Source organism: Acipenser ruthenus, chromosome 26 (genome assembly GCF_902713425.1).
Source record: "Acipenser ruthenus chromosome 26, fAciRut3.2 maternal haplotype, whole genome shotgun sequence".
In the NCBI taxonomy this organism is placed as follows: Eukaryota; Metazoa; Chordata; class Actinopteri; order Acipenseriformes; family Acipenseridae; genus Acipenser; species Acipenser ruthenus.
Genome location: NC_081214.1, coordinates 678,251 through 891,891, shown reverse-complemented (window position 1 = coordinate 891,891; position 213,641 = coordinate 678,251). Strand labels below are relative to the sequence as shown.

At 42.1% G+C, this 213,641-nt stretch overlaps 5 protein-coding genes across 12 annotated transcripts; 4 read left to right on the top strand and 1 right to left on the bottom strand.

The window, feature by feature from the left end:
* Positions 1–5,400: 5,400 nt before the first annotated feature.
* On the bottom strand, positions 5,401–12,362 carry LOC117963315 (peroxisomal sarcosine oxidase-like). 3 transcript variants are annotated; one of them, XM_059001396.1, is made up of 8 exons: positions 12,286–12,362; positions 11,067–11,215; positions 10,610–10,823; positions 9,046–9,228; positions 8,746–8,898; positions 7,561–7,710; positions 6,907–6,982; positions 5,401–5,908 (listed from the first exon to the last, which is right to left on the bottom strand). In XM_059001396.1, the coding sequence occupies exons 1-8, from the start codon at positions 12,331–12,333 to the stop codon at positions 5,778–5,780; spliced, it is 1,104 nt and encodes a 367-aa protein (XP_058857379.1). In that variant the 5' UTR covers positions 12,334–12,362; the 3' UTR covers positions 5,401–5,777. The 3 variants fall into 3 exon arrangements, with proteins under 3 accessions (XP_058857379.1, XP_034758722.2, XP_034758723.2); XM_034902831.2 differs by lacking the exon at positions 12,286–12,362 and adding an exon at positions 11,771–12,182; XM_034902832.2 differs by lacking the exon at positions 12,286–12,362 and adding an exon at positions 11,319–11,472 and having other exon boundaries at positions 5,402–5,908.
* An 18,114-nt stretch (positions 12,363–30,476) lies between these two features.
* LOC117962445 (seizure protein 6 homolog) lies at positions 30,477–159,629 on the top strand. Of its 3 annotated transcripts, none has more exons than XR_004660706.2 (17): positions 30,477–30,879; positions 94,774–95,568; positions 96,260–96,393; positions 119,485–119,677; positions 134,682–134,867; positions 135,330–135,498; positions 136,939–137,105; positions 139,433–139,627; positions 140,747–140,885; positions 149,251–149,447; positions 150,563–150,757; positions 152,663–152,854; positions 153,512–153,706; positions 154,398–154,436; positions 155,019–155,133; positions 155,426–155,651; positions 157,703–159,629. XR_004660706.2 is itself a non-coding variant. In XM_034902830.2 (17 exons), exons 1-17 carry the CDS (start codon positions 30,795–30,797, stop codon positions 157,730–157,732), a joined length of 3,126 nt encoding a protein of 1,041 aa, XP_034758721.2. In that variant the 5' UTR covers positions 30,477–30,794; the 3' UTR covers positions 157,733–159,629. The 3 variants fall into 3 exon arrangements, 2 of the variants coding, with proteins under 2 accessions (XP_034758721.2, XP_033904557.2); XM_034902830.2 differs by having other exon boundaries at positions 155,426–155,525; XM_034048666.3 differs by lacking the exon at positions 157,703–159,629 and having other exon boundaries at positions 155,426–156,968.
* A 2,877-nt stretch (positions 159,630–162,506) lies between these two features.
* On the top strand, positions 162,507–176,898 carry LOC131701704 (PHD finger protein 12-like). 2 transcript variants are annotated; one of them, XM_059001262.1, is made up of 15 exons: positions 162,507–163,342; positions 163,954–164,135; positions 167,944–168,016; positions 169,179–169,611; positions 170,057–170,177; positions 171,243–171,375; positions 171,600–171,764; positions 171,948–172,106; positions 172,455–173,244; positions 173,629–173,757; positions 173,912–174,079; positions 174,250–174,348; positions 174,510–174,592; positions 175,068–175,206; positions 175,621–176,898. In XM_059001262.1, exons 1-15 carry the CDS (start codon positions 163,277–163,279, stop codon positions 176,016–176,018), a joined length of 3,138 nt encoding a protein of 1,045 aa, XP_058857245.1. In that variant the 5' UTR covers positions 162,507–163,276; the 3' UTR covers positions 176,019–176,898. The 2 variants fall into 2 exon arrangements, with proteins under 2 accessions (XP_058857245.1, XP_058857244.1); XM_059001261.1 differs by having other exon boundaries at positions 173,912–174,103.
* Positions 176,899–178,308: 1,410 nt separating this feature from the next.
* LOC117429825 (dehydrogenase/reductase SDR family member 13-like) lies at positions 178,309–181,224 on the top strand. Its single transcript, XM_034049673.3, has 5 exons — positions 178,309–178,617; positions 178,790–178,908; positions 179,252–179,375; positions 179,543–179,863; positions 180,346–181,224. Exons 1-5 carry the CDS (start codon positions 178,494–178,496, stop codon positions 180,603–180,605), a joined length of 948 nt encoding a protein of 315 aa, XP_033905564.2. The 5' UTR covers positions 178,309–178,493; the 3' UTR covers positions 180,606–181,224.
* LOC117429824 (rRNA methyltransferase 1, mitochondrial) lies at positions 180,962–186,784 on the top strand. Of its 3 annotated transcripts, none has more exons than XM_059001263.1 (6): positions 180,962–181,033; positions 181,402–182,436; positions 183,061–183,154; positions 183,594–183,714; positions 184,151–184,270; positions 186,343–186,784. In XM_059001263.1, the coding sequence occupies exons 2-6, from the start codon at positions 181,544–181,546 to the stop codon at positions 186,387–186,389; spliced, it is 1,275 nt and encodes a 424-aa protein (XP_058857246.1). In that variant the 5' UTR covers positions 180,962–181,033; positions 181,402–181,543; the 3' UTR covers positions 186,390–186,784. The 3 variants fall into 3 exon arrangements, 2 of the variants coding, with proteins under 2 accessions (XP_058857246.1, XP_058857247.1); XM_059001264.1 differs by having other exon boundaries at positions 180,999–181,060; XR_009308963.1 differs by lacking the exon at positions 180,962–181,033 and adding an exon at positions 184,370–185,837 and having other exon boundaries at positions 181,361–182,436.
* Positions 186,785–213,641: the final 26,857 nt, after the last annotated feature.

Genomic DNA, 213,641 nt, shown 5'->3' with positions numbered 1-213,641 from the left:
TAATGTTAGCACTGATGTACAAATTTCTGCTGTGCAAATAAGTCAAGCTGTTATGTGTGTAGCTCTAGCTTCAAATGTATGAAAGATAGCAATACAAAAAAAATGAAAATTAATTTGTGAATTGTATTGCCGTTTTGAAAAGAAAAGGAAAAAAACTTAATGCATTGTCTGTAATTCTGTAAGTTTTTTTTTTTTTTTTTTTTTGACTATTTATGAAAATAAACTCTTGGGTTGTATTTTAAATTTCAAGCCTTTGCTTTTTAAAGCGAGTAAACCATTGCTATGTGCCCATCGTTTGTAGATTGCAGTACTTTTGTATTTCCAGCTTTTTCTGACGCACGGATACAGTATAATACTTACAGTCAAAACTTTAGCAGCGTAAGTAAGCACATTCATTTTAGGCACTGTAAAATATGAGGTTTCAGACATGAGCTTCAAAAAATGGGTTTAAGTGATTCATTTTGTTAATGATGTTTTAGTCGAGTGATTTCTTCAGTGCAAAGTTTCTGATTTAAGTATAATTCGAATTCATGAGAGAAGCTGAAATGTTTAAACAAACCAGTGGAGCAGACAGTATCGACTGGATGACGTGAGTGAGTTACGCAGCGAATGCTGCCTATTTGGACACAGTTACATCTACAATCTGCAAAAATGACAGCTACCTCCTCCCCTGGCTCAAGGACAGGTGCCGATGGACGGATGGAAGTGAGGCTCTTATACACAGTCGACTTCCACCCCCTACTTCACTGTCAAGAGCCAGGAAGAAACGTGGATGTGATTCGAGTTGGAGACTATTTAAAGTTTAAAATACACTTCAGGAACGGTCATCGGAGAATTATACTGAAGCCAATGAAAGGTAGGGCATTTGTATTTGCTATTTCAAAAGCAAGAAGCATCTACGTCTGGTATTTAAAGAGGTATAAAATAGCAAGGCGATATTATTAGCCGTTATTTTTAATTGTTTGTCGCGCTCCCTGATGTCACTGCCACTTGCAATAATAAGAATGGTACAGTAGATCACTAACTCTCTGTGACACGGGGAGATCTCCAGTAATTAGGAAGCAAATGATTTATGACTAAATCCTAAAAATAGCTGTCCTGGCATAATTTATTCATAGATCACAAAGGTGATGGATTGATTCACCATTTCCCCAGAGGCCGATACCTAATTGTATTTTTCTGCCTCTTTGTAAAGCACAGGAAACGTGATTGGCAGTATTGTACACTATACAGGTGGTGTTGGGAGTTTTCCCAGTATCGTCAGCCTAAAGCAAAAAAAAATGCAGGAGTCAGGTTTTGCGTTGGCGTACAGAAGTACATTGGTCAGGCCAAACATTGTGTAATTATACTGGAGCTAGAGTCCGAGGTCCTAATTTAATTAATCTAGAAAAGAAAAGTTTACCGTCACCAGTTTAGAGCAGACGTGATTGATCGGAGGCACTTTGCCTTTTAATATCTAATCTTTCCTACAATTCAGTAAAACAGTGTTTGTTATGCTAACTTCGAAGGTCATCTTATTAACTCGGGTCATTTAAGAAGTGGAAATGATCAGCATAGATTGCCAGTCATGGCTCTGGTACATGACAGAGTGGAGCCCCACTTTTATTTGTGCACAGATTCTGTATATTCCAGTTCCTCTCCCGGTGACTCTGCATCCCCAGGATGTAACCCTGTCACAAACCATTCCTGTCTCTGTCCTCTGGATGACAGCTCAGTTTACATCTACCAGGAGCTGTTAGCATGCACACTTCCACATGGCTGTCTTCTGTACAAAACTGACTTTCCCTGTGGTTTGTACATACTGTATTATCTACAGTGCAGTATGAATATTCTGCATACTGCACCGGGTTCATCTGTGTTGCATTGGGCCTGCAGCATGTGTTGCTGCGGTTTGATGTGTTTTTATAATGCACTTGGCGCATAGTGATATTTGTCTAAAAACCCATTATTATTATTATTATTATTATTATTATTATTTATTTCTTAGCAGATGCCCTTATCCAGGGTGACTTACAATTGTTACAAGGTATCACATTATATATCACATGAAATCATATAGTTAAGTTTAAGCACACAAATATTTTACAAGATTGAAATTGTTATAAACAAGTACATTGCTTCTTAAATAACGCAATGCAAAAATCGACTGCCCAACCTCCAAAATGATTTTGAAGTCATCATGTCTTTGCATCAAAGTACTGGAGAGCTATTTAATTATAGCTTGTGGCTATGTGGCTTGTTTATGCAAAGGATAACAAGCAGTCATCAGTGACTCTAACAAGGGAGCATCTAATACAAAAGAAAAAGAGTTCTCGCAAACCCCCTGTCGAAGTGCTCCAGGCTAATCCTGTCTGGATCTGACCTTGACTGCATCGTTCTGGATCTGACCTTGACTGCATCGCTAGGCTATTTCCCATGCAATCCTTAACATTCCAAACAGTGATCAGTCTTAAGTGCAAAGCAGCAATTTGTCAGCAATAGATAATCTCACACACCTAGAAGCTGAGACCAGGGCATGAAGAGCCATTCAGTAGTGAACAGAATAAATCCTCAAAAAGGAAATTAAACCTCCGACTCCAGTCCTATACCCACGAGTGCCATGGAAACTGTCTCAAGAACTGGACGTGTTTCTTGTTTTGATTAAGTCCTCGCCGTGGAGGCGAGACCCCCCCCGTTTCTCACCACACGCATTTCAGTGTGTAATTGTGTCGCGTGCATGAGTAGAGGGGGGTTTGTACTCGAGACCCCCTGGAGGAGATCAGGGCTATGCAGTTTGTTAGCAGTACAGAGCTTCGGTCAGTAGGAGGCACTGCAGATCCGTTTCAATTGCACTGAAATAAATAACAGCCAATGGAGAGGGTTCTGATCTCCTTCACTGCTCAGCTGTACTGTATAATACAGTGCAATAAACAGACTGATACAAACTCATTCATTGTAATAAACACATTTTTTTTCCTTCAACTAGTGTTTAAATTGTGAGAGAATAACTGCAGATCCCTAATTCCCATTGCTGAGGTAGCTGGGACCCATCGGGTGAGCCAGACTCTTGCAAAGTCATTCTCTGCTCTGGAGGTGTAACGGAAGTCCAATGTAACCTACATAGTCTTTAATAGCATTTATGATCAAGTTAAGCGAGCCAAGATAAATTACAGCAAATACATTTGGAAAGAAACATGTGCTAAAACTGTTATCTTTGAACCTGTGAAAGAGGCCCTTTCATCTTTTGTCGGATCTCATTTCTACGGTTTAGCTCACCTGGAACAGACCTCTATTTTAATTCACTTTGATTGGACCCACTTGTGCTGCAAGTTCCTCTTGGCAGTGGTTGTGCACCCTCGATCTCAGATCCCTGGGGACTGAGCTGTACCCTTGGTGTTGAGGTCACAGGTCTGCAGATGCGCTCGCCCTCAGATCCTCCGGTTTGATTGAAACTCATTATTTTAATAACCAGCTAAGCCTGACTGCAGCTGCTTATTGAAACAGGGAGTTTTCAGTTTCTCAGTGGCTTTTCTTCTTCATGAAGTATTGCTAGTGATTGATGAGCATCCTGTTGGATCCTGATTCTCCTGGGATAGAGAGTTGTTTGCTGTTCTTGAATTCTCTATATACGTATTTGTTTATGTAAAACCAGTAATTGGGGCAGTCTGTTTTGTTTCTCTCGCTCCGGAAATGTCACACACACGTGTGTGAGCATGGTGTTATGTTTCCGAGTAGATGCTGTGCCTGCAGCTAAGTAGCAGATTGCATTCATCACAGCTGAAGGAATATGTGAAATAGCCAGTGAACTCGCTCAGCGATGTGAAGATATTTGATTTAGTTTTGAAATACACAATTGCGTTTTCATTTCTCAGCTTTCTGCTCTGCTCAGGAGGGGTCCTCTCTGTGCATCCACACACACAACCTGGCGCCCGGCCGGCTCCTCTGTACATGTGGCTGTTTCGATTTTTGTTTTTCCCCCACAGGAGTGGGGAGACTATTGACAAATTCCTAGAACCCTTTCAAATTCAATCATTTCTCATCTCAAATTCTTCAGCTATCGTTCTTAACTTCTGCCGAAGAGCAGAGAACTCAGTGTGGTATTTATTCAGGTACAAATTAAAAGTAATTAACGATTGTTAAATCCAAATTGCCATAATCCGCGATCGTTCTGTTAATTACATAAGCAAATCACTGCAGACCTCCCTTGTAAAAGAAACTGAAACCACAGAGGGAATTACCAGCTGAACATTCAATAGAACTGAATTGGACCCCTTTACGGTTAATAGCTCCCACACACGATTTCTAAATTATACCAGGGATTAAAGTGCAATCTCACAAACTGGCGGTGATTTATCTATTCCATTAATCTGTTCCAACAGAAGTGAAAACACAGTGGCTCAGTATGGGGGCGAGGGCTGAGGCAGAGTAAACTCAGGCTCTGTGCTGAGTAAACTGTTTAGAATCTGAAGCCGCTGGATTTTTATCCACCTCCCTGTTCTTTGAACCCCTGGCACTTGATTCATTGCAGATTCCTGCTGATTTTCCACACGCTGATTTAGTACTTCATGCATTAAATTCCCAGACAGCCTTGTTCTGTAAACAGGTTTTTTCCATAAATATATACAACACGGCACAAAGCAGGCAAAACTATTTAACTAACACACTGGAGGGGAGAATAAAGATTTTGGCTTTAAAAACTTACATTAAGGTTTGAAATGTGACACTTCCTTGCCATTTATAAACTCAACGAGCATCAGTTTTCACTCTGAGAAATCAGAGGGCATGTTTCTGTTTGGTATTTCAAACTTTTTTTTTTTTTTTTTTTAAATTATACATTTTCAATTATGTAAGTAAACACACAAAAAAAATGAAATCCTGGGAAAGTTAAGACAAAATAAAAAACTGAAATCTCAAGAGCCCTGAATGTAATATACTGCATCAGAGCACACAATCTTAGTTCCATTAGAGAGGGTGCATTTATTAGGCGCATTACGGTAATAGGCAGTCAGCCCTTTCCAGTAATTCATTATCCCTTCATCAAACAAGGGTGAAACATGGCAAAGCAGTCCTCTGTACAGCTTCATAGCTGACCTGCAGTATTAAATACACAGAGCTACTCAGCCTAACCCTGCCTAATGTTGCTTTTAATTCTGTCATTTATGAGTGCATCAATAGGAGTTCAGTTACAGATTGCAAATGGATGCTACAGTGATTATTTTGAGTGAAACACAGTATCATTTTCACATTTAAAATGAGGACTGCTGTACTTCTTAATCTTAACAGAAAGTGACACCCCAGTTTTTCTGTCCGACTAAGAGAGGAGGGGCGGAAATAAGAGACAAGGGAGCTCTGATGTCAATTTCCTGTTGTTTGGAAACCAAGCAATTGTGAAAATGAAAAAAACAAAGAATTTATTTATTTATTTATTTATTTATTTATTTATTTATTTATTTTAAAAGCTGAACACACGTACCGTTACCATGGCACCCCATCCCAGCACCACTTAGAACGACAGTAATGTCACACCCAGAACAAGCGCTATTTCAAGATGAAGTGCATCCTATGAATTAATAAGCAGGGTTTGGTTATACAGAACTACAGCAGCGATGGAAAAATAAGACTGCCAGTGCCAAGCAAGAACCATTCCGCGCCTACAAGAAACTTAACAGATTCAAGGACAAGCACTTCCACTAGACTTCTCTTTTCAACGGCTTCCGGTTCTTCTAAACGCAGTACTGTTACGGGCAGGACTTGTTTTAAACCTTGGAATTGCTCAGCTTGCTCCCCAGCACCCTGCTTCACAGGGCAGATTTCAGGAGGGACTGGAACCTCGTGATTCTGAAAGGTGAAAGGTCAAAGGACGGGGTCTTCCCCAGGGCAAGCTCACACAGGATCTTCCCCACTACCGGGGCGAGCTTGAAGCCGTGACCTGGGAAAGAACAGCTGGTTTAAAACAGGACCGGCTCTCGTTTACAGGGTCACTCTCAATCATTTAAACACTCCTATCTTCCAAAAAACACTGGGGTCATTGAAAACTGGTCACAAGATACCACTACAGTCGAGGGTACAAACTGAAGAGTAGAGGATAACAAAGAATGTACATTTTGATTATTGTCTAACTTGAGCTGTTATTATGGGGGCTGGATTGATCTACAGTACCCAGGAAAGGACTGCATTCCAACCTAACATCTTGAATTTTGCAAGTCTGGCTCCGGGGATGGTATTAAATACAGATGTGTATCAGAAATAGGTATTTTAAAATGCGCCTACAAGTTGAGAGTGATGGGAACAGAAAGAGAAAGCTGCAGTAGGTCTTTAATTATTTGACATTTTGAAAAACCACATGTAGGCAATACTCGCTGGAAATGACAGCAAATCAATCTTTTTTTTTTTTTATTTCCTGTTACCTGACTGAAGGTTATATTGTGCGCTGACTGCCACTCCATTAAGAGCAAAATGATATACGTGCTGAAATAAAGTAAGAAGCCAACATCGCGACGGCGCACCAACGGTGATGAGAGATGAACACATTAACCACGAAAGCAGTGGCCTTTAAGGCAGCCGTACCCGCTGGAGCACGCGTAACTATAGCAACAAAGAATTCATTTTGAAAACTGAGACAGTTGTGCCTGGATTTGTCTGTGGGGTAAAAAGGGCGACACTGACTCTTGTCCGGTGCAGATTACCTTTTTAACTCAAGCCTCAATTGTGTTTTTTTTTTCTGAAGAGCAGCTGGAGCTCCTGATTCCACGTGTGTGCAATACAGTGTTCGTCCTTTAACTGAAACGATTTGTCTTGATGCTGTTAAGTGGTGTCCACAGTAATCCACGTTAAATAGTGACATGGCATGAGATGTGATTATATATATAGTCCTAGAAGGATGTGCTGACAGGTCAGACTGGCCGTTTCATTAGCAGTCACACCAACCTGAGAATCCAGCCCCGATGATGATGTTACTGTGACTGGGATGCTGGTCCAGAATGAAATCAGAGTCCGGGGTGACCTGCATGGAAACACAACTTAAACAAATAAAGCCTTCTTTAAAGCAACCCCATTTGCTTGATCGAGCAATGCTCAGTTTATTTTAGACAGAGCGTCACGGCGCTCTGTGTTTCACAACAGTACCTCTGTTCCAGGCCTCTATTGATTGCTTTTGCAGTATGCAATACATTTTTTTTTTTTTGCTGTTGCTTTTCAAAAGTGAAAGGAATCAATATTAAAACGATGCTGAGAATTACCTTTCCAGTTCTAGGAAATAGTAAAAATGCCCTTCAGATGTTTAGGAGGTAGCAGAGAGGGGGGATGGGGTTACTAATTCAAGTTTGTTTATTTACCAGGAAGTTAAGTCATTGACAGGAGTCTCCCTGCAGCAGCGACAAGAAAGGATTACCAGACAAACAGACAATGTGATTGATTAGATATAAACAGCAGGGGTGGCAAGAAGACTCCAATTGCATAGCAGTTCCACTCATTCCAGGTTTTAATACAAGCTTGATTAGCCAAAGTGTGTATACAAGCGCAGGTGAGTCTGATAGTAAAACCAGGAATGGATCAAACTGCTATGCAACAGCGCTGACCTACCGTGTACATGCACTGCTCCACTACAGCAGGCGTGGGGTCCAGCCCTGGGAAGGATTTGGAAACGAAGCTGGAGAGGATGGCAATGTCCTCCTGGGAAGTCTGCCTGTCTCTTTCATCTGGCTCGGTCTCGCTGCCACTGTGATAACAGATCTGTCCAAACACACACACCCCCATCAGCCAGGCTGGGATTGGCTTCTGGTTTTGTGCATCTTTGCATCTTATCCGTGAAGCCGCTGCAAGCACGTACAAAGGGTCGTCATACAGAACAGTGCTGCTGTTTTATAGATTTTTTTTAATCCACGTGTCAGCTAGGGTATTGCCCCCGAAATAATTTCAAAACCCCCACCACTGACACGGAGAAAATCTCTCTTGATCTGAACATCACACTTTGACACCTCGTTCCCGCCTTACTATCTCGTGATAGTCCTGGCCGTGTGGTCTTTACAGTATTAACATCTGTTAACTGTCTGTTTACAGGGGGCTCGCAATGGCTTTGCCAGCTTAAATAAATGATTTAAATTGACTTGGAAACATTGCAATCATCATGATGTGTGCCATTTAGGTATCGATCCTGCCCAAGGCAACAGACTGCATTATGATAAATGTGAAGCTACTGATCGCTCTGTATTTCAGACATTGCAACTCACATGAAAATTACTGTTGTTGTGTTGAAGAAAATCTATACGGAACGAGCAGCAGTTGTATTTAATAACCTGCTGGTTAGTAATACATGCTCCCGGAATGAAGACGCCTTTGTGTGCTGTGACAAAACAAAGCAATCCTGGAGTTACTTGCCTTGTCACCATACACCATTTAGTGAGATGAGAGATGTGCTTTTCCGCCTCTGCAGAGATGTGCCTTCATGAATCGGTTCTTGTGATCTCCAGAAATGAGAATTCTGGGGCAACATTCCAGAAAATGAGGCGCAGCACAGGAAAATCATTTTGTGACGAATAAAGTTCTTCAAAAACTGATGAGACATTCAGTCATTGTACATTATTTATATATATATATATATATATATATATATATATATATATATATATATATATATATATATATATATATATATATATATATAGATATATAGATATATAAATAATGTGGCCCAAAACCACAGCTCCGTTTACGGTTCTCTCATAGTATCTTGAAGCCCAGAGCTCCACTGAGCGCCCCTCTGCTCACCTTCATAAGTCCCGGGTACTCGTTGGATGGCAGGCCATATATGTCGTGTTTCGCTCCATGCTGCTTCACGCCGATGAAGCAGGGGAAGTGTCTGCCTATCCCATACGTACCAGGGATCCTTTCCTTCCAGTAGCAGACGTTAATTCTTAAGACCTGGCGGGTTTGAACAACAAACATGACGAACGACAGACTACCTGAAAAAGTTGCTTTGATATCTTGGTGCACAGGTCACAACTTTGTATTTCTGTTTTTTTTTTTGTTTTGTTTTTTAAAGTTAATTTTAAACGTTCAGTACAATACCTGCAGTGGTAGCTGTAGTCCTGTGCGTGCAAGCACACTCTTTGCCCAAGGCCCCGCTGTAATTACCAGACTTTGTGCGCGATACATTCCGGAGTTTGTTGTCATGGTGATGGGAGAACCTGGTGTGAAGTCAACTACTTTCTCCCCATCATGAATCACGCCTCCGAGCCCGCGGAACAGATCCTACACAACAGGGAGGTGTTAGAAGGTATATTGGAATAAGGTATACAACCCTACACAATGTTAAAAACGTGAATTACCATAGAGACGGACAGGATCTTCCAGACAGAAAACGAGCAACATTCTTGCGTCTTGCTCTGCCCTATTCAGCGCTACATTCCAATGCAAAACCCAGAAATGAACGCCGTTCCTAACCCACCCTCTCCTAACCCACCCTCTCCTAAATCAAGATAGCTGATGAGCTGCTGGAGCCTGGAATGGTGGCAGCGATCCCTCTTTAAGAGGAGCGATTGGCATGACATCCGTAATGGGACTCTAGTTACACAGCTGCGGAGCTCCCATTGAAAGGGTAATGATTACAGCTTCCCTCCGCTCATCATGATGTATTGTACTGTTCTCAGGAGGGAGTCCAATCCACAAAGCTTCCTTTACAAGTTAGCAGTCAGCTAGCCTGGGAAATGCTGTCTATCTGCATGGCGAGCACAGGCTGTCATAAGGAACCGACTGAATCTGAAGCACTACAGCAGTACAGTTGGAGTGAGATCCCTGGCATTACTGTGGCATTGCCAGGGTCTCTGGCTGCAGGTGGAAAATAAAGATGGGTAATAAAGGGAGCAGCGTTGTTAATTGCAATGACAGCTTTGACGTTCGTAACTGAAATTGCTGTGACAGTGGAGAGCTCAAGATACAGCTGCAGATGGTCTCCCAAATGAGAGGGACTGGCACAGGTCTTGGAGAGGGTAATAACCAAGGTCTTAAGAAACATTTTCTTTGCTCGCACCCAGTAAGCATATCAATATTTGCATTCCTTTTCATTTTCACTCTGACTCCTGTCTCACCTGAATCAGTCTGGAAAATAAAGCCTGAGAAACAAGAAGATCAACAGCCAAATAAAAAAAAAAGGATTTTTGTTCACAAGTGGAGAGAAAACGTCTCTTCAAACCTTGGTCATCACCCCTTTTATGCAGCTGTAAAGTGCAAAACAGAACTTCCCTCTCTGCATGGTGATGCCTTCCAATTAATTTAAAGCAGACAAGAAACAATCAATAGACTTGGGAGAACCTGTCAAACAAAGGGTATCTATTTCCATACTGATCAACTATTTTCATCTGCTTCAATCGCTAGCATCGATTTCTAACATTATGTAAAAATGTACTAATGCAGAAGGGCTTGAATAGCACATTTGGCATTTGCTGTGCCATGTCCTTGTCCAAACAAACATGTCGTTAAAAGAGCTTCCTGGCAACAAATAAACACAACAAAAGGATTTAAAGAACCCTCGGACACCACCTTGAACACGAAAGCATGCTGGCTTGCTGAGCACCTTGAACAAAGCAACGTGATTGCAAAGAGACTAAGAGACCCTCGACAGGGGGGGGGGTACCTGAACGGCCTTCAGGGCTCGGTCGGCGTGCAGGACCCCCGCGGTCTTGTCGATCACGGCAGACTCCCCTGGGGGGAGGCGGACGGAGGGGAAGCGGCTTGCAAACTGATCGGGAGAGAGGACCTCCATCGGGACGTTGTTCCGCAGCAGTGTTCCTCTGAGACTGCGGAAGGCACTGCAGTCCTCCTTACCCACAATCAACATCCCTGTGTTCCTGCACAGGACAAGAGATGACTTTTCTTACCATGCTGGTCAGCAACCCATCAACAGTGTAACAATTCAACGGCTTCAGCATCTCCGCCTTCTCACAAGGCAACCCTACGTCCCCATGCACTTATGTTTTTACATATATTTAGAGACGCCCCTATTTGATTGTGATGAAGATTTGTTGAATGATTAACTCTGCATTGGTCCTGCTGCAGTGGTTATTGAATGAGCCAGGATGACTCAAGCTCACCGGTATATCTGAACGTTAGCCTCCTTCTCCAGCTGTGCCCAGAGCTGGTAGCACTCCGACATCATGCGAGTGTAGTAATCTTGCTCGTAGGCTTTCCGGATAATGCGCGTGTGTCCGTGGGAACTGCCGCGGGAGTGGGGCAGAACAAACTAAAGTGAAACAGAAAAGGCACGTCACAAAAACTTGGTACGCAAAAAAATCTAAGCAAAACTGGAATATAAAATATAAATCATAAGTTCAAATACATCATACATCACATTCCGGCATATTTCAGATACAGCATTTTAATATATCATCTATATCATTTTCAAGTGGGCTGACGAGCACATTTTAGCTCCCAACTAGGCAAAGGACTTCGCGTGCCTGGCGTGCTATTAATAATTCTGCAGCGCAAACCACTGTGCTTGAAAGAAGATAAGCATTAGAGGCGTTTGCAACAACCTCCAATTAAAGCAAGCGTACAAGTTCAAATGAAAGGTTTGTCTGTGTGTTTTGTGTAAAAAAATAAATAAATAAATAAATACAGAAAATCGCAGTAAATAGGGGAAAAAATCCACTCGCGACGCAAGATTAAACGAGCGCTCTAATCAGCATTTCCATTCATATTAATAATGTCTCCAGAGTTAGTGAAGCAAGACGAACTGACTGCGCTAGAGACGAAAGCGATTCTAGAGCATGAGCGGATGTCTCATTGCGTCACAAACCTGCTCGACTAGTAGAGTTCTCTTTTTGTTTTTGGCGAGGTGGAGGGCGGTGTACGAGCCTTGGATCCCGGCTCCCAGGACGATGCAGTCGAAGTTGTTAGCGTCCATGTTTCAGCTGACACGGGACTCTGCACTAGAGCTGAGCGGACAAGGGGAGGGGGTTGCGGTTTGAGCAGTCCAAAGTCTGCCTGCTGTGTGTACTCACTGGACACATAAAAATATTTAAATTGAAACCCTTGAAACATTTGATACGATACATAACCACTTGTGATAAACTCTTAGTTTTGTGTTGATGTTTTATTTTATAAATAATGCTGCTATACTTTGGACTGGAAACAAATCATACTTTATAAGTTGCTGCACATGGGGAGGTGTCGGCCCTTTAATGCTTATCTCTGACGAACTCACACTCACTCCTAGAGGGCACCCGTTTCGTTTTCTGATTCAATTTTATTTCACAGTGCACTCATGGAAAACATACAGAGTCAATAAATGGTCTCTTATCTCTCCCCTACCTCTGGACAACGAATGTGTTTTTCTCCATACAGCTTGGAGAAAGTCATTCTCCGCTGGTGAAACAACGTTTATGAAATTGCTACCTTGTTACGCTCATTAGATACATCATCCGTGATTGGGCCCTGATTGCAAGGTTCCGTGTATTGGTTTAAGTTCGTGCAGGTGCGTGATGTATGCTGTTTCATTAGATACACCCCACGTGATTGGGCCCTGATTGCAAGGCTCAGTGTATTGGTTTAAGTTCGTGCAGGTGCGTGATGTATGCTGTTTCATTAGATACACCCCACGTGATTGGGCCCTGATTGCAAGGCTCCGTGTATTGGTTTAAGTTCGTGCAGGTGCGTGATGTATGCTGTTTCATTAGATACACCCCACGTGATTGGGCCCTGATTGCAAGGCTCCGTGTATTGGTTTAAGTTCGTGCAGGTGCGTGATGTATGCTGTTTCATTAGATACACCCCACGTGATTGGGTCCTAATTGCAAGGCTCCGTGTATTGGATTGTGCAGGTGCATACATGCTGTTTTATCCCAGTGCTCTTGTAATCTGCCTCCTGTTTTCTGTGTTTAGAATTTTTTTTTTTTGGTCTGCTTTGCACAAAGTTTCAAGAACTTTTACTAAAGTAAGTGTGCAGTTATGATTAGCTTTTCACTACTGCCCCCGTTTCAGATGCTTTATCTTTTTAGAGTCCTCCACACTAAAAACGAGTTTACTTAAGAAGGCCCCTGTACTTCTATCACACTTACAGTTTTACTCTATCCAGGAAACCGCTTATCCAGCCGAAGCATAAAGGTGCAATTGTCTTGTGTTCTGAGGAGAGCTCTTTCAGATCCACAGGGGTATCTATGATGAGCATCATTCTCGACATAATTACACAGATGAAAGATTGGTCCTATCCATTAAGGTAAGAGGTGGTTGGGGGGATTCTCGTCAGACCTACACATTTTTATTTTATTTTATTTTATCTCAGGTTTTGTTAAACCCATTGATTCCTTCTGGTTGTAATAAATACAGACAGTTAGTGATTGTTTCTCGATCGGCTCATTTGCAATTGATCTCACTGAAGCACCTAACCTAGGTTGTTTCCTTTGGGTTTTGTAATATTTGCAGACGTTTCTTCCTTTTAGAGAATACAACTGAAAGGAAAAAGCATTGCTGTGTACACAGATCACTACTGTGAGGCTCTCAGAGACGGGCGCCGGTATCAGGTAAGAGTATTAGGTGCTGGAAGTGGTCTTGTTGAAGCAGCAGGGAGCCCTCTGTCTTCACCCTGTGATCTTGTTGAAGCAGCAGAGAGCCCTCTCTCTTCACCTTGTGATCTTGTTGAAGCAGCAGGGAGCCCTCTCTCTTCACCTTGTGATCTTGTTGAAGCAGCAGGGAGCCATCTGTCTTCACCTTTTGATCTTGTTCAAGCAGCAGGGAGCCCTCTCTCTTCACCCTGTGATCTTGTTCAAGCAGTAGGGAGCCCTCTCTCTTCACCCTGTGATCTTGTTCAAGCAACAGGGAGCCTTCTCTCTTCACCCTGTGATCTTGTTGAAGCAGCAGGGAGCCTTCTCTCTTCACCCTGTGATCTTGTTCAAGCAGCAGGGAGCCCTCTCTCTTCGCCCTGGACCAGAGCTCAACCTGTACCGTTATTTTGAGGAGCACTGTGTTTCAGGAAGGGCTGTCATTGTGTTGCCCAGTTAAAATAAGGTTGTGTCCTGTGGACAACAAGGATCCCAGTGCTGGGCTATTAGCTCTGGTGTACCGAATAAATTGCAGTTAAGGTCAGGGCCTCTCTGAATCCACCTGCACCAGTGAATTGAATTTAAAAAGGATTTCAATGACCCTCTTAAAGGAGATGCTGCCTGCCATCTCAGTAGATCTGGCCTGGGTAAATAAAAAGAGCATTCAAGCATGGTAACAGACTGGCGTGGCATGTTTGTGCCGGCCTATGACCACAGAACACATGTTGTACAACTGCGTCCAGCTCCTGAAACGCCCTCGGCACAGCTGTCTTGGTGGGCTTGTAGATCTCCCTTTAATCTGATTCCACTAACTCAAGGGGGTGGTCGCTGACTGAAGTGAATGAGAGTGATCTTGACAGGTGTAATGATAAACGCGGGGTCGGGGGGGGGGGAGTTCGGTCAGACGGGCAGACAGATGGCTTGCAGGGAAGACAAGGTGCCAAGATTACAGGGGACACCTGCATACAGAGCATCACTGAGCATACAGATATACACCAGAGGTGTGCCAAGATTACAGGGGACACCTGCATACAGAGCATCACTGAGCATACAGATATACACCAGAGGTGTGCCAAGATTACAGGGGGCACCTGCATACAGAGCATCACTGAGCATACAGATATACACCAGAGGTGCGCCAAGGAGCTTTCCTGCCATCAACCAACCAGCTGTTTCCCCTCATGACTGCTTTGCTTGGACCTGCAACTGCCAGTAAGTGCCTTGTTAAATGGCTTCTTAGTTTCATGGCCACACCTTTTGTCTTCTCAATGAACACCATGCTTTCGTGCCCTGTGCTGGTTATATTTGTGTGTGTGTGTGTAGAGCAGCTTTTATTTATGCATCCCTCCATCTGTGGATCCACTGTCAGTTTAACTTTGGGCCAGGTGCTTCATACATGGTTTCATCTTTAACTTACTCTGGCCTACTCTGGCCTGACAAGGGTTACTGTGTCCCCAGAGGAGGTACCATTGTTTCCATAGTAACTGGATGAATTGTGTCTGTCTGCGTATATAGTTAAAGCTCAGGCGTGTCAGGGTTACTGGTGAGAGCTCATCTTTGAGATCCTTTGTAGTTTATAAATGTAATGCTTTATTTGGTCCTAGTTATTTTAAGGGCTTAGGAGCCCTTCATGTGTAGAGTTCACAGGGTGTATTTCATGTGTAGAGTTCACAGGGTGTATTTCATGTGTAGAGTTCACAGGGTGCATTTTCTAGGTTGTGTATAGTTTTCATCGCAAAGGAGCGGTCTTTGCGTTTGACTAACAATATATTCTAACAAGAAACAGCTGGCATACTCAGCGGAACAAAGACATAGCTTGAAAAATGTTTTAAATAGTAGGCATTTCCTCTCTTGCAGCACACTGCTGGTAACGGTTTGCCGTTGGTGAGTAATTGGCATACATCCTTATTCATTCCTTGTTGTGTTTCAATATGTTTTCACTGGTTTGAACACTCGTTCCGCTCTGCACATACTTCATGCATGTTTATTCCAGTGCAACAAACAACTAACATTGTATAATCATTACCCTTTCATGGGTCTCCTCAACAGTACAGTACCGTGTATGCCTCTCCAACCTATACTCACCCAGCACTATTAAAAACCCGTCTCTCCCTTACAAATACACATGCCACATTAAAATGCATTTGCGCATGTACAGTGCTGAGCTATATTCTTTGATAGTGATGTGCGTTTCCCCACATGCCTTTCCTTTGTATGTTCATGGAGACTCATGAGGTTTAACATTGCAATTCCATGTCAATTTCTGATGAGAAAGAGTAAGAGCTGGTGTAATGTCCACTCCGATTCTGATGTAAGAACAGAGGAGAACGGTGAACTGAGCCTAGGATTACATTTGAATTGTAGCGCCTCTGTACTAAAAACTATCAAACAATAAAACAAACGCCTGTGATGAGGATATGTGATTCTATCCAGTTTTAGCATTTAACAATTGCCCACACTTCTCATTATTTTTGTTATTTTGTACCTTTTAAAACAGCTATAAGCGTAGCTATAATTAAAGTGTAATCCTGGGACTACAGTCACAAACCTTCTTTGGATTTAGGTTTACAAGCAAAAAGCGTGTTGTATGAAAGTGGAGAATATGTTCAGTAAGAGCTCGATAAATGTTAGATGAATGCTGATGACCTGCAAAGCAATGCGTGACCCCGGAGCGCCTCACCAGGGATCTCTGCTCAGCCCAAGCTTACCCTTCAACCTCCCGGTTAAGACTATCAGACTGTGCTGCAAAAGAGTTTTTAATGCACTGCAGTGGGATTGTTTAAACTCGTTCATAACCCTTTTTCTTTGCTGTTTTCCTCTTCAGTGAGCATTGATTTCCAGTCAGTCTTCCTCATTTCTGTTCCTTGCTTTAACCACCCTTATAAAAGTTAACTGTAGTAAAAGCATAGCAAAGTAATAGCATTGTAAAACACAGAGACATATGGTTCAAAAACATGGTCAACTATAGCAAATGCATAGCATAACCATGGGAAAAGCATGGGACAAATATTTGATAAAATGCAAATTTAATAGAAATTAAATGGACGTTTTGTATTTCAGGCAAAGTTCGTTTTGTGTCTCCTATACAGTATATTAAAAAAACACCCCGTATTAATTCAGGCTTAATTATCTTTCATTATATACATGGTCTAAAAAAGATATTACAATCATGCACTTGTGCTTATTTTCTGAGTTAATTAGCCTCAATCACCTTTATAGTGAAGCAGTTTTCTGATTACTTCACGCTTCGTGGTGCAGTGGATTGAGTATAACAGACATGTGAGGAGGACAGGTGGAACTAGAAAGGTTTCCCTTTAGAGAAACAGACTAACTGGGATATCCCCAAGTTTTAATTGAATCTACAGCGCTGCTGTTGGAACCCGAGCGTCGCACAATGCTGGTGATAACATCGCTGAAAGCACTCCCCTTTGTTCCTGGTATCTGATCTGATAGACGCAGTTAAGTCTCTCTTATTAAATCCTCCTGCTTCTTCAACAGCTGGTTACGGGGGTATCGTTTAATTAGCCCGGGGCACTGCTACGGATATATCTGTAAAATACAGTACATTTGCTCAGTTAAAGAAAAAACAACATAATTTTAACCTAAAGGTGCAGTTTAAAGATTTCTGTGTGAAGCTTAAACATTCAAATCCTAATGGACTCTGGAAATGGAAAGCAGCTTTGTAACGTCCCTGAGGCTCTGCTTGTGATATCTTTCCAGCAGCCTGCCTTCCCTGAAATCAGCCAGCAATTGGTAGGGAAATTATCACAGGAAGTCCAGCGTTGTGCTTTTTCCTACACTGTATTGTGTGACCTGGGAGGGAGAGTGAAGGGGGGGTCAGAATAACATATATAAGAATTTGACCCACAGACTGACTTCCACTGACAACTGCACACTGGCAATGCATTTCATATGAGCAATGATGGCAATGAGGGCTAGGTGCTTTTCAATTTCCTTTTCATCCAGCAAACTTGAAAAAGTGGGACGCAACTGAGATGCATGCAGATCCTAAAATAGCGAATGAATCTAAATAATCAATGAGCAGCGGTATTGATTACCAAACAGCATGGTGACTTACTGGCAGGTTAGTGCTGGGACAAATACTCAATCACATGTGAGCTGCTGGAAATTCAAATGTGTTATTAAAGAATTCAGCCAATACAAAGTCAAATAATATGTGAATATCCGTTTGAATATTGCAGTGCGTTTAAAATGAAATGAATTCGATGCTATAGAATATGAATTGCACATTGTTGCTGTTGCAGCTGCTTTAGATTGGTTTTATATAAGGCTTTGAATGTTGAATAAATGTATTGCTTAGCTGCAGAACGACTCCTAAATACTGATATCTGTTATTTCACTAAACAGCACTAAACGTTTAATCAGAAACTAACCATCACAGTGGAAATCAGCCAGTTTGAATTGAGCCAGACCAGTATAATCCTGGGACCAGTATGCTGCGAGTAAGGGCCCTGTTCTGCCTCTCAGCTCTGTGACAGTGGCAGTGCCAGCTCTCAGTAAGCCTGTAGTATTGAGGATAACGAGTCTGTGTTTGCACAAGCTCTCCCGGTGCCCAGGCAGGCAGCAGAGGCACCAAAGAGTGGTTTTGTTGGAAATAGGTTTGAAATATGTGGGGGAGTTCTCTAATAAGCTTAATTAAAAAAAGCTTTCAAGACAATTGAGTTATTAAAATAAATGCCTGTCTGTACTGTAATTCTGCTTGGGATTTATGTGTAGCTCGCAGTCTCATTCGCATTGATACAAGGGATAGGGATGCATTTGTCTCATGTGAAATGCTGTCTATAGAAGGCTGATAAAATAATGCTTGCAATACAGATATATATATATATATATATATATATATATATATATATATATATATATATATATATATATATAATATATATATATATATATATATATAATATATATATATATATATATAATATATATAATATATATATATATATATATATACAGGGCAGTAACTATACAGGAAGGGTACTGGTTTGAATGACCAGGCTGCACTAGGGGGCCATGTGGTCCTTATCCACTGATGGCAGATGCCTATTTACTGGTATTGTCCATTGAGTAATACACACATGTGAGGAGGATGGGTAAAACTAATGAAGTTTCAGTTCAGAATAAATCTCCAACTGCACTTTGTCTTTAACTGTGAAAAACAGCACTGTTACAAACAGAACCTTGTCATCAGACTGAATGTGAATCTCACTGAGCTCGAGACCCCATGGAAAGGCACTGAAGCCAAATTGTGAACAAGCTCTGAGGCGGTTTCTTTCCTGAGAGGAATAACAGAGCCGAGCACAGCTGGAAGGAGTCATTGAGAGCGTTTAGTAACCGAATGGGATCTCAATGCAACAGACGCAGGGCTTTCCATGCTCCCTGTGACTGTTACACTTCACGAGTGGCACGTTAAAAAAAATAATAAAATAAAAAGGAAGTTTAAAAGTATGTATACAGACAGTGAAGGACGACTCAAGATGGGTCCAAATACTCAGCCTGTAACTGCTTTTATTATTTTGTTATTTTTGTTTTTGTTATTGCTCTATCTTTTTTGTTTTTCGGGTGAGACTTTAAACCAAGGTCTTGTGTGCTGTATAAAGTTCCAATGGCACTCTTTCTGTGAATAATGTTTGACCTCTGGTGTGTTTACAGTAGCTCAAGTTATGCTGTGCTTCCATTCCTGTGCGGTGCCACTGTCGAGGGGAGAGCCCCAGTCCGTTGTCATAGAGATCAGAGGCCGTTAACCTAGTGACCCAGCAAGTTCACTGAGAATGTTTACCTCCCCACCTCAGAGCAGAGACTGATAGAAACGATCAGACACACTCTCTACTGTAAATACGTTTTATTAATAAATCAGTCCATCAGTTCTTGAATGGGTGGATCATTTAACAAACACATTCATTCGTGCTTAAAAGAGATCACAAAAGGCTCATTTCGTCTTTCTGGTCCCTTTTTAAAATGTTTCTCCATTCATAACCAAGAAGCAGCACAGCAGAAATATTAATAGGATCTTAAAAAGTATTTGTGTGAAACAAATGAGGTCTGGAGTGGAAAGGCAGGAGTTCAGCAATTTTCTGCAGTGCCTCGGAAAGAGGCAGCACATGGAACAATTATTCTTCCAGACAGATGTCGCCGTGCTGCTGGGCCCCTGATTCCCCCAAACGAAATGACTTTGCTTTCCTTCATTTATCATTCAGACCAAACAGACATATGGCAGCAGAACAGACTTATCCTCACCCCAGTCTAATTCTCGCCCCAGTAATCTATCCAGAGAGGGTGAACATTAGCCCAGGCCAATTCTCACCCCAGTTTTCTGTACAGAGCGCAAGAGGATAATCGTTTCCCTTGTACAAGAACTAATCTAGGCTAATCAGCAGTAAGACCTTTCTGAGTATGAAGTCAAAATTCCGGTGTGGGGTGTGCTGAACTGGCCTGTGGAGTCTCAGCACACTCACCTGAGACCAGTCTGATAAAAATGCACACTGCTCCAGCACTGCTGCAGAGAGGAGGGCAATGCTACCGGGATAGCCAGGGCATCTTTGCAATGTAAATGCAAGGTCCTTGTTGGATTGGGAGCTCTTTGCTGTCAACCACTTTCCTAATTGAATATCAGTAACAATCGGCAATGCAGTGAGAACATTTTTCAAAAGGAAATGTGTATTATACTGTGCACAGTCATATAATAACATGCATTTAGAAAACTGTTAAAAAGCAAGAAGCCATGTGCATGTTGACTGGCTCTTCGCAGACTATGCCTTTTACTATGCTGTTGTACAGTAATGCTTTTGCTTTGGTGCAATCAATTCTTTTCAGGGCTCAGTGTCTTTCTGTCCTGGAGTGGGGTCTGCATGAACTGCTGTGCACTCTGCAGCAGAGTTTATATTCGTCTGGGAGATGGAGCAATCCCTTACGACAGGAGCAAACCCAGCAATGCATCTCACTTCAGCGCCATTCATAAGCACGGAATGTGCATTTTGACTAACAACTGACTGCGTAATTGAAAAAAACCAAAAAATCAATTTCTCCGTGTTACGGATTTTGCATGGCTGTTTACATTTTCTAGAACAAGAAAACCAAACCAAAACAATAATCTTTCACGAAAGCATTTAAAAGGATTTTAGAATGATCTCATTAGCTTTATAAAAGAACCAATGCACAGGATTAAATGTGATGCTCTCTATATTTAACATAAATGACTAGACTGTTCTTTTTCATTTCGCTGATGGTGTTAACATGGAGCTTTTGAGCGAGCAGTGTGTGTGTGCAGAAACTGATTAGCACAGCCTGTCCAATGCATTTGCATGGTCTCTCATCCTGGTGAGGATATCACACATCGTAACAGAACAGAAGGATAAGGGATGCATTATTGAAACGCTATTATGCTACCGATCCCTACAGGTTAATCCTACCGTTGATTTGATCGTATTGGCTGACAGCCCCTCAGATACCATCGAGCAGCAAGAGACAGCATTTGCATAATTATATTTGCATAATTTAGATTTTGTTTTTGCACTGAAAGAACGTTGGTTTGTGGAGCAGAGCTGGTGTGCCACACTGGAGACCAGCCTCTCTGTCAATGCTCAGAGCTGGTGTGCCACACTGGAGACCAGCCTCTCTGTTAATGCTCAGAGCTGGTGTGCCACACTGGAGACCAGCCTCTCTGTCAATGCTCAGAGCTGGTGTGCCACACTGGAGACCAGCCTCTCTGTCAATGCTCAGAGCTGGTGTGCCACACTGGAGACCAGCCTCTCTGTCAATGCTCAGAGCTGGTGTGCCACACTGGAGACCAGCCTCTCTGTCAATGCTCAGAGCTGGTGTGCCACACTGGAGACCAGCCTCTCTGTCAGTGCTCAGAGCTGGTGTGCCACACTGGAGACCAGCCTCTCTGTCAGTGCTCAGAGCTGGTGGAGCAGGCAGTGTCAGTCTGAGCCTCCCCCCTCATAGTCCATCCTTTCAACAGCTTCTCTCTGTTTTTTGTAACATGTAACATTGCCTCTTGATTTTTTTTCTTTTTTATACAAATGGTGCAAATTAACTGCACGCTGGAGTGAGGCTGTGGCAAAATATATATATATATATATATATATATATTTTTCCATCTGAATGAATTCATGCAAACTAGCAAAGATTGCATTTTCATCTCTCTGCAAGGCCTCCTGTGATGTGCAAACCCCCTATTACACTGTACAAGTGCAGTACAATATAGGAAATAGAAGACCCCCCATTCAAGGGGAAGGAGGTGTTTAATAAAGACATACCCTTATTACTGCATTATTAAACTATAAAACTCCTGCCCAGGCATAGCAAAGCATAGTAAATCTGTAACGAATGCTTATGATACAGCACTATAAATGCATCGTATAAGAATGGGAAACTGCTTTGCAAACCAGAAAAATGTACTTGCGATTCCCAGGTTTGATTTCCCTGCGCTGAGGCAGCAGCACAAGGAGATCCCGGAGCCTCTCCTCCACGAGCTCAGTAGCTGCTTCCTTTGCGTCTGCGAGTCTCGCCTGGCATCTCCTGGTTCTCAGTTTAAAGCTGGGGCTCAAGTTATTTGAATCGGGGCTGTTGCTATGTGCTGTGTAGGGTGAGTTAGCGACTTTACTGTCCTACATCGGAACCACTGTCGCAGCTGAGCAAAGCAAAAAGTGAAGAAATTGGAAGTGTGGCTAAACGTCTTGGCCCTTTCACGTGTTTTTGTTGAACTTTATGAAAACAATGAATATTTAAGATAATAAGAAATCCACTGCAGATACACATTACAGATATTGTTTTGGAAGGCTCTCTGTAGATTATCTGTACATGAAGATAAAATATATTGATTATCATTTACAATACCAATGTTACAGGGGCTATCTGCGTGATTCATCCCATTGAATCCCTTCCGAAGTCAATAAAAATACATTCCAAAACACAAACTGGAATTAAACCTGGATCATGTATATCAGCAGCATTTACAGAGCACGACTGCAGTTTGATTTTCAATAGCTGGGTTCTGCATGGCATCTCTTTATTGAAAGGTATGCGGTATATAAACGGGTGGCCATTTCGACTGGAAAGCCAGTAATGTGTCTTCTGTGTCTTCTGGAGTATGTTCATGTGCTATATATGAGATGAGTTCCCTCTGTGCAGGGAGTGTCATTTTATAGTCCTCTGCTTATTAAGACTAATTAACCCAGTGGCTATATATAACATTTGAAACCATCAACGTTAAAGGAAATTGATCTTCAGTTCCTCAGTCAGTTGCTGTATATAAAGATTTACTCTTATAGGAAAGCATTAGTCAGAGCATGACCCCGGTCGGTTTTGAAGTAATTGCATAGGGTTTGTTTAAAAGCTGGCTTGCGTTAACTTCAGCTGAGGAAGAGGCAATGATTTGCAATGAAAGAACAGAAGGAACAAACCTCGGTACAATCTGGGGGATGTGTTTTTTTCCCCTTGATCTGAGGAGCCGCTGGTAGGTTTTTTGTCAGGCTGTACAGCAAGGAGGGCGAGATGAAGGATTCTGCCTTAACTGTCTGGAAATCCCTGTGAAGCGCTGGATCTTTTCCTGGACAAGAAACTAAACCTCACATCCGGCCTCTCGCTGGTTTCTCTGTTCTGTATTCAGACCGTGCTGTGCTGGACAGCTCCCTTCATTTTCAAAGATTTGAATGCTTGCTTAGTATCTGAGGCAGTAGTTCTATAAACTACAGCAACTTTAGCAGCTTAATAAATTACCTAGGAAAAAAAAGTTTATATATATATATATATATATATATATATATATATATATATATATATAATATATATATATTAAACTGTAGTGGACGCATCGAATCATGCATTTCATTGGCAGGATTTATTGTAATTTTACTTTAATGGGAAGTTATTAAATCTATCAGAGAAAATGCCTGGCTGTGCTTGTTTGATTGACGGGCGGTGGGTTTCAAGGACAGCCTGGTTTGGGGGAGGGGGGGGTGGGGGTGGAAACTAGCAGCAATTTACAGCTCCTCACTTGCCAGGGAAAGAGCTCAGGAGTATCACAATTTATTTCCACTTTCCACAATTGCCTTTTTCTTTATTGTTGCTACTGACAAAATATTCGACCATTACAGTTTAACTCCTTGAGCTTGCCTGTTTTCCTATCTTGATTGTTGAGTTGCCGTATGCAAAATCTGATGCAGTGATATCGAAGCCATTAACCCAGCCTGATGGTGGATTGGAACGGTAAATTTCCGATTCCTCCAGTGTGCCCGTCTGTATTAGGAATCATCTCTTTTTAATCCTCTGCTTCATTATTCTGTACAGTGACCAGGCTAACCCTAACCCTAGATCTATTGTAACCCTAACCCTAACCCCAGCCCTAGCTCTAGCAGTAACCCCAGCCCTAACCATAACCCTAACGCTAAGCCTAGCTCTAGCAGTAACCCTAACCCTAACCCTAACCCTAACGCTAACCCTAGCTCCAGCAGTAACTCCAACCCTAATCATAACCCTAACCCTAACCCCAGCCCTAACCCTAACCCCAGCCCTAACCCTAACGCTAACCCTAGCTCCAGCAGTAACCCCAGCCCTAACCCTGACACTAACGATAACACTAAGACTCAATGTAAAGTAGAAGTATGGGAAAGTGGTACATTGCTGTGCAGATTTACCATGATCAATTTCATAAGGCATTACTTAAAAGTTGTTCTCTTTATACCTCCCAGGAAGGCTAAGACATCTGAGTATTGGCTAACAGGTATGGAAAAACATCAATGCTTTTTGTTACAAGATATTCAGCTCACATATTAATACAACTGCTACATTGGCCACTGGAGACTTTATGAAGGCGCCTGTATCTTTCCATTATTCAATTCTCAGTCGTGTGTTATTAGGTTTACATAAAGCTCTCATATAGTGACAAGCTATTCACTCCTAAAATGAAAATGAAAATACAGGACAGACTTGTCCGCTGAGAAATTGGACGGTGTACAGCACATTGGAAACACAGCATCTCATTTTTATTTTTATTGACGAAGGATTGCTATTACATTCCTGATGGTATAAGTAACCTTTCAGCTGGCTGAACAGTGTGGTTTAATATCAATACAGTGTATTATTAAAGGGCATGTAATTTAAGAGATGGGGCTGCGCTCCGACACAGTTTGTCCACATTTGCACTTTTCCATTAACATGGAAATGAAGATATTATTTCTAGGAATGCATTTCAATATGGTGCATTTTAAAAGTGCTCAGCCTGTGAAAGCAATGAGATTGGCAGCTTCACAGCGCAGAGGAAATGAAGCAGAACTAGTGATCGGGGTGGTTTCAGTAGGAAAGCTAGGCTAGCCCTTCCTAGTGTGGAGATGTGTTAAAACCATGTGTTAAAGACTCGGATGACAGGAAGAAACGTGCTACAAACTTGCTATGGAGCTCGTATTTCTTATTTGAATGTGTGAAACAAACAGTATAAAAAATCAGATAGAAATGAATAGCTTTTTAGATTTGTGTCCATAGTTTCAATAATAGAACACACAACAAGGTATTAATTACTGCTCCTTACTCTATTTAAAGAGTTCTCCCGCACTACGCAGGTGCCTGGAGAATGTACAGATAACCCTGACCCTCAAGAGAAGGGCTGGGCATTGTGTTCTCTGCTCTATTTTATAACTCAATGATTTTTTTTTTGTATTCTTTTTTATTATTCTATTAAAAACATTTCCTTTCAGACTCAACTGGCACAACTAAAAAAGAAAAGGAAAGCTTCAGCTCCTCTTCTGCTCTCATCTTCTTGTGTAATTATTATTATTATTGTTATTATTACTATTATTATTAAGGTGATGCATATGTAGAGTGCAGTCAGAGCCCTGGGCTTTGTAGCCAGGAGTGAATTCTGCCCAAAAGCCTCCAGGAGATGAAAGCCAGGGATTGGTGTAGCGCTTGAACAAAGAAAAGAAGAGCCTCTGGAGTGACCCAGATATTCAATTTACATACATTACTGTCAGGGGAGGAAATGAATTATAACGCACATTCTGAAACCAGCATACATCAAAGAGGAGCTGGAAAATATCGGCAGAGAAATGTTCAATCCTAACTTTCTGAAAGCGGCGTGCAATTTGTTGTAATTGCTGTTACAAGGGATGGCCTATGTTTTACATTGACAGACTGTTCCAAACTAAGTACGTCTGTGGAGTAAAGTATTTGAACATCTGTATAGATAGTAAAGGATGTGAAGATCTTATAGACACTCACAAAATGCTGCATGCCTACTTTATACATTTTTATTCTCCGGGATTGTTGTATGCTTGACAGCTACGTTGTATTGTATTTAATGCTTTTTTCTTTGTCAATGAAATAAATGACTCTATTTGAAAGGTATTTTATCAGCATTGTACCTGAAAAAAAACAGCTTTGAAGTTTCTGAAATTGTGAAAGATGGCTGCTCCTTTATAACAGCATACAAGCAAAGTGCAAGAATGGGGAAAGCATGATGAACTGCATGTCAAATCCAGCATGCTAAACGTTTGTATGAGTTATCATTATGTGAAGGTGCTGTCCCTTCAGCTTTACATGCCGGGTTGATGTATGCTCTGAAATGAGGCTGTTGGGCGGTTTGATGCATTATTAATCTTTGCTAATATACAACGGTTACGGAAGGTCCTTTCTGAAGGACACACATTGCAATATATTACTCCTGCAAAGCATGCAGACTGGATGTTTGTATTATTATCTGAACAAAGAAAAGGTTGTTGTTTGCAATCTGCATTCAGTAGTGGTTAAGAATTTATCTCTGCATTACATAGGAGTATAAAAGGGAAGTGAGTCTTTTTTGCACATGTTTGATCATCTCATCAACAGAGCGACCTTGAGACCAAGAAGGGTTTAATCACTGCTCTACCCAGAGCAAGGAACACATAAAAAATGGTATAGCATAAATGTGTAGCTTTCAATTTTCACAGCTGGCTGCATATTCTCAGTACCAAACAACTGGAACCGCAGGATTTGTAGTGAATCGGTTATTGCCTGACACTATTAAAGGTCCATTTGCTAATGTTTTGCAAAACCTTTCCCTACTTCATTTATTTTTAGTGCCGTTGTTGCCACAGCTTTCCCAGTTGTCGTGTGCATGAAGTGAGGAAAGTGCAATCTAAGCCAGAGAAACAATTAAAATTGCAAATTGAATCTGCACAATTCTCAGGCGAGGAATGAAAATGTTCCTTTTGTAATGTTATTTCAGTCTTAAAAAGTTCACTAGAAATAAATGCAGCACCTTCAATGTGCCACTGCATAGAGGGGTTCATTCTCGTCTCTGGACACTCTGATTGGTAATCAGACCGAAGGCGAAAGTGTTTCGATCACAATGAAGGCATGTTTAATGTAAATCCTTTTCAGGCAATGCAAAACCAGTTGTTAAACGCAGAATCCTGGACATCTTGCAGCAGTTCCAGCATGCAATAAACAGACTAATCGGGGAAATGACGGCTAATTACACTGAAAGAGTACAAAGCCTTTTTTTTACGTGCACTCGGCTCTGCTTCGAGCTGGTATAAAAGCATTTGCCCTCCTTGTGCAGGAGACCTGTGCCACTGCTCAATCCAAATGATTGTACTCACTTTGTAATGAGATTCAATCTCGGTAATCTCCATTAAAAGACATGCACAGTCTTGCTGATGGGGTGGGGGTGGGGGGGCTGGGTTGGCGAGTTATAAAGAAAAACATTTTATTTCTTAAAAAAAATAAGTGGTAATGAAAAAGAGCTGCCAATCAAGCGACAAACAAAACCGTGAGTTCATTTTTAACCCATTGATGTAGATGCCTGTCCAACAGCAATAAGATCATCAGTCTGCAAGGCATCCTGCATCAACTGTACAGGACCTTCCGCTCCAGTGCTTGTGTAGATTAATGGTGGGATGCATTAGTCAGAGTGGTTTTTTTGGGGGGCCAGTGTGTAGTATTGGAAAATCAGTCATTCTTGATTTAGGGTGACATGCTGGAGTTATCGTAAGCAGAGGCTTCCAAAGGCAAAAGGATTAAAGGGGCAATTTAAATTGAAAGAAAAGTTCCAACCTCAAAGTTCAAGCATGTGAATGCTTAAGCAAGAATGGTTAATCACAGAATGGTACAGCAATACATTGCAAAAACATGGTAAAGCATCTGGTATACATGTAAGCATGGACAGGGAGCTGCAAAATGTCCCCTTTTTCCCCATTTGTTCCTAATGAGATCTCAGTAAGCCCCTAATTCTACTTTTATCTCAAAAGTAAAAAGTAGGTTTGAATACTTTAGGGTTGGATTGAATGTTTAAGTGCATCTCCTTTTATTGCATGCTTTCTCCTTCACAAGATGTTTGCAAGATATGTTTTGACTATTACTGAATTCATAAAGCAAAATCCTTTTAATACATTTTGTTATGGGATCCCTTGAAAGCTGGAGACTCAATGCAATTCAATGTTTAACGTCAAAGTTGGAAAATGAAGTCGTGTTGGGGTAGCGCTGGATTTCGGATTAGGATTCCTACTAATGCTGCACATTGATTAGTACCCCTACCACTTAAAGTGTGATCAATGTCATTTAATGATATATGTTCTTGTACTTGGTTATCATTGTAAGGGGTCCACTGTGGCTCTCCTGGTAAAGGCACTGTCCTGTACAGTGTGAGTCAAGTGTTTGGGAGCTTGCTGGATCCAATCCGGTTGTGCCAAGTTTGCCGATCTTGGCTGGAGCCCACAGTGGCCTTAGCGCTCAGAAATCAGATGGTTTGATTCACGGATCCCTGAGTCCAGGAGGAGACTAGCCAGGCTGGGCCTCACCTCCAGGGGTATGTAAAAAGGGTTGATTGACTTGACAGCTGAAACAGAAGTCATCTGTTGATCTTGAGTCCCAGTAAATTGGAAAGTGACTAGTGGTTGAATTAGGTGAGAAAATAGGGGGAAAATATCAAACAATCTGTATTACGAAGAAAAAGTCTACTGCAGTGCAGATTTCTGTTCTCTTCCATGCTTGCTTGTTTTACCATACTTTCACAATGCTTTGCTATGGTCTTACCATGGTATACCACACTATACATCTACACTGCAGCCATTTAAATTGCAAGGAGCACCTGATTTGAATGTGCATGACCTATAACTATATGGCTTTCCAATGAATAACCCGCGATAGTGAATGCCAAGCGCTACATCCCCGCCAATCCAGTTTAATGACGGTAATTATAAAAACATCAGAGGAGCTCAAAAGTCATTAAGTAGACAGAACTTCTCTTTTGTTTGCCGCATGATCTTTACCGGTGGTGAAGTCCATTAAGCCTCTGTCTGTTTGAAATTTAACTTGTGACTGGGATTAATGGACTCAGACCTGTTATTCAAATTATGAAGATCATTCATTTGTCTCCTCCATACATATGGTCTCTGCATTTCAATCTATTTTGTTAGGGGAAGAGAATTCTACTGCCACTAGGGATGGAGTCCTACTGATGAAATGCCCTGCAGCAGCAGTGTGGGCTGTGAATTTTTGACACTGCCTGCCAGTAATCCTGCATCTCAACTCCAACCCTCAGGGATATGTGGACAAAGCAAATCAGAAATTCAGGGAGATCTCTGGCCACACAGGGCCTTGTAAAGCCAACAGAAAGATTCTGAAATCAATGAAGTGCAGTAAGCATGGGCTTCTAGTGGTTACTTTAGTGGTCTCTTAAGACTGTTGCCATGGTCATTTATCTAGTACAATAATTAAATTCTGTATCCTGCGAAAGCAAACACCCATGTTAACATCAAATAAGCCTTTTAATGGACGTTATGTATAGGGTGTCTCTTATTGTATAGATTGAATCTATAATTGGACGAGAGCACTGTGAAGCAAAACTGGCTGCTCAAAATGTGCAGAATTATTTCTGATATAATAAGAGCTCAACTGCGCAGTATCAACACGTTAATTATAAACCACGGGAACTGCCACTCTAAACAGAAAGTGTGATTTTGGAACAACGCTGCACCTTCTATGAACAAGATCTATGTGCAGGAGTTCTGATCCATTCTTAATAAAAGCTGTCACTATGTGATTTATAATTGAAAACACAGTTCTGCAGCCTCCCTGGAAATGTATTGGAATGTCAATAAACAAGGAAATGATGTGGGGCGTCCCGCCCTGCTGTATTTTATTTGTATTCAATCCAGCTCTTTCCCAGATGAAGGGGTCAGTAGTTCCTGGATGTAGATAAGTCAAGGATTCCTGGGTGGTTTATATGTCATCAGACTGACCCTGACAGATGTGATTGCTCTGCAAATGAAAAGAGCTGAGAATAGTGTTAACTGGTTAAAACCAATCATATCAGTGAGTGAGCTGCATGACAGCATGTACCAGGAAATATTGGATTTAATATATGAATATTTATGGTAATGATCATCCTTAATGCAAGAAACACATTGGTTATAAAGAGGTGCTTTTATGGTTTCAGGAATCAGCTGTTTATTTATTCCCCAAATGAAATAGTACATTTTCTACATTCTTAATACGTGATTTGCATTATGGTGCAATGCATGTCGATAATAATCTTAACAGTACTGTAATAATAATCATGATCTGTGCAATCCAAACGAGCCTACGCAAAAAAATAATAATTACAAAAAATAAAGTGTTGTTTTAACCGACCAGTTATTCTTAAAATAATCAAGGGTGCAGAGGGTTAGGACATGCAGAGGATTTCTCAAAGCTCACTACAGGGTAAGTGAAAGCAAATCCATCTCTTTTGATTAATTAAACTTGATATTAATTAGATGTTTCTAGTTTTCTCATCAAAATATAATTTAAAAAACTAATGCATCCCACCATTAATCTGAGTAAGCATTGTGATTAAGGCCCAATGTTTGCAAACGCGGATATAAACGTGCACGGCGGCGCAGTATTAGGTTGTTTACGGTAGGAACTCTCCGTGGTGCTGAAGTTATCCCCGGTGCTGACGCTAGGAGCTGTTCTTGGTGTTGAAAGAGCGCGCCAGCTCACTGCTCAAGGTGCTGCTAGCATTCCAAACCAGCAATCCGCTTAGAAGCGTTCAAATTAAACATTCTCTACACCGTGCAGCAGCTGATTACAACAGTGCTCGCCGGCCGACTCGGACTTGCTTACCAGCACTCTCGATGTTTCTTTGTTTTCTTCCATCGCTCAGCGAGTGACTGACTCAATCTGTCTTTCTCTCCTACGTTCGTGTTTTTTTTGTTTTGTTTGTTTATAAAGTATTTTTATTTTTTATTATTTTTAAAAGAAGGACGCAATTCTATATGACAGGAAGCTCCTGAAGCAGACATGTGTACGAAGAGAGATTACCGGCTTACGATGCATGCTGTGCTGTTGATTCTGGGTTGCCTACAAACCTGGGTTTACGGTCAAGGTAAGATTTATATGTAAATGGTATGTAGATGCCAGCAAGGGCGGTCTGCTTTAAGGTAGGCTGCATGTGTGTGCTGAGTAGCGATGTGTGTCTGTGTTTTGCAGACACTTTTATTAGTGTCGGATTGCACTTCTTCATTCCACAGAAAGCGGGTTAATGTGGATACACGACCCAAGCATACGGATGTATTCTAAGAGTTGTGCCTGCGTATGTTATTGGCGGTGCATTGCAAGTACAATGAACGCTGTATTCTTTGCTGTAATATATCCATCCCACAAAGAAAAGGGATCCTCTGCTTAAAGTAAAACACAGAAGTCTAATTATAAACGGGAGCTGCTTGACTGATTCCCCTCATCTCTCAGTAAAGTATCGCTCAGGGCAACTCATAATTACTTCATCTCAGTAGTCTCTTTGTGTAGGAAACGAAAGGCCACTTTATCATCCATTATAACTGAAGTAATGTAATTCATAAGTGTGATGCTTTCTCTGACTCCTCTGTCACTATGTGGAATCGATTACTGTATCCCTTCAAGCTAATCTATCTATCTATCTATCTATCTATCTATCTATCTATCTATCTATCTATCTATCTATCTATATATATATATATATATATATATATATATATATATATATATATATATATATATATATATATAAAGATAGATAGATACATTTTCTGCTGTTGTGTCAGACCGTGGCTCGAACTTAAAGTGACGGTATAAGAGTAACAGAACGCTAGTAACTTCCTCAAAGTTCTCTAGAGGGTCCAGCAGGTACCGCGAGCCACGCACGGCTAACGATAGCTTTCTGTGCATCTCATATATATAATCTAGTTTTATACCTCTACAAAAATCTAGAACTCTTTTTTTGTGTTGTTGCAAGCAACAGAGGTAGCTGTTCCCTAAGATTTGCGCAACCACGGAGACTGTTTTTTCAAACCGGACCGTATTCCTGAGTCTCGGTTTAGCACAGCTCGAAGCAGCCGCGCCGCTCCTCACCACATTGCTGTTGTTGCAATAGTCTTTCCGAAGAGGTTATACCAGCAAAGCTTTTGATCCCAGCAGCAGTACAATCAGTGATAAGGTCCTTATTCTACGCTCCCCGTGTCAGATATACAGGACGTGGGCTCGAGTGTCGTTTGTAATCTGAAAGCAGTTGATTAAAAACGTGTCTCGTGGAAATGCATCTACGAAGGGCCATCGTTGCTATCCAGCATGTAAACAGCATTTAGTAGGCATCGTTATACATGCGGATGGTGTTAAATGCATTTTGTAAAGGCAACGGTTTGGGTGCAAGCTCGTGTGATAGTGTTGCACGTGAAGTAGAACAGTCAGCCTTGAATGGAATGCCCTTCAGACGAGCAATCTGTAGCACGCGGCTGCTAAATGTTGAACAAAAAAAACGGGCATTAGCAGATGGAACCATACATGTGTATTATAAATGCCTAAAGACACACTGAAGATGCGAGCCCGGAGCGAACACTTTATAAACGGAAAATGCAGTAGTGCGGGGGGTTCCATCCATCTTACAAACGAGAAAGGAAAAACATGAACATCTTTTACAATTAAAAACATGAAACATGAAAGAAACGATCGAGCGTTTTAGAATGAAACCAATAATAATAAATTATATCCATTCCTGTATTTTACATTTGCATTAACTACTGGCGGAGGCTGCATTTGTATTAACTACTGGTGGAGGCTGCATTTGTATTAACTACTGGTGGAGGCTGCATTTGTCCAGTTTTTATTTCTGATATTATTAATAACACATTGGTATGCTAAAAACACAAGCCTGCTATTTAGAAAAGGTTACATTGAAAGGCTAAAGTGTTATTTAAAATCTATTCGGATTATGAAGATCTAACAAGCAACACATCGGTTCTGAATTGAGGTGACGCGTCTAGAGATAGTATATGGATTTATTATATTATATGAATTTATAATTAGTATTCTGTAGTTAGCACGCAGTGTGATTTACGACCATGCTCCCATGCTAATAAAACAATGCAGTGTGATGTTGCTGAGTGCTTGTGAGGTGCAAGGCTTTATCCACACTGAGTTCAACCCTATAGAGAACGGGGTTATAAATACCACAAGGCTGAAGGCTTGCTTATTAACGGACAGTCTGCACGCAAGTCCACGGGGATGAGTGCCGGCATCTCAGGATAAATCAAACACTTTGCTCTTCCTGCTAGTACTGTTCTTATGATCATACCTGTTGCATGCACCCGATTTTGAAATGTCTGACTCGGTTCTTATGGAGTTTCCAGGGCGTTCTATATCATGTAGAACCTTACTGTCCGTTCGAGCTCTCCCACAGAGCCTTGTTTTGGGTTCTAAACAGAATGGTTACACCCTGCACATCAATACAGGGTTCAAAATAAATCCAATGGGTTCTTAATTCATCCCATATATTGATGCTTCATATGTGGAACCCTTGAGCAACACTCAGTACATTATTATTATTATTATTATTATTATTATTATTATTATTATTATTATTATTATTATAGACAAGTCAGGGGGAGGATATTTAGAAATATATTGGGCCCCTGCAGCAAAGATACTTGTCTATTTACTCTGAGTCTCTTTCACAAAATAATCTACATTTAAGTTAAAAACTGACATTGAGACACACTAGTCTGTGTCATAATAATAATAATAATAATAATAATAATAATAATAATAATAATAATTTCTTTGCTGTTTCTCCCCCTATTTTAATATTTTTTCTTATTCCATTTATTCCATATAGTGCCCAAACCAGATCTTTAAAATGGAGAATGCGTGCATTAATCCATAACACTCCTGCCAACTGACGACAAAGAGTTTAACATAGATAGAACACCCCTATTACCATTGAGGTAATGTTACTGCTACAAGGCAACATGGTTCACTTGCTTGCAACTACCATCCACATATTATTTATAATATGTCTTGGCTGTATTGTACTCTGTGATTCATCAAGTAAGCAGTGGGAGAATACAACTAGCTTAATTGCCTGTTGTCTCGTGCATTGCCCTGTATTTAATTGTACACAAAGAACCAACAGCCCAGTGATGGCACATAGCCTGTTTATATTGTGTTCCTTAAATTGCAGGCCAATTAAAACAACAGCCTCCCAGCATGAGACTGCAGTGCAAATTGAATATAACTCATATTTAGTAAGACAGTAACCTTTAACGTGCACAGTGTGGACTGCAATTATCCAAGGCTTGCAATAGGAGAGTGGGGGAGAAAAGGGAACACTGATGCTGCACTAGTACAAAACTGTCTTTTTTAAACATTTTATTCTCTCTGCTCCACAGATCCAATAAAAGTAAAAAATAATAAAAAAAAATCTGTTAAAATATATGTGTTGGCAATTTCTCAATCAATCCAGCTTCAGACTGCTGTGCAATTGATCCGTGTGGTAGCTGCTTTCAAAATCAGCAAGCCTGTGCTTTCTGTGTTAAAACTGAAACCTCTGAAATAATAAAAAGAGGTAAAAGCAATAGAAAGAGGCAAAGACTATGTTATGAGTTGCCTTAAAAGAAGCCCTGAAAATCTAATGAAAATCACTTGCATAGTAACACACAGTGTAATGCAATGTATCTACCCAGGGCTGCATTTATTTTCTTATCTGGCTGTTTATACAGGAGACTGTACACTATATATGTGTGACACACGTAATGTGTTACAGCACACTAATATCACAGCTTGTGTCAACGGCTTAGCCTTTTCATTAACGCTTTCCCTCTGGATTCACAGATTTCCAGTACTTCCAGTGCGTGCCCTTGGATCAGGCATCTTCTGCTCCTGTAGCTAATGCACACCACTGTTAACTTATATAATAAAGATACATTGTATCAAAAAGCAAACCCATTTAAAATTCACAATTAAAACTGCTAAATAGGCACTATATTTTAGCTAGGTGGGCACTGTAAAGGACTTGCATATCATTTTTCAGTTGGGTTTGGAGAGGCCTGGCCTCATACTGTGTCTGGGCTGAGCAGCTGAGCTCCTCAGGGTAAAGATCACAGGCTGTGAGTGTCTGTTTACCTGCTTACAGTAGTTACTGAATTAACTAAGGCAGCCCCCGCTGTGCCACTGGAGACACTGCCTCTTGTTGCTCCAGGAATGCCGTGACCCTCTTCCTGACATTATTACACAGTGCAGGGAGCGAGTCACCTGTATTCACAATCCAGCCTGCCCCTGCACCTCCCCTTGCCTTGACCTCAGCCAGCAGAGTGCTCTGTGATGGGAGTAATGCTGTGGTTATCTTGCAGGATTTGGCCTAGCTCCTGCAGTGCATTCCTTGGAGACCCTCCTCCCCTCCCACCCCGGTACAGTTACCCTTCACTGCACTTCTCTCTTAAACCCTGATTTGATTGACTTTGGTAATATATCATATCCTGGCACTTACAGTACGCTCCTCCTTTAAAATTGAATTGCTGAAAGAAAGAGATCTTCCTTTGCAGCGTTAACCAGGTATTAGTGGTAACAGATTTGAAGATCTGATGCTGTATGCATTGTAATTATTCAATGCGTGCAATTACTTCTCCCACTGAATGTGCAATACAAGAGTCGGCAAATACCACCTTAAATAGCATCTTGAGTAACTGCAAAGATCCCTTAAGCCTTGTTCGTCGTTGCTCCTTGTTAGGGAGTAGATTAACAGCCTGTGAGGTGCACTGTTGCAGCTTTTACAGCTCTGACGATTATGATTTCAGCTCTTTAACATTGACCAGTATTGACTGGCATGAAACTAGAGAGCTGTAAGAAATGTGACCCCAACATGCACCGGCAGGCATCCTCTCACTCACCTTAAATCGGACTGCATCTGAAGCTCATCTCCCCGCTCAGCATTGAAACCGCCTGACTCCTCTCCCTCCCACGCTCTTGAACCATGTTCGAAGTGAGTGTGCTGTACATGAACAAATAAAAGACAATGTTTAAACAGGAATGCGTACGGTAACAGTCTCCCTATTTAGTGTTGTTTGCAGTGCTCAAATAAACACAGCCGAGTACAGTAAGAAAGAAAGAAGTCATCCATCTCTTGTTGCTTGTTTTCCATGAGAAAGATATCCAGAGGCAGTGTCTGAACCGCACATGATCAATGACTCCCTGGAGGAGAGCCTGAACCTCGTGGAGAGAGGAGGGGGTGGGGTGGGGTTGTGAGACTGCGCACGTTGTCAATCACTTGGCATTGGAGTTGATTTTGGCTCCATGAGTACAAGCGCACATCTCCTGCCAGCTCGCAGGAATCACAGCTTGCCAAATTGTAAAAGTCCAATTTCAGCACACTGATTTTTTATTTTTTCCTATTCATTGAGAAAGCTCCTGACCTGAATATGTCATAATCTCTATTCTTTTCTCATTGTTTAGATTTTGTTTACTCCGATGTTGGTATAACCGTGGGGGGGTTGGTGGGTGAATCGCAGATGCGCTGCGTCACAATCGCACAGCTGATCTTTACTCCCAGATAAAGGTCACTACAGTGCGTCACAGAGACATGATTTTACTGTTTTTTTTATTTTTTATTAATCACAATTTTAAAAAGTCTCCAGTTCATGCTTTACTATGAACCATTTTGTATTTGAATGATCTCGTTTATTCACAGAGTATAAATGGTGCCACCAGTTAATTGTAATGAATTATAATGAATTTTATAATGAATAACTGATACAGTAATTCTTAAAATACTATAAACTCTATCCGACTGGCTCTTTATGAAGATGGATTTTTATGAAACCCCAAGAAACTGATTAAAAAAAAAAAACAGTTTTGATGTGCTGCTGTTTAAGGAGTGACCTCGTAATGATGGAGCCTGTGACCCAACCCTTTATAAATGTGTTACACTGAAGTATTTTTCTGCTCATTAAAAACATGTACATTCTTCTTTGACACTCTACTCTAGAAATGAAAGAATCCTCTTTATGAGAAACGTGTGCATGTCCAGAGATCAAGCTGAAGCATGTTTCACCTCAGATTGGTGTGTATTGGGCAGAATGGGGTACCAAACAGCCTCAGAACTCTGTTGCAGGAGGGGATTTGTTCTGTGCAACACTGGACACTGATGATGTCACAAGGTATAGGAAACGGAAGTCCTTAACTCCCGATTCTGGGAACTCGTAAGAATTCAGTTTACCTACAATAAAATGTGCAGACCTTATTTTTGGCCTGTCCTTACACTGCGCTTTGAGAAGACTGTGCTCTTGTAAGGGTATTCCATAGGGCTAGCCAATGCTCTGTATCAATAGTTAACAGGGTTTTCCACAGTGCATACAGAGGCATGGTTCTCTTTTGTTGGTACTGTAACTGGCTAAAGAGAAAAATAAAAAAAAATACCTCAGAAACCTCAGAAAAAATAAACTTTGGTAAAATTGTTCACTGGAATTGCTTTCTGCTTTAAACAAACTGCTTCACCCAGCTGCTCAGATGTAATAATAATTCACCCACACTCTCCCTCCCTCCCTCGCTCCCTCGCACGCATGCTTTTTTTTGTTCTCTGGAATCGCTGATCCGTTTACTTTGCTTATTTTCAATCCAAGACATGTTGACTTAGGATTGTTTGAAAGCCCCTTATAACGATGCAACCAACATTCACATCATTATTGTGATAAGCAATAGGTTATTTCTCTCCCCCCCCCCCCCCTCTCTCTCTCTCTCTCAGACTGTACTGGGAAAAGTAATTTACTCTCTGCGAGCTGCTGCAATCAGTGTTGCTTCATGGCGTTAGAAAAAAAGGACAACCCTTTTAATTAAACGGCATGCTCTTGAGTTGTGATGATGATGATATAATGCAGGGATAGAAAATGTTCGACACCTGTTTTTGGATTACTAGTGATTAACCTATTCCAGGGTCCTCCTCAGATTCATTACTGCGCATTCAGCTGTTCTATACCCTCCTAATTGTTTTTTTGTTGTTTCAACCTGTTCAATTGCAAATTAGTATTATGGTACAAAAAACTCCTTCCAATCACACACACAGACACACGCACACACAGACACACGCACACACAGACACACACACACACAGACACACACACGCACACAGACACACGCACACACACAGACACACGCACACACACAGACACACGCACACACAGACACATGCACACACACACACACAGACACACACACACACACACACACCAATGAGCCAATAAGGTCCCTGGCACTTAGAAAGAGTAGCTGACTGATTTACTACATTTTCTGGAAGTTGTTAGATGCAAAGAACTCAGATTGGATTTCTCTTTTTAATAGGAACGTTGAAACAAACTGCACTACAACAATTCTGTTTCCCACGCAAGAAGTTCTTTTGTTGTTTATTGATTCTGCCGTTGAAGAAACAAAACATTAGTCCAGTCACAGCTTAGCTCCCCTCCGCCCCCCTCTCCATTCTGACAGTCTGCTGGTTTTCTATCAAGTGTCTTGGCCTGGCTGGCTGTGTACACCTTACTAATTGGGACTAGCACCTGCTTGGTATGTAGAGGAGCAGCTACTCTGTGATGTTAGTCACCCATCGCCCTGTCCTTCCCCTTCATTTTCGGTGCCACATTCCATCTGGAAAGCTCTTCATCCAGGGGGGGAACAAGGAGGCGACTGTGCTTTCTCAAGCTGCACACAAAGGCAGCAGGTAATGATCTGTATAATGTGTTTAGTATAAAGCCCTGCTACTTGGAGCACATATTGACCTAAGCACAGATCCCCCTCAGTAATTTTCTCTAAATGGCGGTCATCGAATCCTGCAGGGAATGTAAACATATTTTGAGTCGCTGAGGGAGCTAATGATGCAGGGATATGGTCAAGCAGAGACAATTCAAAGGCAGGGATGAAAGGCGGCCTGTGCATCTTGATTGGGTGTCTGCTCTCTTTGTTTCCGTGGCGTTGTGTGTTTCTACTTCACTTCACAGAGACAGTTGGCGTGGGTACATACAGTACTCCACTATTGAGCTACAGATCATGCATTGAGAGTGCACACGCTACCCACCAGTCCCTGATTGCTCACTGCTCAGAATGAATGCAGATTCTGTCACCTGGCGGTGAGATGGGATGGGATTAAAGCTCTATAACCATGAATGCTGATGTCAGTAGATCTAAGCAAAACTTTGAATCTGAATAATAGTTTTGGACCAAGGTCAACTCCATGAAAATATTCTCTTCATTCGGTCCTACCACCAATCCAATGACATGTTGTAAAAATGCAAATATGGATTAAAATTTTTTTTTTTTTTAAAATAATGCATTAATTTGATATATTCTAAAATTTAATTTGAACTCACCACCGGCCAAGTGTTACAAATCCTGTAAAACGCCCACGCTGGCGCGACAGTGTGCCTTTTTTAAATGGTCCTGGTCTGTTCCTTGCGTGCTCACACTCTCAGCCTGACATTTACTGTCTGCAGTTCAATTTCTATAAAAAGCTGATTGATGACGGGTAGAGGGGTTTTGTGCGTGGCGTGCATTCTGTGTGTGCAAAAGGTATTCAAATCCGATCGCAGGAGATGAATTACCGAGAGCTACACGGGACGTATAATTTAAATGTGGTAATGATGCGCTCTGGGTTTGAAATCTTAACGAGTTGTGAAAGAAAGGCTTGGTTGTTTGGTATTCTAGATCAGAGAGTAGTACTCTCTCTCTCTCTCTCACACACACACACCCCTCGCCCTAGTCTTTCTAGAACAAGCTGCAGTGTTTTTGTTTCAGCTTGTTAGCCAATACCCACTGCTTGAAGACACTGTACACTACACTGATTGGGGAGATACTGCTCGCTAGATTCAGGGTCTTTTTTTTTTTTTTTAAAGGAAATCCATTCTGTGATTGTGTAATGTTTATAATACCCTGCATACAATACACATTTCTTAAGCCTTTGCAATTCTGAATGCAAGTGCAAATGGAAAGCTAATGGGGGCTAATCCTTCACCGTATCATAGGAGTTTGCCTTACTATTTTGGTGCTTTGCCACTTGTCTGTTTTTGATACATCCCATACCCTCCTCTTCCACCAGGACTCATCTGTTTCCTATAACAGACATTGATTTATTTCATGAAATCCATTCTCCAACCTGCCCTCAACTGTGTGTGAATGCTGGAAGTCACTTTGCAGATGACCAGCATGTTAATGTTTAACTCGGGCAGAAGGACCTGTGCCAAAAATGGTTGAATTTGCCACTTGAGGCGCCCTCCTTTCCTTTGCCAGCACATGCAACAGAACCTGCATTATCCGAAACACCCGGTTATCAGAACCAAACCCGTGTTCCAGAGGAGTTTGGATACGGGAGTGTAAACTGGAGCTAGTAAACTCTAGAAGGTGTAATTGGTCCACAGTAGTTCTGAAGGTCATCCTTGTGACCAGTGACTGGATTTTTTTACCACTGGGCTCCATAGTGAGAGCTGAGACTTTGCCAATGTAGCTGTTTTAGCGGATGCATCATTTCTGTCCAGAACTCTAACTAGGTCAGGACTGAAACACTTGTACACTCCCACTTTATTTTTTTGCCCTACAGAGACAGATAGACCGTGTAGGAGTTTGCACTTGAAATATTTCAGCTCAGGAGCCCCACACTGTAGTCGTTGTTTTGCATTCTTGATGTGATAATTGCAAACAGCAATGAATTTCAATTAATAGACTGGCAGTTACTACAGCGCAGGTTCTTCTTTCTCTTCCTCTCTCCTCCTGTGAAGAGGAGGGCTTGGGGAAAGGACGAAGATGAGCACTATGAGGCATCCTAGAGGCTCCCAAAAACTTTTGTCCCCTGACTGGTTCTTTTATTATTATTATTATTATTATTATTATTATTATTATTATTATTATTATAATAATAAAAATAATAATAATAATAATAATAATAATAATAATAATAATAATAATGAAAAATAGAACTGAATCCGTTACCCTCAATATCCTTGCTGCGGTTTTGTAAAAACGAGTCAGGGAAATAAATCCAACACAATTAAAGAATGTGGCCTCTAGGTGTCTCTTTGTGTTTTATGCATGCGTAAATAAACAAACACGCTGTTAAGGGAGAAGTTAATTCATCCATTGGGCAACATTATCTACAATGGCACCGTTCATGATTTGGTTCATTTGTTTTTATTGGCTACGTTTAGATTTTTTCTCAGAGCAAAAATATTGCTTCCTAGTACTATAAAAGACGCGGACTCCCATGTTCACAGGGGATGTTGCAAACGATGTTCTCAATGTGGAGAAAACACCAAAAATCATTTTATTTGCATTTCTGATAGTGGTGCTTTAAAGACCAACATGCGACCGCCAAAGCATCCGAGTAGAGTGTCAGGTCACACCACTTTCACAAAGCAGATTCTGGGTGACTTGAGCATCGAGTCTTTTTAGATGATTTTGTGGTGACGTGTTTGTGAAAGCTCGCGGTCTCCCTGTGAAAGTGCAGGTCTCATCAGCTCAGGGTACTTGAGGAGATACAGGCTAGCCACCTAGTATCGTGCATCATCGTGGAACTGACTGCAGCTCCCGAATATCCTGCCTGCCGCCATAGTGTTTACAATTGATAACAGCGCGCCTTCTCAAGATAACACCCTGCACAGTGCCGCCCCAGCAAGATACCGAGGCATACAAAATTGGATTGCAGACTGTTTAGGACGTCCACATGTAGATGCTGTGAGAATATTAACCATGTGCCTGCAGCAGACGCCAGCGCCTAACTACACGCGCACCTTGCAGATTTAATGCCTGCTGCCTGGCAGGACACTACAGAACCACGGCCAGTGAAGTTCTGTTTCAGCTGGTTGTGTTTTATACAAGAGTGAACTCTAAAACCACTTGATTAAATAACGGGAGCGTGTTTACATGCCGCTGTTTCAGTTTCCTAAATGTACAGTCCGCGGAACCGTAAGGGAACGTTCAAAATCCCAATCTGACACGTTGTTGCTCTGTTTGAGAAAGTAAAAAAAAACAAAAAACAATAAAAACACAGCTTCAGCCCATCGAGAGGAACATTTTCATTTCGTTTTTTTATTTTTTAAATCCGTCCTGAGTCAGTGTGCACAGAGGAGCACATTCATTTGTCTCTATGGCAACAAATCTATACCGCTCTGTCACTGGAAAATAGTTATTTGCTAATGCATAACACTGTACCCCCAACACCCCTCCTCACAGGCACAAACACACACACGCTAATGTGTTAAAACAAGGGCATGCTAATGGCATTTCACCTAACAAAGGTCCCTTTTATATATTTAGGGAGTGCTTTATGATTTCATGTTGGCGCTTGGCTTTTTTTCATTTGTTATTTTCAAGGTTGTCTGCTGCACAGCATACATATCTTCGTGGTTTTCTTTGTTGACCTTGAAGCAGTTTTTTAAAAGGTATTTGTTTAAAACTAGTAGGCTGAATTTTAACTAGCTTAGTAAAATCGCTGGCCCAAGTAGATGTTGGCTAAGTCCTGCTTGGACAGATGAGGAAACTGAACAGACGAGATGCTAAATTGTTTCCTTAAATCTGCTCCCCCCCTCCCCCCCCTCCCTCCCTTTATCTTAAAAGCGGTAAAAGAGATATATACACAACTAAAACAAGAGTTCAAAATGTGTTTTTGTTTCTTGTCACCTGTGCTGTGTGGAATGGTTTTGATCTCTTCAGATCAGACTGGCAGAGACAGGTCCAGTGAGCTGGTTTTTACATGAAGCTGGTCGAGAGGGTGAGACGGGCAATACGAATGCATAACTGCAGAATTTACCATGAATTATTGAACAGCTGATTATATTCAACAGGAAATATTACTGAACATCATTATTGAAATGACCCTCTGAAGACCTGTCCAGTCTTAGTAAAGGAAGTCATGTCCCAGGCATTTTGACGCAGATTAATGACTTCTATCTCAGCAAACACTGCTGTTTCAGAACTGTCATTAAAATGTGCCATGAAATGCCATCACTCATCTGAACAAAGGGCTTATCACAGAACCGTACCGTCGGGGACTTTTCAAATTTACAAGAACAACACATCTTAATAAATCTCCCTGAAAGATTCCTGCTTGAATGGCAATGACATTTTAATGGTCCTTTTTAATTTGAAACTACAAATCTCTCTAGCCAAAAAAAAATCTCCAGGCTGGAATAGACTTGCCAAAACAATCTGGACCCCAGGCTTGCCTGCAGTTTTGTATTCCACCCAGACCCTAGGAATCGTAATGTTTTAATTGTGTATTATACAGCAGTACAGCACTAGCTATGAGGACACAGAGGTCGTGTCCTCGGATGTTTCTTTACATCATCAATGGTGATGCTCATGTAAAAATTGTGGTAAAGTACAAAAGACTCCTTCATTTTCTCTGTTGGTTTGCCGTGTGACGTAGATTTGGAGGTTGAATAATAAATACCAAGCAGTCATGTAAATACTGCAGCTAGAGCTTGAAAGCTGAAGTGTGACCTCGGTAGAATATCCACTCTGGTTATGGCCCTGAGCACAGGGTAGCATATAGTTTAACTCAACCTATAACTCAAACTATACCCCTGATTCCCATGGTTTCCTCGTGCATGGTTATACTATGCATTTACCATAGTTTACCATGGTTTGCCTTGTGGTTTGTTCTATACAGTATGCTTTACCATACCTCTGTGGTCTTTACAATGCTTTCCTGTGCGTTATCATACTTTCACTATGCTTTGTTACACTTTGCCATGCTTTTCCTCTGGTTTTATAGGGACAGTTATTGATGCAAACTAGCGTCTGGATAGTGAGTGCACTGGAGGGACGCTGAGAAGCCGCTGATGTAATTCCATGAGAGCTCTAGCTAGTGTCTGACGCTGTGTTTGATTGCGAGCTGCTAAAGAGCAGAAGAGGTCAAGTCATTCATCTATCGCTAAGATCCGCAGATAGAACCAGCCCAGAGGCTTGCAGGAATCAAGGTAAGGCTTAAGAGCAATAATGCCAGCGAGCTGATCCTGTCACCTTCACACACTCTGGGTCTGAACAGATCCGATCACAGTGAAATTGCCCAGCTGCTCACTGTGCTTCACACCATCCTCGGAGGAGAACCCCCATTAAGAGAGACGTCAAGGAGAAAATCGTTCCCTTGTGTTGACCTTTGACCCTAGAAGTAACACTCTGTAGGGCTGCTGTGTAGGCCCACAGTAACTGATAGCTGTACATCATCAGTACAATTCATGTTGTTGGTAATCTACAGAAACACAGAACCTGCAAAGTTGTGTTGCCTGTCTGAGATTCGCAGAGGAAGAAGCTCTGTCACACATCTGTACTGTATCAGAGAACAAAAGAACTGGATAAGTCACCTTTAATATGACTACAGAGGAAATATAGACATTATTCCTGCACTGTACGGGTTGACAGCATGCTTTAAAAAAAAAAAAAAAACACATTTAGGTGACTGACCTCATTAGTTTCAAGGGGCTCAGTAAAATGTGTTTCTTGACCATAGTGCTGTGATTTAGAGATCCAATGCACTAGATGTTGAAAGTTGTTATTTGCTGGGCTGAGCACAACCTTTAGAACAGCGATGCTGCAAGCGAGCACCGTCTGCCTGGGCCTATTCCAGGAAATGGCAAGTGTGAGCAATTTCATATACTGTTAATTTCATATATCAAATCGGAAGAGAGCTGTATTAGTCACTAAGGTTTCCATGGAAACCCTTCCAGACCTAAGCAGACCGGCAGCAAAGAATATGTAATGTAACACTGAAGGACATGCGCACTGCTCAGTACAGTGGAATTCAGTGGCATTGAATTATAACAGTTAAAATCAACCAAGTGTAATATAATGTGGATATATCCAATATCAACAGATCCCAGTGTGACTTTTTATTTGCTGGTACCTAAAGCCACGACTGCTAGCTAACATGGGAGGAGCACAGGCTGCCTGGAGTGCATGAGGAGGTAACAGTCTTCTGTGACGCAGTTAAGGTTTGGTGATTTGGAATCCCAATGGAAGAGAACCCCAGAGAGATTGCACTTGAGAATTCCGAAAGTTGCAATGATCATTTATGGCAGTAATAAAAAACAGAACGTACTGTAGTGTTAGGTGTGCACAGGTTGCAGATTGGAAGGGTAAAATTTAAACAAATTGGGTTCTGTTCTTCTTGCCTCACTTAATAACCAATTTGCATCGTTGCCTGTGTTATCCATTCCTCTTCCCATTACTGGTGCTGCTAATTCCCCTACAAACACAGCCGGAGGCACGCTTTGATGAAGTGTGCTCTTTTGAGCTCTGTATAAATTACATTTCCTTTGTCTCAAAGGTTCATTGTGGTCCTCCCATGTTAATCACGAAGCGGCGATGCAGCATCGCAGCACCTTGGAGTCAGGATTTGAAAAGGCCAGGAATAGTGACAGGAAGGATTTCTGCCGCTTTCACGCGGCACTCTCCTGCACCCTCCAGTCGCATTGGGAGCTTTTCAAATGACCCGAGAGAGCTGTGCTTTTCCATTCACATCAATGAATTGTGATCATTTCAATCAAGTCCTGCCCTTTTATTTGGGTGTTCGCAGCTCCAGGTTATCCCAGAAATGGGGTGAGTCACATGCAGATTATTGTTCTTGTGTTGGCCGTTGCTGCTGATTTTTCAGTTGATTTTCCCAGATTCGTGAATTGTCAGAAACCCTGCGGCACTGTGCACTGACCACCGCAATCGAACAATTCCCAGAGTTTCCAGCCCCGTCTGAAAGCAAAAGTGTCTTTTTCAGAGGAACTGTTTGATTTCTTCATGGTGGCTGTTATATTGGCCAGCGTTTCCAGCTCTTTGTTTGCGTTAATAACACAGCAGTGGGTAGCATTTTCCAATATGCACAGCAGAGTGTATTGAACAAGAGCATGTCAGCATACATTGCATGCATTGTTATAGCCAGAACTACATGCACGACCATACCACACTGTTGCTGTTCTTTTGCTTTTGCTCGGTAGGCTTGTCTGAGACCTGGCAGTTGATTGCAGCGCTGTATGCACACAGCCCTTCAAGCTCTCTGCAATCACTGCTGCTCACATTGTTTTTTGCCAGGCTTTTCAAGCAGGCTCAGAGGGAGGAACGCAATGGGTGGAATGGACGAAACAGTTTTTGCAAGGCGGCACATTGATACCTGTTAGTCACGACTCTGTGTGGAGCTGTGGGGGATCTTTTATCCTGTTCCCAGCTGGTGAGGTTCGGTCTTTCAAACCGTTCAAGTCACATACAGGGGAGCGAGTTGTTGACTCAGAGCCAATCAGAAAGTATTGATTTCTTTTCTTTTGCTAGTCTCTAAGGGGCGCGTGTCGGTTTTTGAAAAGGACAGGATGGATTAACGGTTGCCTGTACATGGTTGACGTGTGTCAGATTTCATGGCCAGTGCTTATTGTATCAAAAAGATGACCTCGTCTTGCAGTGGGTGCAAATATGTTTTTCATAAGACTGAAATAACATCCTTGAGATTACCTTAATTATTAGGTTATTGTATGTATGTATGTGTATATATATATATATATATATATATATATATATATATATATATATATATATATACATATATATATATATATATATATATATATATATATATATATATGTATATATATATACATATATATATATATATATAATTATATTGTATGGCTGCAATAATGTTCTCTAAACACATTATGTTGTGCTGTATAAAAGGTGCCAGTATATAAACAAGTAAAAGGCTATTCTAAAATGGTACAATAGGCAAATAAGGTTCCCATTGCATAGCTCTCCGAGCCTGTCATGCCTGAGCTTTTCCTCTAGTGCGTTTAAGCTTGCGTTGCAAGAAAAGGCAAGTTGTACCATTCCCAATCCATGCAAGCGAAGCAGATGAATGTGTCTGGTTTTGTTCTTCCAGCAGTAGTACCTGATCGCAGTAGCAGGGGATGTGCACAGCGTGTTTATACCATGTGGTGGGATCACGGCCTCGCTCCATTATTAAATCAATTACTGAAACAATGAATGTAAATGGAGTTTGAAGCCCAGCTCATTGTAAACCAATCATGTTCCTGTGACCAAAGGGAATTCCCTGGGAATGGAGCTGTTCCAGCAGACAAGAACAAAAACTCAATATAAAACTACTTTCTGTTCTCCTGATGCTCGTAGCTAGAGCTTTGAACAGACCCTGATATCATTACTGCAAGTCAATAAAATACTGCCGCTTTCTTCAATGGCAAAGCAATGGCAAGTCAGTGGTTCTGACTAGGGGTAATGAGCCAAATTGTAAAAAAAGTACAAATTAAAAAATGGAATTCAATTACATTATTACAAGTGAAAAAATGAAAAATGTAATTAAATTAAAAATGAGCTGTGCAGTTCTAGGAGTCTGTACAGCTTTGCGTTTTCTTTTTATTTCACTCTAAAGTGTTGTATGCTTTTTATTTTCGTATCCCATCCAGAGACCTCTGGTTGTGCCTTGAATCAATATAGACATTTTAATTTTTATTCCAAGCACAATCACACTTCTTTTTTTATGTTTCTGTATTCTTTCTTTTCATCACCTACAAAGCAATGGTGGCCTTGTCCTTCACATTTAGATTAATTTCAGCGATTTATTCCCTGAGCTAAAAGTGACATGGTTTCCATTAGCTCAGTGTAGTGAGAAAGCGGTGCTTTTGTGGTGACGCTGCAGCCTGCCTGCCCTGTGATTGCTGGTGCATCCAGGATGCGGTTCAACAACCCTATTGAACAGGCCACAATGAATCACTACTAATGCGCACACATTGACTTTTCAACACATCCCGGCTCAACCAAAACCCCTTTTTCTTTTTCTTTCTCAGGAACTGGTGGAAATGTTCCTGCTGGGTATCAGTTATTGCACAGGCTCATCCATAACTTCCATAACGCTCAGTTGTAAGATACTGTATATCCCGATTTGAAAACAGTTTGTGGGAGCTCCATGGAGTTTGACAAGCGGCCCTGCCGTGACTTTGAAAAAAAAACAAAAAAAGGGACTGAAGGGGATATAGAGACATTCTTGAGATGTTGCCTTTATATTCACGTGACTTCATGTTTAACATGCTGGGTGTGTAATTACAGTATTCCCATCTTCTCTATCATTCAGGTTCCAGTTACATTAGGACTACGCAGATACACGTATAGTATTTACATTGCAATGACACTACTTTGTTTAAACCCTTGTTGATTTTTATTTGTTGTATTGTTATTAACAGGTTACCCACTGGAAACAGTCAGGGTTTTACTGCTACATATTTTAATTAAACACAAATAAATATAACTCATTACAAAATGCATGCTGATTGGTTGGCCTTGTTCTTAAGGCCAAGAACATTAACCGAGCAGAGCTACAGCCAATGAGCACAGCAGGCTGGCCAATTTGGCTGCGGGGTCTTAAAAGAAAATGACTTGTATTACAAATTGCAAATGTGGAAGGTGGAACAGCTTTTTAAAGACAATTTGGCAGAGCACGCCCCTGGAGAAAAGGAAGCTGCAAAAACCAGCTTGAATTGTGAGACAGGAATCTCATATCTTTAAGGCCCGAAAGAACAGGAAAAGGAATTACAGTACCCGCGTGCAGTCCAATGAAAGAACAGGAATGATGCGTTTCTTTTCGATACCTGAAGCGAGCAGCTAGAAGATATTTTCTTTTTTGTAGAATATTTTCAGTGAGGAATAATCCAGTTAATACCTGGTGCTTGAGGCCATCTGTCGAATCTTGAGTCTCAAGAGTGAAGGGCCACTAGCAATCCCTACCACCTCCAATCAGACCTGACCCTGGTCTCTTTAAAGCTACAAGCAGTGACACTCAGACAATGCTGACAAAGTCATGAAAGTGTTTGGTCAGCTTAAAAACGTTTTTGTAATGTCAGACAATACAGAAAACACAAATAAGGAAATAAATATGGGAAAGACATGCATTCCCACAGTTCAGCTCTTCTGGTCTGGATTGCATGTGTTTTATTGTGCTTTCGCTTTGCCTACTGTACTTGGGAATACCAACGAGAAGGCTTTTTATGTAGTAACAGCCGGGACAAGGATTGCAGTCCAGTTAGAGTTACAAAGCTGGCCAAATAATGTGGCTGCAATAAAAGGGTAAAGTTGTGAATCTTGTAAGAAAAAAAAAAAATACTGTGAGTGATTTCTCAACTCTGGCAAGCGGTTGTGTATCTTTTTTTCTTTTTCTTTTTTTTTTTTTTTATCTGGAAATAAAATTCGTGCTTCATGAACGCAAAGTGTAGCGTGATTCTGAGATGAAGTTATCTTCACATTTCATGCTACATTTCTTATTGGGTTGATAGAACATTTAACCCTAACGAAATGCCGAAAACAAGGAGAGCACAGAATAATGATGCTTTTTACAGCCAGCGATATGCAAACTGCAATTAGCCTGTATTTCATGCTACATTTGCAATGTGTGTTTTTTGGAGGCGAAGAATTTTGCAGAAAACTGTGCAAACTGCGGTCTAAACAGAAATGCCATCAATATCCCATTAAGGTGTCATTAGTCACAGAAAGCCTAATGGCTCTCTCTGTCTTGCCTTACAAAATTGATAGTCAAAAAAGTGGGGCTTTTGAATAAATACAGAAATCGGCTCTTATCTTTAAAGTTTAACGAGACCTTGACACTGAGATATTTCTATGCTGTGTATCCCTCTCTTTCTCTCCTCTCTCTCTCTCTCTCTCTCTCTCTCTCTGAATTACAGGCTTTAGATTATATAACCTCCCATGTAACCTCTCTCTTGATAACAGTGTTTGTCTTTAAAAATGCTCATGTTAGACTTCCATAGCAGAGGTAAACAAAACCCGTGCATCCCAGCACCGCGGGTAGGCCTTTGTCTCAGTCTTTCATGCCTTTATTTTTTCTGTGTTGTTTATTGAAACCTGTAAACACAGAGGCAGCCTGATTTAGTCGGACTGTTTGTGTATTAAAGAGCTTTGACTCTGCCGGAACTACAATCCATATCGTTAGTTGCCATGGTGATGCAGAGAAGAATTTCAAACAAGCACCGAACCTCGGAGGAGATATAAATAAATGGGAAACTTGAATGCAACGCAAGGGAATCTTGGAGCTTACCGCATATACCATTGGAAAGGGCCCCTCATTGTGGGAGCGCTTTAGTTATACTGAATGATACATTTTGCCTTGTATGCATAACGAACATTCAGTTTCACGTGGAATAGCTATATATATATGTGTGTTTTTATGTTTAACCAGATCTCATGGGATTACTATTATTTGCAGACAGCCTATGCACAAGGAGCACAGTTTGTAGTATGAAACGGTGCTCATCAGGGTAGTGGACAAGGTGGGATTTGTTATCAAAGGCTGCTCTGCAGTGTACATATAGACCGTGTTATATTTGTAAAAGCATGGTACATCATTTCGCTGTGATGTTCTGAGACCAGATCAGGTGTGATCAAGTGTAAATAGTGAGTCTTAACAAAAGACAACACTATTCTAAAGCTAATGCCAAGGCTGGCTGAAGTCGCTGTATCCAAAACATTGATCCAATACCCAGAGCTTGAGTAGAACACCCACATCCTTTATGGTACAATCTGTCCAGCGATCGGTCTGCTCAAGGTAAGTGCGCTCTTTATCAATTTATTAAAGGAAGGCTTCTCCTAGCCACTAAAACACACAGGGAATTGAGATCAAGGCAGGCTTTGTCTGTGAGATTCTGCTGAAAGGAAGATGCACTGTGTAGAACATCAAGTACTGAGTTGCTTTTTTTTTTTTACAGGACAGCTGGGCAAACTGTTATAAGGCTCTGGCTAGTCCTCTTCTCTGGAGATGAAGCACATAACGTGCTGGTGGTGTCTCTGTTTGAGTATTTGTAAACGACTTCTTCCCTAAACATATGATTGTCAGTTAAAACAAAACCCTATGCTGGTAACCCTCTATACCATGAGCTATACATATGCATTCCACAGTCATAGTGTATCTCTACCGTGAAATTGTTCTGTAGATTTATCTTCATGTTTAATTAGCTCTATAACACACAATCCCGGTTCAGCCGTGTGAAGTCACTCATTCATTTATTTTTTTGTGTTCAGGTAAATAGGCTAGCACAATGATATCCCATGTAAAACGACCCAGAGCAGCACTGTGCAGAATCCTAAAGAATACGCTAACCAGGGTGTTTATTTAGTCTGTTGCCATCCACAGAGCTATAGCAGAGCATGCACCTTGGAACCCACAGTATTATTTAACACACTGCTGTGGAAACTATACGTTTAGCTTATGTAAAAACCATGTTCCGTTGCCTGCTGCTTTTAGATACAATGTCATTTATGTTTCCTGGTAACTGTGTAGCACTTCCTGGAAAGTTGCAGTGTAAAAACAGGGATATTGCTGAGATATAAATGTTGGTAATAAGGCTTCTAGGTTCACTGTTCGCAGGCACTGAAGGTATGGGAACTTAATTATGGATCAGAACTCTGGAATAATCACTGCCTAATTCTCATGCTACTCTCCTGTTTGTCACATGCAATCTAGAATTATCGCAGGCCAATTTGAATGCGAATGAAAACCTGACATTTATCAGCCAAATAATCTTAATTATTTATAAAATATAGTTCCTGTTAAAGCTTGTCTTTTACATTTTGCAAAAGGGTGCTATTTAACTAGGCCAGCGCTGAACCCTAACATGCTTATTTGATTGACACTCAGGAGGTGCTCCACTTGCAGGCTGACAGTTTGATGTGTTTATGATTAAGAATTGGATTTTTTTGATATCTGACTCAGAATGTGTGTTTTGTTGAGCGTGTCGGCTCATAAAAAAAGAGTAGCTTTCTATGACAGCAATGTCATTTTATTAATGTTGTCACAGTAGTTCGTGGTTGATCTAGACAATGTCATTAACATACACTCTTTCTTTCTTTCTTTCTTTCTTTCTTTCTTTGATTCTTTCTTTCTTTGATTCTCTGCTTCTTTCTTTCTTTCTTTCTTTCTTTCTTTCTTTCTTTGATTCTCTGCTTCTTGTTTGCTTCCCTGCTTCCCTCTTTCGTTCTAGTTTTATTTTTCTCATGCCCTGTGGAGTGATATCAATATCCTCTTGTGCTTATCTCTTTGTTTCTCTTTTTCCTCTTGCTCCTTTGCATGGTTCTGGAAATCCAGAACCTCGTGTCTCTGCTAATGCAATCTGATTCACTCCAATGGAACGGGTTGAAAATGCTCTCGGGGTTATTGGTATTTAGAAAAACACTAGAGAGAGAAAAAGGGTAAATGGAATAATTTGTTGGCAGAATCTCGGTCACTGATGAGTGAGCATAGCAAGGCAGAAGAACACTGTGTGAAGGTTAATCTCCCTTCACCCTTTTTGTATTCATTCAGCCCATTACAGTATCACAACATAAATAATCAAGCCTACATTGCATTTAGGGATAGTGCTTTTTTAAGTGGTTGCATTATAATATAGTTAGAGTGTGGTAGTGCTATTTGCTTTACCTGGAGCTCCCCCACACAGAAACATTGTTTTCCTTATCCCATGATTGTTCCGTCTCTAAATTGCCAGGTACTGTATGGATCGCTGGCTTGCTGTTTTAGACTGCTTGAGCTATCACACTGCATAGCAATATCTGTCAGCCTGTCAGCTGGTAACTGAAACAAAACCCTCTCTGGACTGGCAAATTTCACAGAACCTCCTGAGCAGCTGAGTCGATATTAACCTTCACGCACGCAGGATGCAGACTCCGACATGGAGTGCAGTTTTGTACGGGTCTAAAAATAAAAAAAGGCGTTTGATGGAAACATACCGGATTTACTAATAGAAATTTGAACACAAATTGGCACACGGATAGCATCATACACTAAACTGATAGACATCCCCCATGAGATTCCTATTATTAATAATTGATTACCTTATAAACGTGATGAATCTTAAAGCTGGCTATAAAGCCAATCAGCATTATGCAGGAGCACATGTTATGTGGTTTAATAACTAGTTAGGGTACCTCCTCCTGCCTGTAAACTGTTTAACACTAGACAGACAGATGTCCTTACTAGATTAAGCCCTTTATTTGTGTTGTGTTCAGCTCCTCTTTCTGCACTGGGAGGTGGATTCATTCATTGTGTTTATTAATTATGAACGAACATCCACTGAAATGTGTATGCACATTTTGGATTTAATCTTTGGATGTATGCATGGAAAGTTAAGTTCGGTATAAGTATATCCATCAATTGCAATCTGTGACCGTTTTATAAACACTGCCAGACACCTACAGTTCCTAGCTGGACATAGAGAGACAGCAAATTCTGCGGGGTGTTGAGATGGTTCCAAATCATTTAACTCCACTTAAGATTCCCAGTGCGATAACGAGCGGCGGTGTGTGTGTGCTGAGAGAAGGCTGCAGTCGATCAGGAGTTCAGAACCTTTTTTGTTGTCTGTCATTTTAGATTATGACTTCCGCACTTCAAACGGGATGGGGCTGTGGCTCTCATCAATCTAGGAGATGGCATCAGCATATAAAATTGAGTCATGCTTGCAAAGGAGAGCTCTTATGTGCAGCGCTTATGTGCAGACCCTTAAGTGGGTCTGGATTTTCCAACAATGCAGGGACGAGGACCATTTCAGTGGTTTTAAGTGTTGAGAACCATTTAATCATTGGATTACCAATAGAACCAGCCCTGTTCTAGGCCACAGTTTTATATTAGCTACAGTTGGTAAAGGTAGCGATGGCAATGGCATTGAAATGGGAACATTTCCATAACAAAATCCATTAAGCTCGAGAACGTTGGTATACTTATGTTTTAAACCCAGTCCCATTAACCTGATCCCAAAGAGCTGAGATCATTGTGCAAATGTGCTAATAAACTGCCCTTAACACAGACCACAAAAGCACCTTTTACAGTTGCATTAAAAAGTTGAGACGTTCCCGTGCATGGGGGTCAACAACCACTATTACTGCTACAGTCGTTGTACAGCCAGCAAGGCTAACTGGCTGGCTGGTTTAGCTTCTCTCTGCAGATGTCAAGAAACCAATTACTCTGAGACTCGTCGTATTGACGGGACATCAATATTGCATTTTGTGAACTCAAAAAATAATGTGCCCGGGCATCCAGAGTTTAAGGCAAGTCTTGACAAGTTTAATGGTTTGGATTGGAGCGCTTGGTTGCCTAAGTTAATTCTGTTTTTGAAGCCTGGTATCTCTCTATCTCTCTCTTAACACTCGTTCTTTCTGCCTCCCTCCCCTGCAGGTACAGCAAAGCATAGAAAAGTAGAACTGACCCAAAGCATGGCACATGACAGATAAGCCATGTAAAAACCATGCAATGCATAGTCTTATGGAAAAAAGTTTGGAAACGAGAAAAGGCCATTCTGCCCGTCAAGGCTTGTCGTTTGTTAGCACACTTTTCTGCCCTACTGGGAGAGAGCTAATTTAAAAGCACAGTCTCTTGTCTTTTTTTTAAATGTTCCCAGTGTTTAGATCCTAATACTTGCTGTGCAGCAAACTCAAACCCTCTCTGGTTTTCTTCACAAGGAGTTCAGTAGTGTGTGTGTGTTTCTGCACAGGCTTTAGCATAGCAGCTTAATTCTTATTATAGACCTTAGTGGATGTGTCCATCTTCCAAGGTACAGTACTGAAGGAACATTTTGAATAACTTAAACCAATCGTGCTCACTGCGATTCACAAACAGCGCTTACCCAAAACAGCTGAACAACAAGATAAAAAAAAAGAATAGTATTAATAATCAGACAGACGACAGCTGACAAGCGTTTCCTGTTGACCTTGACTGTCAATACTCTTCCATAACTGATCAGCTGTGGTGCTGGAGTTGTGTTGATCAGGCATACAAGTGTTTTATAGAGATATGTAATCAGCGTTAACTGTGAAAGGCCATTCATCCAGTACAGCATTGTCCCTCGCAAGAGGCGCTATTCAACAAATGTGAGTGAATGCCAGGAGTGAGAGAGAGAGAGAGAGAGAGAGAGAGCCTTTTTGTAACAATGGAGTTTGAAATTGCAGTCGGCATGCAATTTATCATCATTGCAGCTCTTGAAAATTGCCCGTAAGAAAGCATTAGCTTTGCAGGCGGATGTCTGAATATTTCAAGTTTAAGTGGAATGCAGAGGGAATGTGAGGGTTCTGTGTCGCATCTCTTTGGTTATTTTCAGCCACGTTGAGCAAACAAAAGAAAACAAATAAAACGTCTTAAATAGTTCCAGATATACATGAGGGAATCCTCTATTGCTGCGGCACACATCAAGACGAACCCACACAATAATTAACATACCCAAACTGTATGCAAACTATGCATGCCGCAAAATGTGCATAATTACTCCTTTTATAAACAATCCATAGTGAGACACCCGCAGCTGAGATTTCCTTTTTTTTTTTTTTAGCAGTACATTTGCATACAGTGTTGCAGCCTGCATTGAAGCCTGCTCCAGTGAATTGACTTGGGCAGTATATTTATTGTGCTAGAATCCACTTTCCTGAAACATAATTATGCACGGGAGTAGAGAACTGCACTGTACTCTAAATGCATTGCTTTCAGAGTCAAAGGAACAGCGATTTGAAGATGTTTGTTTGTTTGTTTGTTTGTGTGCCACAGGGATTGTTAAGAGGGGTCAATTAGAATCAGACCTTGAAGTAGATGAAAAAACTGTGCTTGTCCTCAACATCTTATGAAGAGCATATTAATACAGATATATACACTGGATATTATATACAGTTTGCTGTAGCAAGATTACAGATAAATGAGGCAAGCAACATTGCACTGACTGAATGCAGAGCTTTGCATTGCAAGACTCAGTGCAGTTTGGGGAATTCTTTTTTAGCGCTACACGGCCGAGTCAACGAAAACAAAACCTGTATTATTTGCCTGTCAAATCAATCCAGACATGTCGAGTAACAACCAGTTTGAGTAAATGTTTTTTTTTTGCAATTTTGAGACTAGTGAGCTGCAGCAGAATGTGATTGAAGCCTCTGATCTGAAATACTGCAGACGAGCTTCGCAAAGTCACCAAACCTCGTAGAGCTGCTCCTGCTCTCAGTCACCGCTGGATTTATTAGTGCCAAAGTTCATTTTATTTGAGATGCCTCAAACAGTTCCCCTATGTGCTGACAACAGGGGGGCGAGGTCTGAACCCCGCCCTGGTCCCCTCGTGATCTTCTCATTCATATAGAAGCAGCTGCCGCAGGAATGCAGGACGTGCTTCAGTGAAATCAGAGAGGTTTTTATTGTTTGGAAAGTGAAGGATTAGGGTGGGATTCACTTCAGCGGTCCCTGGTGTAGTGCGATGAAATCTGTGTAAGCCTTCTAGATTTCCAGAGATAAAACATTTTCCTATTTAAAGTCTCTTTCTTGTAAATGTATAGCTCTTTCCTAAGCCTAGGAAGACTGCACTATGCAATGTTTGTATGCATGTAGAGTAAGTATGCAAGTACAGATTACATACATATATGTATGTATGTATGTCTGTCTGTCTGCACAGCAAGTTGTAAGTACAGTATGTATGTATGTATGTATGTATGTAGAGTAGGTATCTAAGTACTGCATGTATGTATATATGTAGGAATGCATGGCATTTTGGCTTCATAGATAATGTGGTTTAGTTAATACTTCAAAAAACAGAAAAACACCAGAGCTGTGACTGGGTCCCTGGCAGCAGAAACATTAGCTAGTCTGAAATGCAGGGCTGTAGAATCGAATCATGAACCCAGCTGAGCTGTTCTGAGACAATCATTTCAAAGGACAAATTGATGTGTTAACAATACATTAGAATGGCATGATTCACAGTCTGTACTCCCAGCAACAGGAAACAACGCTGGTCACTAACCGCAGGGAGGCTTGTGCAACACCTGAGGCATTAAGTCCTGTTGCGCTCTCTGCAAAAATGCTGGAAAAGTGGATGTGACTAAATATTTATCTGTCCTTTTCTGCACTGTGTTATATTATCAGGTACAGGCAGAAGACCGGCGACAGGGTGGGCGTGTGGCTGAGAGGTTTTCCTGTATTTATGAGAGACGGGTGCCTGTGTCTGAATGTGTTTTGATAATGGCAGAGTAATAGATTATTTCGAAGGCACTTCTAGTAACGGAGTGAGTAACAGTAATGCATCGCGATCGGAGAAGTGGACATTGAGCCGTGTATTTACTGTACATTAATCAGCACGATAAGAAGAGTGAAAATTAATAAAGCCGTTTCTGTGCACTGTCCGGTCTTCCTGACTTTATTCAGAGGTAAAGAATCCTCTGAATTGTTTAAAGCTGGGACTGGTTTCTTACCCCTTCCTGTTGACAACCAGGGTGGCTTTGGTTTGGGGTTCTATCTTTGGTTTTGGATAAAACTTTAAGTGTTCGGTTTCAGTTTTAAGAGCCCCGGTTTAAAACCCTGCATATGTTTTGAAAATATACAGTGTGTCATCTTATCTCCTAATGTGAACCACAAATGGCCCATGCATTGCAGAGTACTCAGCAGTAAGGACTGCTCCATACAGTATCTAATACAATATGGCAATGCATCTCATTAGGGTGAAAGGAGATAAGAAACTGCCAGCTTGCAACTTGAACCTTTCCGCTGTACAGGAACGAGGTAACAGCAACATATGAAAGGCTGTGCCTGATACAAATGTGCTGTCAACGGACAGGGTTTGCTTGAATATTGAAACTCCCACTGCAATCAAAGAGAGAAGTCTAGAAGCCTGCGTGCTTGCAGTTTTTGCGGTTAACTAAGATAAATGCAGCTATAATAACGAGGGTCTGATCATGTGAAAAGCCACTGCCTCTGCAGTGCCTTACAACAGGGCAGAACAGAAGCTTAAGCCGATCTCGAATTAGCTGGTTTTCTGTGCTTTTATCTTTCCCTGATAAAGTTTTATTTTCTGTATCAGTTGGAGGTAAATCCTGTAGTGGTTTGGATAAGCTGCCGAGGGGCATGCTCCCAATAATTACATTTGAGTTTAAAAGACAGACTATTCTGATGTCTTCTTTTTAAATCACATTTAACCAATTTGAGATCTGATAAGCACTGGGAGCAAAGCCTTATCTGAAATGAGATAGGAGTCTTTGAAATCAAAAAGAAAACGGATTGGAAAGTGAAACCAGATTGCGCCCAGTGTGAAGTGGTCTTTTGCACTGCGTGCTTTAGCTGGTAATGCCTGATTATTACATTCTGTTGTTTAGAGGAATTTAGTGCTAAAAGGCCAATGAAACACTCCTCCTATTAACCTCAACCCTGAACTGAAGAAGCACTTCCCTAATGGTAACATTTCAGGGTAACACTTTAAAAGAATGTCTTCAAATTCCTAATGAATTCCGGCTGGATGACACAGCAATAACACCTGCGCTTCCTCCGAGTTCTGAAGTCATTCATTTTGAATTCAGCCCTGTTAATTCAGGTGGATTTATTTCCTGTAGTAATGGAAGTTTCTTCCACCAGCAGTATAGGTAAAGTTGATAATGTTAACCCAAGACACTACAAATTTAGCAGAAGAACAAGTGGGGCATAAATGGATGATGTCCAAGTTCTCTTGCTGCTGTAACATTGACTTCCCTTGAAAATCTAACAGTGCAGAGATATGCATTGCGTTGCATTTAATGACCAAGGTGGTGTTTACAGCAAACACCACAGTGGAATAATAATGCCTCTCAAACCCAGGGCTTTATGACCAGATCAATATTGTGTAAATGGCTCACAATGGAATTGAGCCGGTTAAGAATCCCCTTTAACATGCTGAAGTAATTGGAACTATCACATGCGTATCTATTGGTAATAGATAGGGTTCCAAGTTCAAAACTGTCTGTATATATCTATTAACAAGGAAAGGAAACATAGCCTCCAACTATATATTCTGCTTTATCTGATGCCATTAATTAGAATGAAGCCACTGATTAAAACACAGGAGCTGTGCAATGGAAATGTGGTTACACTATGAAAAAAAAAAAACACGTTGATATTTATACCACTAGTCTGAGAATAGCCATTTGGAACTATTCGATATTTTACATGTTAAATATGCTAAGCCTTGTGTTCATTGCTTTCACACTGATTTAACAGAATCGTGACTTGGGCCATCGGAATAGTCCTCTTGTTAATGAACTGCTGCATTGACTAAAATGCCTTCATGCTTTAAGAATTGGTTGCACAATAAATACAATATGAAAGAAACATCATTGCATTTCTAGCTCTCTCTCAAGCACTTGTGGATTGAGAAAGCCCAATGCACCATAAGAGATGGCAATGTTTCTAATGCTGCTTCTCTGATGAGATGAGCCTTTAGAGATGCTTGATGCCAGAGTTAATTAAACACAGCCTAACTGTACACAGCTGGACTCTGCCCTAGCAGCCGAGTGCTCTGCCATCTCCTGTTCTAAGAACCAGCAAACAGTAACACAAATGTCTAGTTTCCATGAGGCTTCTGGATTGAGATTGGAGATTGGGACGGCATAGTGCAAGGGCCTGGAGGAAAGACGCATCAGTGTTGTTTACACACTGTGGTGTAAAACGCAGTGACCGGGAATCAAACCCCTCTTCTCCAGAGATTCAGAGTTCAATGAACTGTCTGCCTGCTTTGTCAAAAGAGCCTTTTCAGCCCGGATTGACAGCTATCTCCCAGAGAGAGCGTTAATCACAATAGCACACACAAGTAAAGTCTGCCCCTATTTGTTTGACATTTGTATTCATTTGTTTCAGTGCCGCACAACCCTTTTGAACTGTGGGCCACTGAGCCGAGGCCCCTGTCTAATCCTATATTTTCTCAGCTGCATAAATCCAGAGGGTTATCGAAGCTGCAGTAATTTGAAATGAATATTCTGCTCAGCCTGGCTCTGTCTGCCACCACAGCACGGCACCATTCAAACGAACGTTCCCTGGATCCATTCTCAACAGCCTCAGAGAGAGAGACAAACATTTTGAGCAAAATGAGAAATCTAGTGATTTCGACGCGTGTGCCAGACAAAGCAGATGCTTCGTAGCTGCCTCCCTGCTAAAATGAAGAGGGGCCATAATTCCTACCGGGCTGTAACTCCTAAACATTGTGTCTGCAGCCTCAGCCATCATCTGTCATCATTCTATTTCCCCTTGACGCTCCAGGGAGTGGTAAAGAGGCAGCGTTTGAGACGCGTGACGGCTGGTAAATGACTGTTCAATTCAAGGAGAACTGCAAACGCAAGGTCAAACGCATCCCAGGGAGGGAATACATGCATATTAAACCCATTGCAGAAAGGGTTTTATCATCGTCTCAGGTGTTAACGAAGCTCTTGCCACTGAATGTTATTTATATCACAGGGTTCGGCCTATTTCCTCCTGTAATGGAATTACAAAGACTGTGCTCTGGAGTGTCACTGCCATTGCATTTAGAACTTCAACGTGAACTTTTTAAGTATTTCAACAGTAATTGTTTGCATGAAATAAACTAAATAAACTGAGGTTTTCACCCTGTTGCTGCTAATGTAGATGTGTGCTTGGAAGCTTCTGTTCTACATTAAAAGTTGAATTGGACAGGAAAGGACTAAGGCGTGAGGCGAATTGAAATGTCTAATTTTCATTCATTGTAACTAATGTAAGTTTCATTCTGTACTACTGACTATAGTAGAGTTGGCAAAAGGACAACAGAAAGGATTTGTCAGAATTTACATAAATACTGTACACAGGTAAAATGCTGCTTCGCCACCACAATGACAAGATCTCTGTTGCCTCAGAAAGCTGGTGAAATTCAATTTGCATGCCGGTTAGATAAAGAGATATTACTGGTTAGCCCACATGTCCTGTGTCTTTAATGGAAGCATGGAGAAGCAGCTGGCACCCATTCTGTTTGCCATTCCTGCTTCATAGCCTCCAATAAATGATGAACATTAATGTGCCGATGGAACTCCCCATGTCCTTGTTTAGTTCTGTTCAACTCCGCTTGGAGATCAGCAGCAGTGCGTATTCTCATGAGGGTCACAGTAGCGTTTGTGTGTAACTTGTTTAAAAACGACATGCACTGTATCTCACAGGAAGAGTGCTGCATGGGACTGATCATTTTGAGACAGTGGGATCTCAAAGCTTTGAAGAGTTTTTAATGAATGAACTCAGGTTTGGTATCCCTGAAACCGTTCAGGGAAGCAGTTTCAGGAGTACGCGCTTTAATCATGCATTATTGAGGGAGGGTTTTTCTAGACAGCTGTGATGAGGCTACTGGTGCTAAGTTATCAAACCCTGACCTCATCAAGTCCCTCTGCCCCGACTTCAATGACTTTTTAATGTTTTGTGTTACAATAAATAATTGAAAACAAAATGTGCGCTATATCTAATCACACACATATTTGTAATGATGTTTACCTGCTTTGTATTTGATCAGTTTTTTTTTTAATGGCGTCAGAATTTAATGTTGCTGCTGCTATAAGAGATACTCTAGCACTAGAATTTGCCGCCATATTTGCACCCCTGAAATTCAACACAGAAATGGGTCTCTCTGCCTCAAGGACTTGAAGTCTACTTCATACCTCTAACAGGAAATACAGAGCGATCCTTTCATGGATTTTCCAGGATTAGAAATGAGAGCGACAGCACTTCGCTAGGAAGCTGCAGGCAAAAAGGTTCACTTCTTAAATTAAACTTCAGAGAGATTAATCCTACAAAGAAGCGATCAACAGCTTCATCCCCCTCTCTGTTAAGAAAGCAATCTCACATTAGCAATTGCTTTAAAAGATATATATAATCCACGAGCAGCATTTCTTTAATGATTATTGGAAAAATGCATGTATGCATTTATCTATGTATTTATTTCAACATCAGGTCCATGTTTTCAATGATGCATTGCCTATTTTAATTGATAAGGCTTTGTACTGTTTCTTTATGCAAGTTATAGATGTAAATTATTGTTTTTTTTTTATCCAAGAGTATGCAATGTACTGTGTGCAATAGATTATTGCATCTCATCCTGTGTTCTTTGGGGCTCGTCCAGAGAGTAATGTTTTTGCAAATTAATTAGAGTTTAAACTGACATGCATTTTTGTACAGATGAACAAGCACGGTTTTCTAAATCTGCCAGAACAATGCAGCATTTCCCCAGTGTGGCACCGTGTCCCTTCTTATCAGTGTAGTTTACCCACACGCTGCAGCTCAAGGGTGCCTTCCTGGTTCCATCGCTGCTTACTGCACAAATACAATTTGAAATACTGCAATTGATTACAAACGACTGCTGACATTTCAGCATAAGAGCTACAGCAGCACAGCAGCATTGTTCAGCACTGGGTGTTACTAAAAAAGTGCTACTTACCGGCACGGAGGCTGCTGGAATTCACATTGACCGTCAATTACAGGGTGAAAGCAATGAACACGAGGCTTAATGGCTAAGCGGGCACATTTAACATTTAAAATCTCTAATAGTTCCTAATGGCCATTCTCAGACTAGTGTTACAAATATCAATGTCCATTTTTTTTTTTTTTTTACACATTTTCATTGCACAGCTCCTGTGTTTTAATCAGTGGCTTCATTCTAATGAATGGCATCAGATAAAGCAGAATATATAGTTGGAGGCTATGTTTCCTTTCCTTGTTAATATATTTATATACAAACAGTTTTGAACCTGGGACCCTTATCCATTACCAGCGGGGTACAGATCCTTTACAGCAGGGTCACTTCAAACCCTGTATGTTTCTTGAAGCCTCAAAGCCATCATTTCAGTGTTGTCTCATTCTAGCATTGTGCTTCGGAAGTTGTAGAATGACAGCAAGAGGGGACTGCTACTTTATGGCAGAATGGAGAACTGCTTTTTTTTTTTAAAGGGGACTCTGTTTATCTCCCATTGCAGTACAAAAGGCCTACACTGAGAATGTGGAAAAACTGACTGTCTGCCCACCTGACCTACATCAGGTATTCAGTTGGGTAGCTGTCACCGGAACATGAGATTTATGTACATTTTAAGGAAGAGGTGTGAATGAGGCTGAAAAAAAAAATGCCCAGAAAAATGCCACCATTTTTCATTACTGGTTACAGTTTATAATGATTGGAGAAGACCAGGTCAGGAGCCGCACGGGGTACCTGCTTCAAACTCCATTACAGTGATCTGATTAAACTCATTCTTTCTTCTTGATCCTGAGAGTGATTTTTTTTTTGTTCTTCTGCCTGTGAAGGGTCAATCAGGTTTCTTGTTAGAAGCTTTAGCTGAATGGCATTTTTCAATATCTGTGTAAATTGCGCTGCTCATCCATGGCGGTGACATGCAGAGGTTCAGATCAAGGGTGGGCTCCCGGGCTTCCACAGTGCAACTCCGTCCTGGGACAGACACGAGGAGGGGACTGTGGGTCTTATTGGAAGCAATGACCCCTCGGGGAGCGAAGCAGGGGGTTTCTCAGTGAAAAAAGACAGCTTGCTTATCTGTAATAACCACTTTATCTGCTGTGTTTGCACCCACAGTTCACATGTATCAGAAATTTAAACCGAAGTTGAAGTATTCAGACCAATGGGGTTGATCTGGTTTTAATCACCTGACTGTTTTGAGTTCTTCTATTAGTCAAAAAATAGGGCAGGGTTTTTTATTTTTTGCACAAAAGTGAGGCGTTAGCAGCAGTTAAATGAAAACCTTGGCATTTAGAGATTGATTATAAATCTCAAAGCTTTAATCTAGACAGTTCCAGGAGATATTATGCTTGTCAGATTCTATATATTTGAAAAATGAAAACTGCTGGTACCAAAAGGTGCAAAATCAAAAAGAAAAAGTTAATGTAGGTTAAAAAAAATGTGAATAATTGATAACAAAAAATTAAAATCTATTATATCAGGACGTTTTGGACTACAAATCCTTCTTCAGATGGATGGAAAAAGCAGTGCCTTAAATATACTTAAATATACAGTAATGCTTTTGTCTAAAAACATATTGAATGGATTTGCTGTTGGATTTGATTTGATGTGCTGGAAAATTGTTATTTTTCCGAATCGAACTGATCGTGTCCTCCAGCTGATACCTAAAACTCAGCGGCTTGAAGTAAAAAAGCTGAACAGTATTTTATTGCGCAGGATGAAACTGACATGCACTTACCGAACGGCATTCAAAAGCAATGCAGTGGCACTGCACTGGCAATACAGTGACGATGGACAATGACAGCACAAGGGCAATGCAGCGAGTCATTGGCAGAGCTGCAACAACAGTGTCTGCATTTGCATATTTTGACATACAGATACTCACAGGTGTGAATAGCTGTGAATGCTAGGGTCTGTGGCTGCTTTCTCCAGGTTCGCTTGCACCCGGATTGGAATAGTATCCCAATGGTTGTCTGTAAATGTAGTGCTCATTAAGTATAAAAAAAAGAAAGAATAATTTTCAGAGAGGTCAGGTTGAGTCTAGTGCATGAAGAATCTCAATGTGTTAATGTTTTAAGCCTTTTAAGCATTTTAAAGAAGATGAATGGCTCCAATCATAGTAATGTCTGGTCTGCAGAACCGGTGCAAATTTATAGAAAAAATATATTATTCTTTTGCCATGACCTGACAAAAAAAAAAAAAAAAAGGTTAGCTTGAGCAAATGAAGATGTCTCTGGGGGTCACTTAGCACTGCCACTGGAAGTAATGACGAGGATGATGTACGGATTCCTCCACCATCATCACTCACAGTAATGTGTCCATTAACTCAGAGAAGGAAGGACAGGGGAAAAACCTTGCGAAAGAGACACATTTATGATTCTGACATGACTTATTCCGTGCGAGCAAGGACAGGCAGAACAAAAAGGGAGGGTTCACGTCTGTCATCATATCCGAACACAATGGCGTGAGATCAGCCTATGGAAACCACATTGGTAAAAGCCATAATCGTTATCATTGTGTCAGAAAGGTATAGCAGGGACTCACAGACTGGGGGAAGATAAATTAATCAAAAGAAGGATTGGCTCCAACCGAAACTGAGAATACGTGCTATAAAAAAAAAGCAATCTTCTGGAAACACAGACTGTGGCTGTGATTAGATTCAGGGAGGTGAGAGAACGTGTCACTGTGGCTTTGAATGGGAAATTAAAGACTACTCGACGCTGCCTTGAAGGTCCCAGTGTGAAAGATTTCTCCTTCTAGTCCTTAATTAAACTCGTGTTTGATTTAATCCAGGGATCCGTATTCATGCAGCCGAAGCGTGCATACAAATGCATAGCGGTTCCATGCACCCCAATACTGTAGCTCGCACAAAGAGAGAATTTCATCAACCTTTAGCATCCCTTTTTCTGTGCAATTGAGGAACAAAACAATAGTCTTTTACCATATGGATACTACACCAATAGATCATAAAAAATAAAACAAACAACACTCTAAATATGAAATGATGGCATTAACCCAAAAGCACAGAAAAATATTCTTAATGATCCACTGATGCAAGTGCATATTTTGTATTTGCTCCCAACTGAGTACAGAAGTAACAGGCAGGAATCAGATGCTTAATAAGCATTGTGTGAAACCTGTTTCAAATTGAACTGTTTTTAAACTTTTTATTGTTGCTTTGCATTGCCCTATTCTATTCTTCAGATATACAGAGATATATTTTCACAGTTTAACTGAATCAGTGAATGCTGGTTAATGTATTGACTGAAGGTATTTTATTTGTGGTGTCTCTACAGTATAGCGTTTCGTGTAGTTGGAGAGATACGTTAAGAGTAGTTCTTGCTTCTGTTTCAGTCTGTGGATACTTAAACGTTGTTTGCGTGGAGACGGGTACGTTTCTGTTTGCGAACGCTCGCTGGTGAAATGCTTCACAGGGCAGCCACTCACTCGACTCTGCTCTAATGAGGGCTGCTATGCATACGGCACAGCAAGATGGAAAATAAGGACCTCACAAAGGAAGTCAAGTGTAGAGGAAGAACTGCCAGCAAAGATCTTTTATAATTAAATTAATCAAGCTTTAGATGACTGAATGTCCGTAATGGCTGAATTAGCTGCACAAGCGCTGGCTCCACACCAGAGATGAACCGTGTGCAAACAACACTAAAATTGCAAATGCATGGCTGCTGGATGTAGCTGTGCAGGTCTACTTTAAATAAAAGTCAAATCTGTGCAAATTGCTATTTTGCAGTTTACCACTTACCCCTGTGTTCAGCATGCTTTAACCTTGCACTTGTGCTTTACCAAGCCTTCACTGTGCTGAACTATGTTTTATTATACTTTACTGAAGGAAACTTTCCTATTAGGCAGGGTGCTCTTCTACAAGAGGTAGCTCCTGTATGAAACATCACTTAAGCGTTTGCATGTTTTATATGTAGGTTCAAAGTGGTGATGCTTGCATGGATTGATTACAGGCATGGCTACTGTTGGTCTGGCCAGACAGCCTAAGTGATTGTCCATCCGTTAAAATGATAACTGCCCACTCTATATAAAGAATTACCGCAGAAAGAAGCAATGCATTTATTTGACCTGCCCCAGAACAGCATGACTCAGACAGAGAGAATCCAGATCTTAAATCACAACCGCTGATAACATCAGAGAGGGCAAACAGCTGTTTTATTTCAGGGAGTGAATTATTCTCCCAAAAAAGCAAGATCACCAGCCTATGTAACCTTAACTTGTCATCAGATTGCCGTCGATAAAAAAGTTCTGTTCCGTCTTGCGGAGCGACTCTCCCAATGTCATTTCTTCATGTTTTCTTCATGTTTTGTTTTTGTGGTGTGTAGTCTTTTGTGCGACCCATTTAGAAGGGAGGTTTGACATCATTATCATGGTCTGCAAAGCAATGGCATGTGAAACAAAGAGAACAAGGGGCATATGAACCTGCTAATTGGTTCTTCTAATGAGCAATCAGAGCAGAGTCTCGGCTGGGTCCCTTCTATTGATGATGGCTTGCACAGGGGGGGTGAGCAGTATGTCAGGATCAGGTACTAATGTAGCTGGATTGTTACCTCACAGGCATGTTTATATCCTAATGCTGTTCATTGAAATCACCCGGGACCTCTGTCAAAAACGTTTATTTTAACAAACACAGTTAAGATTTCCGCTGAGATTGTGTCAGGTTTTAAATGCAAAGAAAATACTTCAGATTAGATGCAGTAACATAATTATTTTAAAAAAAGACAGTAGCTGATTACACCACTGTAAAAAATACAGTTTTAAAACTTACACAAGACAACAGCTGAGGGAGATGAGGCAGGTGTGCATTCAATACTCAGGCTGCCAGTTTATGATCAGTTAATGTTGAGGAATTAATACATGTAAGTGTGGAAATGTAGTATGACTTCATGTTTATTTCATATGAATTAAATAGGACGCCCTACGTTAATTCATGAGTCATTATACCTGAGTTACTGAAGACTGTTAAGAGTTAAGCCTTTTAATCATGATATGAATGCACTAAACAGCATTCATGAAACTATGAATGCTGTTTAGGGTTAGAAATATACAACAATGTTTTTAGTTTGTTTCACCTCAAAACCAAATCTTTCATATAAACCAAGCTAATAAAAATATCACACATTCATAATCCAGAAAGTATAGCACATTCAACTTTAAATGCATTTGTTTTTTTGGTTGGGGGTTGGAATGTTGAAGCATTCTGCTTTCGACTGTTTTCAGATCAGCAGTTCAGAGAGTATGTGGTGTATGGTAAGGAAGGATACAGCTTGTCAGCTGATTCAAACCTGTTTAGTGTTCCAGTTAAGAGCCAATTGCACATGCATTTATATTCCTATGAACAGTCAATCCTTACTTGAAAGGATTCAAATACATGAAACAAAAATAAAAAAGACTCTAGATGTGAAAATGACCCCATAGTGTTCAGTATCTCAGTTTGGATTCTTCAAAAGGGGTTGATTCAAAGTCATTGAGAAATGCAAGGCCCGGTCGTGCGTGTTGAATATGCAATTCCAAAAGTTTCTTTTGAAGTTCGACAGTGGCTCTGAAGTTTGTCACCGAGTGAATAAAATTTTATTTTTTGCTGGAGGGACTCGCATACAGTCAGATCAGTCGCACTCAAACTTGCAGTCCTGTTGTCAGTTTAGTAAAGCACACAGAGTCAAATGCAATTAAGCTCTTAACGGAAAATGCTGAAAGGACGTTCTGTTGATTTCCATACTGCAAAAAATGCACGCAAATAATGCATGCTTGATGATTTTTTTTTTTTTATGCATATTAAAGCAATACATATATTTAATATATTTATACATAATACATATATAACAATATATTTAAAGAAATACTGGAAAATAATGTAGTCATGTGAGTGTAGTTATTACATACAGTGCATTGATAGATAGATAGATAGATAGGACACAGGTAGATAGATAGATAGAGAGATAGATAGATAGAGAGATAGATAGATAGATAGATAGGACACAGATAGATAGATAGGACACAGATAGATGGATAGATAGAGAGATAGATAGATAGATAGATAGATAGATAGATAGATAGATAGGACACAGATAGATGGATAGATAGATATTTTTATGGGATTTGCTTGTGGGGTTCATTATGTTGATGTGTGGTATTTGGATATTCGGACCCCCCTTTGGTTACTTGGCCCTGGACAGACAGCTGGTCAAACTAGATGGAGGTAAAGGAGTGAGTAAACTGACTAATCATTTATGGAATCTTTGTGTTTGCTTCATTGCAGCTAACGAGAACAAACTCGTCATCTTTTCCTTTCTGAAATGCATCAAGCATCGCACTTCAATCAATATATGTGCACAACGCTGAAGTTACAAGAGCAACGGCACGAGTCATACACAATGTGTAGCAGATTAGTTATAGACTTGGCTTTTTTTGAAAATGAGGTTATCGAGACTAGAAAGTTTAATGTCACCTTGAGCTGCCGGCACAGTCACGTGTGGAGATGATATAGAGCTCTAGGAAAAATCTTGTGAAGATATTTCATACCGCACTTCAAAAAGGAGCGACTGTTTCCCCAATAAGAGAACCACCAGGAGTAAACAGGAAGATACATTCTCAAGGATTTTCTTTTTTTGTTCAGAAGAGCCACTCCTGGGCCCAACGCGTTATCACTTTCTTACCTTTTGTCCTTTAAATTCTAATGAATAATTCAGGAGGTTTAAAGCCTTTGATATTGTAGATGTCATTCTAAATCACTCTGAAGGCAAATTGCAGAAGTAACTCCAAGTACTAGCTTCTGTTGGGAGCCCTTATTGCAAAACCTGATCTGCATGAACAGATTCAACTATTACTCTTAGAGAAAAGTCAGGGGGGGGAGTTAAAAGTCCTTCGTAGAGTGATTTAATGCATCTCAACTGCATTGAATAGAGATGCAAACCACACACCACACACCACACACCACACACCATGCTGGTTCAAAGATGAACATTTTACCATTTGACTGAAGAGCAAGCTTTGCAGTTGAGAGGCAAGTACAGGTAAATGCTGTGTCAGTATTTTGTCAGTATTATGTCAGTATTATTAACTCAAGGAGATCCATTACACTGTGTCTTGAATGAAAGGCTCCACATATCCAATGATATTCCCTCCTTGCTGCAAAGACTTACAGCCTGTCGTGCATTTGTCATCGACTCCCCTGGAGAATGAAGGGCTTGGTTGCCTAATATTAATAAACGCATCTTGTAAGTTTGTCTGCTTCCAGGCAATGTCGATGCTGCAGATGGCAAAGGCATGCACGTATTTCGTCTGAAATAGAATGGCTGCTGTTTCAAGTTGACTGGCTCGCGTGGCCTGTTTCCACAGTGACCTGTCAGCGCAGTTCTGCAGCTTCTATGACATGGAGATGACTGAGACTGTGCACTTAAATCCTGATGCTCGACGGGAGTAAAATAAATCCTTCTCTGAGAGATTGTTTGACACTAGATAGTGAGCAATTTGCACCTGGAGGACAATGGAAACAAATTAAAAAGCAATTATGAATTAAGGTTGAATACAAACGCGGCACAGAGCGTGATAATTATATATGCAGAGCAATCAAAGCAGCGTGATTCATTTCATAATCAAGTCACAATAAGACATTGAATAATTTAAATACAGGTTTTTGTTATGTAATGGCAGCTGAAAAGTTGCAATAATAATGTAATTAAGCACATAGTAAAATCAGAGAGGATGGGAAAGAATCTAGCTGGTCTATTTGGATCTAGCGGGTTAATGCAACAAGAACAGTGAATTGACATGCATTCAGGGGATTGTGAGTGTTCATTCATGCATGACTGCATGCCTCATACATGTGATCAGCATCATTTGTCACAAAGAAACATGGATTGAATACAGAATTAAACCCACATTAATTAACAGGGGGCTGAATTCAACCTGAATGACTTGAGAACGCAGAGGAAGTGTACAAGATATTCAGGCGTTATTCCTGTGGCATTCAGAGTTCATTATGTATTTGTGGCCATTATTTTAAAATGTTGATTGCGGAGCGGTTCATGTGCGCAGTACCACAGAGGGTTAAGAGCTGCTGGCGAGGGAGGCAGTATTCAAACACCAGGAGGTGGAGGGTAGAGAAGGTGAACTCTGGGAGTCGAGGAGGTTTGTGTTTCGTGTCTGAGTGAGATAACATGCTCCCCTGTCCAGCTCCAGTCAGGGCGCCGGTCACGCCTATTGTTATTTTCTCTCAGTGCTGTTCTGCTCCCGGACGCACGCCTCTTACTTGTCGGGACCATTGCCGGTTGCGAAAAAGCATACAAACAAAAGAAAATGTATATATTTTTCCTGTTAGGAGACGTTTACGGAGCAATTTGTCCTGTCGTCCCTTCAGGGCTCCTCGGCCCGTATGTATTATCTTACCGTCAGTTTTAATTGAGGTGTGCCTGGAGACCCGGGGACACAAACACAAGCTGACATGTAATCTCTCCGTGTCGGGGGAACGCAGCCTGGCTTCTGTTATCAGAATCAGAATCGGAGTCCACTGCATGGTATTGCTTTCATTGTCTCCCTCCAGCCCAATGCATTTCCTATGGAGGTATTTTATTTGTTTAAGATTTACAAATACACACCATAACATTTTAACCCTTGACGGCTTTCCTTGCCTGTCCTCACCACTCCCTCTCAGAAAACAAATCAATACAAACATTCATCTTTCATAACAGGCTGATGAGGTTAATACCCCCCCCATAGTTTCTATATTAACCCTGTGGCAGTGTGGGCTTCTATTAATTGGTACTGAACATCTTAAATGCTTTTGGAATGCTTTTCATATTGTTTGCAGGCTTTCAGGCAATTCAAATTAGTGTTTATCTTGGCAGCAATATTGAGTAATAGATGCGTGCGTGTACAGCAAGAAGCAAGGATTCCGAGATTGAGTTTGGGTATGGCAGTACTTAATCACACAGGAACCATGTGGCATTAAATGTGTTCCTTTCACTATCTCCACATGATGTCATACATAATATTGCTGGTCTGTTTGCCGAATGAAAGGAATTTAAATGCATGTGTTGTGTTGCTTTGATGCTGTGTAAAGCCTGAAATAAATACATGGGCGTATCAACATTGGCACCAGTGGAATTATAACTACAGCAGACTTGCTTGATAGTATAAGATGTGCTATCATGCACATACCATCTGGCATGCATTAACTGTGTTTAAGAGCAATGATACTATAGCTTATTATTGTCTTTATCCACAAGCATATAGCCTGCTTTCATTTTCCTCAGGCCTCTGACGAGTCGTATTTGATCATACTGTGGTGGATATGATCTCTGTTAACTGGAAAGCATTAATCCTCATCAATGAACATTAGGAAAAATGTCTTCTGAAGAAGGTTAAGAATTGTAGGTATTGATTTTACCATCAGCAACTATATAGTTTGGATTTTCTATTTCTTGTCGTACAACCAGCGGGGCCGTCAAGGATGCATGTAAAATACAGAGGTACCGTCTCAAAGGGGATTCCACTGTGCATTTTAACAACCCCTTCAAGAAATCAAACACAATAAAGCAGTGCTAACCAGAGATTTAAAATCGATTTCTTACCTCTCATTAGCACCAACAGATATATATACAAGTACAGAAGCAAGATCTCTTCAACACAATAAAGCCTTGGAGAGCACTCCTTAACAAATAAAGCAAGGCGATGAGATAAACCATTCTCTAAGGAGATTAAATAAATCAATAAATAAATACATTACATTTAAATTGAAACCCCACCAAAATAAAAATAGATTTAAATTGCATTACGGATGAATGTAGAATCTTGCGACGGTTTCATTCGATCAATATTTCGTTTGCCTTCGTATCGGTTTATTCATTATTCTTATTAGTGACTTATTTATTTTTAAAAGAAGGTCCCCAGGAGGATGTCCCCATGAGGTTCTCCCTTCCTGATCGGTCCTCGGAGAAATCGAAGGCAGTTCTCATTGTGTGTTGAGTTTCATCTGGAACAGAATTCACAGGGAGATCATTCTACCATACACTTTGTCGACTGACACAAAGTACACACCTCTGAAAGCGCTCTTTGTGAGATGCAGTTTGCTGACAGTACTTCCAAACTCTCCATGCCTGTCACATAAGCACTTAAATCTTCAAATAATTAATGGCATGCTGCCTGCCAATTGTGCCAATCCTGGCCATGGCAACTTAACAGGATGCAGAATTTCAAATGTGCTGCACAATCCATCACTGTCTCCCTGCATTCAGATTAGTGTATTCTGCACTCGTTTCCAAAATGCCAATAGCAGGAATTTCTCCGTGCAAGACAGCTAAGAGAAATGGCAGCTGTTTTATTAATAACAGCTTCTGCAAGGGAAATCTCTGAGGACGAGGACGAGGGCCAGGGCGGGAATCACTATCGCAATTGAAAGAAAGAGTTCTTTATCCCAGAGTCAGGCACCACAGGTGTTTGTAGGAGACATCCGTCTCAGAAAATGCAATGACATTTGCAAACCATTGATAAGTTCTGTGCTTAAAAGTTCATTGTCAGGTTCAAGATTTTACTGTGGGATATATTAGGACCTTATTAAGAAAACTTAAAAATCAATTCTGCACCCCACTGCCAAATTTAAGATAAAATTACTAGCAGATATAAACCCCAGAGTGGTACCTACAGTACTGCAGGCTATTGCATAGCAGTTTGATCCATTCCAGGTTTTTCTATAATCTTAATTAGCAACAGAATAAAGTGTAGGCATTGGGCTCAGGTGGTGTGAATTTACTGGTAATGGCTCAAACTGCAATGCAATGGGAGTCTAATTTCTCTGTACAGCAATGTACCTGTGCCTGTATTCATGTAAAAGACATTTCTTCCAGCTGACAGTGTAGCACATTGTGCTTCAGGGACACCGAGCAGTAAATAATTAATATCTTCTTTTTGCTTTGTTTTTAATTAACAATATTAAAGCACACAATGTTATTTTGCTGTTTATCCTGGGCTTGCTCATCTCCTGATCTGACGATATTGAATGCCTGAGAGCAAATCAGATTAAGTGCCGATAAACAATATCTCCATCTTAGCATTTTAATTCAAGGGACGCTATAAAAAGAAAATAGCAATTAGAGATTTGGGGATGCTTTGATTAGGAAAGGAAGTGGGGACTTCTCTGAATTATTGCGCACTGGATTAAATCAACATTTAAAGTGTTTGTAAAACAATTAAAATTATTCAGTTAGCCTTCATCAATTAACAGGGGAGGCTTATCAGGAACTCTGTCTGTCGTTTATAACGTCTCCTTACCTGTTGAATTATTACTACATTTGACAGGACTGTTACAGCCTCTGCAATCATTCTAACTTCTGGGCTGCTGTTGCTTCAATATTGAGAGCAAACCTGCCTGCATGTCTGTCTGTCTTTCTTTACCTGCCTGTGTGTCTGTCCGCCCGGCCGTCTGCCTACCTGTCTGTCTGTGTGTCTGTCCACCCGGTTGTCTGCCCGCCTGTCTATCTGTCTGTCCGCCTGGCTGTCTGCCTGTCTGTCTGTGTGTCTGTCTGTCCGCCCGGTTGTCTGCCTGTGTCTGAGTTCCTGTCTGCTCCAGACCAAGTTAATTTCTCGGTCCCAGGCAACAGAACAGCACATTACGTGACACTTTAATGGAATTAGTGGGGGGGCATCTTTATTATTCAAATCTGTCACAATAAAGAATGACTTCTTCTCTCAGACTCTTTTCATCTTGCCTCTCTGCCAGATGGCAGCGTGTTGCCTGCCAGAAAAGACAATTAAAAAAACCTGGATGTTTTGATCCACATGTTGTTGAGAGAGGTTTTATTTTACTTTTTTTTTTTTTAAAACCGGATTTGATTTCTGTCAGACCCTGAAAGAAAACAAAACAATAAAATGAAACAGATTCAATTTTTTTAAACCACTTTTAGTTGTTGCTGTCAGTTTTGCGCTAGACGCACTGTGCTCTGTACCACTGACACAGCATGCCGCTAGACGCACTGTGCTCTGTACCACTGACACAGCATGCTGCTAGACGCACTGTGCTCTGTACCACTGACACAGCATGCCGCTAGACGCACTGTGCTCTGTACCACTGACACAGCATGCCGCTAGACGCACTGTGCTCTGTACCACTGACACAGCATGCCGCTAGACGCACTGTGCTCTGTACCACTGACACAGCATGCCGCTAGACGCACTGTGCTCTGTACCACTGACACAGCATGCCGCTAGACGCACTGTGCTCTGTACCACTGACACAGCATGCCGCTAGACGCACTGTGCTCTGTACCACTGACACAGCATGCTGCTAGATGCACTGTGCTCTGTACCACTGACACAGCATGCCGCTAGTTTAGCATGTTATTTTTGCATAGCATTTTTCCAGTTTTCCCATGCGTTTCCCATGGTTGTACAGTGCATTTACCATACCCTGGTTTGTCATGTTTATTAATGTGCTTTACCATACCTTGATATTCTCTACAATGCTTATGCTTTACCATGTTTTTCACTCTGCTTTGCTATGCTTTTGCTATGGTAAACTTTTATCAGTGGTAATGTATTGTATGGAAATATACAGCTATGGCCAACATTTCTGCATCACCTAGAATTTTAGAATTGAGACATAATTAAAAAAAAACAAAAAACTATATGAACATAATGTAATGAAAGAAACTACTAAATGATATTGCAGAAGTCTACCGGAAACCATATTTCATGTTTTTGAAATGTTACATTTTTTGTCCTCTTTTTGTTAAGTATATGGAAAACTACAAAGCGGTGTGTAATTCAATATGTTAACACTCTTCACTGATTAGATTGGGTTCTTGTATATCGCACACAGCTGTTCCCAGTAAAGAGATGTTGATGCTTTCCTGTACTGTAACTAAATATATTCCTTATTAACTGCTTCTGACATCCATTCGGTATTGATCTGCAGACCTGTCCCAGTGAATTCATTTCAATACATTTCATGTCTGCATTTATATATTTATTAACAGAGAGGTTGGGGGTCTGGGAGATAGAGATCGATATCTGGCGAATGAAATATCTTTTTTTTTTTTTTTACCTTTACAGTATCAATGCTCATTCCTTATAGGATTCTCTCAGATCTGGTACCGTCCCTTTTCAAACTGTATACTTGTGCAGTCATTTTGCAGTCCACCCCCCTTCCCATGCTTTTCTCATTATCATGCTTTGCATTTACTGTTTTTGTTTACCATGCTTTGCCATGTTTATCTGTAAGCTTGACCATGGTGCTGCTGCACAGTCATCACTTATAAATGTGTCAGTTTGCATAACCAGCATTGCCATGGGAAGGCATTCTGCCTGAAAGAAGACTGGACCCCAGATCAGCCATTCTTAGTATCTCATCTGTTAGAATGTGTGCGGCTGCAGCCGGTGGTCTGTTTCAAGTCTTGTTCTGCCTGGTTAAGTATAAAGACACCCCTCTGGTCTCCTTGCATTTCTCTGAAAAGCAGTAAACTTTCATTTTTGTAGCTGTCGGTTTTCTAAGAGCCAGGGCAGCCGTGTGTAACAGAGCAACCTGCTAACACATTCAGCAGCTCGGGCCCTTATAGAAGATCTGTTTCTCTCCCTGTTTATTGGGAACAATGTTATTTCTTCAAACACTGCCCTGTATTGATTTTTTTTTCTTTTTCTTAAACCAAGCTAAATTGATTTCTGTTTTTATTTTTATTTTTTTGGTTGTATTCCAATATGACTAAAAGATAGAAGCCTATGTCTTTTAAAGTGCACTCATGAAAGGAAATATGATTTAAAAATTAATAATAATAATAATAATTATTATTATTTATTTCTTAGCTGACGCCCTTATCCAGGGCGACTTACAATTGTTACAAGATATCACATAATTTCACATTATACATTATTTCACATTATTTTTACATACAATTACCCATTTATACAGTTGGGTTTTTACTGGAGCAATCTAGGTAAAGTACCTTGCTCAAGGGTACAACAGCAGTGTCCCCCACTGGGGATTGAACCCACAACCCTCCGGTCAAGAGTCCAGAGCCCTAACCACTACTCCACACTGCTTCAGAAGTGTATTATAATAATAATAATACACTTCTGTTGTCCTCGTTATGCAGGTTTTGACTGCATCACTTGCACTCCACCTGCAGAAAGGTTTTAAGATTCTGTGATAGCCCCCTGGAATTTCTCGGGTTTTGGGAGTGGTTTGAAAAAATCAGAAATCCATTTTCCTCTGTGGAAGAAAGCCGATTACACCAGGACACTGTTAAACCTTTTGATGCTGTTACTTAGTGCTTGTCCAGGTGAAGTGGAGAGTGTGAGAGTGGAGACGAGGAATTGAACGCTGTCATTCATTCTATTTAACACACACGCACGCACGCACGCACGCACACACACACACCCACACACCTAATGGACAGGGGAGGGCTGGCTCCCATCACTCCAATCCACGCTCAATATGCTCTCATCACGTCCCGCATACCAGCGAGACCTTTCTCAGGGAAGACAAATGCATTAAAACCAAAGGGGAGCGCTTAGAATGAACTCTACATAGAATCTGAAGAAGAAGAATCTGAAGAAGAAGAATCTGAAGAATCTGAAGAATCTGAAGAAGAATCTGAAGAAGAAGAAGAATCTGAAGAAGAAGAAGAAGAAGAAGAAGAATCTGAAGAAGAAGAAGACTTCAGCAGGCTGAGCAGTCTGTCTATACGAGTGAAGGAAGAGACTCTTCAGCAGGGATTGTTAGGGAAAAGCACAAGGGGGTCCAATGTGTAGGAAAAATGCTGCCTGATTTACAAATGTGATGCCCAAGTTGGAAGCATTCTGTTATGCCTTAAAAAGTATCGACTGCGTTTCTATCTGTGACGGTAGAAAAGCAAAAGGAATGCAACATCAGAAGCTGAACATTTCCCTCGTTTCTGTACGCCTTCAAAATCCAAATCACATCCTTGTTAACACAGCTGGAGGAAAACCCATCCTCGTTTCTGCAGGGTTAAATGGAGGTGCAGACAGTATTAAACGGTGGTATCCAGTAGTGAGAACTGAACTAGATTAGTTCACGGATGTCAATAGTTGGTAATGGGCAATGATTTTACTGTTTGAACTTGCATTCACTGGCCTGTTCTATAATTGAATATCAATTGGATAATTCTTTTCACTGTTTCTCGACAGAGTAACTGTATTGCATGCAATCTGTCCTGGACAGAAGCCTTGTGTTCTGTGGTCGCTGCACAGCCCAGTCGCAGATTTAAATGCTGCTACTTGGTATATTAGGAAAGTCTTGGAAATGCACTATGCACAGTATGCAGTGCAATGTGATTTCATTCACATTAGGATGACACACACCTAATGGAGAATAACAGTGCTGTGTTGAAAATGAATCCTAGGTGTCCTGCTATCATTGGCCCACAGTACAGGGCTGTTGTATCATCATTTTGGTAAAGGTAATGAAGGAAGGGAGATTTCAAAGTGACGTAGATGCCAGTTTTCTTGGAATATCCCAGGCAGAAATGGAAACATGCATTGAACTTTTCCTGGCGCTGTACTGTAATTCAATTATTAAAAAACATCAAAGTGTAATAAAGCATAGCCAAGTATCAGCAAACATGACACCACAGCTATTACTCTTTAAAGAGAATTTCAGTCTGTACTCCATATTATCTCTGCACCCACACTATGCTATATTCTTTCAATTCAAAGCCTGAACCGAAGATTGGGTATTTCAGTCACTGCCAGCACCTAAAGTATGGGCTCCCTCAGTTTAATCCCTCAATCAGCCTGGACTTCACACTCCAGTGTACCTATCACTCGTGTTGAGCGAGAGCCTGAGAGATGGGAAGTGCTTCCAACAGGAGAATAGACAGGTTCTCTGCAGCCCCAAAAGCCTCCGTTCTGTCGCTTAATGGCTCTGAGAAATTGCTTTTACCGCTTGAGAGATGCGATCTTCTTTTCAAGTTTTAATGGCACTGTGTGAAGGACTAGGCAGTGCCTGGCGAATGCTGGCTATGTGTGTCGTGTGCACTAGTGAGCCTCCGTGCTCGTCAGATGCCGGGGGACCCATGCTCTCTGCTCAGCTCGTGTGCCCTGCAGCTGTGTCCTCCCCAGGTGTCGGTGTGTATCGTTTACACCCCTCTGCAGGCCAGCGACCTGGTCTCTGCTTTATCTTCCTGACACTCACTTGTACGTTTTACAAATCATGTTCATGGCTTCCAGCTGTTCTGCTGTACGCCGTGTTTGTGCAGTATTTCAGTTGTTTACCAGGGACTCTGCTTTCTTACACTTGCATACTTTTACAGAATTTTACTTCATTAAAATGTTACAAGAGATTTTGTATTTACTGATTTGTTCCTTAAATTTGAGTGCATTGATAAGTGCAACTTTTTTTTTTTTTTTATTGTGAATATGCTAAATAATATTCTAAAACACTAGTTTGTTCATCTGGATAATTTATAATGTTAGCATCATGTTAAGAAAAAATACTGTACCACTAACAGATTATGCTCTTCACTGTGGTATACGGCAAATGGTCAAAGAACAATATTTTGTGGTTAACAAAAATATCAAATATGATGGTCTAAAACACAAAAAGACACCATAAGTGTAAACCTCTGAGAATGAAATGCTATTACAGTGCTTTAGCCTCCTATGAACCCAAACATTAAAATAACAACTCTGAAAAATATATGTTAGGAAAGAACAAGAAGTTCAAGCCCTTTAAAAATAAATACATAAATAATAAATGTGTGTTTTTTTTAGATATTTACCAAGTGTGTTTCTCTAGCAAAAGCTATTTGTGTGTTGAATCCCCAAGATTATGATGCCGCTGCAGTGATCATTTATTTGAGCAAACTGCAGCAGGGGCAGCAGGCAATACACCACGCCCTGGAAACAGTGGCAGAGGGAGCTGTGGGTGCCTGATCTTCCATTAAAGTGGCAGCTTGCGATGGTTTCTGTCTCTGCCACTGGAGACCTCAATATTTCTTCACTTAACAGGATTGCAGGCTGCCGGTATCCAATTTGTATCCAAGATACAGTGTCCACTGGATTCTGTGCTGGACATGCACTTACACAAAAGTGGGTCAGTGGCTTTGCTAGCTCAGAAGCAATAGCATGAATCACTGCTAAGCAGTATTAGCAGCACTGTCCTGTACTGTGTGTGCAGGAGCGTGTGCCTTTATTAGAACACCCCACTGCTGCTGGAGTTTTTGATTTGTTGTGCATAAGAAATCAAACCACTTGGAAAATTGTCAAAATAGGCAAATGAGTGATTTTCTAATTTAATTGATGGCTTGAACACACCCCAACCCTAACCATTTTGTAATACAATTGTGTACTTGCATATTTAAAAATGAATTAAGTACATAGTAACTGTGCATAATAACTTTGTAACTGTGTCAGTACACATGTATTTACAAAGTAGTTACTGCGTCTTGTAAAGCGCTTTGTGTTGGTGGTTCACTATGAAAGGTGCTATATAAAATAAAGATTGATTGATTGATAAATACACAGTAATTAGAGACACTTCATGGAAAGCGGTCTGTGGTGTGGGATACAGACCTGCTGAGACGTTGCTCATTTTTAACTGTTTTCTTCTATAACCAGGAAACAGCATCCATGAGCTTGACCTGGTTTAGAGGAGTCCTGAGCAATGGAAATGAATCACTTTCAGTTGTAGCAGCCTTTTTGGTTTTCTGTATGCTAATTTAAGATGCGCTTTCAAGTGTTTTGTTATGTCTTAATCGCCCCGGCTTACTCGTGTGTGCAGCAGTAATGGGACAAAATTGTAGTTGACCGGGTCAGATTCTGACAGTGAAGAAAATCAATTGCTTTCACTTGGTTATGAAATCACTTGAAGAGAAAGTCTTGCACATTGATGCCTGGTGAACCCAGTGTATTCTACAGGGAATTCATCTGAAAGATGCCCCTTCGTCTACCTACAATCACGCTACACAAATACAAATCCATATTAGACTGTCACTGTATGCTGTACGGTAATACAAAATAACAACCGGCACTCTCAGATATTTTAATGGAAATGAATTGGTATAGAAGAAACATCATTATGCTGGCAATAATACAAGAAAGCTGTTTACTTTATTCATTAATTATCATTTAAAATACTTTAGCTACGGTTGTAATGAGACTGTTTTTATACTTATTACTTAATTTTAACACTGTTTAAAACCCTGCCTGTCAACACTATTACAACACTATTGTAATGGGGTTTGTACCACATGGCACTGTAAGGGTTAAACTCGCAGCTACAGCTTGTGCATCAGGAATCTAGATGAAGCTTCCGCAACACATTTTACATGTTCAGGAAACAGTGATTTTTCAGTAACTGTAGCTGTCCGAATCTGAAAGCCCCAATAGGTGTAGCCGCACATTTATGCCCGGTATCCGTCAGTGACAGCTTAAATATTAATATGCAAATCTTTTCCCATTAGGCAGGCCAGACAGGTATTTTTTTTATTCAAAGTCAGTATTGCTGTTGCCTTACATTCGATTTTTATACTTCCACAGCAAACCAAGGCGAGGCATGATCCTGTTCACGCTGCATCCCGGTGTTCACATTAGGGTTCAGTTCATACAGTATACGACTGGGCTGGCTCTGATGCAGCAGCCCCTGTGCTAGGAAAGCTCTGGTTCTATTGATGTGTGGTTGCTGTGGGGACCAGCGCATGCCCTTCCACGCAGGCACAGTGGATAGATTGCATGATGTCATCACAGGATTGCTGGGGCGACCTGTTAGCACTCGGACCTGCTGCTAAACAGAATCTTCAACAACAATAAAAAAAAAGTTGTTTAGGTCGTAGAGAGTTCTGATTCCGTCTTCTGCATTGTTTTGTACAGGTTTTCTTTTACATTATGCATTACATTTGCCGTATCTTGTGATAACCATTCTTGCTCTCAGCCAGCGATCCGCCAAAATATAAAAGCGCTACCAAACTGGCCTTGAGCTACCACTGCCACTTAGTACCGAACTATTGCATCGGTAATTATCCTTCGGATTTAAGTGGACGAGCAAGCGCTTTGCAATATAACAAGGAAACGGTGAGTGTCAGGTGTATGGTTTTCTCTGCAAACAGGACTTCAAAACAGAAGCGCTTCTTTAGATATGACAAGAGCATAAGGTCACTGTCATAAGGGACTTCATGTAATTTAAGGGTTAGCCCTGACTGTGGTGCATTGCCTCTGCCTGAACTGAGCTGCTGCTTTGACAAGCTGAAATCACAAATTCTATAAAGACCTCCGCTAGCAAAACACTGGGCTCTTACCTTTGGTAATAAATAAAACACAGGAAGGGGCCTGTGACACGTAACAGTGTTTCAGGGGGAATGAAATATCAAAAAGGAGGAAAAATACCAGAAAACTGAAGCAATGTTTCAATAGAAACACGCTGGCTGCTTCTTCTGAGGGAGCCAGTAAACAACAGGACTGGCGGAGCGGCGGCGCTGTGGGGCGTCCTGGAGGTTAATTAATCTCGCCTCGCCGTCAGCCCGTTCCTTCTCTCACTGCTCCGTGCACAGGATCAAACTGACACTCGGAGGCAGAGGTCGACGAGGGAGCTTTCGCGATAAGAATGTGTTGGAGGGGATTTGATTTGGTGTTCTTCGAGAATGTAAAAAAACAAAGCTGAACTAAAAAAAAAAAACATATCAAAAGAGCTAAATAATGAAAAGTGAAAGAGCTTTTTTTTGGACATGATTGGACTCCTCTGATATAGAGTATATGGCTCGAACATTAATTGAACTAACAAATTAGAGCAATCCACAGACACAACAAGCTGTTTACTCTCAATAATCTGTGCATACTTTTCTAGCAAGAACAATAATAATGTCATTTTGTAAAACGAACAGGTGAATACTGTGCCTCTATGAACAAGCAGATTGACAAGCTGCTACATCATGGTGCCCAGGCCTGAAGCATTTGTCCTGGGATGACATATTCCATCTGCTGCCTGCTCAGCGCCCCCCCCCCGGCCTGATGGAAAGTATTTATCAGCATTAAAGTACGAATGCATATGCTGTCGAGTTTTCGTTTGAGGGGGTTTCAATGTTGCTAGGGTTTACATTTCATTTCGCTTGTATTGATGAAATAGTTATGCTAACCAACCATGTGTGAGCGTGGCAAGATGTTGCTCTTGATTTTTACTTGAGTCACACATTTCGAGGTAACGCTTACTGGAAAGGCTGAGAAATCTTTCTCTCCGGGAAGACCAACATGCACCGTGCAGCTAGAAATTGCTTCCCTGCTGCTCCTCTGGTGCTTGGTTCCGAGTTTGAATCAGTTAATGGTTTTTGATTTTCCAGTTTCGGATGTAGATGCCCAGAGTGCCTAGCATGCTCCATGTTTCTTCTACCAGTTTCACAGTTAAAAACTTACAATACCAAAATGTAATTGTACAAATCATGTGTAAAAATGTGAATCGGCATGAATTCAATTATCCAACAAAGCAACCCACACATGTAAGCTTTCATCTGCCGGAGATTGTATCCTCCAATATGAACTAACAATAGTAACTACTAATCTTCTAGCAAATAGGGATTCTGTAATGGACACTGTGTATCCATGCGTATAGAGAACTGAGATGAAAAGCATAGCCCGGTGGCGTTTTATTAAAGGGTTTCTTCTCAGTTGTAGTAGTGGTGGTGTTCTATGACGAGCAAAGTGAACGCAAAATCATTGTGAAAGTAAAAGTTAGAAAGGCTAGTGTTAGAAACCAAGGAGCCCAAGCCAACAGGAATACTTCTGTCCTGTAGCAGAGAGCAGCAGCATACAGGCCCTTTGAAACACACGTCAAGAAAGCCCGGCTGTGTCTTTAGTCTGCTGCTTGTAAGGGGAGGGAGATTATTATTATTATTATTATTTATTTCTTAGCAGACGCCCTTATCCAGGGCGACTGACAATCGTAAGCAAAAACATTTCAAGCGTTACAATACAAGTAATACAATAAGAGCAAGAGATACAATAACTTTTGTTCAAGTAAAGTACAAGTTTGACAAACCACAATTCAATAATAGATGCAGCTTACCCAGAGCGGAGACCATTAAGGAAACACTTTGGGGGTTACACGGTAGCGGGTAATCCTGATTAAAACATAAAGGGAGTTTTGGCAACCCTCAGCATAAACTCATTACGTTTTACAGTGTAATAAATGGATCTTATTAAAATACATTTATTCTGTAGGCGGGTGCACCTGAGCCTCTCTTACTGGGCAGCCTTGCAGAGATGCACAGTGCAGTGCAGAGAGGTGTGTGCATGCCCTGCAGGGGAGTCGATTACAAGCAGTTCCAAATAGATTACACTTATTTATAATTCTGAGGCAGAATGGGGTGCAGGGTCTGGTTTAAAAAAAAAAAAAAGCATGCAAAAAATAAAAACAACTAGGGAAGATACAGAGTGTGAGAGATGATTTCTAAATTACATTCAGGAAACATGCACACTGAAGAATAGCGGCAGAAGAACAGAACTATCTATCAAAACTAATGTAGTAGAGTTGAATTCTTATAACAGTAGAGGTTGTTTTTTGATGAGATCTTTTAAGATATGTTTCGTTCACGGTGCTGCCAGTGCAATGAACTGAAATTGCAACAGCTGCAAAAGTAAGCAACGGAACAGCTATATTTAAAGGTACATTAGTTCAACGGCAAGCGGTGGGTAAGATGTTTTATTTTATCATTATGGGTTTAGATCCTTTTAAATGTTTTATCTACTGATGTTAAAGCACGAAAAGGAAATGAAAGAAGCAGACCGAGCTGTCTGTCAGGAATCGTGCAGCAGCAATAACATGCAAGTGGTAATGTACTGATTAACAGCAGCTACAGTGCTTTGAAAGTGGACCTGGGTGCAAGAGTGGGGTGCAATATCTTAAACAGGTCCCGCAGTGCCGCTGGGTATACCTCGTACCAATGCGTGCAAATGATCTTCTTCATGCAGGTCTACCAATCTTTTGTTTTAGAAGGTTAAAGCAAAGGCGATTCCCTAGGACTGCCTTGGTGGAACTGGGCTGAAAGTGAAAGGAAACTGTTGCCAGAATTCTGAAATATAATGCAGTGAGATCTAAGTGTGATACAAGCCTTGAGGATGATTAATAGGTTCCTTCACAAGAGACGATTCCAAAAGACTTCTTCGCATCAGGAAAGCCTGCGTATAAAAAAAATAACCAAACAAAAAACATAAGCATTTAATGGTAGAATCTGTTTTCTTTTCTACAGTATTTCATTGCATCATGGTCCAAGACAGTTGTTGAATCATCGCGACTAGTTTTTTTTAATAGCATTCCCATGGGTGAGTTTGTCTCCTAAACCCAGCTGATATTTTATATTGTATCTGCTACCAAGTTTATAAACTGTATTCAAACAATGGTTGGAGATTACATTAAAATTGGATGCATAATTCCCTAAAGAAGTGTCTTTCAAATCATATTTCAAATCCCTTTTCTGCAGTACCAAACTATTAATGTGACTAACTTCACAACAAAATCTATCTGAGAAGCCTAATTGTAACCATCTGCTACTCCGTGTGCACTCAGGTCTTCTTCATCACAGCAGCACCCATCAGATCAGCATGAGCGTTCATTGTGAGAAAGGAATCCGGTGTCTGGAGCGACACGGGGCCCATCAGACCCAGCCGTCAGGATTGCTCTGCGCTAATCATAAATGCATCAAGTAAAAAGGCCTCCCTGAAAGCCTAATGAGGAATAAAGACTTTATTTCATCTGCTTGTTGCATGAAATCCTCTTTGCACCGTGTAATTTAACAGAGAAATGATATGCAGCTCCCAGCTGCTGACGACCGGCCCCATGCGTCCTTACAGCAGCTTGGGGGCTGGGGGTTTATCATTCATTCTACCTCTGTCATTCTGCTTTCTGATTGGCTAATAGAGTGCAGTATCCTCTCTCTCTCTCTCTCTCTCTCTCTCTCTCTCTCTCTCTCTCTCTCTCTCTCTCTCTCTCTCTCTCTCTCTCTCTCTCTCTCTCTCTTCTTGGATTATAGAATTATTTGTGATAGAGTTAAGCAACAGAAGCCTAACTAGAGGGCAGCTAACACAATTAAGCAGTTTTTTTTTTTAATGGCATAAATTCCAGCTGTCAAACTCAATATACCCATCACTTAAATAACTTAAAAAGTTAATAGGAAGGATAATGGGTAAAGAGGAGAGAGAGAGAGAGAGAGAGAGAGAGAGAGAGAGAGAGAGAGAGAGAGAGAGAGAGAGAGAAAACAAGTTCCCTGTGTTACACGAGTTGAAAAATAACCAAAGGGATTAGATTTGGAGAAGTGCTAGTGGGAATCTTTTTTTATATATAGATATAGTTGTATTAATTAGTAATAAAAAGTTAAATAAATAATACCTGAGATAAACTGAACGGAACAGGATTTCATAGAGAACCTCTTATTCCTGTGTGAATGGCAGACTTTAATCATTTCATTTCTATAATTTATAGCAAGTGAAGCTATTAATAAATAATGGGGGGTCCTATATCCATGTTCAGATATTGTCAAAGCCCCAGTCCATCTATTAGCCTCCCACCAGTTTCAACTCAGAGTCATTCCAGATGCATTTATCTCATTAGCTATAAATCCATTACACTTAAAGGCTTGTGCATAGTGTGATACCATTGGAAGATCACTGGGGTCTATGTGTAAGTCTGCAGTAACAGGAGAGGTTATACCGTACGCAGTGCAGAATGTTTTTGTGAAAATGCACCGTCCCTACAGAGTAGTCCTGTCATGTGTTTTTATAGTCAGCGTTTTTCCCTAACTGAATGAATTTTAACAAACAGGCATGGCTCAGTTTCTGTAGTTGTATTTGAATGCTCGTCTCCAGGTTAAAGTATTCTGGTAACCCAGCAAGAGTTGGTAACCGGAACGAATAATTAGCCTAATGGATATCCAGCATGTGTACAAAAATAGGTGCTCGGGCTTACAGTAATTAGATTCGTTTTGGAAAGCAATCGCTTGACTTTATAGCTGCACAGTAAAGGGGTTTTAATGGCAGGTCACACTAGGCATCATTACGAATAGTGTACCACAAAGGCTTTACAATGCAGTCATGCTGTACTGTACCGTGTAGAGAAAGGAAACGATACAACAGGGCAGTGTGTGCGCTCAGTGGAAGGATATGAGGTTATTTCACAAGGCCACTAACAGGATTCATTAAGACAGCGATGCACTGTTACACTGTAATGCTGTCTCACAGCACAGTGCTCTACATTTATTCAGCTGATTCATTGAGACTGCCGCTGAAGCTCACACCGAGGTCTGCAAGGACACACTGCCTTTGTGAATTCTCCTCTTGCACTGCTGCTCCTGATTCAGGGAAGCAAACAGCTTGCATGTCCAAAAGATGGTGCTGACATGTGAGGGTTATCTAAAACAGGTTGAGTTAGTGAATCGTGTTTAAAACTGTGCATGTCGATTCGTGTGACTTACTTAAGAAAATCGCAACGCCACTGTTAAAAAAACAAAAAACAAACAAGCCAACGCATCGTTTTAGCAATCTAAATAAAGCCCTTTTTAAATATTTGTGTGTGTTGCTCTGGGGCTTGTTTCTTCCCTGGCTTTTATCCTGCCACTTCTACTACATGTAATGTAATGTAATCGGTTGCAGTGCACTGTGTGTAACATGAAAGCACAGTGATGTGTAAGAACCAAACTCCAGGGCAATCAGTATCTCTGATGCTCAGTCAAAGTTGCAGCAGTGCAAATGCGCTTCAGTACGAATTCACTGTTACTTGTTTATTACACAATGCCCTGATAAAGTGTCTAACTCAACAATAATCAATGAGCAAGAGAATGCATTAACACCCAGGGACGAATCCTGAGCTGGTTATGTTTTTACAACACAAACTGATCATTTTTACCCACGCAGAACCAAAACCATGCTTTCTTAACAATCATATATTTAAGTGCGGCGACTAACCAGCTAGTCCGGCTAGTGAGTGTTTCTGACTGGCTTTTCTGCTCAGGATGACCACGGTTTTTTAAACAGTGGCTCAAGATCAATAAGGCTGTTTTAGGATCAGTTACGCTGTTTTAGAAGAATTCTGTGCTTATTAAGTTCAGGCACCATATTTGGAATACAATATGCATTCCTGGTTTGAAAAGAAAGAACGTTTTCCCTTTTTATCTTGTTATAAAGTTAAATTAAAAGTGGTCGTGACACAGTGATCAATTTAGACACAGTGAATAGTCAAGACAGGACCCCATGGCAACTTTTGCTTTGTAGCAATAGACTGTTATATTCACATGTAGAAATGTCAAATATCAATAGGATTTTTTGTTTTTTAATTCTGAGATTGTTCTTGTTATGACAGAATAAGGCTATGGAATATGATTCCCCCTCCCGGAGTTTCAAAAAGAGCCTTGACATATTCTCTGTCATAGCAGAAGATTAATGACAGTAATAGAAGTGTGCGTTGGTGTAGGCTCCCTAAACGTATCCAGCTTCTGTTTTAATTAAACAGCTCTGCGTGGGTATACTTTGCTGTGGCTTTTGTGCATCGTAATTAACTTCTCTTTAATGCTGCTATTTAGGCCCGCTCTAAATGGAGCCACTGGAGACTGTGCAGAATTCTCAAAATGTCGTCACATCAGTAGAAGCAGTCTAGGGGTTTGTTGGGTGACCTGTGTGATCTGGGAACTGCAGCAGACTCTATGGCAATGTGGAGGATCTCGGACTGTGGTGCTCTCTCCTTTCACAGTCGAAGCCTCACTCATCATCAGGCTATCTCTTGACACAATGTCTTTCTACCTTGCCACTAAAAATAATTGAGTAATTGATACCTACAGGCTCAGTTACACAGAATGAATCTGACAACAACAGGGCCGGCAGGGCAATCCTGTTCATCGCTTAATGGTGCTCCAGTCACCCCTGCTGTAATTTAAATGAATTTTAACACGATCCTATCAGTAGCAGGTATTTAAAGGTTTCACAGTGATACAGCACATGCAGTATATAATAATTTGTATTTTCACCGTGCTGCTTTGCTGTTAATGGAATTGAATGTTCGTGATAAGAGTACCTGTATAGCAGATACAATATATAATTACTTATATTTTGGAAAGGATTGTACTTCATTTAGATGTCGTTATGGTGATGGGCAGAGTGTCAGTGACGGTTCAGGCTGTACGAAGGTCTGATCTGTGTAAGCTCTCTGAAATGACACAGGCTGCATGGTCTCCCCTTTGTATAATTCCATGATTGCAATTGATTAAGCGAATGGATAAAAAAATGACTTCTGGCATTGAGGTCTGTCATAATAATGTGTGGCCGAATACCCTGCTGGGTGGCAATCAAATGCAAAGAGACAGAGGATTTAATCACATTGGCACAATCGAGCACACCTGAATGAAGGCAAAAGAAGCAAGCGTTTCCTTTTACTGTGACCTATTGTGTATTTTGATTAACTGCACACTTATGCATAGAATTGAACACCCATATATGTATAACAAGAGCTTTCAATGCCAGCAGTCCTGGGAATGCCTCTCTGGTGTTAGGCCACGATTTCGATGTACCCACGGGCCGTGGCTGGCACTAAAGTGATTATACAAATATACATTTATTAGATATTTCATATATTGAACAGGTGCAGAATTTTCTTATTAAAGAATGTGTCATAAACAGGGATATGACTTCTCCAATAGAGTCACAGCGAGCGTGGCAGGGCGTCCAATCAAAAGAGAGACACGAGGAGTGCTCTGTGCAGCCTGGTCCTGTGTAATAACATTGTGTTAGCGAGATGATTACCCCGGTTCAGAGTCCCGTCTCTCTTTCAGTGAGTGTAATTACAGATGGAAAGAACCGTGCAGAAAACATAATGCCATGTAAACAGACTGAGATGGGCTTGCGATAGGCAACAAATCAAAGAAATTCAATTTGAGATTGAGATCGGATTTGTTTTATTGCAGTAGACACTTTTAATTTGTTAGTGGTGATGGGATTGTCCGAGTAACATGCGTCGCGTTGCTCTACATGATTCTTCATGGTGAAAGAAAGGGAGAGCGCGGTTTGTTCGTTTGCTGCAGCTTATTTAACGTTATTGTTGCACTTAATCCTCCACTTGAATAGTGACAAGGGCTTTGCAGACAGCATTCAAAGAGAAAAAAATCAAATTAAAAATGTGCGCGTTTGTCTACCATGCTTTCAAGTTTGACTATGCTATTGCCATTGTATGCTGCCGTATGGATTTTAAATGAACATGTTTTTTTATATTTTATATATATTTTTATATATTGAAGTTATAACTAATGAGGTTGCTCTCAAAGTAAATATCATTTCCTTCCTATCAGGCGGCTTACTGTCTATTTCGTTAGCCACACAATAACTCAGAACTTGAAAGGCAAACAAAGTAATAAAAAAAAGGATTAACTTTTGGAGTTTGGTGTTGTACTTTGTGTCTGAAATTTGCAGAGATTGTCTTCCTAAAGTGGAGTGGATTCATGAAACTCTATTATATTTTCAGGGGAACTGGATAATAGTGCATGCAATCAAGATTATATTACATCAGAAGTCTGCATGAGATAAGCCAATTTTCTGTAACAGGCTTTGAAATGTAACAATACGATAAACATCAAAGCATTGCTATGGGCGCTCTTTCCTGCTATCCCACAAAATATGTGTCACAGAGTTTCAAAGCCAGAGGAGCTGCTGAAAGTATCAATTTAAAGGCCTTCACCCAGGAGGAAGTAAACATCTCCAAACTGCCTTTGCGGTTCTCCCACAAGCCCTCTGTGTGACCTGGACTGACTTCCTCTCACATCTTCAATGCCACTGCGACATGGTCATGATACACCTGCGTCAAGCCAAGTGCAGTCTGTTTGGACCATATCAGCTGCGCTGTCCTAGTTTCCTATGGCTTCACTCTACTGCTGTTGCCACATGTCGACAGCTGTACTGCTGGAGGATAGACGCTTCTCCCTGTTATTGACGAGTCCTTCACAGATGATGGAAAGCGCAGTTTCTTCTCCCTTCTGCTGGGTGTTGAATGCGTCTCTGTCTGTAGAACATGATTTTGAGAATGCACTTTTATTTTTAGCAAACATCTCACGAAGTAAAAGTATACGCAGAGTATAACCGTAACTAAACTTTGTGTGCTGTACAAGCGCCTTTCTCACCCACTGTGCCCCCCCACTTTTAAAATTGTGTGTGTTTTGGGGGGGGGGGTGGTTGGGGGGGTTGACCCCTCCAGCTACGGTGCCCCTGGTGGGAATATAATCCTGCAAAAGAGCTCTCCTTTTGAACGCTACAGTGTATCTCTAGCTGGTGCTAAATTATTGATGTTGTAAACACAAAGCTAGAGTCTGTGTCCCATAAGAACGGAGGTGCTTATAATCTTTGGTGCGTGTGTGTAATGTGTTGACAGCCTCTTCTTAAAACTTAGCATTGCATTTGCCATGCCGACTTTCCAAAAGCTAAGGAGTACTATTGTGTACTCCAAGTACTCTACTAATTTAGAAATAGGACTGAACATAGAGTAAACTAGAGGGCATATAATCTGTACTCAATAACTAACAAGAGAAATTGTCTTGGAGATAACCATCTCCCTCTGGTGAATAGCATTCACAGAATTTAATGGGGCTTTCTGTATAGCTTTTCTACTGGGCTGTTTTTTTTTTTTTTTTTGCTGGGAGCTAACTGCTTTGAAGAGATGCTCAGCTGCATTACTATGAGGTCATTTGTATCTACCATGAGAAGTATACGTCCGTGCATACACTTCTGTTGTACATGTGTGCATGCTTAATGTTACGGGACTATATTACAGTCAGTGGCTGGTGGATGTAGTTTAATGACAATTGGAGCACTAAAGGGAAATGGCATGACAAATACGTGACAGCAACTCAAGATGCTAGCATGCATACACTGCCATTAACTTTAAAAAAAAAAAAGAATCCAGGAGTCTTCGCTGGGAAAAGCATGTTCGTGGTTAAAAATACACTGGATATCTGCTTTGAACACCCTGGCAGAAATTACCTCCAGGGAAAGTGCTGTAGTATATCTCTGAATTATTGATTCTGTTTTCATCTGAAAGCCAAACAGGTACAGTATAACTTGTCACCTGTGGCAATTCAGCGCAGAGAAGAGATCTCTTCTTCCAGAACAAGTCACAGGTAGAATGTAATGTCTGCGGAGCGCTGCGACAAATTAATATCCTGTTCTCCACACACACTTTCTGTAATTCTAGCCATTTTAATTTGATTTAATTTGATCACAGCCCCCCTCAATCATATCTGATATCTTTCACGCATTGCTTGTTATAGTGTGACTGGATAAAACACGCAAGACAGGAATTTGCTAAAAAAATAAATAATAATTGCCATCTCTAATCACTAAACTGATTTCAGCTCATTATTTCTAGTTTCAGATCAAGTGAACATTTGTTTGATTTAAGAAATGAGGGTCTGGTTTAAATAGAATCAGATTCTCTGTAGTACTGTCACCATCATTAACTTCTCCTGCTTTGTTAATAAACCTTCCCAGTTAGCAGAACAGGAGATTTTCTACGTGCGCAAAAAAAAAAAAAAAAATCTGTTATTTTATCCGCTCATATTTTGGCACACTGCTGATGGTTCCTTTAAAGTGAACTTGAAACAAAAGATCTCAAAAAGCAAAGAACACGGAATGCTTTAGCAGGTGCCAAAACATGAGATGAAGGCTTTGACTTCGGATATAAAGTTTTATAGCGGAGAACAATCTTTACTTAGCACCAGGGATGGTTCAGGGGAGGTTATTGCTGCTTGGAAACGGCAGGGGAATGTAGGTGTGCAGTGTTGTTCCGCAGAAATCCGAGCATGTTGAGCTACAGGGGAAGGGTTTGAATTAAACCTGCTCTCTCTGCCTGTTTCAGAGCACGGGCTGTAATAACGTGTATTTCACCCTGGTCTGGCGGTGCTTCAAAACCACTGGAATTAACGATAACAGCAGCTTAGAAAAACCAAATAAAAACTCAACTCAAACTTGCCGTTAGAGGGATTCACAGATTAAACTTATTACCTTGTTTGTGGAGAACAGGGAAGAAGGTGCTCTTCTGAAATGACTGTTTCATGCTGACTTAACTCCTTGGAATACTGTGCCAGAGTTGAAAGGTCGCAATATTGCATGAGACCTGATTTCTGAAAGAGAGGCCGTTCATTCAGAATTGCTTATCTGAGGCCAGAGAGGAAATGCTGAATGTTTACAATAGTGAAGCTCTTCTTATCTAATATGATGTGAACCGTGCAAAGCATTCTATTGATTTTCATAGCAACCGCACCCCTCCTTCTTTCTCCTCGCCGGCATCAGTATGCAGAATACAATTCCATCACATCTGGGTGGAAATCAGAATCATCTGTAGGTGTAAAGAAAGAACATAATTACTTCTCCAAGGTATGCACATAGCTCTTCAAAGAGAAGGGCTTCTTCCATCTCCATCCTTTCAGACAGTACACAGAGATGCAGTTCTGGCTTAGCCCCAGCAATTGAATTGGTTTTATGACTTGTAGCACTGCTAGAGTAAGCCACGTGACTGCAGGTGTTTGGAAGCACCTCTGAACTTGTAATCATGTGTTTTGATCTTGCACGAAGCCCAAGCCTGAGTTCCAAACCATACCGATTCTGCTCAAACCCAGAGAGGATGCTGATTTCCTAACATTGGGATTTGACACTAAAACAAGGAAAACATTTCTGGATGTTTGTGTGTCTCAGTGTAATCCCCTAGATATAAAAGCTGCGGATCTGTGAAATGACATACTCTTAAGTTAGAAGAAACAGATAATCAGTTTTCTGCGAATGAATGTTTTGGCCTTGGAGAGCCTTTAAACAGCTTGTAAGAATCTATAACGGCAACGTCGGGGCAGAATGTAAGCATTACTGATTGCAATGCCAATTAGCTTGTTTGAGTGTATCTCATTTCTGTTTACCGAGGAATGCATCCCCTTGATAAAGTAATCATTATTATCGACAGAAATCTGATTCTCTTTAGCTGCAGCTTTTCCATTTTGGTGCCCCAAGGCGGCCCTGAAACACAGCTCAGCAGTCAGCTTTAATCACTTACTTTGGATAAACCAAATTAATTTCGAGAGCTACTGCTGCTTTTTTACATTTAGATGGGTTTAGAAGGCTGAGCATTCGCTCTTCAGCTGTATCCAAAGTGGATGTTATACTTATTAGATTCATGGTCCCAACACACGAAAAAAATAAACTAAAATAAACAGGTTAAATAGGGTTTCATTGGAGGATGTGGCTCAGCATGTAAGATATTGAACTTTTATCGCTTCATTTAGATAGGGGCATTACCATTAAGCATTTCATTCGGTGCACTTTGGTACTTAGTTGAGTTCTTAGGGCCAACCTAATGAAATGGTACTAAAGACAGTAAAAGCAATGGAAGCAATGCCAGATACATTTACAAGATCTGGGTGGGTGCTACTGTATACCCTTACAGAGAAATGCCGGTAATGATATCATAGTATTACAATGGCAAAGTGTGCTAGTTGACACCATGCTGAGTCTAGTAGTATATCCCAACAACCAAACGAGCAAGATGGGCTGAATGGCCTCCTCTCGTTTGTAAACGTTCTTATGTTCTTATGTTCTTACATTAAAGTATGGAAATATTACCACTGCTGTACCCTGCTGCCAATGATTTGTGCCATTGTAGCTGCCCTTGCGCTACCATAGAAACTCGGTTTCCTTTCCATCGCCTGGGCACTGCATCTCCACTAAGCTTGATAAAGATTTAAAAATGTGAAGGGTTGGTTTTGTGTCTGCTAAGAACTGTCCTAAATTCAAACTCTGACAGCGTATTATATGCCACAGACCTTCTACAAGGGCATCAAAGGGAAAGAAGAACATTACAAGCGAAGAGTAATTTACCAAAAGGAGAAACGCTCTGCTTGACAGCTTGTGACCCCGTGCGTGATTTATTAATCCTGGTTTGAAAAGGGCACTGAAGTGTTACATCTGCTCTGTATCCCGACTCATCTTATTTTATTTGTTTTATTAATTTTGTTTCTTGTGGTTTTTTTTTTTTGAAAAGTACAGTGTGATAGGCTTGAAAAATCTGCTGGGAAATAAATGAAAATCAACAGTCTACTGATGAGTGCTTCTGAAAGGCTTGCTTGGAGATTGCTTCTTATTGAGATATTCTGGCTCTGTCCTGGTCCACGACCTATTGGCCAAACATGAAGTGACTTGGAGTCAAAACTGGTGTTGAGCAATTACAAGAACAGGGGCTTTGAAGACTCCAGACCCTCGATAGTTCATAATTCAACATTTGCAGAACCTTTAGATCACATCCCTCGCATTCCACTTTAACACAATTTCAACATCCGTTTCATGCTGTAGCACCCATCATTATGGACCTTATACTGCATCTAGCCAGGCGTAGTTGACGTACTTACCCCCATCAATAACTATATTAGCAGGAAAGTAGTAAAGCAGATTCTTAGGAATTTTGAATCAGCATTATTATTGCAAGGCTGTTTATATTTTTGACATTACAAATGCTTAACTTGTATTTCGATTTCTTAGTGTTTAACAAACAAACTGCTGAAGAAATGAGCCAGAAAGAAGCCCTCTTGACACTATACTCTGTATTCTGTATTTAAAGTACTGTTAAAACTTTAGGGACCAAAGTATTTCTTCAGCATGCTATTTGGATTTTAATAACAATTGCTCTTTTACGCAGATTTGACATTGAGTGCCAGTGCTTTTTATTTAGTTTGTTACTGAAACACATGCTCCCTAATCTGACATAGATGGCTAACTCTGATTTCCTCTCTTTTTAGGCTTCAACTATGAAGACATTAACTCTGTGGGAAGCAAGACCGCCGGTATGGTGGAGTCGAACATCGGGCACAAGTCAGTATCAACGACAAGTGACCCGGAAAAGGAAGTGCGGCTTGTCACCACAGCCCCTCCGATCAGCTTCCACAACCACCACCCGCTGCTTGAGGAGTTCATTCACGAGACCCTGCTGAAGAGAGACTTCCTGGGGCAGGAGCATTTCTTCAGTGCTGGGGCGGAGACCTCAAACCCGACAACGAACCAGGTGACGAGCGATGACCCCCCGGTGTCCTCTGACATCGTCACGACAACCTCCATGGCGACCACGTCGCCCATGATGACCGCGCCAACCACGGCTGAGGCTGCGGCAGTTTCCGTGGCTCAAAATGTTGCCGTGAAAGAGGAAGTGGGAACTCCGGAGATGGAGATGGAGAAGGAGAGGGTAGCTGTTACCACAGACTCTTTAAACACGGCAGTCATAAAGACGACCACCCTCGACCACCAGGGCGGCGTATTTCAAAACAGCCACCAGCCAGTCTTTACTACCCAGCCGACCCCTGTGCTCACAACAAGCCCGGCAGAGCCCAATCCAGAGCAGGTATCCATGGTGACCAGCAACACACCAACAGCCCTGGCAGGGACCACCAGAACAGAGGTGCAAGAGCCAATCACTGAGCGAGGCGTCGGGACAGCCAGTGAGGTCACAACAATGACATCATCATCGGGAGACACTGACGAGGAGACAACCACCACCACTATCATCACTACCACCATCATAACCACCGTGCAGACACCAGGTAGATACATCACATTGTTCTTCACGGGTGTATGCATTGTTGTGTTATAGCTCAGTGCAATATCACAGATAGAGAAGCTCCATCAATCTTTAGGCACTTGCCTACTTTTAAGTGTACAGTATCTTCACCCAGTCTGCAGCGGCAATACTTTACAAAAACAGCTTGGCAAGTAAATGTGCTAATTGACCGTTTACCTGACAAGCCCTTTAAAGTGCTGGGGAGAATTCGAAATCAATAATAAATTTGAATTTAAACACTGTATCAGGGGAAGGTTGGGCTTAAGTAGTGCTTTCACAGCCCTTCATTTGCATGGAATGCGTGTGCTTCCTCCTGCAATTAACAAAGATGCAATCAGAGGAAAGCATGCGTTCGATGTCCGAGGAGACGGCAAGAGGCAGAGAAAACACAGGGGGCCAGCGATGTCGGATGCGCTGCCACATCTTCATAATCAAGCCGTAACCATTTTATTTTCTCAAGTGGTCGCTTTCCTCTTAGCTGGCTAGTGATTACAGGAAACAAATGAGGTATGTAAGGTTTTTTAGCCTGAGTCACACTTCAGTACAGCCATTGGGGGGACAAGAGATCTTTATTGATCCAAGCCCTTTAAAGGAGTCAATCTGGGGCCCAACAGAAAGTGAAAAAGGGATCACTACTATGAAGCTGTTCAATTCTCTGTCTGTTGTCTTTACAGTTCCGTGCAGTTCCAATTTCACAGGCCCCGAGGGCTACATTGAGTCCCCACGATACTCCAGTCTCCTGTACTACACTAATCTGGACTGCAGCTACGCTGTAACTGTCTTCATGGGATATGGAGTGGAAATTCAGGTCAGTGCCCTTCTTTTCTGTTCTCCTCAAATGGTTTGCTTTATTTGTGACAGGACAAGAGGAAAGGATGTTTAAGAAAACGACGCTGTGCTTCACATGAGGACAGCAGCTAGGCTTTGTTTATAGCTTTGTACGTACTTCTAAATGCAAATATGTGTGTGTGCTTGTTTTTTAACCACTCCGTTATGACGTTCTTCTGTGCGGCAATATTTGAATTTTATTTTATTTTTTCTTGAACAAAGCTAACCCTCTCCCTGACATTCACTGCTGCTAGCTTTCCAATTGTTTTGCTTCCTCATTCCAGAAACGACCTTTCAACACTGACCTTTCAACTCTATACTGCTCCAAAGAACAGCATGTCATAGTACAGGATAGAGACGGTGTGCCCCTCACAGTACAGCATGTCATTATTATTTGTTTATTTAGCAGACACCTTTATCCGAGGCGACTTACAGAGACTAGGGTGTGTGAACTATGCATCAGCTGAGTCACTTACAATTACGTCTCACCTGAAAGACGGAGCACAAGTGACTTGCTCAGGGTCACATAGTGAGTTAGTGGCTGAGGTGGGATTTGAACCGGGGACCTCCTGGTTACAAGCCCTTTTCTTTAACCACTGGACCACATAGCCTATAGTATAGGATAGAGATGGTGAGCCGTCACAGTTAAACAGTGCACTTATTTAAACCGAACCCCTTCCTCCTCCTAATGTGGTAATGCTATGAGAGAGGACTTCTGCAATAGTTGTAACCAGGTTGGATTTTGGCTTGAACAATGGCAAGATGTATCCAGTGGATACTGCAGTTTCCCTGACAGGTCTGAACTGTCTTCCTGCATATGTTAGCTGTATCTTCTTTGCCGTCTTTAATCCTTTTTTTCTGTATAGCTCTGTTGACCTGAGCTCCTTGTTGTTCCATCTTCATACTGCAACCTTATCAGCGCGCTCCCCTGCCAGTGTGGATTTGTGTAGCGTTCAGACCCTCTGTTATGAAACCTCATTTGAGAGGATGCACTTGAATTCTCTTTTGAAGAGCATATTTTATATTACCCTTGCTATTTCACTTGCTCGAAAGCCCTTCTCAATAATAAAAAAATAAAAGAAACGCACACATCTGAAAAATATTGTGTTAACACTGTTTAAACCCCATCATTCAAATTCTTTACAATGCATACTGTTTCCCAGCACACACACACGCACGCACGCACGCACGCACGCACGCACGCACACACACACACAAGAACATGTTATTGACGTTCAGCACAACAAAAATAAATAACGCAAGTACCAAGGCATTAAGAAAGAATGATTATTAACTCCCCTAGTCTGGACATCTTACCTGGTTTCAATTCAGCAAACAATAACTATTCCAAAGTGGTTTTTTTTTTTATAATGCATCATAAAAGACATCATTTAGGATTGCTTTCATGCCATTGCATATTAAATGAATGTGGAAGTTGTGGATGCATCTATTTTTTAATTGTTTGTTATGTTTGTTTTTTGTTTTTTTTGTCGGTATGAATGATTTGCATAAGAAGGAGCAGACCGCTGTTTATAGGCAAGTCAATAATTATCCTTTCATAAATGTATTCCTACATCAGCGAGGGATGCATTGCTTCCTATAATTACCGATTCATAAATGCATTGCTACATTAGTTAGTGATGTACTGCTTCCTATAAACTCAGTGTTTAGTCTGCCGAGCGGTCCTCAGCCTGAGCTCCCTCTTTCATGATGATTTACTCAGATGCGGTGGCAGTGCCAGGCGCTTGAAAGAGAACCATCATGAGATTTACAATAGCTATTACCACTTTGACCTCCCAGGTGGTTTGTCTAATATATGTGTATTGAAGAGGAGTGTTTGTTGGAAATGCATCTCCATGTTTCGCTCCGGGGAGTGCTGGTCTCCGGGATTACACTGAGTCCTCGGGTCCATGCCCATAAACTGCTGAGCGGAGGAATAAATATCCCTTTTGGGTTTGTTTTTTTGGTTTGTTTTTTTCAATTATTCAAAGTGCTCAAGATTTAAGGATGCCGCTGTATTTATCTCAGAATGAATTGCTTATGGATTAGCTGTCCGCTCTTTTTGTTTGTTTACGACGTATTTTAATACTCTGCCGTTAAAGCGTCTCTCCAGCAGCGCTTTGCCTAATTACACCAGGGCTTACGTTTCCAATAAACAGACTAAAGAGCTTAACACAGAGGGAAGAAAAAGGGCAAAACCGCATTGAAGAACATTGTATTGCCTACTGTATCCAAATAGGTGCTTTTGTTTCCAATAGTGACATCAGTATTGATCTAATCTTTAAACAGGTAGACGCCTGTTTAATATGATCAGTTATATTAGTAAAACACACACACACACACACACACACACATTATATATATATATACACATACACACACACGCACATACTGTATGTATTTATTTTTTCATTCATGTATTTATTTGACAGTTTGATGTGTGATTATGAGGCTTCTAGGCTTCTAGACTGTCAGGGTTGCATCAGAAGCATTTTAAATATCCCAGAGTGCCGTGCTTTTACAGCCCCTCTTCTTGAAACATCCCCCGCTGTGGAAGGGCAGGGCCTGGTCCTAGGCTGTTGAGGTATGCAAATGACTCGATGCATAGCGGCACACGCAGAAAAGCAACCCATAGTCTCCATGAGCGAGCACCAGGTCTCCTGTGAGGTCGATTGCCTGGTGTGAACATGGCTGGTGTGTGTATAGAGATGTAGAATGCAAAGGGGAAACAAATGCTGCTGTGTTTGTCAAAGTGTTATTGCAGACAAGTAATAGTGCCCTTGAGTCGAGGCAGCAGCTATTTTTTTTTAGGCGTTAAGGGGTCTTTAACACAGACATCCAGCCCTTTGGATGTCACAACATCACTGCACACCATGTGGCTTTCACACGGATTGCAGCCAGGTTTTTGCCCTCCGCACACACTGTGAAGCCGTGACTTTGTGGTTTTGAGGGATGTGTTCTACATACAGCACTGATCCACTGACACCCCCCAGCACACTCTGCTTGGGAGAATAACTTCAGCTCTGCATCAGTCTCAGTCCAGGTCACTGTGGGCTTCCTAAGCACTGAAAGCTAGCAGCTGCACCAAGTGTGATATTGTTTTTTCTTCTTTTCTTTACTGCAAATTCAGCTTTTCTAACTTTTGAGTATTTTTGCAACCTAATGAAAAACTTGTACAGCTTATGCAGAGAACAAAAAAAACAAACTCAGCTGTGAGTTGTTTCTAGTCTGCGATTACAAAAAAATATGTCTGCAAGATTTACATCCCTGTTAAAAAAAAAAAAAAGCAGCAGTATAGCTGTAGGGTTAAACATCGGCTTCTCAGCGGGGGTTCGGCAGGGATACATAAGAAAAATGAAAACGTCACTGAAAGCAATTAAGACGTTTACAGCCCCCCACCCGAACTACTGTTACAAAAAAAGATCTACGGTAAGATTATAACATGGTCCTCTTTACATGCTACAGAATTACTCATAATCAATGAAAAGGTTTCCGAGATGAAAAGAGATGTTAGAATGAGGAGGTTTAGCAGCCCCATACACTGTACACTAAAATCAGTGACAGCAGTTATCTAGAGCATTTCAATTACAAAAGGCATTTTTACATTGATCACAGGACAAATCCTTTCAGTTACAAAAACACAACCGGCTCTCTACAGATTCTGCAGTCAAGATAATCTATAATGCAGCACCTTTAGTTACCGTTGCAGAAGGTAACTGAGTGTCAAGTGGATCTTTAGTCCTATTTCTGTAAAGTTCAGTTGATGCTTCAGCATTGTACACGGCTGTGGCAATTCAGTGTGGCATATTTATTAGCCTTTCCTTTGTGCTGGTTATAAACTTTCCCATCTGGCAGCATGAGAACCTGCAATAGCTCCTCACATTCTTCCGCCATTACTCAGAATAATGACGGGGGAACGAGGCTGTCATGTCAGTTGCTATGGCTACAGTTATTACTTTTCCCCTCAAAACTGTAAACAGGTTTAATAAAATAAATAAATACATGATTTCCATTACACGAGAGTAGATGTTAAAACTTCATGCTGATTTGAACTCGGCTCTCGCCAAGATAAGCACCAACTAAGACGTAGCTTTACAGTAAACTAATGTGATCCATATGCGTCTCCATCCATTTACGTTTCCTTCCATATGATGATGTAGATATCCTTCTGACTGGTGTTAATGGCTGAAGTGTAATGCTGGCTCCAGGGATCAGCTTATTTTGCCTCCCTGGCGCATCAGCACACACAACGGCTGCGATGCTGGCTCCGGGGATCAACCAAAGTGCGGCCTCCCCAGCGCATCAGCATGACAACCGTCTGGATTGAGCTAAGTAGGGTACATCTCTGGGGTTTTCAAGTGGGCACCTTCCATCCTCAGTGTTTCGTCGACTAGCCCACGACACCTCAAGAGGGCTCGACGGTGATTCTGGCGTCCCAGCATCACCCCCCTCCGTCCCCCACTCAACTCAGCCCAGCTTACTTACCTGTCCCCAGCCAGAATCTTTCCGTCTCAACCACAGCCAGTTGCTGCTCCTCTCTGCTGCTTCAGATAAGTAAATAAAGAGATGATGCAGTGAAATTGATGTGATTGTTTAAGCTTCGGGAGATCCCAAGTAGAAATTTGGTATAATAACCTAGGGTGTAATGTTTGGGAAACAAAAAGACACTTATAATTGACATCACAATCTCAGCAGCTTTAATTGCTGTCATTAGGAAACAGGTGAACAACCATGGTTTACCAGGCACTGACAAAAGCATGTTATTCTCTGTGAAATACATTGCAGGCGACAGAGAGGTACAATAAACAATAAACACAAAGGCTTTACAATAAATACAAAGGCTTCAGGTTTTGTTAACACGGTATAGCGGTTTATTCAGCACACGAGGAGGCGTACAGGGGCTGGGCAAAGCATTAGGGAGGCACGATTTAACGTGACGAGTCTGCAGGGTGTTCAAACTATCCTTGACGATGAACCACACCACACAGTCTGTTCTGCAGAATTGATTCATCACCTCAGATCGCCACGACAGGTAAGATGCGCAGTATTTTTTCATTGGCTATGACCCCTTGAAGCCAAACAGTCTTTCACTTGCAGCTTCTTCCCCAGGAGGATGCAAATCAACGAGCTGGCAGCCCTGTCTACCATATCCCAGCATCTCCCTGTGCTGGTCTGAGGTGCAATCCAGGACATACTGTAACATGCGTCTTGAGTTTTCACACCCTCCCTGCATCGTGAACTCTGAATTCTAACTCGCTGATTACATTCCCTTTGGCGTTGACATGTGATATCTACACATTTATATAGAAAGCCTCAGCTTGAAGGGAACACATTCCCATAGTATATAATCGTACTGCGTAATGAAAGCCTCGGAGTGCATTATTTAGGACTCCTAAAGAGGCTGTTTGCAGTAAAAAGCCAACTTAAATCAGATGGGCTGAAGAACAGCATCTGCCCAATGACGGCAGAACCGAAGTGCATGACTTCAGTGGGGCAAATTAAAGTGAGCAGGAGCCTAGGCATTTGAATAAACAGGAGGTTTGTACCATTTGAGATTTTACTTCAGAGATGCCCTTTTTTGCAGAGTTGCAGTTGTTGTTTTTTAAAGGGAGATAATACTAGGACAAAAATACTTACATTTCTGTTCTGTTTATTATTGACAGAGCATCTACATTATCAAACCATGTTGTGCAAAAGCATGCAAATACATTATAGAGTCTGTTAGAGTTGTAGGCTAGATTATATTGCTGAAGGAAGCGAACTGGCTTATATTAACCCCATTAGCTTATTCCTATCTAGTTTCTCGTTGACTTTGGGGACTTGCACGTTCATTAAAATGAGGAGTCTTTGAAATGTACAGGCAGTGGAAGCTGCCTGACGAATACAAATGACTTCAATGCCATGCTCCATCAGAGACCCCCTCTCAGTGCACGCACTAGCAGTGCTTTTTATGGGTTTATTTGAATAAACAGTCATTGAAACAAAGGGTACTCCCGGGGGTATGTACTGAGGAATGAGCCAGAAAATAACCTGACTGTAAATCTCATTTCTAGAATACCAAACATCGCTTCTGCATGTTGTTCAGTTATTTTTCCTTCATGCTTTCAAGCATTCTTTCTACCATGGAATGCAGTGTGGTGGATTGGGATAAGGATTCATATTTTTATTAACATGGCCGTTTATCAGCTTTAAAAAAAAAAAAAAGTACCAAACATCAAAAACAAAATTGCCAGAATATTGATGTTTTTTTTCACCCCACGAGTCTGAAACTATAAGAGGCTTAAACGGGTGCAGTCAATGAGATAATGTTTTGCTAATCCAGTCCCTATGAACTGTATATCTTACTGTATAAGAAACATACCTATATAATACTAAGAAATAAATCTGATTGTGTGTCTGACTTCCACTGCTGTACTCGAACTAACATTATTACCCACCAATGCTTCTCCCTGTCATTAAACCAATCAGCTGCTTTTCCTCATGACTGAGGTGCTGTATCCCAAAGACACTGCTGAATTGAGATGAGCTAGAAAACTACAAGCGTAACAGCCTACCTCAAAGCCAGGCATGCAGACTGAGAGCCTTCTTTAAATAGTGCCTCAGATATCATGGGAGTGCCGTCAGCTACCATGGGAAGGGCTATGGAGTTGTTTCAGTGGCTGAGACCCCCTTTAAGCAGCAGCCGTGTTGCTGCCCAGCGGGTGGATTGGGGTTGTAACATTTACATCATCTCGCAGTCTGTACTAGGATATCAGCTCTGTTAAGAGATGTGGACAGTGACAGATTCTACAGCAGCATGGCTCAGTGTAATCTCTACTGGAAGCAGTGACAGATTCTACTGCAGCGTGGCTCAGTGTAATCTCTACTGGAAGCAGTGACAGATTCTACTGCAGCGTGGCTCAGTGTAATCTCTACTGGAAGCAGTGACAGGTTCTACTGCAGCGTGGCTCAGTGTAATCTCTACTGGAAGCAGTGACAGATTCTACTGCAGCGTGGCTCAGTGTAATCTCTACTGGAAGCAGTGACAGATTCTACTGCAGCGTGGCTCAGTGTAATCTCTACTGGAAGCAGTGACAGATTCTACTGCAGCGTGGCTCAGTGTAATCTTTACTGGAAGCAGTAAGCAATTGCATTCCTCCTCAGCCCCGATCCATACCTCTTGACATCCGCACATACATTGTCACCATTTACAGTTAGATCAGATCAGGGGGCGTTTACAGTAAATCAAAATAGGGGAGCTTTAATTACCTGTCACATGCTAGGAGAGCCAACTCAACGCTAGCAGAGCTATTCAGTGCCAGCTGTAGCATGGTCTTAACTTCTTCATTAACCAACCAAGAGCTTCAATGCACATTTAGTTCAAAACGAAGTGGAATTGCTAAGGTTAGGCTGCAGGCACAGCCATGCTGACGTGTCCAGTGCACATGGTAATGAGCCTCTATGTTGAGCCGTGCTGAGCCTTTCAGGTGTTCTATTTGTAAGCACTCCCCTGTGAGTGTGCATCTCCTCCCCCACAGGGCATTGAGAGCAGAGAGAGTCAGCTGGGTTGGGGCAGGAATATGAGGGGTAGATGGAAGGAACTGTGTTGGGAAGCCAGTAAAGGAATCAGGGAAGGGTTCTGTTTAATGTTATGCATGCCTGAAACTAACCTGCCTAGAGTTATGCATGACCAGGCTGGAGATTTCACAATAAATCAGAGACTTGCTGCAACTTCTGAGCGTCTGTCTGGTTTCTTTTGGGGGGGCATATACACCAACCCTTACAACATGCTAGAGGGTTCAGAGTGTCTACGTTTCTGCTCTAGAGCAAAGATAGTACCACTTTTTATTTTGTTTAAAGAAAAAACAAAATGTTACAAAAGTGGTGCATTTAAGAAATTTATTTTACTGCATGTTTTTATTGCAGTTTTCTCATAAACGGTTAGATTAGGTACAGTTCAATGCAGTGTAAAATATATATATATATGCTGTACAACCTGTAGGATAAGCATGTCAAAACTTCAGAGAGAAAACAGCCTGCAAAAAGATTTTAAACACAAGAGAATACATCTAGATAGCCAGTATGAGGGCAGGCCACAATCTTTAAAGCTGTAAGGGTGAGGATGAAACTTTAACAGCTTACAAGGATTTAGTCTAAAACTGTTGCAAAGAACAAAGGTGTCATAAAAAAAAGCCTAGAGATGCTTCAAGAGGATATAAAGAGATGTTATTGTGTGAAGTGAAGGGCACAGCACCAAGGTTTTAAAATGCCCACTGGGATACCATCAACCAGCAGCAGTCCCCAGCATTGCCAGCGACAGCAGCACAATGGTGGGGTGTTGATACTGGAATAGACTGGAGCTGAGATCACAGCACTGCACAGGTGTGAATAGTGCAGTGCAATGAGTTCATTGTATGTAGTGACATCAGCACGAGGCACATACCTGTCTCTCCACTACAGAGCTTGCTCTTCAGTTGAATGGCAGGACGCTCTTCTTAGAACTGTGAGGTTAGCCGCTCTCGTCAAGCCCTTGCCTTTACGCTCAATTCATTGGGCTGGGATGCCAAGCCAGTCCAGGGGCAGTGGCCATTACAACGGTTCTGACCCAGTCTCAGTTAAAATTGCATTGTCTAAAAAAAAATGTGGCCTGATCTGTGAGTTTTCAAAATGCAGCAGCAGGAGGGGGAAGAAAAAAAAACCTGCTACATAAAAAATTCAGAGCCCTAGGCCAAAAATGGCATTGCTTAATCTGCCTGCATTTTCAAACTCATCTGCTTGTCGGCATGTTTCGATGGCCTGTGATGTCAGACTTCAACAGGGAGAGAAACGAGTGGAGGTGGAATAGGACACTGAGAAAGCAGCGGTGCCCATTGTACAATATGTAATGTATGCAGTAGTGCTGCATTGCACACTTGCCCAATGCATTATAATGTATAAGCATGTAGGTCCTGGCACTCCATTCATTCCAGGTACAGATAACCTTGCCACGTGGTATTCACATTATTGGATTCCAGGCTCCTACTGGTCTGTATTCTCGGTACTCGTTAATGCAGTGTGTCTTGCCCAAGTGGAGTCATTCCATTATCAATGGGCATCTGAAAAGAGATAAGAACAACTTCAGACAAGGTCGGACTTGAGGGGATAACAAAACAATACAGTCTGTCTAGTTCAAAACTGAAGTCGTAGTCATTGTAGTAGTTGTAGTATTGGCTCAAATCTTCTTTTTATTTGTATCTACTCATTCTTTTAAAAGTATCTTAGCATCACAAATCAACGTACAATTTTGGGAACAGTGTCGCACAATGTTGTAATTGCAACAGCAAATAGAAAGGCTGTACTTCCTGGATTGGACATCAGTGAACAAATCCGTGCCTGCCCTCTGTTCTGTGTTGAGGACAGTCTAGTTCCCTGTAGCAGTAAAAGCTGTCTGTGAAAGTTTGGGACTGGGTGGGGTGAATGGAAAAGGACTCCCCCTTCAGTGTTTCCCATATTCATATTGGGAATACCATCATGCATATCCCAGCTCTGACCTGCATTAAACCAGGACTGAGCATTAGCCTGGGCTCCTAACAGAGTAGCCTGTGTTTGTGTGGATGCAATTCTGTTTAAAGTCATAGCTGATTCAAAATGTAACATCTCATTTTTGAAGGCTGAGATATAGTGGAGTCCCAGTAGAGACGATGGAAGGACTCATTTGCTTTGTTTCCCCAATGCAAATCCAATGAGTCCCCTGGAGCTCATTCATTCTGCTTCGTCTCTGCATGCTGGCTCCCCAGTCTATTTATTCATATCCTTTACAGCCTAATTAAAAGCACTTTACTACTCTGTGCAAATAGGCTCTCGATTCCTCCGAGCTCCTGGGCAAGACGTAGCAGTAACGCAGTTACTTTAGAGCAGTAAGGAGGAGGTATATTATGAGGCACAGTTAGATGGGTAGCCACCTTCAAAATCTGGATTTAAAGAAATATGAATTGTGTGCTGAACAAAACTCTAGTTCATATGTCTGTCCTGGGCTCCAATAGACAAATCTGTGATTTGCAATCAAATATATATATATATATAAATAAATAAGGATCCAGGCATTGAGTTGATTTACAATGCATGATGTCACACAGTGGAATGCAAAGCATCAATAGAACTGTTCCATTTCTAATGACACATTAATGGCTGCAGGGTTTTCCAGCGGTTCTTAGTGTGATGACAAAGCTTTTAAGAAAAAGCAAGACCTCGATCTCAACCATTTCCCCCATGCTTTCCACTTTCGCTCATGCAACATTCAGACAGCCTTCTGTTTAGTCAGAGTCTAATGTTGAACAGCAGGATCCGCACCACTTCATTACAAGAACACTAAGGCGCTCTTGTAATTGTTTCGTAATCTTGTGTGTCGGACAAGCCTCCGCTTGCCAAATACACATCTCCCAGACTGACGTGTTTAGGGAGACTTTTCCAACTCAGTTCTTTGGGCAAAGGTACAGTTGTGATGGCCTCTCTCTCCAGAGTGTCGATGCTGAAGAGCTTGATGCTCAATTAGCAGATAACATATTGGATCCATTTACACAACATGAGGAATTGGATTCAGAGCATGAAAACACAAAGATGCACTTAGGGTACTTAATAAGCTTTCTGCTTTGATCAGCCAAAGCCTTCCTTAATTGTCCCTGTTGCCAATGAACATTCGACCTGAGTAACCCTGAGCTGCTGCCTTGATGATACGTTTAAAACATGCTTTGGACGCTCTTAATAGGATTGTAAACGTCCCAGGATCATTCAGGAGCACCTCTGAGATTTTGACAAGGTTTGTGGCTTGACACAGTCATGCCTCTTCATGCATTGATGTGAGTGATCTGCTGTTCAGCTGTATTAAGACTGTATAACCATTTTAATATGTATTCAAATTCCCAACTGTAGCTGGTTACCAGCAACACAGGAGCAATAAAACAGCATGAAGAAATGATGTGCCTCTTTATCCATTTCCAATAATAGCCAAAAAAGCAACTATCTGTGGAAATACTTTCATTCAATGGAGCTTTGCATGCAGAGGCTGCTCCAGGGCTTCAGATCAATGTTCGCTACGTTTTTAAACAAGCAGTTTACTCATCTGATGGGTTTGTTGTCTGAAAGGAAATTGCATGCACAGACATGTGAAAATCATTGTGCTATTAACCTACTAGAACCCTCCACCTAGCAATGCAATCTCCATAGTAATTATGAATATGATATGCCCGAAATTATGTGTAATCTAGAAGTGAACCGAATGTTTATCCTTGCCAATAAAATCGTGAGAATTATAGAAGAGCTAAAAAGAAACAATTTCGTTTTTTTTGACAAGCATTTCAGTGAAAAGTCTTTGGAAAAGTGTTTTTAGTTGGTTGAATAATGTAAGGATCCCCAGGACTCATAACAGGCTCTCATCAAATGCTGAGTGCTTTACTCAAGTGAGGGTGGCTTCTTTTGGATTTGTTCGGTCTTATGCTTGCTTTGTCTGATTGATGTACTGTACTGAGAGATCTGGGCAGTGTGTGTGTAAAAACACTATAAAACCAACTGGTGTCAACTGGACACATCAAAAGTGGACAGGGACAAAATAACACTTTGCTTACGATTGTAAGTCGCCCTGGATAAGGGCGTCTGCTAAGAAATTAATAATAATAATAATAATAATAATAATAATAATAATAATAATAACACTAATGTCAAGTTTCTGATCAATAGCACATGTTTCCATATTGGCCCCACTAGAATCTTAATCCAGCACATGTTTACTTTGTATTTCCTGATTGGGTTCCAAATTTGATGCAATGTGGTTCCAATGGTTCCATTTAGAATGCTCGAAGGAACCTTCTTTTCTAAGAGAATGTACATTGAGTGCCACACTAGTGCTTCACTCCACTCTGCTGAGAGTCATGTTTTTAAATCTCTGATAACCTGCAGCAGGAGAGCCAGGAAACCGCTTTCCCAACAGCCTGGCTGCATGAGCCATACCACCCTCCCCAGGCCTCTGTGTCTGTGCATGTACACTAGCCCATTAAAGCTAAGTCTATTGAAACTCAGCACTAATTAATCACTGTTTTCAGATAAGCGTATAATCTTAAAGCCACTCAAATTGGTAACCCAAATGCCATTATGCAGAAAAGTAATTTATTTCAAATCCCTGGCTTTTCAGGCTCTTAAACATATTTCAGAAAATCTCTCTAAATAAAATGTTTATCCGAAAAAAACAAGGAACTCAAGTAGAAACGGTCTTGTATTTAATGTCCTGTGTTTCACTGTAATAAACTCGCTGCACAGATTGGCTTTGTGCGCACGATAATTTATTTTCCGTTTCATTGAATGTTAAAACAAACAATCCTTATTCTTGCCTTCCATTGTAAAGAACAGATGACTGAGGTCTTAGTTAAGCCTCTTTTGATGAGGACTCTTGTCTTCTCATATTATGTTCCTGATTCATCCTGGCTCTTAGTTATTGATTCTGCATCTCCTTGACCTAGAGATTAAAAGGGCTACTTTGTATTATATAAAACGTATTATCTGTGTCATAACCTATTAAATGTGTTCTGTATAGTGTTGTTTCTTTTTAGATTATTATGTACCCAGCTCACAAACTATTCCAGCAAAATTTAATTTGAAAAGACTCTTTAAAGGGTGATTGTGGGGGAGTGAGGTGGGGAAGTATATCAGTGTTGCACAGGCTTCACCTATGAGCTTCAGTGCAATGTGCAAAGCCAATATGCATCCCCACCTCACTTGCTGAATTTATCATTGAAATATGTGGAAAGATCGATAACTGGTTTGTAGCTTTGAAAAAGAAAATACCATTTCAAAAATCAAACATTTATCATAATGTGTTTGTCTTTTTTTATTTTTATTAGAAAAATGTAAGACCTGCTAAATCTAACTAATTCATATCAGATTGGATTTACAAACTATTTTGTAAGATCAGTCTCTATGTACAGTTAAGCCATTACAACAGTAAATTGCACATGTACTGGGCTTTACTGTGTAAGGACCCTTCACTAATTCAGCTGCCCTTATGACATCTGTGCAGGTTTTCAGCTGCAGATCTAAGCCAGTAGTTCTGGATTTATAGCCTGCTGCTCTGTCTTACTTTGACACCAGAGCTTTGCAACCCAGCAATGCAAAGCCAAGTTTATAGACCTCTGGCAGCAGCCTTTTGTCAGCATTATTGTAATGTATTCCCTCTGTGTTTTACAACTAAAGAAAGAAGACACATCATTTCACATTATTCCTCTGCAGTATAATGTGCGAAGCTGAGTGGAAGTTGAATAAAGCAGAGGGAGTCAGAAGAACACGGCTCCCACGAGGTCTGTTCAAGACTGAGAGGAGTGAGAGATGTTCATTATATATTCAGCGCCAATGCTGAGAGGAGAGGTGAAACAGGACATCAGGAACGGAAGGGAGCAGAGGACGCTTCCAAAGCTTTTCTGATGCCACATTTAAAATTCCTCTAGGTGTACTCAAGAAATTAAATCTCAGCGAGATACTCAAGCAAATGTGCCCGTCAGGCTCGGTGATCATGCCTCTCTCTCCAACATACCACTCGCCTTCACACTTACAGGGGGGGCAAATTAAACAGCACTCTTTCAGTGGATGGCATGAATGCTGTTTTATATTCATATCATCTCCTTGTTCTCCCGAGGGGAATAGTGGAGTATCATTTGCAGTAGTTGTGAGTGTGAATTACAGGGCTTCTTCAGTGGTACAGGCTACCCAAGTGTGTTTGGCTCATCAGATGAATGCCACACCTGGTCCATCTGAAATTTGAATAATGCCACTGTTTAACAGCTTGTTTACTTGAAGGAGCCCTTTTTTTAAACTGCATATACAAAATGACAAGTTGATTTTTAGTATTTTATACGCACATGTGTGTTAGATTTATATGTTATTGTTTTTTTAATTTTTAATATTGTTCCAAATATATGTTGGAAAACATGATTTCATCAGTATGAAAATACTACTGTACCTACTGTTTATGTAGCAAGCAGAGATTTTAAAAGGCCATCCTTGTTGATTTCCAGTGGATTGTAAGTTACTATAGATTTATATGTGGGATGGTGTATCATTATGAAAACCAGACCAAAACAAATTAGGATTCCTACCATGTTGTGTAATCAGTTGGCAAACATTATGCAATCACCTGTTATTAAAGAAATCGGTCATTAGCTGCTGTCATTAATACCTGCATTGAAAAAAGCTGAAATCCTTGTGTAAAGGTGATTTTTATTTTGCTATGTATGTTTAGTGGTGGTTAGTCCTGGGCACTGCCAGCAATCTGAGGATCACACCGCAATGCTCAGAATGCTGGCGTACTGTTTGCCACATAGTTTCTCTTCACTTTGTTCCGTGGTGCATCACCAGCAGCCAGTGCCTACCACTAACAGGGCAGAGAGCAACACTCTGCTTCTGCCACTTCCTGTGCCAGTACACCCGTGGAGACTTGGGGATCAATAGCCCATTGATAATAAACAAAGCCTTTAGCTGTCTAACGCTGGAGGAATTGCTCTATCGATTCAAGCACTTTCATTTTAATTTGGTCCCATTCTGACAGCTGAAAACGAAATGCATTTGACATTGAACCCCATAAACCTTGACATGATGAAGAATAAAATGTGGCAGGCTTTGTCACTGACGTACTGCTCTCCATTCAGTAAGCAAATGAACAAGGCACACTGTGGAGGAAACATATAGTTACACTTGAGCACCCGCATACATTGTCTCAGGAACCTTTAAACACAATCAGGAGCTTATAATGGGGAGGAAATGCCCAGCATTGTGCTTCGTGAAAGCTGCATTGAGGAAACAGATTCCTTCCTAATTATCTTTGTGTCTGTCTGTGTGTGTGTGTGTGTGTGTGCGCTAAGTAAATTCCATGCAAATTGCTGTAATTTTTTTTTTAAACAAAATACTGTCCTAAAATAAATGAATGCGCATTTCCACACCACTTAAATCGTTTCAGGTTCTAAATGTTTACCTGTCATGTGGGACAAAAAACAACAGATAGAAAAACAGATCGCAGCCAGCAGGTGATTTCATTCATCTCAGAGACGTGTGTTTAGATGTTGGCACAGCAGTTTTTATATGTGAGGTACAAGGCTTTTTTTAATTCATTAATTGCACCGAAAACAAACATACAGTCGTTCCTGATTCATTGGGGCACTACATCAAAATCACAGAGCTAGATCTGTAATAGCACTGAAAATATTGCACAAATAAGTAAGGGGCGCTTTCCTCTGGAGCAGAGATATAAACTGTACATATACTGGCAAGCTGGTGGAGTACAGTTACCTAGCCTGTGGTTTACCATCACTCCACAGATTAGTCTGCTGATTTTAAATCCCTTTAGGTGCAACCAGGGCAGCGTAGGGAACCCAGAGGAAAAAACTAAAAGTAATTGTGTTTCTACCGGGAAATGATATTCCCTCTGCATTCGAAAACCAGGATAACTAAGTTCAGACAGGATCGAGCATTAATCTGTTATGCAACCCAAATCTGCTTGATGTGTACAACAAAAAGTTTTACCCAATAAGTACATAGTAACTAATGATGCGTAGTTACTATGTACTTCATGTGTAAAACGTGTTGCATGATATAACCCAAACCCTATCCCTAACCCTAGCTCTAAACCTAACCCTTTTCTGATACAATTGTGTACTTACACATGAAGTACATTGTAACTATGCATCATAACTTTGTAATGATGTGTAAGTGCACATGTATTTGCTAAGTAACTACTATGTAAATATCTGCTTTATATTGAACAAGGTGCTGCCCTACATTTATCACACTATTGTGTTACTGTTACTATTATTATTTATTTCTTAGCAGACACCCTTATCCAGGGCGACCTTACAATTGTTACAAGATATCACATTATTTTTACATACAATTACATTATTTTTTACACATTATTTTTTTACATGCAATTACCCATTTATACAGTTGGGTTTTTACTGGAGCAATCTAGGTAAAGTACCTTGCTCAAGGGTACAGAAGCAGTGTCCCCAACCAGGGATTGAACCCACGACCCTCCGGTCAAGAGTCCAGAGCCCTAACCACTACTCCACACTGCTACTGATACTCCACTCTGGTAAGATCTGAAACTTGACTGCACTCACAATAACTACGCTGGAGATTCGTGCAGCTGACAGTTCAACAATGACTTTGTTATTGTTAAATATTTATACAATGCAGGGTATGAACGGTTTTACATAACCGGTGTCTTGTTTAGACAACAGTGTTTTTTTTTATTCAAGCGCATCGCTTAAAACCAATTTTCTGAACCGCATGTAGAGATTGCAGTGATAATGAAATGGGAAATGCAGAGGAGAATGGCAAAATGAGATTCCTGTGAACACGGAAAGCGTATGAATGCACCGTCTGGGAGAATCACGGGGGGCTGCCTGTCCTGTACATGTGAATATACGACACTGTTCATGTGCAGTCTAACTGGAGAGAGATGCCTCTCATTGGGGTGGGTGAGGGTCCATTTGATCTTCAGTACCTGCCAATGAAGAACTAGGTTATTGAGCACTGCACGGGATAGAAATATCAAAGAGTCTTGTCAGCTGAGAGGTATAGTGAAATGGCTGGATTGGATAGGAATGCAAAGGGTTCAGTTCTAAGAGCTTCAGCCTTAGCTATTTTCAGTGTGCAGTTTGCTACTCAATGTAATAATTAAGGACCACTGTTCCAGCGTGATTAGGGATGACAAGCATGTGATACGAAGGAATACGTGTGACTTTCACACAATAACATTTCTGGTAACTATTAGCTGGAGAGTCTGGAACACCTGCCTCTTATGATGTGAAGAGAACACAGCAAGCACTTTTAGAAAGTGGTGATTAATGCTGCAAGGCTTGTCATCTGTTCAGTAGATAGATCACATCAGGCAAAACCGAGAGAAGAACCTGCTTCCGACTGCTTTTTTGGGAAATAACAAATTGCATGTAAAAAACACAAAGGGATTTTCAAGAAGGACCTAATGAGTGTTTAGATAAGCCAGAGCAGGATTGTGTACGGCAGCCCTCTCCACCTGCGCTTGTGTTTAATGCTTCCCTGCACCATACCTGCAGGCTTCAGCTGTGCAAGGTTTAAATCTAAAACAATCACACCTGGAAAGAGCATTACTGATCAGAGGTTTTCAAGCACTAGCTGGGTTTTAGAATATTAGAAACACAGACGGGAGGATTAGCTTCAAAACTGATTTAAATGCAGTTTGGCAAATCATGCTTTCTATGATCTTGAAGCCTGTGGAACTGTATAGTGAAACAAACAAAAAAAAAACAACCTACAAAACACTTTCATGGCTACATTCAATCAGGAGGCTTTTTTTCCACTTTTGTTTAAAAAGGAATGTGGCGTATGTTTGAATAGCGCTATACTATACAACAGAGAATAAAGCCACACTATGGCTTCAATCACTTTCCCTTTAACATTGTCCATTACAAAAGATGACTAGTGTGCACCAGGAGCAAAGCACAGTGCAGTTGTATGCATCGGCAAAACTGGTAACACATGTCAAAGGAACCGCATGAGAATGGAAAACTGTGAAATCCTCCTGCATTTTCCCATGTCTGTTTGGCTTCCCTTCTCATTTCAGCACCTTGTGCCTACCTTCATTTGCTACAGTATTTTGTGCATTCTGTGTCTGTGGCTTGACCCAGCAGATGTTCCTGTTGTGTCCCTGTTCTGAGGGATTTCGTCACTTGACACACACTAAGTGGTTCACAGGAATGGATTTCAGGAGTACGAGGAGGAGCACCTGCAATGCGACTCCTCTGTGGCAGCATGAGTGATACAGAGCCTCTTATATTTAGCAGCTTGGCATTTACCTCTAGTGACCTCAACATTGATGCTGGTGCATCAGCTAGCTGCTTCAGAGCAATCTCTCTTAGGATCCCAGATCTCCTGCTAGAACAGATGCTTCTGGTGCTACATCATTTACTTCATTCCTTCTTAATTACTATCTTTAATTAGTAGTCAAAACTCTGTCTTACACACTTCCAATTTCCCAACGGCCCTCTTCTTCTGCAAGCAGCGGTCTAGTTAATTAGGGAAGCGTTCCGTATTTTATTAATAAATGAAATCTATTTATTTCATTTCAATCCGCGAGGTTCTGAATTCTGAACACGCAGCAGTGCATGGAGTTCAAGGCAAAGACCCCTATATGTCACATTTGTGAATTCAGAGAACAGCACAATAGATCAGACAGGGACCTTCAACGGTGTTGTTATACAGTTAAAAGGTTTGCAATGGGGATTGCCATATTTAAACATTATGAATTTCTAACTTCATGCTCAACTGCTATACAAGTTTAGCCTAATAATTTGAGCTGTGACATAATGTGCGCAACTCAGTCAGTAAGCACGTGCTTGTAATATGCTTTCTGTAACTGGAACAGCTGCTTAGGAACCCATATTATTTATTTTATTTATTTCTTAGCAGACGTCCTTATCCAGGGCGACTTACAATTGTTACAAGATATCACATTATACATTATTTCACATTATACAGATATCACATTATTTTACATACAATTACCCATTTATACAGTTGGGTTTTTACTGGAGCAATCTAGGTAAAGTACCTTGCTCAAGGGTACAACAGCAGTGTCCCCCACTGGGGATTGAACCCACAACCCTCCGGTCAAGAGTCCAGAGCCCTAACCACTACTTTATTGCAGTACACTGGTAAAAGCAAAGCAAATGTTACAAAGCACAGCGAAAGCTTGCAGTGCTAAAGCAAGGAAATGCACAGCAAACTTTTCTCAGAGATAATATTACCATATAAGCCTCGTTTTCACAGCTTTGCAGTGGTATGTTGGCCTCCAAGGGCTATTTAAACAGCGAGCTCAGGCCAGTCAAGCTCTCTCTGACCCCTAACCTTTCATCTCGGCTCCAGCTCTCTGCTTGCTTCCCACTGTTGTCAGAAGATGTTTTGCTTTTTGTTTTGCGAAGATCAAAGCTGACAGAGCTGGCCATGTCCGCATCTCCATCAGTCTTTACTGCACTAAACACAGTCATGTTGTGCAGGCTAAGGGGGCTGACCTCTGCATTTAGCTTTTTGCACTTTGCCGAAAACAGTTTTCATGCGTTTTATATGGTCAGGCTTCAAGTGTATTAGTAACACCGGTCCCATGCCACAGTTCAGAAATACAGCGCACTGCAAAGACAAGAGCAGTGCATTTGGAATCCAGGTGGAACGCCCTGAACATTGACCTGGCTGCTCTCTTCATGTCCTGCTTAGAGCTCCAGCTCCGAGACCCACATTAACCCTTTAGATACACTGTGCTCGTGTTACAGCTTTCACAAGGAAACTCTTCTGTACTGTATTAGTGGTTGTGAAGATTGTTAAGGGTGTCTTCAACACACGACTCTGTCGAAAGCCTGCAAATTGTTAAAGCTGCACGTTTCAACAAAGATGCAGAAATGGCTCCTCTCTGTTACTCCCTACTCCCTGCTTTCTGAGCAGTTTGCCCCTATACATTACAACGGAATTGGAATCTCCTCATAGTTTCCACGGATATCTGGAAAACTTCAGCTTGAAGGTGCATCATTTCTGAATTGCAAAATCTTATGTGTGAAGGAGGCAAAGTGAAGCCACATATTGATTGTGTTGACTCTCAAGAACACTGAACCAGAGGAGCGTTTTACATTTCCGATCAATGCAATCCTTTAATTTACACTGAAAGATTCTTTATGGATTCTTTTATTTCAGTCCAATGAATATCATAGTTTAGATTTCAAACACTTGATACAGGCCTTTCTCAGGAATCATCCCAGTGATTCTGCTTTTCATTCCATTTCCAAGGTACAGCAGCATCACTACATGAACAAGTGTTAATGATTAGACGTAATACACACTTTCAGCTGCTATTCACACTGATCAAGCCTCTTGTTGCTGGAGCTCCTATGACATGCTGTTAGACTGCAATTTACTTCTATTAAAAGGAGTGTGCTAACCTCTCCTGAGCTATTGCACGTGCAACCACAAATTGACCTCAATTATTTTCCAAATCTGCCTTCTCTTCTGTGTAGAAAGACATTCTCAGGGGTGCTTCATTGGGCCATTATTTTCTCTATTTCTTATAGGCATATCCTTCACAGACTGTCAATAAGCAGCCTATTAAAGCCTTGAATGTTGAGTGTGTACAAGAGCTGCGCTGATAAACAAGTCACTGTCTACCTTGCATTGAAGGGTTTCTCCCATCCAGAGACTGAAATGCATTCCTGACTTTATTACACACAAGCAGGCTATATTAAACCCTGCATTTGTAAAGCACTGGTTCCAAAACTTTCAGCTGAACCAACCAACCCCTGTGGGTAAGAAATGTCAGCTTTATCTACATATTTAAATATCCTGAAATACAAAATCGTTGTTTTATTTCTATTTTTATTTTATTTTTATTTTAGTTCTGGTTGTTTAAGAGAAGGTTTAGTCGCACGTCTGGAAAGGCAAACAGCGGAAGCTGGTTTTCTTAATTCATTTGAAACATGTCAAGTGTAAAGTCTGCCAGTCTTAGATTAGATTATCGGTTCAGGAGCTAAGTTTGAAACATTACGAATATCCTCCTAAATTCAGTGCGCCCTATCTAACGTGATTACATTTAAAAAATAACCATTTACTTTGGATTACAGCTCAGACGGATTATCCATGGAATAAATGTCACCTTTTTAAGATAACAATTCTGAGCTAAACCCTTTTTTCAACAGGCCGTTTAGGATGTTCATTTTTACATTGAAATGTAATGGTCTGGCTGTTCAATACATTCTTCCTGTACACTGCAGTTTATCAGAAAGTAGATCTTGTTGACTGTCCAGTTTTATCTGTACAGTGTGTATGCAGCAATGAATCCATGACTATACTCCAGGCAAGCTGTCATTTAGAATTGTACCGAATATATTTTGTGGTGCTAAATGATAAGCATTTAATCAAACTATGTAGCAATGACGATAACCCACTTACTCTTATTGCTTCTCAAACTATAAACCATTTGAGATTTAGATGCATTTTTAAGCAGTGATTCGTCATCAGATTCCTTGGTTTCGTCCATTCATTCATCTGTCCAGACTCCTTCTACTGCCCATGGGGAACAGGACAACGCATTGCACAAGCAATCAGGTTAATCTGCACGGCTTTTGGCTTGCAGTAAAGATCATTGGAGGTTGTAGATCTCTTCATATGATTGAATGAGATCCCGTGTTTCCAGTGGTGTCCCGCATCTGTAGGGGTATTGGAATCAAAGCCAGGCCAGGGTTTTAGGGAAGCAGGATAACAGAGTGCTCTTCTGTGAAAAATAATACTACAGCAGGGGTGGCCAACCCTGGTCCTGGAGAGCCACAATCCTGCAGGTGTTCTGGGTATCTTTAAATCATCAATTATTAAAGACCTGGAAAAAATATTAGTGTTGACTAATTAATAAAGTGATTGAGAACCAGAAGACCCTGCGGCTCTCCAGGACCAGGGCTGCCCCCCCCGTGCTATGCTGTCTTGAATTACAGATTGATTTTTGTATGCGTTTTAAGGTTGCATCGCGTTTTATTATATTGTGTAAATATAAATCTAATTACGATAAAGACAATTATATTGCTTGCATGCTCCTCTCGATCTACAGGTGCTTTTTTTAATAAAAAAGAAAAGTTAATTCAGAGCAAATGAAAAAATGCACATATCCACTAATACCACATGTTTTAATTCTTCTTACAGGCCGTGTCTTTTAAACTGCCATCAAGGTCTTATAAGCTTACATGACATTGCAAGATCCACCCAGAGCCCTGCTGTTTTATGCTGACTGGGATGAATGTATTGATCGTGGAAACAGCTAGACATTAATCACGCTATCTGGGTGACACAAGACGTGCTACCACATGAAGCTTGCTTTTAAAACAAATAAGCATGCGTCTCGTTCAATCGCTCCTGGTAATAATCTTTATCTTGAACATGTGTCATCCCTCCATATCCAGCGTTAATAAAGCACTGTGGGGCTCGCGGACCTCAATCGAGGTCATTGTCATGTAGGAGACGGTTTCATAGCACAGGATCGCTAGTGTCTCCATGTTCATTTTAAGCCCGGAAATTGCCATTTTTTTTTAATTTTAAAAAACATGAAAAAACACACATGGAAATGTCTAATTGAATAGGAGAATAAATAAATAAAATTAAAAAGAACATTTTCACTTAATATGACACTCCTATTTTGGTTCAGACACATTCCTGTAAAAAAACAAAACCCTTGGACCCATGGATCGAGAGTTCTAAACGTCACTGGGATGGAGACTGGGGATATATCAGGAATGCTGCTGATTGGTCTATTGAAATATGTGGTCTGAGGCAGCTTTAATAGGAGCGAGTGGGGAGACTTGTCGTATCCGTTTCATTGCATTGCACAATTAAAACAAGGTGAAAGGATACACTAGTAAATGTGTGCTCCCTGTGCAATGTTTTCCTTAAAAAAAAAAAACCTTTTGGTGCTTCTAGTTTATCTGGGGCAATCTCACAGGAGGAGTGAGTGCGTTCCTCAAGTGTCTTGTTTCTTTAGGCAGACATTGAGAGAACTGCCTGGGATGTAAATTGAACCCGGGATGATGGGGACTGTCATCTGAATTAATACCACAAATCAGGCGAAGCGTGACAACATGAATTACGGCGATGCAAATTTAACAGCATGTCAAAAGCGTTTTGCTGAATTGGCGCAGAGCGTTCGGCTGGGGTAACTGTTTAGCAGGTGATTAATAGAAAAACAAAACGAACGCCGGGTGTATTCCTTTCTGTTGTCTTCCAGGGGCAGCTTGACGTCTGTTTACCTGATTGACTGAAATGGCATCTAATTTGATCAGACTGCATCCTTCCCTAGAACACAGAATAAGAATGTCAATATAAATAAAGGTATATGAATGTAAGCGGTTCTAAAGGGGGAAAGATTATTTATATCATGTAATACAATATCAAGGGGATTTGACGCACAAGATTCATGACAGGGGTACCATCATGTGATTATTAGTGGGTCATCACGGCCGGGGGCTTCGACAGGAGCAGAATACAGGGAGCTGACCGCCCTGTCATTACCTCTCCACAGGTCCTGAACGTGAGCTTGCTGGAAGGGGAGACGGTCACTCTGGAGGACCTGGGAGGGCAGGAGCCGGCCGTCCTGGCCAACGAGTCCATCCTGATGAAGGGGCTAGTGGTGCGGAGCTGGAGCAACCAAGTGGCAGTCTGCTTCCAGAGCTTCCAGCTCCCCCACGCTGGGTCCTTTCACTTTCAATACCAAGGTACTGCTTCTGTACACCAGCACGGTTACACAGGCCAGGCAGCAAGGCTTTCTGCAGCCGGAGCTTGCATTACTTCATTTTTCAAAAGAAGGCAGTGTGGTTGATACAAAGATTTCCTTTCAAGCTTGTATGAGAAACCTGTACCAGTCCATGGTAAAAGGACAATGTGGTAAAGCACAGTGGCAGCATGGTAAAGCATGGTAAAAGCATGGGAAGACATGGCAAGCTGCTAAATTGTTATGCATGTTTACCACGGCACAGTAATCTCTGTCAAGGTCACGGTCAGCAAGACAAAGGGACTGATTTGTTGTTCTGTTTACATGCATTTCAGTACACAGCAGCCCCGTTATTCATTTCTCCCCGGTGATTGACAGCGCTAAACTGTAACACGAATTGCTCGGGCTACAACTTTTCAAAATAACGAATCCAAGAATCCTGATGCTTTTTCATTCTGTCACTCTTCGACGAGGGTTTTTAATTACCGAGGCTATCTATCAAACTAGCATTACTGCTTACGTTCCAAGAGTCAGGGGAAACGTGAATGATCCATCTCCACAACAAATCGAATCCAGGCAATTAATAAGGATCCCAGATGGGTCTGCATTGCAAAGCAGCTTGTGATGGACAGCTGCCGTTTAGATTGTTTCAGTACAAAAAGACGAACTGAACTGATTGTTGGACCAGGCCATTCCAAACCCTCTGTTTCAACCTCGTGCTGCTATAAAGCCATATTTCCACATTCTCTTAAATGGCATTGTTTAGGGATAAGAAAAATTGTGTTGTCGAACTGTCTTTTGCTTACGCGAGGGGAGAGCAATAATTAAGCCTCCCTTTGGGCTCTATGCAGTCTCTACACCCCAACCCCCCAACCCCTACGCCCCCCCCCCGCACACGCACACACACACACGCACACACACACACACACACACATACACACACACACACACGCACACACACGCACATGCACTCACACACTCACACTCCGCCAGCTTTTGAGTGCGATCCATGCCCCCAGCATAGTAATTTGACAAGGCGTTCCATTCGACAGCACTCTGCATATCTTCAGAACCTTTAGCCTGGGTTCAGTGGCCTCACTGCTGGATAATGGCATGAGGTTTGGTCATTGCTGCCAAGCATGCTGAGCCATGCATCTCACTGACCTACATGCAGTATTACCCAGCAGCGACTCGGAATGGTTTAAAAACTTCACAATAAAAAGAAGCCTAAGGAAAATGTGTTTTTTTATTTGACTTGTCTTTTCTTGTTTTGAGACAGTCTGGTATATTACTGATATTTCTTGGCACAGACGAGAGCAGGTTTTCAGGAATATTGCTGCAATCTTTAGTAAATGTGGTCTTTTTAAATATACACCACTCGTGTGGTTTGATGTCTATGTATTATTATCATGTAATGTAAAGGCTACCTCATCTTGTTTGCAGTGTTACAGATACAGCCTTGCAGATACATTATTAGCCCTGTATCGTTCAAATCAGGCTCTACTCCAGGGCACCTTTAGGCTTTATTGTTATCACAGTCACCCCTAGATGACAATAAAATCTATTCATTATGTCATGATTTTTCATGAGTTATCGTCTGTGTATTTATCACTGCAGAGAAAATGTGGAGGAGTAATTGCAAGTAATAGCAACAGAATATGCAAGTATGCATTAAAACTAAAATATTCAGTATGACACGCAGGGACCTAATAGGGTTTTATTACCACGTTTATATAGTAACTGGAACCGCGTCCGCTCACTCTTAAAGACTCTTGAGTGAGTATCCAGCAGGACTCACAGTCTCACTGATTTAGCGGATGTTTTATGGCAGGGCCGGGTTGTCGCAGGTCACTCATCTCCAGGTTTCTCTCATCCTTTTATCCAGGCTGGGGACCTGCTGTGTCTCTTTAATTTGAGTGCCGGCTTTATGGAGTTCAAGTACGTTTGCTACAATAGCAAAAACCAAACTTTTAAGATAACTTTTATTTCAGAACTCAAAGCAAAACGTTGAACCCCGCTGTACCCCCAATAATAAAGTCTCTGCAAACGTTGTTTTTTGCAGTTTATAAAGTGCTCCACGATGCCTTGTCGGTATATTTCACATACTCTGTTAAGCATCCACAAAGTGTCGATTAAGTATTTATATATTACTCCTTGTGGGCGTTGAAGGGTTTAAGCTAACTTTATGAACTCCAGAACTAGAGATGAAAGTTACACTCGCTGTAAACCAGTCCATCTGGACATAAACAGCATGTGTACAGGGTACGGAATGCCCCACTAAAGGGACTGGTTGCCACAGCAAGCAGATTCTTTATATCTTGATGGACTGGTTTTTAACTACCGGAGCACACACATGTTGAGCCAAAGCGAATGTTTTCATTGCTAACGTGGGACTTGCCAGAGATCCAGGTGTTTAGCTGTCAAGAGTGGTTCAGAAACAAACCCGAATCTCTTTGCAAAGGAGCCTCGTCTTGTCCTTTGATCACTATTCCCTGTGTAGCTCATTAGGAAGCGGCTGATGTTGACGGTAGGAGTGGGAGCGTTTTGGCTCCGAGAGATTGGAATGCTCACGTACAGGATACATGATAAACGATGCAAAGGGAGAGCTAAAAAAAAGTCTACCTGTTCCTGGGAGGACTGAAGGTCTTCGCTAATTACCAGGCTTCTTGAGTTGACAGCAAGGCGGCTGGTATTCGTAGAGAGAGAGGCTTGTAGTATCAGCCTAGTACTCAGTCCTGCTGTGGAACGGTTTATATGTGCAATAGGGCTACACCTAACTGTACAGCATCAATGTGCATGTAATTACATTGTAATAACAGGGTAACTACCAATGGTTCAAGCTATTGCATTGTAAATATTGTGAAAATACATGGAAATGTTCTTTCATTGATAAAATACATGCAGGCTTTAGCAGTGTTTAATGATGTTGATCAAGGGAAGTCCATCTGATGATTGATACTCTTTCATGGCGTATAAACTGTTATTGCAACTGTTATTGCTAAAGAAATTGCGTGGTGTATGGAACACATTTGCAATCTTGCAGTTAAAACGGGTTCTGGCCCCAGCAGGGCTCATTCAACCAGAGCAGCAGTTCTTTATGAGCTTGCGTTAAGGATGGCAGTATAACATATATATTGTGTCTTATTTCATAGGAAATATAATATCACTTAAATGTATCTTGATGGCACAAGCATTTTTCTACCGCGGCTTTTCTGAGATGCCAACGCCACTTCTTACAGAATCTGATTTTCCTTTCAAGTACTGAGCTGTGCTGACTGGGCCCAGCCTTGATTAGCATCTGAGAGCTGACATAATCAGGCTCCGAGGTGTGATGGCTACATGCAGTAGATAACTCCTATCTGTCTCTGTGTGGGGGAGAAAGAACTTGTGGTTAGAGGGCAGCAAAGAACTGACCGCTTCCATTGAGATTGCCTCACGTACATCTGTAATCCCCTCCCATGCCACTTCATAGCTGCAACACGTCAGTTAAAGTCTTCAACATGACCCGTATAGAGATCCAGGAATGACAACGCTATGCTGTAGTGTAGAGATGTGTTATCAAATGCCTCTTTCATTGTGATTTGGGAGCAAAACCATTTTTTAACATTTGGCTTTGATGAAATGGATCCGTTGAGTAAAGTTGGTCATATGTACAGTAGCTATATCTTTCCATACAACAGATCAAATATATTCCTGGGACAAAACACTGAAGAGACCCCTGTCTGTATGTGAAAGAAATGTGGGGTAGCTGATAACTAATGCAAATTACTCCCTGAGAAGACATTGAAATGCTTATAATATACAGCAGGGCCAGAGAGTCGCTGTGGTGCAATATGAGTTTGTGATTAGCTGAATAGCAATCCATTAAAACCCCCTTTGTTGGTTCGCAAGAAACCCTCCTGTCTCTCCAGCTCTTTCATCTCTGTAATAGCTTCTGTGCTGAGATGGGATGAAATGCGAAAGCAATACTGTAGGACTGCTCCAGCTCTTGGCATCCATAGAAATACCGTAGTCCCGTATGATTTAGCATGCAAGGCCCGCTACAGTTAGTCAAGAAAGAATTTTGTCGGAGAAACTATTTGTCAATGTCAATTGGTATACAAAAAGTGCTTCCTGGTCCTCAGCAAGACAAACTGCGCTGCGTTAGGTATCTCCTCTAAGCAGTCTAGGAAACAGGGCGTCTTTCATTGATTTGTCATTCTTTCGAGGCACCAGGTATCAGTTTTGATTTTCAGTGCAATGTTGCTCAAGGATTCTTTTCCACATTGTATCAGTGAGCTGAGCCAGGTGGAAGAAAGGCACTCGGAAGACTATCCCAGCCGAAGCTTTAGAAGTAATGGAGAATGATAGGAGGTTGAAACCCTTTGGAAATGTGTTGAACCTCAGTGTGAATCAAGGACAGCCTCCTGCTACCTTTCCATCCCGCTGTGTCACAGAAACAGGGGATCGATCGCTCCATTACCAGAGTCTCTGCAGGCGCGAGAAAGTTGGGTCTGGTCTCCTTTACACCCAACTTTGATATAATCAGGTCAAATTTCTTTCTTTCGTTGCTTACTAAATACTCAAAAACACAATTTGTTTCAAGAGAAGTCTATTTGTAATCCTGTCCTTTGCACAGTACAGTACAGCGCTGTGAAGCCGTGAGATTTAATTAGCTTCAATTATCCTAATCTACCTTGCCAGCAATCAATATCACATTATTATGAGGTTAACTCCTTCATTATGGTAAACAATAAAAACAGTAATTGCATGGGAATTGCTTTTAACCAGCAGGTTTTCGAAGATGAGATTTGCTCTGATAATGTTATTGTCAAATTAAAATGAGAATCACTGTAAAAAAAACAAATACCAAAAAATAAACATCATGAAAAAAAATAAGGACAAATGTAGGACACTTTAAAAGCTACTCCCTGAATTCCCAAGAAACAATAAACCTTTAAACGCGATGGCTTCTTCCGGAAAGAATTTCTGAAGTTTTAGAAATGACCACTAGAGGTGTGCAACTGTCATTTCTATCCCCTGTGCAGGTGTGTCAACTTTGAGTTAGCAAATGAAAAATCTCTATACAAGATCAGTTTCGCACTTCAAACCAGCTTCTAGAATCTTTCTCGGTGGTTGAAAAAGGATGTTTTTGCTGGAATAGTTAGTAAGCTTGATACAATCTAAACAGGAACAGCAATAGAGAATGAAAGAGAGCACACACAGCGGACTATGTAACAGATAACAAATGAAATATAAAGCATCCCTGTAACTCTTTCAGCGCTGCAAACCCTTATAGCCGACGCAGGAGCAGTAAAAGAGGCTTGGTGGCTCCTGAACAAAGTGAAGAAATAGCTGAAAGTCGGTCGGAAGCTGAACGATGGCAGAGACAAGTCGCCTGTCTCTGTGGTGGAGTGTCACTGTCACTCACGATCACTGCGCACTCATGACAGAAGCATCTGTTCATGTCCCCGCCGGTGTCATCCTCAATATCAGCTCTCCAGGGTGGAAGCCTCGCCTGCTGGAGACCTATTGATTTCACTGAGGCTCCTCTTCAGAACATTTAGCAGGGAGGGTTCGAAGGAGGATTTCCTTTGACATGTGTGGATGGATGTTAAGTATGGATTAGGAGCACGTTCACCAATACACCACCAAAACAAGTTCCATGTTAGGAAGTTGGAACTGTTGCATAATCATATCCACTTTGTTTCTATAATGTCTCGTGATCTGATTATCGTCCTTAAAAAAAACAAAATCTTACCAAACTCCAGCTAGCATTTTCACTTACTGTACATTAAAAGGATGATGTTTCTGGATCCGTTGCCAGTTATTCGCCAGCAGGATTGCCCCTGGAAGCTATAAAGATTCAGATGCCTGCCACGGGACGTGATTAGAACATGCTGTAGCTACAGCACACCATGATTAGAGCATGCTGTAGCTACAGCACATCATGATTAGAGCATGCTGTAGCTACAGCACATCATGATTAGAGCATGCTGTAGCTACAGCACATCATGATTAGAGCATGCTGTAGCTACAGCACATCATGATTAGAGCATGCTGTAGCTACAGCACATCAAGTTTAGTAAATGAACATCTGGCAGGGTGCTTGTTTAGAGCCCCTCTCGCATCTCTTCAGCTTGCAGCTCACAAAGCTGGCTATTGAAGCCACTGCACGTTTGCTACTCTGTATCGGGTCTCAGTCGAGTCTACAGGCTTCCCATCTGATCTGCTTTCATTAAAAACAAAGAAAACAACCAAAACAACAACAGTGCAAACGTCCCGCTCCTGCAACGGTGTGTTCATGAGAACACAGCAGATGACGATCCGTGCGGCGGAATGCTTTTTAAGAAATGTAATGAACGACTGACAGGGGGGTGACGGGGGAGGGGGGGGGGGACGACTAAATCTGTGAAAATAACAGTTACCCCAAGGCACGTCTGAAAAAGAGTGAGGCTTATAACAACTGTGAATCTCCTCCGGGGAGCTGACAAACGCAATCCGAAGGATAAAGGTAATTTAAAGAGTGTTAGTGCTGTATTTATCTTCCATTAGGTAAAGGTTGTTCTGAAATCCAGGGGGTTTTATGCCTAGTACTTGGCTGTGTTGCTTATTGACTTCCTTAGCTGATAATGACAATTTCACACTTTCACCTTGTGACTTGCAATGAAGATCATCTAGGAACTTGCAAATGTTACATGTTTAAACAGCAATGCTCTGACGTTACTACATATAAAACACTCGTGCTGCAGCCAAATAGAAATACAGTATAATGTGGAATGAAAGACTATACATAAATAGACTGTAATGATAGCCCTATACGATCAGGAGTGCCTTTAATAGAAATACTGGAAGCATAACAGGATACCGTTTGTATAAGTGCCGGATCCACTATCAGCAGTGACTCAGTTATTACTGAGGTGAGTTCCCGAGGGGCTCACCTAGTGCAGGCACTACCGCCTGGTGTGCAGGACGAGTCATACAGTGAGGGAATCATTGCAATCAGGGCAGCAGTGTGGAGTAGTGGTTAGGGCTCTGGACTCTTGACCGGAGGGTCGTGGGTTCAATCCCTGGTAGGGGACACTGCTGCTGTACCCTTGAGCAAGGTACTTTACCTAGATTGCTCCAGTAAAAACCCAACTGTATAAATGGGTAATTGTATGTAAAAATAATGTGATATCTTGTAACCATTGTAAGTCGCCCTGGATAAGGGCGTCTGCTAAGAAATAAATAATAATAATAATAATAATAATTGCAGGTGTCTGACTGTGCCAAGATGCATTGATCCTGACGCTCCCGAGGGTTGGGGAGGTAAAACCAATTTAAAAAATGCAATGTTATTGACACCCAAGTGACTACTGTGAATAAGAGGGTGTTAGATGTTGCAATGGGAATAGCCTTTGAATTGAAACACCAGAAGGTTTTGCAAGTCTTCTGTGCATAGCTGTGAACAAGTGTCTTTAGAACCAGCCTGTGTATGCATTTAACACACGACAAGCGCCAGCTTGTCATGGTCATCTCTACATCTCTGGCTATTAAATACTAATATACCATTCTCCTGTCTGCTTCCTTCTGATGGCATTATCACTGTAGTGTATACACTGTATGCAAGCAAGGATATCAATTATCTATTCAATTCGATCATTAACTAATTAATGACTGCTGTCGAAACATCATGGAGTGCTTAATGTTTGTCTATTGAGATCTTAATTCTGAAAAACCTCTTATATTTCACACATGTATGCACACATGTGCACACCAACTATCGCTGATTTGTCTTTGTGGATTTGTATTATGCAAGTCTGAACTTTTCTCATTTGAAGTTTTCCAAAATAAGCCAATACAAATTCTAAAGAGCAGTTTTCTATGGTAATTCATTCTGTGGGCCATCTCCTGGGTTTTTCAGAGAGAGAGAGAGAGAGAGAGAGAGAGAGAGAGAGAGAGGTCCTCAATGGTACTCTGTTCTGATAGTACAAACCCATCTTCCAGAGTCTGTTGCTTTATTTATTTTTTTCAATGTGCATTTATAGAGCAGCTAAAGGCTTTAAAGAAACACATCAACGCATTTTCTAGAGGTCTCTCGGAGAGCGATCATCACTTATACAGAGTGCTGATTAAGTCAACCGACCGCTTGTAACGAAGCTCTGCAGGCTGGAAGACGTCTATAAGCGTAATTGCATTGAATGTAAAGAATGGGGTTTGCATCATAATGACAACGGATAATGCAGAATGCAGAGTTTCAATTGAAGAGGAGCTGTGAAGCTGATGGATTAGCAGAGCGTTGGCTGAGTTTCCTTTCCCACTGGGACCCATTTTCAGAAGCACCGGAGTGTCAAGTAACAGAAAATCATTCCCAATCCCTTTCTGAATCTGCAAGTCATTAAGGAGCTCTGGAAGAGGCTACCTGACACAAACTCTCAGTCTCTCATTAGCTAACCTGAACCAATAGTTCATTATCGCCGGTGTGCTAATGCGATCAGCTTGGAACATAGACATTTCAGTCAGCTGTGGGCTCAGCGGGGGGCAGTTTAAAACATCAGGATACTTGCTATATAATTGAAATTCCCTAAAAACATTATATATTTGACTGGGGTTTTATTCAGGTCACAGACGAGTGACAATTCAGTGTGGCAATTTCAGTAAAAATCACATTAGAGAGAGACGATAGCTCTGTCAAGAGTGATGGCTTTGTGACTGTGACACCTCCTGTTGGAGATTCTCTTTACTGACATCTAATCCTCTGACAGCTCAGGCTATAAGTTCAACGACTGTGTCGCCTGCATTTAAAGAAGCTACACTTCACAGGTTCCCAGAAATAAACTTGTCTGCATTCCTTTCACCACCCCTAGAGCATTCTGAGGTCTCCTGCCATTAGAAAACAGGAAACCAAGTCATTAAAACCAGGATCAATTGTACCTACTTCAGCTTAACCCCTAAGCATCTGCTAACCGTGCTAACTGCTCGGTCATTTGTCACAGAAACCAGACCATGCAAAACCTTTCCCTGTTTTAAACGAATTATTTGAATTGCACACTTTAAAACCTGTTCATTATGAATGCATGTCGATTGAGGGTGCAGGGAAAGCGATTTTGGAACAGGGTTTGACTTGGTGTGAATTCAATAGGAAATCAATATGGATAACCAATTTGAATTATTGACACTTACAGTTCTGGCTAACGCAGCAGCCTTTCACCTTCTGGGATTGAATCCCCATTAGTAAAATGCACATTACATTACAAAACAGCAAACAATTCAGCACTGACTGTAAAACAGAAGGCAGGTATTGAATAAGAAAAAAAACACACGGTCCCTGTGGACCAGGGTAGGCTTGAGGCAACTCAAAGGGCAATGTGAAGAATCACTGATACAGCTGTAAAAAAAACAAAACTATATCACTTGTGTTGAGTGCCACAGGAGCTGCTGTAACAGTTACAGCTCCCTTAATGCAATTACTTTTACATAAATATGAAGTATTATTTGTATGGCAGAGAATACGCATCATTTTAATGATTGTGCACATCGGGCAATTTCACAGGAATGAAAGGCACCACTTTGCTCACCTTACCTACTTCAACTGTGCTCCTCAGAGCTCTTCTGCAAAGCACTGTTAGAAAGCAAGCACAGCAGTGTATTGCACACCGCCCTGATTGAAAATCACTGCCGTTTCAGCAGGACACGGTCAGCTCGCCGCTCTTTCTTCATTGCACAATTTATAAATCATTTTTGCTAGTCCAAATGCTTGAAAGTCATCGAGATTCAAGGATTGATTGATACACCTTACGCTGAAAAAAAAAAAATACTATAAGGCTGTATATGGGTAATGCTTTTCATTTAGAAAAGTTCTACTTAATCTTTTTAATTAGGACCTTAGGACCTAATTACATTTTGAAAAAAGTGAACTTGCCCGAAATGAATTATTTCAGTAATTTCTTCTACTTTAATATAAGTGACATAATTTAATTTAATTTAAACAAAGTAATTATTTCATGTTCTGTTCTGGAATCAAGTACTAATTAAAAAACTAAATTATTAAATGAATGTGGGCAAGTAATTAAAGTTAAGATACATGCTATTTTATTATAGCTAATAAGTGATATTTCATTATAAATTGATACTTTGTATTAGTTCTCTATTATCTCTACTAAAGAACTAATACTACGCGGCGATCTGATTCAAACATTCAAAATCCTAAAAGTTATAGACAATGTCGACCCAGGGGACTTCTTTGACCTGAAAAAAGAAACAAGGACCAGGGGTCACAAATGGAGATTAGATAAAGGGGCATTCAGAACAGAAAATAGGAGGCACTTTTTTACACAGAGAATTGTGAGGGTCTAGAACCAACTCCCCAGTAATGTTGTTGAAGCTGACACCCTGGGATCCTTCAAGAAGCTGCTTGATGAGATTCTGGGGTCAATAAGCTACTAACAACCAAACGAGCAAGTTGGGCTGAATGGCCTCCTCTCGTTTGTAAACTTTCTTATGTTCTTATATTCTTAATATGAAGACGAGCCTTGACCCCTAAGATATGGCAGAGCTTGTTGAATATAAAATAATGCACTATAGTGGTAAGAGGAGCCAATCTAAATAAAATGATTGTCAATCTACTGCATGGTTGATGCAGCCCATGCTGTGTTTAATAGAAATGGGTATTTCTTTTCAAGATGTTATATAAACTGATGAAGTCTTGCTAATATCTATAAGCAGATTTCATTTGCAAGCATTACATGCAAATCTGAAATAACGGGGGTACTTTACATGGATGCTATTATGTAATAAAATGTAATATGATAGGCATTATAAAACTAATGGGACTAGTGATGATTAAAGTTCTAATTAAGAAAAACTTTCCCTTCGTGTGGCATCTCTTAATTGATGTGTCATCCAGGCAGTGGAAATGGTAAAGCTTGTAGTCTTATGAAATGATATAGACTGTTATTTCCTTAGAGCCTCAGTAACAGTCTTTCAAAGCTGAAATCTGAAAGCTTTACTTAATTATAAATGTCAGCATGACTTTTTCTATTAATACCATTTTTGGTGCTTAATAATAATTGCTACAGCAGCACAAAGGACAAAGAAATAAATGAGTTTTCTTATTCTGAGGAATACAAGTTTTGAACAGAGAATGATAAACCTTGGACATTTTGTAAAATTTAAATTAACATTCAAATGTCGTTTATATAGAGTCAAAGGGAAGTTAATTAGTGTTGATTAATATTATTTTGGTTGGCTGAAATTTTGGTATTTGAAATGGGCTCATTGTATTTTACTGTTGTTAATTCCTGCTCAGTTATATCTGAAAGTCTATGTAGCTCTGTCTGATCTGAGCTCTGTTGCTTGCATTGCACAGGCAGGCAGATCTGAATTGGCATGAAATTTCATCTAAAATTGAGCTAAACATCCCATCTGCCTGTGTCCTTGTAACCTGAGCTGTGCCAATCTATTATTTACAATGAGGCCTGATGAGTCCAGTGCAAACAAATTCCCTCTCCCTATTTTATAATTGATGTCTCAGCAAAAAAAGGAGATGCATTTTTCACGGGGTCATTTAAAATGCATGAGATTTAATAGACAATTCATTTGTGTAAATGAGTTTAGCATGACCCTGCTGAAAATCCACTCTCTATATCTATTGCCTTCCTGCTGGATTCTCAGTTGTTATAGATACAAATAGGTTACAGTAGCCCCGGGCAGATCAGTGCTGGAACTGGAATTTGCAATAGTGTGTTCTCCTTGAGTGAGCAGAATTTATGGATCACAATGCAAAAGCCTGTGAATTATTGTACTGGTGGCTTCAATTAATTCAAATCTTTTGCATGGATTTACCAAACAAAATCCTAATGAAGGGTATGCAAGTTGAAAGTAGACTTGCAGGGGAGTAAATGTAGCCTTCCAACAGAATCAAATCCAGTTAGACGCAGGGTTCCAAACCCCAAGCCCTAATTGTTAGATTTATTCTGCTGCTTGCCTAATTTACAGTACTTGCAAGTCTTTCTCGCCATTGCTCCAGTGAAACATTGCGCTTAAACAAAGATCAATAGCGCTATACTTCAAAAACAAATGAAGCTAGGAGAGCTTTACTACCGCGTCTCTGTGATGTATTGATATTTATATGGTTGGGTTAAACACTCAATTGAAATAGTCAACTGTTCAATAAACGCTATTAAAGATATAAGTGTGGACCTCTACAAATACTTTGTAATGAAGGACTAGCGGGCAGATTGTACCTATCTGGAATGCACACACTCTGCTGTAATGCTACTCACTGCCTGCCTAAGAAGGGGGCCAGTGACTGCTCTGCTCTGCAACAAGCCTTCCTTTAGATTGCATGGTTAAGAATGAAATGGAACTCCCTGGTGCATGTCTAGCGGTCATGCTATTGAATGACCAGATCCTGTATGGAATGGACAGAATGACATGCACAAGGTGAGTAATAAGTGGCATTAACATGCATATTTAATTCAATGTGTTGCATTTACAACGCTGCAAACCAATGGATGCTTTTACACTGTGCTTTCCTGAATGTCTCGGGTTTGAGCTCATCTGCCTGGCGCTTGATTTCCACACCAGCATTCTGGAAGATATCTTAACTGTGGGATTGGCTCGATCAGCCGATGGCAGCCCTACCCCACCCCCGGGTGTGATCTCTCCTACACACGAGAGGCTCTCTGCTCTACAATTAACAGGAGACATGACAAATAAAACACTCTTGTACTATGCATACCCCTGCAGAGAAGCGCAGGGTGAGCTGGCACGAGAGAATAAAGTGGACTGAGCCAGCGGGCAGCACCGCTCAGCGGGAAGAAGGCAGCCTGAGTTAGTATCAGCTGCAATGAAGAAGAAGAACCCTCTCTTCAGATGAATAGATTGAAACCAAACACAGTCCTGAACTGCTTTGGGAATCTATAATGCAGGTGGCTTTGAGGGATGGCTTGCGTGCAGAATACTGGCTCCCTTGTTCTATCCAGGTACAATTATAAGACCACAAGAATATACTGAAATACCATCAGAGACTGGGAGTCCACAGTTCAGTACATGAGCGTAGAGCAGTGTCTCAGAGTCAGTAAATATTATTATCATGATTATCCTGCAGAGTTTTTGATGGGGCTAGTCTAATGCCTATATAACTCTCTGGGTTAATTACTTGGATTCCCTTGCAGTTATTTGGCCAGGGAAGGACCCATTAAATTAGATGGGCCGTGCATATGCTCGCCATCACATAATGACATTACAGGGATGGAACTGCTCTGGGAGTGATGAAGAAGTCCTCCCTCTCATCTCTGTCTCTCACTAGGCAGAATCAAGCTGAACCACCTACTGCTAAGTTATTAGTTACGGTGCGATGCCCGTGATCTAGAGGAGGAGAAGGGAGAAGAAGAGGGATACACATGGCTGGAACATCGCAAATACATTGCATCGCTTTCCTTTCAGGGAGGAAATAATGTAGGACATCAAATTAGCATCTGTTGCCGCCGCGCCGACCCACTGTAAGCTAATTTCCTGACTCCAGTCGCTACGGCACCATTACGCGGAATAGCAAAACAACAGCGTTTTTATGAGCAATAAAGTTGTAAGAAAACAGCGACGTGGTGAAACTCAAATGACTGTGATTTAACACCCTTGGGATCAGCTTCACATAAAAGCAGCCTAGAGGGCCCTCCTCTGTGTTAGTATAATTGAAACTGATAATAATGTTAGAATAACAACCCTGAGTGCTGGCCAGGGTCCCGCTGCTCTCTGAGGATAGTAATAAACTAGAAATAAAATCAATGGCTGAAGGGGCGGTGTCCGTGCGGACTTGTCAGAGCTCTTTCATTTTGTTGGTGAAATTAGTTCCTGCAGAAACTCATTGTTCTGTGCCTTGATATTTTTATTTAAAACCATCCCTGAGTGAGTCTGGGACAGTGATTACACTGTAATAACCCTTCAATACTGAAACAAAGCAGTAAAAATGGGCTTGGTACAGCTCCTTGTACAGGACATTAATAACAATGCATTGATAAAGCACAAACTAGGAGCGAAGCCATTTCTAGAAATGGTGTTGATATTGTCAGGTTAATAAAGAGGATCATAGCGTTTGAAACATTTTCTGTGACAGGAGCCTCGGAGGGGAAGGCCTCGCACCGCTGCGGCTCGGAAACATATTTTATGGTTCCCATTAGGTAGGCGGTGGGGCTAATTTATCATCCTGTAAAACTAATGAGCGCTACCATGCAACCCACACGGCAACATGCAATTGAGGAGAGAGCTGGGACAATGTGCTACAATGTGTTCCAGCTAATTAATCTGCGTTCTTGCACACTGACTTCTTGATGGTTCTCTCTGGGTCACGCACCCGTACATTAGCTAGGCTTGGAAACACGGGAGAGTGTGTTTGGAAAGAACAAAGCAACCCTGCGGAGGCCACCCCCTTCTTAAATATACAGCCTGCAGAAAATGGGACATAAAAGGTAGCAACAAAGCCGGCAATTTACTTCCACTTAGAACTTCTTAAAGTGCAAAGATAACGACCCCTCTACCTTTGCCAACCGATCCACAGATCATTGACGCATTTGTGGCTGCCAAGCTGACGTTCATTGTTTAGAAAATGGCGTATCTTTAATTCTCGGAACCCTAGGGTTTCTCAAATTTCAGAACGGGAAGCATAATCATACTGCGTGAATGTAGAACACCTCAAAGCTCACAGGGATGGGTACCTGTGAAACAAGGAGGATGCCTCAGCTCTCCATGGACCTGGTAGTGCCAATCACAGTTCTGAGGTACAACTGCACGCAACTAAGTCAAGTAAACAAATGTTTCAGCTAGTGCCTTCTGCAGTGTACTGTACTGAGAGAGGCACTGATGGATACGCTTGGATACTTCACTTAGTTTCTATCCTGTTGTCGGCCAGGGCGTGAGAGCAGTTCAGTGACCATGGCTAATCTCAAAATGACCGTGGTAAACTCCTGTAAGGGTAGGCATGTCCAGTGCCAGCTCTAGCCCCTTTTGGATTTCCACAAGAGTGTAAGCCCTCCTCTCTCTGTCTCCAGCGTACATGCTGAGCTGTGGATTTCCCCAGAGACCGGCCTACGGGGATGTGACGGTCAGCAGCCTCCACCCTGGAGGAGAGGCCTATTTCTACTGTTACACAGGCTACCAGCTCCAGGGCAAGTCCACACTCACCTGCCTCAACGCTACCACCCCCCTCTGGAGTGGCAAGGAACCGCAGTGTCTGGGCAAGTAGACTTTCTGTTTGTTGCTGTCAAAGGCTGAGCCACTTTTTCTCATTTTGCAGTGGCTTCACTAGGGGATCATAGGAAAGAATCAAACATTTTAATCGTAAGATATAAAGGGCAAGGTTCTCACAAATCTGTGTATTCTTTTTTTCGAAATTGATTTTGTTGTAATGAATAGAGATTTATAGAGAGTAGCGAGTATCAAAACGTTTCAGTTAAATCCCAGATCTAGTTAAGGCTGCTGAGATTATGGTTCCATAGGATGTCTCCATCAAAATGCCTTCAGGATATTCCCAGAAGAAACCTGGATAGACTAGGGTGGTGGAGAGAACATTTCCTACGACTCATTCCCAAACCCCATTGCCTGTTTCTGCTTTAGGAATCTAATGTCCTAGAAGAGAAAGCATTGCCAGGGTGCCACACGTTCAAGCTCTGTTTCTAATGTCTCTTCCTCTGCTGCAGCTGCCTGCGGAGGAGTCATCAGGAACGCGACGGTGGGCCGGATTGTGTCTCCTGGCTTCCCCGGGAACTACAGCAACAATCTGACCTGCCACTGGGTGATTGAGGCTCCGGACGGAGAGAGACTGCACATCCACTTTGAGAAGGTCGCCCTGGCAGAGGATGACGACAGGTAGCATTCAGTATAGATTGTGCTGAACGTTGCCCAGTGAATTAAAATAAACTAGCTTGTGTGTGTGTGTGTGCGTACGTGTGTGTGTGTGTGTCACCTCCCAGCTGTTCACAGGAGCTTCATTTTGAGACTGGAATTTCTGGAATAGAATTCTTTATAGAACACTCATTGTTCAGACAAAGGGCAGAATTCTCAAAGCCTGATCTTTCATTATTGGAATGATTTCTTCAGTTACAGTACTGTAGCAGCATGACTTACAAGCTTCTTCTAGATGATTTGGAGTAAGAAAAATCTTTGACTTGAGGGGCAGCACACCATGAAGTGAGAATACTCCCTGATAATAAAGATGTTTACTGCGTGCTGCTGCCCGTGGCTTGAATTAAATCAAAATGATGGAGCCACCACAGCCCTTATAAAGCATTGCTGTGGCCGCATCATAATGGGGTTTTGAATTCAGGCATCATTATGCCCCTGTCTGTCATTGTAAGTTCCCACATGAGAATCTTGGGTGAGCAGAATTTGATGATTGACTGTAGAAGGTCTTAAATAACAATATTTATTTTGAACCAGCAGGGAGGATTCTTCCTTTAGTCATAAATGCAAACGTGTAGCCTGGAGGAACCTGAAGTTCTGACAATCCACATTTCTCATATCTGCTCAACAAAATCCCACACAGTACCTCTAATAAGGCAATGGTACCAATTTGAATGTTCTGTGGTGATCAATCAATCAATCAATCTTTATTTTATATATCGCCTTTCATAGTGGACCACCACCACAAAGCGCTTTACAAGATAGTGAGGAACAATACTTAATACAGGGCTAGGATGTGAATTGTAGACATTATGGATGTGTGTGTCATACAGAATCATACGAATAAGATGGAGTGAAAAACCTGAAATAGCAATTTTAGACAGCAGCTAATAACAGCTCAGGCTTAAAGAGCAATGAAAGCAAGAGAGAACAAGTGGTTCTTGAGATGATGACATGTTCCTCTCACACTGAAGACTTGAAGGCATTTCTTCACATTGTGGTTAAATCTGCATTAAAAACAGGCATGATTGGAAATGCTTTGCTACTGTAACCTACAGTGCTGTATGCCAACGATAATGCTGACCCCTGCGGGAGACAAGAAGTATTTACAATATAATACTTTTTGCCCATCAGATCTGATCCTTTTTGTATAGTGGCTGAGATACTCGCTTGGGATATCCTACTATAACTCTGGGTCATTCCATGCTTCAGCTATTGGGATGGTTAAATGACTGCGTTGTTGCCTTGTGTTTGCAACTGGACGAAGAGCCGGGCTCCCCTGCATTCGTAATTATAGAGCTCTCAACCTCACCTCATCCCACCAACAGGGGGCAGAATCCGCAATGGCAGCACATCACACAACACTGTCCGACACGCGTTTAACACGTCTCTTCTCTCATCTTTCAGACTCTTAATCAAAAACGGGGACAACATCGACTCTCCTCCGGTTTACGACTCCTATGAAGTGGAATACCTGCCTATCGAGGGGCTGGTGAGCGGAGAGAGACACTTCTTCATAGAGCTCACTACCGACGGCTCTGTAGCCTCCACCGGCGTGGCTCTGAGATACGAAGGTGCTTATCAGCTCATGCGCTGCTGTTGGAATAACAAAAAACGGGGAGGCGATTGAAAACCTAGTTTGAGAAACATATTAAGTGTGTGTTCAACTCCTCTGAGACACACAGTGATGCAAAGGCGGGATTTGTGAGGGGTCTCTTCACTGCATGTGCGCACATGTGACTGGAGGGAGGGTCTCCTAAACAGGGCTTCATTCTGCTCGCAAATGACCTGGGGGGGCTCCAAGTATAGTGGCTGCCTGAGAGCAAAAGGACCCCCACACCCAGTAGCTGGTGAAATATCAGGCTTGTTACAGGTACTGGGAGATACAAACTCATACAGAGCCTTGAAAATGTAGATGCTTTATTATTATTTTAAAGCCATGTTCTTTTACAGCGATTTGGTTCTACCTAATGCATTACAAACCCTTTCATTCATGTCACAAAAGGAGTACAAAGGCAATCGGTTAAAAGCAGACGCGTTGACATGCCCTTGCAGCTGGCTTCAGGCACTGCTGTGTCTCAGAAAGGCTTATTGAAGTTTGCCTCGGGCTCTTCTCCTGACTTTATTGCTTGGACCCTTGCCGGAAGCCCCCGATGAAATCGCACGGAAAGATTAATTCCACTTTTGTGTGTTGCTAGAGAAATCTGCTTTAGTTCAAAGTAAAAGTCTGGCTTAATGCATACAAACACTATTAAAATAGTTTGGTTACAGTTCCTAGCAGAGCAATGGACTGTGGGACTTAATACGATAGTGTCCCACCATGCACTGTCTGTTTACAACCTTGCAAATGTGGAGCCCGTGCCCACGGAAGACGTAGCGCTGCTTGGCATGAACGTCATGGCTTTGATTCTTAAAAACACAAGGTGTCAACGATGGAGAAGGCAGCAGCAACGGTCTCTCCACAGGCAGGCTTTGCATAGGCTCTGTCAACATGCCATCAGCATGAATATTATTCTATTCAGTCAAGCTTATTATTCAATTCCAATTGGATCTTTATTTTAGCAACATCTAAATGCTTGGTAATTTTAATTTATTTCTACTACAAATATTGTTTCCCATCAGTGACAGTCCAGCGAGGTGGAGATAATGGGGATTTAAGAGGAATTAAGAAAACTGCAGATATTAATAAGAACTTGGTTTACGGTGAGGTTTTGATGTTGAAACAAATCATTGAAAAACACACACAAACAAAAGCCCTGATTCTTGACTAAAATCCAAATTATTATTATTTATTTCTTAGCAGACGCCCTTATCCAGGGCGACTTACAATTGTTACAAGATATCACATTATACATTATTTCACATTATACAGATATCACATTATTTTACATACAATTACCCATTTATACAGTTGGTATTTTTTTTTTTTTGTTTTTTTTTTTACTGGAGCAATCTAGGTAAAGTACCTTGCTCAAGGGTACAACAGCAGTGTCCCCCACTGGGGATTGAACCCACAACCCTCCGGTCAAGAGTCCAGAGCCCTAACCACTACTCCACACTGCTGCCCATGTGTGTTTTCAAGAGAGATCCATATACTGTACACGTGGTTTATATAATGTTGGTAAAAATAATCCTTGGTACCTTGAAGTAAGAAAAATGACAGAACATTTTAGAATACAAAATGCATGTTCAAGTTGTATATAAATGTAACAGCATGGTACACAGTACAGCATTAGTTTGATCATCTGTGAGCGCCTGGGGTCTGCTTAACTGTACAGTACCTGGCTTGCTGGAAGATACCTGCCTGTCACATGTGATTCCACTCATTCAGAGCTTCACAGAGCTACCTGCCCGGACCATCACTTTGCTTTACATGCCTTTTGAGCTGAGAGAAGCGGAGCAGAACATGTCAGGCTATGAAGAGAATTGTTCCAGCAGCATTCTTCTTGAATTAGGTTTAGATTTGGTGTTTTGCAGACCCCCAGTAAAATGCAATTTATTGCAGAGGGGGTCGCTGGAAATGAGACGCTCCACAAAGATGCAATTTCTTGTTCTGCTTTGAATGTCTGTCTATTACCAGAAGCAACATGAACAGCACTTTACACACACAGGTCTGTGTGATTGGGGGGGGGGGGGGGGGCACTCTGCCTGTATCTGCTGCTTATACAGTGTTGGGCAATTGACAGGTGCTTTATACTTGGAACAATCTTTGTATTTAACTGCTGTTTGGAACAGGTTCACACAAAAAAGTTTTTGCACAAAAGAGCCAACTTCCGAAACGTTATAATGTTGTAACAAATTCAATTTTGCATGTGTGTTCGAGATCTGGGTTAGTCTCAAGCTCTGTTTTGAATGCTAATTGTTGCATGAATGCTAATTGTTTCATGGTCCTCATTTGCAGCCTTCGCACCGGGGCACTGCTACGAGCCCTTTGTGAAGTACGGGAACTACTCCACAAGCGACGCTGCGTATCCCGTGGGCACGGTGGTGGAGTTCGGCTGCGAGCCGGGCTACACGCTGGAGCAGGGCTCTGTGATCATCGAGTGCGTGGACATGAGCGACCCGCAGTGGAACGAGACGGAGCCCGCGTGCAGAGGTACGAGGTCACGGGTCACCCGGGGCTCAGTCCCTAGAGATCGCTTCTCAGTGATTCTGATTAATAACATGCTTTGTGTTACGCGAACACGTGTTTTAACTGCCACTGCTAATTTGTGCAGCTATAAGAAACGAGTTGAAAAACGTTTTGTCTCATGTACACTACAGAAGCCGAAACACTTATTTCCCAATGGTTTGACCTTAGAGTCCTTTTCATAGCATGTTCTATAGTATGATAGATATCCCTTTATATTTTTTAAACGAATGCCATGTCAATACTGTCCATGCGATCCCCAAAGCGCTCCATTAAAAAGGTGCTGTCTCTGAGTCTTCTTCTAGCAGAATACATTCCTCACCACTGCTTTGCTGTGAATTAATCTGTAACTCACTGCTGGTCAAGTGGAATAAAGCAATGTCGCTAATGCACTAAAAATGATGACACTTGGCAGATTTGGTTTTTTTTCTTGGAAATTAGATCAAGTGACAGAAATGAGGTATTAACACAACAAATCACGGGCTGTCACTTCCAGTCTTGTTCAGTAACTCTGTAAACGGCCATTAAAACAAGCAGCTCAGCAACAGGCCCTTGTGGTGATGAAAGGGCTGCTTTGTGTCACATGCATTTTCAGAATATTCCTCATCACCTGTTTAATGTCCTGTTAAGGCCCGTTCCACGTTCCGCGTGTCACTGCAACATTAAGGACTCTGGAAATCACTCCTGATGAGTTTTTCAAATTGTAATCAAGAAAATGTGCCTTTAGGGAAGCTTTTGGCTGTATAACTTAAAAAAATATGCTTTACACTAAGTTTTGAGCCTACATTACAATGCTCGAAACTGGAACACACGCAACGTGGAATGGGCCTTGTGTGTGTTCTCAAACATTCTGTATCGTATGATCAGGATGTACCCGGCTTACTAAAAGCCAAATCAGGGTGGTTTAAGAAAGGGCCAGCTGTTTCCATCTCTCAGGAATTGTGATTCGCTTTGACCCGTAAAACTCTCTGCTAATCTCATACGCATGAGACTCTGCAAAGACAAGATATTGTACAGCTGTGCTGTTGTTGCTGTTGTGTCTCACCCCTGTCTCGGGTGCTCAGCGACTGTTTGTTTGCATTGCAGCTGTCTGCAGCGGGGAGATCACAGATTCAGCTGGAGTGGTTCTCTCTCCCAATTGGCCGGAAGCCTACGATAAGGGTCAGGACTGTATTTGGGGAATTCACGTCGAGGAAGACAAGAGAATCATGTTGGACATCCGAGTGTGAGTAGAGCTCCAGGCAGCCATAACAGAGCGGGGATTCCCTAGAGCTCCAGGCAGCCATAACACAGCGGGGATTCCCTAGAGCTCCAGGCAGCCATAACAGAGCGCAGATTCCTGCTGGAGGGATGGAGGGATGATGGTTCTATTCTCAGTTTATAAAACATTGAGAGAGAGAGAGAGAGAGAGAGAGAGAGAGAGAGAGAGAGAGAGAGAGAGAGAGAGAGCATAAATAATTTACAGTGAGAAAGGGCAGACCATTCCAGAGGTTTATGTGAGTTAGAATGTGGTATCAAATGTATCATTTTTTGGCTTCATAAAAGCATCTGAAGGGCTATATTTGCCAAATTACAGTAAATTATCATAACAATATTGATAAAGAGAACATTAAAATAACAGGTAGATACCAGTTAAAAATGCTCAAAAAAATGACAAAGCAGCCTGTCCTCAGATTAGATTAATGGCACTTAATGGGTTAATTGAGGAAGCATGCTTTAGTTTAACAGCTTCTCCAGCATCCAATCAGTGTCACCCGATCGTCCATTGTGACGTCACTTGCATTGAATTCCATGCAGCTCATACTGGAACACAAGAAACTGAGAAGATGATCTCCTAATCCCAGAACACAGAGGAAATGAATACCACACAGCAGTGGGTGAAACAGGCTGCTGGAGTAATCACCTTGAACAGTCATCCGCAATGTGGCTCTTAACTAACACACCCAGGCGGAATGGAACTCTGTAAAAACAGGAAAGCACATGGAATCAAGCGGATACATTAAAGTGGCCCTCCCCATGAATCTTCACAGTGCCAGCCCACACCCCACCCCTCCCCTGGGACTGCCAACAGCAGGGGGGGCTGTGGTTCTTGCAGAACCAAAGATAACAGAAATAATTAAAACCCCAGTTAAAATGTACGGGCTTCTGTCGCTTTATTGAGCGTGTTTTTGTTTTCATGGTGATATTAGCCTGAAACATGCTAGCATTGCAAACCCCCTCCCTCGCAGTCTCCAGCTGTGATTCTCGTTATGCGGTCAGGGACGGCCCTTCAGCTCATTTTCAATCACTGTGAGATTTTGCATTAAGAAAGAGAAAGAGAATCCCACGGCTGCATCTTCTGGGTTACAGCACTATAGGAGTCAAAGGCATCCCCCCAGGGCTGTGGAGAAGCAAATATAGAACAAATGTAGAACTACAACAAGCAGGCTGCCTTACAAAGACAGCCCTTTTTACTGATCTTTGTGGCTGATCTACCCTCAGTCACCACTGAGCGCTTCCACGCATGTGAATCTCATCAGCAAGTCCTCTGAAATGCGCGAGTCAAGTGCTTCTCCTCCTCGGAGATGTTTGGGTTACAAACCCCAGCAGTGACATCTCTTCAGAGTTGTTATTTTTATCCAGCCAAGACCTAAATATTAATTTTACAGAAAATCTATATTGCTTCCCGCTAGGGCACATAAAAGGTAGTGCTCATGTCTTCTGAGAATATAGTTAGCCAGTGGTATTAATTCAGCTCTTGTCAGGCTTTGGAACACAATTTTACAATAACATTACCTGTGCTCTTTCTTTCCCCATGCTTCATCTCTCTGTCTATTCATGGTATACATTACCCTCCAACCAGCTCTGGGAATGGAGTGAGCATATCACTCTTTCTCTCTCTCTCTCATCTCCCCCTCCACCTCTTTCTCCCTCTCCCTTAACTCTTTCCTCCTTCTTCGTATGTATTTCAGGAGCATAGGAGTCAAGCATGAATGCATAGACTATTTCTCACGATCCATTTGGTAGATATCTCCCGTGAAGCACAACAACTGTGGACCCAAAAGCTATGTCCAATGGGTTTCTTCTTCTGACCAAATTGGATTTGCTGGCACTTATGCAATCGGTCTGCCCTCAAAGGAGTTGGCCACCAGCCCTGGAGCTCTCAGAAGCTGGACAGTCTTGTGCATGGATGGGTGTCCTCCTGGAATGACAAGGTGCTGTATGGCATGGAGGAGCACCCCAGCGCTTTCAAGGGCACTCTGGTCTGTTCATGATCATGGCTCACCCATGAACTAGCTGGAAAAAACAACTGTGAGCATCGTGCTCGACTCTCTTACTGAACTCACAAGAAACAAACAAACAAAATAACTGGACTGAATATTGATACGGTGCTGAGAGCTGTGGTCGGGGTGGATCTCTTTCACAGCCCCGCTGAAAATATCAAATGAATGCTTTGCCCACGAGAATGCTGTCTAAGTGCCAGCCTGCAAAGGTTAATAACTAACCGCTGAAAACGCATGCTTCTATTTGGGTCCATGAAGGTAGCGCTATGTTTTCAGCGATTGCTGTGTCACATGACAGCCGCAGAACAGGTGACCCGCTGGGCCAGGTCTGCGATAGATTATTCATGCGTTCAGTCGTTTGGTTTGCTTAATTAAGAATGTCTCATTTCCATTTTCTTCTTTCTTTTTTAGTGGTGGTGTTACATGGTGTACGGGTATAATAAATGACATCTGCAATGTTTGCCACAAGAAGCTGTCAACATAATTAATCTCCCATTCATTTTAGGAAGAAAACATTTAGCCAGTTGCAGCACAGGGGATGCTGGTTGCCGCTATGCCTGTTAGCTTTTCCATTGATGTGGATTTAGCTGCTTGGGCCTATGACAGGTTATTAAAGTTAAAAAGTAGTTCCTTGCTCCGAACATGAAAAGAGGCTGTTCGTTTTCCCTGTCCTGCACTCTTCAAAGCAGAAGCATTTCAGCCAGGTTATGAAAAGTGACTGCTTGTGAAGCACAAGCCACTTTGTTTGGGAATGATTAAATATCACAGCTGTACCGCATGTTTAAATGATTGGATTTGTTGTCAAACATATGCTCCCTGCTAGATAAGATCCTTCAATATAAATTGCTGGCACAATAGAGACTGCAGATTCCACAGAGTTCTGTCAGTGGAGCGTCTTTCACAAACATTCCGGAATGTTCAGCGCAGTGGAACGTCTTTCAACAAACATTCCAGAATGTTCAGCGCAGTGGAACTTCTTTCAACAAACATTCCAGAATGTTCAGCGCAGTGGAATGTCTTTCACAAACATTCCAGAATGTTCAGCACTAATGGGTATGACTCGTACGGACAACCTTGTGGGTCTGATTAAACGCGCGACAGCTCCAAATGTAAATAGCAGAAGCGGGGAGGATCGTTATAGGAATTAAACTGCGCTTGTGCTAATAATCGTAACATTTTCCCTCATCCATAATCGTTTATCACTGCACTCTAGCGCGTAATTACAGGGAACAAAGTGCGTAATGACAGCTGATTAATGAATTAAACACAAACAGGAAGGTTGTGCTTAATAAACTGCAGCTTCCCCGGTGAAGCGGCGCAGGTGACAGGCAGTGCACCTGTGTGCTCCTTCCTCAGTCCCTCGGGAGATTGCGAGGAAGAGAAAGTGCTTGAAGCCTGTGTGAGCCTGCCATGTGTGCAAAGCGCTGTTTTTACTGATCGAGTCCTTCAGCAGCTGTTTCGGTTTCATTTCTGTATCGTGCGCCGGCACGCTGCACACCCTCACGTCTCAGATGTGATGAATTCTGACCAAGAACCAACGTTACTGTTTACATTACAACATGGGTGTCTATCTAGCTTCAGAAGCTCCTACATGTTGGGCTTGTGTTGCAGAGTGTATTACTGTAGCGTGATTAAAATGTACCTGTAGAGGATTTCAAACAATCCAGCTATTATACAAAACGTCAAAGCACATAGCAATGGAATCATCCCAACAATCCTGACTAGGTATGACAAGTCTGACATCTCTATATCGATCTATTTAATAGGCTAAACTGACATGCTTCTAATAAATAAACAGATTAATGAATTGAGGCAACCTGTTCTGGTTAACCAGCACTCCGTTGTAAAACTCCTGAGGTGAAGTGAGTCTCACAGCAGTGACTGGGATTGTAGTTCCCCCTGGTGGGCTATATTTGCATAGCAGGTAGATTGACCAAATTCTGTGATTCTCAGCGTGATTTAAGAGTATTAACTTGATCTCCACTTATATGGAGATGTCCATGCCGTCGTTTTAGAATGATATACAATCCTTAAGAAGGGTCTGCTTTGTATTACCAGTATTACGAATTAAGCAGGTTTATTTTCCTTCAAACAAATTACAGTTCCAGAATTATGAGTGCGTGAGGCCTTCGGGCTTGCATGTATATTGCTATAGAAAACGTGCCCCATGCAATTGCTAGATAAGACAATGGAGATTGGTTAACCATCCCAGGAGCGTGCTTGCAAGTGCTTGCCAGGCTCAGAGAGTTTTACAAAAACGATTGGAAGGGAATTTTCCTCCCATCCGAAGCGTTGCCATTTCTACTGGGGCACTGCTGTACCATTGTACACCCCTATTAACAATGCTAACCTCCGCCTATACCATGCTCTCACTGTGCTTTCTTACACTTTGCTGCTTTCTGCCTTCCTCAAAGTTGAACTCCTCTGAACAGGATCAGGGTTTGGCCACAGTGACTACAGTGCTTTGTGTCTCTGAGTGGCCTGCACTGTGAAATGAACCCGGAGAGTGCTCAATTATTCTCCAGTTTTTAGAACGCCCCTTGAAAGTGCAGCCAGCTGAGAGCCAATCTCCACACTGTCAGGTCTCTGAATACAGCCTGAACCCTCCTTCAAAGAGCGATTACTTCAGACAACACTTGCGTCATTTAAGTGCATTAAAAAAAAAAAAAAACTGCCCACTTTTGGTATCTGTCTGAAAATAAAAGAACATTTTATTTACACGCACACACATGCACACACATGCACATGCATGCACACACACATGCACACACACACACACACACACACACATGCACACACATGTACACACACACACACGCACACACACTCTGCTTTGTTTCCAAAGGCAGGTGAACACAACCAGCAGTGAGGCTAGAAGGCCTGGTGGTGCAGTAAATTGATCAGGACTCCGATTGCTGGCGGAGCAATCAGTCAGGTAGATTCATCTTGAGGAGAAAGAAATCCTAATGACCAGTAAAGAGCTGGTCCTCTGGGTATACATTCTTCAACCAACCGTGTGCAGTCAGGCATGTAAATGCAATCTGGATGCAGAATCCATCTCGTGCAGGATTGGTATGACAGCTGATTGATGGGGACATGCAGATTGCATTTCTAGAGGGCTCCCCAGCAGACCATGTACACTGAACCCCGGAGCTGCCAAGGGGCTTTGCAAACAGGTGGCGAATCTGAATTTCAGCTAATCCTGGCCTTTTGTACCTGAAAGGGAGAGGGAGAGGCATTTAATTCTAATGCCCGCAGATTGAGGAACTCGCTGCCCTTTTCTATTAGAGACGCTGCTTCAGTCAGATTAAAGACTTTATAGTTTAGCCTTTTTAACCTGACTTGCAAATATAATTGTTTTTATCTGTTGTGTTTGCTTATTTTTCTAATCTTGTGTTTTAGCATTCGTATTCATTTCCTGCATTCTTCAGTTATTCTTTTATTATTATTATTATTATTATTATTATTATTTCATGTTACTTTGTCATTTGTACTTCTTCATACTGTATACTTCTTTCTGTTTTAAGCGATTCTGTTTTAATAGTGTGATATGAAAGACGCTATATAAATGCATTGAATTGAATTCTTTTTTTTTTTTTTTAGCCCTTTATATTATATCCCTGCTAGAAAGAAAATGCCTCCCCAGCTTTAACATTTCGAAATGTTAATTCATTTTGAAACTTGACAGCAACGGCTCTGCTCACAAAATAAGTCAAGCTGAGCGTGTTTTTGATTACATGAAATGAAATTACTAGCATTGAATGGAAAGCATGATTGATTTCACAGCAGATCTGGTGAACAGCTATTCAGCCGCTAACTCAGAACTTTATTGGGACACAGCCAATGCAAGCCGACACATTCTTTCCAGCTTGTTATCTAATATACATGTGTTTAGTTTAGGAGTATTCCTCTCGAAATAGATTAACCGTGCATGTTTTCATTATACAGTCTCAGTCTGTCGTAGAAGTAAGTGGGAGCATTACTAGAGTGAATAAATGCCAATCATCAGGAGGTGATCATGACAAATAGGGTAATTGAAGTTTGGAGCATGACATGGAAATGTGATTGCAAGAGATCAACAGATTCTGAATGCAGCTTGAGATCATGGGTGATGCATCCTTATGTGATCAAGCTTATCTTCATTTAAACGAACTGGATGTCCCTGCAAATCCACACGGCAGGATCAAAAAGCCTTAGAGCTGCTGCCTAGCAGCGGTGGCCGGCAGGGTCTCTATCTGAAGGCTCAGACGAGCGGACGAAGTCTCCCGTATAGCTAATCAGCGCTCTATTGACGTCGCAGCGCCAGGAAGGAGGCATCGCAAGCAAGTGACACTTTTCATTATGCCAACCTAAGCAGCGAGATGGCATCACTCTTTGAACTTTTTATTTATTTATTTTTTTAGCTGATCAACCATCTGTAAACATGACGCCAGATTTTATACACAAATCACAACCAACTGCCTGTTTTCTCAGCTCTAATTTTAGACAGTAAAAAACCCCAGCAGGACTGGATCAAGTGCTAATTACTCAATCTGTGCGTACAGGACTCCACAGCACTGCAGTCTGGGATTTTAGTTGGATATGATAGCGTTTCCTGTGTGACCCTCGCTCCACAGCCACTGCAAGTCCATTGCTGTGGTCTGCTCACGCAGCTGTCAGGGCTTCTGCAAGGATATAAAGGGGTACAGTGCTCCCTCACTGTGCCAACAACCACGGGACAGGCACCAAACTGGAGCTAGACAGGGTGGCAAATCAAAATCTATTAAACTACAAAAAAAAACCAAAAAACTGCATGATGGGCAGAGAGTGTGGTGGTGCAATGGGCAAAGAGGCAGTGGTTTATATGAATGGACGTGGGTTCAGAAGGAATACATATTTATGGTGGTATATAGGGGGGGTATAGCAAGAGAGGACTGCATTAGTACGCTCTCCCTGTGGCATGCTTCACATTGCTCTGTAAAGGTTGGTAATCTGCTTACTGGAACATAGCTGCATGTAATATAATGTTTGTGAACTTTGAAAACCTAAAGAGAAGCATCATTAGGGAAAAAAAAAAATCTGAGGTTACAAAGACCTGTCTGAATAGATGCCAGATACATTTAAACACAATTCGCTCTTGAGACGGGCAGCTCCCAAATAAAAGCTTGTCACAAAACACCAGGAGTGTGATTTATTATGAGTTAGAATGGTCGCTTTCTTTACTTAATAGAACCTGTCAATTCTCATTGGAAGTTCTGCATGCAGTCATGAACACTGAATACCAATGCCTGGCTGTGTGTGCCTCCTTTCTTTCTTTCTCATCCCATGAAGGCTCTTTCGTGTTCACTTACACATGGAGAGAAGCTTTAGTGCACAATACTGGGGTGCCAGCCCTCCCATCCTATCCTCTGTGGATCCCAGGTTCAATTACCCTTTGGAGCTGGAGAGCTGCTGTGTCCATACAGTCTGCTCTGTAGGAGTGTCCTACCCCAGCCCCTGCCCCTCACACATACACACTCAGGGAGAAAGGTCAATGTTTGCGCTACAGCGAATTACTCTTTATTTAGAGTTCATCTTGTGTTGTTAATATTTCAAAAGGGAATGTCAGTTCAGTTTCAGTTTGGGCCAGTCTGCATGTACTGTAATGCAACATCAATGTACTGCAGCCATTTTACAGGTCTGAGACTTGCAGTATTGTATTGTTAGCATTGTTCCACGAAACAAAATAAACACAGAAATTCTGCTAGCGTTTCTCAAGAAAGCTCCTAGGATTAAGCGTGCGTTGGGGGTTTGTAGTGGGAAAGCATTGTTTTGGTCTCACAGCAGACAAGCCCTCCTTATATAAAACACTTCACCCTCATCTACTGCAGCTGCCCCAGGCTCTGACTCGAATTCATTGTGTCAGCAGCGACGGCTGTCTGCCAGGCTCGGGTGTCAGTGGTTTCTGTGTCTTGCATTTGCTATTTTCCGGAGAGGAAATCACAAGCTGCTTTGATTACGGAGTGGCGGTGTTATGACATGCTGTCAGGGTGATTCACATTCCCCAGCCTCTCTCGCTGATGGGAGCCGAGCACTGGAAGAAAAAGGTCAGAGAGACAGCTACACTCACCGAGGGAGGGGATGGAAAAAGAGAGAGGGAGGGATGGAGAGAGGGATAGAGAGATATATAGAGAGGGAGGGATATAGAGAGGGAAGGAGAGAGAGATGGAGAGAGAGGGAGAGATGGATGATGATCAAGGCATACATTGTCACCACTTGTGCTTTAGATAGGACCATTCTCAGTCTCCATGGTGCCAAAAAGAAAGAAAGTGAATATAACACCCCCCCCCCCCCCCCCCCCTTCCCCAGATTGCATGTGGGCAAGAATGACGTGCTGACGTTCTACGATGGGGATGACCTCACAGCGATGATCCTGGGCCAGTACTCGGGCCACCGCGGCCGCTTCAAACTCTACACCTCCATGGCAGACGTCACCATTCAGTTCCAGTCCGACCCGGCCAGCAACGTGTTCGGCTTCCAGAACGGGTTCGTCATCCACTTCTTTGGTAAGTGCTCTCCTCCCCCATCTGTGGACTAGCATCTGTATTACAAGGACACCTTGCTTGCATTTTCTGCACATGTTTAGTATCTAGGGCAAGCAAGAATTATATCCTGCAACATTAAAGCGTGTCTAAGCACTCGGTTTTGCACATGCACTAGATATCGGCTGTATTGCAGTGAAGTGGACAGAACGGAAACTATTCTATAAGGCCGGTACAGTTTGCTAATTGAGTGCAATTTGCAGGTGAAATCTTCCAATCCGCTAGCACTGAGGTGGCAAATCACAGAGCAGTGTTTCTGAGCTGCACGGTATTTGCAGTAAGACGCTGGGGTTGTAAAAGGAGCAGCTGCTCCACAGCCGGGGCAGTGTTTGATATTCCTCACACAGAGCAGGAAGGGAGACTGATTTATGCAGGTGCCGGGGATTATGCAGATAAACTGTGCAAACACAATTACTCCGTGTGTTTGCTCAGCTCCGTGAGCCGCCTCCACACGTGTGCAGCAAAGAGAGGCTCCGCGCTGCCAAGCACATCAGGGATCACTCCAGTAGCACTCGGCAAACCGGACAGGTACAACAAATCAGATACATCCTTCTGTTACAGAAAACAGTAAAAGAAAGCTGAGAGCCCATTATTAATGCAGTTTGGAATTCAGCACGCTGTGAAAGAGACGGCATTTCATAATGCAAACTCCATTAGGGCTGAAGATGCTGCGTTTTCTTCCACAAACAACACAGCCCTGCAGCAGACAGCAGTCCCTATTTCCACTGTACTGATCAGGCACGACTGATATCAACCTTTCTCTAACTACACCTCTTTCCTGTTATCCTTTTACTTAAATTAGCTGGATTTTCATATTGCACCTGCCTTATTAAACTGGTGATCTAGGTCTCCTCCTAGCAGCTGATGAGTTAAAAACACCGACATCAGCATAAGACACGTACTTATCTCTGGACTGCAGAGCTGGCTCTTTAGTTGAAGGGTAAGGCGTCCGTCCTTGAACCGTGCTAACCCATTACACTGGCATGTTTAACCTCAATGAAGGGGGGTTTCAGCATGACTGATGAAGGGGAAGGTCCAGCCCCCTGCCCAGTGCTCTCACCCCAGCTCTCTCTCTGCAGAGGTCCCGCGGAACGACACGTGTCCGGAGCTCCCCGAGATCGCCAACGGCTGGAAGACCACGTCGCACCCGGAGCTCATCCACGGCACGGTGGTGACCTACCAGTGCTACCCAGGCTTCGACGTGGTGGGCACCGAGATCCTCATGTGCCAGTGGGACCTGACCTGGAGCGGGGATCTGCCCAGCTGTGAGAAGGGTGAGTGGGGCACCTCCCTCCCCGGGGCTGCAGAGGAGCAAGGCTGGGGCCACAACCTTAATCTAGCTTTCAAACAACACAAAATAGCAGCTGGGGAAAAAATACATGGGCACAACATTTCCATGGGCAAGTTGCATTTACTATGGAGGCGGCAGTTTGTCTATGATTTGGTTTACTAACCTATAGACAGTTGCCCTACTTTTTTACTATTCATGGCATACTACAGTATGTGCATAAGAAAAGTATTGCAATGAGGTAATTTAGCCCCCTTCTTAGCACACTGTTAGCCCCTGCTAAAGTAGTCTCATTTTATTTTGTAGTCCTGCTGCTTGTCTGCATCGTGTGATATCTAAATAAGCCCAATAAAAAACTTGCCAGTGATGGCTAATAGCTTGTATTCCAATTATAGTCCTATTATAATTCCTTTTGAATTTGTGCCTAGAAATATCACACAGAGTGTATAATCTATTCAGATCGAACGATCATGTTATTCTGTGAAATCCTGTGCAATACTGTCTGTTGTTTTAAAGTGTTACCCTGGTAATTAGAAATCTCTGCTGTTCTTTGTACCTTTACATTTCCCATTAATTCCTCCCGCTGGGATGTAATCACAGGACTGTGGCACTGCTGGCTCTTTCCATTCATTACGGGCCGCAGTCACGGGCGCACAAAGGCAAAGCGCAGCTCTCGCCTCGGCTGCCGAACGACTCGTGCTCAGTGTTAGCATTTCTTACATCAACATTGTTAATGTGCTGGGCATATCCAGCGGTGTACGGAAATGGGTTTGGATTGCAGCTGTGCGTGCTGAAGAGAAGACTCGTTACTGCTCTAGTCTCTTTATTATTCAGCGCCGTGCTCGCTAGCTCTGGAGTATCCCGCCTCACGCAGGTCACAAGGGCCCCATTGTACAGAGGAGCGGGAGTCCTGCTGCTTCAGAGGAGAAGGTAAAACACAGCTCTTCAGGATGGTCTTCAGGGCCGTCTCTGAGCCATCGGGGCTCCCTGTTCCTTTGTTTCAAAGCCTGTTCTATAATCACGTACCTAGAGTTGCAGGATAAAGTGAATACACCCTCTACTCTATTGCACTCCAGTCCTTTCCAGCTCCTTGCTGGGTATTGACCCTGGCCTTACCTGACTCTCTAGCCAGGTGACCTCCACTCCAGGACAAGACGCTGTTGTTGTTCTTCTCCCTAATCCCTGGGATCTTCTGGATCAGATCCAGCGCCCCAGATTACAGTGACAGGATTAAACAAGGCCACTGCAAAGCATAGGAGCATGCAGTCTTCATTGTTTCATGAAAGCCTCATGTGTTTTATAACCGTGGCAAAGTAATTGATTTCAAAACAGTGGTCACGCGGCATTACAATAATCCAAACCTAAAAGGGAAGAAACTTTAGTCATTTGGGTATGGCTAATTACTGTACTTTTCAAAGCAATGTCTTAATGCGGTTCACGCTCCATCAGAAGATAAGTAAATAAATAAATAAAAACAAGCACGGACGTCTACTAGCTAGAATGACTAATAAAATCAGATGATAATTTATAGGAGATAAACATTTAATGACCTGAGTGCAGATTTAACCCTCTGCTCGCTTCACTCGTATAGTGCTATGGTAACAACAAAACCTTCCAAATCAGCTTGAAGGCTCTTGTAAAAGTTCACCATGGTAAGCTGGCATAGTGCTTTTACACTTTCCTGTGCCTGTGCAATGCATTCACTGTGCTTTACCATAGCTGACCCTGTTGTGCATCCCCATGCTTGTGCTCTGCTTTCCTGTGCTTTGCTGCACTTCACTGTGCTTTTACCTGGGTATGCCAGTAAAGCCCACGCAGGATTTCCGGGAGAGGCGGGCAGAGCTAGTAGAAGATGTTTGTTTTCATGTGCTTGTCATATCTGTGGGTGCAGTGACAACCTGCTCGGACCCTGGCGATGTGGACCACAGCCGGAGAGTGCTGTCCATGAACAAGTTCAGCGTGGGCTCCACCGTGCAGTACATCTGCAACAAGGGCTACCAGCTGTCAGGGAACAGCCTCCTCACCTGCTACCCCCACGACTCCAGCGGCCCCAAGTGGAGCGAGAGGCTGCCCAAGTGCATGCGTGAGTAACACTGAGCGGCAGGGCCAGGCCAGCCATAGAGCGCTAGCCACAGAGAACTGCAGTGTCACTCTACTGCAAGAGTTCACAAAGGGGGGGGGGGTTCATAGTAAGCCTACTGATTTGAGTTTTGATTGTCCCGTTGCCAACCAGGCCCTTATCTTAACAGCCTCGGCCCAGGAGGGTGAAAGATTGCAGGCTAATGCATTAGCAGTGCATTGCATGTTCCTCCTGCACTGTTACTGAAGCAACAGCACCACCTGCTGGCCCGATATGGTTCAGCATCGATTTAGTTCTGACATTGTAGGCCTGGAAATAAGACTCCCATTGCACAGCACTTTGATCCATTCCTGGTTTTACTATGAATTTAAGAAGACATGCCTGAGCTTGTTACCTACACACTGTGGCTCGCAGTCAGACCTGGAATTGGTGAAGCTGCTATGCAACAGGAGTCTTATTTCCACCCCTGCATTGCTGTAGAGCAGTCCCTAAAGGTGTGGCGGGGGACTCTTTAAAGCCAGAGCTAGGCTAATAAAATGTATTGCATTAGTATCAGATCTACACAGGTGGTCTTGAATGCAGGACTGTGTTTGTCATGCTGCAGTATTTCTGCTCATTGACCTCCTACTTTGTCTGCTGTTTTTTTTTTTTTTTTCCCAGCTGAGACGTACGAGCCCTGCCGGAACCCAGGCGCCCCCTCGTTCAGCATCCAAACTGCAGAGAAGCGCTTCTACCAGACGGGGGAGACACTGAGGTTCTCGTGCTACAACGGCTACCAGCTCGTCGGGGAGGCCACCATCAGGTGCATCCCTGGACACCCGTCTCAGTGGAGCAGCCCGCCCCCAGCCTGCAAAGGTGTGTACAGCAGGACACAAGACCCTGCATTAAAAGATGTTCCTTTACTATTGCACAGTGTTTGAAGTTTGAGCGCTTTTGAAGTTTGACAAAGAGATCAGGAGCTGCTCTTTGGTTTTAGTTACAGACACATGTAATGCAGGCTTGATCAGCCAGCGTGCTTTATTAGAAAGCACCAGCGCCATCTAGTGCACAGCCAGCAAAACTAAAGCAGCAGAGCTAAGCAATCGCATGCTCTTACAACAGCAGATTGCTTACCCCAATGCAATGTTAGTGACAGAGACACTTTTAAAAGGAACGTTACACTAGACAAGACCGCCGCGCTTCTCTGTTTGTTGTGCCTAAAACATTATAATCTCCAGGCACTGTGCTGAGTACAGAAAGCATTTTCGAATTGCTTCATCTGTTTATGCCGCTAATCATTGTAATGTGGGGGTGCTCCTAATTGAACCCCAATTTGTTGGAAGGAAACACAGAGGGATTGAATGTATCTTGTTGTTATGTCTAATATTTCCAGTGAAGTGCAGCATCTCAGTGACTGTATTTCTGGTTCTCAGTCTTCTCTCTAATTGAATTGTTTTAGTCCTATGCATTTAGCAGCATACTCATGCTTTATGAGTGCTGTCTTCCAGCACAGTTTCATTTTCCGATCTCATCATGTTTGTGTGCTCAATGACTCTCTGTTTTCTAGCTTCCAACTCGGAGTATTTGAATGAGCGCAGATTAGATGGTAAGTAGCAGAGACCTTCATTGAAACCTCTTCTACATGTGATATTCAACACCTAATTGGCAATTAGCAGATTCTGCTGAATACTAATTATTGAACTCAGCCTAGTGTATTGCTATAATTATTATTAAAAAGAGAAATGTGTCTATGTATGTGTGAATGCATGCATTTATAGAAATGTGTCTATATGTGTGAATGCATGCATTTATAGAAATGTGTCTATATGTGTGAATGCATGCATTTATAGAAATGTGTCTATATGTGTGAATGCATGCATTTATAGAAATGTGTCTACATGTGTGAATGCATGCATTTATAGAAATGTGTCTATATGTGTGAATGCATGCATTTATAGAAATGTGTCTATATGTGTGAATGCATGCATTTATAGAAATGTGTCTATATGTGTGAATGCATGCATTTATAGAAATGTGTCTATGTGTGAATGCATGCATTTATAGAAATGTGTCTATATGTGTGAATGCATGCATTTATAGAAATGTGTCTATATGTGTGAATGCATGCATTTATAGAAATGTGTCTATATGTGTGAATGCATGCATTTATATTTGTAATTGTCTCCAGTTGCCAAGGAGTCTTCAGACAGCCCCATGGAGGGGACCAGTATCGCCATGACGATCTTCATCCCCCTTATCATCGTAGCTTTCGTCGTTGTGGGAATATACCTCTACTTCTCAAAGTGAGTCCCGCTCTACCACTGTGTTTTCAAAAACAAAAACCTGAAATATTGTATAATTTAGCACTACTGCCACCTGGTGGCTTGCTGTGGTTATTTCGGTTTCTGTGAATGGGTTTGGATGTGGTAGTGTGTGCGGATTATACATGATCGTGGAGGACATAGTTCCTTGTTGCACAGAAGTACTGTGTGGTACCCAAGACTGGGAATACAGTACGACTGTACCTACATCGATACAGTGCATTATAGCTTGGAGACGTAATCATTTTTGTGTCTTTGCTCCTCCCCCCCAAAGGGTGCAAAGGAAGTCTCTCCGGCTGCCGCTGCCAAACTCCCACCCGTACAACCACATCACGGGGGAGTCTGCGTTCGACAATCCCATCTATGAGACTGGAGTGAGTACCGAATCCATGCAGATGAGGGATGTGGATTCACAGAACACTATCGTGCTCACCTGACTGCCCCCTCCCCGCATCATCATCATCATCATCCACCACCTCCCTCCACCACTGAACAAGACAGTGAGTCCTTCATACGCACCTGCACCTGGCTGTCTGCTCCCCTCGGCTCTGCGTTTCACTGTGCAATGCTGGGGCTGTCTGTCTTGGTGTATCATATTTAATCTGTGGGCTTGATGGTGCTTAGATGACTGTGCAATATTACAGATAAGTCAAGTCAGATCTGCAGCCTAGCAATTCATTTAAATATGGAATTTGAACAGTCAACTGGGTTCTAGTTTTGATGTACTGCTAATGAACCCCAAGAGAAATGTTGAATGTTTTGCAATAGAAGAAGCAGCCCATTGTATGTGCATGTTAATGAATCCCATATAGTGATCCATTCATAGCCCTTTACTCCATGGAGGGCTGTGCAGTATTGAGCTGCAGCTCAGATGCATTGGATATAACCAGCATTCTTTTCCACTGTCCAGCTTTCGCTCCGTGTGAGTGTCATGTCTTCAATAGACACGCAGGTTCTGTGCTGGGGTTGCTTACACTCCAGTAAAATCCCTTGCTTTGCAGTAGGTGTCATTTTCCAGTGTTGCAGCTGTGAGTCGAGTCATCTGGGACTCTCAGACCGCAGCTATGAGAAAATGAAGCAATCAGACACCACATGCATCGCCATATTCCTATAGCCATTAGCTATTGGGAATGTGAAGGTACATTTCATGTGTCAAAAAACAAACAGCATATTAAATGTTTCATTTCATGAGATAATGTTTGCATTCCATAACCTCGGGGGCCACGTCTACTGAGACGTTTCATTCCAATGAGAGTTTGATCATTTCTGTTTTAATTGATGTGTTTGTTTATTTACTTTGCTGCTGGGCAAATGAAGAATAATGAGGTGAGATAACTGGCTGCAGCGTATCATGGTCATGAATCCAGAGCGCTCAGCTCTGATTGCAAAGCACTTATCACTTCCTACTGGATTTATCACCACTCAAACCTTGAGGACTGAATTATATACAAATAGATGATGATGCTCCACTGTAGCCATAGTTATAGTGTTGTAAATCATTTATATAACCCTAGCATGCCTAGAGTGGTGCTATACATTTCATTTCATTGCAAGACAAGGTATTTACCGGTACAAAAGTCTAATTGTATCAGCCTGAAATTCCAGGTCTGTTAACAGACAGCTGTCTGTAACTAGTATCCAAACGGACACAAGCACCTGCTTGAACGCATGGCACTGACGCACTGCACTGTACTGCCAGGGTCTTTGCATTCAGTCCTTCATGATTTGTTTTTCATTTGTGCAACTTTCTCTTGTGTTTTGTTAGACTTCTGTGTTGTCAAGTGAATGGCTGTATTAAAGAATGTTCATTTAGTACATGCTGCTCCTCGTTGTTGGTTCACTTTTTATTTCGCCTTCATCGTTACTCTTTGCTTCGTTGTAATCGAAAGGCTTTCAAGATCACCTAGCTCTCTGGTTACAATGTCAATGGAATTAGAACTTTCCACAAGTAGAACCCAGGTGAGTGAATGCAGTTCAGAGGTTAAAGCATAAACTGTATTATAATGAACAACAGAAGCCTGCGCGTATAATGCTCTGTGATGTCTGTACTATTGTGACATTCAGTCAGTTCTTTATACAGTAGAATGCAAATCTGCACTGATCAGATTCAGTTGGTGATGTGATGATTTCAGGTCATCATCTGAGAATATGGAAATGCTCACTCAATGCCAAGCCTGCGTCTCCCAGCCTGCCACACGCTCAGGTTTCTGTGTGCAATGGGAATTACTGAACACAGACTGAGAGCAGCAACACTGCCACAGATCAGTTGCATGCAGTCCAATCATATGCAGATGCTTGCGTGAATGTTTTTGTGTGGCACTCGCCTTTATCCGCAGGGTAATAAGAAGCTTTCAACTTGTCTTTTAAACTTCAGAGAAATAATTATACATGAACGACCACATTTAACTTGTTAAAAAAAAAAAACAAGCTTTCATCCAAACAGTCTCCTGACTGCCAAACAAAAAATACAAACATGTACACAAAAACCTTTTTCCTCGACAAGTTCTGTAGATGAGTTTGTTCGTTCATTTTTTTTTAATTTTTTTTTTAGGACACAAGAGAATACGAAGTTTCCATTTAGAGACGAGAAGAAAAAAAAAGAAGAATAAAAGCCTTTTTGCCTTGTGGAAACTTCTCAGCACCTTTCAAGTGCTCTGCTGTCACCTGACTCCTCTGCTCCCCTCCTCCTGCTCCACAGCCCCTCCCCTCTCCTGTACATACTGGACTCTTCAGCATCAGACTAGGACTTCCACAAGCATTTCCAGGGAGGGGTGCCAGTGAAATGTTCTGCTTTGGTAGAGGGAGTTTCAATGGTGGTGTATAGACGCAGAATCCTGTGTGTGCTTTTGAGTGAGATCCTGTGATTCAATAATACAATTCTTACCTAATTAAAGAATGATAGACGATGCCACCACAAGGCAGCATGGGATAACCAATCCAATGCAACAACTTGACTAAATCACAAGTGAATGCATGCTATTGAATTGACTGAGCGTGTTACCCTGTTTGGGACGTTCCCACAAATTAAATTAGAAAAGAAAAATGTGAACACATCCCATTCTGCCTTGTGGTCAAACAATGCTGTTCATATCTTCACCCACATCGCTGCTGAAGTGTCCTGTGTAATTAATCCTGCCCCACAATGACTGCAGAGTGCCAGGTTAGTACAGGGGATCACTGAACACTGAAAGCACAGCAGATTCCAGGTTCCATGTGCGTGGCAGCTGACCCATCTGGAATGACATCACACAGCTTGGTTTTGTTAATATATTTTGGGTCAGATTGAAGTCTTCCGCACTATTTAAAAATAAAAAGAATACAAATGAAATTGCTTTAAAATGTATTGCATCCATGCACGAACAGCATTTCTGAGGCTATTGCTAGATTTGAAGCATTGACAGGTTTTGATGTCATAGGTTTCAGAGCAAAAGCTTAGCAAAACTGGTATGTTTGATCATTCACTTTACGAGCCAACAGCGCAGGAAAGCATTTCTCAAGAGTACACCTCAAAACGAAAGACTGCCAGCTAGATAGAGTCGAAAGGTCCAAGCTTGCTTTTCTACCCATCTGTTACTTCTACTGTCCCTGTAAATAAATGAATATTCTGTATTTTAGAGTTAATAGCTACAGACCCCACACGTGGAATAGTCATGATTAGTACAATGTGTAACTCTGTGTTATCCAGTGTTTATATGGTTTAAAGTTGTGCTCACTGGGATAAGCTCTTTTCAAAGGGGTACCTGCATGGCGTACGGCTGTCAAGTTATTTCAAACTCTATATGCTTTAAAGATGAAACCGTGAGAAGAAGGTACCTCTACGATGTCACCACGCTGAACTGAAGTTATGCGGCCCTGCTTGCGTTCACTAGCCTCTTAACCAAATGCCAAGTGCAGTATGATTTTACACATGTATCCGCTGCACACTTGAACTCTGTTGTTTGATTGGAAAGCTGTAATGTATGTACAGTCCTGTCCTAATTAGGCATAAGGCACAGCTTAGCACAGCATGGATGACATCGTTTCCAATCAGAAACAAAAGATCCAGCCAAAAGGAGGAATGCAAAAAACCTGCAAAGCATCCAAATGAAAATAAAGCAGAATGGAAATACGCATTCCAGAAAGCATTTCACATTGAGTTGCAATGATAGCCTCCTCATCATCAGCAACACAGTAAGAGATGAGTGCTCAGGAGAGGGTGATTAGACGTGTGCTCAGGAGAGGGTGATTAGACGTGTGCTCAGGAGAGGGTGATTAGACGTGTGTTAAGGAGAGGGTGATCAGACGTGTGCTCAGGAGAGGGTGATTAGACGTGTGCTCAGGAGAGGGTGATTAGTCCTCTCAGGTTGCAATGCTGGATTCTGTCAGGCCTGAGACACAGCTCAGAGTGTGTTCCACTGATGAGTGTGATTGTCCCAGCACAGCTGATTCAGTGGACAATGCAACAGGATTAGCAGGGTTTGGAGGCAGCGCTAGTCAGTGTGATGAAGAGAATCTCCAGGAACACAGAGCTGTATTCAAATTGAAAGAAGGAGGGGGCTGAGTGAGAGGGCTGCTGGCAACACAGGGAGAGAGAGAGTGAATAGGAAGCAATCAGGATAAACGCTTCAGCACAGGCAAGTTAGACCATTAGAGGCATGAAAGGAGTGACTCCTGTAGAGAGGAGGGCTTGGGAAGACTCAGAATCAAGGGCAGTGTTAACAAGCCAAACTTTTAAAATAAAGAAAATCTTACAACCAGTAAAAGTTATTATGAGTATGAAACATATATATATATATATATATATATATATATATATATATATATATATATATATATATATATATATATATATATATATATATATATTAAAAAGACGTTTGTTAACAATTTAAGGACCCAGCCTTTAAGGCAACTAAGTCTGTGCAATTATTATTATTATTATTATTATTATTATTATTATTATTATTATTATTATTATTATTATTAGTGCGGGTCATGCAAGATGCACATACGCACCTGACAGGTTATTGCGAGTCATGCTATGGCAGGTAACACACATCTAATTTATGTGTAACTGGTCAAACCAAGCGTTAAAAGGTTTCGAGTATCTCTCCAGTATTCATGTCTCTGTAATTTCAGATCTCGTGTAAGATATTGCCTGTCACTGCAGTCTCTTTGTGTACGATTCCGTCTGTGTTGTGTTTTCACATCATGCTTGTGTTCACAGTTCAATAAGCAAAGGGGAATATTAATCAGCAGTCAGAACTTTCGGTTTTTGATCGTGATTACTTTGAATGTAATGGACAGGTGTCACCACCCGTGGGGCAATGCATTGGATTTTGGTTAATGAATAAATAAAAACTGGCAGGTATGTGAGGTATTCTGAGCGTAATTAAAGGTTTGGGGGATTTTTGTTTTATTTATTTAAAAGGTTGGGGTAGAAAATATAGACCCCTACTGTATATGCAGCATGATCACAATATTCCGTTGTCGTCCGTCTGTTCACAGGCAAATTGTATGTAGACAATACCAGGAACATTTCAAAGGCCAGCGTTGTTCTGTTCTGAATAAATGCTATTGTAAAATGTGATGTATATTTCAATATTCAGTTTCTTTATTTGTAGCTTCAAAACTAAAAGCAGAATATATGTTTTCAAAAGGTATTGTAAAATATATTTTTTAAGAATGTTCTGATAACACGTTTACTTTTTGGACAACATTAAAAATGTCTTAGTTTATTTGAAACCTCTTGAGTGTTAGCGGGACCTCAAGGTCCGGGTATGTTAACTCATGCCGTTGGAAATCACGGTGGAACCTCACGGGACTCCGCGGTTCCAGTCTGAGGTCGTGTGAAATATATAAAAAAAACAAAAAAACAAAACAAAACGTGTTCCTCTCATGTATACTCAATAAAGGAATGTATTCTCCATCTCGACAAAAATAATTCAGGACTGAAAGGGTTCAAGTATATTCAGAAATTCAAGGTAGAGATTCACCGCTTGTTAAATACGGCAAAGTTGTTACAAACTATAATATTTGACACCATGTGGATACTCTGCTTCACACTGTTATCTTTTTTTTTTTGCCCAGATCACACAAACCATATGTAGCAACCACCCAGTTGTGATAATTCTGTCTTCTAGGTTTTGATTCATTGTTCAATGTAATAATAATCCATGCATATCTTAAATAAAAAGTTTTGGTTCTTCGAAAAACTTTTTAAAGGGCTGTTGAATTTCTTTTTGAAATTATCAAACCTTAGCAGAAACTACAGGGTACTTGACACAAGCCCCAAGCGTGTCAAATCTCAATCCAGCCGAGGTCTAATGCAGGGGTAGAGCACACAAACTCTTATGGAAGCAGACTCAGTAAGTCACATGATTTATACGTTCTTGCAACGGCAATGTAAAGAGAAAGCCGTGAAAGGTCATAAAACAGAAGACAAAATGTAACGCCTCCTATGCAACATCGCTGTCACAAATCTTGAGAACAGGAATCTGGGGACGCGTGCGTGCGTCTCCGCCTGAGCAGCAGAGTGCGTGCGGCATTGCGTCACTGACAACGAGAAGGGGGCGTGGCCACGATTCTGTTTCACACGCTACTGTATATAACAAAAGAGAATTAGATTCGCTTTCGGTATGATTAACCAATATATAAACATACCAACGCATTCACAATTCACTTAAATAATAACAATAACAGTAATAACACAGAAATAGCTCTCACACTGGCTGAAATGTAACTACGTCACTCACTTTTTTAAATCGCATTCTGAAAGCTACGTGTACAAATAAATACAAGACTTTACAGTAATTGTGTATTACACCTTTGCTCCGGTCGCAATTACCATAGTAACACGTTAAATAATAATAATCACAGGTACAAACAATACAACGAAGAACGCACAGCCTCTATATATCCTTCCCAGAGTCCCCTAGAAACAGCACTTCCGGTGAGCTCTGCCACCGCAGCATCTCAGTGGAGTCAGTGCCATTTGTACGTAGAAAGGAATTTATTATGTACGGTCTGGTAGAAGCCACATTACAAACCCCCAATCAGCGTGTGTTCACTGTTACATTAGATTAATATGATGACAAAACAAAAACAACATAAGGACATAAACAAAAATACATTTGCATATGTCACCAGCGACATGGCATCTTCGCGCATGCGTAGAAAGGGGATAGTTATAAAATCATAAATTAAAATATATGTATATATTTTTAACCTATCGCAATAATTTGTACAAATATATGGTATATTTGACATCTAGTTTTTTTTTTTCAATCGACGACAATTATATACGTAGATCTTATTATGAATTATGTATTTAATTTTCATATAAAGTAACGGTCTGATTAGTTTATTCTAAAAATGAAGCCTCCAGTATTGTTTTTTTGCCTCTACCAAGATGGCGTCTTTTTGCTTCATCCGCTAGTGCGCGGCGCGCATGCTCAGACGTCGCTTTGCTCAACTTTGCGCCAACTCCATGGAGGATGTAGCTGAGTCGGAGGCTGAAGCATAGGAACCATTAATAATAACAATAAGAAATATCCAGGAATTCATGCTGCGATTTCCGTTATACCGACTGTAAAGGATTATGTGAGTGCAGCCGAACCTCGTCTGCTCAACGGCTGAACGCGTGCATTTTTAGTATTTTAGTTATTTTATTATGGAAGGGGGAATGTTTGCTGATCACCGGAGCATCTTTGCCACCACCAGTTACTGGTGCAGGAGAAGAAATGGGCTCCGTGTAGGCTAGGCCTCACCAAGGCCGAGCTTTAAACATAAACGGGTTTCTAAAGGATTTATGGTTCAACTTAACAACGACTCCCGACCGTTTTAAACCGGATCTCTCGGATAACACGGAACTATAGTGATCCCAGCATTTCTGTGCTTCATGAATACACCAAGAAGGACTCGCAATACCTCAGTCCAAATCAAATACTGCCCGCTTGTACCGTAAACAACCTCCCCACATTCAGACACTGCAAGTGGGTTAATAAAAAACCTGGCACTCGGTTACGTTTGGATATCATTCACATTGTTGGCGCCGTGTTTTACGTTGTTTTTTTTTTCACGGTAATACGAGAAAGTGTTTTGTTTTCATTGTGGGGGAAAAGGGAACGGTTCGTCTTGTTTATGAATGTGGGACAAAATGGAGACCAAAACGATAGTGTACGATTTGGATACCTCCGGGGGACTCATGGAGGTAAGGAACACAAAGCCTCTCTGAAAATATATCCAATCTAGATATGTTAACAGTGCCAAAAAAATGCGGAATGCACAAGTGCTTGTCCCTATGTGGGTTAGAAACCAAGGCAAAGCACACCTAGGAGTTTACGAGAGACATGCTTTACCGAGTCGCTATTTTCGTGTTTTATTGAACTGGCCGCCATTAACCACAGGCTTACAGTATAGCCAATACCACCTTTTTGATGTCGATTTGATAACCATGTAGTAAATCAGTCATTTTAGTTTTGCGTAAGCGAACTGAATTAACCTGGGAGGGGTGAAACTGAAAGAAGTGATATTTTCCATTCAGACAGGCAGAGAGAGGGAGACCAAGCGCGAAATATCCTGTGCTTGAATGCAACTAACCAGACAGCAGCTGTGTATGTAAATATATAGCTGCACGCTAACAAAACTATATTATTATTATTGTGTATAAACAAAAACACAGAAATCAATGTTAGCGCCATGAAGTTCAAGCCAGCTTCAGCCTCGCGTTCTACATGGCTAAATATAATAGCAACATATATTCATGTATTGCAAATCCAGTACGCTAGTCCTTTTCTGGTAACGTGTGTGTGGCATTTTCAGCAAATACAAGCTCTGCTCGCTCCCCCTAAATCCGAAGACGTCGAAAAGAAGACCCGAAGGCAGGATAAAGAGGCTCGGAGAAGCGGCAGGGCGACCAATCACGACACCTGCGATAGCTGTAAGGAAGGAGGGGACCTGCTCTGTTGCGATCATTGTCCCGCTGCTTTCCACTTACAGTGCTGGTAAGGATGGGGGGATTCGGGGTAATGTCACACTAGCGACACACACGCAGCACACACGCAGTGTTGAACCCCCTTGCATACATACAGTGACAGCACTACACGCTTTGCGTGCGTTTGCTGCTACAGGTATTCTGCCCCTTTCGATGATTGGCAGCAATTATGCAAAACATGTCTGTCAATTCCTTTTATTGGAATGACATCCTGTGAGCTGGTAGTTTGAATACTGTCAAGGAAACCCAGATTATTTTTATATTTACTATTTTTGATTGTTTATATTGTCTAGCACTAATGTCGGGTGTTCCAGGTTCACCCGGGAATCGGGTCAACGGCTCGCGTGATTCTGGATTTCATTTTAATGTACACTAAAAACTAGTTAGGCTCCCACCCCCACAGCTTCATTTTTAGATTTCTAATATAACCAAGACCTTGCATGACCGTGCTGCTTAATTCTGCATCTCACACAATTAAACCAGCATGTTTTTAGGTGCGGTTTGTTCGTTGTAGTTTTGCCTCGTTACAGACCCTTGCATTGTGCTGAACCTAGCAGCATGCAGCCCCTCATGCATCCACTGACTGAAACATAATGGAGTCTGTGCCGCTTGCCTCTGTGTTTACAATATGGCGACCTTCCTTTTAAATCATACTTTTATTCTCAGCGCCATTTTGCTTACATTGTCGATGTCAGTGGCACGCATGTGGATATTTTGATGGGATCGTGGGCACCGCCGCGCACACACGACGGGTTTCCTAGGTCACACCGTGTTATATAAACATTATTATTATTATTGTTATTATTATTTTTTTTTTCATGTAGACCCGTTGTTACTGTATTGCTGTTCTTCGCTTTGTCACGCTTGCAATACAGACAGGTAGTCCGTGTGTCTGCCGAGCTGTCGCTTCTCCATTCAACAAGAACCGAGTTCGCTTTTCAACCACAAATAACTTGAAACGCGGTTACTTCAGAGCTGGCTGTGCGGCTTGTTGTAGATTAACGAGAATGTGAGAGATGTTTACTTTGGAAGCCGTTTTAAAACACTGGCTTGTTTGTTATTAGACTTTCCAAAATCAAAGTAAGAGAGGCAGATTTTTAAATGTTTTTTCAAATTGTTTTTTCTTAAGATTTAAAAAGTTTTTTTTTTGAATGTATCTATTTATTTATTTTTGTACTATATATTTTGCTTGCCAGCACAACCACCCGCCGGATGACAGTCCTGGGAACTAATTTAATTACATGCAGGGCAGTCTTCACTTTAAAAGGTTTTTATAGTTACGTGTGTCTGCTGCTTTGAGGGATTACCGAAGGGCAGTGCATGGTTGCAATGCTACCGGCACGTAACAGGACGTGATGCAGGCTGCAGTTCCCTCTTTCCTCCACCGCGTGCAAACTGAAATAACATTGCATTAAAAGACTAGCGCAACGTGATCTAGGCTGGACATTTCAAGGAACGCATTTAATACAAACTAAATTGTTTAAATGTTGGAGGTAGAGGATCCTGCAGATTTAGAGGCAGTGCCACGTTTTAAAAAGCTTCTTCTGTAAAGAAGTCTCAGTACAGTTTTAAACCAAGGTGTGTGCGTTCTAGTTGTAGCTGCTGTTTGTTGCACTACCTGCTTTGTTTCCACTAGATCTTAAATACTCCCCTTTTAAATGCATTGTACCACCTGCACATAAAGGCAGGACTTGCAGCTAAAAGACTGAGACCAACAACCGTGGCACAGAACAACAGGGATCCGAATGTGAAGCTTCTGATGGGTCTCTGTAGAACCTGTTGGTTTTCTAAGTAACGGTAACACCCAGACTTTTCTCCGGTACAATATTAATATTCTGTGTAGTGAGAGTTCAGGTGCCATATAGGTGTGTCATTAAGAAGGAATATTGGACCTTGCTTTGAAGATTTTAATGCATTTAGGTCTTTCGATGCCTTTACAGCCACAGAAACATCTGCGATTGTGCTTCAAAAGGGGTAAGGTCTATTTTTAGAGCAGCAAGTGAAACACACTTGGTGTTGGATATTTGCAGTTGTCATTGTCCTCTGATTTGATCAGGTGTCTTGTATTTTTCAAATCAGTTTTTACATGCATAGGCTTAGATGTCAGCTGTGCTTAATCTGAGCACAGCTGTTGCTGAGATGCACTGCTGTTTTTTGTCAGTAGTATTTCAAAGATCTTTTAAGATCATCATTCATGTCTGGGGCTACATTAAAAACGCAGTGCCAAGCCGACAGCATTTATTTTCTGCTGTCCGCAAAAGAGGTTCAATATCCGCTGATAAGTGGGTTGTACAGGGATGGCATCTGGTACTTTGTTACTTAGCCTTCATGCATGTGTGAAACACACATGGGTGTTCTCATTGAGTCTGATAAGGAGAGTACAGTGATGGAATTACGACTCCCGTTGCATAGCGTTTTGATCCAGTCCTGATTTTACTAGGAGCTTAATGAGACACACCTGAGCTTGTTACCTACGCACTGTAGTTATTCAAGCTTGTAGTAAATCCTGGAATGGATGAAACTGCTGTGCAATAGGAGTCTCATTTTCATCCCTGGAGTATATTCTCCCGGCTGCAGTTGTGTGCTGGGACTGTGGCTAGGATACAAGACTGCTGCTAAGTTTTTTCTATTCCAGTCTCTTAACCACAGAACTTCCATGCATTTTCTAAACTGCTTTCTTCAGTTTTTGTTATTCTTCTCTGATGTTTTTAATCTGTTCGTTGTGTACTGCTGCATCAAGGGACAGTTTTTGTATATGAAGTAGTAGTTTATTGGAATATTTGTCAGAGACCCCCCCCCCCCCCCCCCGTCAGAATGTGCTGGCGTTGAAGATTAGCAGAGCTCCAGAACGATCACGTTCAGATTGCCTTGCCAAGCTCCAGCACAATCCGATATGGGTGTGTTCGGACTAAGCAGTCTGTTTACTGTACCGAGTCAAAACCACCAGCATGGGACGCCTTCACCCGAGAGCAGGTTTCTGTTTCCATGGCTGAAAGAAATCTTCAAGGGCCGCTTTTCTTAAAACTTCTAATCTACATAACCGTGATCTGGATTTTGTAGTCCTGTATTTTGCGATCGATTACTTTTCTGTGGATCGTTTTATCACTGCTGGATTGTATTTATTCAGATTACAAAGAATTACAATTACGAAATCCGTGGTGTTGTGTTTATTTATTTATTTTTCCCCGATCACAAAATATAGATTACAAAATCCAGACACTGTTCTCCAGATTTTACAAGGTTTGAAAAACCAGCCCCTGGAGTCACAGCAGGTCTGTAGACAAGAATGTGGCTTTATAAAAGGGAAAAGTAAATAATGTGTAGTGGCACGCCTGTGTGGCATGAAGCCCTTCCACACAGAGCTGGCACAGTGTGTGTGTGTGCGTGCGTGTGTGTGTGCGTGCGTGCGTGCGTGTGTTTAAAATAGGGTTTGCATTTTGCAGGCTCATCGAGATCATTTCATTTTACCAAATCTTATCACATTGCACATAAATGCCATTTTGCGATTGCATCACATAAATTCTCACCTCCTATAACAGTTGTAGGTGGAAAAACTTTTATACATGAAGTGCTTTAGGAACAGTGCTTTATTTTTTATTTTTTCTCAAATCTCAATTTTCTCCAGTAGGTTTACATTGCAATAGAAATACAAGACAATGAATTCTGCTAGTCTCTTGCTGTTTCAGTTTGACACAATGCAATCGGTGTTGAATCAGAGTTGTCGTTAAGCTAACTCAAACAGCTCTCAGAAGCCCTTTGTATTGTAACGTGAATTGCCTCACTCAAATACATGACTGTCTCCTCTCCCGAACTCCTAGTAACCCACCCCTGAGTGAGGAGATGCTGCCCCCGGGAGACTGGATGTGTCATCGCTGCATGGTCCAGAGGAAGGTGAATAAGCGTGTGTTTTTTTATTTGTTTTCTATGTTTATGACTTGTTTAAAATGACTGTTGCTGTGAATGGGGTCAGAGCTGGTCTCTGTGCAGCTGCAATGCAAAGAAGCGTTTCCTCTGCTTCTGCTGTTGACACTTCAGAAGGCAGGATGTGTGTTGTGTGATATGGAGGCTTGCGTCTGCCTGACATCTTCTATTAGATGTGCAATACTTTCAGTAATGAATTGGACAGGCACAGCACTGAACAGATTTGCAGCTACATTACTCAGAAGAATAAAAATAGGAAATTTTGGTAATTTTTAAAAACAATCAAAAGCACCAATGATCAGTACAAAGCAGTGAGCTCCAGAGATCCTGAGATATAACCTGTTTGAACAGCAAAGCTGCATTCCTGTATGGCTTCTCGATCCTGATAACAGAACGGGCGGTTCTTATCGCAGACTCTTCTTTGTTTCGTTTATTTTTTCATTCAATAAGTGTTTAATTTTAAAAGCAGCATTTTAAGAAAAAAAAGGTCGAAAGTGTCGGACAGAGATAAAAACTGCTTCTTCGACGCCATGTTCTGTGCACCAGTATTTGTGAAGATAAGCTTAAAAGGCTTCAGCCTCCAGCATCTTTGAGGATGAAAAACAAGCAGGATCCACCAGCAGCACACAGGCTCATTGCTGGAACCCTGGGCTAGGGAAAGATCAAACCCCCAGCATCTGGTGTTGGTGCATTTTACACACAAACACACACACACACACACACGCACGCACGCATGCACGCACACACACACACACGCACGCACAGGGGCAGGGTTCATTTCTTCTCCATCTCTGCAGATGCATTTACAGTTACAGTATTTTTTTTTTATTTATTAAACGCATGCATGACTTTTTTTTTTTTTATTTATGTATTTTATAAAATGATAAATAAAACAAAGCTAGGGCTTTAGGACTGCATTGTTCAAAAGGTTTGCCTGTGAGCATAGATTGGTTAAGTCCTGAGTGTGTCTGAATGTGGGGTCTATTCAGCTTATCTAAACTGTGGCAGATCTAGATAACCGCCACAGTTTAAAACAAATAAAATCGGGACACACTGCGTGGTACTTGGCTTTGAAAGACTGCGTCTGTGCGTTTAATCCCCTAACCTCTTGACCGAATTCCCATTGGAATAGAAGCGTGAGCAGAAGAAGCTGGGACAGGTGAACGGGCTGGTGGACAGGCAGCTGGCGAAGAGCACAGCGTCCCCCACCTCGGAGCTGGAGCTGGGGGGCCTGCGGCTGGACGGCAGCGGGGGAGGCGCGGGGCTCAAGGCCGCGGTGACGCAGGTGAAGATCCTGGAGCGCAGGGCCAGCAGCCGCCCCGGCACGCCCACCTCCATCGCCAGCAGCACGGACACGCCCACCCCCTCGGAGCAGAACGATGTGGACGAGGACCTGCTGGACGTGGAGGATGAGGCGCCTGGCTCGGAGCCTGACTGTGCCGCCCCCGTCTCCTCCACCCCACACCTCAAGCGCCCCTTCGAGCTGCTCATCGCCGCCGCCCTGGAGCGCAACCCCACTCAGTTCCAGCTACCCAACGACCTCACCTGCACCACAGCACTTCCAGGTGAGACGGGCCGGGCAGGAAGGGGGCTCGTTCAGGCTAGGTGGGGTGGGGTGGGGTGGGGGGGGGCGTAGGCAGAAAGAGCTTTGGAAATGTTTAAAGAAAAAAAAAAAAACGCATCACTTTTTATAAATTGCTTGATTTTGTGTATAAGACTGTATGTGTACAGAATGTATTGTAGGTATGAAAAAAGCAGAGATGGGAATTCCCATTGCATAGCAGTTCCTGGTTTTACTGTGAGTTAACACACCTGAGCTTGTTACCTAGACACTGGCTAATCAAGCTCGTAGTAAAACCTGGAACGGGGGAAACTGCTATGCAATAGGAGTCTTATTTCCATCCCTGGAACTGAGACTGAGAAGAAATGTTGAATGTGAAATAAATTGGATTGCACTGTACACTTCCTGCTGTGTGAGACCTGTGTTTTGTCTGCATGCTATTTCTTCAGGAACCAGTAAAAGGAGAAGGAAAGAGGAGATGACGGGGAAGAACGTGAAGAAAGCACAGCACGAGCTCGACCACCACGGACTCGTGCCACTGCCTGTTAAAGTGTGCTTCACATGCAACAGGTAGGAGTCTGCTTTCATTGCACTGTTACACGTGGAACACGTGTGAAAGGACAGTGCAGTCATCTGGCAGACCAGGCCAGCACTCAAACATGGAATTCACAAGTGCTGCAGCTGTTGGAAAAAGCGCATTCAAATCATTCAATGGGTTTCATTTTTTGTGTTTTTTTTTTTTTGTTGCTGCGAGGATGATGTTTTTGCTGCCTGTTAAGCTAAGCATTTACAAGTGCAATCAGAAAAGCGGTGATTAGAGCAGAATTGCTCTTTGAAAAGAGAGCTGTCATTACTGTGAAAATGGCAAATCCTTAAAAGGAAAAGTGACTGTAAATCATTCGCAGGAAATCATCTGGCGACGCAGAATAAAACGTGTCTGTCCGCTGGTAATTTGCTTGTCATTAAAACCAGCTGTTTGCCAGCCTTTAGTTCTGAGAGATTTTTCTGTTTTTCAGCTGTTTTTCTGTGACTGTTTTAACCTCTTCACGTTACTGAAGGTTAAAATAAGGGTCCAGTTTAAACCACAAGTAATCGTATACCAGGGATATTATAATGTTGGTTCACTAACTTGCGCTGCTATTATTATTATTATTATTATTATTATTATTATTATTATTATTATTATTATTATTATTATTATTAGTCAGAACTCATCTTTATCTGTGTACTGTATTGAATACACTCTAAATTCCCCTTCAGTTAGACACAAATTGCAACATTGTTGGCACTGTCCTGTTCCAGAAGGAATGGCTGGGTTTGTGGTTCCTGTGGGTGTGTCTTGGATTCTTTGTGGTTGTCTTCAATGCGTTCAGTATAGCAAACTAAATAAGGGCTAGATTAAAAAAAAGCAGAAAGAGAATGCTTGACGTCTTTGATTTCAGCATGATTAGAGGGCTAAAGACTGGCAAGGAACACAAAAAAATAAAAATGAAGTCAGTCAAAAGGCTGCTTCAAGCTTCATAGTCAGACAGCAATGACAGGCCCTTTTTATAGGTGACATGTTGATTTAATAGACTGTTACATTGTAGTTGCTTTTTATTCCTTTACCTGATTACCGTGCTTACCTTCCCTCAGGAGCTGCAGGGTGGCCCCTCTGATTCAGTGTGATTACTGCCCTCTCCTGTTCCACATGGACTGCCTCGATCCACCCCTCACTGCCATGCCAACGGGCAAGTGGATGTGCCCCAATCACATCGAGCACATCGTGGTGAGTTCCTGTAGCAAGCCAGTGAACAGCATCCGAGTACCTACTGCTGCTGCTGCTGCCCCTAGATTGAAAGTCTGGTTGTGTGTTGCAAACGCGCACGTACCTCAAACTGTTTCAAAGTCTTACTTGCTCAAAGCCGTACACGGACATATCTTAAGGGCACTCTGTGGAGTGCTGGTCATTTCTCTTGATTGAACCCGGTTCCTCTCTTCCTGTCGTTCCAGCTGAATCGAAAGAGCATGACGCTCAGTAAGAGGTGTCAGATCTTTGACCAATTCCAGGACCGGATATCTCAGCACGCTGTCAAGGTGGACTTCTTACACAAAGTGCATAGGAAGCACCCGCCCAACCGGAGAACAGCCCGCCCTCTGAAGAAGAGAACGCTCAAGGTAGTGACGCAGTTTCTCTGCTTGTGCCACTTTCCCTCGTGTTGACAGACTCTGGTTTCAAGGCTTGCCCATGTTGACTGGAGAAACTGCTCATTGTTGATTGTGTACAGTCCCGTGCATTTCCTGAGCCTCGGTTTCTTTAGATCAGGGTACGCTGAATAAGCCTCCTTTATTTTGCTACAGGTTCCTGATGCAATAAAGTCTCAGTACCAGTATCCACCTCCACTGCTGGCCCCAGCGGGGATTCGCAATGGAGAGCTGGTCTGTAATGGGATCCCCGAGCCGCCACAGAAGCACCTTCCCACTTCCCAGCACTTAGCCAGCGAGGCAGAGCAGCAGGAGGTAAGAGGGGGGATTTGTGATGGTCAAGCTAAAAACTCAAGCATTTCACTGATACTAAGGTATATGGAAAGCTTGTATTATTAAATAAACGTAATACAGTCCCAATATTAAAAACAAAAAAGTGATAATAAAATAATAATTTTATATATAGGCTAGATGAACTCCTTATATATATATATAGATATATATATAAAGCCAGAATTTGCATCTGCATTTGTGGAAGCAGGGCCCGAAAGGCAAACACATCTAGTGTGCTTTTTGTTTCGTGCTTTGTGTTCAGGGTGTACTCACTGTTTAGTTGCAGTTCCTAACTAACAGTTTTCTTTTTTTTTTTTTTTTTTTTTGCAGTGGCTTCGTTGTGTCGTTGCACTTCAGTGCAGCATTTTCAGACATTTATCTGCTAGGCAGATGCCGTTGTCATCGTCGTATTGGGACTCTGAAAAGGCTGACATTAAGCCTTGCATTTCAGGAGACAAATCAATAGGCAGCTCTTTCCATGCAGCCGACAGGACAGCCCCGCCCTGCCCGCAGCCTTGTAGCACACCAATAAGCACCTCCGGGACGCCGACGGTTCTCAGCTCCTCGGACTCCGCAGAGGATCGCGGGTGCAGCTCCTGTCCCGAGAAGTCCTGCAGGTCCAACGCTTGCGGGACGTCGAACGGACCTTTGGAACCACAGTCGAAAGTGAACGGGCCTCATTCGTGCAGCGCTGTGGCGGAGGGTTGCAGACAGACTGATGCTCATCAGAGACTCCCGGCCACGCCCAGCCCCACGTGGCTCAGGCCGCAGACCCCCCCTTCCCTTCAGAACCACGTGGCCGGGCCGGTTATAAAGACTGAGAATGCGACTGGGCCCAGCGCTTGTGCACAGAGGGGGCCCGTCGCTGCCATAAGCGTGCCTGCCTCTCCTTCCAACTCCTGTGCCAACATGGAAACCATCTCCTCTTCCAGCAGTGGCGTTAATCTGCAGCTGAGATCCGTGACTCCACTCTCCACCGGGGGGCAGTCTACAGCGCTAACGAGCAGGAGTATGACATCACCTGCGGCAGGTACCAGAGCAGTCACTCCGCCCAGAGCGACAGCAGCACCTCCGGACAGCGCCCTGGCAAAGAGACTGGGCTCACCAGCGCCACCTACAGGTATGCAGCCAGCACAGGCCATAATGACAAAAATAAATAAATGGGTGTGAATGCAAGCCCGGTGATTTGTGTCTTGTTTCGTGTGGAAGTTCAGCAGAGCTGTGTAAAATGCTTGTAAGGGAAGTTTTAAAGAATCTTGCTTATCGTGCAGATGTGATGACCCTGTTTTATTATATAAGGTACAGTTGAAGACGGTAGACTCCTATCGTGGCTGCTGTAGCCAGTGCATACGTGCCCTCTGTCACTGTCTTTCATTGCTGGGTCCTGGTGTCCGGTTCTAGGTTCTGATGTAGTACCCAGCTGGGTTCTGTAGAGGCCCGGGTAGATGCTGTGCTAACCCTTTTGCAGGCTGTCTAACATTTTGTTTCTTTGTTTTTTCCCCAGACGGTAAAGTAAGTGCAAGCACGCTGTCGACGGGGAGCAGTTCATCATTCTCAGCGTTTTTCAGCTCCAGTTCCTCTGCCATGGCTGACCTTGCCAGCTCAATGAAAGCTCTAATAGAGGGAAACGGGGGTGAGTTTTAGCTGCCTGCACATTTGATCAGATGTGATTTCCAGAAGCCTGTGCAAGTCAGATGACTCCAGTGATGCCAGTGGAAGGATGAGCTGGATGATGCGTGGTGTTGAACGCGGCTGCTGTGTTAAAGTCCGTGCTTGTTGTGTTCCAGAGATCGAGTTGAGTAAGCTGGATGAGAAGTTTATCAAGCTCCTGGCCTGGCAGCGGATCCAGCAGCTGTTTCCTCCCAAAGCTCTTCCCCAGCAGCAGAGCCGTGTCAGCCCCCCGCAGAGGGCTCCCTCACCCTCTCCCTCTCCCTCCCCAGCACCGCACACTGAAGGTAGGGGTCCCCCGCACACTGAAGGTAGGGGTCCCCCGCACACTGCTCTCTCTCTCTGTGGAGCAAGTCAAGTAGATTTGTATTGGCAACTCCTTCATTTAAACACTGGTAATAAATGTAATGTGTGTTTTTTTTTTTTTTTTGTTTGTTTTTTTTTGTTTTTTTTTTAGCACAAAAAAAGGAGGTTCAAGCTCGGGCAGTATTTTATCCACTCATGGGCAAAGGAGGAGCAGTAAATATGTGCTATAGGACGCTGTACATAGGAACCGGTAAGCATCTATTAAATGATACTGCACGCTTTTTTTATGTTTGAAGCTCAGCTGGCAGTACAGACTTTGTGGAGCTGCAAATCTCCAGAGACTGGTATAAAACAAAGCTTTTCTTTCCTCTGCTTTAACAGCATTGTTCCATCTTTGCATTCTCTTTGCAGGTACTGACATGGACGTGTGCCTTGCAGATTATGGTCACTGTAACTATGTGTCAGGCAAACACGCCTGTATATTTTATGATGAGGTAGGTTCTCTTTGGGATGAATGAAAACCTCCTAGGCTGTCGGGACCTTGTGCACAGCTTATGTGCTGCACATGTACCTGCTTACTGGTTAACTGTGAATAACTTGCCAAGGCAGCCGCAAGTAAGAGAAACGGCATGTGCTCAAGAAAAATCTGCAATAAAACTGGAGGCATTCACCCAACTCCTGTTTGTAATGTTCAAACCACTTTGGGGGGGGCGGGACGACAGATGAACATATTTATTTGATAACACACAGGCACATTCAGGATTTAATCATTGCAAAATGTATTATATGAGGGTCTCCTAATATAAAAGGGTAACTCGGTCAATGGATTATTTCTTTATTCATTTTAAAAAGAAACTCATTTAGATTATTGAGAAAGTAGGACCAGTCTACAGACAGGTGTTACGCTTTCCTTTCTCTTTTAAATAAAAGAATGATGCTCCTACATTTCTTTCTTTCTTTCATTTTAAGAACACAAAGCATTACGAGCTTCTCAACTACAGTGAGCACGGAACAACGGTGGACAATGTCTTGTACTCCTGTGACTTCTCAGAGAAGAGCTTGCCCGCCCCTTCCAGTAGCGTTGTTTTCAAAGTGCAGAATGTCATACGTAAGTACGGTGTGGTGCCATCTGCGTTTAACATGACCCGTTCTTCAATGATCAAACGTCTTGCGTTGAGACTAAACACAGGGCAGATGTACTCGGATGTGCTTGTCCGAAAAACAGTTTTAGAAGTTTATTTTTTTTGAAGATCTCCTTCTATTGTGACTAGCTGTTCTTTTTTAAGACCTTTTTACTCCGTCCCTTTGGTAGTCCTGTGCAACAGGGCAGAGGCTGGGCGTGAACAGGCGACCCCGCACTCTGCAAGCGAGCGCCTTAGCCACAATGCAGAAGAGCTTTTAATCTCATCTACCTGACGGGACAGAATCCGTAACAGTGTCACACAACACTGCCCGTTCCAGATAGAGCGGAGGGATCACACTTTGTATGCTCAGTGTTTAACCCCTGGTTTGTTCCCCACAGGGCGGTGCAAGAAGAGGAAACAGGAGGAGGAATTGCAGCAGCAGAGGGAGGTGGCAGGAGCGGGGCTCGGGGCTGGAGACGGGGAGGGCGAGGTCGTGGGCATGGGGGTGATGAGCTGCCAGGCCCAGGGCCCTCACAGGACACCCTGTAACTGCAAAGCCAGCAGCTCCAGTCTGATCGGGGGCAGTGGGGCCGGCTGGGAGGGGACCGCGCTGCTGCACCACGGCAGCTACATCAAACTGGGCTGCCTGCAGTTCGTCTTCAGCATCACGGAGTTTGCTGGCAAGCAGTCGGTGCAGGAGGAGGAGGCAGCAGCAGCAGCAGCAGCGGACTGGGACGAAAAGCATTCGCAAAAACTACATCAAGCGCCAGTGTTGAGGTCCAACTCTGTACCTTAACTAAAAAAAAAACACAAAAACATCCAATCCAAATTGGAGAGGAAAAGGACTGTCAAGACCTGTTTTTAAAACGTTTGCATGGAAGTGAAGTACAACTCTTTTTTTTTTTTTTTTTACTGATTTTATGAGCAAGTTGCACATATAGAATTTATACGAATATACTTTTTTATAATTTTTTTTTTTTTTTTAAATACAAACGTTACAGATTTGCATAAAAAAAAAAACATTTAAACCAAGAAGGGATACTTTGATCGTCCTCCGCGTTCTACATGAACTGAAGTTGAGAAACGAAAAAAGAAAGACAGGTTTCCATGTACTTGTAAAGTTATTAGAAGACTTGTTCTATTTTGTGCCAGTAAGGATCGTTTTTATATAAACATGCTCAAGGTTTTTTGTTTTGTTTTTTCATAAGCAGAAACGTATCACTCTTTCATTTAATGGATACACAGTTATACTATCCAGACTTCTTCTTTGCTACTTTTGCACTACAGGTAGCTTACCATGTATTGTCATTATATATATATATATATATATATATATATATATATAAAATGTATGTGTGTGTGAATCAGTTTTTATCTGATTTCTATGTTCACTTTCTACAAGGACAGCTAGCATTGGATTCCACGTACATGCACCATGCATTGCGTTCAGTTGTTTTTAACTGTGTACAGTCAGTGCTACATGTACTTTGCCACGGGCTCCTGTTGTGTTGTATTGTAGTGTAAAAAGCCCTGACTTTGTCGTAACCCTGTTCAGAGCCCTGGTTCTTTTCAATACAGTAGTTCACATGTAAATATGGACTGCATTGTTTTAGATTTTACAGATGGACACTTTTTATGTATTCTGTGTATATATATATATATATAAAAATAACTTACTTTTGACTTCTCTTGTTGCCTGTCTGTTATAACATTGTAAATACATAAAGATTTTTTTAAGAACAAGATTAAAAAAATGTAGGTCTGTATTTTCTTTTTATTTTTTTTGGCAGCTAAACAGCCGACAACGTACTAAATACGGAAATGCATCTATCTGTCTTGTGTGTGTAGAAAACACATGCAACCCAGACGCGTGTGCAAAGAACATCAGCAAGGGGTCAGGGCTTACTCTGCACAGGGTTAAACAGGGACAGCACCAGCAAGGGGTCAGGGCTTACCCAGAGCGCACTCTGCACAGGGTTAAACAGGGATAGTTTTTCAGCGCACTCCCTTGCACACACTGAGACTTCACTTCCTGTGCCTATCCAAGAGAAACCACCTGCTTCCTCGCACCTGTAACAGCACCTTACTTTCCGGTAGAGGTTGGCTGCACCTGCATCTCAATGCAGCATTACTCAATTCAGCTTCTCAATGGGCCACTTTCAGGAATCGTCTAGGCATGCATAATGGCGGGGGGGGGGGGGTTGTTACCCATTTTAGCTCACTTTGAACAGGGTTACCATGTGACTTCACTAGGACAGTTTTGTGACAGTTCAGGCTTTTCAATTCAAATTGCAATGCATTCTGGTAGGTTTTTTCCTGTTTTTTTTTTTTTCTTTAAGAAGCAGGACTATGAGTTAAAAAGCCTCCACTGTTCCAGTGAACATGGTGTCCTGTGGTAGCCCTAACTGAACCGTTGCTCACTACATGTCTTTATATCCCTGATTCTATCTTCAATGTTCTGCGTAAGGTTATTCTGCTGTTGCCTCAGCTGCTGTGTTAGAGTGATACTTGCCCTAATGCATGACTGCGGCACCAATGGGATTATGCAGAGCAGACTCACAGTATGTGATATTTATAGCATCGGAAATGTGAAGTCTGTATCTCAAAAGGTGTGCAAGATATAAATCAAACTTGACCAACAAAAATCACACAATGCAGCTGTGTGTATGGAAGTGTGTGGTCTCTCTGTCAGTCATTGACAGTATGGTGTAGTTCCCTTAAGAATTACTGTGCGTCATACAAGAGATTTTAAAACAGTCTTGTGAAGATTTAGATTAAGAATGTGAAAGATTATTTTTCTGTTAACGGTGTAGTAATTGTACATTAACTTTCTCTATTCTTTAAAGTTGCAACAGACCAATTAAGACTCGAGGCATTCAACACAAATACACTTTTTTTATTTTCGGATGGGTTATAATCCCTGTGTAATATTTTAAAAAACGCTTTTGTGTTTTTACAAATAATAAAACTATTAAAAAAAAAAAAAAAAAAAAAAAAACAAAACAAACATTCGTGATGCCTGGAATGTATTCTGTCGCTTGAGGGCTACCATACACAATAATGTCAACTGAGGACCTCTAGCGGAAGAAATCAGAACTACTGCCAATAGAAAGTAAACCAGGAAGTAACATCGAGAGCGCATAGCCGACATAGGAAATATCAACGCACCTTGTAATTGTACATGCTAGTGTTTAGCACAGTCCTCAGAGAAAGTGACGCCATATAGTTATTTATTTGACACTCTCTCTCTCATATCTATATAAGACTAGTCATGCCAGGTCCCATAGTCGTAGGGATTGGAATTGCAGTTTATATTTTGATTTATTACAATATTTTCAAAGGTCCAAAATGCAAAAGTTTTGCAACGCTGGTGGGGAAAACAGCAGTGATCACAGGTGAGAGAGAGAGAGAGAGGGACAGACTGATGCGTTTGCATTACTATTATCAACTTGAAATGGTTCGGAATGGATTCGCTGCAAATCGTGATGCGCTACAGTTTTCTTTTGTCAGGTGCGACTCACAATTCTTTCTTTTTTATTCCTGAATTTCTGTTTGTTGCTTTTCAAGGTGGCAACACTGGCATTGGGAAGGCGACCGCTCTGGATCTTGCAAAGCGAGGCGCCAGAGTCATACTGGCGTGCCGCAGTAAACAGCGAGCGGAAGCGGCCGTGTTTGACATCAGAAAGGTAATCGAACAGAACGTGATAGAATAACCGGGCCGCACAGTGGGACAGCCCCCTTACTGCGACCGCATTGCTGTTACTGTAATGCAGCTTACCCTTAACGGCCTCGGTGTTCTTCAAACTCAATGCACTTTCAAATTAAAATAAAAATGAACATTTTTTTTTTTATCCTGCAAAATTGGCCCATGCATCTTGATGTATTATTATAACCAAAACACTGGTTTAGAAATATACACTCGAATTTGACTTGAATCTGCATAACCAGATTTTCAAGCAGAACTACAGTCTCCTCCTCTCTCTGTTATTTTACCTGCCCCTAAATATCTGCAACAAATTCGTTTGACAGGAGAGCAGCAATCACCAGGTGCTGTTCATGCAGCTGGACCTGGCGAGCCTGCAGTCTGTCAGATCCTTCGCTGAAACATTCCTTCAAACGGAGCCTCGGCTGGACATTCTCATCAATAACGCAGGTGAGGTTCGAGAAGAGCTGCGTCCCTTTTCATATATCCACCTTCCTTACCTCAGAAGCAGCAGCGCTAAACCTTCATGTCTGCAGTGATGCTGTAGAAGAGAGTGAGATAGTGCCAGGGCACTACTGCCCTGACCTCTGCTCTCTGCTCTCGCTCTTCTCCTGCAGGGGTCGGAGGGCATGGCCAGACCGCTGACGGCTTCGAGCTGCACTTCGGAGTCAATCACCTGGGTCACTTCCTGCTGACCGCTCTGCTGCTGGAGCGTCTGAAGCAGGCAGAGGCTGGCCGCGTGGTCACCGTGTCCTCGATGGCTTATCGCTACGGGAGAGTGGATTTCAGCACCCTGGGCACCCCTGTATCCCACGACTCCTCGTCCTGGGTGAAGACGCAGGGGTACTGCCACAGCAAGCTGTGCAACATCCTGTTCACCCGCGAGCTGGCTAACAAGCTGGAAGGGAGCACAGTCACCTGCTACTCTGTGCACCCAGGTGAGGGGGATCTGCAGCCAGATCTACAAGGGTTTTCATTACAGCCAAGTTTTTGTTACAATAGGACAAAACATTTTTTTTTGTCATATAACTAATATTACATTACATTGTAACAAGACTCCCATTTCATAGCAGTTTGATCCATTGCCTATATGCTGTGGCTAATCAAGCTTGTCACAGTAAAACCTGGAATGGCTGAAACTGCTAGGCAATAGGACAAGGGGTGGCCAACGTTTGCCCATCCACACCTGGTCTTGTTCCAACCCTGTTCTAAATTGTTTAACTGAAAACCAACATGCAGACCCTGAAGTAGTTCATTATATAATTGTACCAGCTAAACCGGGAGTGGAACGACAGGCCACTTCTGCAGTAGGAGTCTTATTTCCACCCCTGCATTGTCTAATGTGTGACAGTCAAACCCCAGTCACTGAGCGACAGCCGTGCCTGTAAGCTAACCCTGTCTTTCTGTCCCCGTCCTGCAGGGTTTGTCTACACCGAGGTCTTCAGAGACATGAAGACCTGGCAGAAGCTGTTCTTCATCCCCTTCGCGAGGCTGTTCTTCCAGGGTCCAGAGGGGGGCGCTCAGACCTCCATCCACTGCGCGGTTCAGGAGGGCATCGAGGTGCTCAGCGGCCGTTACTTTGCAGACTGCAGCGTGCAGGAGGTGGGCACCCATGCCCGGGACGACGGGGTCGCCAGGAAGCTGTGGGAGGTCAGCGAGAGGCTGGCGGGACTCGCCTGAGCCGGCTGATCTGGGATTAGCGACTGGCACCACATCGAAGCTTGCTGTGAACCATCACTGTGTGGGACCTGAAGCTAAATATACCCAAGCTACTAGAAACATTTAACATGGTTGTGGTTTTAAATGGTATAGGATAACATACTGTGTATGGTTTTAGAGAGCTAACTGGTGTTGTATATTACGGAATTCAGTAAAGACAGTTAAAATACAGGTGTGTACCAAACACTGAAATGCACATTCCATACACGCTTAGGAATTCCAACACACAGGTATACAGACTAGTGGGTGGAGAGCGGTGTAGTTCCATGGAAGGAACAGCAGAGGGCGCTGTTTCCTTTTGTTTTCACCTTAAAAAGAAAAGAAGCAGAGACTTCATTTCCTACACGTGGGTCTGTTGCAGGAAAGGGACGTGGTTATAAAGGCAGGAGGTTGGTTCAGCTATCTTTAGAATTTCAGTGCGTACTTTAATTATATATATATCTCCATCCCTCATTTAAACTGTTTGGGCAATATAATGAGGACCCTATGAGGTCCAATAGCGATAGGAAGACTACTTTGTTAATAATAATATAGCGAAATAACGCTGTCATAATTATTAAATAAAACGACATAATTTAAACGTTTTGTATTCGGTGTTTTATTTTCAAAACAAACACACAAACACGTTTGTAAGCGCGGTATGTTTCCTGCAGAGTATGTTGAGCAAAAATAATCGAATTGACTGCAGTTGGTAGTTTCCACTCTATGCGGACAGGACATGACTTTATGGATAACTGCTTTCCGTTGTATTTGACAGGCGCATCAATATTTGTTCTTCAAAAGACGATTTAAACACCCCAGTCTTTCTTGCGTGCTGCGACTCTGCAGAGTCACACAGTTTAACGCGCAATACATGTTCTTAGTTTTTAACTAAGTGGATCAGCAGAAGATACTCCAAGATGACGAGTCTACGGCGGCTGCAGAGTGCGTTTGGTTTCAGTAGATGGTTTTGGAGGAAGCCCTCTGGTTTCACGCGTGCCGGGGGTACCAGTTTAGATAATTGCATTTCATATACACATTCCAGGAAGAGCTTTTGCACCCATGAAAATGACGATTCTAAACCCAGGACGGCTGGAATGAGAGGGGCAGACACGGCTGCTAAAAACAGGTTAGGTCCTGCCAGTGATGAAGACGACCTCAAAACGAACACGAGGGACTTCTTCAGCTATACTGCCAAGGCTATCAGACACCCCTCTGTGCTCGCCAAGAGCTACAGCGTGCAAAAACAACAGACTTTCGTAAAGAACAAAAAGTGGTCAACGAAAATCCCAAAACCTGAACTACGGAACAGGGCCACTGTCGCCAATGAGCTGCAACGACTGAGAGACGAGGACACGCCAAGCCCCAAGCGGACGGGCTCGCCTAGCGGCATAGCTTACAGTAATATGAAAAACAAGGACTCCGAAATTGTATTTGGCGTCTCCCCTTGTTACCTCGCACTGGCCCACGGCCGGAGAGCACTCCACGGGCTGTACGTGAAAGAAAGCCGGGTCCAGCAGCGGCCGGAGGTGCGAGAGATCTATCGGCTCGCTGAGAGCCTGGGCGTGACCGTGCAGCAGGCGAGCAGACGGGCACTGGACGGGCTGTGCGGGGGTCGAGTTCATCAGGGAATGTGTTTGGAAGCGAGCCCTCTCGGATACGTGGCCGATAATGAGCGCATTGCTCAGTGCACCCCGGGACAGTCGCTGTGGCTGGTTCTGGAAGGCATCCAGGATCCCATGAACATGGGTGCGCTTCTGCGCACTGCTTATTTTTTGGGGGTGGACAGAGTTGTGGCCAGTCTTCACAACAGGTGAGTACAGTGCATTCGTGAAAGGAGTTGTTAGCAGGGATGGAAATGTAAGACTCCCATTGCGTGGCACTTTGATCCATTCCTGGTTTTACTTCAAGTTTAATAAGACTCCTCTGAGCTTGTTGCCTATGCACTGTGTCTAATCAAGCTTGTAGTAAAACGTGCAATGGGTGAAGCCGCTGTGCAACAGGATTCTTATTTTCCATCCCTGAGTTAGTCAAACACATTGAGGTGTTCTACTGCACTGTGGCGAGTCATCCAGCAGGGGTCACTGGAGGGTCAGGAGTGGAATGGGATTCAAAAGCAATACACTGGGTGTGATCACTTGATCTAAATGTTGGAGGCGTGAATACAGCGAACAGCACTAATCCTGGAAATAACAAGGTTAGTGCTACTCGCAGTCTGTGAAACCAGCCCTGAAATAAGGGGAGGGGGGTTTGAACAAGAGTGTCTCAAACAGTGTGTGTGTGCGTCTGTTCAGTGTGTTTTAATATTTAACAGTTAATCAGAATGCAGGTTTGATCCTATTGTAATATTTCAAAGACCACAGCATCTACAGTGGATCTATAGATATCTCCGCGAGTGTAAAAGTATGATTTTTATTTGATCCTCGTTTTTTCTCAGCTGTCCCTTGTCTCCTGTGGTAAGCAAAGCCAGTGCTGGAGCAATGGAGGCCCTGCCAGTTTATGGCTCTGATGACCTTCCAGATTTGCTTAAGGTATCACCACCCTCGATTTTAACATGCAATAATATACATCCTGTTACATCAAGCAGGACCTTGCTATTTCAATACACAGCAGAGCGTCTACCGTTTGCAACTCTGGTTCTGCTGGGGTAGCTTTCAGAAAGCCGTCATGTGTTGTGTGTACAGCAGGGGGCAGTGTTGCACCATCATTGCGGTCCAGTATTTTTCCTCTTTTTATTTCTCTGCAGTGTAGATGACAGCAGTGGATCTGTTCTGGATGCCCTATTTATTCTGTGTAATAAAGAATTACATGTAAAGCTTCACGTTCGTTTTCTAGACTGAGCAGTAGCAGTGTGGTAATGCATAATGATAATTAACACAATGCATATGGAAACAGGTTAGCAATGTTTTTTCTGCACATGGTAAATGCTATTGCAGTGTGTAACATTGTTACTTTTTTTTTCTGTGTTAGACCCAGATTGCCGGTGGCTGGCAGGTGATTGGAACGGTGGGCTCAGCCACGAAAGCCGTCCACGTTCCGGTCCTCCCATGCTCTGAGTTTCACTGGAGCCAGCCCACCATCCTCGCTCTCGGTACGGTTCAAAACAGAGATGCACAAGAGGCCACTGGTTTTTATTTTTGTGTGAAGTATTTGTGGAGAGAAATGTCTGCAATCTGCTTAAACAGGTGAAGGCCCCTTGCTTTGCTTTGCTTTGATGTGTTCTGCGTGGTTACTTTACCCGGGTGATTTGAAGTTTGCTGTGATCGTCCGATAACCTGGCTAATGTACAGCGGGTTGAGAGGAACAGGAAGAAGACTTTCTTCTGCTAGTCCTAGTTTTGTGAAGTCTGTGTCTGTGTGTGTGTGTGTGTGTGTGTTCAAACAAACAGTCCTACAACTTAACACCAATTCCAAAACCTTCCAGAGCCTTTAAACAGAGTTTGAGTTGAAAGTTCTGTGAATTGGGCCCTGCCCGAAGTCTCATGCGCAGGGTTCTGAGCGAAAGCGTTTTCATTTTTGTCTGCTCAGGAAGCGAGGGGTCTGGCCTGTCTGCGGAGGTGCTTGCTCTGTGTGGCTGTCTGCTGACCATTCCTCCCGGGGGAGAGCCCACTCTGGGGATGGACTCCTTGAACGTGTCTGTGGCTGCAGGTTTGTCTTCAGCGTTTTCATTCTCACACATGTGCAGTTATGACTGTTTCACAGATACCGATTCCAGCACTAATCCCGGACCGCCTCGTTCTATTTCAGGTGAGGAAACCCAAGAATAGAGCTAATCGGGGTCTGTGAAACCAACCACATGCAGTGATCCAAACAGATTCCTTCTGCTTTCAGGCGTAGTTGTGCTGGTGCTTCATGAAAGCCAGAGATACTGTTAGACCATTTCAATTCACTGTCATAGCTGGGGAAAGAGTGTTTCACTAAAATATAAATGAATGCGATAAACAAAGCAGATGTGGACAATTTTTTTTTTTTATTCATTGATTTGATGATATCTTAATCAACTCAAATAAAATACATTTCCTCATTCTTGTTTTAATGCATGAATTTACATATCCAGAATAATGCTCCCCCCCCGTCAACGGGTTAAAAGGCTTTGGGGGATATCTGATAAAACAATATAATATATTTCACAATGAGTGATTAATGTGATCAGTTTGGTTCAGTGCAAAGGAAAATACATTCTTGTATCTCTGCTTATAAGATGACCTATTTCCACTGGCCCTGAGACTGGAAGTGTGTATCTCACACAGAGACACAGCAGCGGCACTGCATTCCTCAATATTGATTGCAATCCAATACACTGAATGGAACAGTGACTGGGGGAACTTTAATACCCGTGGCGTGAACTGCATACAAATAGAAACTACTGAGCGAGGCTGGAGAAGCAGAAAAACCGTGCTGTATAACACATGTGAGAAACGCTGGGACTATCCCCTGTCAATCTGCAGCAGGCTGAGGCCAGTAATCTCGCTCAACATAACAGAGCTGGAACAAATGCATGGGTTCGCTGATTGCAGTGAGCCCCAGACAGCAGGAGAGTCCCCTGACTATAGCAGAGAGTCCTGTTTTCAATGCAAATGACAAGCCACCACCCAGCCCTTTTAATAGAGACCGTGCATTTATATTGGCTCATCACTGATCCCCTACACACTTAGCGATTCTTGTGCCATGTTGCTCTGCTCCGCGCCTTCAACCTTTCCCTGGTCCTCATCCCACACTTCATAAGCAGGTAGCGGCTTATAATAATGACGTTTGGCAGCCTGCAGATCAAGCAGGGAATCGTGGCTTGTGAATGCAAACTGCAGGGCCGCCAGTCAGTGTACAGTTCTTGCTGCACCAAGGTGTGTTTGTTTTGTTTTTTTTAATAACGTAATAAACTTTCTATTGCTTTAGTCGTGAGGTTCTCTTTAACCCCTGTGATTGTTTATTTTAAGGTAAAAGCTCATTGGGTGGATATTGATGTGCAGCTGTTCTGTTGCAGTGACGTGATTATATTTGGAAGGTTCCTGACACCCTTTTAGCAACCTGAATAATTCCTCATTAAATTGTGCACTCGACACAGAACCCTAATGCTAACAGAAAAACACTCCGACCGCAATTGCAAACGTAAAGTAAAGCTGAAACACTGGGCTTCAGGTCTTCTGTCCTTTCTAGATGAGGAGTCATCGACGGTGCTGGATCCCATGCAATAAAGACATTTATAGGAAAAACATTTGTGAGTTGCCTTGTTTTAATTTACAGTTTTTAAAGAGGTTTCGCACTGGCAATACAGAAAAGGGTAAATCTGACCTTTTTTTTGTGAAAGTAAAATAAAACTCAAAAGGCTGGTTTCACAGACCCAGACTAGCACTCGTCTGTACCTAATATTATTTTAGTGAGGGTAATCCTAGAAAAGTATAAAACTGGGGCAGGTGAAACCTGGACTTGCATGTACCGTGTGCCTGAATTGTTGGTTGTTTTTTTTTTTTTTTTTTTTAGGAAGAGAAAATAAAAGTGCAAATTGGTTTTGAGTGCAAATACCTTTTCTGATCTCTCCCAGTGCGTGTTCTGTTTGCACAGCAGTCCCTCACACTACAGAACTCAGTGTCTGAAGGGTCTGGCTTGTACTGAGGTGCTCAGATAATAGGGCTGTTCTCCCACCACTAGTCACTGCAGTGCATGCTGGTTAGCCTTCACATTGCTTATTGATTTTTCCTCTTCTTCATCTCTTTCTCTTGTAGGTATTCTGTTGCACTCTCTTGTGTCCTGTAAGAGAATGAAACTCTGATGCCTTCCCGGTTTTGTGTTTGCTTTGGACCTGATCCCTGCGTACAGTACTTAAGCACTGGATTACTCCATCAATTAGCAGCCGGCCCGTTGAAAACCTGCATTGATTGACTATGCTAATTCGCACGGCCCTGTGTTGTGGGCGCTGTGGGGAGCAGGCTCCCTTTCCTGCAGCATGTGAAGACTGTTCAGACGGCGCTGAAGCGTGGCGTGCCTTCGCCAGCGATACAAGAGCAAACCGGTTTCCAGGGAAACCACAGCATTGCCCTGGCAGGGGATGGGCCCTCAACTCAAACTGCATTTATAATATCCTTTAATAGAATTGCTTTAATCAGCCATGCGTATGAGTAATCATTTAGCCTAATGTGAAATAAAAACTTATATATATAAAAAAAAGTTCTGCTTGTTCAAATCACTTCAAATACCAGAAGGGTAACATCTAAACAGCTTTCATATTCCTGCACTGGTAATTTTTTAAAGGCCAGTGGCCTTCCTGTTTGAAATGTGGCTGCTCTGTAGAGAGGGGAGCTGAGTCACATTAGGGTCGCTGTTGTAAAGAATATCCCTCACGTTGTGCTGCTCAGGGCCTCCGATCTGCAGTGTTCAGGTAATCCACCCTAATGAGCAACAAAACACCAAGTTGAAACATAAAGAAAGCAACCCCTTTTCATCTGGAAGCTTTTCAGCCACTCTGAATATAGATGCATACGGTACCGTCACTCACTTCAGTCACTCTGAATATAGATGCATACGGTACCGTCACTCGCTTCAGTCACTCTGAATATAGATGCATACGGTACCGTCACTCACTTCAGTCACTCTGAATATACAGTACCGTCACTCTCTTCAGTGTATGACTGATCCCATTGCATGTACGGTTGCCGTTTAGTTCTGTTGTATGATTGGCAGGTTAAGGCGTTGGAATAAATGCAGCACCAAGCTGTGACGCTGTGCACACGATGTAAAACTCCTCTGTTTTTTCTGCTCTTTTTTTTTCTTCTGTAGATTAAACAGTATTCCCGGGAAGTCGTTGGCTTAGGAAAGAGTGGGATGCAGCTATTTAAATGCAGTCAGTGGATTGAAACAACACAGAAGGTGTTAAAAAAAAAAAAAAAAAAGACCCAGCTTCTTGGCGTCTGAGCGCAGCCTGTTTTTCCGAAGTAAACCCCCCTCCAGGCAGGAGCAAGCTATCCCCCAGTTGCTCCACAGCGATAATAACATCTAGTAAATAGAATCAACCTTGGGGTCTCGTTGCTTCCACAGGTGCAATTAATATCCCGGTCTGCTAATCCGTGATTAACGATGTTTACAAACACGCTACAGCACGCTGAAATCCGCTCAGATCACTTTTCTCACCTTCGTTCCTGCCGGAGAGAGGTTGCAGCACAGTTGATTTTTTTCTTCTGTTGAGGGTTCGCTGTTGTCCTGACGTTAATTAGCAATGTTTTTGTTTTAATTACAAACAGGAGGGATGGAATAAAAAAAAAGCCTGCAAATTGATTTAAGCTGTGGACCAGCTGCAGCGCTGGCAGGGTCAGTGCGAAGGGCCTCTCCTTCTGGTCAGGTTTGCGCTGAACTTGGGTGCGAGGAGGAAGCGTTGGGTAAACGTATGGGTAACTGCTGTTAGTTAAATATGACACGGAGTGTTGTACAATCAGTCTCTGTCACTAATTTTACCAGCAGCGTATGGAATTAGCAGCCGCTGCCGCATGCGGGAGCTGAGCCTGTTAGGTTCACACATTTAATGTGCCGTGTGTCGGAGACCGGAAACCTGTTCTGAGGAATTGACGGGTAGTAACTCTGGCAGCTAAAAGAAACGGTGAGTTTAAACCCTAGTATCAGACAGACCAGCGTCTTAAAAATACACTTTCCTCGCCACTGAACCTTTTCCTTGCATGCCAGCAATGTAGGCTTCAGAAAGGTGCATTCAGGATTGGATGTTGCTGAAGTTTGGTTCTGCCAGCGCTTCCTTGCTCAAATTTATTTAGTTTTTTTACTGTTTGCATGTTGTGCGCAGATCACCTTGTTCTAGGTGTACGATATTGTCACAAAGTACTCAAACCTGAATCCACTTTGCATGAAACACAAACAAATGACCAGCAATGGCAAAACACACCCCAGACCACAGCATTACCAGCAAGGGCAAAACACACCCCAGACCACAGCATTACCAGCAATGGCACGAGCCAGACCACAGCATTATCAGCAATGGCAAAACACAACCCAGACCACAGCATTACCAGCAGTGGCACGGCCAAGACCACAGCATTACCAGCAATGGCAAAACACACGCCAGACCACACGCCTTGCATGAGTACATGAAAAACAAAAGAACGAGCGTAGATTCCCTTCCTGTGCTCTAGGTTACCAGAACGGATTGCAGTTAGACTGCTGGAGTAAATGTGACCTACAGCACGGGAAGAAATGCCATGACAGTAACACTTAACATATCGTGTCTTCAACAGAAAGAAACGGGCCCAGTCCAATGAGCGTGTAACTTCTGCAAAACAGATGTTTTTAAAAAACTTGGTTAAACACTCCTTTTAAACCGTGCGGTGTCAGCCCAGCTCTGAGTAGACAAAACAAAAGAGTGTCTACGTTCACTGAGCAGCGTGTGAAGCGTCTGTGCAGCTTTCAGCACGGACTGGCTCCAAGACCTTCATTATCTGCACGATAAGTGTTTCACTGCATTCAGAGCCATCTGAATAGGATTGGAAAGTCTTTACGTTTAATTTTAGCCATTTGTTATGTCCTTGAGCGACGGCTCCTGGTAAAAGCGTGTTTATTTTATTGAAGGTCACAGGTGTTTCTACTACGTGATTACAACAATTACACTAAAAATAGAGTCCCATTTTCCAAAATTCATTTTCGAATGGCCCTCACAAAAGACCCCCGTTTACATACAAAAGAAACTCAGGGGGGGCGGGGGGTGGAAAAAGAACTGCAGAAACCATTCAGGTTACTTGGGTTAAGGAGTTTGCAGTTACAGCACAATTATCTCTGGGGGAACTGCAACATGTTGGTTAATTAAGTTTTTTTTTTTCCTTCTGGTTTCTGAATGTAGGATAGAAGATGCACAAGGCAGTTCTATTAGTATTGGGGTCAGTCGGATGTAGGTTTTCTCTAAATTGGGCACTTGAGTTGCAATCTCGCTGTGCGTATCTTGTTTTGGATGTTAGGAGTGCATTAATGCAGTACTTGCTAATCCAGAATGTTTTCTTGCTAGCAATTTAGGAGAATGTCCTCAACCATATGTGACACGGAAACTCTGGTCTGAAGTACCGTCCTCCGCTCAATTGAAACTCGGCTCTGCAGTTTCAGAATTGCCTATGTACACTAGCAGCTGTTTTATAGTTTGCGATTAATTGAAGTTGCAGATATGAACTTCCATACTGTGTAGAGCAAACAACTATGAGGAGAGCCATTAAAACAATCGCATGAGTAAATTAAACTCATTCCTCCTGGGGGCAAGGGGTTTCACTCCGAGGAACTTCTTAACTCTCAAGGTGGCAGCAAAAGGCATTTCGAATATTGCTAAAACGTGTCTTACAGGACACAATCTCGCCCCAGAAGAGACAACTGATCATGTTTCTGTTGCTAAGTCATTCGGCAGTCAATAGGATGTAGTTTTGCTCTCACTACCAGATTAGTCTCATTGCACTGCGGTATTGAAGATGCAGTTTTGCTCTCAGTACCAGATTAGTCTCATTGCACTGCGGTATTGAAGATGCAGTTTTGCTCTCAGTACCAGACTTGTCTCATTGCAGGAGTTGTAACAGGAGTGCTTTCCCCTACCCCTCCTGTACCCCCTTACAGAGAGACACTGGAAACACACAGTCCAGAAGGAATGGGGCTCCTGCTTGTTTTGCTTGTGCTGTTGAGAGCTGCTGGAGAGGATGCGTGCCTGAGTTTAGCACACAGTAAATCAACAAGTGAAAAACAGCACATGTCACCCGGGCTCGGAGCTCTTGGAAAACAGGCAGCCGACACGGTCATCAATATTGGTCGCTGGCTATTGATCGGGTGTATTGATTGGGATGGGAGCTGAGGGGCCCGCTGACTCCCATCACAGCCATTGTTTAGAGTCATTGACAGATTTAATTGCCTATCGGGGAGCGATCATGAGAACAAACGGCTGCTGCTGATAAGCCGGGCTCAGCCTGTGTTAACTGTCTCTCAGAACAGTGCTTCGTTTGGGAATGTTTTCTGGGGCAGCGCTAGCAGGGGTTCCCTCCTAAAGATTGGGGAATTTTTAATATTAATCCATTGTCGTTGATAGGTGGGATGGTAGCCGTATCAGTCCAGAGATGATAGACAAAGAGGAGAGGTGATCCTTTTTATTGGACGGTATCATACGGGATTTGGAGGATATCTGAATAATCAATTAATCGATTGCATTTTATTTTTTTAAACTTATAAGATTCAAATCCTTAAACAACACTGCACTGTTGCTTTTAAAGGCTCTGTGACCAATGCAAAGCTTTGCTGATCTGCACAGGTGGGCACAGGAGGCTTTTGCAGATTGTTAGGTTCATCTGGGCAGACTGCTGCTATAAATGATCAAGCATGGTATTCTGTTTTACTTGTAAATGTGTGTCATATAGAATATATTCAGCCACAGTAACGCTGCAGTGCATATCCTTTGTTCGAGCCTTTGAGAGAAACGCTTTGTCCAGATAAATAAGAAAAACAATAGAAAGCTATCGCACCATATGGGGTCCGTGTTGTATTGCAATAACCAGAAATGAAGAACTCTGTTCGAGACGCGAGTGGATCAGCCAGGACTAGTCTAGCTCTGCTGCAATCATTGGGAAGCTGCTGGCTTCATTCTGAGTATCTGAAGATGAGATGATGTTAGTGATATTATCTTCCAGCAGGCTTTCCAATCCATTAGGCTTCGCTGGCGGTGTCAGCCGATCAGCTACACCGATTGCATGCACTGCAGACCACAGCATGGGATGCATGTGCTAATCTGACATTGGGAAGTTACCCTCACCCCCTCTGCTCCGTTTATAATAATTACCGCTACCATTCTTGCATTCGTAATGCGTTCTGTTTGCCAGTCTTTGGGAGTTCTCTGTCGTTTCTGAATTCATTTTAGAACCAAAATGGATTATGTTGCCAGGAGCATTCATTTGATTAGATTTTTTTTTTTTTTTTTGCATGGTTTTGCCCCAAATTGGAGTTGATTAACACTTTTATATAAACCCCTTTGTACCCAGCAGCTCCTCTGCAAATCCAGCAGCCACCCTGCCAAGGTCAGGGGTTACAGCCGGTGATTATTGTGTTCATTACACTGATATGAAAGATTACCAAGATGTAACCAGGGCGCGGTGTTAAATGTAATGTTGTAGGAAATAAGGAGTTCAGACCCAGCTTTGTATTAATTAACACTTAATGTGATTGGGGTCAAAGCCTGTCATTCAGCTTTAAATGCACTGAAAAATAACAAGACACATCCTTTTAACAATGCGCAGAAATCGATATGCAGAAGAAACAGGGCAGCATTGTACCCATTCAGACACAATACCTGGGAGAGTTTACACCAGATAAGTCGATTCTCAGCAGCAGCAAAGTATAGAGCTGCTTCTGCAATTCAATTAAATAACGCAGAGGAAGTCATTCTGAGTTGGCTCCATTACAAAACACTGGCTAGTGCAGGTTGCTGAGCTGGAGAAAGCGGTCCAGGTTTATGCTTGGTTCCTGATGCCCAGGTCAGGAACACGACTGGAAATGTGGACCGGAAAACAGTTTAGGGACAGTGTCTTTACTGAGCTGCGTTTCACAGTAGTAAGAGAAATGAGCGTCATCCTGAATTTATTTTTTTTGTTCTTGTTTGTGTAGCAATCCGAGCAGCTGTATCCCTTTGGTAACGTTTCTTTTTTTTATTTTTACTTTTGTGATTTGTATTTGTCAAAAACTTTGATAGAAAAGGTGACTTGTTTTTTGAGCAGCTGCCATGATAGACATTTCCATTGCAGCGAGAGTGAAAGCTAGTCGGAGAAACAGGATTTGGTCAGCAAGCAAGAACTGACTCCCCTGGACATCAGTCTAAGTGGATCTCTCCAAGATAAATAAATAAATACATTCATTCATTTCAATCCAAATAAATATGCGGTCGCAGCACTTTCCAGCTGGAAGGGCCCGGTGTACAATAAGTGACAGCTTCGCATGGCAGACAGCAGCCATAGCGTTGAGTTTGATTTGAAATTGTTGCCTGGGGCACTTTGTTAACTAATTACACAAAGCAGAAGCCTCAGACTCCCTCTGCCTTATGATTCTGATAAGGCTGCACACTTGTCAACAAGCGCGTATTTAATTAGTGTTGATTGTTGTTAGCATGTTCAATAATTATTAATTAGAACGGGGAGGGACCCGCGGCTTGATTGCCGTGCCCGCAGCTGTGCCGTCTTTCAGGCTTCTGCACAGACGTGGTCAGAGGGAAGGTCATCTTCAAGGTTAAAGGCCAGCTGAATGACGAGAGTTACAGGGTTAGCTGCGGTGTCGTGAGGACTGTACTGCAATTGCTCTGCTATTTCAAATAAATAAATGAATAACAATGTAAAAGCCCCTGCGCTGTTTTCTGCACGTCTCGGGTGATGATTGTGACGTTGGATGGGAATGAATTCAGCCCTGGGAAATGCCTTGTGGTGTTTCTTTGGCACTCTGCATTGTGTATCCCCGGAGCTGCACAGCCTTGGTACAAGTCAGCTGTCTCCCTCATCGTGGTGCATGCAGGCAGTAACACACACAGGGTGTGGAGCAATCAACCGCCTCAGCTGCAATGTGGCTTTCCTATCGGTGTTTTCAATTGTAAAGATATGAATAATGAACTATGAAAAAGCTCAAGGTGAGATGAGGCTGATTACATCATACCCATGTGACTCTTCAGCAGCCAATCCCTGCGCTCTGTCTATCCAAGCCGCTGTACAGAATAAACCCTTCAAATGTTGTTTCATATTTTCCACTGTGTAATTATGTATTTATTTATTTATTTATTTTTTCCAAGCTGTTGGTATTGCATATTTATACAAATCTATTTTTGCTAATGCTTTTTAAATATTAATAAAAGCTCTTCCTTGCTCCTATTGTGTAGCCTAAGACAGTTTCAATTTACACACTTAAAAAATAAAATAATAATTTAATGAGACCCCCTAGGCACGTGTATATATTGCATGTATATTAATATTATGCATGTTACGTGTGTAGTACTTGACCACATACTTAGGGGTTCTGCATCCACACATTTGTAGCCAGCACTATCACTTGTTTAATAGGATCCCTACAACTAAAGAAACCCACCAGGCCATCCTGTCTGTGTTAACTGGATTCAGTAATGATGCGTGTGCCGTCCTAGACTCTAAATCCACAATCCTCAAGTTACAGTGGAATATTCCGCAGATATGAAACCAGGACTCCCGGAGAGCTCTGTTTAAAGCAAAGACTTTGAACTCTTTAAGAAACTGGTTTGTTGGCAACTGCTCCTCCTGCGACGTTTAATTTTTTTTTTTATTTGATGTTTTCTGGTTTGCGCAGTGTGTTCCCATTTCATTGAATTGGATTTCATTGGATTGTATGCCTGAACGTGGTCATGCATCCCTCCCCCTTGCATTCTCTTCTAGGACCAGCGCATTGTTTTATTTTTATAGGGCTGCATTGTTAGTGGGAGAGGAAGCTCGTCGGGTTCTGCTCACTGATATAGAAATGAAATAACTTGTATGCATTAAAACAGATGGATCTTTCTCCTGTGAAGAGCCTCCAATTACTGTTCTGCATCTCCACCAAGGACTGAGTGCAGGCTGTACAGTGTAAGACACAGGGTTATTAAGTGCATTTTAAATGGACTGCGCCTCATAAGACAAGCCTGACTAGTCAAAATAGCCTATCAAAAGAAATGATTAAATACAAATAATGATCATTTTACCTGCAATTTATTTTTTTCTAATGTTCTACAATGTTTTTTTTTTGTTCCCCTACAGATTATTTATTTGTGTATGTCTGGTTGTTTTTCGGCTAATAAATACTTGTCCTGCTTCAAAGGTCATCGGCTTATGTGCACAGTTCAGGTTGCTTGTTGTGGCATTTATATAATCATACAAACAGGCCTCCGGGCTGCATTGAAACCCCCAAACCCACATCTGCAAAGTGGATCTGGAGAACATGTTTTTCATTATATAGAAGTAGAAATCTCCTTTGCTTTTCAATTTCAAATACTAGATTAAGGGCTTTGCAGAACCCTTTGTCTGCTTGACTAGACTCGTTTTCCCTTTCAATATGAAATTAATAATCATGTTTTTTTGTTTGTTTGTTTCAGGAATCCCAGATTATTCAACATATACATTGACAAACTATACTGTGTCTAATTCTTTTGAAAAAAAATAATCTTTTTTTTTTTTAGCAAAATGCAGAACATTTATTTATTTTTGTTTGTATGGAAGTGGAATTTCCTTGCTATTAAAATGATCAAAACGCCCTAAGTTTATTTAAACATATTTTCAGATTTCTGCACACAGCCTCAGTCAGAAAAGGCCTGATCCCCTTATTTTGCCTTTTAAAGTTTGACCCTGTTTAGTAAGGTCTGCAGCAGTCTGAGCCACCACTCCATTACCTCACCTTACTGAGTGGAGAATGAACCTAGCTCGCGTCGCCATGGCAACCTCAGCCGGGGCCACATTCCACTTCTGTGTGCATCTCTCGCACCGACCTCACGCGTTACAACCATTTCCTTTAGCCAAATACAATGATTTGTGTTGGTGTGGAGAGGACAGGCCTGCTCCTGCTTCCTGTCTGTAATATTATAGACAGGCTGCTGTTTCATTGCAGCTTTCGCACAAATTAATAGAACGTTTTAAACGGTTTCCTGTTAGAACACATTTATTTTATTAGATTTAAAAAGAAAAACTAAGCTTTTTCTTTCGTAAAAAATGATTTATATTTTTAGAAGGCTTTTTCTAAAGCACAGAAGCAATCCCTGTTTAAAGTTATGAATATTAATCGAGCCGTAATGATTTTAGATAAGTTTTTTCAGTGTCACAGTTAAACAATATTTAAGCCTTTAGTATTGAACTTGCACACATAACAGAGTTATAACAGCTTGACAGTATTTTATACATACTGCAGCTAGCTAGACCAGCGTTCTCAGACAGTGTGGTTAACAGTTGCCAAATATAGTAAACAGACAATTATAATTATATTTTTGTGTAAAACTGCAGCTTAAAAATGAAGAACAAAATATGTGGATGATCATCAATAAACCATGTGTGTGGAAACACTGTGCTGTCATGGAGCACATGCATTTTGTTTATCAGCAACATGAAGTTTTCCAAGCATACTTTGGTATATTGGTCAAGTACGCTAATACAGGTTCTTTAGTTTTGCCTGACAGCCTGAAGACAGTGGACTGCATGATATTCCCTGAGCAAGTGCTAATGTGAAGACAGTGGACTGTATGATATTCCCTGAGCAAGCGCTAATGTGCAGACAGTGGACTGCATGAGATTTCCTGAGCAAGCTCTAATGTGCAGACAGTGGACTGCATGAGATTCCCTGAGCAAGCTCTAATGTGCAGACAGTGGACTGCATGAGATTCCCTGAGCAAGCTCTAATGTGCAGACAGTGGACTGCATGAGATTCCCTGAGCAAGCTCTAATGTGCGGACAGTGGACTGCATGAGATTCTCTGAGCAAGCTCTAATGTGCAGACAGTGGACTGCATGAGATTCCCTGAGCAAGCTCTAATGTGCAGACAGTGGACTGCATGAGATTCTCTGAGCAAGCTCTAATGTGCAGACAGTGGACTGCATGAGATTCTCTGAGCAAGCGCTAATGTGCAGACAGTGGACTGCATGAGATTCCCTGAGTAAGCTCTAATGTGCAGACAGTGGACTGCATGAGATTCCCTGAGCAAGCGCTAATGTGCATACAGTGGACTGCATGAGATTCCCTGAGCAAGCTCTAATGTGCAGACGGTGGACTGCATGAGATTCCCTGAGCAAGCTCTAATGTGCAGACGGTGGACTGCATGAGATTCCCTGAGCAAGCTCTAATGTGCAGACGGTGGACTGCATGAGATTCCCTGAGTAAGTGCTAATGTGCACGAGGAGCTCTTATTTGAGCGTGTTGTGCTGGATTCCCGAAGACATTTTCAGAGAGTAAAAACACACCCAGTAAAATGAACAAACCAGAAATGACCGGATCTGACATTTAATATAGGATTTCACAATTCAGACAAAAGTAACGCTGGTGAAGATTTTTTTTTTTTTTTTTTTTAAGTAAACAGCTTTGAGAATTGAAACTTTTGGATTGATTTATGTATGTATTTCTAAGAATGCTGTTGTTTTTGTTTTGCAGTAGATGTGGAAGCTTTGCATGGCAGTATAGCACCTGCTGCGGGATGTGGCACAGATCCACTAGATGGGGCTGTGAACTAAATCTAGCTGCCTAGTTTTTCAAAACTATATTATTTTTTTCATTTCTTGGTGGATTCAAAGTATTTCAACATAAGATAGATGTTTGCTCAGAATAAAGTTTGTTCTCAAGTCTGTCTTTTTTTTAAATTTATTTAGACGTCAGATTATTTTAACATTCATTCCTCGCAGTTTCACTACCCATTATCTTAGATGAATTTAGCCAAAACTCAATCATATTTTTTAACTGAGAGTCAGGAGAGAGGAATGGAAGACGTGTTCTATATCTAATGGTTACCAGGGGAAGCCTTATTATCGTTGGAATGAGAAAGACCCCTAACTCGTGCGAATGTAATCTGTGAGCTGTGAAATGTATTTTCTCAGGAGTGATTCAGATGGATTTCAATGTGGAAAGAGACACCAGTGCTGCACGTCCTGTTGGTCAATAACAAGAATAAACTTGGATTTATATCGTGCCTTTCACAGTGAAAGCCAAGCCAGTGCCTGTTTACATCAACAGGACATACGTCGTAAAGCAGCTGCAAATTCACTTTTTAAATAACTCCAGATGCCAGCGTTTGGGGAGCACTGCAACCCAACTTACTCTGTGAAAGTGATTCCTTGTGTGGAAAGCCTGTTGAATAAAAGTCAGATATTGAACAGTATGCACACCGGGCCGGGTGCCCTGTTTGTTTTTCCTGGTTTGTGATGCAATGTGAAAACGCCTTCGCTGGGGTACTGTTCTCCCCACAGCGATCTCGTGCAAATCTTTTTTTCAAAGCAGGTTTAACAATGGCCTGCTTTTCATTCTCTGGTGAGCCTCCTGCTTAAAGAAGAGCCGGGTCTAATCCGAGGAACCACTTTCATTGCAACGCTGCCCATTGTTTTACAATAAGAGCCATCGATTTAGCAGTTAAAAAAGAAAGCTGATTTGTGCCGCAGACATGTCACCATAGGGTCTCTCCGTTCCACTAGCACCACATTAAGCTTAAACGCCCTCGCAGGAGAGCCGGCGTCTCTCTTACGATGTAAAGCATTCTTAATTAGTGTTATTAGACATGGGAGTGCTGTGCCTTACGCAGCCCTTCAAGTACTGATCCAATAGGAGGGCGGTTCGGTGTCTGCTTGTCTTCTGGCCTTCAATCCAGAGAATCTCACCATGTGGTTCAGGGATGAATCCCCTGGGGATCCAAGGATCCCCTCATTCCCACACACCGGTCCACAGCTAACAAACATGCTCTGTATTTCCTAACTGCCTCTAGACACTTACTCGGATTATTCCGACCCGAGATGTAATCATTCACTGCAAAAATGCAACCGCATGCTACCAGTAGCAATAACAATGCAAAAAAAAAAAAAAGAGCAGCCTGTTGCAATTTTTAAGGCAGGAAACCCGTGGGAAAAATCCCTCGACTCCCAAGGAAGAGGTTGGGAGCTGGAATAAAAAAATCCAGGACAAGCGGGAGCTGCCTCAGTGTGCGAGCCCCAGGAAAGAAAGAAGTTTGGTTTATTACATGCAGTAAATCTGAGTAAAATACAATCAGTGAAAGATAACCAGGTGGGTTTCACTGGACCTGTTTAAAACCAAAGTCTCTTCTATTGTGTGTGTGGGATCCAGCTCTTCAGATGGTACCTGTGCAGACACTGATGAGCTGCTTCTGGGTTAATGACTGAGCCCTCTGCTAATGCTTCTGCCAATAAAGTCACCTTATCCATACATCTGCAGACCTCAGCCTTGACTGCTGGTCACATCCCCTTCCAGCCAGCTGCATTGGTACTGTCCGGGGCAAAGCCACAGACTTGTGCCCATGTCAGACGTTTCCTAAAGAGCATTCTTATGTCTGTTTCAACACTGTTCTTACCTTGGTAACGCTTTACAATCCAGGATGTCGTTGTAAACGAGATGCTGCTGTATAACTCCGTATTGATTGTAGCAAATTCATATATTTTACACTCCTGGCAGGACCACCAGAACGGACGAAGAGATACTTCCCATTTCACCGCAGAAAGCCCTATGAGTATCATGTTTCCTGTGTGAAAGGTAAGGTCAAGTGAACCGGGGAAAGTAATATAAAGAGGTGAACGGATTCAACCCAGGGGAACGCCTGTAATGGCGTTTTCTGCATTTTGTGCCGCCATTGTTGCAGAGAATCGCTACAACTGGGTTGAAATGAAATATATAAACACCAATGTTAGTTTGCGTGCAGAACTTTAGGAAAGCAGCGATTGGGTTGGAGGCATTTCCAGTTGTGACGTGCGTCTGAAGTTTAGAAATCGGTGAATTCTTTCTCTTCAGACGCAGGCTGCCTCATTGTATCAGTACTGCTGTCCAGAGTCTCTGGAAGGTCAGGTCCAGGCTTGGGGGGGGGGGGGGGGGTGCTGTAACTTGTACAAGTCTTCAGTAAACATGCTTAGATCTCTTTTCCATCACCTGGTACACAACCTCTTCAGTGATCCAACACCTTTCATTACTGGACGCTGGAATCCCTCCTGTTGGAGCGTGGCAGTTGGACTGGGAGGTTGACTGTTCTAAAATTTGGGATTCAAACCGCCAGGATGGGGAGAAATATACAGCAGAGGCTTTATCTTGAGAACTGATCGTCCAAAACATTTGAAGAACCTTTGTAACCATTTACAGCCAGGGCGCACAGACAAAGTCCTGATCAGGCCATTCTTAAAACCTGGAGCACCAGGTTTGAGCACCCCGATTGTGTTTTGCTAGTTTACCTGCTGGGGCTGTAGGTTATGGTGACCTGCTTGTTTTTATGGCACAGACAGCTGTAACGTATTACTTGTTGTATCCTTGCTGGGGTGCGTGATGGTGCGGCTTGCTGCAAGGTTACAAATCTTGTGATTTCTGGAGGTTTTGTTCGGGGGCCAGTCGCTATGCGCGGTGCTGTGCCGCTGGTAATTTCTGTGGTTCTGTCGGAGCTAATAGCACTTATTTTGCTGCTTGTTCAGCCTGAATGCGACAGGGGGAAGTAGGAAATAAACAGCCGCTCCTGTTTACCCGGCCAATTTCAGGTATTGAAATGAACTCAGTCCTTGTCTAATACTGCAGCAAGCCCCGGCAGGCAGGAGAGGAGATAGATTGTAGCAGGCAATCACTGCAGCCCAGCCTCTGATTAGGCTACTGCCCACTCATCAACCAGCGCTGCTTACCTTGATGAATTTCACATTGGGCTTGACATTGTTTGACTGCGGTCAGGCATATTTACTAAATGTACTCAATTCAACCTTGCAGACATGCAAGGGCTTCAAAACAAGGAGGTCTTTTTTCCCCGATTTGGATGGGTGTGTGTTTCTTATTATACTGGGCAGCAGTGTGGAGTAGTGGTTAGGGCTTTGGACTCTTGACCGGAGGGTTGTGGGTTCAATCCCCAGTGGGGGACACTGCTGTTGTACCCTTGAGCAAGGTACTTTACCTAGATTGCTCCAGTAATAACCCAACTGTATAAATGGGTAATTGTATGTAAAAATAATGTATAATGTGATATGTTGTAACAATTGTAAGTCGCCCTGGATAAGGGCGTCTGCTAAGAAATAAATAATAATAATAATAATATATTGTATATCGGGGGGTGATGAGTGAATTGAGATTCAAGCTGGATCACTGTGCTGCTTACAAACTGTGGGCTTTGAAATATTCTTAAGTTTGATAAATATGAAGTTTTTTTTTATTTTTTTATTTTGCATATTATTACCTTTTTAATAATTGTAATTTCATATGGCATTGCTAAGCAGAAAGGACTGTCAGCTGTCCCAGTTTGGTGATTACAATAATTTATTTTTGTATTTTAGGCTACATATTTAAGTTAATAGTCAACTTGATTAAAATTTGATTTCAATTTTAATTTAATTTTTCTATTTTAGTATTTGTAAAGCTGTATTATTATTATTATTATTATTATTATTATTATTATTATTATTATTATTATTATTATTATTATAGTACCATTAAATTGCAATGCAAAGTTTATTATAAAGCATGCCGCCTTTGATCGCAAGAGACAACCCTATAAAAAATAATCATTTTATTCAGAAGCTGCATGTAAAAATGACTACGTTTTCTTCTGACCACATAACTGACTTGCCTCAGGGGACCGGCACAGTACAATAGGGTCTTTCAGTTTTTATCTAAGTGTATTATTACATGATAGAATAAGAGTTTGGGTTATTAAGAGAGTCAAAAAGATTTAGTGAAGTAGCTAGAAAATAGGAATGCATACAGCTTGATGTTCTTTCCATTTGGAAATATATATATATATATATATATATATATATATATATATATAATTATTATTATTATTATTATTATTATTAATAATATATTTCTACTCTGGTATTGCCAGGAGGGTACCATGCATGAGTAAAAGTCAGACTTCCTCATCACTGAATAATGCTGCAGTTGAAATGTGTATTACTGGCACTGACACATATAAACACTTTCCATTTACTCTGGTTTTGAGAGGACTATAAAAAGTGTAAGAGATGGCGTGCAGAGCCTTCGTCATTCTGTGTTCCTGGGGATCTACTGAAATACCAAAGGATCTTCAGTGGCAATGCAGATGGTGACACTGCAATGGCAATGCAATCATTACCAAGGGCCAGTGAGCCTCTACACGCATGCTGTATGACAAGAGCAGGAATGAAAACTCACTGCAATCCCACTGCTCAAAGTTTACTGTAAGGACATACAGCGGCTTTATCTTTGTGTTTCCATTCCGTGGTGATTAAGGACATAGAAAGTGCAGCTCCAAACAAAAGGATTGTGCATTAATACAATCACCCTGATAAAAGTATACCACAGAACTGAACTGAAAATAAAAGAGAAGGATTTGAATTGTGCGAAAGGTGATTTTAAGTTGCAGTGTGTCAGTGGGGCGCTGCCTTGGTTTGTTTAAGATTTCTCTCCAGATAGAATCACACTGGTGTATGTAGTGGTCCTGATGGCAGCTGTAGTCAGGTGTATGATCAGATACAATGCTTATACAGGAGATACACAAACCTTAAACGAGACATGTGGCGCATGTATTCACACTCACACGAAGTCAGATGTGCTTATCACTCAGGAACACTTTGAAACAGCTGGTTTGAAATGTATCCGTCTTATTAACAACAGTGAAGAAGTTACCCAATATATATATATATACCCAATATACTGTATATATATCATCTCAGTATTGGGATCAGTGTCATGGAAGGAAGAGGGATTGATCATGATTCATTCAAACCCTAGCAATGATTTTCCTCCTATATTTTTCATGCGTTTTGTAGTTCTTTTCCCCTCTTCTTGCAATTGTAGAGACTCAACCTTGCAAGCCATCCCTTGTTAGGAGCTGTTGACTTGAGATTACACTTTTTATCCCGGGCGTCCTAATAGAGAGGTTAGAGAAAGCAATGATCGGTCACTTAAAAGATAACGATAACAGCTCATTGATCTGTGTTGCAATGATTGCAATGAAAGCAGCATGCTTAAACCAGTCCAGACAAGGATTAAAAAAAGAACCCCCTTTAAATTATAATGCAGTGCTGTCCCAGCTATACACCCAGGCCATGATTCTGAGAGGCAGTTGGAAGTTTACATATCGGATGCAGTGTATAATCTTGTGCATGTTAATATGATACAGACGTCCCTGAATGCACACGTGTGTCTTTGCTTTAAAATAAATAAATAAAAAACAAAAGGGTCCGGCATGTCTTGAAGAAGAAGAAGGCAATGTGCATGCGGGAGGTTGCGTCTGGTTTGCACTGTGTTCCTCTGCCTTCACTTGCAGCACTGCAGACTCCTCCAGTGGCCCCCACCTGATTGACATTTACAAATTACCCAGCCGAAAGTGTTCAGTCTTCTGACCCGTGTGTTTCTATTCAGCAGCAAGTGAGATTTGCAAGCGTTTTGTCATATAATTACTGCAAATCCCTTGAAAATTCCCCCCAGCAACGCCGTGCTGAATGGTAATGTGTGACGAGGGCGGCTGCTGAAGCCATCGCTTTCACAATGAAAGAGGATGCAAAACAGCATCATTGCAAAAAGAAGAATACCTATTAAAAAAAATACAAGCTGAACAACGTGAGCAACGACAGAAAAAGACCCGACACGCACATGTTACTGTAGCGTGTTTGACAGTTCTTCTGGGACTTTGTGGATTTTTATTTGAATTTGCTTTACATGCTAAATATTTTGTACTGATTTTGATTTTGGTTTGGCTGGCTCCCCCCCTTCCTTTCTTCCTTAATTTTGATTTATTGATTGATGTATTTATTTATTACAGTAATTCAGGTGCTTTGTGATGGTCTTTATTTATATTCCACAATGCTACGATTCTGTCAAGAGTTTAACATGGTATTTGTGCACGGCATGTTGGCAGTTTTACCATGGCACAGTATGCTTTTACCCTGGTTTGAAATGTTTATTAATATGCAGTACCATACCTGGCTAGTCGTTACAATGCTTGCCTATGCTTTACCACATGTTCACTGTGCTTCAATACACTTTGCTATACTTTTACTATGGTAAACTTCTTTTTTTATAAGGGTTCAAATATGCTTCCTCTTGCTACAAATCACTGAGTGAAAGACTTTCAGGAAAGACTACCCTAGGTTACGCTATCCTGTCAGCCAGCAGCAGACCAGGCTTGAGGTCCTGAAGACCTGGGTTCGAGTCTGGCTGAGCTCACAGGAGTAAGGCGTCCCAGTTAACTGACACATCGAATCATCGTCATTGGAACCGAACACAAGTGTGTGTTAATGGCTGCAGGAGAGGGAGAGAGGAGATTTGGTTGTAAAATCGCTAACTTGAAATGTCTGCTTTCTTTTGTGTAACTGCATAGCTGAATCTAAAGTCTTTTCAAGCCCCTGTATTTTATTTGTTTGGACCTGTACGTTGTGTTTCTTTCTATCTTGTAAGGCTCAGTAATTCAGTTTTACAGCCACAGAGAAACCCTTAAAATATTTGCCATGCCTTGGGTCTGAGAGCTATGGGAGGAGATGAGCCAGCAGCACAAAATACAAGGTGTCTGCAGCTGCAAATCTTGTGGTGCAGCCAGCTAGTATATTACCACTGTGGCATGTGGGGAAAACGGTAGATATTCTTGACAAAGCAGGGAAAAATACACATAAAACATGCGATTGATGCTGATTTTAAATGCACTGTTTCTTTACCTTGCTTCACAGCGAGGTATCAGCAATGTACAGTTTATCAGACCTCAAGGGCAATTAAATAAACCTCTTTGTGAATCTGCTCGGTTTGAAATCAATAGATTCATGATTCAGTCACGAATGCAAAGCTTGTGCTGTCGGAAGCCTGTGGACTGGGTTCATACAGTCGCACGTTCTTGGTGGCCCTCAGTGAAATTCTCAAGTAGGTTAATCTGCTGTTCAGCACTGGTTTCCAGCACAGGGACATTAAAGGCTTGTCTGGTAATCGGGTACCATCCGCTGATTTCTGACCCCTGTCTGGAGCGTTGGAAACGAGGTGTCACTGTTCATGAGTTACTGGGTGTCACTGTATGGTTGAAAGCACATCCAATGCTAAACACCTTGAAACATGTTGGTGAGTCACTTATCTGTACCTGAGCATGCAAAGGAATAATATCAGAACATACTGTACAAAAAACAACAGCAGCAACCCGAGATTCAATAGCTTAAAATAATACGTTTTCTTAAAGCATATCTGTTAACCTTTGTCGTTTCGAATTTAAATACGTAAATTCAGTTTTTATATTGTAAAAATTTAAATTATATATATATAATTGTAATTTTCCACTAGAAGTCTTTTTCAACGTCTTGAATGAAAAAAGACTCCCAGTCTAAAGGTTTGCCGTTGAATTTGAGTTTCCTTCAGTGTTACACAATTCGAATCCAAGCCTTCTTCCCCATGTCCCATTTCCCTGACACACCGAGCTCTGGTGCTGCGGGCTTCACATGCTGGACTATATGACAGCGTTGCAGCTTGGTTCTGTACACATGGTCGGGGATTAAGGAGCCGCACACTGTTTCGTAGCACTGCTGTGCTGTCCCATTCTCCCTGCCGTCAGGTTTGATCATGTTATGCACATGGCTGTGCTGTTTCCTGGCCTTAATATGCAGGCTAAGTCAGAGGACCTTACGTGCGCAATGCATCACTGTGCAATGAACGTTGCTTTGAGTAAGGCTGCCGATTGAGTGAGGAAAGCACTGTCGAGAGGCGAGAAATCGACTGGATGCTCCAATTGAACCCTTCCCTGCGGTAGAACCTGTATTACCAGACACCGGAACTGAGCGGTCATGTCGCATCGAGGTCATTTGGCCAGCTAAATTAGAGCTGCAGTATGCAAATGAACTATAGGGGCATAGCTGTTCTTAAAAGCAGCCTGGTAGCAAAAACATGACAGGATTTCTTACCTGTTTAATACGCTGTTACTGTGTATGTGTTCTGTATGAGTCTGTATTGTTGTTTGTGCTTAGATCATTATTAACCAGGCTTACTGACTGTTTCTGCAAAAACTAGTTTGTTTCAGATAATGACCACTAGGGTTTGTGCAGCTGTAATTCCTGCCCCACCCCCCCCCCCCCCCCTCCCCCCCCGCGCGACTGTGAGTGAGTTCCGTAAACGAGAAACCTGTCTGCTGAGTTCCGGGGGCCGCAGACCTGTCCATGCAAACGAGAAGCTGCAGCCAAGCGGAATCTAATCAGTGTAAACATAAAGCAATATCTAATCTGAAAATGTAAATGTGTAAAAGCATTGCTTTTGCAGCTGTCTTAATCTCCCCTCTGCGGGGCTGAGATTGAGATCGCTGACAGGAGGCTCGCGCCGGGCTCCTTTGAAATGCAGAATGCCTCCCCGTGTAAATTGGAGCCAGAGTGCCGGAGCCGAGAGCAGACACGGGGTGCCGTGACCCTCTCCCCTGAGTGTGGGCTGAACCCAGCTCAGGCAGATCTAGCACATCAGACAATTTCATTTTCTGCACAGGGGACGCGCACGACACAATGCCTGGATCTTTTCAAGTGATAATACCTCCTTTCAGACAGAGCAGCATTTATTTTTCTTCTTTTATTTTATTTTTTAATAAATATATAACAGTGCACGGCAGTGTACATGCGCAGATTCTGGAGAGGGCATGCTGTTGTGATTGAGATAGTGACGGTTTATAGATCAGTCGTATGGACCCGGTGTCAGGGCTTGACTGACTGCAGCTCTTGAAAGGCTGGCCCTTCGTCACTCTGTCCCCGGGTCAGTGTATTGATAGAATCTGACATGGCGATTGTGTGTGTCGCACCGCCATGCAGAGAGGAGGGTGTCAGTTCTGTCTAGCCAGATTGCCACTTTCTCTGTGCAGCTCGGAGGAGTTAAATTGAGGGAGAAAAGGTCAGAAGCCACTAGTCTTCCACTCTCCCTTCTCCAAAATTACTCATCCCCTTCGAGGTGAATGAGAACCGACTGGTTCACCCGCCCCTGGAGAGGGGAGGAGAGGAGGTGCGGAATGCAAACGAGGAAATGAGAGAAGATAGGGAGAGAGGAGACGGAGAGGGAGAAAATAAAAAACTGCATCCTATCCTGTTTGCAGATATTTATATGCATTACAACCCGTGTCAAGGCTACAGGAATGCACAAAGCCAGACCAGTCCATGACATATAATCATGACTTATTTCCGGTTCTGTTTCAAAAGGCTCCTCTGCACCATGTGACCCATGTGGGCTGATGCAAAGTCTCTTGCTGACTACCTTTCCTAGTCTAGTTTGTGTGTCAGTCAAATGCAATGCAATGTAGATATGAAGTTGTGACACAAGGTGGTTTGGTGTCTTTGTATTATTGATTGATTGAACTGTTGATGTATTGATTGGTCACAGAACTCGTACAAACACAAGAGAAATACCTTGTGAGATTGTATGATTCCAGCATTGGACAGTTTCATCGTTTGTCAATTATCATCCACAGACTATTATCACTGCTTCTTGAAAGCATGGGAAAGTGTGTCATGAATTGGCTTGCTAGTGTCCGGCATGCAGAGCTGAATTTTAATGAGGTGGGGGTTCCAAGTCAAAAGTAAAAGCATTCATTTCAAGATTGCTTTCCTCCTCCTATTCAAAGTGGATTCAAAATGGAATCGAAAATTATTCTTTTGACATTGAAAATGCATGCCACGGCATCCAAATATGCAAACGTTTTTTTTTTTTTTTTTTACATTTTTTTATTTGATACTAGATGAATGCTTCTTGCAAAACAATCCATTTGAATTTCAAATTGAATCAAGCCATGATAAAGAGCTCACAAACAAACAGTGCAAAGTCAGTGTAGCAGGAATATTTTTTGTAATAGATTTAAAGTTGGGTGAGAGGGGAGGGTTAAGCAATTATAGCAAATCATATAGCAAATAATAATAAAAAAGCCTAAATCATGTTGTAGTTTTCGACCACAAATCATCATTAATAGTGAAAGTCATGGGACGGCTCATTACATCAAGCTGTTTTTCATGCTATCTTTTCTAATATCCTTTAATCCACTGAGTTTCCAGTCACCTCGGGCTAGCAGAAGAGACGCACAGATCTAATAGCTCTGTGTATTAGTGACTTCAGTGCCCTGACGTTGTCTTGGGTGGATCTGTGTACAACGAGTACTGTACTCTTTTCCCAGTGCATGCGAAAGCACTCGCAGAAGCTTGTGAAGCAGTCTGGAGCTTCCTTCAGTGATAACAATCACATGTAAAATAGGACAATTGTTTTATTCCGCAAGCAAAATTTGGAAACGTTACCTCACTTCACAATAGTGCTGTCTGTCTTTTTTAAAATTTCTTATAGTTAAAAAAAAAACCTTGGACAATATAGGAATTAGCTGAATCAAGAACAAAAGGGCCCACTGCTAAATATACAAGCAGTGCTGGTGGCAGTATTTACTGTAGATGCACCACCTATCTTCAGCAGGCTAGTCTTCCTTTAGGATGACGGTGTGTTACCTAACCCAGGCACAAAGAAGTGCGTGTGTGTGCGCGTGCGTGTGCGTGCGTGTGTGTGTGTTTTTATTGACAAGTGAAAGATAGAATAAGTATTTCGCATCTGTGTTTTGTGTTTTTTTCAAGCGAAATTCCAATGTGTTTTAATCAGCTGTGAAGTTGAGCCACGGGCTTTTTTAATTTGCTGGTTTTGTGTTTTTAGCGCAGATTGACAGGCCACGTTGTCCCCGGAGCATTGTTCTATTAATCTGTTTAATGTGCTACAGAAACACTTGAGTGTTAAAGCAGGCAGCCTGGTAATGGGATCGCAGCGGGTAGGGCAGGCTGGCATATCTGACTGCAGCATGCAGGACACTGCCAGTGTTACTGATCACCAGCCATGTTACAAAACAACATGCTGGAACTTCAGTGCTACCCCATCGTGTGTGCAATATATATATATATATATATATATATATATATATATATATATATATATATATATATATATATATATATAAAATGTAGCTGTATAGTCCAGCAGTCACAGTGAGCAGGGTTAGCTGTATAGTCCAGCAGTCACAGTGAACAGGGTTAGCTGATAATCCTAGCAGCAAGAGTAGGTAGCTGGCAAGCTGTATAACCTTTTTCAATAATGGCATAAAAATGATTTCCTTTCTTCCATGAGCATGAGTACCTCTGCAGTAGGTTGTTAACGGCATTACTATCAACAAGCCATCTATCATAGAAACTGCATACAAACGACCCATGTGCATGCATCACGGCACATATTACAACATGTGCTGTGACTTGAATGTATTGTTCCACCCATGCTCTGCATTCAGACAGGGCAAGCGAGCTGGAACTCTTACCCTTTGAAACACTTGAGATTAATCAGGAAATGACAGACCTATTGAGGAGACTTGGCTTCACCCCGTTAATGATCTCTCCCATAGTTCCGGGGGTGGGGATAAGCTAGCAGGTGCGCAGAGCACTGCACTGCCCCATTACCAGCCCAGACTCGGAGGGAGAAGTTCAGGGAAGGCAAGCTGTCTTTGAGGCAGGATGTATATTTCCATCCTGTGAATTTTCATCTGCACTGTAATTGGGTTGCTTGTTTTGTTGTAAGTGATTTGTGCCCTGTCTCAAGTCAGATTGTTTTTCACACCATTAAATGAAGTTCTGCTTTATTGATCCGGCTTTTTCCAATTTGAGCCTGAAAAAGTGATGAAGACGTTTTCTGTTTTTTTTTTTTTTTTCCCCCTGCCGTAGTAGTTTCTTTTCTTTCCTTTTTCTTTTATTACCCCCCCCCCCCTCTTCATTCGGGTCACGTGTCTCTAATCATGCCTGTCTTGCTTGTATTGCATTTCTCTTTAGTTCTCTTTCCTTTCTTTGTCCTATCCCTGCCCTCTTGCACAAATAGGCACACATCAGTGAACCAAACAGAGAACGCAAGCAAGAGGAAGCACTGCCACCATTACCGTAGTACAGTGCCAAACGTGTTCCTGTGTGTGGCATTGCAGTGGCATGCACTGAAACACACTGCTGGCAATCCTTTGCAGTTCCAATCTACTAGATCAGTATGAGACAAACAGTGAGCTCCCGTATCAGGACCACTGTGCAGTATCCATCCTAAATCTATTGTGTTTCCATTGCTTAGTGCATTGGACTGCCAACAATCCCTGTTAGATTTGTGAAACTTTTCTTTAAGAGATTTCTCGTTACTGGCTTTGCTTCAGTAGCTTGTTGCTGCTCCAGTACATGTAGGTTCATAGCTTTATACTCATTTATTATAATGTTTAACCCATGTTCTATGGAATGGAGAATCTTTACATAAGGATAAGCAGCATGTATGTACAGTATGTATGTATGTATGCATGCATGTATATATGTGTGTGTGTGTGTGTATGCATGTATGTATGTCACTTGGTACCAGGAGAAAACTTATTTTCAGTGTTGTGTAGACAGAAAGCATAGCTACCTTTATTCACTTGTATCTGAATGCGTAACTGTCAGTAAGCAAGCTGAATGCTAAGAAGGAATGGGATAATTAACTCAAATCCCGGGGAAGCTTCGAGTGAGCAGAGAGATTGCAGTGTGGCAGCAGTGACTCAAATACGTGTTGGAGAGGCGAGAGATCGAAAATCAGCATTTTCACAAAGTGAGCTGTTGAGCTGACCAGCAAATGTGAACTGGAGGTTGATCCAGCATATGTATTGTGTGCAACATTAAAAAGGAACCTAGGGAGTAGATTCACTTGTTAACTTATAACCTGACCCTCGGACTAGTTTCTATTGAGCAATCCTCTCCTGTACTGTAGCTATTGTTGCATATTTATTACCAATCTTGGAAGAAGGGACAGTAAACAGTCACTGATTGCCAGTCATGCAAGTGCACCATTTTCAAAGGGTAATTTAAGCACCATCACCATGCACACTTAATAAAATGAACACTCTTTACAGATCTGATTCGTACAACACATGGCATAGAAAAGACGTCCGCGCTAAAGCAGTGAACCCGAAGCCCAAAGCATTATATTGTTGAGCACTGGCGAGCCCCACCTCTTAACTTTCAGACAGAATGCATCGACTGCCATCAAGCACCAAGAGCTCCTTTGCATCAGCTGTCATTTTAATGCTTGTTGGGATACTGGTGGGACTGGACGCTGTGTTTCATTTTAAAACACAGAACAGAACTCCAAAATCGGGATTTGTTTGTGCGTCTGAGCAGTGGCAGCGGCTGCCGGTAGAAAAGAGATAAATGTCACCTAACGTCTCTCCGGTCAGCTGTGCCATGGCTGCCCTTGCTGGAGAAACTGCAGATGTAGCAGATCCAGCGTTTGATTTAGACACTAAAGGCAGCTGAATAGCTAAAGCAGTGAGGCATGAAGGTAAATTCTCATAATTCACCGCTGAAAGGTTAGCTGCTGGCTGCCACTTCTCCAGTGTTAGTTACTAACAAATGCCACCTGATTGAAATAAGTCTAGCTGTCTTTGTGTGTCCTGAGCTTTTCCTTTTGAAACTGATATTTGTATTTTTCCAGCAGATCAGATATACAGTAAATCTCCGAGGCCCTGCACTGCTTCACATACTGCTGGCTAAATTCACAACGTGAAGGTATTGAAAGCACGGAGCAGAACACAGAGCTTGCACAGCAGGGGGCTTTGCTTTTGCTGTAGTCACTAACACTGCATGTTAACTGCAGCAAGTAGCATGTTCAAACATGCTTACCGTGAAAGCGGCGGGATCGGCAACGTGAACCAAAATGCCATCAACACATGCAAGAATAAGAGCCATTTAAAATACTACTTCTGGTGCTTTGTATAAATAATGACAGCCTGTCCTGTCGAATGCCCTTTCTGTGTCCTATGGAATCAATGGATATTGATTATTTTCATTTCCTGAAGTCTGAAACAGCTTTCTCATAATGGCTGCTAAAACACACGCCTTCCCTTTGCGGTTTGCAATCACTGCTATTGTGGGAAGCCCCAGCTCTGTTCTACCGCTATGACTACCACTGTCACCTCTAACTGATACCTCAGAGAGGATGTGCTTGTCTTTTTTTTACACTGGGCTGTGGAAATGCACGCAGCTGCATGTCCAGGAATGGAGAATGGTTCTGTGCAATGTGCGGCCCTCATCGGGAGGGTAGAACCCTGCTCTAGGTTCAGTTCTTTTTGGAATGGAGAATGGTTCTGTGCAATGTGCGGCCCACATCGGGAGGGTAGAACCCTGCTCTAGGTTCAGTTCTTTTTGGAATGGAGAATGGTTCTGTGCAATGTGCGGCCCACATCGGGAGGGTAGAACCCTGCTCTAGGTTCAGTTCTTTTTGGAATGGAGAATGGTTCTGTGCAATGTGCGGCCCACATCGGGAGGGTAGAACCCTGCTCTAGGTTCAGTTCTTTTTGGAATGGAGAATGGTTCTGTGCAATGTGCGGCCCACATCGGGAGGGTAGAACCCTGCTCTAAGTTCAGTTCTTTCTTCTCCTCTCCCTGCTATGAGTGCTAAATGGTTTCTTCACACACAATTGGAAATGCTGCATACATTTTACATGACAGTGTTTTAGTTCATTACGGATCATGAGTTATTAGCTAATTTGCTACATGGAATTTGCAGTCAGTTTGAATGAACTGGTGTGTCAGGAATTAGTTAAATGCTGTGCTGGTAAAGAAGAGTTAGGGGGGTGTTGCTGGATTTGGGTTAGGGAAGGGGGGGGCTCCTGCATCCCCAAAACAGAGACTTTTTAAATGTGTGATGCATGCAGTGAGTCCTGTTTCAAAGAAGCAAGTGCATGCCACAGATACCCTGCAAATTGACTGTGGTCACAGGTCTGTTTGGATATTTCTCAGGGAGTGTGATCATTTAAATAAATTCCTATTCCAAAACGTAAAATAAAATGATAGTAAATTACAGATTTAACAAAGAGCATTCTTGAGAGAGTTTCTAATGCAGCAGTGTTTCATCGTGCATACCTCTGACAAGGTCCAAACACACACACACACACACACACAAAAAGACAAAACAAAAAAGAAAACCCAGGAAAGCTTAGCTAGTGTGTTGTGTGTTTGAGTTTGAGGGGGTAAAGAAATCCAAGCTGTCAGGCAATGATGTTGCAAACCTGTTCTGACAAGGCTGCTTGTATATTTACAGTTGGCGAGAGCGAAGGCTTCATCAATCTTTGGGCTTTGAGAAGGGACAGCACGTTCCCGTGAGCACCTGCGCTCCCTCGGAACTGCTGAACTGTGACTTCCGCGGGGAGCCAGCTGGAAATTGTCCCCGGCGCTCCCCAAAGCGGCCCGCGCCAGGCCGAGCAGTTTAACCTCCCAGCCTCGCCAGCCCGGCAATCCAGCAAAGCGACCGAGACCAGCTCCTGCTTAATTAACCTTTCGTGTCCCAGAGCAGGTGCGCTCGAGGCAGGAGGCAGGAGGCAGCGGACGGGATACTTCCAGTTTGCTTTTTCTAACCTATTTATTTATTTATTTATTTATTTATTTAGCTTGCTTTTTTTTTTTTTTGTTCCGATGGCTCCCAAGTCTTGTACAGTACCTCGTATTTACTAAAAGATCGTTGTTTTTAAACTCCTTCAATACCTGCTGCACCCGACACTCACAGTTTGCGGTTCATTATTATTAGTGCATCAGCATCAGCCGAATGCAATACAAGATAAACTCTATACGAAGATATATGGCAGGGCTGGGATGAAATAAGAAGCATTCATCTGCTCTGTATAAAACCCATTCCCCTTAAGCACTCTGATAGAATCTGTGGTACCCCCTTCCCCCAAAACGAAAGGGATTAGCAGTGGGGGCATCAAGTTTGAGAAGGTGACGGGTTCAGTCCCAGTCTGGGGGCTAATTCTCAATTGAGCTGCCTCCACCCGGGGCTGTAAGAAAATGACAGTGGGGCACTGGGAGCAGGACTAGCCCATAGCTCCTTCTGGGGACCAGGCTGCAACCAGCAGTAAGAAAAGCAATTGCACAACGGCCGTGCAAACTTAGCATGCAGCGCTGTGCTTTATTTTTATTGTGTTTGAGCAGGAGAGCTTAAGCATTTAACATCAGAGCATTTACAAAGCATGACAGCACAGACGGCAACAAACATGGAGATGCGAAAAAAAACAAAAAAAGAAACACTTGTAAAAGAAGCACCATAAGAGGCCACGTTCATTTTAATGAATGTGTCATTCTTCACATGCCTTTTACACAGCATGTTGCTTTCCTGCACCCATCTACCACCCCCAGTATTGTCTTGAGAACACTGTAGTAATGCAAGAAAGAGCCCAAACAGGACCATGGTTTGGGCTTTTTTTAATTTATCGTTATTTATTTTTTATATTCTGTCGTCGGTTTCACAGTTTTTTAAAATATCAAAATCACTCGCCTTGCCTTCAATTTAAACACAAAGGAATAAAAAAAGCGTCATATCTCCGATCCCTCGAA

Bases quoted from the DNA above. Each gene is read 5' to 3' on its own strand.
- LOC117962445 (XM_034048666.3), top strand. From the start codon at position 30,795: ATGTGTACGAAGAGAGATTACCGGCTTACGATGCATGCTGTGCTGTTG. The intron at 119,678-134,681 runs GTACTGCTTCTG...CTCTGTCTCCAG, and splicing joins CTTTCACTTTCAATACCAAG to CGTACATGCTGAGCTGTGGA. The intron at 150,758-152,662 runs GTGAGTGGGGCA...CTGTGGGTGCAG, and splicing joins TCTGCCCAGCTGTGAGAAGG to TGACAACCTGCTCGGACCCT.
- LOC117429824 (XM_059001263.1), top strand. From the start codon at position 181,544: ATGACGAGTCTACGGCGGCTGCAGAGTGCGTTTGGTTTCAGTAGATGG. The intron at 182,437-183,060 runs GTGAGTACAGTG...GTTTTTTCTCAG, and splicing joins GTGGCCAGTCTTCACAACAG to CTGTCCCTTGTCTCCTGTGG. The intron at 184,271-186,342 runs GTTTGTCTTCAG...TTTCTCTTGTAG, and splicing joins GAACGTGTCTGTGGCTGCAG to GTATTCTGTTGCACTCTCTT.
- LOC117429825 (XM_034049673.3), top strand. From the start codon at position 178,494: ATGCCAGGTCCCATAGTCGTAGGGATTGGAATTGCAGTTTATATTTTG. The intron at 178,909-179,251 runs GTAATCGAACAG...TTCGTTTGACAG, and splicing joins CCGTGTTTGACATCAGAAAG to GAGAGCAGCAATCACCAGGT. The intron at 179,864-180,345 runs GTGAGGGGGATC...CCCGTCCTGCAG, and splicing joins CTGCTACTCTGTGCACCCAG to GGTTTGTCTACACCGAGGTC.
- LOC117963315 (XM_034902831.2), bottom strand. From the start codon at position 11,878: ATGGACGCTAACAACTTCGACTGCATCGTCCTGGGAGCCGGGATCCAA. The intron at 11,216-11,770 runs GTTTGTGACGCA...GTTTCACTTTAG, and splicing joins GAACTCTACTAGTCGAGCAG to TTTGTTCTGCCCCACTCCCG. The intron at 5,909-6,906 runs GTTGGTGTGACT...GTTCTTTCCCAG, and splicing joins CATCGGGGCTGGATTCTCAG to GTCACGGCTTCAAGCTCGCC.
- LOC131701704 (XM_059001261.1), top strand. From the start codon at position 163,277: ATGTGGGACAAAATGGAGACCAAAACGATAGTGTACGATTTGGATACC. The intron at 168,017-169,178 runs GTGAATAAGCGT...CCATTGGAATAG, and splicing joins GCTGCATGGTCCAGAGGAAG to AAGCGTGAGCAGAAGAAGCT. The intron at 172,107-172,454 runs GTAAGAGGGGGG...TTTTTTTTGCAG, and splicing joins GCGAGGCAGAGCAGCAGGAG to TGGCTTCGTTGTGTCGTTGC.